Consider the following 249318-nt stretch of genomic DNA (forward strand, 5'->3'; position numbering starts at 1 on the left):
GGGGAGTAAGTGCTCTGTTCCGTCCCCTCTTCTTTTCCTTGGTGTTTGCGCTTTTGAGTTTTTATACAATGTGTAGCCAACTAGCCCAACAGTTAATTTTGATCCAACGCCTTCTTTGTCCCAGTGAACGATTTTTCCTGTTCTTTTTCCCACTGCCACTTTGCACCCTTCACTAGCAGCTGGTACAGAGGCGCCAACTTTGTGGACAGGTTAGGCAGAAATTTGCTGTAATAATTTATCAGGCCAAGGAAAGATCTTAGCTCGGTCACAGAAGTTGGCCTTGGCGCCTGGGACACTGCTGACAAGTTGTCTCCTGTGGGGTGCAGACCCGTGGCGTCAATGCGATGGCCCATGGGCGTACCAACCGGGTGGGCAGAGGGGGCGCTTGCCCCCCCCAGCTCTCAGTGGGGGGGCAAGGCATGTGTTTTGCCCCCCCCCCCCCCTGAAACAGCCGCCACTGAGAAGGGCAAACACTGGCTGGCGGCAGGGATACCAAGGGCACCGCCCCCGGCCTTGGGGGGGATCTGGTTTGCCCCTCCACTCATGAACAAGTTGGTATGCCACTGCGATGGCCTGAAAATGTCGCCTCCTCTTGTCGAAACTTGCACTTTTCTCAGTTGACTTTCAGTCCACTGTCTCGCAATCGCTGAAGCACTCGGCGGAGGGTAGTGTTATAATTTTTCTTTTCTGCGACAATGATATTGTCTAGGTACACTATAGATTCGTTAGTCCATAAAGAGAAACTGCAGTGACGGAGCAAGGGAGAAAATGGTAGGAAATGCAAGCGCTTGTGGTTCGACTCCTAGCTCTATTCGGGGGCGGATTTAGATGGTGGTCCGGATGTCCTGACCCCCCTCTTGATTTTTACATGTGTAAAATTTAGGGCATAAAACAAGGGATAGGGGGAGGGGGTTCCTAAACATATGGTACGCTGACCAACACCTGACCCCCCCCCTCAGGAAATTCCTGCATCTGCCCCTGGCTCTATTCATTTTTAAACTGTTTGCTTTGCCCTCAAAACATACACCAAATGGAGCGTTTTGTTCTGCTGTTCAATATGAATTGTGCAGCATTATAAATGCTTAAAATATATAAAAAATGAAGTTTTGAACTCCTTAAAACGAGTGATAACTTAGTGCTGCCCGAAATTTGTTCTGTAGAGTGTGCATGCGTGTGAAAATACCAATATTTTATGTCTCGCGGTGACTGCAAGTTATGCGTAGTCGGATATATGCTAAATTGCCAAAGTTCTTATATAAATAAAAAAAAATAAAAAATACTATTTCGAAAACTGATGAAAAACTATTGCCGTTGATCTATGTATCCTTCAAAAGATTGCTTGATTACTCTTGCTAAAGCAAATTTTCAAATGTTTCCGAAATTTCTGGCTTTGGGGAAGAGCTTGTCCTGCTTTTCTTAACCTACAACTATATAATAATTTAAATAAAATAAAATTCTAGGCATTGATTTTTTGGGACGATGCCTAGAGGATGACCTCAAGGACGCCGCCTAGAGAACGTCTAGGAGGGGCTCAAGGACGACTTCTAGGACGACCTCGAGGACGATGCCTCGAGACGATAACAAGGGATCAGGACTGACTCACGCTGGTTGCCCCATCCTTTTATGAATACTTGCCACGGAATGTCGAGTTTTCTGTTGACATGTGACTGCTTCGCTGTAAAAAAAACTTGGTATTTTTAACAAAGGCATGAACACATTTGTTGTCTTCATCGGTGGCCATCGTGACAAAACGTATGCACACAAACGTGCCGCCCGCCACAGCCGCTGACGTTCTCGTTGCCGTTCCCGCCTCTGGTTCCCGCCGTTGCTCCTCGTAGGCGCGTTGCTCTTCGGGAGACCTCCCATCCCCATTGCAACGAGAATTCAGGGATTAGTGTTCCACGTGCCGCGCGCCTTCCCGTATAAAAGAATCGAAGTAAATAACCAAAATAAAGTCATTTGTTTTTACGCTTTTGCTTCAGAACAGTTACTGCTGCAGACGCCGGCTCTAACGCCGGCACGTGCGGCGCGTGGATGTGATGCGAGCGTAGAAGTATTTGGTCACGCACAGGAAAAATCTACGAAACAATAGCCATTACCAGATCAACACCTACCAGATTCGCTGTAAAGAAAAAAAAAAAAAGAGAACGGTGCACAGCACATGGCACAGGGTTTAAGAACTCGGGAATGATGCATGATGCAGATGCAGGGTCTCCAGCAGGTTTCTATCGCGCAGCGCAGCGCGCAGCTTTCCAACGTTGCAAAAAAATGGTTCGACTCTTAGTGGAAAGAGCCACTGACGGGAGAAGGGAAAGGGATTCGCTCATAAATTACCTGTGATTGTCGTCCAGTGGTGCGCACGTCACAATAAAGCGAAAGCGCAACGCAAGCGGACGCGAGAACCGGGTACACAAAATGCCATGGGGGCCGCCATCTTGAAAAGCAAAACAATAAAAACGAAGCATAAAATGTGGTTAGTTACCCCATCCGTGGTGAGAGGGCGCTTTTATGAGTTTGAATAATTGTTTAAAGAACTTTCGCTCTTTTTGAATTATTGGGTTATCAATATAATTTATATTGTGTGAGTAATATGTAATGAGTTTAGTTCTGCAATGTACTTTTATTCACACAAGGCCCTGGATCACGTGGTTTGCGATTACCACAGTGGATTCGCTTTCTCTCTCCTTCCTTGAGGTCTTCGTTGGCCGTCTTCTGTTGCGGCTGTTGTCATCTTGCTCGCTGTGTATCTGCAGCTACTGCAGCCGTGCAGCCAGTGCAGCTGCGAAGGTTAGCACACCACCAACTGGTCACATGAAATGTAACCTTCAACACTGTTTGCCAGTCGTCGTGTGAAGCAAAAGATAACTCGATCAACTTCGACCGTGACGGTCTAGTTTCTACCTTTCACAACGTCTTAGCTTGCCGCAGGCAAAGAACCATTCGAATGTTTTCTAACTGTTTTGAAGTCTGAACCTTGCTTTGATGCAACCTTTAGCACACTCTTTTACCTTCGCGGTATGCGCACGCGGTAGACTCGGCAACCGTCGTTTCGGAAGCGGGCACTACTCATAAAATGTCGGTGTTCTGGGCCTCTTCTGAGTTCAGGGTTCATACCCCCTTCCCGTGCGCTCGCTTCAGGTTCTCGTCTCTTTTTCTTCTCAACAGGCCGCCGATGGAAGACCATGGAGTGGAGGTGAGTGTTTTGATTCTGTCAGATCCGAGGCATTGCCCGCGGATAACCGCAGCTGCCGTGACCAGGAAAGAGATGTCTGTGATAAGAAAGCATGATATTGAATTTCGACGTGTTTTGTATTGCTCATTTCGCGGACTCGTTGGAATCATTCGCTCGCACATTTATTGGAAAGGTTGCGCCGACGTTCCGTGCCCGCACTTTCGACTCGGCCGGCCAAGAGAACTAAATTTGAGCCATTCGAGTGAGGCATGCCCACTCACCGTGTTCCTTTGCGTACTACTTTCTCTTAATTTGTCGGGCGAGATGGGTTCGTTTATGGCAACATAATTTGTCGCTATAACAGACTCTGCAGCCAACTTAAACCCCGGGATAATTCCTTTAAATTCCCGTTCACACACTTGCGACTTTTTAGGACAGTGAACCTTGAAACCTCATAAAATCTCTTACGACGAAACACGTGGTGGTCCCGTATATTCCCTCCTTTTTTTCGCGCCATTCATTTTTGGCTTGGAAAGCTTTTGTCAATGTTATAAACGACCATTGCTCATGTTCACATTGACCTCGCACATACTGCCAAACCTTTGCTCTAGTGAAATGCAGTTCCAGGGTCACCTCATAGATGGTGCCAGTGGGCGCGTTCAGTAGCGGCTCCCTCAGCTTTGAACGGAGTCGCTAGAGTCGGAGTCATCGGAGCGCCTACTGAACGGCAAGGAAACCCGCGGCTCCAAACCTTCTTCTACGCAATTTCCGCTTCCTCCCCTGTCCCAGATGGCCTCCGAATAAACTGGAAGCAGACGATGGCGAGCACGATCGCTTTTATTTGATGCCGGTATTGAAGAAGTCTTGACAAGTTCGTTGAAGAAAAAGTGGGTGACTGTACACGTCAGCGCTACTGTTCGAAGCGATGCAACGCAATCGAGCCCTTCGCTTGGCGGTGCAAAGGCAGCTACTGTTATAAAAACCGACAAAAACGTTGTCAGCACACGCAAAATATAGAGCTCGGCGAGTCCACGCTCGGCGAGTCCACGCCGCTGGTTGCAACACTTTTATACGGCCATACGTTTGTTCTGCCCTTCATAACGAACTTCCTATAAAATGTATTCGTATACACACGGGAAGTTCGACCGCGCTCGGCAATCAAGGTTTTCTCGGCCGAAGCGAGCCTCAGCCAACGTGCACCCCGGTTTAGCTACGCAAACAAAACATTAATCGGGATCGTGCTCTGCATGAGTGTCCAACCGGCTTCCAAAGTCGCATTCATACCCTGCCTTGCTCTGTTGAGCGCGGACAGGACTATCGTCGACAGAGTTTCCGTGCAACGGCGACCAAGACACGACGTCAAGTGAACGTTTACGTTTATTACCATATTCTAATCAAACAAAATACAGTCCAATGCATTTTCCGAAAAGAGCCTTACCTGGAAAAGAAATTTGAACGCATTATTCGTCTTACCTTGAGCACTTTTCATTAACAAAAGCGAGCAAACTGCACACCCGCGACTGACCCAACGCAACTTATCCCGCCTTTTATTTATTTTTTTTTTTTTTCTCTTTTAGCGTTGGAAATTGTCACCAGTCAGGAAATGACGTCATCTTTAGCTCCTTTGACTCTACGTGCACCGTCTCCAGACTCGGTGCTTCGGAGCTTGGCTCCGAAAGCCCCGGAGTTACAGGCACCGGAAGTGACCTTTGTCCATCCAGTGGAAGGAGTCAGTGACTAATTGACTCCGGGGCCGCTACTGAACGCGCCCAGTGTGTCTCATGTCGTAACAGATTTTGAGAAGTTATAAGGCACACGGTCCTAAGCTTAGGACCGAGTGCCTTACAGCTCTCACACACACATCTGCCGAGTCAAGATAAACATTGTCATTATTGTAATCCACCAGCACATATGGTGCTGTGTATTGAAGCCACGAGCTTCTTGCCTTCAATAACGCTTCGGCACGGTGTCGAAATGGGGGGTAGGGGCAATCACCTTCTGGATATTTGAAAAATTTATGTAAGCAATACTGGAAAGGAAGTGAAAAATATACCCCCCCCCCCCCACTGTACCACCACCCACCGTTGCCCTCCCCCCCCATCTCCTGAACAGTTCTGATGCCTCTGCTTTGAGTGTGCATGCTCAGAAAAAGCACAATGACAGGCGACAAGTGCATGCTGGAGGCCCTGCCTTTCTCCCCCTGTCGGCGACCATGGCGGCTTTTGTTCTGCTCAAACCAAGCCGTGCTTTGGAGCAGAGTGAGAGTGACTGGGGGGTTTTTCTTGACGTCCAGAGTCTGGCGGAGGTGTTCCGCTGCTTCATCTGCATGGAGCGTCTTCGGGACGCCCACCTCTGTCCTCACTGCTCCAAGCTCTGCTGCTACGCCTGCATACGGGTGAGGACATGCCCCTCTTGCTCTAAATGAAATGCCGTCTGCTACTCAAATGCAGACCACAGAGGTTGTGCAGGCCTGTTGAAACAGCTCAAAAAGGGGCCTTCGGAAAGCCTTGAAATGGCAGCTGACGTTTTGCTAGTGGCTTCTTCAGGCCCTGAAGTTGCCAAGTCTCACGGCAAAATGTCAGCTCCTTTGTTTGAAGAGGTTCCTGTTCAACTACTGCCGACATAGATTTATGGTGTCTCATGGGGCTATGTGCCAATGCATAGGAGGCAGTGAAATGTTTTATTGGGCTTTTTGCACTTTCATACCTGCCAAATTTGGTGAAGCCAAATCTTGAAGGTTTTCTAAGGCGTGCAAGAAAAAGGGGGAGGCGGGAAATTTTTTTTTAAAAATAAATATTGACAATAGTTTTACATGAAGACCGCTTCATTGCATTTATATTGTACTTCTTGTGCTAGCGAGGTGCAGCTGGGCCTTGCTATCATTGCAGTCGTCTGTTGCGAAAGCAAAAGCTAGTGCGGGGAGTGGGAGAGTAATTTGCATTTTCCGGGAGATTTCCCTGTCAATCGTACAACCATACGAAATGGTTGGAATTCGGTAATCTCCTGGGTGATACGGGACACTTGGCAGGTATGCACCGCTAGTGGCAGCTGGAGCAAGGTGCAGTGACATGGCCGAAACATGGAGGCTGTCTTTCGCATGTGGAAGTGTCTTGCAGCCACCCTACTTGTTGGGAACTCGTGTGGAATTTGAAGGGCCCTGATATACCACGTTTCAGTGATATTCTCAGAAGGCATAAAGGGCTCGTCGATGTCCCTTTAACAGTGATCCATTTGTAAAAATACATATATGCTGCTTACACAAACATACATGTACTGGATTAAGCTCAGATGCATGGCTGTAAAGACATAGGGGTTGCCAGCGATGCCAAAGAAAGGGGGACGAGAAGTCTGGGCAATCTGTGCTGCGTGAAACACACAAACAAGATTCCATCCATGGACCCTGTTGCGAGTGACTCCATTTTAATCTGTAAATATATAAATAAATAAGTCGAAGGCAGATACCCCTCAAAATTATTTTTGTTTTATTCGTTGGATGGATGATGGAGATAAACCCTTTTATTCAGGTGGTGGCTTACATCACTTAGTCAAGGCTTGGATAAAGTAGGGTTAAGTCTTTAAACAGTATACTTCTAAATTTGGAATTGGGAGAGCACGGTAAAGAATCCCCTGTCGCTACTGTTGTTGAGATTTACCAATCTCAACAACCAAAGGTTACACTTAGTGTGACGGTGGTGCTTTTTCTGTGTGCACTTTCCGCTCTACAGATTGAAAGGGATAACAAAATCTTTTCCTTCCAGAGAGGCGCTCGGTCTATCGTTGATGTAGACCAAGCGCCGTTTCCTGGTGGATGCCTAAGACTAGTCCGTTGCAACCTAAGAACGAAGGGCGAGGGTAAGACGGGCCGGGGAGGAGGAAGAAGCAGACGGGACGCTGGAGAAGAGAGAGGGGAACCTCCTTCTCTCTTTAGCGTTCCGTCTGCTTCCTCCTCCCCGGCCTGTCTTACCCTCGCCCTTCGTTCTTAGGTTGCAACGGACTGTAGTCATGGACCGAATCTGCCGAAACTACGATTCAGCAAAGTTCGGCAAATGCCAAACTTTTGAAGGAAAGTTTGCCAAAGATTCGGCAAAAATTCGACAAATGCCTGCGCACGGGCAAGAATGCAACGGGGTCATGTATTGCAAATGGACGCCGTGCAGTCGTGCGGTTACTATCGTGCAGTGTAGTACAACCGGCAGTTACGGCGATGTGTGGAGTAGGCAACACGGTAACTGTGCGTTTGTGAGCGAGTGTGGTTGTCTTCAATATTTTTTTGCCTCAAGAATACAAGATCGACCAGTAATTCACGCAGTCCACTACGCAAGTGACAAATGATGCTTTACATTCTGGATAACGTGATTTTCATGTGGCCTTTCCATTGATGAAACAAGGTAGTTGAAACATTGGCCGACAATTACATTAAAGCACTCCTCGCAATTATAGCAATTCTGTTTTCGGCTTGGAAGCTGTGTGTACCAAAACAAAATAATATTGCTTTTTCAAAATTTCGCGATTTTCATGTATGTGCGTAAAACTAGACGGAACTGAAATGCTCGACGTTTCTCATCCGACATTCCTAACTCTCCCCATCTTTTAAACGTCCGTGTATGTTCTAACACCAGAAACCCGCATTTTAAAGGTAAAAAAACGGGACGTTGCAAGCATGGGCTGCAGATTTTCATGCAAAGCTGACGCCAAGTAACTCAAGCAGAAAAACATGCATATTTGCAATAATATCAAATACGATAATATTGTTATCTCTTCTGGTGAAAGCTTAGCAATCGTTGCATCGTTTTCGCACACGAAACTGTGACTCCCAGAGAAAGCAAGGACGTAGTGTTATTGCCTTCATTTTAACAATGTACACACACACATGCAGGCTTGCGCTGATGATGCCTCAAAACTGAAATTCTCGCTTCTACCCAACTTCATTGTCAAGCCACCTCTGCAAGCAGTCACTAAAACTGCCTGTAAACACACAAAAACGACACCGATACACTTACCTTGTAGAATATCACCTTATTTAGTAATAACTTTGTCAATATGCGTTACATGTTGCATTTAAGTTAAGAAAAAAAAGACATAAAACCTTTTTTCGCCAGAAAAATCTCAATATCAACGTTAAGTTTGGTAGCAATGTATTTTTGCGGAATCTTTCTTTAGAAAGGTTCGGCAGAAGTTCGGCTATGCCGAATCTGGAGATTCGGCGCCAAACTTTTGATTCGGCACAAGTTCGGCCCATCACTACTGAAGACTAGTAGACGGTCGCCGCATCTCAACGCCGGAGGCCATTCCGCTTTACCCGCCCGTCACCAATGCACATATTTCAGTTTTTTGGCAACAGCCTCGTTAGGCACGATTTCTTTCCCACGCCTTATTTTCCCTTTAAATATCGGAGATGTGTGTAATATGATTCGTTATGACATAGGCTCTATGACACGCTATACTTATGTGTTTCATGTCTTTGCATGTAGGATTTATTTTTATTTTTTGGAAGCAACTTCCGCGTTGCACCATTGTTAAGACCTTTATGGTGTTTTTGGGCATGCAATAAACGTCAGTGTCTTCGGTTTCAGCGCTGGCTCACGGAGCAGCGGTCTCAGTGCCCGCACTGCCGGGCCTCGTTGCACCTGCACGAGCTGGTCAACTGCCGCTGGGTGGAGGAGGTCACCCAGCAGCTGGACACCCTGCAGCTGTCCTCGGCCGCCTCCACTTCGACCGCGGGCAGCCCCTCCTCCGCTGCAGAGGCCTCCGTGGGGGGCGGCGGCCCCGGCAGCAAGCCGTCCTCCCCCGACCACGACCAGGAGCGCTGTCCGCACCACAAGGCGGAGAAGCTGAGCGTCTTCTGCTGGAACTGCCGCCTTTGCATCTGCCATCAATGCGCCCTTTGGGGAGGAACGGTGAGTGGCCACGTCTTGCGCAGTGAGCGTCGTCTCTGTTGCGAGCCAGGTGCACCTACGGTTCGATGGCTTTCGTGGTGACGTCGAGGTCGTTGAACAAAATACAGGACGATCGGCTTCAATGAAAATTGTTTCCTCAGACTGAAGTTTGCTGTAGCTCGCGCTCGCCCCAGCTGACCTCCTCTTCTTCTAGAGCCTGAACTGCTTGGCTTTAAATATTGAACAGTATCTCCCTAGAAGCAAACATGGTTCGATGGACGTCCTTTAAATGTTGTAGCGTCCCATAAATGCACTAGGAACGACTGTATGCGTCGTCTTGGTCGATACTGTCTGCTGCCATAAGAAAAAGAAGTAGCCATGTGCGAAGAGTGGTTTGAATTGAATGGTGCCTCGTCGTTTGTAGCCTCCACGGTGCAAGGTGCAGAGTGTCGCCTCCCTTTACAGTCTTGAATCTTGTAACAACACTGTGCTATTTGATTCAAATCAATATTTGCACGTCCCCCACAAAAGAAAAGTTGAAGCGGCATGAAGTGTAAGCAGCTTCGAGAATTGGTTTGATTTTGCTCCTCAGCTTTATCTGCCTGTATTCCGTTGATGTCCCGATGCCTTTGTTTCAAAAAGAAATGTTTAGCTGAAGCCCGTGCTTTACTATCATTGTATCTTACATTTGTTTTCAGGGAGGAGTCCTGGATGCCGTTACGAAGCATTTCCTCTGTCTTTTCATTTGCTGGGCTCCCCTTGTAAAGCACTTTGACTGAACGGACTGAGCTTCTCCAGTTGACATTTTCTGACGCCCACTCTTCTTGAACGCCTCACTTTCTTCGGATGTTTCCTGTTCTGTATTGAGCCAACTACTCCGAGATAACAAGGCCAGAGTGCCTGCCAGAGTGCGTCTGCATGGAACAGAGCATATACAGTAAACCTCCATTAATTCGACCTCGGCAGGACCTTGAAATATGGTTGAATTATCCGAATGATTGAATTAAAAAAAGAACAGAAAGACGGTTAAAATTAAACTTCCTCTTATTGTCCAAAGTGTTCACGGATGGTTTGCTGCCGTCTGCGCTTAAAGGAGCGGTGCAACGATATTCAATTGGAATGTTTTTCACTTGACACGAGCTTACTGGCACACCTGGGACTCAAGGATACTCACACGCAACGGCACTGGCCAAAAACTCCTTTGTTGTAGTGTAATTTCAAGGACAAAAGCGATCATTTTCATTCAACCTCTCCTTTGCAAAATTGGATGACGTAACTCGGGGATCGCAGTACACCCAAGTGACGATATTTGAATGCGGTTCATAGATTGGACCCGAGCATTGCCTGGGCACTCGACTTGGGCTCGTGATAATTGCTAGCTCGAGAAGCATTCGGGTAGTGACCCGTGTCCAATCGCTGCAACGACGACAACAGCCGAGCCATAACAATGTCTGGAACTCAGCGCGTGTCCTGCGCTTTGGCAACCCCAGCGCATGGCTATGATCAACACTGGCGGCATATAATCGGCTCCAGATCACGTGGCCGCTTGTTCTGGCTGCGAGTTGAGGGGGTGAACGCTGCTCGTTTTTCTTTGATTTTTTTCTGGGACTTCTGTTGCATGGGGTGAAAAACGAGCGCATGTTTCATATGTCATTAACGTTAGGGATCCGTTTTAAGCGGTATTTGCGCAAAGTACAAAAATTGTTGCATCGCTCCTTTAAAACGCGTGTCCAAAAGACGTTAGTCCCCAAAAAATAGCGCACAACGAAAAAAGCAAGTTTTATGAGCCGACTTTGGCGCCGTGCCAAAGTCGGCTTGGCGACAAAAAAAAAAAGTAAAAGAGGATTTGCGTTTTTTCGACGCGCAGATGGACCGCACACGATGCTGCAGAAGGCGCTTTGAGAGCGCTCGCTGAGAAATTTGAACCAACTTTGGCGCCAAACAACCAAACCATCGACAAAAAAAAAAAAAAAATAAATAAATAAATATATATATGTATATATATATATAACACCAAAAAAAAAAAAAAGGGAAAAGAGAACTTATGCTTCCCGGTGCGTGCGCAAGGAGCGCACACGATGCTACAGAAAAAACGCTTCAAGAGTGCGTGTCGGCTCGTGCGCGCCCTCCACGTGTTATGTTCTTCGCGCTATTCCACGCCAGATTGGTTGCACTGGCTCGTACCATTCGCTGCGGTCCATCTCAATGGCGTAGAGGAGTAGGCACATACTTGCGCACGTTCGGCTTGGCTTTGCAGCAAAGGGCCCGTGTTACGCCATATGTTGGTGGTTTTTCTGCCGTGGTGCCGTGCAATGAGAGCCCGCGCGCATTCGCTCTGGACGAATTATCTGATGCGGAGTCTTCCCGAGTTCAAACTATTAAACTTTTCCTCCCATAGAAATGTATGGGCGCTCGCCGGGACTTTTGAACACGATCGAATTAAACGAAACGTCAAATTAACCGAGGTCGAACTAACGAAAGTTGACTGTACAAAGTTTGCCACCCCCCTCCCCCTCCCCTTCCCCGAAACGAAAGATAAAAAAAATGTTAAACTTTCTTTTTTTTCCACCACATAAATAAACTATGCATTGCCGAACGTCCATTCTCCGCCCAAATGTGGTGCTAGTGGACCGAGCCTGGTGCCAAAGTTTCGGAAGTAATTGTTTTCTCATTGAAAAGTTAGAAATGATTTTCAGATATTTTCAACGGGAAAATGGCGGCCGCAGAGCTCTTGAATTCATTACGTGGAGCCGAATTTCATTTTATTTCGTAGATTTTACTCCACATGGTGCCAGTCACCGAATACGGGCAAAACGGGCTCCATTTTCCCATTAAAAATTTCAGAAAATTACTTATAACTATTGAACGAGATAACGGTTAGTTCCGAAACAGCTGGTGCAACATTTGGGCGAAAAATAGGCATTCAACAATGCACTTTTTTTTGGGGGGGGGGACACCTTGTGGATAAGTCTGGTGCTGGATTTCTCCCATCACCTCCCGGTGCCCAGCATGCACCATGAATTAGACACGAGTCATCCGTTGGCACTTGGCTGGGTCTCGCGTGGAATAGGCGCTTCACCGACCAAATGGGAGTTCCAGTCGAACGCCGGTGCAGCACTCGCTTTCGATCCGTGCCGCGCACCAAACTCCAGTAGGTAACATAAATAATTGATTATCGAGTCCTCGTTATCTATACTCCGTCGTTCTGCCTCACAATGAACTGTGGCGGTTGCTACGAGCCATCCCTGCCAATCCAACGCCATGATCGTATCACGTGACTACGCATCGTAAGACTCTCACGGCATTGGATTAGCTCGGGCGGCTTTTGTACGACGTTTTCATGCGGCGGTTGCCTCGCTAATATATGATGTAGTTGGTTTGGGCGACAAAAACTAAAGTCAATAATTCGAGTGTTAGTTGGCAAATACAGTTGTTCATTATTTTTCCCCAACTCGGCTACGTCAAAATCGAAAGTGGCGGCCGCCACGAAAAAAACGGTCTATAGTCCGTTGCGGGTTAAGAATAGCGGGACAAGTTTACGAATCTCTCCACCCTTTCCACTTTAGTAGAGCAAGAGCTGAAGAGGAAGAAAATGCCAATCGTGGCAAGCTTCTTGGGAGGGGCTCCTCCCGCCATCCTAAACCTGCAACAGACTGTAGCTTTCTCCATGGCTCACCATGAGGTGAAACGCAGTACGGGGTAGGTGTCGGTTGGCCCTACTTTTCCGGTGTGTAGCGACCTGGAAAGCAGAGAATTGTCGGGGACTTCGGTGAATCCGGAAAAGTTGGGGAAATTCCACCCAAGTCAGTCGGTCAGGGAAATCGAGCTTTCCTTCCTCCGAGCAACTACAAATGACACGTGTGTGGCATGACGCACATTGCACGTGGCTCGGCTGGCGTGTCGACGCAAATTTCTGCTCGAAAACTGGAGTCTCGGTGGAACCTGAATCCCACCCTCTCGAAACGTGTGCACCGAGACAAGCTTCTCTCATTGCGCTAGCCCTAATACGTTTGCCGGGCGGTTTATTTAAAAAGGGTAATTTATTTGCCAAGATATATAGAAGAATACTCCTAGAAGGCAATAGGATTCAGCGCTTAGCCAGTGCCCCATTGGCCATCAGATATACCCGTGCTTTCCACATAAAAAGTGAGCTTCCGACGCGTCATGTCCCCTTAGGGGTCGGTCAAAAAATTCTCGTAAAACGGTCGGGGAAGACCTGGAAGAGTGGAAATTTTAAAATGTAATTTTGATTGGTAAGTGCCCTTTGTTGAAACCTCCCGCTTGGCTCTGGCCTGCAGCACTGCGGGCACGTGTTCAAGCCCCTGGAGGAGGTGCACACGCAGCAGGTGGCCCAGGTGCGGGAGCAGGTGGGGGCCATGCGCCGCCGCCTGCACCACCTGCTCGGCCTGGTGGCCCAGGTGGAGCGCAGCGTGGAGGCCGTGCGCCAGGCCAAGGACCTCCGGGTGCACGAAATTCGCAACGCCGTGGAGCACATGATCGCCCGGCTGGATGCCCAGCTCAAGGGGCGCCTTCTCTCCCTTGTCGGTACGTGTGGCCTCTGCTGTCGACCGCTGGCAACGACCTCTTCCTTTCGGTTTGGGTATGGTGTCTGGACCGCGTCTCCAAATGGCGTTTAACGTCTACGAGAAAGAGGTACCTCGATTTAATGACGCCATACAAGTGTCATGCCGGCTGCGATCCTGGCAGCGGCTGCAGTGGACATGGCATACACCTGTTCTGCTGCGAATCTCTCTGCAGCTTGATGGTCTGTGGAAGCTTAAGCAGCAAGGACTTTGACAATGCACGCGTGCGCACATGCACCCACTTTGCGCAAGAGGCATCCGCACGTCCGCCATTAGCAAATTGCGAATGCACTCTATGGTTTGAGTTGCTCCTTCTTGGGAATCTAGGCCCTCTAGCACCGAGATGTTTCGATGCCGCCCTCTTATGGTTCCTCTCTGTGATGTCACGACTGGGATTGGATTTGCCGTAATGTCGCAAATTATGGTCCTCTAACTACTTGTCGCATGTTGCAAACAGAAATTCCAGTGGTACATGTAAAACCATCATAGAGGCTTGGACTCGTTGCAATCTTAACCTGACGACGCTGTCGGACTCAGTCGTCTGGCAGTACTTTTATTTCTGTTGATTAAAGCGGCATTGATTTGCCCAAAGACGCCATAGCGAGCATTTGGCCAGTGGCGGAAAGTCAATTGCAGTCCAAGGCGCTCTCCCTCCCCGCTTTGCAGCGCAGAAGAATGCGCTGACGCAGGAGACGGAGCAGCTGGAGCAGCTGCTGCAGGCGGCAGAGACGCAGCTGACGTCGTGCTCCCGCAGCGAGCTGATCGCCCGCTCTCCGGACATCGTGGGCCGGCTGGGGGAGCTGCTGCAGCGGCAGCCCCCCTGCTCGCCGCCCCTGCTGCTGCCAGGGGGCGCCCAGGAGTTCCCCTCGGAGATGGTGCCCCCCTACGAGGCCTCGGTCTTCCTGCTGCGGGGGTTTTCGCTGCTGCAGCAACGTGCGGACCCCGTCTACAGCCGCCCCCTCGTCGTGTCGGGGCTCACCTGGCGCCTCAAGGTCTACCCCGTGAGTGGCGGGCCACTTTTTTCCCACCTCGCCTTCTCTGGCGGTGCAGAGCCGGAGGAGAGTTGAGAAGCGGTTGAACCGTCTACCCTAGCGTTTGCTTTGTTTTTCTGCTTTGACGTTGCTCTCGTCTGCATTCCTTCTCTCGGAACCACCGGTCTTGGCGCTTACGATTTGTTGTGCTTTCGTATTTTTCTCCTTGGAATAGACCCCTTTCAGAACCTCGTCAAGGAACATTGGTGACTGCCATTTCTTGGGAACGAAATGTGCAGTGGCGTTCGAGTCCTCGCAAAAGGTTGACAAACTACTCCTTTTGGATACGAGCCGAGTCGGTTCACGCCAAACGCTCGCGCAGCTCTCGTGTCCAATGCATACTTGGAGTGCATGTGCCGAAACGGTGGTGGGCTCTGTTGATTTGCGCCGCAGTTACTAGATGGAGGGCCACTTTTGAAAAGGGTCTATTAATGGCTAAGCAGGTTAGCATTGTGCAGCTTCAAGCGTGCGGAGCAAAGGCTCGCATTCCACAGCCTAGTGATTCTGGGCTCCTGTGGGATGCAAAAGTATGCAGGTTCTTTCTCATCGTGTCTGTTATTTTGTTTGTCTGTATTATGGGGTTTACATTACGATTAATCCCTGTCCCTGTCGGTACGAATGAGCATCGTACCTGCGTCACTCCTGCGGAATGCTCGTTAAAGACCCCGGGTTAGCGTCCATCCTGCATCAGCTTAAATTGCTCCTTCTAGCATCGAGCTTGTGCAAAATGATCCGAACGGCAGACTAACCTATCGCCGAAATACCTTTCTTCGTTGTGAGCTAATCTGTCTCTTATGGTGCATCTCTTTTCGCGTTGAGGATTTCAGACTGCATAAGTCATTTCATTATTTCTTTTGTGTTTCAAACTTTGGCTGACTAGGCGAAATGGCTCGATTTGACTTCCTCCTTCCCATTGGTTGACAGGACGGTAATGGCGTGGTGAGGGGAAACTACCTCTCGGTATTTTTGGAGCTGTCGGCCGGGCTTCCTGAGACGTCCAAGTGAGTGTGTTTTCTTTGGCCTTCCCGTGAAATTCATTGGTCCTTTTTGTTTTTGGAATTTGGGGCTCACATTACCAATGCCACCTGACACGCTGTTGCGGTATTAGGGACGATGCGGCGTAAGTGATGTCCCGTGATCGTCGGGAAGACATGTGGTCACGTGACCTCACGTTGCACAATGTCTAAATGTCTCCGGATACCGCAGTGTTGCGTAAGACGCAATAACCCGAGAGTTTACTTTCCGAGGATTCGTCGCTGTTCCAGTAACATGCGGTCAGACGTAGACCGTTGCGAACGCCGTCAACGGGGCACAAACCAGCGAGGCTACATGGACACGAAAACCCGGAAAGCCGGCCCCATTAATGCTTTGAACTTAGGAAGGGTGGTCGTTGCACCTTGTGCCTCAGCTGACTTCTCTTGTGCGTGCAGGTATGAGTATCGCGTGGAGATGAGCCACCAGGGCGGGGACCCGAGCAAGAACATTGTGCGGGAGTTTGCCTCGGACTTCGAGGTGGGCGAGTGCTGGGGCTACAACCGCTTCTTCCGCCTCGACCTCCTCGCCTCGGAGGGATACCTCAGCGGAGACACCCTGCTGCTGCGCTTCGAGGTGAGTCGGCCGCCCGCTTCGAGTCGCCCTAATATTCTCGGAAATCTGCCGTTTTATGCCCAATTTTTTCTTCTCGAAGAAACGCTCAAGGATATAGCTCACCCCCCAGAGTAGTCATACCTGTTTTCAGGGGATTCAAGCGATGGGTTAGGCCGATGGTTCTCTACCATAGATGTTTCGGGGATCCTTTCTAGGTTGGCAGAAGTGAGGGGGACCCTGTCCATCGGGGGGGGGGGGGGGGGGGGTGCAATGACGAAGAAATAAGTGAAGAAAACTAAATGCCTGGAAACCAACTTTGACGCTCTGAAACTGGTAATAATGAACCCTACTCACTAGGAACACATTGCTTGATCTATTTAGCCTTGTGAGGCGGGCAGCATTGATAAAGGTTTTATTGCTCGGTTTCATCCCAAGAAAACCTTTGTGGACTCCAAAGGGTCTGCGGACCCCCATTTGATAGCCACTGGGTTAGGCAATCGAAGCTTTGACAACTTAGATTAAATTGAGTCGTACTTCTGTCTTTGAAATATATGGTACTCGTGGCTTAATCTAGGCCAGGGGGTCTCAGACATGCGGCCCGCAACTCTTTGGGATGTGGCCCGCACGCATCCCGTGGGTGCGAGCTCCCGTTCCCATGCTTCGAGCGCTACATCCGCCATAAATAAGTTTCATGCATATCGTCGATTAATTTCTGTTCGAAAAGAAGCTCTGCTGATATTACATGTTAACAGATTTTGCACTATTCTATTTGATTTTGGACGGAGTATTTCTTCGTCTAAATAAGTTAATCTCGACTCTTAGCAGAGCGCTTTGCTCTGCTAAGGTGGAAAGGGGTGGGAGAAGCTTTCACTTCACTCTTAGCCTCTCACCGACTATAGGCTGCCATGGTGATCTTTCTGGTGAAGGACACACCTGGGCTGCACAAACTCTCGCTTAGAAGGAGCAACTGCCAAAGATAAAGCTATTAGGGCGTCTTCTAGCCGTCAGAAAATACCTTTAAAATATAAGTAGTATTTTCTTACGATGCTGCTATAAAAATCATCAGGAAGGCAAAAACTGTCGTATGAAGAAATATTGTTTTGCCATGCCTGTTAAGGCGATTGAATTGTGCAACAGGGGAACAACGGTTTGCTTGTTCTTGCTCTATTAAAAAATGGCAGAACGTTGGCGTTTTAAATTTTACCACATCTTGTGTTAGACCAAAGTAGATGTAGAAAGAAATCAAAGCTAAATATGTCGCTGGCAAAACACAGAGTTTACAAAGAGCCGAGAGCATGAGGTCCCTTTTCAAGAAAGTCTCCGGCTGTCACTGAGAGGGTCGGTTGTTTTGTGATGTGAAACACCTCTGCTTATGTTTTTTTTTTACTCAAAATTAAAAATTGTAATTACCCCCCCCCCCCCCCCCCCCCCCCTTCGCTGCCCGCCCTCCCCTGCATTGGCCCTCAACCTTTTGGGAGTAGGCTATTTGATTCCTGCACTTTAATGAGTTTGAGTACTTTTTAGCTTACTCCCCATTTTTTAACCCGTTTGGCCTCCATGAGGGTCGGGCCTGCTTCGATATATGTTACGTTAGTGAATGGTCAAGGGTAGTAGATTGTTATATGGCGGCGATTTTGTGCTGCAACATAGCGTTGGGATGGAGTAGTGCCTATGTTGCTGCAACAGTAGAAACATGGCTCCTTTCATATGCCACGTTTCCACATTCCAGTGGTTTCTACTCCCCTCCGTCTTTCAAATGTACGCACCGGCCGTGCCTGGTTGCAGGTGCGCCCCCCGACATTCTTTCACAAGTGCCGCGACCAGCAGTGGTACCTGGCCCAGCTGCAGGCGCAGCAGGTGCAGCTACAGCAGCAGGTGCAGCAGCTCAAAGAGGTGACGGCCGTTTGTATGCCCATCCGTCAGGCTTAGTTAGGTACATATAGGATTCATCGGGTAGCCTATTTTAAACTATTGGTGTTTCTGTCAAGGAGTCATGTTTTAGGTAAAGGATCATCTTATGTCTGTGTCAGAATGACCGTGTGATGACAGTTGTGCATCTGAGTTTTCAAGGTGCTAAGCAGTAAAGCAAAGCCAGCAGAGGAGAGCATTTCTCTATTTCTTCCACTGATACATTGAGTTTTTTCAGTTTGTCATGGCATTTACAACAGCTGCTGTACTTTGCAGCACTGTGGATCAGATAAATGGGTTGCTCTGCTGTTTTAGCAGTGGCACTACCATAAAATACCGCGAAAGGGTTCGCTCAAGCGCCCACTATTAGCCTCTCCCAAACTTGGGAAGTCCGCAAATTATACTCTAAGTGCCCAATTTACCGGTCAAGCGCCCGTGTCTAGATTAACCCAGTTTTCAGTGAAAAGGGTGGGCTCCAGTATTTTACCCTATATATTGCTTTGGGACTGTTGCAGAGGCTTGCTGCTGAGATGGCCAAAAATGAAGCAGGTGCCTACAGCCCTGAGAATACCGCAGGTGGGTATTTGCAAACCAGCACTCTTAGTTCAACTGCATTATCTATGCCAAAGTCTAGGGGCAAAGCTTAATTTGCACAAGCACCACTATCTATGCTTTACAAATATGCAGATGTAAGGCATTGCAGTGTAAGTATGTTTTGGGTGCTCATTGGGTTTAGCTCAGCAAGGTGCATAGAGCTTGATACATGGCGGGCACACACGCCATTCCTTATTCTTCCAATTGTTCTTTACGACTAAAAGGCTGTGATTAAAGTTGCTAGTCCAATTTTTATTACAACCGGGATAATATGATTTGGCATTTGGCACCATTAATCTATACAAGTAATAAGAGCAGAAGTATCAGTGTCGGGTTCGCGCTGTGTTTTTCGAGATTTGGTAAAGGCATTTGAACTTGACGTTTCACGCAACTTTGGAGCTTGCTAGAAATAGGTGCTGTAGCTGTGGAATTTGCAGAATTTTGCAGTGTATCATATTTTATAATTGCCTCACAATATGTAAATATCGGTTCGCTCACAACAAACTACCGGCAGAATTAAATTTTGTGAAGCGGGGGTATTTGTTGCCACCTTGGCTTGACGGGTCAACCACCAGAAGACAAGGTCTGCACACAGACATGTCTTGTTAATATTGGCCTCGCTACTATGAATACCCCTCTGCATAGACAAAACTTTTTGGGGCTAACTGTGTAAATATGTGAATTTTTGTTTCGTTATTATGGACGACTCTAAGCATGTGTGAATAGTGGATTTTGAGTTTGAAGCGAATTCAAAGCAAGCAGTGGTTTTGTCCGAATATTTTCGAATAGAGTATCGAATAGTTTTTCCATTTCTTTCACTACCGAGCACCACGCTTAAACGGAAATTTAACTGAACTCGGGGAGGTTGTTTTTGACCTTCCCCTTGTCCATTTCTATGCTCAGTTAGTTTTAATATAACCATATGTGTGAACTGTGGCATGTAAATGATTTAGTTGTCACAGCTATCCTAATCGAGGGGATTTGTAAATCAGCTTGCTATATGCAAATATCCTTTTTTCTATTTTAGCTATGACAAGAAAAAACAAAACTAAAAAACAAGCATGTATGATGAATGCAAGTTATCAACACACACTGCCTAACATACCATATTTTCCGGGCTATAGTCCGCAAAGACAAATTTGGGGTCAAAAATGAGAGTTTTTACTTAGATATTCTGCACTTAGTGCCTAGTCCGAATGTAAAAATTATTATAAATAGCACGGCCTGCTGTATTAGCTCACAAAGAAGCTCGTATCATACATAAATCAACATTAATATACTTCGTTATTCATGAAATACTTCATGTCTCGTCACAATGAATGACCTAGAAAAAGAACAAATCCTTGTATAGTCCGCTTGTGTAAATAGTCCGTATCGGGTAAAATTTAGACTTTCAAACATGTAAACGTGTAAGTGGTGCCTTGCAGCCGGACTATACACGTTTGCAAGTCCGGCTGCAGGGCGCCGCCACTTTGCTCGGTTGGGGTGCACTTTGACGTATCATTATCCGATTACAAAGCCTTGCTAAGGTGTCGCAATTGGGATTGTGACCGCGCCCAAGCGCACCCCAGTGAGCAAGATGGCGGCGCCCTGAGACCGGACTTGCCAATGTGTGCAGCTCGGAAAGTATGGTACTTCTGCGTAATCACTGCGGATTAGCCCAGTTGAGTGTGCTTCTCCCTGAGCTCCTGTGCACTGCAGGGAAGCAATTCCCGCGGAGCCCGAGGGCTCCGCGGGAATGGCTTTGAAGGTACTTTGAAAAGTATGAATATCGCAATTCACCTTAAAGCGAATATTGAATAGCATAATATTCGAAACTACTATTCGAATATTCGCGCAAAGTCACTCACCTATTGGACTACTTTTGGAGGGGAAAAGAGGCATCCATATTAACCGTTTTCGACGAGTCTAGCTCGTCAACATGGAGCTGTCCCCAAACCGTTCGGGATGAGCATTGCTTGTCCAGTTGCCTGGTTCACACACTTGACTGTTTTGAACGACCCAAGCTCGCTGATTGCTTAGTTTGCAGCTGCACCAACAGATGGCAGCACCAACTTTTTTTCCCCAATTCTGCTCCCATTTTGTTTGTGGCTATAAATTTGATTTTGAAAGCAACAAATTTTATTTTCGAGCAGCTGAGGGTCAGAAATTTTTAAAAAAACTAAAAACTGTTAAGGAGACGCGATTGTATTGTCATTATCCGTGCCTGCCCCAAGTTACCTGTTATCATTACCTGCCCCAAGTTACCAAGTTATCATTACCTGCCCCAAGTGGCAAACACGCCGGAGCTCGACGACAGTGTGCTGCAAAGCGGTAGACGCCTGTGCCCTGGTGTCACCGCCTGTTCCACTTCGCTTCAGCGTAGCTCGGCAAAGCGCGAACGCTACGGCCCCTTGGAGCCCGTCAGAGTGACGTAGGTGAAGAACGTGGCAGCCCTTACCGAAGGTACAGAGGCGAGAGCATAACCCAAGCAGATGGAGAAGAGGAGAAGGAGGGACTCCCCTCTTATCCGGACCCTCTTTCGTGTGCCTCTCGCCGAAAATTTGTACGAATGCGCCTTTCCTCTCCCTTGCGATGCGTGCAACTAGTGAGATAAAGTCTAGTCGAGAGTCTCCCTCCAACATGCCGACTAGCTCACCAGGACCGTAGCCTTCGCCGTTTGCCAAGTTGTGGTGAGACGGAGTACAGCGTCGTGCTTGCTGTCGGCTGCTGCGGAACTCACTCGCGGTGACGTAGACTCGCAGTACGTGGTGCTGTGCGGGTCCACTAGTGACGATGTGTCTCGGCAGCATGGGGCAGACGGTGGCTTTGTCGCGTCTCGAGCAGAACAGCCCGGCATCGTGGGCGACGGTGGTGGCCCGAGCCGCGCGGTGGAGCCTGAGTCCCCGCAGTCGGACCTTCTGCCGGCGAGTCCGCAGCACCGGGGCCTGCTCCACGAAGTGCCGTGCGAGCGAGGCACTGCGTCGTCCACCCTGGCTGCCTCCGTGGACAGCCTGGCTGCAGAACTGCTCCGCTCTGGGCCCCAGAAAGGTCTGTTCTGGCCACATTCTCGACGCAGAATGCATTTTGATGAAAGCAAAGTGGAAATTCGTGTCATTTTTGCCATACTGCATTGTCATCGGCTAAATTTAGCGGTCTAACATTCCGCTATGTTTGGGTGTGTAACATTCGGCTAAATTTAGTGGGCTAACAGTCAACTAAGTTTGGTGCTCTAACATTCCAATAAATTTAGAGGGATGCTATTATGGGTCAATACTACTTGTGTGTTTGCATTGTGGCCTGTTTTGCCTATATATCGCTAGTGCATTCTGTGTGCGGGACGTTTTGGCAGTAGGTGAAAGGCGTGGACTACCTCGAGGTCAAGGTCGTAGTAACTAGGGCCGATGTCCTAAGCGTTGCCCTCACAAACACCAATGCGCTTTACGACGTGCCATCTCACAGATGCGGCGCGCCGTCCCAAATCGTCCGCTAGTCACCGGTGGCCCTCTCGAGCCCTGGGGGACTCGTGCGATGCCGACTCCTCTGGCACGGACAGCGAGGTGAGGATGAGTTCGCCATTCGATGCGAGCGTGACAAGATGTACTCGTGAGTGGGGAATGCCTTCAAATGTTGCGATTTCATTTGTTCGGTACGAGACGTCTTCTATATAAATTTCTATCTGGCGTGACCCCTTCCCGTGACGACGACGGCAAAGCGCCGGCTTAAGGATCCCCAGGTGGCAGGTTCGAATCCCGGCCGAGGCACCCGCAATCTGACAGAGGCTTATCGCAGAAAAAGCGCCGCGTAATCGAGTTTTTCGTTGTGTGTCAAAACAAACTCCGGGTGGTCGAAATGAACCCTCAGTCCTCTGCTGAGGTACGCCAGATGCCCTTCGTTGGTTTGGCACTTAAAACATTGAAATTTCACTTGACTTTGCCTTTGATAACATGCTCCTTATCTCGCATATATGAGTCTCATCTTACAGAATTAAGGGGGGACGCGGGCTTTGAAAACCGAAAAATCGCGAACAAGTAGATTTTTAGAAAACTTTATTTTTCGGTTGTATATCTCATAAACTACCTTCTCTGTAATTATCAGCACCAAATACAACGGGGAAATATTTAAAAACAAATATTTACGAGGCCTGGGTAGCATCCAAGTGCCGGTCAAACGTCAAAATGGACCCCAACTTCGCGTGCTCGCCATTCTCGACGCGTTTGGCCGCCGGCTGCCATTTTAGTCTTGTTTTGAACGTGAATTCTTTCTCTTTTTTTTGCCTGCTCCCGAAATGGCGTCGGCCGCGTGGTTACGGCGTGGTCCACGTGGTCGCCGTTCTTCCATGTCGCAATCGCAAGAACGTGATTGGACAGAGCGTGTGCTCGAGGAGAGTGCAGAGGGAGCGCGCGATTGCTATTGGCTGGGACACGATTTCTCCGCGCGCGGAGCGCCTCCTCCTCCGTTTCTCCTGATGTTGCCGCTCGCGTCGTCTGTTCTCGGTAGTGGTCTGCTTGCGCGCGCTCTTCCTTTGTCAGCTCCGCTTCGTTTTTCGCCATCTTTACGATCGTTTTCCGAACTTTCTTTGAGTAGTTTCGTGTAGCTTGCCCGTCTGTTTCATGGTCGCACATGATGCAGGGTTTGAAGTACTAGACGGTGCGCGCGTTTCGCGCGCGGAAGTGGTCCATGAAGTTACTGCGGATGGCGAAGTTGGAAGTTTCTGCGTGGCATGCCGTCAATGATGATTGCGTCAACACTTCTAGTGATGGATTTTCTGTGCCATCAGCTGTCGTCGAGGAAGAACGCATCGCCCCACTCACGCCTGGAGTACCGAGCATGCCGACCGCTGTGGTTCCTCCCGAGATCGAGGGTCCCAGCGCCCGTCTTCCAGCGCCCATTTGCGAACGCATTTCCTGACACGTGAGGAGATCGAAGCAGAAGCTAGACATTGTGATACCGTTCAAGCCGAACTTGGAGCTATGCCAGCAACCCGGAGGAAGTTTGAAGCCATGCTCCCACGCCTGCCTCTGCTACAAGCCAAGGTGAGAAGTTCTGCCTTGTTCAGATCGGTGTTTTGAGCAACCTGCTCAGCTGCACAGTGTGCAAGCATTGCCCGGGGACTGGACTGACTGTCCAAGAAGGCACCAAACTCGGACTGGCAGCAAAACTCGAGGTCGTATGCCCCCATTGCGGCATTATTGCAAGTTCCTGGACTTCGCCACGCCAACAAGACTCGAGGGCCTTCGAAGTCAACGTCCGCTCCGTCATGGCGATCAAGCAGATAGGAAAGGGGCAGACAGCTCTCAATGACTTTTGGGTAGCTATGAACGTCTCCCACAGAGGTCTCCACCACAAAACGTTCCAGGAGCACCTGAAGGAGACCTTCAGAAGGCCAGAGGCCGTGTGCATGGAAAAGTTTTATGCCGAGTCAGCTGTCGCGGTGAAGACAGCCTGTAAGAAAATGGACCCGGGGTTCTGCAAGGATATCACCGTGGTGTATGACGGCACATGGCACAAGAGAGGGCACACATCTCACATCGGAGTCGGGTCAGTCATAGAATACCACTCAGGCCTCATCTTGAACACCGTGGTTTCATCCAACCTGTGCCTTGGGTGCCAAACAGGACCCAAGCCTGGAGACCAAGGGTATGACAGCTGGCACATGCATCATGTCTGCCAGAAAAACACGGACGCCAAATCTGGCAGGATGGAGGTCGAGGCGGCCCTCTTCAAGCGCTCTATCTCTAAGCACGACCTGCGGTATACAGCACTTGTCTCCGACGGGGACAGCAGGACCTTCTCTGCCCTTACAGAAGAGAACGTCTACGGGCTAGTCCCCATCGTGAAGGAAGAGTGTTTGAACCACGTTCAGAAGAGGACGGGAACGGCACTGCGCAACCTCGTCCACAAGAGCGACAAGCCGTTGAGTGGTAAGGGCAGGTTCACGAAGGCCCTCATCGACAAGCTTACCGACTTCTATGGCTGGGCCCTCCGAAACAACTCCAAGGACGTGGCAGCGATGCAGCGTGCTGTTATGGCCACCTACCATCATGTCACGTCGACTGACCAGGAGCCTCACCATGAACTCTGCCCGGAGGGAGCTCAATCATGGTGCCGTCATAGAGTTGCCGAGGCAAAAGGTGAGCCAGAGCCTCAGCACAAGCACTAACTCCCAGCCTACGTCGCTGCAGCTATGCTGCCCGTCTACCAACGCCTGTCGCAGGTTTCTCTGCTTCAACGCTGCTTGGGAGCAAAGACTCGGAATGCATCTGAGTCTCTCCACTTTGTCCTGTGGTCTTTGATGCCTAAGGAACAGCATGCATCGCTGATCGCTGTCAAAACTGCACTGCATGAAGCGGTGTTGAGGTTCAACGCCGGCTGCTACAAGGCAACTGCAGAAATATTGGTTGCAGTGGGACTCCAACCGGCCCATCTAGCCCTCCAACGAGCTGCCGAGAAAGATGCCCTACGTCTGCACAAAGCCAGCAAACGACATCAAGAGAAGTTGGAAAGGCGGAACAAGAAGAAAGTGCGCCAGAACACTTCTGACTATTCTGCAGGGTCATTCTAAAGCTGAAAATCTGTGTGCAACTTTCAAGTGCTGTTTTCTCAGAATGGAGGGGGATCGGTGGCCGAGTGGGCTAGCGCACACCAGCTCGGAGCACGTGGAGCGAAAGCTCGCGCTGCAGAACCCAGGGATCCTGAGTTCAATCCCCACCCCTGCCCGTTTCGATCTGGATGAGCATCGTACCGGCGTGCGGTCGTGTATCACTACTGCGTGGTGCACGTTAAAGACCCCAGGCTAGCGGTTGTACTGCACTGGCTAAATTTCTCATCTACAGCTGAGAGACTCGTCGCCCCTGTGAGGCAGACCAAGTTCTAGGCTGTATAAACATACACACAACCCAATTTTTTTTTTCTTCTCAGAATGAATTTTTTTACGCTCGTCCCAGCGATATTTCAGGAACTGATGAATGGATCTTTGTGCTGTCTTTTTTATTCTGTTCCTAAATAACTTTGTGAGGGCATAACAGAGCCCTTTTTTTTAGAAAACTGCTAAAAATTTATAATAAAAAAATTAAATTTGATGAATGTGGGTTTCATTGACTACATAAAATTCAAAGTTGCGTTAAAATTTTTCAACAAAGAAGTCTAAAAAAAGGGCTCCGTTATGCCCTGGGGAACCTATCCAGGGGTCATCATAACAGATTTTACGCCGCTACTACCTTTTTCAAATTCTCCAGGCCTGGGGATGAGGAATACATTTGGACGATTTTGATAAATATTTGTAACTTGGGAAATAATATGCTCAGCTCCATGAACCTTTGCAGTTACTCTTATGTCTGTGCTATAAACACACCCTGTAAATTTTGTTCAGATATTTCTAGAAATAAGAAAGTTCATATTCATTTCCCACTTCCTCCCTTAAGTTACCATAAACTAAAGGCCTGTTCAAACAGGACACTTCAGATGGCATGAAGCGACACAACTCCGCCATTTGGCATACACCGGTCTGCTTTCATCTGTCTTTTTTTGCCGGGGGAAAAGCTTCCCAACGCTTCTGTCCTTGAGAAGAAAGGGCTGGAGCATGCTCATCACGTGGGTTTGTACAGCCACTCGCACACCCTGTTGGTTATCATCAAGGCCCCCGCTGCTTTTCAAGTCTGAGCCTCCTGAAATGGGAACATACGAGGGCAAGGGGGCGAAGCCTCTTCGCGCGAGTCGAACCCAAAGTGCAGGACCTCTTCGTCCTTTCTCCTGTGGCGACACCGGCCGCATGCCGCAACAGAGGAGGTGGATAGGCACACCATTGGCAGGTAACGTGTGATGTCAAGTCTGACAAGCACCGACGTCGCAGAAAAGCAGAGGAGGCGGCAAAGAGGAAATCCGTGATGTTCGCATGGTTCATGTCCAAACAGAAGACGGATGGGCGGACACCAACTTTCACTTTATATGCCGGAGTTGTGTCGCTTCACAGGTTTTAAAGTGTCCTGTTTGGACAGGCCTTTAGGGACACTGCATGAGCTAGAGCAGCGATCCTCAACCACAGATGCTTCAAGGACCCCTTCTGGATCGGCAAAAGTGACAATGGACCCGATTCACCGGAGGGAGGAGGTATTGAATGCTCACTAGGACAAAAGGTTAAGTGAACAGAACTATGTGCATGCAAACCAACTTTGAAGCTCTGAAATGGAGAATAGTCAACCCCACTGACTCGGCACGTATGGTTTGGGCCATTTAGCTTCGTGGGACAGCCAGCGTTAGTAGAAGGAAAAGCTTTATTGCTCGGCTTGACCGATGGTCGAAACCTTGGGGCCAACGCTACAAAAGCCTTTTTGACATCCGAGGCAGATGGCAGCTTTGCTGCGAGTGAGGGACGTCTGCGATTAGGCACACCCTATTAAATATCGTCATTCTATCGTTAGTGAACGTTTCTCTCTTTAGACTGTGTTCCTCCAGGGGAGCTTTCGGGGTTTGGAGTCTAAGGCGAGATAATGGAGGCTTCCGGGAGGAAGGAGGATTCAGCTGCAATGCGGTGTCTGTTGCAGGGTGCCAGTGAGGGAGAACTGGACGACCGTGTCACCAGGTTGCAGGGGACGTCTGCCTCCGGCTCGACGCTGGACGAGAACGACATCGATGAGGAAACCATGTGCGTTGCTCTGGTTGTGTTTGACGAAAGAAGTAGAAAAACTCTAAGCTACCCTGTTTGTAATGCCTCATTTACATGAATGTAAATTTATCATAAACGACTGGGATTCTCGAGCCTGTCGAGGAAAACCCCTTCCCCTTTCGACAGTCTTGCAGTGAAGCAGTTCAGGAGTTTAAAAACTTTGTAGATACTATTACACGTTCTGTAACACAATTCATAGTCACGTACCAGTGCATGGCTTTAGCTAACCGAGTCCTCTAGCTTCTGATGCAGTCACTTTATCAAAAGTCATTTGAGGATAATTGGAGGGTCCAGCTGAACCTGGGGCTAGCACTGGGAACCCAGTTTGCGAACCACATTGTTACGACATTTCCACATTAAATTGCATTATGTTACATTGCATTGTATCAAATGTAGCACCACATCAAACATTGCATTGTGGCAAGCATTGTATTGCATGAAAGATTGTATTACATCAAATATTGCATCGCATCAAATATTGTGTCACTCAAATATTCGGGTGTATCAAACCAAGCATTGTATCGCATCAAACGCGGCGCCATTGTTTGTTTCCCAATGCACATTGTTCCGTGCCACCCTCCCAGGTCGGGCGACCGGGACGTGGAGCGCCAGCCTGGCCACGGCGGCACCGGCTGCTGTCACTGGTGGGGCCTGGGGGCCGGCGGAGCCACCGCCGCCTCTCCCGTGGCCGGGCCCTCGCGGGAAGCGACCGGGTCTTCGACCCCGGCGTGCCGCGAGGAGGACGACGAGTCCGTCCTGCTGCGCCTGCTCGAGCTGCAGGACCGCAGGGGCGCCGTGGCCGCCGCGGCTGCTGCCGCCAATGCGCCTCACCAGTGCAGGGGCTCCTGGGGTCGCAAAGGTGGCGGGAAAGGTGAGCTGTCGACTCGCCTCTGCATTTGCGCAACCACGGTAACACTGGGGCTTTCGTGAGATAGAGGAAGCTTCCTCATGACCGTGAAAGCTTCCTCAGAAAGCTTTCACAGTCATGACTTTAATACAATGCAAAGTGTCTGCAAAAAGAAATTTATTTTTTTTTACAGTGAAGTTTTTATGTGTAAGGGTCTGGGAAATAATGCATCCTCACATGTCGACAGAAAATTCCCTATTGGTCGTGGCAATTATGAATAAATAAAAACAATAAGAGGGGGCAACCAGCATGAGTCAGCCTTCCTTGGCATTATTAGATAGTGAGGTCCTGATCCCTTGTCATCATCTCTAGGCATCAACCTCGAGATCGTCTTAAAAGTGAGATTTTTCCTCGACATCGTCCTAGAAGTCGTCCTCGAGGTCGTCCTAGAGGTTGCTCTCGAAGTCATCCTAGGTGTTGTTCTTGAGGTCGTCCTCTAGGCGTCATCCTCGAGGTTGTCCTAGAAGTCGTCGTCGAGGTCGTCCTAAAAGTCTTCCGAGAGATCGTCCTAGGCGTCGTCCTCTAGGCATCGTCCTAGATGTTGTAAAGATAACAGCTTTACTGGTCCTCCATCTTCACATGAAGTGGAAGGGCTCTACAATTTATTTACCGTAATATCCCGAGTCATAGCCCATCCCCGAGCCATCGCCCACCCCATTTTTTGGGCCAATATCGATTTCCGAAAAAACACCGAGTCATCGCCCACCCCTTCAAATACCCCAGCGCGGACTCTGCGATCTGTGGACACTCATCCTACCCGAATGACGCGGCCGCGGACCTTACAGTTCGAGGACGTCCATGACAAAGTAAAACAAAGGAGGGAAAGAAACTTTTTTTTGTTTACCTCCCTGAGCGACCCCAAAGTGGTCGTGTATCCGTGCGAAAAGAAAACGATGGAGATAACAAAATAAGAGTTTGTTAATGTAGCCGCGGAGTGTTAGGTTAAAGTCTGTCTCCGCGGAAGTAAGGTCACCGCGAACCCACTCCTTCTTCCCGCTCGTCGCGACCGCGGTTGTGCAATATTTTAGGCAAAGCCAACGCGTAAATAAAGCTTTGCTGGAACGCCCTACACAGATGTTTGCAGAGCGTGCCAACCGTGCATTGATAGCCCGCCGTGCACGGACGCACGTATGTACGCACCAAACGAGAAAGTTGCGCAAGAGCTTGCAATTGACAAGGCGCCCGACTTGGCCCGACGCCAAAGTATTTGCCAACGCGACCGCCGGCTTTCCCGCTTTCCCAGCATTGCTCTTGGTCGCTTCTTTGGTCCGCTCGCTCGCTCGTTGCGCCTAGTCGGTTTTTCCATTTTCTTGTAGAATTTTCTTTCTTTTTTTTTTTTGTACTAACTAGGAGAACATAGTGGTGACATTCTTTCACAGAACAAACGTTCGCGCTATATGCAGATCGGCGATGTTTCTAGCGCGTATGCAATCAACGGACTTCGCTATAGTAAAATATTCTTTTGTGAGCATTTTTTTCTATAAAACAATGAAACTAAATCGAGTTTTGAGTTTGATGTATCTCTTGTGCATCAGCGCTAGATACGCAGAGAAAAATAGGCGGTTTTTTCCACTTTTTTTTCAAGTGTTTGTGCTCACCCACCGAGACATGGCCCACCCCACTTTTTTAATGAATTTCAGGTGGTAGGGGGGTGGGCGATGACTCGGGATATTACGGTACTACAAAAATAAACTTTGCATTACTAAGTGCTCAGTCTTCACCCAAATGTAATGCCAGTGGGGCAGATCAGATGCCAGTGTTTCAAAACTTAAGTTATCCAATCCAAAAGTAGTTGTCGGTTTTCTGAAATTTTCAAAGAAGTCCATGAATGTGAGGAGATAAAGGCGTTGACTACCGGAAATGGGCCTCATTTTCTCATTAAAATTTTCCAAATTTCGCTTATAACCTTTTAATCAGATTTTGACAAGTGCAGAAAGTTAAAGAAAAATTAAACAATTGCAGCTATTTTTAATCTGTCAGTTATAGCATCAAGTGCCGACTGGCATTTCATTAGAAAGTGCAGCCAACATTCCCATTCGATCTCGGTCTTCCCAGCCCGAACGCCGCGTATTTCGACGTTGCTCTTTCCCTTTCTTCCTCGCGACGACGCCGAGAATGTGCAGACCGAGGAGATGAGCGTGCATCATGTGGGGCGACTCGTGAAACGACGGTCAATGTGCGGCACGCGAGACGTCCACGGTTGGTTCGCGGCGCACAAGTTTGTCGGCTGGCCAACTCTCGCTTTCCCGTTGTGCTCTACTCCCTTTTCCGTTAGGTCCGCCCGCAGCCAGTGCTGCGATCCCACGGAGAGCCAATCGAGAGGCGCCAAAATCGCATCGTCACGATGCTCAATCGTCGTCTTTGTGTGTTTTCTGTCACTGGTTAAACTAATTGCACGCATAGAAATGGCGCAGGATTGCGCCACATCCACTGCCTGTGATTGGTTTTGCCCACAATGGCAAACGCACAAATGGCACTGGACAAAAAAGGCGAAACCGAGAAAGTTGCTCTAAAAGTTTCTCCTATGCCATAAATTGTGCTTCTTGAGACTCGCAATCTGGTGTTTTTAGTATAGCTAGAGATTGAACCGAGAGATTGTATTTTGCGCGGAGATACTCGGGGTCGTACAAACGACACAATTGCGAGTTTCGAAAAATGAATGATTTTGCGATTGTTTGATATTTTAAACACCCTCAGGCCCCCCGCTTTCTGTGAAACAGAGTATGGGCCATGGCGCACGACGGATGCTCGCGCAATTCGAGTTAGCTCCGGTAAGAATGCGATCGTGAGTTAACGAGTGCGCCGATCTCGTAGAAGCCAGCCATCGAGGAAGGCTACCGAGTTGAGCAGTCGTGGCGCATCCGTGACCAGCGATTCCGGCGTTGCAGGCAAGCGCAGGTCTCGGGACGGCTGCCGCCACCTGCTGCTGCTCTCCTTGCTGGCCAAGAGCAGGTCGGAGCCCGGACCCTCCACCTGCCGGGCGGCCCAGGCGGCCGCCTCTCTCGACGGCTGCTCGCCGGACAAGTCTGGTATGGGATGCGACCCTGACCGGTGCATATTTACCGCGTCCCATGAAGTGGTCCCTCGATTTCTGCAAGACGATGTTGTAGAGGTGTCGGACTGTCTCCGGCCACGATTTTGGCAGTATTGCAGTAGCGGTGGTGATCGTGGCGGACGTTTGTTCCGCTGTGGGTCGCCCCCTGGCTGGACAGTCCTTGGAAGCTTCGGAAGTTGGGGCGCCCTAACGACGGCGACATGTATTGCATGTTGAGTCAACCCGAGACTGGGGTAGAGAAGTAGCATCAAAACATAGAATCTATCTATGTTTTTATGTTTCTTCTCTACCCCGGTCTCAGGTTAATTCAACAGGGTTAACATTCACCAGCTCGTGCTGGTGAATATAAGTAAAATGCTTGCGCCATCATTTTTCACTGGCTCATATATTATGCATGATGTCAGGTAGAATCTCTAGAGAGAGAGAGAGAAGAGAGAAAATTTTCTTTATTTATATGTAGGGTGTGTACTTTCCGGTGTTTATTTGTGAGAAAAATCGGCAAATTTTTTTCGGTGTTAATTTATTTTCGAAACACCGGTGTATTTCGGTGGAACAACTCATGACGAGGCTAAAATCGGTGATTATCGGTGGAAAAAAAAAATGTGGTTGATCACAGAGAGTTTCAATTTTCTTCACATATTTCATATACTTCTCCAGGAAGCACTTATTTCTCACATTTGGTTATTATAGTAGATGCAAGCATACTTCAAGAGGCTTGCATCCGTCATGGCAGCACGTTCCTTGCGGTTCACAACCGGCAATTTAGAAAACGCGCGCTCCACATTTGTGCTGGACACAGGAAATCCCACAATGTCCAGCGAGGCTTGGGACAGTAGTGGCCAGTCAGGTAAATGAAGTTTCCAAAATGACACTGGATCAACGGTGCTAGTCACAGCATACTGGCGGTAACAAAAAAAAACTCTGATTCTAGGTCACTCAGCTTGTGCTCGTCTCGGAGGACCGGCCGATAGATACTTTCATAAGGCACAAATCCCTCTAGCAGCTCCACTTTTATGCACGGATTAACAATTTGCACGCGGAACCAGAACAACGATTCATCCATGAAATCTAAGTCATCTGAGATGTTTTGGGAAACAGTCCTAAACCACTTGCTTTGAATCATCTGATAGTAGGCAGAGAAGGAATCAACAAGCTTTAACCTTAGGGCCTCTTCAGTCATGTTCATAAGTAGGTCAACACTGCCATAGCTTTCTGTTGGCATTCCATCTTTTCAACAAAGCTGCAAGTTCTACGCCGAGAAGAGAATACACCTCGTGCACCAGAGTTTTCTCGGACCTGAGAACCTTCATGATAGCGAGTAGCGAACTCAATGTCTCGTGGATGAAAGTCATCTTGATGAGAAGTTCCTGTGAGGACTCGGGATCTGAGACAAGCACTCTTAGTTTCCCGCACTTCTCGCCAACTGCACCACTACTTTCCAGAAAGGACAAAATTGGGCGCCAGTAATGCAACACCATCAGCGAGTGCCTCATAAAAAGAAAACCACCGTGAGGGGCTCACATTGGAGAGGCACTCCGGTTCAAGATTTATAGACTGACAAAGCACGTTGAACTTACGCCGTATCTCTCACAAACTTTTCAGGAAGGCAGGGAAGTGGATGACAAAGTCCTGAACAGCCCCGAACTCAACCAGTTTCATGCCTTCGTTGAGAGTGACGTTGAGAAGATGACAAGGGTCCTTAAAGTGCAGTGCTATAAAGTCAGGTTGAGAGAGCTGAAGGTCTCTGTGCAGCTTATGCATGTACGACGCACACATCGCGAAAACTCTTCCCAAGCTTCCCCAGAACTTCTTGAACAAGCACCCCAACGGCAACGGCGTTGCACTGCTGAAGCACTTGGAGATCTGCCATAAAAGTCTTTCGTTGGAGAAGCTCAAAATCAAAGAATGCTACGAGCACGACAACCGCTGGCCGGCCACGGAGTTCTGGTGTCTCATCGACTGTGAGAGAAATCGGACGATTTTTGCACCGTTCCTGAACCTCAGACAAATCCCTTGCGAATACGTCGGGTAAGTACTTGCGGTACATCATGGCAGCAGACGGCATTATACGGGCTGCGGGGCACATATCTCGGAAGAGTTCTCCAAGCACTCCATCAATCTTCTTGAGAGAGGTGCCAGCCTTGCAGAGAGCTCTGCAGAATTTGTGCGCCACGTCGTCGACATCAACTTTCTTCCAGGAGACATGTGTGATGCATTCCTCCAAAGAGCTTTGGTGGGGTACTCCCGGCTGAAACGAGTAAAAATTACAAATTATAGAAAAGTTTCAAGACACGACATTCTCTCGTAGAAGTGAGACATTGCGCTAGTTTTTCTCACAGTAAACGAAATGATGACACGGAAAAAATTACTTGCATGGATCAAGACATGGTTTCTTGAGCTGGACGTGACGCTTGGATGTTATGTGCTCGGTAATTCTTGTAGCCCCTTTTCCATCTTGGAGGCTTACCGTGATTCTGCAGTACTTGCAGACCATGGGCAAAAGGTCTGTACACGCGTCGAAGTCTGGATACTCCTTAGCAGAGTCATCCGGAGCTTTCCGCTTGCGTCCCATCCTGGTGGTCTTCTACCCCGCGTGACGACGATACTTGAAGTGTTCGACGAAAAGAAGCGAGTCTCACATTGAGAAAACCCGCAGACGCGGGACAGACGCGCCTTCTCAAACACGTCTGCAAATTTCTTTACAGAACGGTCTTTATATACAGCGAAACCCTCACGCCAACAAAACCCTTTTTTCATTTCCCCAAAAGCCCATGGAAACTAAACGGATAACAATGAACGCATCTCACTTCTCAAGGGTCAGTAGCCTTGTACGACACGGATGTTGGCAGTGTCTTCCAGGAACCACAGCAACCTCTAAATACATGGCTTGCACCGACATCACTTGGCCAGACACTATGGGGAAAGGGCACGTGAGAGTGTACCCTCCACTGCGTTAATTTTTCCACAAAAGGGGGCCACGGGAGACACAATGGGGGTAAGGCGTGCGTGAGCTTAGCTTCCACTGCGTTAACTGGACGCTTTTGACCCCCCAGAAAGGAGGGCGGACCAATGCCACGTGCAAGCCATGTATATAGACACTGGAAGAATGCAGCATCCACGAGATAACACATTTGACGAACCTCTATGGGGAAAGGGTTTGGCTAGGTCGGAAACATGCAACAACCGGTGTTTTTCGGTTTTAACCAGGGCGAAAATATCCAACCTCCGGTGTTTTTCGGTTTTAACCGATTTTGTATTTTCGTCACCGACAAATGTTTATCGGTGTTTTTCGGTTAAAACCGGAAAATACACACCCTATTTATACGCCAAGGTTTGGCCAGTGAATACCCCCTATAGAGGGTATTTACTGGACGCCATATTTCAGGGCGATGTTTAGAGCGCATGCTCAGAACGAGCTCACATTGGTAGGCTGCCAAGACCAGCAATCTCAGTGGTGCAGAATGCACATGGCGAAAGACCTGTGGAAGCTTGCCGTCAGCATGCGCTCAACAGTCGCGGACACAGCTATGGCCGCCAGTGAATACTCCCTACAGGAAGTGTCAGCTTTTTTACGAATAATACCCAAAAAGGTCTATCCTAGTACTAAAAGCATAGTTGAATCTTGCCTCACTGTATAATATTCCCATCTTTGCTGCATTAGTCTTTCCTTCTATAAAAAGGTTCTATTATTGTTTTCATCCTTATTGTATCGAATAGCTCCTTAATTGGAGCCTTGAGGGAATACTAAAATTGTCTCAATTACACAAGGTTCGAACAAACGCGAGTGATGGAACAAATGGCCGCATTAAATGCTCAGAACGTCCAAAGCGCCTACGAGTGCCGTCCTTCGGAGGCAGAGAATTCCACAATGTGTTACAGTTTCTTTGTGAGTCTCTTTGGGGGCAGCAAGGCGTTGCTTGCTCCCTCGAAGAGGTGGGATGCCCGGAGCTTTCAGAACCCGCTCCTAGGCACATGGTAGTGCTTCCGATCCCTTTGGCGGCCGCTTTGTGCTGGTTCGGATTGTGCGTGAGAGGGTTGGTAGCGAGCGCTGTGGTTCTGTCCGATCCCAGTGGTGCCGGACTACTCCCTGGAGCTGGAGTCGATCCCCGAGCTGCTTAGCAACCAGGAGCTGTTTGCGGTGGCGGACGAGTCCTTTGCCCAGCTGCCCCGCATGAGCTCCCCTCAGCTTCTGGCTTGTGCCGGGTAAGAAGGGACGGACTGGTTGTAGTGGCAGGTGGCAAATTCCTAGAACATCATCTAATTGGAACCACGCATGGAGTTATTATAATGTACACTAGAGGTTCAACTGGAGCTAGTGTCTATGCGACTTCTGGGATGCAAATTGAAGCAGACGGCACCCAGTCTACTTTTGCAGTGCTCCTGTGCATTCCTATGAAGATACGCGCTTGTGCTTTATTTTGTCTCTTCGCCGGAAAATAACCTGGAACATTTTTGTTATTTAGGTCGTACCGAATACCTAATATGTACATTTATTATCGTCATAAAAGTGTAACTGCTTTAGTGACAGTATTTTTCTTATATTTAAGGCCCAAACCTCTCTTCCATAGCACGTGTGTAAATATGAGCGACAATTCTAAGCAAAATAATAGACGAAAGGAGTGTAAAGCGTGCTCAAAGTTTGCCAGCATTCCAGTGGCACTTGTATATTGCTAATAAGCCAGTCCTGCCACTATACAAAAAATGACCCCGTCGTGCATGTTTACGGGCGGTTAAAAAACATTCAAAACGTAAAGCATAAAGCGCGAAAGCCTCTCCTTCTCGTCGCATTCGGCACGAGGGGGAAATCATGACGTATTATACAGAGAGCGTAACATTGTCGCGTTTTTTGCAAGCCTTACCTGACAAGCCTTACCTCACAAGCGGCACGAGCAAGGCCGCTGAAACATCTGGGTATAACGTCAAACCCAGCAATTTTTTTTTTTTTTTGCGTTTTTTGATACATTTGGGTTAAATGCCTGTAATATTCAAATTCACAAAACAAAAATATGCAAAAAATCACTTTTTTTTTTCAACAACCTCTTCAGTTTTTTTTCTTAAAGGTTTCCAAGATTTCCTATATATGGCGGTAACTCACTCTGCAGGCTCTGAGCATCTTAGAAATTCCTAAATCACAATCGTGCGCGGCCGATTTCCCTTTTAAAAAAGAATAAAAAATTGCGACACACCGAGGTCATCTCAGGCGATGGTAGGAGCATGTTCCGGCAGCCAAAACGACTTGTGACCAATGAAAACGCGACATTTCGTGGCAATATCAAACGCTGTTATTACAAAATGTGTATGCTTTTGTAGATGATAAGATCAAATAACAGTATGAGACAAATGTTAATTTTTTGCGAAGAGGGAACATAATTCTGCAATAATAGTCTCAAAACGGCGCGCTATGCCTTTTTCTTTTTCGTCTTCTGCGGGAGGGATGTGTCCGGCCGTCTGCTGGTCTGCTCTCGAGCATGCGCTTACTGTCCTGAATCATTGATTTTCTTTGCGCAGATTTCGTCTGTGACGCAGGTGACTTCGAAGCATGCTTTCCGATTTGTCATCATTCGCGAGTTCGACTGACTAAAGAAACTCATCGAAGTGCAAACGTCCGGACTGTCCGGGCGACGAGCCGCGCGCATTCAGGATGTCACTTCGTGGTGGACCCGCAGAGTGATATTGCCGCCAGCGAAGCTGGCCAAGAGGGCAGCGTGCTCGTGGTCTAACGGCTATCGTGCGTGCTTTCCACGCTGAAAGCCAGGGTTCGATTCCTGGCTGCGGCTACACATTTTTGTTGACACTGTAATGTGATGTTCTGGTGAATTCGAGAACCGTCTTGCTTATTCGAGGTTAGAATGTTCTACGCGCCGAACCTTCTACGCCGAACGATCCAGAAACCCACGAGGGTACATAAGGGATTCCGCAAGGCGAGCGGAGTCAGTTTTCGCCCCAGCGTTCGACTCTGCTGCTACGCAGACTTCGATGCCCGCGACGCTCTATTATTATCTTTTGTACTCTTATTTTTGGCACAAGTTCGCCACATTAAACATTTATTTCTTCCTGTTTATTTCTTGTTTATTGGTCACCAACCGTGACAATATGTTGATACCTTGCTTGTTTTGGCTGACAGTGGTCCTGGTTTTGGAACATGCTCCTCCCATCTCCGTTGAAAATTGGCCGAGTTGGTTATGCTTAGTTAAGAAGAGGGAAACAGCGCCAAAAGTATGGAGGACAAAGAACAAGGAACACACAGACCGAGCGCTGTACATGATTTCACAGAAGGAAATCACGTTCTTGGAGAGCTGTGACATGGCGACGGTACGATGTATGTTTGTCTGTGTTTTTATGCCGGTAGGTGGTTTCCAGTAACAAACCAGTTGTCACTGCGTTCGGTCTGTGTGTTCCTCGTTCTTTGTCCCCCATACTTTTGGCGCTGTTTCCCTCTTCGTAACTATCCTCCCATCTCCTGAGATGACCTGTGTGTTGCAATCTTTGATTGCTTTTTTTAATAGGGAAATCGGCCGCACATCGTCATGTTTTAGAGGTTTCTCAGATGCTTAGAGTCAGCAGAGTGAGTTATCGCCATATTTAGGCGATCTCAGAATCCTCCTCGGAGCCCCTTTAAGTTTTGCTCCAACATCCGCCGGATTTATTTAACCCCAAACTCGAGTGGATTTGGCCAATCATTGCCCAAGTGCTTTTCAGTATTAAACATTAAATGCCAAGATAGAAACAAATATATAACATTCCCTTACTGCAGAGGCACTGAAATGTTTTTAAAGGTGAAAATTCAAGACACCGCTCAATCTTGCTATACTTTGTTTCATACTTTGTGTGCAACGCTGTCAAAGCTTTTGGCGCAAGCATGGGGCTTGATCTCGTTGATCATTTGCACGCGTTCTCGCGCAAACAAAACCATAGATGAAGCCACGCGCTCGTGCCAGTAGCTTTGACAGTGTTGCACGCTAAGTGTGAAACGGAGTATAGAGTATCCTTGCAAGGCTTTTTCAATAAAACTAGGCCTAAAGAAAGGACGAAATCGAGGTCAACTGTCTCAAGCCCGTAATTGCCGACAGCAGGTGGAAGTGATATTGTAGACTGCTGTGCATGCTGTATTTATCTGATTACTCATACTTTTGGGGGGCAGCACAACCATTGCAACCATTACGGCGACTTTTTATTCAATTTGTCAACAGTCAGTTACCTATGATGTGCCGCCATAGATCACACAAAAGGTACCGATTCAAAATTGGGCATAAATTTGGGTCAACTTGGGTGCATACCCGATTGTTAAAATATACTAGCGTAATGGAGCCTCGAAATCTACTACATTGTTGTGGCCACATTCTTCAGTTCAGTGCGATACATGCATACTTACGTAGCTGCCGTTTCCGGTTTGCAACTGCAGTGACATGCTAGGCCGACCATCACAGCCCAGCTCGGACAGCAAGCCTCCCAAGGAGAGGAAAGGGTCGCAGGGGGACGTGGCCCCATCTAGACCCTCCTGTCATTCCGCCGGTGAGTTGGGCTTTTTTTCGTGGTCCTATTTTCGAGTTTTGCTTTAAGTAATGCATCGGACTGTACTGTTGTTTCTTCAGACAAACTAATTGGTCAGTTGAGCTGGTAAAGGAGCACTGGGTATGTTCACTCCCGACCAAAACTGTTAGATTAATCATGCAGTAGACATAAGTGGGACATGAATACATATTACATTGATTTTGTTCCTCCGAGACGCACTCTAACCTTCAAAAGAAGCGAAGGACCACTGGTTCCCGTCTGTTGTTCCTTTTTCTCCGAGTTAATTTTGCTACGAGCCAATTTGCTTCAGTACTATGGTTTCGGTATCGTCTGCCCCTACGTGTTTATCGAATGAAATGACGGGGTAAGACCTGCACCCCGTGACAGTGTTCTTCCCACTGCGTTGACAGGTTGGCTGGCATCGCACGACGGCCGCCTGTCGCCTTCCGGGTCGGCGCCGTTATCTGCCAGCCTGCCGCCGACTTCGGCTCGATCTTTGCCGGCGTCGCCGTCACTGCATGGAGCCGCAAACGCCAAGAGCCGTTCCGACAGCGGTACCCGTTCTCCGACATCGAAGGCACACGGAGACAATGGGACATCCCAGTAAAGAAGAGACAGAGTCGTCGCATTTCTCCTCAGTTTTCTCGTTGCCTTCTTTCTCAAAATTACCATTTTTGTTTCGTTGTGCAGCTCCACCTTATGGAAAGATTTTGTAATTTTTTTTGTATAACTGGAATGGATTTAATTTCTTTTGTTATGCTAGCATCCAGTAACAGTGAAAGTCCATATTACAGATGTCATTCCAGTTGCCAGTACTTGAGTTTACATGCACAATTTGGCCACCACAATACCTGGAAAGCAAGAAATTGATACGAGAAAAGTGGACTATTTTGTAGAAGCAGGCCGGGCAGCTCTCGGGATATAATGTACAGTTCTGTCACCCTGTGAACTTTTTCGTTTCTTCCCAAAATCTTGTTCTACTAGGCCGCACATCTTTTTTCCCCGTCTCTTGCAAAGTATGATGTATAGAAGCAACTGTTACTGAATGAATGATGTCCTGCTCTGTTTTTTCCTTTTTTGTGTACATATGTGTTCCTGAGAGCACAAGCTTCCTTTGCGTCATTGTGCATACACCTGTAGACAAGAGGGTCCGGTGGTGCAGTCTCCTTTCCAAATTTCAGTTGTGCACAGCTTCAGTTACCCTTACAGTCTGGAGTTCAAACCCTCGGAAAGCGCGATCTACATGTGTGGCTGCACTCTGTCTCGCATGCGCGAACTACTTTGGACGTGGCAGCATGTTCGGACGTCAGCAGCATTCAAAACATTTCTTGCGCAGCAAGATGAGCCCGAAAAAAGCGATGGTTAGATATAGCAAGCTGAAGTTTTCCTCGAAAGGCTATTTTAGTGGTGATATTTTTCTGCTATAACATCAAAGCACTATCCCCCTTACTAACAAATTCAGATCAACACTATCTTGTCGAGTGGCAGGTTGCCATTTTAAAAGCAGAGTCCGTTCATTTCTATGAAAATTGTACTTGGAAACTTTTGGTAGGCAGATGCAGGGAATTGTTTGATGTCGTACGGCAAAGGAATGTTTAGGACAGCCTCCTATTTTGTTGGATTTCTAGGTCTAAATGCCAATGGACAAAACAGTGTTGACACAAGGGGACATGCACACTAGTGCTTGGAAACACTAGCTGCCTCATGTAAAGGTATAAGCTACAGTTGCACTTGTTTGAAACTTCATTGGTGGCAGATTGACATCCAAAATCCAAATGTTCATTGTGTGTTTGGATGTGGTGCTCAAAAGGCCCCTATGATGCAAGGCCCAATTGTATGATACATTGAGACCAAATGATGCAATTCTTTTTTTTTTTGAGTCCCCGAAGAATGGCAGCATTTTTCTTTTTATCCAGTGCCATTAATTCCTATAGCGGAAAAGATGCGCTCGATGTCCTTGTGTCTTCTCTGGAACACCTTTCCCTAGAAGCACACAGGTGTATTGCGTTGCATTTTGTTCACAAGTACCTGTCCTACATTCCATATTATGCGTTCGAAGGAATAGCAAACATTATGTAGTCTCTTTTTGTTTGTTTAGTCACGAGGTTGGGCCACAAATGCTATTTATTTTGTGTTTGTTTTAGTCACATGCAAATAAACTGTATTAGATGACTGAACATTGCAGATCTTTCTTTCGGTTGCTTCTATCGTGGCTATTTCGTGACACTCGTGCCTGACAACGGTTGCAAACAAGATTTGTTGACGTTGCCCGAAGCAGTATTTGTCATTCCTGTGGGACGAGACCGCAGTATCTGTCTGTCGTAAGAATTGGGTAAATACAATTACGGCGACATTTTCTAAATTTACAATTTCAGTGCTTGGCTCTCGGGGAATCGGAGGCCACAAAAAAGAAGGTTTCTGTATTTTCACAATTGGTCAGCAGAGAGCAAAACATATATCTTATAACCTTTTGGCATCGTTGGATGTACGTTTTTATTCCGAAGCAAGTTGTACTATCAAATCTGAAACGGCAATCTGTGAAGCCCCACTGGGAAAAGCTTGACACCTTTGTCTTCCAGCCGATAGTGCATCCGCTTGGTGGTGGGCCTCTGACCATCCGCCTTCCTTGTCACAGAGATCTGCAATTCATACATTGTTCTGAATGGAACAAGTTCAGTTGTCGAACCATGTTCCTGGCATGCCACCTCTCGCTCGATCTGTAGAAGTTGACATCCCTTGCTAACGATTTCTCCGAAGCACTTTTTATTCAGTTCGGGCATTTACACCTTTTGTGGTAGGAACTTCAGCAAGAACTGTGAGCCTGTTTGGCAAGATTACCACTCTAATAAACGCATAGCAGCTCTCGGTTACTAGTTTAAGTTATGGTAAAGTAATACCATAAACCCTTATCGGCAGGAAAGAGCACGATAATGCTATCCAGCGTGCTGAAGCCCAAATCTGGGAGTCGTCCCAGCTGAATACTTGAATCAATTGTTGGCAGACAAGGTATGTGCTACAAAAACATCTAACGGCATAGCTGCGCTGGAAAAAATGAAAGACTTACAATTCTCTGCAATACCGAATTAGAGTGCAGCTCTTGAGAAGGGGAGGGTCACGTGTGACGTCACGAGGGTAAAATTTTTCCGCACGTGGGCACATTTGGGGGTAAACAAACGCAAGAGGTTCGCAAGAAGCAGATGAACTTCACAATCCTGAAACCACATGTGAATTCGGGCATGGGAGGCACTCACTTGATCGAATGACATTTTAGCGAACGCCCATGTTTCATCGAACGACACTTTAGCGAATAGTCGGACGCCGCGAAGCGGCGTTTTCGGGTGGGCCAAATGAGTTCATATTTTTGTAATGAATTGCCGCAGACTGTCGCCGCGAAGCGGCGTAAAGCGCAGCGCGACGGATGGGTTAACGCGCGCCCCCGTTATTCGCTAAAACGACCATTCGCTCAAATGTCGCCGTTCGCTAAAATTTCATTCGCTCTTGTGATATGGACCCTTCGGGCATTACCTGTCCCGTGATATCCCTGCTGTGTCCCGTCGAGAGCCCACGAACGTCCACGGTAGCGTCGGCCAGGTGCGACAGGTAGGTGCAGAGCTGGTGGCACTCGGCGTCTTGCTCGGGCTCGTTGAACTTCGAGCCCATTACCAGCGAGCCGCAGTCTCTCAGCGGTTCGTGGGCCCTTAACGAGTGCACGAACTTCACGATCTCGCTGTTGGAAAGCCCCAGGTGCAGCAAACACGAGACGTCGTCGACCATCAAGAGGACTTCGCCGCTTGCTTCTGAGCTTCCGAGGAACCGATCGAGTTCTTCGATGATCCGCGATCGGAGAAGCGATAGGCGATCGCTCGGTCCGTCCGAGGTCAGGAAGCTGAAGGGATGCGACTCGCTGGACGACGGGGTTTTGACCAAGTCCTTCAGCAGGCTTGGACAGCTAAAGCTGTAGAATGAGTTCTTGGAGGCGTACGTCTTCAGGTTGATGCCGAGCTTCTGGCACACGCTCGCAAAAAAGGCGTCGTCGAGCGTCAAGTTGAGTTGAAAGACCCTGCGGCCCGTTTTGAGGTACAGCATGAGCAGGTGGTTAAGCACGAAGCTGTGGTCCACAATGTCATCGCTCGAGATGACAACAAACTGCTTTGAAAGCGCCTTGTTGTCGAAATCTAGGAAGGTGTTAAGCTCTAAGAACATTTTATTTGCGAATTCAGCAGTCAATCCATAAATCACAACTTCACTTCACCGCTGGCTCAGCTGGCTTGCCGCCAACTTGCCGCACCGCACCTGCTTATATCTCAACGTTGCTAACTGCTTATTCAAACACCGTTAAAACCCATAGTGATGTTTCGTCCAGTTTTGTAATCAAACAATAAGGTAAACTTAAAAAAATAAATTATAAATTACAAATAAAAAAACACGTATTTTTAGGATATTAGGTGACTAAATAAAATTATTTTAAGAACTCAAATCCAAGGCTTGTTTTGCATCCTTGCAACGACGGCAGTCACATTGCGGTCACCTGCATTCAATATGGCCGCTGTCTTTGCCAAAATTTCCTGCTCCTCTCGACAAATTTTAGTTCCTGTGTGCTCATGGAAACTTGCCACGCGTGCAACCTACACACGGTACGATTCATGAACTTTCCAACTTCCCTTTTCGATAGATTTTATGTCCAAGGATTGCTTCGCCGCTTCGCAAATTGGATGAATAGGCGAGCGAGTCGCAGCATGATCGTTCCCGGGTTGCGACCGTGGCTGACTTGTCACATTTCGAAAGCGCAGTGCTTGTTGGCAGGGTGACAGGCACCCGACAAGTGCGCCTCACTTTCGGACCGACGCGTTGTCTTCTGCTGACAACCGATTTTCCTTGTCCACAGGTTGGCGGAAGTGGGCCGTCTAGAGGCCCCGAAAATCGAAGGGAAGTATGACACCGGACAGGTAAGACCAACTCCGTTTGCGGATGTTAGTGCGGTGGCTTGGTTGAACTGCCCCGACTTTTGTCCGAAGACGTGAGGACGAAGCGTGGACTCTTCTTCTTCGCGAACAGAACGCACTCTGGGGTCCGTTTCGCTCGTGTTTTAGCTGCCGTGGCCTTGTCCTGGTTTTATTTTGAGCGAGGTTGGGACTATAAAAATAAAACCATTTGTCATTTTATACCTCTACCCTTGCATGTACCTTACCTGACTTCTTGCTTTTTTTGTGTGTGTCTAAAGTCGAGCAAAAAAAAAAAAAAATTAAGGTAGTTTGCAAAAAATGTCATGTGGCATAATTTTTGTTGAGCGCGTTGGTGATAAAGTTAGATATTAGAAAGAATAAATCATGAAGGACGGACACAACAAAACTTCTTTCGACTTACAACGAACAGGGTTTTAATGCCGACAAGCACATGCCACCGAGCTGTGGAATTCCCAGGGGTGAAGGGAAAAGGGGGAGCCGGGAAAGGAGAAGGGGAAGGGGTGGAAAATGTAAAGCCAATGCGTTTTCCAAAATGCCCCTAAAAAAAAAAAGAAGAGGAAGAACATTTTACATAATTCTTAAAGCTTTACTGATGTCATTGGATAGTCATAAAATACAAACTAGTAAACGTTTTAGCGGCAACAACATACACATTTTAGTCTGCTTCATATTCCTTCATATTAAACTGAAGGAAACACTTTTTTTGTGTGTCACAATTTGGAGGATCTGCAAGTTAATTTCAAGCAGTCTATCTATTTTCATCTGACAGTCCCGGGTCTTGTGTGCTTTTTCATTCGGCTTCAAAAATAGGTTGCACACGACCGTAGCAGATTCGGTGTGCCCGCTGCGTGCTAGGTTGTCTGTTGGTTGGATGGATGGATGGACGATAATGGCTGTACCTTTTGTAACAGGCAGTAGCTTGCACCACCTCGCCTAAAAGCAATAACAAAAGCCTGATTTTCCCCTTTTAAGCCAACGCATTTCTCTACACCAGGTTATGAAAATGATTGCCACATAGACCTTTAGGGATCGGGCAAAAAAAAAAAAAAAATGTTCAGCCTTTTTACTCTGTGAAGAAGGAAGACCAGCGGAGCTGTACTCGATACACTACCGCAATGTGCCCGTTTCCCGCTTCTCGTCCGACACGCCGCCGATCGTGGATACGTCTCCGGCATACCAGAGTCTGTCGCACACGGTGCACATGACGACAAACGGTTTCTTCACGAACTCCCTCCGGAACCTCGCCGTCACACCCAGGAACTGTTTAGCCGGCTTGGAGTGCTGTCGTAGCCGGGCATCGCACTTGCGCTTTGCTTCCGTGGCACGATACATCGCTGGTACTGTTCTTGGTGGTTGCTTTCCAGGCGAGCGATGTGCTTTTCTTTGGCAAGGGAATCTAAGCGCTCGATGCAGTGGAAGTCGAGGCGACAGCGGCTTTGCGGCGGTTACGGACCCATTCGCGCTGCTGCGTACGTCGCCGCTCCTTCCACAGCCAGTCTTCTTTCCCCAAGAGGGCACACGGCTGACCCATCCTGAGTCCAAACCGAAACTGATAAGAGCATAGGAAACAGCGCGCAAAACAGACGAGAATGAAGAACACATGTGACGAGCGCTGTGCTCGTTACATGTGCTTCTTCTTTGTCATCGTCTGTTTTTCGCGCTGTTTCCTACGATGAATTCCCACCAACGCGCCCAACTATCAATTCTTCTATGATAGCTGGAAAGGCTGGCGCCATCTACCAGCGACGGTGGCAATCATACTGGTTGTGTGCTTGCCGCCGTCACTTATAGATGGCGGTAGCTGTCCAGGTAGGTTTGTGTCGACATACCGGACACAATCCTGGGGAACCTAGCCCTTAACAGCTCCGCTGTAAATCTCCCCTGCCTCCTCCCCTCGGCAAGGGAGTCGCCGATTATCCTATGGTTGTACCTTGTCGGCGTCATTTAACACCCAACCCACTGGGTGGCAGGGTTGAGACGTTGGGCCGAAGCCACGCGGGAGGGAGTCCCACTTTTCCTCTGTCCCGCCTGTCCCCTAGCTGTGCTGGTTAGTTGTACTTAGTTCAGTTTTCCCTCGATAATTTCCACCAGCGCTCCAGTCTCCTTTTCGTTGCCACTACTCTTTTATAATCCACCCTTCCATCTTCTCCAGCTAAACCGAGGGCCACTGGTACGTTTGTTGCCCCTTTGGGAAGTACTAAAACCCACGCGTTGCTCTACAGCTGTTCCTGCACAGGATATTTGGCTACAGGGGGATCACCCTGTTCCCGTGGATGGCCCGCGTCTACGATCGCGACGTGACCGCCAAGAAAGGCCAGGAGTGAGTACAATGACCTTTGAACACACAAAACATTTGAAAGTTAAAACAATCAATATCACCCCACTTACCCCCCACTCCCTTCCAAAAAAAGAAAAGAAAAGCATGCCTGTTGCATGTGTTTGTACAGAGCCTGGCCATGTTGGGTCTTAACCGGTTAGCTAATAAGTCTTAACTTAAGCGATGCATTTACATTACCTGAACGGTGAACAGGTGCTAGTCTTCGGGCAACCAAGTAAATTCGCATGTAGTTCCTTGAAGAGCATTTGGCCGGAATGTCACATTCATGTGTCAAGTTCCCATTCTGTTCTGCCCCAATCATCTGTCTTCATTTGTTTAGTTATTTGTCTGCTGGGATAGTTTTAAAGCCACCTTGTATCTGGAAGACGGTACTAAAATGCAGTCGCTGGAATTCACCACCTTTCAAGGCCCTCTCGCAAAGCCTCTTGTTGTCCCCCGTCAGATATTTTTTGCCGGCTTTCTCGACGTTGCGCGATTTTCCCTCCGGGCCAAGAACTGTGCCCCTCCGTTTTTACTCGGAGTGGCCCTTTACAGTGTGGTGTTGCTCGCACAAACTCTGCTCCGTTTCCTGCAGGGGTGCGGAAGAGAGCAGCGACGGGTTCAACCACGTGGGTCGCGAGGTGAAGGGCAAAACGCACACCTACTACCAGGTCCTTATCGACTCCAGGGACTGCCCATACGTGGTGAGAATTTGTGTGCCTTCTGGCACGCTCGTACGCCGAGCTTTCGTTTCCTTTGGGTAGATCTGGCAACCTTTGAGCCAAATTTGAATCCCCAACAACATGGCTGCAATAAAAAGAATGTATGGATGCAAGAACAAATTGGTTTCTTTTAAACAGCGGGAGGTTAGTCTACCAGAAACGTGGCGACATTGTTGCCCACTGTGGATGAGAAATCTAGCCAGTGCAGTACGACCACTAGCCTGGGGTGTTTCATCGCACAGTAGTGATACACGACCGCACGCCGGTACGAGGCTCCCCCAGGTCGAAACGGGCAGGGGAAGGGATTGAACCTAGAATCTCTAGGTTCTGCAGCGTAAGCTTTTGCTCCATGTGATCCAAGCTGCGGTGCATCAACAGACTTGGCCATCGGTCCCCCACCGTAAGGACACGGTTTGGCTTGACATCTGAAAAAATTTACTCATTTATTAAAGTAGAGGAGGGGAAAGTTTGAATAGATGGATACAGCCAAACCTTTTTAATTGGGTGGTGGCTCATGCCACCTTCCCAGAGCTTGTGATTCCAACAATTAACTGATTTCCGATTAAATGATGATTTCACAGAGAAGGGCAAAGCATCTCGTCTAAGCACGAGCATTCGTCTACCATTCTCCACACCTGGAAGTTACAATTTGTGCAACGGTGCACACACTTTTTGCATTATCGGTTGAAAGGAAAAGAATAACTTTCATGTTGGCATTACCGCCTGGTAGTGCTTAATGGAATCCATCTGAACCACAAATGTACGTTACTTCTTGACAATAAGAGGTGTCAGCTAAAAGTTTGGTGGATATAAGTAGAAACATTGACTCCTATATATACACACTCGACTCTCTGGTGTCGCACTACTGCGGTGGCGCTGCTGTCGGCACTGTGCATGCACAGGCGCCTCATCTCGCGCGAATCCGGCTTCGGCGTGTGGGGAGGTGCAGATTTATTTGGAAACAGTGTGTTGGTGTGTAGGGGGAAAACCCACACCTCCGACGCTAAACCAGCTGCCAAGACTGGGAGAGATAGAATGATGGAACATTACAGAAAGAGCATGTAAGGGGTAATGGTGCCCCTCAATGATCTTGGGGATACTTTCAAAAAGCCTCCTCTATTTATTAATTTTTTTTCTTTATGCAATCCATCCTTGCTTACGACATATCTTCCTTCCCCAGTCCCTCGATGCAACCTCCTACTCCCACTAAAAAAAATAAGCAGTCAGTCATCTTTTTTTCCCCCCGTTTGTCTCGTAAAGTACTAATAGATAATAAAAGTGGTTTGCCTTACGGTGCCTGTTTGGCACCATCTTCAAGATGCTTCTTTCCTCTTTTGCCGCAACCTGGCTGTCTATTGTTCTCGTGCTGGAAGTGCAGGCTTTCCCTTTATATATGGTAAAAAGTACCACTGTTTGTTGTTGTGCAAATGCATGAGGCACATCAGTGACCACGGCGCCTTTATAGCTCTGTGGAGTGCTGCATTACCACAATGTTCTGAAGGGCGGCACAGGGCACGTGCTTAACACCCCGGCACTACCTTCAACTCTTCACGTTGTACAAATAATCACTCTACGTTCTAGTTTTTTTTAGTGCACAACTAGGTGTGCTGTTCGAGACTTGTAATGTGTTGAAACAAAATGCCTGTTTTACCTGTCCTTTCCAGTCCTCGGTGCTTTTGAAAATAAGTAGGCTTCCATCAATCTTGTTTGCTCTTGTGCCTGAAGTGTTACCACATGCCACCTTTTTTGTTCTAAATGTTTTTACCATCCCCTAAACTTTTCATTACTTACTTTCTTTTGATGACATCCATTTTCTTTTGACTGGTATCTTACGAGTTAGTTTAAATTTAGTTTATATTTTTCCAGCTTGAAATTTGATGAGCGAGCTAGCAAGAGTGAACTCGAGTGAGATAGAAGCTCGCTGCATTACCTTCCCATTCTTTCAGAGGTCACAAACGGAGGCAGTGACATTTCTCGGTAATCAAGACAACAGCCGTTCCCTCTATGCCATACCGGGTGAGTGACTTTCTGAAATAGGAACATACACTTGCATTTATATCGGATACTTTGATGCATCTCCTCCATGAACCAATTGTTTTTGCCACATTTGTCTTTCTGTACTTGGGGCTTTGTGAATCTTGCAGTTGCCTTAGCACTTCTAAATTCCTTTACGGATGTATAGCAATCATGTCACATCATGGAAACAAGAAACAACTGTTTAGCGGCACAGGCTCTACCACGGCCACTGACTGATAAATCAATGAAGCAGGTTACAAACTGTAATCCAGTTTGTCACCTGCTTAAGTAAGATTATTCTAATAACATTGTGGTTTTTTGGGGGTTCTAGGATTGTGCAACATTTGGAGTTGAGAATCCTTTTGGGTGCAATTAGAAGATATACTCTTTTAATGCAATAGCATTATTAAGCTACTACTCAAGATTTTCAGCAATGTATATTCTGGCCTCCTAATGTGCAGTAGACCATTTCAGCTCACTGTGCTTGCACCCCATTGCGCCGTGCGTATGCGGAGAGGCAGTACGCACTCCTTCACATTCACACCCTCTTTAAGGACTAGGGATGCCGCGAACCACCCTAAGTTTGATTTCGAAAGATTTCGATATTTTCGAACCGAACTGATGTTCAAATTCGAAAGGTTTTGACATTTTCGACCGTACGGAGATTCAAATTCGAAAAATTGGCAACTTTAAAAAATTGTGAAGTTTCGATTTCGAAAAGTTCGAAGCTTTCACGGTTTCTAAAAGTTTGGGTTCGATTATTTCGAATATTTTTTTATTTGAGGTTCGAGAAATTCGAAGATTTCAAACTTTCCTAACTTCAAAATTCGAAAAATTTGAATGTTTCGAATTTTTTTTTTTTTGAATCTGAAATTCGGAAAATTCGAACGTTTCGAATTCCTATTGACATGAAGTTCGATAAATTCGAATTTCTTTCCACATAAAGTTCGAAAAGTTCTAAGGTTTCTATTCTCTTTTAGCACTAAATTTGAAAAAGAAACTTGGGTTTCGAATTTCTTTAAAGTCCAAGTGCGCAAAGTTCGAAGTCCGGTTTTCATGTTCCGCGACAGTTTCAGTTTCAAATAACGTTTTCACGCCTCACGGGTTTTCACGAAATCAAGTTTAGAAATGTTCGGGTGTGATATTCAGATTGCGCGAAGTTGGTCAGGCAATTAAATGAGACGACGAGTGTCCCGGAAGTGCTGGAATATTTGCCAGTGCAGAGTGACGTGTGCAGATCAGTAATTGTGGCCGCCAGCCCGGGGGGGGGGGGGGGGGGGGGGACACTTTAACGTGCATCACGCAGTAGTGATCACACGAATGCACTGTTTAACGATACACATCCAGTTTGAAACGGCCAGGGGCAGGCAGGTGGTTGAGGGTCACTTGAGGCTCAGAAAAACCTTGCAGCGATCTGGCAAACTGCCTCCCCACCCCATTGCACGCTGGTAGTAATCCGCTCGAACGCCGCCTGAGTGACGCTGGCATATAGTAAGTTTAGTTTGTACATAATGCAAAATCCTAAGACTGCAAATGAAATTTGAAAAAAAAAAAAAAAGCGTAAGATAGAAAAAAGGGGACAGGACAACGTCTCAAACTCAACACAGCTGAGTTTGAGACTTTGTCCTGTCGCCTTTTTTCTTTCTTCTTACACTATTTCTTTCGAATTTCATTCCCAGTCTCGGGATTTCGCATCATGATCAACAGACACCAGCTCGCCTGCACCTTGACATTTTTTTTAGTTTGTAATTGCTTTGGAGGTTTATTTTCGGAGACGGAAGAAACGCCGAGCAAAAAGCACAGAAGCCGACACAGCTTGAGGTCGGGGAGCGTTCTACCATACCAGCAGCGTCCGAATAGGAAAAAAAAAAAAACAAAGGGGGGGGGGGCTCCGGTCTCTCTCTCTCCCCCCCCCCCCCCCCCCAACCCCAGATATTTTGCACTGTTAAAGAAAACAATACGGGGAAAGAGGCCATGGTCGAGCTTATTTTAATCTGAAATCATTTATGCGTATGTGTAGCTACTGTCGCTCTTCACTGCATAAAAGGTTGCGTAGATGGTCATTGTTAGAAAGAAACTCGTTGTCAGAAGGCACTACTCGTCACATGCTTAGTGGTTCGGAAGTTCAAAGCTATGTCTTTGCGACCTAAATAACTGTGTCATTGGTAAGAAATAATAAATAAATAAACATTACAATAAATGCAAACAATAAAAAGCTGAAAAGAAAAAACACTATCAAGAATCCGCCGGAAGTGTGGTATTCTTGCATATTCAGAGGCCCAGAACTACGAAACAAATTTCTTCTACCCTACCAAAATGTGTACAGGCTAAAAGAAACACGTCCCAAAAAAGTGAAATGAAAAAAAAAAAATGTTTTTTTTTTTATGACGTGACGAATTTAAACAATATTAGAAATCTTTCTCCCCGAGTTAATTTATTCCTCAACGTGAAAAGAAGAATATATACAATAATTCATATTCTGCAGATATTAATGATATGTACTGTCTCTGGTGTTAATTTAACTGCGATACCTCAAAGAATGTAGGCGAAAAAAATTACCAAGTTTAGGGCATAATTGCCCGTGGATACATATTTGGATATTACTTCGAAACTCGTCTTGAACAGCAATAATCATATCTTAAGACGACACTGACCTAGGTTATACATTTATCATTCTTAAAAAAGTTGAACATCTCTACCATAAATATCTTCGGCTATAGCGTGCTTCAAATATGGTACAAACGACAATTGTCAAAAACCCGTCGGGAATCCATTTTCTTAAAACCAAGCATGCCAGATGATTGAAATAAACGGCATTGTCTTTCGCAAAGAATGCAACACCACATGTAAAAATGCGAGAAAAAAAATTTTGAATGTACCTCACTGCTTAAATCCAAATGAAACTGCCCGCCCGTATTTCGAACTTCGACGAACTACGGCCTTTTACCGTAAAAATTCGAAGTTCGACGAACTTCGAACTTTTACCCTAAAAATTCGAAGTTCGTCGAACTTTTGACTTTTCAGGAATCGGAAGTTCGACAATTTTCTAATTATTTAGATCAGTAGGTTCGAAAGTTCGAAAATTAGCAAATTTCTTAGCGTAGAAAGTTCGAAAGTTCGAAAAGCTTAGAACTTTTTAGTGCAAGAAATTCGAAAGTTCGAAAATCATCAAAATTTTTTGTCTATCAAATTCGAAAGTTCGAAAAGCATCGAATTTTACAGCGTAATAAGTTCGAAATTTCGAAAAGCGTCAAACTTCTTAGTTTAACAAGTTCGAAAATTCGACTTCCGTCGAATTTCTCGATATGGAAAATTCGAAAATTCGAAATCTTTCGAACCTTTCGAAATGCTTGATTCGATCATCGAAACTTCGATTCGAAAAAAGTTTGCGGCATCCCTATTAAGGACCTAACGACCTTAAAGTCATCCTAGAGGTCATCCTTGAGATCACCCTAGAGCTTGTCCTAGACGTAGTCTTTGGCGTTGTCCTTGAGCTCGTCTTAAAGGTTGTTCTAGATGTCGTCTGTCGTCCTAGACGATTTCAAGGACGGCAACGAGGATGAGGTCCTAGAGGACGACATTAAGAACGACGTCTGGGATGACCTTTAAGGTAATCTCAAGGACGACAAAGATTTAGCGTCATCCTAGAGGACGACACTAAATTTAGCAAGAGTTTCCCTGGTGAATTTAATAGAAAAATTGACGTCGCAACCTATGCTCCAACACAGTTTCCCCGCTAAATTTGGCAATGTGCAACGATAAAAGCTATCACATTCATAAAAAATCATCCCTGTGGTTTCTACAAATTTTCCTCAACCATCAATTTGCTGCCGTGTAATTTTTGTTAGGAATGATAATTTTAATGTCCTCCTCTACTCGGCAATCTGCACCTCTTATGCAAGTTTTCTCTCCACAGCTGCTTCTAGGGCACCATTAAAGTTACTTAACTTAGAATGCCGTGCATCCACCCATTCCGCACTGAGTGCCCACCTCCAAAATTTGAAACATCTGAAAAAATATGCACAGTACATATATATGCAAAATTGATAACCTCGTATGCGCCCACCCCCTATTTTTCGCGATTATCTTCAAATTTTGAGTAGGCGCTTGCTCGGTATTTTACGGTACATATTTTATGTTTGTGCGCTACTTTTGTATTAAAATTGTTTCATAGTTTATTAGAGTGTTTTCAGGTCAAATATGTGAGCCATAAAATATAAGTTTTTAAATGAATATTTACATTGTTTTTATTGTGAACTTATGGCGATTCGAGGACAGCATTCTCCTAACTACAGCTTCAACTCTAGGGTTCCAGCAGAGAAGTTTGAAAAGTCCAGTATTTTCAAATGATCCTCACTAAAACCAATTTTTACTTCACTACTATTTTGTTTAGTATAGCATTATTTCATCTTTGCACAGCATGAAAGACTAAAAGAATATTTCTAGACACAGCTGAAATAGAGTGTTGCTACCTTACGATTAATGTTATTCGAATCCAGCGTTTCCTTAGGTATGTGCCCTAAGTGGAAGCGTTCACCCACACGCGTTCCCCCTGGTTTCCCCATCAGGGCTGGACTATGTGGGCCACGAAGACGTACTGCCCTACACGGCCACGGAGAAGCAGCCCCTCCACCACGAGCTGTTCGACAAGTTCCTCGTCTGCGAGCCGGACAAAGGTCAGGGGCCGGACGAGCGATCGGCTCTCGGACACTTCCGTGGTACCCTATGGGGGCATTTCTTAAGGGTTCATAGAGTGTACTGGCTGTACCAACACCCCTAATGACCTCTTAGCCGTGCGGTGAAACCGTGCGATTCCGACGACCGAGCATTTGTTACGGTGTTATTGCGTCTTTGTTTTGTACCTTCGAGTTTTGACTGGCGACATCGCAGCTGCGTAATAGCGCCGTTTGCCACGATCTCGGTAGCGGTGCAGGGGTAGACACGGCGGACGCCTGTTTCACCTTACCTCGCTCTGCGGTGGGTCGGTCGATGAAGATTCGAGTGCTCGCAGGTTGGGATGCTAATACGACGGCGATACTTGCTTGCACTCGTACCACGATGCAGCAGCTTGTGGGACCCTTCTTGTTGCCACTTCGGGGCTGCTTCTATGCGTGGAGTGCGTAGGGCGCCGAGCACTCCAGTTAGAGATGCGTCCCAGGCACCATAATTTGTCTGCAGCGAAGCGGTTGTTTTTGTGTCATGTCTGAACGAACCAGGGGGGAAAAAAACTGGAAAAGAATGGGGAAAATTGTAATGGCCGATATTGGTGGTCCTGAGAGAAAGAGAGCGACGGAAGAGCAGAGAAAGAAAGCAAACAATGGGTTAGGAGTGTCAGTTTCGCTGTGACGAGTTTAAGTTGCTCTAATTCTCGTCAGCATTATTACAGCGAAGCTATTATACACTAGGGTCTGTGAAAAAATTCGTCCTCGCATGTCGACAGAAAATTCCCCATTGGTCGTGGCAATTATGAATAAATAAAAACAATAAGAGGGGGCAACCAGCATGAGTCAGCCTTCCTTGGCATTATTAGATAGTGAGGTCCTGATCCCTTGTTATCATCTCTAGGCATCGACCTCGAGGTCTTTCTAGGCGTCGTCCTCGAGGTCGTCCTTGAGGTCGTCCTAGACATTGTCCTCGCGATCGTCCTGTAGGCGTCGTTCAAAAGGTCGTCCGAGAGGTCGTTCAAAAGGTCGTCCGAGAGGTCGTTCAAAAGGTCGTCCGAGAGGTCGTTGAAAAGGTCGTCTGAGAGGTTGTCCTAGAAGTTGTCCGGGAGGTCGTCCTCTAGGCATCGTTCTAGAAGTCGTCCTAGGCATCACCTTAGAAGTCATCCTTGAGCTCATCCTAGAAATCGTCCCAATTAGTCGTTCTCGAGGTCGTCTTAGACATCGTCCTAAACGTCGTAAAGATGGCAGCTTCGCTGGTCTCCAATCTTCACGTAAAGTGGAAGGGCTCTACAATTTCTTATTTTATACAACTTGCAACACCAGTATTTTTGTACAAATTAAAGCTAGATATAACTAGATAAGGCCTTGGAAGTGGTGATTTCCTGCTCCTTCCTTGCATATCAAAGCGTCGCCAGTGACTTTTCCTTCTAGATTATTATATTAACTCTACGGAACAAACAAAAGGAGCTCCATCTGCTTTATTCACGGAGGTGTCTGGCTCGGAATGTTTCGACGCAGACCCACCGTTCTCTGCCAAGGACACTCTGCGCGCATGGCAGGACAAGAACCACCCGTGGCTAGAGCTGTCGGACGTGCACCGGGAGACCACGGAGGGCGTTCGGGTGACCGTGATCCCCTTCTACATGGGCTGCCGGGTGGCACAGAGCAGCACCGTATACTGGGTGAGCCCGGCCGGAATCCCGGTGTTTTCGCAGACCGCCCAAAAAACTCGAAAGGTCTTCTTCGTCCAGCCGTAGTCTCCGTTGACGAAGGGAGCGTCAAACAGTCGCCTAATATTCGAATAATGAGCTTTCTTGTGTCTTCCTCTAGAAGCATCTTTTGTGTATCTTTTCTGTGAACTCGTAACAATCTGCCAAAGTGAGGAAAGCTGGCAGTGACTTCAGCATGTCACTGGCTGAAAAGTGATTGGGCCTCGAGGGAAAACATTGCAAATTAAAGTATGGTGTTCCCTCAGCATCACATAACCCGTCTTTTGCCACTTTTAGTGCCATTCTTGCAACTATGAGAAATAACTATCTTTTGACTCTCCAACCACCATCGCAGCTGGGCAAGATATCCTAGCTGGTCCCGCTATTGGTTACTTTTTGAGTGACTAGCAATAGGCAGGCAAATGTTAGGACAATTAAGTGGCAGTGTTAAGTTTAGGGAGCACTGTACCTGGTTTTTATGGAGAAGGCGATAGTACCACACGTCTTCAGTCGCTTCGGTTTAGCCGACTGTGTTGCGATAAGAGAGCAAACCGGCACGCTGGCACCATCCATGAGGTAACCCTGGAAACGCATTTTATGAGGGCAATGGTTTCGCGGTATTCACGAGATCACATGTACACACTACAGTGCAATCCACTTATAACAATACCATCATACCACATATAACAACGTACTAGTCTAGTTTCTAGTCTAGGTACAACGATGGTTGGTTATAATGATTGATTTTATTGGTTTTCTTATTATCGTTATTAGTGGATTGCACTGTATCTACCGGAATTGCTCATTTATGACGTCAAAAGCTTTTCGCGCCGAAAAAGAGTTATGCTAAAAGAAAAAGGAAATATACAAAAAGAGTGTGTTGCACGGCTGCTCGATAAACGGTGCCAGTGCGTTTACTCGTCGCAAGGGACCTTTAAGAGGTTTTAAGGCACACGGTCGTAAGCCGCCGCGAGTGTGTGAACCGGCCTGATGTCTCTGCGTCTGTCCCCAGCTGTGGCTGTTGGAAAGGATGCACAATGAGCTTTGAAACGGGCACTGGACAGTTGGGTGAATTAACGGGTGCACGATTCGGTTTCAGTGGCGCTACTGCATCCGGCTGGAGAACCTAGGCGAGCTGGCGGTGCAACTCCGCGAGCGTCACTGGCGCATTTTCAGCCTCTCGGGGACCCTGGAGACCGTCCGGGGACGTGGCGTCGTGGGACAGGTGACGGCGTCCCCCTAGCGCGTGATGGGAAAATGGTGCTAGAAGGCACGGGGCAATCATGGGCTGCATTCCTTACTTCCGTCCCATCCCTTAGAGGGCTGTCTTTCGTTGTATATTTAGCGATCGCACTGGCCCAACCGACTACCTAGTTCGCATTGTCCCCCGTTTTCCTACGCTTCCTACAGCCCACGCTAATTACTCTTTCTGAACGTCTTTAGAGCCTGACATGCCCGTGCCTTTGCGCTTGCAGCATTCGAATGTCCTCTTCGTTCCTGTGTTTAGTGCCGGTATGGGTAGTTCTTGTATCTCTGGGATTTGTGGCGTACTGGGGCCTCTTAAATGTCGAGTGTTTGTTTGAATATGTGCGTGTCATGGTACTCGCATTTAGCACTTGTAGTCCTCGAACATACTTAGTACCTCCGCTCAGTTAGCCGTAAAAACATTTGTACAAAAAGTTAAGGAATTCCGAGTGACAAAATATATTTTGCTGTTTCTACGAGCTTTACTAACGTGCAAGTTGCATTAATGCGGAGATTATGTCCCCACGCTCAATGCCTAAAGGCTATAAAAAATTATCCACTAAATTTAGCGGGAAAATTTTTCTGCTAAATTTGGCGGGGAAATTTTTCTGATAAATTTAGTAGGGGAAATAGAGATTTTGTTGACACACACGAAAAATCACTGGAGTTCTAGCCATAAACAGCTTCCATTCACATAGGGTAGAACATCCCTGATATTGGAGATATAGATATACTTACTGGTGAAGCAAAGTTAGATAGTACGCTTGCAGTATTGGCTCGGGCATTTAGGCTACTGTTGCGACATTACCTACAAGTTCTTTTCATAATTTTTTTTTTTAAAGTTAGTGTCTCTTTGAGTGTTTCATGCTCGGTAATACGTATAGGTACTGTAGTATCTTTTTAAAGATATTATTTTGCGGGAGTTGTTCACTGTGCCCCTTTGTCCGTGCAGGAGCCAATTCTTTCAAAATCCCAGCCGGCGTTTCAATACAGCAGTCACGTGAGCCTACAAGCACCCAGTGGCCATATGTGGTATGTTTGAATTGAAGTATTTCAAATAATTTAGTCAAATACAGTCAAATCTCGTTAATTCAAACTCAAAGAGGACCGAAAATTTGTTTGAATAAAGCAAGGTTTGAATTATCCGGAGTATCCTCCCATAGAGACACATGGGATGGGACCTGCATGTTAGTTTGAATTATCCGCAAGTTTGAATTAAGAGAGTTTGAATTAACGAGATTCGACTGTATTGTTTATGTAATTCAAGGTCCGTACGTAATACTAATCAAATATGGCTAGTTTTAATTAGGTTCAGAATCTAGTTTCCTTCCCCTTTGACGGTCGTTGCCATACATGTACAGCAATAATTACACATTTGAAAGTGCACTTCTCAGAATTGAATTCAAACAATGAGAACTCATTATACATTGAAGAAGCTCTGTAAAGTACTTCCAATCCAGAAGTTGAGGCCGCCGGAATTTTGTGTAAGCGAACTTGCCAGAATGGAACAAAATGGAAGAAAGGTGACAACCTCTTTTTTCTCCATATTTACATTACGTTTCTAAACCTGAACAGCTTGCAAGCACTGTATATGCTCCCATTGAAGGGATGGTGAACCGAAATTTGGATTTCAAAAAAACAATGCTGGAGATGTAGGTGGGACGCTACAATCTCTACAACACTACTCGCAAGGCGATATCTCAAATGGACGGCCGTATTTTTGGAAAAAGAAGTCGAGGTTGAACCAGGCCGACAAGGCGCGTGACCGTCAAGATACCTAGTTTCCTCCTCTCTTCGCTTTGCTCTCTCAAGGCTGCGAGGCAGAGAAGACGCGAGGCCGTTCCCTCTCCTTCTCGGAGAAACATGACGTCAACATTCCTGCCAAATGCGCCTCTTTTTTTGAAAAATACGGTCATCCGTTCGAGATATCGCTGTATGAGTGATGTTTTGGTGTTTGTAGCATCCCGTTGCACGCTTTTGCCGCGTGTTTTGGGGAATTCAGATTTCGGTTCAGCATCCCTTTAAATAAATAAGAAAAACCTGCGCCTCAATCTTTTCTTTCTACTATTCCTTTAGACACAAAACCCGACAACCGGGAAACATCCTGCTTAGACCACGTCTGGTCTGCAGTATTTAATAAATAAATAAACATCTTTTGGGGGAAAAAAAACTCGGCTGTCGAAGGGTTAATGATAATCTTAAATAGTATTTACTGTCGCAACATTGCTTCACTATGAAGTGAGCTAGTACTTGTTTTGATGGTTTTCCATAAGAAAGTATTTCGACGCAACCCAGGGAGAGGCTTTCAAAATACGGGGTTAGAAGAAAAAGGTGGGTTGCGCAAGCACTTAGCTAAGAGAAGTTTGTCTTTTTTGATGGCCTCCTTGTCCTTTCAAAAAATGACAGATCCATTCATGTTAAAAGAAGCCTTTGGAAAGATCCCTATGCTGCTTCTGGTTTTGCTTGTGGGCTTCACTTTGTATTTACAAAGTGCGAAGAAATAGCGAGGGGAACTTGAGGACGATTGCACTCCTAGATAGTAGGAACCATAGCGTGACAACTGTGAGTTAAGAAAATGTTGTTAATAATTTTTTGCTTTTTAACGCATTCGTTCAGGTATAACTGTGGCTATACCGACATACACATCTTATGGTTTAGCGTTTTCTCGTCGTGCGAATTACAGGCACGAGCTGGGGTGGGATCCAGGTAAGTTGTATACGTTCCCCTCCAGGAGTAAATGAATACCACTACTCGTTAGTGTATCAAGGAGCAATGAAAATACATTACTAGTTCCTTCTCTTAAAAAGTAATTGGGTCAATACTTTGTCATCAGAAAGTTGTAAAAGCTCGATTATGCTCACAAGGGTTAGGGGTAGAGCACTATATAGCTCCTTCGGAGCAGAGTAGCGCAATCTAGAACGCCGCCTCTCGGCGACTAGTGGCGAACACCCGGAGGTTCCAACTGCGGTCAGAAATGCATGGAGAACGTGAGAAAATCGTTGTTTCTTCAGTATTGTGGGGATGTACGGAATGGCAATCGTTTTTGACATAATAATGGAACATTTTAGAATAATTTTCGCTAAGTTTTGTGCCCCGCAAGGACGTGACTTTTTAAAAAAAATTGCCTGAGCGGCATCATGCAGCAGACGACACGGCGACGTCACACCATTCACGTGACCCGCTCCGGCCAACCCGAAAAGCCCATCTCCGCTGCGAGCAAAAATCGTCTGCTTCAAACGCCATTGACTTGGAAATAGCCTTCTCAAAATTTGCACACGCATCCGATATTATTAAAACTTTGGTAAAATGTTTAGTGATTTACTAAATTCACGACAGACTAGTTTTGAAAAGTGTGAACTCGGCGTTCATTTTTTAATCAGCCGTGTTGAGTCGATCTCCATGTATTCTCCCATAGGGCTGGCCACCTCCTGGAACCCTGAGTACCACGTGACTCGCGCCGATCCGCTCTGTCGGCCATGTTGTCGGCAAAACACGGAGTTCAAAGGATTGCGCTACTCTGCTCCGTAGGAGCTATATAGTGCTCTAGTTAGGGGCGCAGAATGTGTCCCGCACGAGCAACACTTCGTGTGTCCTTTTTGCTAGACTTCATTGCTTAATTTTTTTTCTTTTATTTTTATTATTTATGCATTTAATCATTTTATTATTTTATTTTATTAATTTCAACCAAAACCTGCCGCTCTCACGGGCGGGTTTGTATTAAAATAAAATCGCTTGCCCTTCCAGACCAGCTGTGCTATTAGCGCAGTGGCTCTAGTATCCGACTGCCACCGCACCGGCCCAGGTTCGAGCCCCGCCAGGGCTCCAACTTTATATATAACCTTAATGTCTGCAGCGCTACTCTTTCACGACACTCGTTACGACACTCGTTCATGGCGCTTTTTTCGTAGAAGACCACTCGTAAAACTCATTTCGCGTTGAATTCTCATTTGCTTTGATTCGAGGTCAGCTCAGATTCCGCTGAGAAGGATAATTAAGGTATAAATCGCACCCGACGCTCGACCGCAGGGGCACGTTCCGCATGGAGCGGGAAGACGGCTTCACCTTCGACTGCCGCATCCCGCCCTTCTCCCTGGAGAGCAAGCAAGAGCAGGGCCCACAGCCCTCCGTCTAGTCTCCGCCTAGGACGCACAGTGTTCTCCGACCGTGCAATGCACTCTGTACAGATGGACCTTTTTTCTCTCGCCCAACTTTTATAGAGAAAGGACAACACTGGTGTCTCTCCAGATTTAGACACCATGTACGCAAGACTTGCGCCCGGTTCGGTTCGGGATGGTAGAGTCGCTTCGGAATTCAATACTCTGAAAAGATGGCAGACCTCGAACCGGGGTCGCCCGCACAGGTCGTCGTTCGAAGCTGGTGTCCGAGGTTTTTGGCGAGTGTGCAGAGTGCTCAGTTTTATTAGCACCATTTGATGCGGTGTTTCAATTTGTTTAGAAGTTGGATCTTGAGTAGGAAGTGTTGGTTCTCTGTGCGAAAAGAAGGAAAGCGGTGGGTTTTGGTGAATGTTTGAAGGGAGCCTATGACAATACTAGAATGGAATGCAGAGTCAATCTCAGTGTGCCATAGGAGCCAGCGATAAAGTAAGGCTGCTGGTCCTCATCAGTCGGCCGCTACGCTTTGCATTTTAGAATATATCAATTTGGAATTAAGAGTTTATTTTTCTGCATGCACTTTCGTTGGTTGTTTTTAAAGGAGAATTTCTGGCACACATTCCCCATTTGACTGTCTTTTCCCAAAGGTGTGAAACTCGGAATTTGAACAATAAATTATATTTACCTGTATCACGTCTCTGACCCTATCTTAGTCATACCTTTTTGTAGCTCTAAGGAAATCCTTTGGTCACTAACACCTTGTTAACTTGGAGCACTTAATGGCAAATTTTCCCTCGAAAATGCGTTCATCAAAGTATGTCAACATCTTGAGACGGTTTGATCCCCAAAGTTGTAAAATACCAGCCATTTCCTTTCGAGTAATTTCAAACTGTAGACAGTATTTTTGAATACTGCGGAACATTTTCTGTAAAATGCAAGAGCTGCATTATAGAAAGGTATAATTCCAAATTGACCCGAAATTGAGTTCTAATGCAGTGGTTCTCACATGGGTGTCCGCAAAGGCATTCTAGGGGTCTGCAAAGCCCTGCCTCATCACTCAAGTCGGGCAATAAAAGTTGTCTTTTCTCAGAATGAGAAGAAACGTTCCAATTTTTGGGTGAGTTTTCTTGTGTGTACGTCAATGAGAGAAGTCTACTTCACACTAGCCCTTAGTTATATCAATTTATTAGATAATTATCGTAATTAACCTATACCTCCCTATTTTATGGCATTTTTTGAAATCAACTTTTTGCCATAATTTTTTTATAATTTTTTTTTTTTTTTAAGTTTTGTTATGACATGCATGGTGAAAATTATTTTATGCGAAAATTATTTTTTTAGAGATATTGACAGCGTAGGTGGATTGCCTTCGCCTTCACGACCGAGATGGTCATTCTAAGATGACCTGTGATGTTATGGACTTTGCGTGCAGAAATGAAACTCCTGCTGTCAATATTGCTCTAAAAAAAAAAATCTTTTCCTTTTTTTCTTTTCAGGGGCTTTTTAATAAGCTACATTTTAAATGTCTAATGCATGCGACTCGCAGAGTACCATAGCCTGCCCGATCCGTCTGCGTTTACAACTATGGATTTGTGCTATTTCCAAGAAACAATGGAACTGGTACCGTATTCACCGACAGCTGTAATTTCAAAATACCTTAAGTGTTTGTGCACTTTTGTACCTGGGATAGGCACACATCCCCAATGAAGTGCGGCCCCCCCCCCCAGCCGAAATCTTCTGTTTTGCTGGGGCCTCCTCTAAGTCCTCTTTCCCCTCCACCCTATGAAGCATTTTGTCATAGGCGGCCCCTCGCCCCCGAAACAAAATCGTGGCTACATGTCCGATCTGGGAAGAGTGCTTCCTAGTACGCTGCCGAGTTTCGAGAAAGTCATCTTCAACAGCAATCCTGTGAAAGTCACTTCGTCGAAAGTTGCTGCCGTCGGGCCAACCTCCAAATTAATCGCAATTTTTAAGTTTCGTCAATCTGCCTGGAGGCCAGATCGAATGCACCACTATTCGAATCGATGTTCCAGAACCCAGAGTTTGAAAAGGAAGTGTTTTCCTTTTTTGTCACGTCACATTTTTTGATCAATGAGAATATTACCAGATTGGTGAACATTCGCGGAGCGATTTCAACAGAATATTTGGTGTGCGAATATACTGCATCAAGCTTAACCCAAATTACACTCTTGCAACAAACCATCAAATTATTTTTCAACTTTTTTACAGTAGCGACTGCAATAAACCTTGGGATGTGCATAGAATCCAGGTCTGAAGTGTTCTTATTTCAGTGCATAAACTTTTACAGAAAAGAATAAAAACTTTAGTCCAGTGGAACAAATGGCGACGTCTGTTGCGACAGCGGTCCCAAAAGCGTTCTTCTCACTTGGTGCCAGATCAGGCTGTCACACGTTCTTTTGCCGGCACCTGCTGCCAATATTCACCACACCATAGTCCATGACTGTAGCAACTGCACTGCGATTTGGTCGGAGACAGAAATCATTCACAAGGAATGATGCAAAAAGATTAGTAAGGGAGACGGTGCGGATAAAATCTCTAGGTAATTGTATAAGTCAGGCTTCGTTACAGTTCAATAAAAATTCCAAAAGCTTTTTAAGAAATTTTTTAGTACGGGATGTGTATTGAACGGATTTGCCCCGTTTTCCAGGTTCAGTGTGTGTCGTCCCTTCATTGCTGGCTGCTGGCATGGAATTAGTGTTTTTTTGTGGAGAGGGAATTTTTTCTTTTTTGGAACCTTGGTTAGAATAGAATAGGTACTGATTCTTTTGTTAAATTTTGGAAGAGATTGTAGTCATCTTTGCAAGTCGGCCTGAAGGCTGTCCATAGTACTACTTTGTGTATTGGAGGGTTTGGCGTTTGGATTGTGTAGAGGTTGCCCCTTTGTGTTGGTGGTGGCTGATTGTGGGCTATATAAGGAGGCAGACTAAAAAAACCTGGCAGCCGAGCTTGAGACGTTGTCCTGTCCTTTTCTGTTCCTTCGACTTATATGTTCATTTCTGCCCCAGTCTCAGGCTTATTCAAAATGGTTAACAGTTGAACGCCTGGGCTGCCAATGCTTATAACACGTGCTGCACATGAACTGCTATAGTTCTGCAAACTTCATTGCAGCAATAATGGCCAACAAAAGCAAACCCAAATATTTGCAAATGGATTGACCAGGAGCAGTTCGAATGACCTGGTGCTTGCAACCAAATAGTAAGTTGCACTCGGTCGACATGCTTCGGTATAGAAGTTGCACTACAGCAAAAAGGCAGAAAGCTTCACAAAGGCGAGAAAAAAAGTATTTTGCTTTTATTTCCTGACTTTAACAGCGAAAATCATGTTTCCAGGTCCAACACTCATGAGTAAGGTTTATTTTGCCCCATTGAATTCATACCTAATATCACTTCATGGTCCATCTAAACCACCGAGGGGCAGATCGGCATTCGAGCATGGAACTGCCGTGGGTTTGAGTGCATTTGTTTGTAAAACTAAAGGCAGAAAGATAAAACAATTTATAATCTGTACAGACCATTTACACAGTTGCATAGCCATGGCAAATATGGCTTGGGCATGAGAAGACTCCATAAAAAGAAATATGTCGTCGACAATCCCGCACCATAAATTCCTGTAAACATGGCTTGGGCACTGCAAAGATATCTCACCTGCAGCCATAAAACGAAGTATGAAGTATTGCCATGATTGAATCTTCAAAATCCTAATCAAACTGAAATGAGGCAGGCAACAGAGGATGAAGTGTAGCACACAAGAATCCTAACTATAACTTGCGACAAAAATTCCTTAAACTTCTAATCAGGTCAGGAACCTCGATTAGTATGTCTTGTCCTCCACACCAGGCCTCGTCCCTATACTCAACTCATTCACTGCCATGGACAAGCTGGCCCCGCCAGCAGATTCATCTTTGTTCCCAACCCTCCCAAAGTTGCAACCACAATTGATTGGGGCACCTTCGCTGCACGAGCGACAATAATGCTTTGATCTCCTACCACACCACGCTGTCGCAGATCCCTGGGTTAAGAATCTGGTAAACACGGCTTCTTGCGCCATCATTAACAATCGTCTAGCTTCTACTCTCGTGATCTATCTATTTACTCTCATTCACCTCTCCTTTAGGAGGAGTTCGTAACATGAAGAACTAACAGGACTCAACACCATCAAAGCTTGTAGCACTTTCTGACATGCAAGGTTTTGTGGCGATTCGTGTGCGGCCTCGACATCGTGTCGGTGACACATGGGCATCACGTAGAGCAACATTGGCAGCACATCAGAACGACCTCGGCAACACGACCTCGATAATACGTCAATGCAACCCTGGCAACATGTTGGTGCAGCCTTGGCAATATGTCGGTGCAACCTTGGTAACACATTCGTGTGACCTTTTCCACATGTCGGTGCAACCTCGGCATCATGTTGGTGCGAAGTCTAACATGCTAATGAAACATGTCGTTGTGACATCAGCAACATGCCACCATGTCCTTGGTGGCACGGCAGTGTTTCCTTGGCGGCACACCGGCACTACCTCGGCAACATGTCAGTGCGACCTCATTAACACGTCGGTGCGACCTCGGCAACATGTCGATGCAGCCTCGGCATCATGGTGGTGTGGCGTCGGCATCACGTCGGCATTATGTCCAGACCCGCTGGCCCAAGCTTGCATCCGGCCTGGCCACCTGCCCCCTGCGCAGCACCTGCTGCAGTAACGCCTCGAGCCTGGCCACAGGCCCGCTTGTGCCCCCGGCCTCCTGCTTCAGCCTGGGGAAGTAGTCCTTGCAGAGCATGTGCAGGCCCTTGCGAAACTGCCGCCCGTATACCTGGCCCAGCAGCCAGCCAGCCACCTCCAGGAAGGTGCATAGCAGGGTGGCTGCCAGGTCCGGGCTGGGCGGAGTCGCATTGGTGGTCGCGGCGAGCCAGGCCCAGCCACGCTCCGGCCCCAGCGGGTGGGGCTTGCCCTTGTGCCACGGGGGCGCCGGCGTCTGAATCATGGCGGCGTACAGGCGCACCAGGCCCGTGATGCGGTGCAGGAACTGAGTCTCCGTCTCCAGGCAGCCGTCCTGGCCGCACTTGTAGCCGCATAGGCTGTGGAAGGATCCCAGATTTGACATCTTAACTACTTTCATGACAAACTTCCTAAATGGAAAAGCATGACAGAATACATACAAATGTAAAATAGTTGAGCCCACAACAACCCACTTAAAAACAACAGACGGCACAACCATTACAATAAGCATAAGGGCAATGATGTTTGGATGGAACAGCACGGATGAACAGTCACATTCACAGGCACACAAGAAGGAAACAGACTTGCAGCGCTGATTAACAACTCAGTCCTATATTTCTTCTTCCTCAAATCTTTCTCCTCCTTCGCCGTTACTGAAAACATTTAAAATTTTGACACACCAGAACTGTAGGTCCGCGCTTGACAGATTGATATGGCAATCAGAATGTCAAGGAAGAACTCGTAAATGGGCCCGATGTACTAGAAATGAAGCTTGATAATGTGGATGCTAGGGCCAGTGAGAAAAACAAAACAAATTAGTCGTTAGTTGTTTATACACCAGGAGTTTAGTCTACCAGAACATGGCGACATTGTTACCCACTGTAGATGAGCAATTTAGCCAGTGCGGTACAACCGCTAGCCTGGGGTCTTTAACGTGCACCACGCAGTAGTGATACACGACCGCACGCCGGTACCATGCTCATCCAGATCGAAACGGGCAGGGGTGGGGCTCGAACCCAGGATCCCTGGGTTCTGCAGCGCGAGCTTTCGCTCCACGCGCGTCGAGCTGGGTGTGCGCTTTAGCCCACTCGGCCACCGATCCCCCTCGGTCAGTGAGAATATGTTCTCAGTAACGGCGAAGGAGAAGAACTTGAAGATTTGAGGAAGAAGAAATATAGGACTGAGCTGTTAGTCAGTGCTGCGAGTCTGTTTCCTTCTTGTGTGCCTGTGAGTGTTACTGTTCATCCGCACTGTTCCATCCAAGAACGAATTGCTAACTAGCCCAAGCATCCACATTATCAAGCAATGATGCTGCGTCTTGGATAGAACGAATGTCTGTGGACACACCACTCGGTTACAACGAATACACCGGCACCATCAATTTTCCCGTGGAGCCACGCGCGCAATCTGTCGGATCATGAGAGCAGCTTCCCTTACACAGCCTCAGAGAGCGCAAGAGGAAAAACAAAAGCAGTCGAGTTAAACAAAAAAAACCTTCAGCCTTTCCACTCTAGTGAAGAAGGAAGACTAGCGAAGCTGTCCCATGGTGAGAATGAAGTAATGGCCGGCCGCAAGTCGGCAAGCCAGAGTGTAAAGGCTGGAAAGGTTGCCGCCATCTATAAGCGATGGCGGCAGCTGTTCGGAGCGTTGGGTTGACATTCATTTGCTGGCGGACACGATCCTGGGGAAACTGCCCTTAACAAATCCGCTGTAAAAAACAAAGCAACCACGTGTGCAACGTTGGTGCGTGCGTGATGGCTCCTGCTTTCCTTTCTCCGAGTTGCCAGAGAGACCATGATCAAGGCGTCGGGCGCCACGCCCAGAAGAGGACAGAGGACCGACGTGCTGCACGTCCTTCTCTCCTTCTCCAACGCATAATGCAAGCTATCTTAAGACAAGCCGGTAGGCCAAGTAGGAACCATGTCGGTCTTTTTGCTCAGCACAACAGTGCATCCAGCAGCAGCGTGCTGTCCCGTCCTCCCCTCGGCTCCTGGATGGACTTGACTAGTGACGTCACCAACAACGCTGCGACGCTTGCCACTTGCTATGCTTGTTGGGTTATTTTTTTGGCGGGGACGAAAGATCCATGTGCGATGTGCGACTGCCTCCTGGTGCTGGTGGTAAGAATAGCAAGCTGTGGGTGACTGCGCAGTACGCACCAATGTAGACAGAAGTGACCAGCAGCTGCCCTTTGTCATGGAATGACCCGTGACTTGTTCCTGAAATTGTTGCGGATGCTTTGCAAATTATGCGCCTGTGCGCTAAGGGCACAACACCAAAGCGTGGATGACCCGTGACCTGTATGCAGAGCGGCTCGTTGAGTATGACCACGACAAGGTGAGGAACGGCAGAAAGGTTCCGCTCGTGCTCGACAACTGCACGGCGCATCACGTGCAGCCTTCTGTCACTGCAGCGACCATGCTTTTCCCGACATTTAATGCCGTGTCTAGGATGCAACCACTTGACACGGGAATAATTCAAACATTCAAAGCGCGCTGTCGGCGACGTGTTCTCCGGTGCATGGTGACCGCCATCGACCGGTCAGCTTCGGGGCTCCTTGCTCACAACTGTGAAGATGCTGAAAGTCACGTGGATGGAACTCGCCGCATCGTGCATTAGAAACTGCTTTCGCAGAGCAAGATTCATGAACACAGTCGAGACCGATGGTGATGATGCCATCGAACTTTCGCACGAACATCAGCCTCACAACGATTTGTGGAAACGGGTCATTGACGCGGAGCTAGCTCACCCCGACGTTGCTTGGGATGACTTTGTTCGTGCAGACGACGACGTCGATATTGCAGTGCCTTGTGCGAATGAAGGCGTCGTTCGCGAAGTCCAAGCACTCTGCAACGCTCAAGACTCTGATGATTAAGCCGATGAGGATGCAGAACCTCCACCAGTAACCGTAAATGTGTCAACTGCCGTGAACTATATTGCATGTCCGAAGCAACTTGTATGGAGCAGAGTGCTCGGTGACAAGCACGTGTCTGCACTTAACCGACTAAAGAGCGCCGTCCCCTCTCCCGCTTTATGGAAGCAGGTCCGCATAACCGACTTGATTTCGGAATAAGCAACCTTTGTTTGATTCAATGCTATTTCTGGCTTTACCGTATTTACTCGCATTATGAACACACTTTTTTTTCTGAAGAATTGACACGTGGGGTAAAATTTTTGCATTTGCACACCTTGTGCAAATGTCATTTTAGGCGCCAATATGACATGGCATGGTACTTTGGCACGTCTCCACTGACGAAGGCTGGCCCATGACTGGTCGTGGGCGTGCCACAGTAACTATGCTCTATAAGTTGCAAACCTTTTGTCATAGAAAAAGCGCCTTTTCAAGGTCACTCAGCACAGAGAGCGATGCGACCGTTCTTAGGCCTAACCACTTTCACGATATCACAGTTCGAAAGCGGAGCACAGAAGAAGGCATGTTTTTTTACATCAATGCATCCCATGGATGAGGCACATCCGGGGCTGGCCAATTCCTCGACCCCAGCTTCGCTAGGCGTGCGCGCCGCTTGGTTTCATTGTTGATCACTTCTGCAACCACGCAATTTCAGCCATTACGAGAACAGCTTGGTTTGGCTTGACTTGGCCTGGCCGCTTGGCAGCAAAAGAAAATTCGTGGGCTTGGTGGCTAGCCAGCTAGCTAAGATGGACGCAGTTCAAGACTCGCCGAGCTGAAAATTAAAAATGCGTTCATTACGAGAGGAAAACCAAAAAAGCCCAAATATTGATGCTTGTTGTGGGGGGTGCATTCATTATGCGAGTAAATACGGTACTTATGAAAAGCCCACTTACTGCGAACTTCGGAATATAACGAACAAATGCCGTGCAACTATCGGGTTCACTATAAGTGGGCTCGACTGCAAGTCAATTAATTTTAATCCCAGCTAAAATGAAAAGGTATGTAGGTTCTTTGCTGGATCAAACAGAATGTGGCCCTCAACTCCATTCGGCTTTGGCAGTTGAAGATGAAGTCACTGTCGAGGCATTGTTAAAGACAAAGTCACTGACGTGCCTGCTTGTCGTTCTTGTTTATGGCAGGCTTCAATGTGCCCCAAAGTGCTCCGAGTTAGCCTTTTTGCTATATTCACTTTGGTTCTAGACTTCATAATGGACAAATGCCAATAATGCTAAGTGGTGCCGAGACAATGGACAGTAACAAAGTCCAGTCCCATCGGTGAATGCACCCTTAAAAGTTCTGGCACCTCGCCAGTATCCAACAACCGTGTTCTCCAAAGCGATGAAGAATGATTATTGCTGGCACACCTGAGGTACTCCGTCTCGGACTGGCTCGGGTCCCGGCGGAAAAAGACGGGCACCAGGAACGGGCAGCGTAGGTAGAAGTGGCCCAGTAGGAGGTCGCCGATCTCCGGGAACTTGCACCAGAGCCCCACCGCCAGGGCCGCCACGGGGAACGCAGAGTCCGCGTTGGAGTTGATCTGCTCCTCCCCTTGGAGCTGTGCAACGCGGAAGCGGAACTTCCACGTCCAGAGCAATTCATCCTCTCGCTTGAGAGAGGCAACAATGTCACTTGGACGGAACTCACCTTGCATTGGTTTCATTGTTACATGCCGTGGAAGCTCCCAGCAAAGATCAGGATGTAGTTCCGAAAATATTATAAAATATATTACGCCCCTTTTCTGAGATCTATCTCAGAAAAGGGGCGTGTTACAATGTTTGACCACGTCTCCGATACAGTCTCATTAATCCTAACTCCAGGAAGCCATAGACTTTAGTTTTAAATATCACAAGCCTGAATTATCATAAATTTATCTAAATATGGACGTGAGGAAAAGTAGTGATTTTCTACAGGAATAGATACACATACCATGCAGATTTTTTACACTTTTCCTCTACACTGGCCTATTCATAAGCAGGCACACACATAAAACATTGGTGAAGTTCGAAGCGAATAGTGGTTTTGACCAAACATTTTCTAATCGAACAGTTTCTCGAAGCCTTTTACTACTGTCATACCAAAGTTAAACGAAGATTCAGATGAACTGGTGAAGGTTCTTCTCAACCTTCCACTTGTCCACTTCTAAGCTTAGTTTGTTTTAATATAACTATATCTATGAACTGTGGCCTCAGAAAGTCCAATGCTTACATTGAGGTGGCATGTAAATGACAGATTTGACATAAAAGTAAACCTAAAGAGACGCCCAGCTATCCTAATCGAGGGAATTTATAAATCTGCTCGCTATATGCAACTATTCTTTTTTAATCTAAAATTTAACTCCCACAGAAAAAAACAAAAACAAAAAAACAAACAAGCACAGACAATGAAAGCAGATCGTCATGATAGATCGGCTTGCATAATTGCGGTGGGTTAGTCCCATCAAGTGCGCTTTTCACCGAGCACCCGTGTACTGAGGAAAAGCAATGACCGCGAGCTTCGTGGGTATTGCTTTTCCGCAGTACACAGGTGCTCGGGGAGAAGCGCACTCAACGGGGCTAACCCGCCGCGATAAACAAACAGAGTGAATTAACCGAAAACGCTGTTCGAATTAAGCAGCTTGCTTATAAATGCATAAAAAAACATAGTGGGACAACAAAATTTTTTAAATTCGTTTGAAGTAACTGGGAGTAGAAAATATCTGAGTGAATTATCGCGAGTTCACAGTAGAGAAAAAGGCCATGCCTGATTGTAATTTCTGCTTTTGTGGGATGCTTGAGGCACGTAGGCTGAGTTTGTATCATAAAAAAATTAACTTCAGGTTATCGTTAAGAGCTGCTTACTTGTCCTGGTCAACTCTGCTATTCTAAAAAGAAACAGGAAAGCAAGTCCACAAGCCCCCAAGTCTAACACGGGCTCGTAACCTCAAAAAAGCTGCGCGTCTTCTCGTGAAATGGGATACGGAGGTGCACATAAACACAACCGGCCATGGCTCAGTGACCTGTCCATGTTCCGATCAGTATTGACACTCACCACAATCTTCTCGGCAACTTTGTCGAGGCAGAAGCGTTGCGCCAGCGGATGTGCGGAGGTCGAGATGGTCCGCGATCCGGATTGGAACGGCTTCCCGGACAGGATGGAAGTCAGCTGGTCCAGCTTGTCCCGCACCGACAGGGAGTTGGCCAGTGCATTCACTGGGATGGTAACCGCCTTGAGCAGGTCAAAGCAGTACTTCTTGCGCTAGTTGGGGGAAGGACACGGTCCATGAAGGGCCAAATTTCTTACTGCAAAACATTCGGCACCTAAGGGCTACGACCCTGCGGCGACAATACTGAATTTCGTTCTTGCTTCTAAACCGAGGACGCTCGGCCAATACTGCCGCGTGTGTGGTCGAGTTGGCAGTACATGTGCTGCTAGTCTAGTTTTCGTCTCCAGTTGCTTAGCTGAAAAGTTCTGTGGCATTCTTGTCAGCTGTCTAGTGTTCTAGTGTAGAACCTTCGTGAAAAGCGGGGCCTGTATAAAAGCGGTCATACTGCGCTGCATCAAGATGGTTTTTTACAAGCGCAATCCTGCTGTCCCGCCGACACCGATGCCCACAACGCTCATTATTGTACCGTTGTTTTGGCATAAGTTTGCCACATTAAACCAGTAGTTTTTCCAGTTACTCGAGACTTGTCAACTATAATTCGTGACAATATCATAATTATGCTCGAGGATGCAAAGGAACAAACTCTCCTTCTGTATTTACTAAGCAAGTTTTGTAATTGCTAATGAACAAAGCCCATCCATCTACTTCTTCAGAGGCCGCACATACGCTGCAGGAGACTGTGAGCACAATCATGATATTGGCACATCTCTGGATTTTACGTGAAAAGTACCGGCGGGCACCAAATTTCACCACTTAGCTTAGTGCCCCAAATACGCTGAGAACTGAGAACTCTGTCATCTCGTGACGAGGATAAGTTGAAGGTGCTAAGTCAGCTGAGCGCACGAGACAGCCACTGAGAACAAAACGAAGCAGGACACTGCCCGACAACCCAAGTCGTACCGTCTTGTCCTGAGACAGCTCCTTGTAGGAAGCCTGCCACTTGTCCAGGTTGTCCAAGATGTCCGAGTGCCTCTGTAGGAGGCTCGTCGCACTCCTCCCCGCGACGTGGGTGCTGGGAGCTGCCATCGTCACGACCAAAACGTAATCGTTTGATGGATAACAGCGCCACAGACGATGACATTAGCCACATTCAAAACAATCAATGCCCCATTATAATATAAATTTCGATACATACATTTTATTTTTATTATTTTGAAAGATTTTGTCTATAGGGTAATTTCACATGACATACTTCCAGTTTAAAATTTCGCCGGATGGCACGTTGATAAACTCTCACCCTGCCTTCCTACACATGAAGGCAGTGTTTTCCAGATTGCTTGAGTTCTTTTGTGTCCCGATTGGCTGCGCCAGCCAGAGGAGTGGGGGATATAAAAAGGCGTCGGCTGGTACTCTAATTTCATACGAGCCGGTTTTTCGTCCGGACTTATAACAGTCAGGTGATTGAGAGGTTGACCCATTGGCAGCCAAAATGGCCCCCAAAGAATACCCTCAAGACAATCCCCCCCCCCCCCAAAAAAAAAAAAAAAAAAGCAGAGCAATATTAAGTTTATGCAACCCCAACTATGTTACCGGTCATATTTACCGAGTTCTGCCATCAATAGAGCCACTCACCACCATGCATGTGTGTTTCACAAGATAATGTCAATACCTAATCCTCTGCATGCAAACTAATGCCGAAAGTGGCGGACACTTTTCATCAACATGGCGGAACGCGGCTTATCGGAGGGGAAAAGGTGTTTTGTGAAACCACCCTATAGAATTTATGACACAAAGGCATTTTTCTGTTGACCTATAATTTACTCAATCTAACTGCTCTGTATGTACAATTTATTTCACAAAGAAATTTCAACCCCGTTCTTCAAACAATGCGAGGATATGTCTTAGGAAGAACTACTACGGACCTCGGCAGTGAACTCGTTCGCTGAACCGCTGAAACGCGAGATCCTTCAGCTTAGATGCAATGCCAGCACTCACCCGGGGCAGGTAGTGAAGACGTGTCAGATGCAACCGTCGACTGCCTTCGGGAAGGATTGTGCTCCTCTGACTTCTGCCTCTGCAGCTGCTGGGTCTCCAAGCCTTTGGCAGTGGCTTGTTCTGTTCCAGGACGGGGCAAATATTCGAGTCACTATACTTCGACAGAAATAATAGAGTTAAGTTTATAGTGAGATCGCCCAAGTGATTCGCTGCGATTCCCTAAATGAACTGACAAATTTGTTGGCCGTGACTCCCTCTCGTTTGTTTATTCTTCCTAGATAGTCTGATTTACCATCTGTGTGGCTGCACAGAAAAGTAGACGCACATGGACCTTGTTTGAAAGCATCGTAGCTAGTATTCGACTACACTAGTCATCCGAACGACTGCACTGAAATACTAGAGTCACCCCTCCATCATAGGTAGGCATTTGGGAACTCACTCGCTCCCCATCACAACGCCAGACATAAGCTCACCCACCAAAATAATTCGCATCACACCAACTCCCAAAGTCAAGCAACCAGATAGTTTAACTGTACCAAAACTTCAACGCCCATCTCATCACGCAGTTCAGCCGAGTAAAAAACTTGCCCCGACAACATTACCATCGACTCCGAATTCATAAAGTAACTAACTGCCACATCACGAGCTCTTCAGAGTTCACAAAGTCACTCACCGTCACATTATGAACTACTCTAAGTTCACGACATCATTCAGAGTCATTCACAATCATGCAGAGGGAGCTACTGAGTAGGTTCACGAGTGAGTTCTAGGCACATGCAAATAGTGGATTTTGAGGTTGAAGCATTAAAATTAAAAGTAAATAGTGGTTTTGGCCGAATATTTCCGAATTGAATATAGAATAGATTCTCTAAGCCTGTCACTGTTGCACAATGCTTAGACAAAAACCTGGCTGAACTCGTGAAGGTTGTTCCCAAGCTTCCACTTGTCCATTTCTAAATCTATCATTATTTATCGACTGTAGTCTCAGAAAGACCAATGCCTACGTTGGGATGGCAAGTAAATGATGCATTTGACATAAAATTAAATGTAGAGAGATGCCCAGCGGTACTTAATCGAGGGGATTTATGAATATTCTTTCTATATGCAAATATATTTTCTTCAGCCAGAAATTATTAACACAGGTTGTCAGAAGTTCTGTGTCTAACATATACTCATGCGTTATAGCCAGTTTATTTTGGAAGTTTTACTGCAACATACATATCAACATTCACAAAGTCTCCGTTTCCTTTAAATACACCAGGTGCGTGTGTGTAACATCCTGTTTTGACAGTGTACTTTCCTCCTAAGCATGCAGGTGCAATATTTGTATTTTTCAAGGTGTTGATTGCAGTGGCTTAGCCCCCTTGAGTGCACATCATGCCGAGCACCGGTGCACCGCGGAGAAGCAACACCCGCAGAAGAGAGCTCCGCGGGTGTTGCTTTTCTGCGGTGCACCGGTGCTCGGTAAGAAGCGCGCAACGACGCTAACCTGCCACGATCAACACTTAAAAAATATGAATATTGCAATTCACCTCGAAGCGAATATTGAATATTTGTACAACCTTAGCTGAGTTTACAAAGTCATTCAGTCATTTACAATCGCACAGTCGGAGTGAATGAGCGAGTTTGTTAGAGAGTTTACTCGGTCATTCACAACCATGTGGTGAGTGCTACTGAGTGAGTTTGTGAGTTTACGAAGTCACACACAGCTATTCACATTCAGCCAGTGAGAGTGACCGTGCAAGTTTGAGAAAAAGTTCATGAACCAAGTAAACGTCACACAATGAGAGTGACTAAGTGAGTTCACGAAGTCATTTGGTCATTCACAATCATGAAACGAATGAGTGAGAACGTCGGCGACTTTGCAAAGTAATCCAAAGTCAATCCCAATCATGCGGTGAGAGGGACTGAGCAAGTTCATCAGTGAGTTCACGAAGTCATTCCGTCATTCAAAACAATGCAGGTGGGTGACTGAGTGAGGTCACAGGCGAGTTCATAAAGTTGTTTCTAATAATGCCCAATCGTGTGGAAAGAGTGACTGAGCAATTTCACGGGGGAGGAACACTCCAGAGAGTGAAGCGGGCGGCTCACCGATGTCGGCAATGACGGCGTGTACGAGGCCCTTCACCTCGGTGGCAAGGTCAAGCGCCTGGGTGAGCTCCTCGCGTGACACCGTGCGCAGTGCCCCGAAAGTGGCCACCTGGCGTGCCACCCGGTCCAGCAGGCCCAGGTGGTCCTCCCTGGCGGTGCTCAGGTGGCGCGCGTGGCTGCAGTTCTCCAGGGCGCCCCTCACCGACGCCAACGTCGCCTCCATGTCCCGGCAGTGGGCGCTCAGGGACTCTGCCCGCTGCTCCGACTCCGCCTGCCTGCAGGGGCGCGTATGCCGTCATCACTAGGGCCACCGTATGTAGTGGCTTTAGCTCCCAGAGTAGTGACGTGATGCAAAAAGACCTAAATGCACATCAGAAGTGCCATAGCCATCTTTATTTCGGGCCTGGAGGTTACAATGGTGGACATAAAACAGTGCTAAGGACGAGGACTAGTAGAATCGAACAGGACGGACGCTGACTAGCAACCGGCATTTTAATATGCAAGAATAAGAAAGACGGAAAAGAAAATTGTAAGTGGGAGATCTATAAAGAAGCAAACGAGGCAGATGACTAAGGAGCTGCAAATCTGGAATAAAAAATTACTATTAACAAACACAGTGCTGCTTTGTGTCCATAATGTTTAATCAACTAGCACAACAGCTCTTTTTGTTACCATGATAACTGAGCTGCTAGCACCAATAATGGTTTCCAAGAGCGTGAGCATAAACAAACAGAGATAGAAGAGTGGCATACCTCTTTCGCTCCTCTTCCTCGAGCTCCTTCTGCTTCAGCTCAGCCTCCTTGATCTTGTTCCTCAAGTGCTGAAACGAAAAAGGCAACGGAAACCAAGATCAGCCTACAAAGCTTCAGCGAGAACCTGGGATCATCCAAGTCAAAGACTGAGCACGAGCGTGGCAAGGTTGCGGAACGCCAGTGAACGACAATCGGATGGAAAGCTATGGTCAATGTACTGTGTCGTGGCTGCCTCCGAGATATCCCACAGAAAGTGCATTTGGTGGCGCACTGGTGGGGTAAACTCGCAGCTTCCTTTAGGCTGCTGCAAACCATCGCTGGGCCATTCACGAGTGCCAATTTTGGAGATTGTTCTGGGTTGGTAATAGCTCCAGAAAGATCCCTGCAGCCATAAGAAAACAGCAACAGATGCTAAATTATGTTTTGTACTCAAATTAGAACCTCACACCCACTTTCGTCAGGCATTGTTCCCTGACCAGAAAATGAGTTTGTCTATCTAAGGCAGTGGTTCTCAACCGCTGATGTTTCGGGGTCCCATCTGAATGGACAGATGTGATGGGGGACCCCATTCACCAGGAGGGAGTGGGTGCACTAGACGATTATGACAACAAAAGGGTAAGAAAACTAAATGCGTGCAAACTAACTTTGAGGCTCTCAGACAGAGAATTATCAATCCTACTTGGCACACATTATTTTAACTATTTAGTTTTGTGGGATAGCCAGCAACAAAAAAAAAAGTTTGTTGCTCGGCTTGATTGGCGGTAGACGGCTTTGGGGACCCTAAGAGGGCCTTCAAGGACTCTAAAGGGTTTGCAGACCTTCATTTGCGAACCACTGATCTAAGGAGTCAAAGGTCGCACCGACGCAACTTAATTACTGAGCCTCAACACAGTGAAGAGCACGCTGTAGAACCGAAACAGAGCAATGTGACGTCTCGGTGGTGCCAGCAATAGGTTCTCCTTTCCGTGCTACCCCTCGTACGACCACTCTGATCGACTGGTTTTTGGTTAGAATCAGTGACCCAAGGATCCTCCAAACACATCTGACGCAGCAGCAGACGAATGACAGGAATGTCATGCGAGCAAAAAACATGGGCTCACCCTCGCGTGGTTCTTGTGGTGCTCTTGAACCTTCTCTTTCTTCTCTGCGAGGTCCTGCAGCCTGAGGAAGAGATCTCACTTAGTCGCACAATGACTTGTATGGCGAAGGCAGTGGAAGACTGCAGACGACGCGCCATACCCCAGACGGCACAGCTAGGCAACGGCACTGAGAAAGGGCACAGTGAAGAAAGGAACATCCCCAATCAAGGAAGAGAAAGAGTGACGTCTCATTAAGTAAGGGCGTAGGGATGGCACAACAGAGTCCCATAAAGTGAAGAAGCAACAAATTGTATAACGAAATTGCTAAGTGTAACAGTCTCAAGTGCTACGCAATAATCATGTCCCAAGCACCTCAATAGAGGAGCCGTTCCATTTTCCCTGTCAGAAGAATCAAGAGAAAGCACAGAGCTTCTTTGTGCTTTTGGGCATTACTACTACACAGTTTTCTCCCACTCTTTTTATTTTCAATTAGTGCAGGAATAAAAATGAAAGCAGAGAAGAAGTCTTTTTGGGGAAGCATAACTCCCTTCGAGGTTTACATGCAAACAACAAACTTCGAGCTCCTGCAGAAGGGAATGGGGCATATGTCTGCCCCATTCCCTTTTCCCTGCAGTCGGCAAGGACAGCGAGAGGCGCGGAGAGAGAGTGCCCACCCCTGGGCGTAGTCCCTGTTGAGGCGGTCCAACTGCCGCTGGTACTCGAGCAGCTGGTCACGCTCCATGAGCAGCACATGCTTCTGCGCCTGCTGCTGCCACTTGAGCAGCTGCTGCTCGTGCTGAGCCCAGCGCTTACGCAGAGCCTCCTGCGCAAAGAAATCAAGTTGTTTTTTTCCGGACAAGCAATTTACTGACAGTGTCGAGAACTTTACAGCAAAGCCGTAGAATAGCAATGGGTAAACCACTGGCTCCGGGCTATATAGCTCGACTTCTGTCGTGTCATATAAAATGCATGGATGTCGGTCTGTAATCGTCGGCAATGTAGAAATTTTGGCTTGCGAGCTCATCTAGGCCAATCCACTAGTGCTGGTCTATTACGGTCACGCTTCTTACTTAGTGATTTGTTTTCAGCGTTCTTATCGTCTAATGCTGCTTTCCGATCGGCCACAGAGCAATAACGCAGGACATGGCACTCACCATGTCCTGCCTTTAAGCTGTCAGTGCCAGTACAAGGTACACAGGCACTGCTCACCCTCTTGTAAAGTTCTCCACTTCCTAATTCCACGCAGGCAAGAATAGGGGGCCTGACGAACTCCGCAGGTTTCCCCAGCCCATTTTGAGAAGACATGCTTTAAAATTTGGAACTTGGAGACCTCCGAAAGTAACCACGTTGGCCCGCAGACTCTCGGCAAGCGGGCTCCACACTGACAATGGTGGCTGCAATGTCACGCAGGCCAGTTCCGACTGCAACCACTTTAAGGCACTTCGAGGAGCGCACGAGCTTGCAAAACCTAACCCTCACTCCCCTACCGGGGTCGTCTCTGAACATCGCTCGCCACAAGCCATACGACCTCGTAACCTAAATGCCGGCAAGCCTCGTTTGTTGTTGAGGAAGCGTCCAGTGCAGTGCATAGGCACTCCCAGCAGCCATCAAAGAGTTCCCCTCTGTTTTGCCGAAGGAGCATACGCCTCTTCTGCAGGACGGGGAGGAATTCCAAGAGGTGTGCAGGAAGTATGGCCACCCGTTCTCCTCGAGGAAATGCTCATACATTTGTAGGTTCACCTGCCTCCGTGACGGTCTGGCGTGGGCCGCAATGGTGTCGTGGCTATGGATTGCTCACGGCTGCGCGAACCCTCGTACAGGCAGGGCACCTGCTGCCGTGTCCTTCGCTATGGTTCATGTCAAGGGGGAAGGGGGGCAGATGGGCATGCGCTTCAGTTGCCTGCCTCACAGCCTGTTTTGTTTGTTTGTTTTCCTTATAGGTGCATTTATGTATGTACGTGTCTACACCCACTCAGTAGCGCCCTAGCAAAAACATCTGCGTAAGGGTCCTCACATTTTTGTCTGGCCTAGCCCGCTGAGTGGGCAGATTAAACTGTGCAAATGAATTATTATTATTAAACGTGATAGGACTTGTTTGGTTTACGGTCAACTGTTCAATCACAGCTGACTCACTCTGACGCTGTTGAGGCGCTCCTCTTCGTACTCCAGTATCGAAAGGTCTGTGCCAGACGTGTCGACGAATTGCTTTAGGTCCTCAGTGTCGTCGGTCGCGGGCTTGACGTCACGTTCGGACGGCTCGTCGACGCTCGCCGGCGTCGGCTCGGGCTCTTCCAGGTCAGGCACAGAATCGTCCTCAGAGAAACTATGCGGCAGCAGCCTGCTGTCCAACTCGAAGGTCTCGGCAGCTCCCAGGATCTCCTAGTTTAACGAAAGGAGGAATCAGGTACATGCAATCTAGTCAGAACCGCGCCCTGCTACTGCTTCAGACGGCAGAGGTATACGTACCGGCCATCGCCCGTCTTGTAGCCAGTACGGATCGTAGTGTAGCTTCCCCTTGCTGCTCTCCCGCAGAGCTTTTAAAACGGCCTCAGTCATAGTTGCTCTTTCCGCCGTTTCTTTATTTTTCTTCAGGCTTGGGAAGACGAGCCAGCGACGTCAACAAACATGTCGAAGGTGAGATTCTGGATCGAAGCCGGGAACTTAAGATTGCGGTGCGGCAATGGCGACGGCGGACCGAGAAAAGATTAAGGAGGGACGCCGGGAGCCTGGTCGCTTCGTTCGGGCTAAGTTTATCCAAAATACCTGCAATCGAAGAACTTAGCTCAAACGAAAAGAACAGTCACTGTCCCAAACTCTGAACGCCGTGAATATTTGGAACTGGATTGGATTGGATATCGGCCTATTAACTAGGTGAAAAAAGTGCTCATTTACAGTGTGGTCAGACTGCATCACATTATTATACAAATTTGGCATTCGAGTGTTTACACCGGAGAACCTGACCATCCGATGGCACGCAAAGCTGTATGCGCAACATACACACACGCAAAAAAAAAAAAAGAAAAGAAAAAAAAATGTAAATAAAATAAAAAATAGGACACAAGGAAGCAGCTGAGGATAAACATTACATTAAAGGCCCGACGTGCACTTCCAAACTTTCCAGTTTTGCCCACCTCCTTTCCTATATCCTCTCCACTTTTTACCTTGCTCCAACTGCTGCCCCCCCCCTCCCCCCCCCCCCCCCTCTCAGCTTAGGAGAAGGGAATGCTAAGAGGATCATATTCCCTGCAGAGCCGAGGTTGTACCTTCTGTCTACATCTTCAACCAGCTTCTTCTTTCTACATCTCGAGGCTAGTCACCATTACTTGCCATTCTCACTTCTTTCCTCCCCTGCGTTCCATTTCTCAACATAATGAAAGCGTGCTGGTAAAGAATTGCCCAGGAAGCCCCCAACAGCACTGTTCCCTCTCAAGTCGAATTTCCAACAGTAAGGCTCCATTCCAATATTACTCACACTGAGCAAAATCAAACTTACACGCACGTTGCAGCCCCAACTTTATACTGCCATTCTAGTAGCATCCTCAATCATCCGCTCCGGTGCGCACTGAACGTCCTCTATCAACGAAGCGCACCCTCCCGGTGCGGCTTTTCGTTGCCCCAATGCGCACCAAGGAAATCGACGGTGCATTGGGGTGCAGTCCCATCAGGCATTGAGGCCAGGAGTGGGAATCGAGAAGATGGCGGGAATAGCAGGTGTGCAACCTATCGAAACGGTGACCTTGCGAAAACGAACTCGCCTCGCAGCGGCACTTTATGAATTCCTCAGCTCTTCTGACAGCGAGGAAGACGAGCTTCTTACCATTGCCGCGATTACCGGTGATTGTTGCAGTGGCAAGGAGTGCCCGGAAGTTACGAGCTTTGTGGAAAGCATTGCGAGGCGTTTCGATGACACCAAGGTACGACTATTATCTGGTGGTACTCTACCTTGAACCAACAATGATGGGCAAAATATACCTGTGGAATTGTCAACCGCTTCCCGACCCCATCAACAATCACGTCCACAATGTTAATTTGCGTGGCACCACTAAATCTGCGAGTAAAAAAACAAGGAAAAATGAAAACGCACGGCAACATCTGGTGGCGCTTGCTGCGATGCATTGGCGCGGTGCAGTTGGTCCTCGACGTTGCACTGACTTTGTGCTGCTCAACCGGGGAGCGCTGTGCACTGTCCCGGTTTCAGGGCAATTCCGGAGCGTGTTGATTGAAGATGCTATAAGGCAATCATCCATACGAGAGCCATTTTGATAGGCATCAGAGCATTCCCTGTTGGCGACGTGCACGACCAAAAGCGGCAATGCGGTCGGCCTTCCAGGATTGGCTGAATGCTCCCTACAGTGTCTTAGGCATGATGAATTATCCTTTCACTAATGAAAATAAGAAGTAAGAGAGACTCAATTTCGACGATGTTGGTTCAGGGATGCGATTACTTCAAGCTTTCACCACGCTTTTTACACACATTATCAAAATTGTCGCCAGCCATTAATAATCAAGGTCGTGACCGACGTCGCAGATAGGAACCAAAGGAGGGGCCACCGAAACATCTCGTCGCCAATATGTCGTGAAAGTTGTGACTATTCCCTGCACCGCCATTGAGCGAACAGACCGGCGTTCCAAGGAAGACGAAACCGAGCTGGAGGCAAGTGGAAAAACTTTACAACTTTATTCTGCAAGGTACCAGAAGAGCGATTTGGCTGGACTGTGGGGGGCCATCAGGACAGGATGCCGTCGTCCAGGTCCTCCTCCCTGGGCTCTGGCTGGGAGACCACTTTGCGCAGCACCTTGGTGTACACGTCCTGCAGCGACTCTCTCGCCCCCGGGTCCAGCACCTCCAGGCACTCCTGCACGTCACACAAAGAGCACTGTTCTCCGCCTGCCCACATCGACTTCCATCTACGGTTTTCTACGGTCTCCGCCTGCACAAACTACGGTCCGCGTAATTTGTGTTCGAATTTGAATTTTTTTTTTCATCTAGTTTTTTTTTTTTTTTTTCGTTTTTGTTTACGACTTAATTTTATTATTTTCATCCAACACCTGCCGTTCCCTCCGTCACATTAGAATTTAAATATCATTTACCCTACCAGACCATCTGTGCTCGTACTTGGTAGCTATAGCATCCGACTGCCACCGAGCTGATCAAGGTTTGAAGCCCGCCGGGGATCAAACATTATAAGCCTCATAAATAATCTCAAGTTCTCAACGTCCGTAACGATCCCAGCGTGTCACTCATTCGTGACGCTCGTTATAAGACGCTCAATCCTGATGATTTTCTCAAAGCAAACAACTAATAAAACATCTTTTGTGTTAAAAAGAGAGGGTGCTGCGGCACTCACGTCCAGTCCCTGGGTGGAGGTGCGCAGCCGGAGCAGGGACACGAGGGCGTACTCGCTGTTGGCCCGCACCATCGAGTTCTTTTCTTTGGTGCCATTGACCAGCTGCGGCACGAGGCTGCGCAGCAGCTGGGACGACGCCAGGCCCCGGCCAGGTTCCTGGGTGCCCCGGGAGAGCCACTGGACCGACTGGGCCACCAGCTGCTTCACCTCGTTGTTGGCGTGGTTCAGGCACTGCAATGCCATTGCCACCACGGGTGGGAGTCAACCGACACTCTTTAGCTCCCAAAGGAATGCCGTTATCGGAGGGGAGTCAACCGATACTCTTCTAGCTCCCAAAGGAATGCCGTTCTCGGAGGGGAGTCAACCGACACTCTTCTAGCTCCCAAAAGAATGCCGTTATTGGGGGGAGTCAACCAACACTTTTCCAGCTCCCAAAGGAATGCCGTTATTGGAGGGGAGTCAACCGATACTCTTCTAGCTCCCAAAGGAACGCCGTTATCGGGGGGCAGTCAACCGATACTCTTCTAGCTCCCAAAGGAATGCCGTTATCGGAGGGGAGTCAACCGATACTCTTCTAGCTCCCAAAGGAATGCCGTTATCGGGGGGAGTCAACCGACACTCTTCTAGCTCCCAAAGGAATGCCGTTATCGGGGGGAGTCAACCGACACTTTTCTAGCTCCCAAAGGAATGCCGTTATTGGAGGGGAGTCAACCGATACTCTTCTAGCTCCCAAAGGAATGCCGTTCTCGGGAAGGGGGGGGGGGAGTCAACCGACACTCTTCTAGCTACCAAAAGAATGCCGTTATCGGGGGGAGTCAATCGACACTCTTCTAGCTACCAAAGGAATGCCGTTATCGGGGGTGGAGTCAACCGATACTCTTTTAGCTCCCAAAGGAATGCCGTTATCGGGGGGGGAGTCAACCGACACTCTTCTAGCTACTAAAGGAATGCCGTTATCGGGGGGGGGGGGGGGGGGGAGGGGGAGTCAACCGACACTCTTCTAGCTACCAAAGGAATGCCGTTATCGGTGGGGAGGCAACCGATACTCTTCTAGCTCCCAAAGGAATGCCATTATCGGGGGGGGGGGGGAGTCCACCGACACTCTTCTATCTACCAAAGGAATGCCGTTATCGGGGGGAGTCAATGGACACTCTTCAGCTCTCATAGGAATGCCTTTATGAGGGGGGGGGAGTCAACCGACACTCTTCTAGCTACCAAAGGAATGCCGTTATCGGGGTGGGGGAGTCAACCGATACTCTTCTAGCTCCCAAAGAATTGCCGTTATCGGGGGGGGGGGGAGTCAACCGACACTCTTCTAGCTACCAAAGGAATGCAGTTATCGGAGGGAAGTCAACCGATACTCCTTTAGCTCCCAAAGGAATGCCGTTATCGGGGGGGGGGGGGGAATCAATTGACACATTTCTAGCTACCAAAGGAATGCCGTTATCGGGGGGGAGTCAACCGACACTCTTCTAGCTCCCAAAGGAATGCCGTTATCGGAGGGGAGTCAACCAACACTCTTCTAGTTCCCAAAGGAATGCCGTTATCGGGGGGGGGGGGGGGGGTCACCCCGACACTCTTCTAGCTCCCAAAGGAATGCTGTTATCGGGGGGGGGGGGGGGGGGGAGTCAATGGACACTCTTTAGCTCTCATAGGAATGTCATTACTATGGGAGGTCTCAACTCACACTCTTCTAGCTCTCAAAGGAATGACAGTGACACAATGAGAGTCAACTGACCCTCTTCTAACTCCAAAAGAATGCCATGACCACTAGGAAAGCCAATGACTTTTCTGGCTCCCCAAAGAATGCAATTACTACAGCAGGGAGTCAACTGGCACCCTTTTAGCTCCAATCAAGAGTCTGGTGCGAATAGCAAAGAATGGGATCCAGGGGTAGGCCACACTGCAGGTGGGGTGCATTGCACGTTCCGTGTTGCATCTTCAGTCGAAACACCCAAGTTCTCGCATGGACCTAGCAAGATTTTTGTGATACAAAGGACTGCAGAAATCTTGCGGTGTGATGCTGTATTACAACTGTTTCAACATTTCTTAGGCAGTACTCTGCTAACAGGAAACTGAGTTTTCTGCCCTCTCTCGCAGACATGTCGCATCACAGTGCACGAAAATGGAGCAGTTACCTTGGCAAAAGTGGTGAGCAGGAGCTGCGGCACCTCTTCATTGTTGGCGAGCGCATGGTGCAGGAAATAACTGGTGCCACGCACTCCCCCAATCACAATTGGCACCTGTGAAGACAAGGACAAGAATAGTCTACTTCACACATGTCATTCAATCATTTAGGTGACTCAGGTAGTCACTAATGCACTGTAACAGTCAAGAATTAGACCAGCTTGTATACATTGTACATGAGAGAAATTAGAAAGCGCCAGTCTCGTTGCTTCTGATGAAGTGCTGTTTTTAGGAGGCTTGGCCTGTCTCGACAGAAATTAATTCTCCGTTTAAGTAAAATACAGAGGACCCAACAAAACAGCTTTTTCGAACAAAGCAACGCAACAGTAGTGGGCAGCGATGCAAGAAATCAAATAGGAATGCAACTTTCGAGGTCCACGACTCAAGCCGAAGAGGGGTGCCCCACTGGAGAACTAAAGAACTAAAGATGAACCGAGACCAGCAGGAGGACTTTAATATGCAACTGGAATTGGAGCTATATGGCACCTGTAATTGAAATTGCACATTCGAAATGGGCTATGCTTTAAAATTGGAATTTCATTATTTTACTTGTATGTATGCGGCACACCAGGTGAATGGAACCCCTACCATTTCTGCATATTAAATGAGTCTCGCAATGACCACCAAACAAAATGGGTGTCTCTCACTTTCCTGGTTATTTCGCCCCACTGCAGCACCAACTTCACTTAGACGGCTAAGCGTGCAGGAAATGACCCCAAGAAGCTGTCTTCTGAGATTGCCCTCCCTTTACTTTCCCAATGCCATCTCTGCAGGCCACTTGCCCTTAAACTTTTTGCCATTGATATGCCCACACAAAGTAAGCACTTAACCATTCAGGTGGTGCTAAGAAGTGTAAGGGAAAGATGTAGGAAGGACAAGACGTATGCACATGGTATCCGTCCTCTCCCTAGGTTATGCTTCCTTCCCCTTGTCTGTTAAAGCTCAGTAAAGGGACCAGGGAGCTGGTGACCAGGGTCAAATGATCCTTCTTTCCTACATGCTAATATCTCGTCGAAAAAACAATTGGTTCCCCGCGTCACTTCCTTTCATTGGTTGCCGCATTTTTGTTCATTTCCCCTCCACTACTTCCGAGGCCAACGATCCTTTTGAGTTCAAGCTCCAGCAACATCTAATAAGCAAATCATGCATTGCAGAAATATATTTCTTTTCTCAGTTTACTTCGTTAACGGATGGGAAAGCCCGGTCGGGGAAGAATGGGTAATTAAAGAAGAAACTAACGCAAGCCCCGTAAACACACTTTTCACGAAAGCGCCAACCATGGCAAACAAAAGCCGATGCCTGCTCCATGCCTTACGAGTGCCAAGCGTCTGTTCCGCACACCAGTTGGCCAAATGACAAACGTTGTTTCGGGGTCCGAGACTAGGCGCGGACCGTGTGCGCAGCGAGACGTGAGGCTGGCCACCCACCCTGTCTGCAGTCATGTACTTGACAAGGGTCTTGACGACACGCTCCCTCCACTCCTCGGTGAGGATCCGCTCGGGGGCCTGCTTGAGGGCCACCGAGAGCGTCACGCTGCAGCCGTGCCGCAGCGTCCAGTCCTCGCTCGGGTCGTCGTCTGTCCGGAAACGCAGCATCGTTGCAGACGGTGAGCGACGGAGCGGGGGAACACCGACAGAACCAAAGGCAAACTTGCGCCAAAGCAAAACAAGGGATGGTGTGTCCCCGCAAGAAATAATAATAAAGTTGCTAAAAAAATACAACAACAAACAAACAAACACGGCGCATAGCCAAGCGCTCCTTTTTTGCCCAAAATGTAGTGCTAGCGGTTCAAACCAGATGCTAAAACTTTGGGACTAACCATTATCTCATTCAAAAGTTACGATTTTCTGAAAGCTTCGATGGGAAAATGGGGCACATTCTCAGCAGCTGGCGCTATTCGGCTCCACGCATTCAAAGGCTCTGTCGGCCGCCAGATTTCCACCGAAAATTTCAGAAGATGTCGTAACTTCTGAATGAGACGACGGTTAGTTCCGAAACTTTGGCATCTGGGTCCGACCGCTAGCGCTACATTTGGATGGAGAGTAAGCGTTCGGCAATGTGTAGTTTACTTTGTGCAATGAGAAAACACCGTAAATATTTTTTGGGGGAGGGACATCCCATACAGTCGGCTCGTTCGATTTATACCTGCCTCTCCTGCATCAGCTGCACTCCGTGCAGATTGCCATATTCGATTTACGAGCGTAGCCTATCTGAAAACACAACCGAAAGCACTACATTGCCCCACACTTTTCTGGTGCAGGTAAATCTAAGAGACCCAATAACTGGCGTCACAGGTGTCAATCTTGGCACGATGACAGGATCTAATGCCGGTGGAAGGTTGACCCAATGCACCGCGCTATACCCAGCATGAACTATTGTATGCTACGTTGGGAAGGCTAGCGTGGCTTCCGCAGCACTCCGAATTCGTCAAAGCTAGTTGAGAGAGCACACGCGAATGAGACGCAAGACGAAGCCACCTGCTCACGCAGCAGTGCGGAGCTACAGCGCTGTAAAAACTGCGCTAGCCTCGACAACGTACACAACAGGGAATAGTCAATGCCACATACTTTTACATACTTCTATGTTCTGAAAAGGTTTAAAGCAGAACACGCAATAAGTGCCGAGAATGAACTGCAACTTTCCGAAAGAGCAACGAGCGCCAAGGTAAAAAAAAAAAAAAACTAAGTCGTTTGGGTTGGAAATTCAATCTCCCCTGTGGAAGTCAAATGCACTTCGGTTCGAGTTTATTTTTCCCAAGGTTGTTTGCCCGTGTTACCGTGTTCTTGTTGCTACGCCATTTGGAAAGCGTCTCCAGCTGGTGTGTTTAGCGTCCTATCCACCCATGCATCCAAAGCCGTCCCCAAGTGGCAACGGCAGGAGCGTCACGCCGTCAAATGTTGTGATACAAACAATTAACCGTAAAAATTCCGTAAAAAAAAAGAGAGAGATACATAATGCGAGTGTTGTTGTCGTTGCAGCATCCCAATTCCTGGCTGGCAAAGGTTCTGTGGACTGTCAAGCAGGGGCAGATTCATGGATCAAGCCGGTGAAGCGACAAGGGGGAGGGGGGGTCCGCGGAGAGATGACGCCACTGCCGATACGTTGCCCAGATCTATTTTGTTGACCTAATATTTGCTATGTCACCAGAAACTAAACCTTTCTTCTTAAAAAAAAAAAAGCTGGCCTGCATTGATTTTTTAATTTAAAAAACTTGACCTTGGAAGGGGGGGGGGGGGGGGCTTGGGGGAGGGGGGTGGTTGTCAATCCACTCATGCTATCAAACTGGGGTGCAACCTGCAGCAGAAGGGGTGTCCACCACGTCCACCACCGCTGCTGCGACACCGCGGGGATCACGGCCAATGACATGACATATCTACGACACCGCTGGGTGGAACCACTTTATGGGACGCGGTAAATGCGCCCGTCGGAGACGTTTCCCAGGCACCGTAGGTTCAACTAGAGAAACTAAATAAGCTACGCTTCAGAGTAACGACACATACCCATCTTGGGGCTTAAAATCATTATTGCCAGTTGTCTGAAGCTTTACCTGAAATCATCGAAAACGCTTTTTCGTCCCCCACTTAGACAGTTCGCGACAGGACAAAGCAATATTACCCAAACTTCCTAACACCAAAACTAGCGCCGAGGAAGTCGCACCTTTGAATCGTGACGATCGGCAGTTGCGTCTGCTCTGCGCAAGCACCGAGATGGTGGCGTTTGCAACGATATCGGGGAACGGAGTGCCGATACTCTAAGCGTAGCTAATTTCGTCGCTCTAAATTCAAGCTCCCGTGGCGCCCTGGGCATAAAAACTGGTCCATAAAGACGTTCCGCTTTTAAGCGTTGCCAAGTTTCGAGGGGGCGGGGTCGACCCACTGAGGAGGTAGTCCCTGGCGAAGGCGGCCAGCTCGTCTGGGGGCAGCCAGCGGCAGAGCGAGCCCAGGCAGCCCGCAGCGGCCGTGCGGCAGCCGTCCTCCGAGCTGCTCAGGTACGAGGACACCGTGATGGTCACGCTGCGCCGCATCAGGTCCGACATCTTGTTGCCCGCTGCCGCCACCACTCGGTGCAGTGCATACAGCATCGTCTCTCTGGAAGGGGTGGAAGAAGGTCGCTCGTTACGGTATAAACTCCTTACAGCAGACCTTAACGGTGATGGAGATTTTGGTCCGTCGTAAGAGGAAATGCAGATTACAGACTTTGAGATGGATTATGACTTGAGTCTACTCTAAGCAGTGAGACTGACAAAATGTGGATGGATATTAGAAAACAGCCGGCTTACTGAAACTTACAAATTTCGAAAAGGTGTTGAATTTTATCGAGCTGTACCGACGATCGTCGTCACTGAGCGCTTTGGGCCGTATGAGGCTCGCCAGGCGTCAAGCACGACGACAGTACTAGTTTGCAATATGCATGCCATTGCTAGCAAATCAAAGCCACGCAATGTCCGAAATAAAGACTGCCGTCGAAGAGCATAATGGAATGGTGAACTATTTACAAACTGATATAGTCAATTACATCCAAATGTATATTATAACAAAATCTGTAATAAGCGAAGTTGGCTTTAAAAAGCAGTAGCGTCGCTGGGGAGCGGAGGGAGGGGGGGAGGTGTTGCGATGGGCCACGGTGGAGATGGGTGTCGCGGCAGGCCATTGGACCGGGTGCCGCTGGCCCTAGTGACACCACTGCTAGGAAGGCCAACTAAACTTCACAAATCAGTATGTTGTAACCGAATGTCTGCTGCAGCCAGATCTGTTTTAATGAGGTTACACGGTAGCGACACGGGTTGGGTTCAGACACCCCACTTCGGACAAGCTGTGAAGGATAATCTCGCTCTTCATTCTCTCAACTCCTTCACATGCTCACACACTGCACTCTTTTCCTGGTATACTTTCTTCTCCCCTATTCCCCATTTCCCTACAAATCTCCCCACAATTTCCCTACAACTAGGGAAGCTACAAACTTCCCTAGTGCCATGATCCTTAGAGTCCCCCCTAATGCATCCTGTCAAGGCCTCATGCTGCCTGGACCCTCACACACCCATATATTCCCAGGTACAGGCTTTCCTATTAACGCTGTCACATGTTCAATATGTTTCTGAAGCTACCGTACACGGCGTCTTCATTCGAGGATTGCTATGTCTTCCGAATTTTCACAACCTGAAAGGGTGCTGCGCTGCTACATTCAAAGCAGCTACGGTTGAATGGAACAGTCCTAACTTGTGGCACAGTGCTCTTTCTGTGCTTAATAAAACAAACTCATACTAAAAAACAAAAAAAACATTGCATTAATTTTTTTTGCATTGATACCTTTTCAAGGACAACTTTACTACGCTCAAAGAGGAAATTTATTATCTGCAACGTCAACCGATCGGCAGAGTTCCAGTTGTCGCTGGTTCACCTCCTGGATCTATATACCGTAATATCCCGAGTCATCGCCCACCCCCCTACCGCCTGAAATTCATTAAAAAAGTGGGGTGGGCCATGTCTTGGTGGGTGAGCACAAACACTTGAAAAAAAGCGGAAAAAACCGCCTATTCTTCTCTGCGTATCTAGCGCTGATGCACAAGAGATACATCAAACTCAAAACTCGATTTAGTTTCCTTGTTTTATAGAAAAAAATGCTCACGAAAGAATATTTTACTATAGCGAAGACTGTTGCCTGCATACGCGCTAGAAACACCGCCGATCTGCATATAGCGCGAACGTTTGTTCCGTGAAAGAATGTCACCACTACGTTCTCCTAGTTAGTAAAAAAAAAGAAAGAAAAGTCTACAAGAAAATAGAAAAAACCGACCAGGCGCAACGAGCGAGCGGACCAAAGAAGCGACCAAGAGCAATGCTGGGAAAGCGGGAAAGCCGGCGGTCGCCTTGGCAAATACTTTGGCGTCGGGCCAAGTCGGGCGCCTTGTCAATCGCAAGCTCTTGCGCAACTTTCTTGTTTGGTGCGTACATACGTGGGTCCGTGCACGGCGGGCTATCAATGCACCGTTGGGACGCTCTGCAAACGTCTGTGTAGGGCGCTCCAGCAAAGCTTTATTTACGCGTTGGCTTTGCCTAAAATATTGCACAACCGCGGTCGCGACGGGCGGGAAGAAGGAGCGGGTTTGCGGTGACCTTACTTCGGGGGAGACAGACTTTAACCTAACACTCCGCGGTTACATTAACAAACTCTTATTTTGTTATCTCTATCGTTTTCTTTTCGCACGGATACACGACCACTTTGGGGTCGCTCACGGAGGAAATGCGTAAACAAAAAGAAGTGTCTTTCCCTCCTTCGTTTTACTTTGTCACGGACGTCCTCCAACTGTAAGGTCCGCGGCCGCGTCATTCGGGTAGGATGAGTGTTTGCGGATCGCGGAGTCCGCGCTGGGGTATTTGAAGAGGTGGGCGATGACTCGGTGTTTTTTCGGAAATCGATATTGGCCCAAAAAATAGGGTGGGCGATGGCTCGGGGATGGGCGATGACTCGGGATATTACGGTAGTTCAATTCCAGTGTGCTACAACCTAAGCTTTCGTCTGTCGAGTGGCATTTTGCATAATTAATGGATAAACCAATTGGGTTAAAATAATTACTGCGGCACCCCAAAGCAACTGTCTGCTGTCCTGGTCACAGATCTACGCAAGTTTGGGTCTAGGACAACACGAAACCGCGGCCCCCGATGGATCCACCACTCCCTTAGAAAGGGGAAAACAAAACAAAAACCATCTGGTCCTGAAGGGTAACAAGCAACGGGAAGGTGCCAGAGACGGCAGAGGATGGGGGATGTGAACGTGCGTTCACCTGACGGCCACGTCGTCCTGGCTCTTGACAGAGTTGTGCAGCTCCTGGAACACCGGGTCGCACCGGGTGTGGATGACGATCAGGTGGCTCAGGGCTACCGAGGCCTTGAGCCGCACCTGCCGGTTGCCGTCGTTCAGGGCTTTCAGGAACGTCGTCTGCAGCTGGGGCAGGAAGGGCTTCAGCTGCACCCCGACCTGTGAGCAGAGGAGGGAGGGGCCCGTCGCAGAGGGGAGTTCTTGGAGCAAAAAACTTCCTCAGAGGAAGTATAGTCCAAGAACCAGCAACAATACTCCCTTTGAGGGAGTATCGTCGAGGGCCCAGCATGCAATGCTCACTCAGAGGTAATATTGTCCAGGGTGCAAAATACTCCCTAAGAGGGAGTAAATCCAAAATCCGAAGCACAATATTCCCTTGGAGGAAGTACAATCAAGGACCCCGGGACAATACTCCCTTAGAGGAGGTATTGTCCAGGACTTGGACTTAGCACACAGCATTTTCTAAAGGGAAGTATCATCCAAGTACTTGTGCACAATGCTCCCTTAGATTGTTGCAGGAATGACAGTCCACCAATGCACTGGAAATCAAGCTGTTTAATCATGTGCTCGCCAAAGCATCAGCACTTTGCGTGGTGCTTGCGCTCCAAGCTAAAAAAGAAAGGTAAATAAAAAAATCTTTCAGCCTTTCCACTCTGGTGAAGAAGGAAAACCAGCGAAGTTGTACTATGGTGGGACGACCTCAAAGACAACGCCTAGAGGACAATGTCTAGGACAACCTCAAGGACGACGTCTAGGATGACCTCAAGGACGTCTTATAGGACGACGCCTAGAGAAATTCAGCCTTTCCATTCTGGTGAAAACCAAAGTGGAAAGGCTGGAAAGGTAGCCACCATCTATGAGCAACGGTGGCAATCAGACAATTGGCAGCCGGTTGTCTAGTTGCCGCCGTCGCTCATAGATGGTGGTAGCTGTCCAGAGTTTTGTGTCGACCCTTATCTGGTGACGGACAGGAAACTGGGGAAACTAGCCCTTAACAGCTCCTCTGTAAAAAAAGAAGGCTCGAGGTACACCTAAGCACTTATTATGAGTTGTGAATGCAAAAGCATGCATGTCATTCTTTCGTTCTCTTATTTCGTCTGCAGTGTATTCGCGCCGACGGCAGAGCGCGCCCTCTTCTCGCCGCTCTGACCTTGGACGTTTCGTGTTACCGGCGCGCTGATAGGGTGGCGGTCGTTGAAACTGACGCGCAGCAGACAATGGGACTAAAGTCGAAGTCCATCAGCTTCACTCCGCTCCTTTGGGATCACGGAAGCTAAATGCCGTTTGGCTATGCTTTTCGTGTGGTTTCATAGCTGGCAGCTGGCTTCACTTGGACAAAGGATTTCAGGTGCCGTTTGGCGCAGCTTTGAAGCTGATGACGTCTACTCGCTCCACAGGACAGTTAATGCCTTCGCATTAATAACGACGTTCATAGGCTAGCACGGGCCACTACAAGTATCATCCAGGACCCAGCGTGCAATATTTCCCAATAGGGAGTGACATTACTCCCCCCAGGGAGCGTCATCGTCCCCGGAGCATCTCCGTTGAAAAACACCCCATCACCTTGGCCAGGAGGAGTGCCAGCGTCTCGAGGACGGCCACCTTGACCCCGAAGCTGAAGCGGTCGCCCAGGATGCGGATCAGCGGGCCTGTGATGCTGATCACAGACTGCTTTAGGGAGGCGGGGTCCGTCAGCCGGATCACCTCCCCGAGGCCCTGGGCTGCCTGCTCCTTCAGCTCAGGCACACCAATCAGGATTGCCTCGCGGAAGATCGGCAGGATCGGCGAGATGCCCTGGATGCGCCGTCGTCGATCACGTTGGTGGTTAGTTTGAAGGCAGAACGGGAAACACAACTCAAAGTCTGACCCACGGCCATTTTCCTCAGTTTCTAACTTAGAGGGAGTCTCTCGTTGTCCGAGACTTCACACGTGCAAACACGGCAGAGCTTCTGTCGTATATTAAAATCCCTTTTCCCCTGGTCTGGTAAAAACAAAAATTGGCATTTTACAGAAGTCAGGTCACCCTGACAGTTATAAAAACTAGGGATGTCGCGAACCACCCTAGGTTCGATTTCGAAAGGTTTCGATATTTGCGAAGCGAACTGAGGTTCGATTTCGAAAAATTTCGATATTTTCGTACCGACCGAGGTTCGATTTCGAAAAATTCGCAACTTTTGACCACAGCGGAGTTTCGAATTCGAAAATTTCGAAGCTTTCACGGTTTCTAAAACTTCGAATTCGAATATTTCGAATATTTTTTTACTTCAGGTTCGATAAATTCGAAGATTTCGAAATTCTTTGTAAAAAAAATTCGAAAACTTCAAAAGCTTCGAATTTTTATAGACATGAAGTTCGAACAATTCGAAGATTTCGAATTTCTTTCTGCATAAAGTTCGAAAAGTTCGAAGATTTCGATTCAATTTTAACGCTAAATTAAAAAAAAAAAAAAAAAAAAAAAACTTTGAGGATTTTCAATTTCTTTCTAATCCAAGTTTTCAACGTTCGAAGTCCGATTTTCAAGTTTTTCCACAGTTTCAGTTTCAAATAACTTTTTCACGACTCACTTGTTTTCACAAAATCAAGTTTAGAAAAGTGAGGGTGTGATATCTAGATTCTGCGAAGTTGGTCAGGCAATCAAATGAGACGACGAGTGTCCCGGATGTGCTAGAATATTTGCCAGTGCAGAATTGTGACCGCCAGCCCCGGGGGGGGGGGGGGGGGGGTCTTTAACCTGCATCACGCACTAGTGATTGCACGAACACTCTGTTTTACGAGACTCATCCAGTTCGAAACGGCCAGGGGCGAGCAGGAGGTTGAGGCTCAGAAAAACCTTGAAGCGACCTGGCAAACTAGCTCGCCACTCCTTGCACGCTGGTAGTAATCCGATCCCGTGAAGTTTGTAATTGTCCTGGAGGTTTATTTTCTGGGACGGAGGAATCGCCTCGCAAAAAGCACAAAAGCCGACACAACTCGAGGTCGAGGAGCGTTCTACCATACAAGTGGCGTCGGAAGAGGAAGAACGGGGGGAAAGAGGGTAGCGGGGGGGGGGGGGGGGGGGGGGGGGAGGGAGGGGGGGAGGCTTCAGCCTCCTTCTCCCCCTTGCAGGTATTTCGGACTGTTAAAGAAAACAATACGGGGAAAGAGGGCGTGGTCGAGCTTATTTTAATCTGAAATTATTTATGCATATGTATAGCTACTGTCGCTCTTCACTGCATAAAGGGTTGCGTAGATGGTCATTGTTAGAAACTCGTTGTCAGAAGGCACTGCTCGTCACATGCTTAGTGGTTCGGAAGTTCAAAGCTGTCTTTTCGACATAAACACCTGTGCCAATAGCAAAAAAAAAAAAAAAAAAAAAAAAATTAAATGCGGGAATAAAAAGCAGGAGAAAAAAAAAACTATCAAGAATTCGTCGGAAGTGTTCTATTCTTGCATTTGCATATTCAGAGGTTCAGAACTTCGAAACAAGTTTCTTTTACCAAAATGTGTACAGGCTAAAAGAAACACGTCCCAGAAATGTGAAGCGAAAAAAAAAAAAAAAGTTTTCTTTTAATGACGTGCTGAACTTGAACACTATTAGAAATCTTCTCCCATGAGTTAATTTATTCCTTAACATGAAAAAACAAAAAAATATATTATTTTGTATTCTGCAGATGGCAACGATATGTACTGTCTGTGGTGTTAATTTAAATGCGATACCTCAAACAACTTAGACGAAAATAAATATCAAGTTTAGGTCATAATTGCATGCAGATACATGTTTGGACATTTCTTCGAAACTCACGTTGAATAACAATAATCACATCTTAAGACGGCACTTACCTAGGCTATACATAGAACATTCTTAAAAAAAGTATAACATATCTACCATAAATAGCTCCGGCTGCAGCGTGCTTCAAATCTGGCACAAACGATAATCGTCAAAAACCCGTCGTCCTTCCTCGCCCCTTCGGGGATTTATTTCTTTAAACCTAAGCATGCCAGAACATTGAAATAAACGACATTGTCTTTCGTAAGGAACGCAGCACCGCCTGTAAAAGTTCGAGAAAAAAAAAATTACGAATGTACCCCACTACTTGAAATCAAATGAAACCGTCCGCCGGTCTTTCGAAGTTCGACGAACGTCGAACTTTTACCCTAAAAGGTCGAAGTTCGTCGAACTTCTGACTTTTCAGAATTCGAAAGTTCGAAACTTTTCGAATTCTCTTGATAAATAAGTTCGAAAGTTCGAAATTCATCGAATTTTTTGGTCAGTCAAGTTCGAAAGTTCGACAAGCATCGAACCTTGCAGCGCAATAAATTCGAAAGTTCGAAAAAGATCGAATTTTTTAGCGTAATAAGTTCGACGGTTCGAAAAGCGTCGAACTTCTTAGCTTAACAAGTTCGAAAATTCGACCTCCGTCGAATTTTACGATATAGACAATTCGAAAAATCGAAATCTTTCGAATCTTTCGAACCGCTTGATTCGATCATCGAAACTTCGATTCGAAAAAAGTTCGCGGCATCCCTGATAAAAACTATGCACCATAAAATACCGCGGAAGCGTCCACTATTAACATTTCCCAAACTTGGGAATCCTGCCAATTATATATTAAGCGCCCGATTTGACGGACAAGCGCCCATGTCTAGATTAACCCAGTTTTCAGTAAAAGTGGGTTGGGCGCTCCCCCGGTATTTTACGGTAATTGGTAACGATCGGCTATCAGACAGAAACAGGTGACGAGACTATGTGATGCAGCCCGTTATGCAGAAAAGGTGGGAAACAGAAAATGCCGCCCTTTGGATTCCTCCAAAAGTTAAAAAATCCCGATCGATTCTCACTCCAGACAAGGCATGTGCAAAAAGTTTATTTTGCGTTCGAAGCGAACGGAGGTTTCAGCCTAATATTTTAGAATAAAATATAAAATAGCTTCTCCAAGCCTTTCACTACCGTGCAAGGTTGTTCCAAACCTTCACCTTGTCTGCTTCTAAGCTCAGCTGATTTTCTAAGCTCAGCTGTGGCACGTAAACGACAGATCTGTCCCAGCTATCCTAATCAAGGGGTTTATAAACCTGCTTGCTATACGCAAAAATTTTCTTCAATTTTAAATTTGACAAAAGAGAAAGCAAGCACAAACATACTAACATACTACTGCATAATCACGTCGGTTAGCCCAAATAAGTGTGCGTCTCACCGAGCAAATGTGCAATGTGGGAAAGCAATAAAGCAAAGTCTGCGAGCTCCGCGGGGTATTGCCTCCCCGCAGTGAACAGGTGCTCGGTGAGAAACTCACTCAATGGTGCTAATCCGCCACAATCAACACATAGAAAAGTATGAATACTGCAGTTCATCTCGAAGCGAATATTGAATAGCGTGAATATTGAATAGCGTATTATTCGAAACTACTACAGTGGAACCTTGATTATGCATCTCCGGTTTATGCGACATCCCACATTTCACGACGAATTTGCCCAGTACCGATGGACTCCTCATAGAAATAATGTATTAAAAATTTGGTTTACATGACGCACGATTCCTCGCGTCATACAATGTTCTGGTGGTAGGGCTGGCGGCGGCGCAACAACAGGAAAGAGTTCTGCGCGCCGTTTCAGAGGGTCCAAAAACACGCCGCTGGCAACCCAAGACAGCCGCAGTGCCAGGAGGGAGCAGAAGACAGCGCTTTCCCTTCTCCTCCCCGGGTTGTGAAATGCCTCGGCGTTTTCGCTTTGCGTCCTTGCTCCGCTCATCCCATCGTTCTCTTGTCTCTCATTTACCTTTGCTCTCCTCTGCGCGCCACTTTCTCCAACTCATTGCTTCTCCCCAGATCGAGCACGCTTCCGCTGGTTCCTGCTTTCAAAAAGCGTGAAAAGCGACAAGGATCCCATCGTCGCGATTGTGCATGCAGGCAAAGAATGTCTCGCAAACGGACATCTGCTTCCAGAGCTTGCCGCCTTCAAAAGGAGGCTGATGTTGCACGACCGAAAGAAAGTCCAGCAGGCAATTACTGATTTCTTTTGGGGTGAGAACAAAGTTACTCGCGCCTTTACCGCCACAATTCTACGGTTTCGCTTCAATTTGTTTTGACGGTTTTTGCTTCGTCAAAGTAGAGCAGATTATTAGCTTAGACACAATTTAAAACCTCCGCTTGTCTTTTTCGTGCGAGGCTGATCACTGTATCTGTAATTATCGTTTTTTCAAATGATACAACTCACGGACTATACAACAATTTTGCGCGGTTCCGCAAAAGTTGTATAATCGGGGTTCCACTGTATTCGAAAATTAGAATATTCGCACAACCCTATTCCGGACTAATTACCTCCTCATTTGTATGAGAGCTAGTAGGCATGCCAAAAATGAATAAAATGTAGCTCAAAGGGCTAGAGTTACGAATGTAACGGAAGGTAAGGTGCCAAAAATAACAGTCCTTTAGAAAGGTTAATGTTTGTTTCGAATGTATGTCCTGCCAACTGGTGAGCATGACTTAGAAAAATCATGCAACTGTGATGCCCCTCGTATGAAAACGTACCAAGACGAAGCAAGAAGGCAAATTAATAGGGCATTTCGTAGTAATCCATTCAAAACGCAGTCGAGGAAGCCCATCCCACCTTTTCCTGGCAGAAGCCCGGCAAGTGTTCCTGTCCCTTGAGATCGCTGACTGCAAAACGGATGGCTTGCCTCACGTCCGCAACATACTCTATCTGCTGGTTCGTGTCCAGGGTCTGCACAGATGGGAAAAAGTAAGGTCACTTGAAAAGCAATCCAAAAACAAGACTCTAGTCATCTAGTTATAGCAGCCATGTAGAATCATCGGAAACATGAGGCCATCCGACCTGTCTACGAACAGTTTGCACGACAACCAGAGCACCTGGTTGGCGGCAGGGGCATGGCTGCAACCGATGGGCTTACTGCGTCCTCAAAAGTGGTCTCTCGATTTCTGCCCGACAGCGTTGCAGGCGTCGAGAGACCATTTCTTAGGACGCGGTAAATGCACCGGTCGGAGGAGCCGTTCTGAGCACCGAACTACAGGCGCCTCACCTTTGTGACGGCGGCCAGGGCCTCCCCGGCCAGCTGGAGCACGTGCCGGTCCGTGTCCGTGAAGAGGCGGAGCAGCTCCCTCAGCAGCTGGGGCACGTGTGGCCCCAGGGGTGCCTTGGTGTGGGAGCAGAAGGCGCACAGCAGGGCCACCGCCCCCCGCCGCTGCGCCCGCTGACGGGCCCCCTCCAGCAGCTGCTCCACCACCGTGCGCACTCCGGCCTCGTCCCCCACCGACAGCACCACCGCCTGGCAGTACTCCAGCTCCTGTGCATTGACGGCGCAGATGATTGCAACGACCGTCTCAAGAGTTCTTTCGTCTCAAACCGAGGCGGTAAAGACAGGAGCGGGACATGGCAAATTGTAAGCGTCGACGTCGGTGGTCTTGAGAGAAAAAACTAGGAAGAGGGTAACAGAAAAGTGGGGAAAGAAAACAGACCATACGTTAGCTGCGTTCGTATCGCACCGACGAGTTGAAGTTGTTTGAATGCTCGTCAGCTTTATATTATTCTTATAAGACACGCGACACTGGTGTTTTCGTGCAAAATAAAGCTAGAAAAATACTAGGAACTGATCCTGCAAGTTATGTTTCCTCGCTTCTGTGCACATAGACGTGTCGCCGGCGATATGGTCTTGCCGGTACCGCCGATGTCCGCGTCTGTGCCCCGCCATTCCGAAGAGACCGAAATGCGTGGGAACTTTCCCTCCAGATTATTATGTTACCTCTAAGCTCAAAACATTGCAAATTGGAGTGATTAGAATGTTTATTAGTGCGATGACAAGTCAGTCTTATGGAAACACAGGCTCGAGGCTGTTAGAGGATAAACTAAGCTGTGCCAGTAGGACTGCTGACTTCAGTCTTTAGCACGCATCACACAGAAGGCTCGAAGTGTACCTTTACACGTTTTGGCGCTCGTGAAAGATGTGCCCAATTACATTCACTCTCCGGCCAGACAACTGCAACTCATTGCTTCACCGAACTGTCAATGTAAATGTCACTCATGAGCGTACTGAAGCTACTAGCTTCTTCTTTCATAAGCTATATAAATACAGCTTGAGAAGGAAGTCCATAGTTCAATCTGAATGATTCTGAACTTATGCATTTCCCGAATTTCTATACGGATACAAAAAAAAAAAATTAAGCGCCAACAATGACGTGACAAATCCTCACTGCCTCATCACCGGCTAGATTCCTTCGGAAGACAGGATGTGAATTTGTTCATAAACAAAGAGGTTGTGCAGAACTGAGTAAACAGTGTCAAAAAACCGGATTGTCGAAAAATGTGGCAAACCATAGCAAAATGTACCGTATTTCGGTGCAGCAATTGTGAACGAGTAGAGACCTTGGTATTGTACAAACCAAAAAGTCCGGCTACGCTTAAGATTTACAAAGCCGTAACGAGTAGCACGCAGTGACTGGCGTTGTAGCGCAGAAACTTCAGGGCAACGAAGGCAACGAGCCCAGAAGACTCTTAAAACCCCCGACCTCCTGTTGCTTGGGGGTGTCGATGGCTGCACTGAAGGAGGTCAGCAGTGCGGGCAGGATCTTGGGCAGGTGCCTCGACAGCGATTCGCCGGCCACCGCCGACAAGTGGGACAGGGCCTTGGTGTTCACCGGAGGCGTCGTCAGCTGCAGGGTTTGCAAAAGAGCCTTCGTTGAGTGGAGCGCCCTTTTTTAATAACTGCGTCGAAACAACGGCTACCGCTATTGCTGCCGCTACTTTCTGTGTCGAGGTAAGGCCAATTCTCCAGAAATTTAGAGCGCTACAAAATTAGGAATGATCCAAATCTAAAGGAGTGAGAGAGAGGTTTTTAAGCTGGAGTGCATGACACTCGAGTTTAAAGACGCTCCAGCCGAGCTCTATTTCTTCTTCCTGGTCTTAGTAGTGTTTGCATCGGTCATCCACACCTCCGACGCATTTGTCTTCCGTTAGTTCAAAATTGGAACGTCCGCATTTCAAAGCAACGAGCAGCAAGGACTCCAGGTAGGGGTACGATGCTTCGTCACTCTCGTCAATTGGCATCTAGACTACAAGGTCTATAGACCCTTCTGACACTTGTCACCCAGGCAAAAAATGCAGAGTCACTGGGCCGCGGACGCTGCAGAGGCAGAGATGGCACTGCGCAGAAGGCGATTATTGGAAAGGTTTATAACGAGCCACCGGAACACTACCGTTACACTCAAAATGGCAAATATCGTAATTAATTCCCACTCTAAACAGCTAGAATAAGATGTGCCGTGCAACTCCACACAGAAAAGCTTGAACCAAAACATGCTGCATGATTCACAGTACCTTAAATGAAAGAGGTAATGCGTCATTTGAATTTTCTTTGCCACGTAGAAGTTAGGATCCTGTTTGAATCGAGTTTGACGATAGTGCCGGTAAGTTTGTGAAAGTAGCACGACGGGATGTTCCGTATTTTTATTTAGAGGTCTCCCTGTTGCAGACTTGCAAGAATAACATCCATTCTTTTTTTTTTTTTTTTTTTTCACAGACATACATTAGGCTGAAGACATTCATGCAATTTTTGTTGCTGCCGGCCTGCAAAAGAGAGGAGAGTCACACTTGCCTGGGGAATCAGGTAAGGTAGGACCACCCTACTCTTGATGGCCATCACCTGGCGAAGTCCGTCCAACGTGTTCTCTGCTAGCTCAGAGTTACCCTGCAAACAATGCGCGAGACATTAGAAAACACACGTCGCATTAAACCAACCCCTGAAAATAGGGAGAAACGTTAAAAGCATCTCAGTGGGCAAGGTCACCCATTCAAAACGTAAAGTTAGTCTAAACTAATAGCAAGACTTTTCAGCCTTTCGACTCTGGTGAAGAAGGAAGAGCAGCAGAACTGTAGCTTCAGTTCTCGGCAATGGCTTTCCACGCGGGCGATCTGCTCTTCTTTCGCAAGGGAATCTGAAGCGCTCGATGCACGCGGCGGTTGCGGACCAATTCGCGCTGCTGCGTACGTCGCCACTCCTTTTGCGCCCGATCTTCCTTCCACGAAGAAAGGGCACGTGGCCGACCCATCGTGAGTCCAAACCAAAACTTACAAGAGCGCAGAAAACAGCACGCAAAACAGACGAGGCCGAAGAAAAACACACGTGAAGTGCGCTGCACTCGTCACGTGCATTTCTTCTTCATCCTCGTCCTTTTTTTCGCGCTTTTTCCTACGATGAATTTTCACCAACTCGCCCAACTCCATTCTTCTATGATAGCTGGAAAGGTTGCCGCCATCTATGAGCGACGGCAGCAACCAGACTGGTTGCCTGGTTGCCGCTGTCGCTTATAGATGGTGCGTAGGTTTGTGTCGACATTTGTTTGGTACCGGACACGACCCTGGGGAACCTCGCCCTCCACAGCTCTGCTGTAAAAAAAATTATACAAGCTAAAAGATATTGACAAAGACCAGGGACGTGTCCGACACAAACCATGCTCCGTGTGTGTTTTCTGCTAAATTATTATTTTTATATATTTTTTATTCACTGTTTTCTCTTTAAATAATAATTCTTATTTATTTTTTTTTTAGTTGATTTTCTTCATTGCTTTATTTGTATTTTTTTTTGTTACATATTTTTATTTTATTTATTTCTTTTTCATCAGAAACCTGCCGCTCCTGCTGGCACATTTGCATTAAAAAAAATCGTTCAGCCTTTCCACTCTCGTGAAGGAGGAAGACCAGCAGAGTTGTACTCGATACACTGTGTGCTTCTTCGTCGTCGTCCGTCTTTCGCGCCGTTTCTACGATGAATACCCACCAACGCGCCCGACTATCCATTCTTCTATTATAGCTGGAAAGGTGGCCGCCATCTACGAGGGACGGCGGAAACCATACTGGTTGTGTGCTTGCCGCCGTCGCTTATAAATGGCGGTAGCTGTCCAGGTAAGTTTGTGTTGACATACACGAACACAATCCTGGGGAACCTAGCCCTTAACAGCTCCACTGTAAAAAAAGCTATTTATCCCCCCAGATCAGCAGTGCTAATAGCTCAGTGGCTATGATATTCGACAACCATTGCATCGACCCTGCTGGGGCTTGAATTTGATATCCCTCATTATAACAGAATCGCTTTTATCGAAGTTCAACATGCCGACCGAAATGCGTGCATTTTGAACCGGATTATTCTGTGTATCGGCGGTCGACTATGCTTAATACGAAGGTCGCGGTGCTCTACCGCGCTTGCAGGTAGAGCTACCTCACTCTACCCACAAGCCTGCCTGCCAGTGACATCGCCACACTGGGAAGCGCAGGTATATGTCCGTTTCGGCGTGGCCTTCATCTGTCGATTGCACATCAGCTATCGCAAATTTCCCGAATAGCCTGCCGGCAAGGGAGAAGGCCGGGGATTAAGAAAATACTGTTCGTTGAGGTAGATAAAAAAAGAAAAATTAAGACCAGGGAGCATGGAATGAGTCCCACACAAACCACACTGTGTGTGATTTGTGCTAAATTTCTCAATCACTTTATTAATTTATTTTACTATTTATTTAACACTTCTTATTTATTTGATATCTTTATTATTTCCATTGGAAACGTGCCATTCTCACAAGCACGTCTCAATGCAAATAAAATAATTTACTTTTCCAGAGCAGACGTGCCAGGCAGCTCGGTGGCTATGGTATCCGACTTCCACTGCATAGACTTAGTTTCAAGCCCTGCCGGAGCATGTTACGCCCATTTTAAGTGTGCCATTTTAAGACTTACATATAGGAACCGTGCGCATCTAATTCAAGCCCCGACCAGGGCGCCCCTAGCGGCAAACGGGTCCATCGCATCGGGGAGCTTCTGCCAGTCGCTGCGTTGGTTGTGTGTTGTAGTGGGTTAGCCGGTTAGCGTTGTAATTTCTGAGATGGCTATTCCGCACCAAGAAAGCCGCAACAATTGCTGCGTGGTCGGCTGCAACAGTACGTCGAAGATCGCACACGGCAGGAAGTACTACATCGTCCCTTCGAAGCCGTACGGCCGTACGAGGCGGAGTACTGCGCGACCTGCAGGTGCGACTTGTGTGTCCATACAGGTTAGTGGCGTTTCTTACCTTTCTGTTCGCGCTTTGTTTAAGCTGCTGACGAATAATACAATTAACTTTTTTCTATTCTAGCGACGATGGAACCGCATCGACACCGACGGCAAACTCTAAAGTATGCGGCAAATACTTCACCGGAATCGAGAAGCGGAGTGCGGTCGCCCACCTAAGCCTACACTTGGATGTTTCCATCAGCCTACAGGAAGATAGTAGTGGGAATCGCGGAACGGCGCGAAAAAAATCGCCCAGTTATTGTCAAGCTGATTCAAAAATAAACGTACATAATTACCACGGTCCACTCAACGCCAACTACATTTTTTTGCGGGCACGCTTAATTTTGTTAGCAGAGTACGGCGCTCCGTGACATCCACTTGTCTGTCGAAACGGACCTCCTTCACGTCGTACACGCGGCCAGATTCACGAAGGAGTTTTCCCTTCTTCATACTGGTACCACGGAAGAAGCTTTCTAGATTCGTAACCGCCTTAAACCCCGTCGTAATCACCCCGGGAACACTGTCCACTGTGCTGCTCATCGCCATTGCTTCCCCCCGATGATTCTGCAGCGGCTACCGAAGAAGTTTTCCGGATTCGTAATCGCCCTCTGTCCTCTGTGGTGTTCGTTGCTATTACTTCCCGATGATTCTGCGCCGACGGCACCGGCTACCGAAGGAACTTTCCGAATTCGTAACTGCCTTAAATTCCTTCGTAATCACGACGGGGACACTGTCTGACGTGCTGTTCGTCGCCATTGCCCCCCGATGCTCCTGCGGCGGCTACCGCTAGGTCGCGGCGAACAATAGGCGACCGCCGCGACACGGCCGGCATGCTCGCTTCCTATAACCTTATTGGCGTGTAACACTCTCTCAGCAAGTCGTTCGTCCCCGACGCTAGTCCTTGATGCTCGTTCGTGACGATTTTCTTGTAGAAAGCGACCCATAAAACACAGTCTACGTTAGAAAACCACCGGAGTACCCTTGCCAAGATATTGTGGCTCACCAGCTGAAGGAGGAGCGGGGACAGGATGTCGTCCAGGGCCCGAGAGCCCACGGTGGAGTGCAGGTTGTCGAAGGTCCTCGCCGCAGCCACCCGCACCTCCCGCAGGGGGTCGCACAGGGCTCGCCTGGGGAACGTTCGGACACCTCGTTTGCTCGACTGCTACTACCGTCTGTTGCAGCATACCCAGATGTGCGGGAGACGCCCCTAGATTTCTGCTTGAAAAAATTACCGCTGCAGACACCAGCACGTACGTGTATCCACGCGTCCGGCATGCTCCTTGGGAATTTTGCGAAGGGTCCCACGTTAGTTGTTTCCACGGCACGTTTGGGGTGGCCTTGAGTTGCCGAGGGTGACCCGATAAAGGTAAAGTCTCTATGTGAGGAGGCTTTATGCGGGAATGAACTACCATTCGAGATGAAGCGAAACTTACACCCTCTGGGTGACTAATGGCCAGATCGGGCAGATGATGCTCTGTGGCTACCAGTCGCCTGATGGGTCCGAGTTGTACTTCATTTCAAGTGGAAGTAAATTGGTTCTTGCTCAAGTGTGATCTCCGATTTACCTAGATAAACTTGGGCTTACCAAAAGTGACCTGGGACTACCCAGACTGATTCGGGGTTACCTCGAGTTGAACCTCGAGGCAAACCTTAATCAGTCTGGAAAGAGTAATTCGAGTTAAATCCGGTTACCTCGAGTTACTTCGAGTTGACAACCAATTCACGCTTTCCACTTTGCCCTCACCTCCTTCTACCCTTTACAATGTTGCCTGTTTCCATCTTCCCCCTTCCCCCCTCATCCCCTACCCCAGAGCCCTACCCCTTGCTTTGCTAAGCTCACAGCAGCTATTCCATAAACTAACTACAAAAAAAGGGACCACGATACAAAAGAGCAACCCAAACATGATTGACAAGCGGCCTTGAGTCCGTGAGTTACAATGTCGTTGGAGTCAGTGCAAGTTTTTAGTCAGTGTGCCGTGCACACTTTGTTTACATGTTCCCCTTGAAGGATTTTTTTTTCTTTTTTTCGGGGGTGAGGGGGAACGACACTGCTAAATACCATTGGAAGCCGTTCTTTGTTTTTTAGTGCTTCATTTGGTTTTATCGAGGAGATATCCACAATTTTGAAAAACATATCGTCTGCACATGCGCAGCCCCACGCAGACGCTGGTTCGAAAGTTGTGAGTATGAAAACACGTGACTATGTGTTTGAGCGAAATAAGCCACGGCCTCCCAAGAAGGGGAGTTAGGTCCTGCTTTCTAGATGCAGTGGCCTATGAATGATTGCATTCCCCCACTATATCCTTCGTACATATTGCAACTTATCTGCAGCTTATCTTTCACCCGAATTTCGAACAAAGAAGCTCCTTCACTCTTCCTTCCTTTTGGCCCTCACATTTTCATATCAATGCATTATAATCCAGGCTTCCTACAAGAGGCAGCAGTTATTTCGGAAAAAAACATGTCAATTCACATTGAAAAAAAATTGCACTGATCAAAGAAGCATTAAAGCGAAGAAGTACCGTGCACCGCGAGAAACAAACTTGGTTTTCGTTTCCTGGTCCTGGAAGGCTCCTTCACTAATACTCGGGTATACAGATTGTGACATGTTCATAGGAAGGCACCCTTCTTGCTGGCTTACCTCCATTCATGTGCTTGCACAATGAACCACCCCACCAACCGAACGGATCGCGTGGATTCATGCCCGATTTTCTTAGACCCCTCTTTCCATCCTTCCCTTCCCATGCTCGAAGACGCGAGAGAGAGGAGAAAGCCTTGCAGAATATCAAGTTTGGTAGTCTGCCTTTCAGGGTGACCTTAGGTTACCAAGGTTGACCTGAGACCACCCCACTGATTTGGGGCTACTGTCGAGACCGGTTATAACGAAGTCGGTTAGAATGAAATAGCGGATATAGCGAAGTGATTTTTAATTCCCGTTGACTTCATTATATCCGGTCTCGACAGTACCTAGGTTCACCTGGGATAACCCAGGATGACCTAGGGAGGCCTGGTGTTACCTAGAGTGACCCGAGGTTACCTAGGGAGTTGTGGGGTTAACCGGGACAACTTCTCCTCAGCGATCTCACTCACCTCACTGTGGGCACGAGACTGTCGAGGAAGGTGAGTACCATGTCCCTTGAGGTGGAAGCCAGGATCTCGCTGAGCCCCACGCACACCCCCTGGCGCTGGTCCGGCAGGGGCGAGTCCAGCCCCTGCTCCAGGATGGGCACAATCTCTGGCAAGACCCGCTCGCCCAGCTTGCGCACCAGGTCCCCCAGGGTGCGGGCAGCCACCTGAAAAACAAAAAACTTGCTTTTTCAGCAAGAACAGCCTAGAACATGGGTCTTCGAAATTTTCCAATTCCAGGAACCCATACCTGCCTCCGACGACAGCCAGGGCACACCTCCCGATCTCGGCATTAATGCACCAAAATGACGCAGAAGCCTACAAACCTCTCGGACGACGACGCAAATACAGGGGGTGCTTGACTCATAGTTAAGTACCAGTGAGTAGCTCAATCTGCTCGAATAGCACTGAAACAATGCTCCACTTAGGGGCAGGAACGATTGTAGAAATTTGAAAGCTAGGAGAACCCCAATTCGGGGAACTCGGTTCCCACGGCCATGAACAACCGACGACATTGGCAGTTTTGAAGTTGCCACGCAAAACTATGTGCCGATCGAGGTACCCAAACTCTTCACTCAAAAACCAGCCGTGCGCCGTGAAAATGTCAACCGCCCTAGACATTCCCTACCGACCACAACCAACAGAAATAGTCTTGTCTTGCACCAAAAAGCTTCTTCTACATAAGGGAAAGCAAAACAAACTACATTGTCACAGAATTCAATAGCTACTTTTGCTTTTCAATGGTTATGTTGTTGTCCGTTGCCGTGTTTGTGAGTGGGGTGCGCGAGCGCCGAGGACAGGAGCACAAGCTTAGCCCGCGCGCGCGAGGTTTTGGGGAACACACCGCGGAGCAAGGTTGCGACGGTGTGGATGGTCGGCGCTGAGCAGATCCGCGTCGGTATGGTTGTTCGAACACCGAGAAGGTATTCGACGGAGAGGGGTGTGAGTGCTTGTGAGTGAGTGTTGTGCGTCACTACGACACCCAAGCCACCATGGCTTCTCGACCCCTACTGGCGGCGCAACGAACCGGACCTCCACCTGCACCTTGGAACGCTGACTCGGCTCTCACCCTCCAAAACTGTATGACAACCTCGATTGGACTTTTGACATTTTTTTTCTTTCATTCTTTCGAATGTGTGTACGTCCTGTGCGCCTTTCCCTTACTTTTGAATTATTTTATATAAAATACTGTTCGTAACGTCGGCATGCTTTGCTCTCACTTCCTCCCGCCTCTCAGGATGTCTATCGCCAAGGTGTGGTCCTAACACCTGGACAGCGGTCCAAGTCAAATTCCAAATTTGTTTGTTTAAACGGGATCTTTCACATCCGAACCTGTGACATACATGTTTACTGCATGGAGAAGGGCACAATGCAAGAAGCGGGAGCCTTCCTTTACTCTGGTGCTCTTGGTCAACTTTCCAGAGCCCTCATCATTTGAATCTCCCTTGTGCGCGAGTGCCAAATAAAATTTGGAAATCTAAAAGATTGTCCAGTCAGAGACGCCCCCCACGCGATTCGAAGGGGACATCATCTCCGTGCACTCCACCATCCTTCATCGCCAAAATTTAAGCGTGCCTCAACAACATCCGATAAACTTGGAGCTGCACAGAATGCGTCGCGAATGAACTGGACAAATGCCGTGCGTGTGATGTCACGAGGTCTCGCAACTCTGTGACATCACGAGATGTCCCAGCATCACATTACGTCAAGGTCTCACGTGATTTGCGTGTTGGTCAATTGGAATGAGTCGGTTTGCTCACAAAACCCAGCTTTGTAAGACAGTCTGGGCTCGTACAATTTACCTGAACCAGCTCAACTCGGCACACACCGCTGAGTTTGGATTATGAGTGTTATCTGAAAACACAACTGGATGTGCATTGCCCCCGCCCTTCTCTGCACCGCGCTACACTTTTCCGCACCGGTGCAGGTCAACCGAACGAGCCCTCCGTGTCCGAGGCGATCGAAGGTGCGGGGGGCCTCCTCACCTGCTGCTTGTCGTAGCTGCTGCTGGCCAGGAAGCCCAGGAGGAGGGAGAACAGGGTAGGTAGGATCTCCCGCAGGGTGCGAGGGGTGTTGGTCACCACCACCTTCCAGACGTGCAGCGATGCCTGGCGCACCATCAGCGACGTGTCCAGCCGCCCCATGTACAGGCCCGCCAGGACGCGGTTGCGGCGCTCCTCCCCCAAGGCAATCAGGATCGCCTGAAAGAGTAACCTTTTCAAATCGGAACGCCGTCGACGAGGTGGGGAGAGGGGGCACACTCTTCAATAACGTTGAGTGCATCTTCGCAACGGGGGCTCTCACTTTTAGACCAAACGCTCAAGACCCTGTTCACGCACTTGCGTTTGCTTAGGGCCGAGCTCTTGCGATCTCTCACGACGAAGCCCTGGAACTGCATTTTACTAGAGCGAAGGTTTTGCGGTATTTGCGGGATCAAACATACCTACAGTAAAACCTCGTTATAACAAAACGGGATATAACAAACTAATGGATATAACAAAGCAATCATAATTCCCCTTGCTTGCTAATAGTGGGAAGAAATGGACATTGGCTATAACAAACTAATGGTTATAACGAAATAATTACGACCGCTCCTTCAACTGTGTTATATGAGGTTTTACTGTATATGCCATCTACGAGAAACGGTCGTTTATAACATTATCAGAAGTTTTCCTAGCCAAAAAAAGAAAGAATGATGTGCAGAAAAAACTGGGGAGGGAAATGTGAAGGGTTGCATGGCTACCCAACAAAAGGTGCCAGTGTGTTCTCTCGTCATGAGAGATACCAAGAGGTCTCAAGGCACACGGTCGCAAGCAGTTACCAGTGTGCAAACCAGCCTTTACGTGCCTCGACTGATGGCCGAGGAACCCCTTGCAGTGTTGACATTGATGCTATAGGACGGTTCAGGAGCCTACAGAGCTTGCACACAATATTGAACATACTAGGGATAGAGAGCGTTTGACTCTAGGTTAAACAATCGATGGGTGGCTCAGATCTCCTAGAGTAGTGCTTAAACTGCGAAAACGCTTTATACACAAGGGTAGGGACGATCAAGAAAGTTTGGGAGCTCGGCGAACCACCGCGTTCCACTTGACAATGTTGTTCACTGGTGTTGCCAGCCCTTAAATCTAAAAGTCCGCGTTAGAGTGCGCCAAATAATGCTAAAATCCGTCGGACAGTTGACCGGTGAAGAAAGTTAACTCCTGGAGTGTGGCAAACTTGTTTCAATGGATGCGTTCTGAACTGCCCAAAAGACAGGGCCAGGGCATTCCAGCCCAGTGCCCTTACCTTGTGCGACTGCTCTGTGCCAAAGTTGTCGTCCTCGTCTGCTGTCTCAGTGGACATCTTTCCTGTCACTCCTACGGAGAGACAAACAAATTCCTAATTCACTTACGCATTCCCAACTTAGTCCTTTCCAGGGGACGGACACATTGGCGTACTAAAATGAACCAGTCGCTCGAAGAAATAGATCGGCCATCCTATCGTTACCCCATCAATTAGATCATTGCTTTCTTAGAAAAGGATTATCCATGTAATCCTTGCTCAGAAAAAGATTACAAATGCAAATTATTCATAGCGTTTTTTTGGCTATCTGGAAACTGTTTAAAACATTAGTGTATTTATACTGCAGGCAAAGCACATGCAAGGCATCGGGACTGGTGTGCCAAGCGGCCATGAGAGGTGGTACAAGACGTCCGGGAGCAAAGATAAATAAATGAGGCCTATGGTTGTGTCGGATCGTGTGTGGGAAATAAAAGACCATGGATGAACGATTGGACTCTGACAATTTCTCATTCCTATTCAAACCCTCACACACGAAAAAAGTATGTAGCATCTGCACAATCGAAACTTCGAGTAGCTACGCATATTTGCACTTTTCAAAAGTTTGAAAGCCGTACCTGCATGAACTTTCGAAAGTTTGACTAGCCGTATGTGTTCAAACTTTGGAAAGTTTGAACTGAATGGCTGTGCATCTGAACTTTCGGACGCCCGAATGACCGTGAGTGTTCGAACGCTCGAGCATGCACCGTGCATCGTGTGCAATGGCACACTGGCCTGAGATCTTGTACAGCAGGTCTCCCAGCAGCTGCACGGAGCTGTAGCGGATCCGCCAGTTGTCGTCGAACAGGCCCTTCTCCAGCTGGGGCAGCAGTAGGGTCATGGCTGTCTCCGCATACATGCTCACCATGCGCTGGCCCGCCCTCAACGCCGTCTCGCGCACAAACTCATTCTCATCCGCCAGCGCCTGCGTCGGAAACACAAATGTTCTTCCGTGAGCGTTATATTCGGTCTGTGAACTTTGTACGATGGCATCCACTACTACCCACCACGAAAGACCCAAATTTTCCAAAGTCGAACGAGAAGCATGAAAAATACAGCAAATTACAATGATTAAATTAAAAAGCTCAGGAAATGTTACAAAGACGCCTGAACTGATAGAAGTTCCCAACATTAAAAAGAGTAAACATTTTTGATGAGAAAATTAAAATGTGGTTAGTCCCTTACTTTGATCACCCTAGGAAGTAAACGCGGAAGTTGTATCCAACATACTACTAAGATAAAATATATTACAGCGAAGCTGTTGATCAATACGGCTCCTTGGATTTTTCGTGTGCGCAACCAAACATTACATTTGCACTGCCGCACGCACACACCTTCCCCGTATAAAAGATTCAAGTGAAGCACCAAAATAAAGCGTTGACGAATGTGCGTGCAAGATGCCATTTGTTTTAGGCTTTTGCTTTAGAAGAGTTAGTGCCGCAGATGCTGGCAAGTGCGGCGCGTGGAACACCATTCCCTGCACTCTCCTTGATGCTTGGGTAATTTAGCGTGTGCATATCCTTTCGCCACTGTGACCATCAATCAAGACAATAGATGTGTTTGTGCCTTTGTTCAAAATTCTGTGCCACATCTGTGTCGTGTGCTAAACACCTTCACAGAGTGGAATGGCTCGCAAATGTTTTTTTTACACATGCTTCTTTGTCACTATTACCAGATTAATCTTCACATTTTGCCACACATTCTAAGTAGGGCAGTGAACTGCACAAGACTGCTCCATCTGCCTTTCTGAGCTATATATAGGGTTCTGTGTTTTCGGTAATTGCCGATAAACTTTTTCGTCTTTCAATTACTTTAGCAATTGGAAAGCATTTGGTGCCGACCCTATAGTCCAAACCCAAAGATCAGCTGCCGTAAGACAAGAAGCGCCTTCGCCACCTTGAGGATGGGGTTGATGATCTGCGAGATGTAGGGGGTGAACTCTTTCTGGAACACGCTGGGCAGGTAGATGAACATCATGACGTAGCCGTCCTTGACGTGCGGCGCAATGTCCGTCCGCTCCGCCGTCGAGATGATCTCCGGCATCAGCGTCTGGAGCTTCTCCACCCCCAGGCCTCCCAGGACCTCGCTCAGACCTGGTGACGGAGGAACTCATTCAGAATCTGCTTCTCAGTGATGTGATTGGCCTAAGCCGTTTTGGAGCACCTTTTGGAGCAGCCAAAACAGTGTTTTGGAGCAGCATAAGTGGTATTTGGAGCAACCAAAAGAGTGTTTTGGAGCAGCATAAGTGGCTTTTGGAGCAGCCAAAACATTGTTTTAGAGCAGCAAAAGCGTTTTTTGGAGCAGATATTCTTCGAGAAAAAAAATCGTTTTAAGTACTGGACAAAGGAAGGGCACTTTGCTCGCCTCAATAAACAAATTATGGTCGAGTTAGACCACCTGGGAGTCTTTCCACGTGTAACAGAAATGCCAATGACATGACACATTTTGCAATGCTTCAGTTAAATGATACATACCCGCTATAGATAAATAAAAACCAAACTGCACATATAAAGTTTATTTGAAAATGACCAGCTCAGTAGAAAATATTGCACCATTACGTTTACTAGGTATATGATATAATAAATGGAAGCAGCCTTCAAATCATTGAACACGTAACTACTGCAGCGCATTGCGAAATCGTATGGACGAGACAAAGGTGCATTACGACTAGCGGGTACTCTTCATTTTGCTTTTCTAAAATTTCTGCAAGGCTGCTGCAAGCCTCGCTTTGCCTTCGGCTAGTAATAAATGTCCACTTTCAATGCCTCCAATGAGAAATTGAGACGTCCCACAAGTGTACAGTAATGTAGGCGGTGCAGAGCAATTCCGAAAAATTGCTTGCCACCGTTGTACTGGTTCCCGACGCGCCAGATTTTCGTCAAAAGTAAGCAAATGGGAACGTAAAAAAATGGATTGCCAGCGATCGGCTGGTGCCCCTGTTGTGCAATCGGTAACCGGATAAAAGCTCACCGGACAAAAGCTCACCGGACAAAAACTCACCCGTTTTTGCACAGACCCGGACAAAAGCTCACCCAATTATTATTTTTTTGGCTACCAGGGTGAATCACGGGCTGAGATAAAGTGCGGACGCGATGAACATTGCACCATTTTCAGGAAAACTGCTACCCCCCCATCCCATGAAAAGGTGTCCACAGATAGGCCATAACAGGCGGAGAAGCAACGATTTTAGAAAGAAATAGGTCACCAAAACTGAGTGGAGCTGATAAGTCTATTCATAACTAATGAATGGGTTTGTTGGGGTTTCAGGTTAATAATTGAAGTGGGTGAATGGCTAAGAAAATTATATTGTTTCCTTCATTCTGCGTCGTAAATGTATTTGAAATTAAAGATTATCTCAGGGTGACGTGGAAGGGAAACTGAAGCAAAACTGTATTATACAAATCATTGAGTTGCCAATTTTTTAAAAAATATTTTGAAGAAACGGGAGTTGGGTCTTTAGGACAAATACAAGACAATTGACCAGTTTGGAAAGCTGTGCGGAATTTTTGGATAGGATGGGATTTTCTCCTGGTGAGCTTTTGTCCGGGTCTGTGAAAAAATGGGTGAGCTTTTGTCCGGTGAGCTTCTGTCCGGTGAGCTTTTGTCCGGTGAGCTTTTGTCCGGGATTCTGTGCAATCATGTTCACATGCTCGTGAGGGAAACTTAGGCAGGCTTGCAGTTGCACGTGCTTCGTCGCGCGAGCGGAGACAACGGCTGTTCCATCGGAACCGAAACCACACCACTCCGCTCCGTTGCCAACTGGTTCCCAAAAGTGTATGCAAAATGTAACTGTCCAGCATACGACAAAAACAGTCCAGCGGCACGTGCTTGCCAGGCCGGCAGGAGAGGTACAAGCCAAACACACAGAAAAAAGAACCTGAGCACAACGATGCGAGGCATCGCGAGCCAGGTTCGAAACGTTCTTGGAGCGCTTTGTGCAACGACTGAACGCGACACAAACAAGCGCGCTGTGCGGGTTCAGCATGCAGGCATTGCCTTCTTTGCTTTAGCTCACTTCTCTTCAACGTTCTTTCGCGGCAGATTTTTCACGTACCGGGGTCCCTTTTGAAAGAAAGCGCATCGAGAGAAACCTAGTGAGTACTTCGACACAGAAGTCTTTGAGTTAAAGAGGGATTTTTGTAGTAGCGTATGATTTAAATAAGAACAAGAATGTTGATGAACATGCGGCGGTCCTTACGTTTCATTTTAGAAAACGCTATATTGGCAGCGACGTGGGGACGGCAACACCCGACGTCGCGCGACCACGGTGACTGGTAGGCGGGGACCAAATCTGGTTTTCCCACGGCCGTTGCTTTTAGGAGCGAGTGCTTCAGCTCACAAAGTAACTCCTACCGCGCAAAAACGTGGCTTCGTTTCACAGCATAACGGCATGGCTGGCACCCGGCACGCTAGCGCCGGAGCGTCCGCACACACCCGCGTCTATCGTTGAAACATTTTTTTTTTAAAAGACGCGAGACGAGACCTTTGAGACGACGAGAGTGTGAAACGCAAGACGGCGGGAATACTATGCAAGACCGGATAAACCATTGATGCAGGCTACTTTGTGTAGGGCGGCCGCTTGCACCCCACAACACTCGCATGCTCAATTACGGTACTCAGTTTAGTTTCGGTTTTGAAAGACGACTGAAATTGGTCCTTTGGCGCAGGCTTGGCGCGGATTACCCATATTTTGGCAAAATGTAGCAGGATGTAGCAAGGCTAGCCCCTTGGCGCAGTTTGGCGCAATGGGCGCAGCAATCACATCACTGGCTTCTACCCATTCGTCGAGAACGGCCACTTTAGGAAGAATAAACTGTGCAAAGTTGAACCAGAAAGGCAATCCACTGTGAGCAGTTAAGGGAGAGTAGTGGGATCACTGCAAATAGGCTGCACCACAGAAGCCATCAGAAAGAAAGTCCAAGTCACAAGTTAAATTATACAGGCTCGATGATGCTGACAAAGACCAGGGAGTACAATCTGTCCCGTTCTGGGTGTGGTTTTGTGCTAAATTTTTTATTATTTTTTAAGGATGGGCGAATATTCGGTTACTGTAAAACCCTTAATGTTCGCGAGCCCTCAATTTTCGCGAATTTCACGAATTGAAGAATTTGCAAAAATTAAGGGCGCGCGAAAATTTCGGTCCTTAAGATTTTCAATGCAGGCGTCTGGAATTCGCGAAATTTAGTGGTCGCGATTATGTCATCTGTGACCGATTCGCGAAAAATAGGGGCCGCGAAAATAAAGGGTTTTACAGTATTACGAATAGCCAATCGAATTCTGTTCTATTCGGCATTCGCTTCGAATCGAATTTAAGTATTCAACAATATCGAATTATTCGCCAATATAAAATTATTCGACAATACAGAATTATTCAACCTTTCTAAATACATTCAAACCCGACTATATCGAACCCGTTCACATCGAATTATTCCTTATATCGAACAATTTTTCTGTACAGTAATGTTACAGTGATAATATATAGCAAAAACTATGGTTGCATAGAACAAAAATAGCAGCCGCTACCAATATATCGAACTGCCAAGAGCGCCGTTTTGCTCTGCAAGCTGGCTTTCCCCCAACGCGAGCGGCCGCATTGGGGGAAAGCCAGCTTGCAGAGCTCGCAGGCTTTTTTTTTCCAGGCGATTGCATTGATTGTTTGGATGAAAAGAGAAAAAAAAACAGCTTTTGCGGAGGGGGCGGAGAGAGGGTACTCCGTGCTCCCTCTCCTTGCTCCGTCCGCAAAAGAGAATATTAGAGCGCAGCTCTTAGGGGCCCGTTCCCGGCTTGAGTGGCGTCGGCGTCGGCGTAACCGCAACTCTCGTAACCCTCGCGAGGGTTACGAGGGTTAATCTCATGAGGGTTACCCTCACGAGGATCACGAGGGCCACGAGGGTTACGAGGGTTAGTTACCCTCAAAAGGGTTACCTTCACGAGGGTTACTTACCATCGTAACCCTCACGAGGGTTACGAGGGTTAGTTACCCTCAAAAGGGTTACCTTCACGAGGGTTACCCTCCACGAGGGTTACTTACCCTCAAAAGGGTTACCTTCACGAGGGTTACCCTCACGAGGGTCACGAGGGTTATGAGAGTTACCCTCACGAGGGTCACGAGAGTTACCCTCACGAGGGTCACGAGAGTTAGCCTCACGAGGGTCACGAGAGTTACCCTCACGAGGGTCACAAGAGTTGCCCTCACAAGGGTTACTAGGGTTACCCTCACGAGGGTCACGATGGTTACCCAGGTCACGTGACCCCGGGGGGGGGGGGAGTCACGTGACCTGGGGATACCCCCCGAGGTCACGTGACCCCCCGTTGACGTCATAGCCACTGATGACGTCATCAGTGACGTCACTGATGACGTCACCGGCATCCGCATCGTCATCGTCATCATCACTGATGACGTCATCAGTGACGTCACCGGCATCCGCATCGTCATCATCATTGATGGCGTCATCAGTGACGTGACTGATGACGTCATCGGCATCGTCACGTGGCCCCAGGTCACGTGACCCCCCCCGACGTCACGCGACGCCCCAAGGTCACGTGACTCCCACAAGGTCACGTGACTCCCACAAGGTCACGTGACCCAAGGTCACGTGACTTCCCGCCCCCCGAGGTCACTTGACCCCCCCCCCCCCCCCCCCCCCCCCAGTACCCTTGCCTCCTCCTCAGGAGCTGCGCTCTAATTCGGTGTTACAGGGAGTTGTAAACGGCTTTCATTTTTTTTTCTTCCCAACGGTTGACGCAACAGCTAAAAAAAAAAAAAAAAAAAGTTAGCTTGTTTTGTTAGTTGGTTTCCCCCAACGCACCACCCGTCTTAGGGGAAAGCCAACTTGCAGAGCAAAACGGCGCTCTGCAGGAGAAGATGCTCCTGCTCGGATGTACTCCGTGCCCTCGGCATAGTTCGGCGCTGATGCGCGAATATGGAAGGCTGCGGCCTCAGCATTTTGGAGTCCGTCGATAGCGTAGAAAAATATTGTTATCGCGGATGCAATGAAAAAAAAAGCAGCAGAAGATGCAAGACTACTTCATTGTGTAATATTTCAGCAGAAAGTGGATTTTTGAGAGTCAAATTCATTAAAACTTTTATATCGAATTACCCGCTATATCGAACTAAGAGACCTTTTTTTCCGAGTTCGAAATAAATGGGTTTGACTTACTCTGGCTTGGATTTACGGCCAGGTGGCGCAAGCTTCCGACCATTTCGTGCTCCCGAACTCAATACACTTGAAATTAACAATTATAGTACAGTTAGACCTCGATGTAACGAAGTCGGTAAAATTCGCAATTTACTTCGTTACATTAAAATTTCGCTAAATCGAAATTTGGCTTTAGCATGCAAAAAAAAACAAATTCCGAAACATTTTACGGGTATGAAAACTCACCGAAAATGACATTCATATAAGGGGCAAAGTAGTCCGCGAGTTTTGCTTGCGCCTTTACAACAGTAGCAGCGGCGTCATACGGCGTTCGAGCGCCCAAAGCGCTTGCACGGCATCTTGCTGCCTATGCGACGCCGTGTACCCCCTCAGTACGTCCATTGCGTCGAGCACTTCCCGAGTGCTCGTGATCACGGTACTTTCTTCAGGATGGCGTCCAAAACGTTTGCTTTCTCATCCAAAGAAAAGAACTTTACGTTTCCTTATGCCAGCAAGCACGTGAGTGCACCGCCCGGTTGAAAAATAAAGCTGTTTAGTTTAGGCGGTGCCAATGTTTCCAACCTACACAGCTCTTGCCCGCACAGTTTACTTGCCCCCTTGCGCCCACAGTGTGCTTGCGCCTTTGCTTTACATCACGGTCACGGTCGCAAGACGATAATCGGTCTTCTCGGTCTTCTCCTAGATGGCACTGCCCGTGCGGTCGCGCCATCACGTCGCTCCCCCGCTGAAGTTGGCTCCCGTGCTACCCGCGGTACAGTGGACTATGATGATCAGTGAATGTCAGTGGTGATGCTGTTATGCCGTGTAAACTTTTTGCTCGGCATTTTCTGGCCAGCCCCGCGGAATCCGCTTTGCCGCATGCCTCGCCGGCGCTACCGGCGCCGCATCCTCGGGCAGCCTAGGAACGTTGGAAGGCCTGTCCCCGTGAAGTAACCTTTCAAAGCGCTCGCGTTTGCGCATAATTTTTTTTTTAACCACAATTTTTTTTGCGAAGTTGTTTTGTTTTTTAGTCTATTTAGTTATTGCCTTCTATGGCAATGGCGCTTCGTTATATTGAAATAGCAGCAAAATGGACTTCGTTATATAGAGACTAAAAACACATGGGGTCTATGGGCAAAAAATTAGGAAAAATAAAATACTTCGTTAAATCGAGGATTTCGTTACATTGAAGTTCGTTATATCGAGGTTCGACTGTACTTCTAATACCGAATAAGGGCAAATATAAAACTACATTTTAGGCATATCTTGTGGTATTTGTTGCTTATACTATTCGAAGTATTCAATTCCAAATTATTCAGCCAAAATCACTATTCACTTCGAATTCGATTCGGACCCAAAATCCCCTATTCGCCCATGCCTATTCTTTTTATTATCTTTTGTTTCCATTTATTTTTATTAGGCATATCTTGTGGTATTTGTTGCTTATACTATTCGAAGTATTCAATTCCAAATTATTCAGCCAAAATCACTATTCGCTTCGAATTCGATTCGGACCTAAAATCCTCTATTCGCCCATGCCTATTCTTTTTATTATCTTTTGTTTCCATTTATTTTTATATCTTTAAAATTTTATTTATATAAGTCACCTCTATTTATGTTACTGGTTCTTTTATTTTATTATCTTCATTCGAACCGTGTTCCTCTCTCTCACGTGCATGTTTTCATTCAAATTCACTTTTCCAGAGCAGCTGTGCTCGCAGCTCTGTGGCTAAAGTATCTGACTGCCACTGCACCGTCCTAGGTTTGAGTCCCGCTGGGGCGTCTTTCTTAATATTGATTTTATATGGGCCTTTGTAAGCTTTATATATAGCTTCGACTTCGCGTAATACTCCCAGCGTGTCAGTTAACTGTTCATGATGCTCGTTTGTGAAAATTTTTTCATAGTTAACAACTCAAGGAACAGATTGCGCTATAATATTTTTGACTAATGGTTGACAAACGAGAAGTCCTCTTTTTATCCAAACACACTGCACACAGCCTTGTGATCACTGATGTACGTAGGAAAGGGGGCACGGCGCATACACGAGTCACTGTCCCCATCCGCGATTCAATTGAGAAAGCTGTTGCTCGACTGTTGCCGTAACTATTGCCACAATAGCGGGATGTTTTGTTCCAGCACGAGGCAGGTGCCGGCCCCGCGGGCGCACCGCCATCTTCACTGTTGAGGGGTGAACTAACCCGGTTGCATGCAGACCCAATGTGACGAAGCTGCGGAGAAGGACAAGGTCCAGCCCCAACTAAACTGATAGAAGAAAACCAAAAATGAAGGTCCAGTTGTTGTTATGACCTCCGAGTGTTCTTCTCCCGTGCTCTGTGAGGCTCGTATCTCGTGTCGTAGACTTTTTTTTTCTTCTTTCTTTATGATTGTTAGAACACCAAACTTTTCTGCCTAGCACAAGGTCGCCGTGAATGCAGCTGGAAAGTCCCTATAACAGCTATCGCCGTAAAAGGAAATCTCATCTGCCTATAGACACCACGCCTGCAAACGCCCCGAAGGAAGAAAGCCCCGCCGGCAGATGCCCCAATTAGAGACGACCGGGGTTGCTCGACTCACCCTGGGCGGCGCCCGAGCGGTCGACGGGGCTGGCCTCGGAGGTGAGGGTCTGCATGAGCCAGGGAATGAGGTCCTCGAAGCAGGTCTCCCCCATGCCCTTGATCATAGCCCCCAGGGCACGCGACGACACGCTCCGCACCTGCGAGCCAGGGCCAGAATCACTCAAGGCACCTGCACCGAACCCTTCTTTCATCCTTCTCCCGTTTGACGACCGTCTAGGAGACAAGGTCCGCGCACGACGTCGTCATCGGTAGATTTCCCCCGTCCGCCCTGAACGGCAACCACGCCTGAGCTCGACGAGAGTTTCCGCCTGCTAGCGTCGCGCTTATTGCGAGACACTGTGAGTTGCGCTGGTGGCGATGTTGACGCAAACTAGGCTGTGCTGCGTGGACCTGCTGGCGACAACGTTTGGGAGGAAAAGGTGCAGTCCTCGTCTTCTAGGCGGCACTGACTCGGGTCACGTGCCACCAACTCGGTGGGCGGAGGCCGAACCCCTCCGAGAAAGTGAAGGGATGAGACTGCCTCGTTGGAAGCCGGCCCACGAGCCTCTATGACGGAGGGGCTTTGAAACCAATTTCTCCTACGCAACGATTTTGTATTTCACTTGCCTCCGGTACGGGGTCGAGAAGTGACTGTTTCAGGCCTGGAATGATGGCCGGCAGGTAAGGTGCCAGGTCCTGAGGTGGAAAGTATGAAAAGAGTATGTGTGAGCATTGTGCAACTAATGGAAGCCACGGCCAGCCGAGTCACTTCAAGGTTGGTATTTTTAGGAACAACAGTAGAACGTCAAAAGTTCATCCGACGAAGCCCGGTGCATCAAACGTGTGGGGATACTGAGAAGGAAGGCTCTGACATGTCATCAAGCGGTAGTAAAACGAAAACATGTTGATAGAGTAAAGATGCAGTAAAAAACATATTTGCTTATTAAGGAAAGACCTGCTTTTGAAAATTTCTGAGTAATTTTTTATCCAATTTATATTAAATTCTTACATCTACCATAATCTTCTATGCTAAGCACAAGCATAAATGCATTGCTTTCCTATCTATTATGGTTAAAAATAAATATCCTAGGTTGGAGGCTGGCAGACATCAATAAACGTTGAGTCCTTTGATCGAAGTGTCTTCGATAAATATACTCGATAAAGCACGCTAGAGTTTTTCTGTACAACACCAAAATTTGTGTTCGACATGCAGGAAACAAACTTGGCACTCCAAGGAAACTAGATATACTTACTACGAAACAAAAATATACATGAGACAACTCGTATGACCGTTACATTCATCGTAGCCCCCAAATACGAGAAAGTGACGAAGCCGTGAGCGTGCGTCGTGGCACCTTGTGGTCGGTGAGGGAGTACATGTTGCCGATGATCTGGGCGGCCATCTTGCGAGTCTCGGTGGACCGGTCCTGGAAGGCGCGCTGCACCACGGGCATGATGAGGGCCAGGGATGGGGCGTCAATGAAGTGCACAAACTTGGTGTGCAGCAGGGTGGCCAGGCAGCCCGAGGTCTTTCCTGCGGGGTCCTGCAGGGCCTCGAGGAGCACTGGCACGATGGCCTGGATCTCCGGGTTCTTGATAACCGAGCCAATGTTCTGCAGGGCCTGGGCCCCCGCCCGCTGCACCTTGACGTGCGAGTCCGACAGCACCTCCATCAGCTTGGGCACGATCGAGGGCAGGCAGGAAGACAGCTGCTTCGGTGCGCAGAACGCCATGGCCCCCAGCAGCTCCACCGAACCTGCACCCGAACACCGGATCAGGACTTGCACGGTCAGCAAGGTCCGATTCTGTGGTACACTTGTCAAATTGATGGACAGCATCTGGCACGCCCCGGTGAAAGATTAGACCGAGGCTGGGCAGTATCGCGATACAAATGTATCACAAGAGTATCTTAGAGATACTTTTGGGTGTCTGTATTACAGCGGAGCTGTTAAGGGCTAGTTTCCCCAGTATCGTGTCCGTGGTCAAACAAGTCTTGACACAAAACTCAAGACAGCTACTGCCATCTATTAGCGACGGCAGCAACCAGACAACCGGTGGTAGCTGTCCAGAGTTGCCGGTTGTCTGGTTGCCGCTGTTGCTCATAGATGGCGGCAACCTTTCCAAGCCTTTCCCCTCTGGCTTGCCAACTTGTGCCCGGCCATTACTTCATTCCTACCATAGTACAGCTTCGCTGGTCTTCCTTCTTCACCAGAGTGGAAAGGCTGAAAGTTTTTTTTTGTATATATACACTTTAAAAGTGCATTTCTATCTCAGTAGTGAAATACACTTACGATGTACTGATTGTAGCACAATACTCTTCTGGTTACGTTTGTTTTTGACAATTATACCTGTCGGGATTTTATGCTAAACTCAAAACCATGTCATTGGCACGAGGGGTCCCTAACTTCATAATATGAACTCGATACTTACCCCCTCTTACGAGGGGAAAACCTCGAACAAATGCTCAATACATCCCAAGCTTCACCAAAAAAGAAGCACTACCATCTGCTTTCGCCACGGACTGCCTCCTTCACACCTACCGCAGTTCGGGACAAAATATATGTTTGCATGTATCTGCGTCTGTATTCCAAGGTGCTTTTTCGCCATTTTTACGGAAGTATCACAGGGATATCCCGTTACGTCAAGGACAAATGTATCTCAGTACCTGTTTTATGGCCTTAAAATACGTGTTTGTGTCCCGGAAAATACTTTCTTTAGTATCCCTGCCCAGCCCCCATTTCCCCACGTGAAACCGAAATCTCGGTTGCTTTCTCCGCAGTAAGCCTCAGCCAGTTTGCAGGCACCTCCGCCGTGATTCAAACTTGCTAGCTAGGGATCCGTCGGCCAACGTTTTGCCTCTGAGCTACCGAGATACCACGGATGTTCCGCAAGGAAGGACGACATTGCGAGAGCTCTTGCACGCAAGACTGTGTCCCCTGACTTTGTTACATCTTTGCAGCCCCGATTTCTCATTCACTGGGCTCGTGGTCCCCAGGTTCATGGACCCTACGGTTTGCACATGTTGGCAGCAGCAGAAAATTTACGGGAAATCGAGAATCCGTGAGCTTTGTGAAAACTGGGAGCTCACGAATATCAGGATTGTGTAAAACCTTGGGAGATTCTTTCAGTGTTCATAAAAGGGCTTTGCAACCGTAGGACGCTGCTAATGCACAATCAAATATTTCACTAGCTAAACCGAAATTTGTGAGATTGCACATAACTAGTTCAAATTCAGGACAGCCCAGCCAAATGGCAGCTCTTAAAAAAATGGAAATAGAAAGAACATCTCTCTGTTCCTTCTCTGAACAGTCAGTATGCAACCTGTCTCACATCACAGATGACAGCAGTGATCTGTTATTATCCTGGGTAATAAGGATCGACAGCACTCGGGAATTTCCTTCCACGCACAATCACTTGTACCTCCCGTGACCTTCCTCTAAAAAAACATGAAATCAATACAACTCTGCATTCTCCCTTCCCACGCAGTCACAACGAGATTTTGGGTAAGGAAAGGCGCCGGGTGCCTGGCGAAAACAAAACTCGGAGTCCCCAGCTTACCCGATTTTGTGCGCCACTGGTCGTTCTCCAGGCCTGCCAGCAGAGAGGGCAGAGTCAGCTTGACGCCGTGTGCTGTCAGCTTGCTCATCACCGCTTTGGCAGTGTTGTCCGTGGCCTGACCAGACAGCGGGAGATCAGCAGAGGTCACAGAGTATGCACCACTCTCTTTGACAACACTGTTCAGTAGATGGGGCCCCTAACGTGTCCACACCCTGTTGCGCTTTTCTAGGATTGTGCGAATATTCTAATTTTTAAATAGTAGTTTCGAATAATATGATATTCATCACTCACTTTGAAATAAACTGCAATACTCATTATTTTCAAAGTGTTAATCGTACCGGGTTATCCCCGTTGAGCACGCTTCTTACCAACACATCGGTGTTCTGCCGAAAAGCAACACCCGTGGAACACGCTTTCGCGGGTGTGGCTTCTCAGCAGTGCACCAGTGCTCGGTAGGAGGCAAGTTTACAGCAAGTTTTCCAAATTAAACTTGCCGTAACTTTGTAAATGTTGACAACTTTTGGTGGCAAGTTTTGAAGAATAAACAGGCTACTATGCCAGAGGCAGAGATGTCCTCACAACCTATTTTTATCGTTTGTGATGCAATATTCGGTTAGAAGATATTCGGCCCAAACCACTATTCGCTACAAACTCCAAATCCCCAGTTTGCACGTCCCTACTATTTTCTCGCATGGATTAATGACCAACATTAAACTTTGCTCCCTTTGTCGGTGCCCCATGAAAGCCACCTAAAAGTGTACTAACAATGTTTATTATTTCATTTTATTATTTTTATTTTTTTTTGTTTTGCTATTTCTTATTTTTATTTCTTTTGTTTATCTATTTTATTTATTATTTAAATCTGCTGCTCTCGCCGGCCCGTTTGCATTCAAATAAAAGTTTTTACCTTTCCAGATGAACTGTGCTAGTAGCTCAGTGACGGTGGTGTCCAACTGCCACCTCACTGACCCAGGTTCGATCCCCTGTGGAGTTCGAATCTGGGTCGGTGAGGTGGCAGTAGTATATGTAACTTTAAACCCTGTAGTTCTGCCACTAGTTTGTGACGCTCGCTATGATGCTCATTATGAGGCTCGTTCATGACAATTTTCTCATAAGAAAACGACTCATAAAATAGATTGTGTGTTAAAACTGGCCATGCCCTGTTTGCCTCAAGTGTGTCACCCTCTAATATAAAGTAAACAAATCATCTTTGAGGATGGTTTAACTGGACCGAGAAGCCTTCCTGCAAATCAGATACTCTCATTTTTTTTTTTGGTCAATTGCAACGCTTTTAATTACTTATTTTCGCTCCACCTTCCCGATAGCAAAAGAACTTGCCCCATCGCCAAGGTGATCTCGGAGGTCTCCATGTCACCGGTACCCGAGTACGTCACGTTGCAAGCATCGCCAAAGGTGCAGCCTAGCACCGTCAGCGACTCTTATAAAAAACAGCCTCTAGATTTATCCGCGTGAAACGCGTTTCGTCTCGTCAGGAGGGGTCTAGAAATTTGCGAAGCCGAAAAGTGAAGCTGCCGATTAACTCGATGCTGATCGGCCGAGTCAGGTGATGACGTCACTCCCCCTAGCTCGACACTGACTGGCCGATTCAGGCGCGAGATCACGCACGAAGCCACGCTTGATGCTGATTGGCTAGTGATTGCGAAATAAATCATGTGCCACCACTCGCCCGCCAGACGGTGGCTGGATGTTGTCGGAGAAACATCTGCGGCTGTGGAGGGTTCTGGAAGTGTGCCAGGGGTTTAAAACCCGGGTTAGTGCTGGTATCTCCATTCCAGGAATTGCTATGGAGTGTACCTGCCGCACGTTAAGCCAGTCGCTAAACTAGCCAATGAAGAGCGCCGAGAGCGTAGACATCAATCCCAGAGAGATCAGAGTGAAACCACACAATTCACGTGCAACACAATTGCCCAGCAATGTGCTACGCATTTTTTTTCTAGGCTCTCGCGAAGTCTCTGCCCGACAGTCGAAAGGGGGGAAGGGGCCGGCCTTACCTCTCGGACGTACTGGTTGCTGTCACCGAAGCAGAGCAGCAGGTGTGGGAGCACGTGCACTACATAAGGCTCGAACAGGCGCCCCAGCACGCTGCACAGCATCTCGAAGGCCAGCAGGGCACCCTCCTTGCGACGGGCATTCTTCTTGTCCTGGGAACGGAGGGCCACGCAAACTCATCACGAGTGGTCTGCACTGCAGGATGCCCACGCCCCCACACTTGGTCTGAACTAACTTGAAATGGCACCGTTTTGAAGCCTCAATGTGGTGGTCAACGTTTTACCGAGCTTCTTCGGGGTTCTTAGAGACCCCAAAGAAGCCAGAAATAGTATAATAATCTAGAGAAGAAGGCTCCATGCATTTCGGCTGCTTCGGACAACAGGGCATGGACGTGGGTGACCCCAATGGAACCACACTACTGGAGGCACTTTGATATGCACAAAAGACAAAAAAAAAAAGATCCCTCCCGAGGTTCGTATCTATACTGCCAAGGCCGGTTATAACGAAATGGCAGCTACAGCGAAGCAATCACGATTTTCCATTTCCTTTTGCACTTCGTTAATTGAAGTCGGTTATAACGAAATAGCGAAGTGATTTCCGATTCCTGTTGACTTCATTATAACCAGTCTCGATAGTAGTCGCCGACTGACTTGTTGGACACCGATAATTCAAACTGTTGGATATGTCAGAACTAAAAGGGCAAACCGTGAACTACCCCATAGAAATAGTGCATATCCACGACCGGTGTTTCAAACAGCTTGACATCCGAAAGTTAAATTTTTCGGAAAATATTGTCGCGAGCAATCAGAGGGAAACATCACCAAGAAGCCGCCATTTCAGATTCTATGTTGGCTGCACATGGATTGACTTGGTAGTGCTACTTGAGTAGTGCTAGGTCTTACCGCTAGGCGACGCCATGCTATGGCTTTCTTTTCTCTAGTTTTGTGTCATTATCATCATCATTGTTACCATTTTGTTTTGCTCATTCGCCATTCTGCAGTCGCGGACTTGCACCTTTTATCTCGTCTCGGAGAATCATGTTTTTGGTCTACGCTGGCTTGGACGTCATGGCCCCATCTGTTCTCACACCCCCGCAAGTGTTGCTAAGAAGCGCAGAAAGTACTCGATTATAACACTAGAAAAGAAGGCAGCGATTTTCAAGCTCATAGAAAGTGGCCGAACGCAAGCGAAGGCGTAACCTGAAGCAAGGCACTATTGTTGGCTTAGACGTAATAAAGGCGAGTTTTTTAATCTGCTAATTTTAGGGACTGCTCTATTATCAGACTTTTTTCAGTTGCTGCAAAGCCCGAAAAGTCGGTTGGCGACTGTAGTTCTTTCTAGCTTCAATTCGCACGCAACACTGACAGTGCACATTTTATAAAATAAAGTTGGCGAGCACTCGAGCAACTTCAACTCGTCCTGGCAAAACAAACACGGCTAGCCTATGTTCCACTTTCTTTCTCCGCTCTCTTTCCTGAGGGACCACTGATATCAGCACTTACGATTTGTCACATTGTACTTTTCTCTTTACACCCTCGAAAGAGGTGGAGTCTCTTAGCCACATATCAACCACTGCATCGATGGCTTCCAGGGAGTTTCTTTTTCACGTTTTTCCAGCTTTGATTATCCTTGCGATTTGTTTGGCCCCGACTCAGTGGGACGCTTGTGCACAAAGGGACTACAGGATGTTAAGCTTTATTTTGCATAAAAAAAAAAGAGCAGAAAAAATAATTTTTTTATTGCGAGCCTAAGTTTATTTTCTTTTTTTGTCTGACAGATGGCAATGGCATTTATTGCAGATGCGTGTTTCAGCTATCATTGACTGCTTAAAAATTGCATCGATAATGTGGTTAGGACCAGGCCACTGACCAGTCTCAAAGAACGTTTGTGAACCTGGCAAGTAAACTGATATACCCATTTCCACCTGGACCGCAGGGACAAGGAAAAGACGTCACGAAAAAGGTTTACTCCCTCTAAACGCAACGGGGATAATTCCAACAAACTTTCATAATTGCTCTACAACTGAGAGCGACGAGGAGTGCTTTTGGTCCCAGTTGCACAAAAAGGGCTAGGCGGGTCCAAAGCAGGCGTTCCGAAGTTCTCCTACCTGTACGGCCTCGGTAAGGGTGTTCATGATGTCCAGCTGCTTGAGGGAGAGGATGCCCAGGCCCCTGACCAGCCCCGCCAGGCCGTAGGCGGCGCCCCGCCGCTCCCCGTACTGGTCCGAGTTGAGCAGCTGGGTGAGCAGCTTCTGGACCAGCGCTGGTGCTTCCTCCTTGATGGCCGGGATCAGGGGCGGCAGGCAGGAGGCCACGGCCTCTTGCACCTGTGCAAGGGAACGGACCGTAAGCTTCTGCCCGTTCCACCATAAGCGCTCATTTTGTAACATTTGGAAAAGTGCACAATGGAAAAGTACACCTTTGCATACTGTTGACCTAAGGTGTTTGCTCAGGATTTTATGGTACATTGCTTTTTAATCGGTCGGTCGATCAATCAATAAATCAATCAATTAATTACGAAGGGATTCCTGGCTCTTGTATGCACACTGCATGTTAAGGGGCAGTTATCACTGGTTCAAAATGATACAATATATCAATCAACCACTGGGCGCTGATTGATTGATTTAGAGTGGTCACCTATAATTGGTTCCAAATCAGTCAATCAAACAATTATCAGTGTTTGCTGGTTCTCAGATGTGCACTTCATGATAGACACCTAAACTATCATTATTAAAAAAAAATAGAAATCACTATATTAATCAATTAAAAAATCACTGGGGGAGTTCCTGGCTCTCGCATGTGCTTTACATACTAGAGTGACCAGCTATAACTGGCTTGAAATTAATGAATCAGATATTTCCTCAATTAACCAATCAATAAACCAAAGTGGATAAGACAGCCCCAAGAGCTGTAACCAACTTCTGCAACCAGGGAAGAAGCTGGCTGAATAGGGACAACTGCCAAGGACTGCCAGAAGGCAAAAGAGACATTCATGGAACCGTTTTTCCTGTACATACCAAACTTGTCAAAAAGGGTAAGAAATGACTGTGCGGTTCTGGGTTATTCAAGACCTTCGATAAAATCGTAGATGAAAAAACACTGACAAGAGACAAGCAGATGCTTGAAATTGCTCGATACAGTTCTCAGAACAAAGTGGCTTTACTACTGTTACTGGCCCACCAACCAGCTAATTGCATTGCGTGTTTGTTTAGATGGCAGGAGCTCACTTAGCCCCAGTGGGCGTCCAGTGCCTCCGCTACAAATGTGAAATTTAGCCATGGCAGTAACTCTACTAGCCCGGGGTCTTTAACGTGTACCATGCAGTAACGACGATTCACAACCGCACACCGATACGACGCTCGTCCAGATTGGAACGGGAAGGGGCGGGGACTGAACCCAGGATCCCCGGGTTCTGCAGCAAAGCGAGCTTTCACTCCACGTGCTCCGAGCTGGTGTGCGCCAGCCCACTCGGCCACCGATCCCCCCTTTCCAACAAGCTTGGGGCCCCCAACCACCGAGACAGAAAGGTGCCCCAGCCACCCCCCCGCCGTGCCCCGTCTGCCCACCTGCTGCGAGGGTGTGGCCAGGGTGTCGATCAGCTTCTTGACGATGGGCTTGACCCGGTGGTCTTCCTTGTCCAGGTGGCGGGCCAAGGTGCCCATGAGGATGACCACGCTCTGCCGCACCTGGTCGTAGCTCACGTCGTCCGGGGCCTCGTCCAGGAACTTCTCAAACAGCGGCAGCAGCAGGTGCACTGCGCCCTGAGGGGAACAAGGTAGGTCAAGAAGGTGCGTTTACAAAATTTTCAGCTGCACGTTCCGAGAGAAAAGGTGGTGGGCAGTCTCAAACTGTGCACTGGGGACGGTGCTTGGAACGCGTCTCCCACTGGTGCGTTTACCGCATCCTAAAATGTGGTCCCTCAATTTACACCCGATGACATCGTAAATGCCGTCTGCAATCCTGGCGGTGTCACAGCGGCAGTGGTGGACGTGGCAGACACCTCATCTTGCTGCGGGTCGCTTTCCAGCCTGACGGCCCGCGGAAGATTCGGCAACCAGGAGTCGGTACGCCGCAAAGACGGCCTCCCCCCGACGCTTGCATTCTCTACTTCTTTGTTCCGGAACTTGTACGCCCAGCTGCTAGGATCGTGACATCCAACAGCACAACACCCGCCGTTGGTGGCTTCACCCGTTGCCACTTTGGAACCACTTTCGATGTGTGGGCAGAATGCGGAGAGTATGTTGTCTGCTTCTTTCGCAGGGGTTGCAGTGATGTCAGCATGATGCCGAGTTCTCATTGGCTTTGATTGAAAGGATAGTGGGTAAACCTCAATGCTAGAAGCTTTTGGAGCCTACCCACTATTTTTTTTAAATCAGCCAATAAGAGTGCGGTGTTCTTACATCATCGCAACCCATCTGCAAAAAGCAGACAAAATTGCGCTCCGCACTAAACGCTGAACATACAAGCTGGAAAAACGTTCCAGGAACCGAAGTACTGGGGGATGGCAAAATACCCTTTCCATTAGCTCGGTGGTTCTCAAACTTTTCAATCTCGAACCCCTACTTGCCAAGAGTGATGGCCGAGAAACTGTCGCTCTCCTTGGCATTGATGCAATAAAGCAGATGCTCAGAGTTATGCATCAACGAATGGCTTACTGCTTTGTGCTTAAACTGGGAAAACACATTACTAGGGGTAGGGACGGTCAAGGAAATTTGAGAGCTCGGGGAAACCATGAGGACGCAAGGGGGTCCCCAGTGTTCCAACCCAGCTTGAGAACCTATGCATTAGCTTATTCATGACACGTGGTGCGTGCAATTTCTTTGTTGATTTTACCAAACACTTTTAACATTAAGCAAGGTACTAGATTAATAGGAAGTAGAGGTGGTAACGTTTCATTAATCTACAACAAAGGCCTTTACCAACAAGCATACATCATAGCTGCAGCTTGGTCTGGGGCACCTTTGGCAGGATTCGACGAAGGGAGTTCATCCTTAACAGACGGCAGTAACACGACTCAGAGAAAACCGCCCCATTAAAAGGATGGGCAGATTTTGACGAGAGATGGAAACCGAGCCGCAGTAACGAATTGACTCGTTTGTTCTGAGCGTTAAGAGCCGGAAACAAACTCGAGGAAAGAATCCAAGATGCTTTAGCATTCATTATCCACATACAGTACGCTCGTGATAATTCAAACCCTGCTATTTCATACTTCTAATTAATTCAAACAAATTTTTAAATTTTGGTTGTTCCGCTTCCGCGATGTTTTTATTGTATTTATAAGCCACTCAATTCGAACATTGTTTTCATGTAATTCATATTTTTTGTTCTCATGGCCTCGTTGAGCGCGCTTCTTACCGAGCACCCGTGCACTGCAGAGAAGCAACACCAGCAGAGCTAACTTCTGTGCGTGTTGCTTCTCTGCAGTGCACCGGTGCTCGATAAGAAGCACGTTCAACGAGACTAACAGTCTACAATAGACAACTTTTTTGCTGGATGAACAAACCACCCTGGATTTGAACAATATGCTTTGCACACCGAGGAAGAAAACCTCAAAGTCACGGAGGCAGTCCTCTCCATACAGATGCATGCACGTCGGCATTGTCCCTGCAAGCTTCGACAACCCCAGAAACCACAGACACTTTACGGCTCCATAAAGACCTGTTCACGCGCTTGCGGTTGCTTTAGAACAGAGCTGTTGCAATCTCTTACGACGAGAGCACACACTAGCATGCTTCCGCCACCTACGAAGTGACCCGGGAACTGCATTTCACTAGAGCGAAGGTTTGGCGGTATTTGCGAAATCAAATAACGAGTTTTTTTTTCGAAGTGAGCCAAATTCAGAAACTGAAACTAAGCCAATTTTGGCTGAAATTCAGAGTATATCCGGGGGTCCATTGTTTCCAAAAGATATTAATTTGAAATTGGTCATATCACGCGAAAGAAAACAAAAAAACAATGTAAAGGTGGCCACAGTACAGGGTGCAAAACTAGTCCAATAAGCACACATTCCTGTTTATCTCAGTGACAGGCTTAAGCTGAGCTAGTTGGTTCATACTTCAGGTAATTCTAGTTCACCTGGCCTTACCTGATGAGATGCTGTTCATCTCAGTTTCACCTCACATATATTTGGCTCATTTAAGAAAAAAATAAAATCTCCTTTAATGTACATACTATCTACAAGAAACGGTCCTATTTAACAATGTCAAAAATTTGTCAGAGAAAAGAACAGAGAAAAAAAAATGGTGGGTGCACAGGTGTACTATGTTGCATAAATTTCCATAGAACTAAGTGTGGGTGGCATAAGAAATGTGGGGGGGAGGGGTTAACGCTTCGCCAAGTTTTGCATGAGAGTTGCGTGAACTGCCCGTGCCGCAGAGGACCCACTCGGCCGCCGTCCAGAGAAGTGAGCAAAGGTTGCAGAATCACGGCTGCCGGAGCGATGATTATCGCCGTTTCAAGCAGACAGGAATGCGTCGTGTTAAAGCGAGCAAACAAGCAAGCCAGAAGATAAGAAATTTCTGCAGAAACCACTACAGTTGGCTGTCTATCCAGGACAACCTCAAGGACTACGTCTAAGACAACGTTGAGGATGGCGTCCTAGAGGACGACATCAAAGATGACGTCTAGGACGACCTCTAGGGCGATCTCAAGGACGACGCCCAGAACGACCTCTAGGGCGATATTAAGGACGACCTTAAGGATGACATCCAAGAGGGTGACATCAAAGACCATCTCAAGAACAATGTTAAGGACGACCTTTAGGAAGACGTCAAGGTCGTCAGGTGAGAATCTCAGCTCAAACGGTCTACAGCGCATTAGAAGGCCAGAAAGTCCAAGAAATCCAGGGGAGGTAGCTGAAAAATGCTATTGCAAAGGATACGCGTGCACACTGCACGGTTCTCGGCAGCAGGCATGGCACGCCGTCAGGAAGCATGGCAATGCAACCCGATCGGCGTTCCGGTATTATCTGTGTGACGTCACTTCCGTGACCAGGTTTTGAAGACGCTGATCCCCCAACTTTGCACCCCTTTCCAAGCAAAGAAAGACGTAGTTCTACGCAAACAAATGAGCAGTCCTGCGTCAAGCCTTTTCGTGGCGTGCCTGATCGGTGGTTTTTGCTACACCATCCCTTATGGGAAAATGTGGCGGAACCGGCAGAACATTGGAAGCAGATTACCTGCAGTGGCAAGGAAATTTGATTAGGGTCTTTATGGTAAACATAAAGTTTGTGCAAAAGTCGGCGCAAAACACCGTCAATCAAAAATCGTCTTTCTTGGTTGCCCACAGAGGTGCTGACACCTGTGACGCTGGGAGCAGTATCCAACTGCACCCGCTCACACGCAGGCAACAGAGAAGAACCGATTTCAAACGCCGCTCTTTCGTGGAGCTTGTCAACTGATAAATCTAAGAACGTTGCCATGGGGTGCACAGACAAAAGTGTTCGGAACAAAATGGACATCTGACCATTTTGTTCCAACGCTTTTTTTTTACAGCAAAGCTGTTAAGGGCTAGTTTCCCGAGGATCGTGTCCCCGCACAAGAATTGTCAACACAAAACTCTGGACAGCTACCGCCATCTATGAGCGACGGCGGTAACCAGACAACCGGCTTGCCGGCCTCACTCATAGATGGCGGCAACTTTCCAGCCTTTCCACTCTGGTTTGCACCAGAGTGGAAAGGCTGAATTTCTCTAGGCATCGTCCCAGATGTCGTCCTCGAAATCATCCTAGAAGTCGTCCTTGAGGTTGTCCTTGAGATTGTCCTAGAAGTCATCCTTGAGGTCGTCGCAGACGTCCTCAAGGTCATTCTAGAAGTCATCCTTGAGGTCGTCCTAGAAGTCGTCCTTGAGGTCGTCGACCTCTGGGCATCGTCCTTGAGATTGTCTAAGTCGTGCTTGAGGTCGTCCCATCATAGTACAGCTTCTCTGGTCTTCCTCCTTCACCAGAGTGGAAAGGCTGCAAGCTTTTTTTGTTTCGGGGCGTGGAAAGTGCGTCTTTCGGCACAAGCTTTTGGCATCTACGGTGCCACGACAGCATTTTGTTATCGGCTATTTCTTTGAATTTTCCGGAGCGTGTGCAGAGGGAATCGCATATCACGAAAACCCTATCGTATATAAGACGGGTTGTTAACGTTGCGGCGTAGCTCACTGGCAACGCCTCCACTTCGCAAGCAGCAGACCCAAATTCGATTTTCGCGGGCGGCGGGCAATCTTTTCTTGAGGATTTAACAACATGGACAACGGACACCCAACGGCCTACTACGCCAACTACAACATCAACAGGTTCCATAACAGCTATCTGCGTCACATACACGCAAGTGCTCCACAGCTACCCGATGGAAGGCAAGAGAGTGTCCTCTCGTCACAAGAGATTCTAAGGGGTTTTAAGGCACATGGTTGTAAGCAGTCGTGAACCAGCTGAGAGAGAGAGAGAGAGAGGAGATGCGAGGGAACGCACGTTTCCATGGAAGTCGATGAGGGCGACTGCGGCATCCAGCATGGCCTTGTGGACCTGTGGCCGGGGATCGCTCAGGGCCAGTGGTACGAAGAACTGCATGACCTGGGCCACGCAGGCGGTGGGCACCAGGGAGGCCAGCTGTCCCAGTGCTACACCCACCCCACTGCGGGGCTCCCACACGTCGGGAGGGCTCTCCACCAGCACCCGGCCGAAGCTGTCGCGAATCGGCTCTGGACGCTGAAACGGTACATCCGTTCCAAGCCCGTCAAATATTAGGCTTCAGCCATTAGTTCCAAAGCTAGAAGGTCATTTGGGAACTACTGGGCTATTCCCAGTATCCACAAAAAGAGTTTCTTTTTTTTTATTTTCTGGACTGCCCTAGTTGTAAAAATTTTTGAGTCTTCGTAGAAACACCTGGCATAAACTGTTAGTTCCTACATGGTGCACAACATGCAGTTAGATTTCTGTTCATTAAATGAGAACAACATATTGTCTTTCTGCTCGTTCAAAAAGAGTTCTACTAAAAAAATTAAGACAAACAAACATGCTTCCATCCTAAGGTAGCTAAGGCAATTAGATGTGTGCCAGAGAAGAACAGAGGAGCAATTCAGATTGCCCGAAAAGCTTCCAGAATTTTGTGCTTCGGTCTATACTCCTTGCCACTAGTTTCGTGCAGTACAGGTGAAGGCAACGCCAGGCGAGGGAAGAAAGGGCAAGCACTAGGAAGGCTGGGGAGGAGGAGAGAAACCTCCACTCTTCTCAAACGTTCCTAGTGCTCTCCCTTTCTCCCCTCGCCCTTCACTGCCCTCCTCCTTCGTCCCGCCTTCCTAGAGCTCGCCCTTTCTCTCTTTGCATGGCGTTACCTTCGCCTGCACTGCACACAACTAGTGACACGGAGTATAGACATCTGTTACGAAAGCACCAGTCTTGCCCACAAAAAATCGAACTGGTGGAAGCCAGCGCACCATAAATATGGCAGTAGTACCTCTTTATAGTAAAGGCTAATACGATCAAGATAAGGACGTGATAAAGCGAAGTTAAAGTATGCTGCAATACCCCTACAGGGCTGCGAGGTACACATATTGAAATGACATGATCATAGGGAGATCCTACCGTACCAAGCGTGTGACCACAATCTCACTCTCCTTTAATCTGATAGTGTCTCCCTAACAGTTGTGAACTCACTTTCCTCACCCTGACCCTTTAAGAAAGAAAAGAGAGTGTGCACCTGCAAGTACTTCTCGTAGGTCTCCATGAGGCGCAGCAGCACCTCCTGGAAGCAGTCCGGGAAGGCGGCAACCAGGGCCCGGAGCGCCCCTGCAGCGGCCACCCTAACCTCCGCATGCGGGTGGCCCACGTCCCCCAGCAGGCGGCTTGCCATGGCCGGCTCGGGCTCCAGCAGCAGCTCACGCCACAGCCTGGGCACACGCACGTCCCTTGTCACTTACCCCCCTTAGCACACACACAGTTCGAGGAAAGACCCATATTCAAAGAGGGTGGCCCAAACAAAACTATCGAGGAAAAATGCAGAGCCCTTTCACTCCACGTGAAGATAGAGGACCAGTGAAGCTGCTATCTTTACACCGTCTAGGACGATGCCTAGAAGACGACATCTAGGACGACCTCAAGGACGACTTCTAGGACGACGCCTAGGACGACCTCAGAGAAGACATCTAGAACGACCTCGAGGACGCCTAGGACGACCTCGAGGATGTCTGGGACGACCTCAAAGATGACTTCTAAGACGACCTCGAGGATGATGTCTAGGACCACCTCAGGGATGACTTCTAAGACTACCTCGTGGACAACCCCTCGGACGACCTCAAAAACAACTTCTAGGACAACACATAAAAAAATTCAGCCTTTCAACTCTGGTGAGAGCCAGAGTGGAAAGGCAGGAAAGGTTGTTGCCCTCTATGAGCGGCGGCGGCAACCAGAGAATCGGCAAGCCGGTTGTCTGGTTGCCGCCGTCGCTCATAGATGGCGGTAGCTGTCCAGAGTTTTGTGTCGACATTTGTTTGCCCGCGGACACGATACTGGGGAAACTAGCCCTTAACAGGTCTTGTGGCCCCATGATCCTCAGACCCATAGTGACACCGGCTATGAACCACTGTACATCATATGATGATGGTTCCACTATGTCACTGGTGTGATCTGCAGTCGCATGACATCATCGGCGTGATGCGGTAACGTGAAATAAATCGCGTGACTACAGCACGCGACTGGATGTAACGTTACGGGGTGCGATGACCCCGTGGGACCCCGTGACTACAGCACGCGACTGGATGTAACGTTACGGGGTGCGATGACCCCGTGGGAGCCAGGGGATACCACGTTTTCGTGAAGCTCTAGACTTAGCAACTTGCTCATAAAGGCATTTTGCTTTAAGGGTAACTGCAAAGAAAAAAAAGATTTTTTTTAAACAGCCGAATTTGGACAACATGTCAAAAAACATTTTTTCCGCGAGAAAAAAAAAAGTTTTTCCAGCAATATTTATTGCGCAAGACTGATTTTAGTTTGCGGCTATTTCGTCCGTTTCAAATCGCGCGCCACAAAGTTGGTGCTCCGTGACCTTTAGCACCGATTGGCTGCTATACTTCTCATTGGTTAAGAGTTTGATTGACTGCTTGACTGCTTCGAGATTCGCACCGGGTGCACCGAACGTCCGTGACTAGACACAGCTGTTACGTACAAAACCTGGCACAGCCAGGTTATTACGTAATAGCTGTCCGTAGAAGGCTTCGGACGTCCGAATACTGCGTTAGCTGACAGATTATTTTTCTCGGCTTCCGAACCATCTTACGTAAAATTGTTTGAATGAATGTGTACTGTTATCGTGAATCTTGGCTTGTGATTGCGGCTTTGTAGATTATCTTTTTCGTTTTGCTGGAGACACAAACAACGGGCCTAACAAAATCGGTTGCATATTCCGCGTACCTAGCAAAAGCACTTCCCCAGTCACCTACGAAAAGCGGGAAACACGGAGTTCGCACCGTACCGACTTCCCAGTTTTTTACCTGCTTTAGAGCAGTTTTTACCAGCTGGCTGCTAGTAGGTATGTCTACTGAAACTGCAACTCGAAACTAGGGGCAGTGTCAGAGAGCAAAGAGACAAAGTTCCGAAAGCTTGCTCGCCCTCTTCAATTTCTAAACTCTCAAGTGATTGTACCGTAATAAATGCACAACGCCTCTTCCCCCCTCCCCCCCTTTCAGAAAAAAAGCACTATGTTCACTACGTACAAAATGGTCTCAGTTCATGCACCTGTGGGCAGGTAGCAAATCTTGCCCAAATTTATTCACACCGCGATGAGCGCAACACGTCGCTGTGCATGAAGCATAAAAACGGCAGATTTAGGAAAACAATTCGGAGTCCATTGTTTAATTAAAACAATGTAATTTTGTTGAAACCGCCCGCAACTTTTTACTCGCAGTATGCGTCGGGAATCTTCCACATTTTGAAACGGAACGAAGGAAGATTTACTTTTAAGGGGACACACTTCCTAGGGGGGTCAACTTTTGAACCCTTGTCTTAAAATTAATGAAATTTAAAGGGTAGGCTGGTGGTCATGCTAGAGGGTGTATAACAAAATTTCAGGTCTGTCGGTTATATGAGAAGGAAATTAGAGTAGCTTTTATCAGCAACACGCCTACATTGTTTAGTTAATCTATCGTCAAAAAACTATCACGATATTCAAGATTTTTATTTGTTAGATATGTATTAGAATGCCTAGAGGGTGCGGCTATGGAACGTTTTTTCTAAAAAGTCATTTATTTCTACAAATTTTCTCTTCTGCAAAATTGGTCAACTTTTTGGTCTTCTGTGTCTTCGACAAAATGTTCATATTTTTTATATAACAAATCCGTAAAGTGACAAAAAAGTTCCATAGCCGCATTCCTTATTAAATTTCAGTCAGGAAAAGGGAAGAATGAGCCTCCCCTGTTTTGCCATTATCAAACGATAGATTGACTAAAATGGAATTTATACCAAAAAGTCGAACGGCGGAAAATGCGTTCAAAGTACTCCAAACCCTACCCTTTCTTTAGCTTTGGTGGACAGAAAATAATTTATAAAAAATTAACTATGCAGTGTAAATTAATTAAACTTTTTTTTGGGATACTCTCTAGATGTTGGTGGATGTAAATATGTAATTTTTCAAAATCAACTTTTTTTCCCGAAATTTTTTTTTTCTGGGCAGTGTCTCCCCTTAAAAACGCTCGCTGCGCCCTCCCGGACCAGTTTGACTGGATCAGCTGACGACGATGGGACTGAACCCGTTGAACCTTAACCCCACAACAATTAATTTGCGCTCCGTGTTAGTGTGGGTGTCAACTTCCAAGCACTGCACCACACACACCACGAACGTTTCAGTTCTTTGTCGCATCGCCGTGTTGCCCCAAACAGAACGAGATCGCCGAAGTCAACGCAGCGCTGTCGTGAACGTTGGCTTGTGGTAGTGCACTCGCGAACCCTGTGATTCCCTTCGCTTTCAAAGCATACACAACGATTACGAATGATCCTTTCCGTCTTCCGGGAACATCACAGGGGCACTTCTCCGGTCACGTCTTCGCTATGTGCTCGCAACCGCGCAGCTTCTCGTGTCCCGTCAAACCAAAACAATACCGGCGCCATGTTTAACGTGCGTTGTTGCCAGATCTTACCGGAAGTCGAGATGCTGCGTCGTTTAACTCTGCAGCCCAAGAGCAAATCCAAGAGTGAGGGGCGGGGCGTACTTCTCCTCCGCGGGAGTCGAAAGAGCGGGAGTTTCAAATATGGAGAGGTTCTGACTCCGACTAAATTACGTCTTGAGGCGTAAATATTGGTAAAAAAGATTATTTCTTTCGCGGAACATTTGCTTTGCGACATGCTTGTTCCAATTAGGTTGTTTAAAAAAGCAGTTTTTTTCTTTGCCGTTACCCTTTAAAAGCCAGCTGCCACGAACGAAGCTTTGTACAAACCGAGGTAAAACCCCGCCGCTCACTTTTCGGCAAGTGCTTGTATCTCTTCCTTGGAGTCGAACTTTGCCACCCAAACTCGGGATGCCAGTTCCAGGGCGTTGGACGGATCCTTCTCTTTGGTAGGCAGTACCAGCTGCAGCATCAGCAGGCACTGCGAGAAACCGACAGTTGACACGTAAGACGGACGTCCATCAAAAGGTTGCTCGCTTACGATCATTGTGTTTGCAGGGCAGAGCTGCGTTCAAGTTTCAAAGGGCAAAATAGTGAAGGCGAGTTGGTTCATTACGCACTAAAAGCGCCAAAAGATAGGGACAGAGTAAAGGCGACGGCAACACAAGGCGCTTCACCTTGTTGTCGTCTTAACTCTGTCCCTGCCCTTTGAAGCTTTTAGCGCGTAACGAACCAACTACGGTTGGCTCGCGGTAACTCAAACTCAAATATTTCATGCCTCTGGTTGATTACAACAAATTTCAAAATTTGGGTAGTCCCGTTAGGTTTTCAGTGTATTTATAAGCCGCTTAATTCCAACGGTGTTTTCTTTTTTGTTCTCGCGGCCCCATTGAGCGTGCTTCTTTCCGAGCACCGGTGCACTGCGGAGGAGCAACATGCAAGGAGCTCGCTTCCAAGCATCAATGCACAGGCAGAAAGATAAACCTTGACATACTTTGTTTTGGTCCCCCTAAAAGATTGGCTAGCCACAATCCTTCCTTTTACATGTAGCAACACGGCTGGAGCGTGGCACAAAAGACCTCTCACCAAACGGAAACTAAAAAGACACGAGAAAATATTCTGCAATGCGTGTATACCAGCCCACTGACTTTTCAGTGTTACTGGACGGAAGCAAAAGAATAGGGAACCATGGCTGAACTAGGCAACATCAATAACATGCTGTAAAAGCTTTAGTATTCTCACTGTCTTGCCTATCCACATTGAGCCACTACGGGGAAACCATAAAAATGAAAATATCTCGCATTCCAAGTCAAAATTGTGCGGCGACAGCAGTGCCTCCTGGAGGGGGAAACACCACCTATGGCTACGTAGTTATGGTGCTCTACAACAAATGGCACGCAGCATATAAAAAAATGTCACACCTTGAAAAAAAAAAAGTTCTTTTATAAGTCGCATTGTTGTATAAACGCACAAAGAAAAATGTTAAAAAAAAACCGCAACTTATACACCAAAAAATACAGTATCTCTTTTTTTTTTTTTTTTCATTTTGAGAAACAGCGCGAATACCACACGAACAATAAGAAGGAACACACAGGACGAGGCGCTGGCTATCAACTTTCGATTCAGAACCCATACATAGACATTCACACGAGGACGGCTTCTTCTCGCGTGAATGTCTATGTATGTGTTCTGAATCGACAGTTGATAGCCAGCGCCTCGTCCTGTGTGTTCCTTCTTCTTGTCTGTGTGGTATTCGCGCTGTTTTTCAAAATGAATTCATACCAACTCGCCCAACTTTCCATTACAGTATCTCTATTGCTGCGAGTTTGCTAGAACGTCTTGCCATTTATAACTGGTCATTTTTATTGACTCATGCCCAACAAACAATATGCCATCAAAAACAAGCTTCCACAAAGAGCACTTGAGTGCCCCTCTAATTTTGTTTTGAGGTGTCATGCGCTTCTAAACAGTCCACAATAAACATTTTTACGGGCCGAATAAACTTGTGCCATGCATTTCACTAATGTTTCAAGTGTGGTATATACCTGCTTATGATTATTAAGCCTGTGTAGAGGAAATCATCAAATATCTGCTTTGTATCTGTAGTCATCCATACAGCAAATGATGCTTTTCTCTCGCTTCGTATTTAAATAAATTTCTGATAATCTAAAACGAGATTCATGGCTTCCTGGAAGTTGAATTAATGCGTCTACTGTAGTCAAACTCGCCGATTTGAGTTGGTTTATGGTTAAGAAAGAAAAACTAAATCCCGACCCGTTCAAAACATGCCAAAAAAACATCAATATGTCCCTCGGCGTTTTACCAAATGTCTACGTCAAAGTGGCTTCGCCCTTCACCAATACAAAGCAAAAGAAACCAGTGTAGAAAACCAAAAAAACCAGGAGTACCGTTCCTCAACTGACATAGCCATAGTCAGCCCTGAAGATGTCACAAAACCCGAGTTAGCTTCATACGGACGCGAAACCTTAGTTAGCTTCACATGGTCGCAAAACCCAAGTTAGCTTCACATGGTCGTGAAATCTGAATCAGCTTTCGTTAGAGTGCAATTCTGCATAAAGAAAAGAGGGGAGGGGCGAGAGGGCGTCCCACCTGCAGGGCGGTCTCCCGCACAACCAGCTCGGGGCAGTAAAGGGCCGACAGGAGCACCTTGATCTCGGCCACCTCGGCTCGACTGCAGCCTTCCAGGCCGCTGATCGAAAAGCACACGTCCACCGCCACCTTCTGGGCCAGCCGCTGCAACAGTCCAGGTGCCTCGTTTTTCATCAACTTATTCCCTCGCAAAGAGAGTACAGAGTCGACGCTTTGATCACCATCACAATGAAAGCAAACTGAGGCATCGATCTACATAAGGATACAATTAGTAAAAGCTACAAAAACTAGCAAAGGGCACATACCTAGAAATCCCCAATGAAAGCGCACCAACGGTTAAGAAATAGAGAATAGCGAAACCTTTCAGGATGAAGCAGTAAAATACAGGAGAGGAGGGGCCCCACACAGTGTTCTTTAACCAACTCCAACACTATTTTCTATGTTTCACTATTCCCCACTATAGACTGACATAAAAAAATGTTAAATAAAAAATCTTGGGAACTCTATTGTAGCAGCTTTCTGTTTCGCGTAAGTTCATAGCGTTTTCTGCATGCTGCAATCGTGATAAAATAAACTTCACTTAACTCTGTTGGAGGTGTGGCCAACATTTCCATCACATCTACTCAATTCAGAACAACAGGTGCATCCTCTTTTAAGTGGTAGCATGATGGCTGAGGAGAGTCCTGTACGACACTGCTTGAATTTGATCGGGTGGGCGATGCTTCGGTAGTGTTTATTCTACGAATTTTTAAAGGAACACTCTGGCGATTTTTCATGGTCGTTGATTTGCCTCAAAAGTGGCTCAAAGCACCGATAGACACGGCTGTACCAGTTCCCAAAATACTGTGTGAAAAGAAAAACGATTCCCGAAGTTACTGAATTTTCTAATTTTGTTTTCATCATGATTCTTAGACCGAAAGACCCTGCTGGCAACATTGAAGTGCAGCAACAGAAATGGTACAAAGTGGGCAGTAAGCCATGTTCCCAATTGATTACAAGATGTTTGATGGTGGAAAAAGAATGCTTGGTAGCCGATTCACTGAGAAGCACGCAAAAAACACTCGACATACTCTGTTTAAGACTACCTGCACGACCTGAAAGTCTGTACCATTTCTGACGACACACCCCTGGAGAGCACGTGGAAATTTAAATGCTGGTTTCGGCATCGTCTTCATTTACGGTTTTCTCAATAGCCATTTTGTATTTCAAGAAAATAAATAGCATACAGTGAAGAGTGAAGTCCGGGTACTCAGAAAATGCAATTTGTTTGGATAGCTCAGAAAACGGCTGGTGTACAGAAGAATGGGATGCAGAATCATTCAGGATTATACAGTAAGCATACTTTATAAATTACAGCACATTTAACGGCACAAGTGCCACAGCATGTCGTAAACTTGCTGGCAACGGTCCAGTAAAACTTGTTTCCTTTCATTCATCTCATCAAGTTAGCAGACAAACGTGAATCAAAGGGTCTTGCCTGAATGCGGCCTGTTGTTCGGCCGAGGAGGCTGACAATGGCCTCCAGCATTTTCTCGACGGGAAGGTTCTTGGGATTATCCTGTAAAACAAGAATAAAACAAGAATAAAGCAAGCACTTTGCTCCATTTGCTGCTAGTCAAGGCAGTTATTTTAGACATCATGGTCTGTTTAGAAGGGCCGAGGCAATAACTGGTCACAGAAAATGCGTTTCAGTCTCGTTTCAGTGCATGGGAGCTGTAGAGAGTGCCTGTTGCAGGCACACAGCACAATATGCCTGTTTCATTTAATTGCACCAGTCAACACCGGTGCAGAAAAGCGTAGCGCGGTGCACAAAATGCAGGATAGTGTATAGTTCCGGTACGTTTTAAAGGGGCGGTGCAACGATATTCAATTGGAATATTTTTCCCTTTACACGAGCTCACTGGCACTAGTGGGACTCGAGGATACTCGCACGCAACGCCACTGACCAAGAAACTCCTTTGTTGCGCTGTAATTTCAAGGACAAAACCGAGATTTTTCATTCAATCTCTCCTTCGCAAAACCTGATGACGTAGCTGGGCGGTAGCAGTACCGCCCAGTGACGATATTTGAATGAGGCTCATAGATTGGACCCGAGCGTGGCGTGGACACTCGATTTGGGCTCGTGATAATCGATAGCTCTAGAAGCATTTGGGTAGTGTCTTTTGTCCAATCGCTGCAATGACGGCAACAGCTGAACCCATGACAATGTCCGGAACTCAGCGCGTGTCCTGTGCTTTGCCAACCCCAGCGCATGGCAATGATCAACATTGGCGGCATATAATCGGCTCCAGATCACGTGGCTACTTGTTCTGGCTGCGAGTTGAGGGGGTGAACTTTGCTCGTTTTTCTTTATTTTTTTTTCTGCGACTTCGATTGCGTGTGGTGAAAAGCGAACGGGTATTTCACAGGTCAATAATGTCAGGGATCCGTTCTAAGCGGTATTTGCGCAAAATACAAAAATCGTTGCATCGCCCCTTTAAGATATGCTGCATTCAAAAACCTAATACAACAGTGTGCACCGAGTGTAGCTGGTGCAGGAGGTGTAGGCCAATCGAATGAGCCTTTCCAAAGTTCTCAAGATTTAGGGGATTATTTCATTCCAAAACCGCTCGCCTCCACAGGGCTCGGTTCCTTGTCCATCTATCAAAGTGGCAAGGGCCCCCACTCTCGAGAATTCTCACTACAGCCCGAGGGCAGCGAATGAGTGGTTGCCTTGGTCAGCTGCTAGTTGGCGTGGCTGGTGGCCAGAAAGGGTAACTTTGGGCGGCATATACCACCAAACGACTGGACACAAACTCCGCATAACGGTTGGGAAGGACACTCGTGTTCAAGCTTGAGATTGTGTCCAATGATTGTGGCAGTGGGTCGACTCAGATTTGCGAGGATTCCGTATGAGACGGCGCTACCTGCTGTGCCAGACAGAAATTAGAGTAAAGACGCAGGCGAGCTGGTGACGAATCATAGTAGAAAAACTCTGAGACACTTGTCTCTGGGTTTTTCTATTATGATTGTCTGTCCAATCGGCACAGGGGCGCGAGAGCGAGCTGAGCAAAAGGGTGAAACGGCGTGCACTCACCAGGCTGAGGGGCTCCCTGGCGCGCATAAAGGAGTGAGCGCTGAGCACCTGCAGGCACTGGGTGACCAGCTGGTCCCCCGAGTCCGGGCTGGCCAGCACCAGGCGCAGCAGGGGGAAGGCGAAGCAGAAGGCGGGGGAGGCCAGGCGACGGCTGCCCCCACAGGTCAGGTCGTGGAGGCGACCCACCACCCGCTGGGTGCACTCCTCCAGGTCCTCCTGGGTCCAGCGGGGGTCCAAGGGGCAGCAGGGCCCCGCCAGCCGTAGGGTCAGGAACCCCACCCACTGACCTGGGCACGGGCGGGACGCAAATCGGCGACTTTCGGTAACTGCCCTTTAAAGCATGGTAGGTTCTCCAGCTGCATTCCTACATTCGGTGCCAAAGTTTTCTGCGCGACTGGTAAAGTTGGAACGCCTGCAAAATATGACGCTCGAGGCTGATTTCACCCAAACAAAGTCGCGACCCTTTCTCAGGCACCCAGCTAGGCTGAAAGTGTAAGCTGCCATGGGACGTTGCAGCTATGCCGAGCTGGAACAGTGAGGGGACAAGACGAAATGAGGGTGAGGGGACGAGAGGAGATAAAGTGTTTTGGGGCTTGTAGCGTGAGTTTAGGATGCAACAATTTTGTGTCAAACGAAGATTGATGCAAACTATGCACGTAACCGGACACAAGTATTCCCAGTGCTGCTGACAACAAACCTTGAGCAAGAGGCAAAATCAACTTGGCACCCAGCTAAGTTATGGCAGCTTCCGTTTTCGAAATGCTTAGCGAGATTTAGATTTTCTAATGCTTCTTTGTGAGAGCATTCCTGCATTAGAATGTGAACTCGTTTCTGTGTGCATCGAAAGTGGACCATTTAGCGAGTGAAAGGAAGAATGCCCAGATTGGAAAGCTTTTAATTGACAGGGGTTGATTGATGCGTTCGGACAAAACTTCCCCCCGTTTTTAAGCTTCAATTGAATGGCCACATGCTAAATTGTATGCGGAGTGCAAGTTTGTCTGCTTCGTGCACAGGGGTTGCGATAACATCAGAACACCAAATTCTTATTAGCTGATTGAAAAAATAAAAATATATAGTGGCTAGACCTCAAGCAGGCACATAGCCAGGATTTTTCTGCCAAATTTAGTGGGAAAAGTCTTCTGCCAAATTTAGCGGGCAATTTAGCGGCAAAATTAGCGGCCTTATGCTTGCACGAGGCTGAGAAGCAACAGCAGGCAAAGATTAAGAAGCCAAACTGAAAGAAAGTGTGCAAGGACACTTCCAGCTACTTTGCAGGATCATTCTAACCTCAAAAATGTTTGTGCAACTTTCAAGTGCCGTTTTCTCAGAATTTATTTTGTTTCTTTCAGTGGTCTTAAGAGCGCTATATCTTAGAAACTGCTGAATGGATTTGAGCGCTGTTTCCTGTTCCTAAATAACATTGTGAGGGCATGACAATTTTCTTTTTTTGATAAATTGAGTCTGGAGTTCATAAATAAACAAACTAAATTTGATGGATGTGGTTATAACCAAAAATATAAAATTCAGTATTGCAAAAAATGTTTTTTGTAAAGATAATATTGAAAACGGCCTTGCCTACCCCTAGTGTGAATTTATCCAGGAATCATTTTAACAAATTTCGCACCACCCCTACCTCTGCAAATTCTCGAGGCCCGGAATACCGTATTTGCTCGATTCTAGGCCGACCCCCCAAAACAGCAAGGCCAAAAAAAAAAAAAAATCCTCGATTCTAGGTTAGTCAGAAACGAACGGTAAAACACCATAAATTATAAACAGAACGGCAGTTATTTCCGATATGCAATACTAGATCAGCTACGAAGCCGACGGGGCTGTTAGCGGTCTATGTCCGCGTTTTCAAATAAAGATGTGAGCAACGCCATGAGTCGCCGTGAGCAACAAACAAAAGTAAAAATTTTTTTGTGTGCGTTTGCGAAGGAGAGAAGGGAGGGGGCAAGGAGCAAGGTGCATGGCTGGCATGGCGCCATCGCGTCCTTCTCCCTCCCTTTCCCCCCCTTGCGTAGCGAGGGTCATGCAGGAGTTGCACGGCAGCGGAGGCGAGAAACCCGACGCCCGAGGTATGCTCGCGATCGGCGGCCACCGTGGGGCGGCCTGCTGCTGTTTTGGTTGTTTTCGTGCACCAGAAGCTTTCTGAAACATGAAGCGGCACGACTCTACGGCGACGAATAAATACGACAGTTTCGGTTTCGGTAGCTGGCGTTGCCGCGAAGTGGTGTAGGCGGGAACCGCATCCTCGTTTCTAGGCCGACCCCCGAGTTCGGATTTTAATTTTTTTATAAAAACCGTCGGCCTAGATTCGTGTAAATACGGTAATAGAAGCACATGAACTATTATGACGAACCCCCGTCACTTGACACCTAGCAAGTACAGGACCATAAAACTTTGCAGTTACCCTTGTGTTGGTGTTATGAGCATGCCCTGACAATTTCATCGTGATATCCCTAAAAATAAAAAAGTTTGTTTTTGGGGTCAACGTCCTATCAGAACTGGGCACATTTGATGAGTCAGCAGGACTAGATAATCGGAGGAAGGCTCACCAAAGTGTCTGAGGTCCGGGGGGAAGAGGACGTCCTTGAGCCCGAGGAAGGCCTGCACCACGTAGGGGGCTGCCAGACGACTGCTGAAGAGCGACGTCAGTGCCTGCACCACCTCGGGGAACAGCGGAGCCCCGTGAAGGCACACCGTGGGCGCCGGTGCAGACAGCGCCGCCCCCAGCAACTGCAGCGCCCTCTCCACCGACTCAGCCAGCTGAAGCAAAACGTGGTATCCGGCTGTCACAGTGGGTTGCCAGAAAGTTGCAGCGCCAGAAAAGCACCACCTTCCCGTTAACCCAGGGGTCCATTCCAGTTTTGGTCAATGCGAGATCTAATTAGCCTCTTGTGGAGCGAGCGAAGATAGCGTTCGTCGACAGTTTGTCTGCTAACTTAAGCCAAGAAAGTGGTTTCTCTGTTACGAAGCATCATTAGAGGCAGAAATGAAACGAGAAAACACCGTACGTCGTTTGCTAGCAGATAAAAAAAAGTTCATCGTCTGCTACGAACAGAGTGCCGTGGCAAAGTGAAATCGGGTGCAGGCTAAAATTGGGACCTTCTGCCATCTCCCATTGGAAGCCATTGAAAACTTGCTCTTCATTTGGCAATCTCAAGTTGTCCCACTGCCATGCGCAAGCAACATCGACCGGTGGTCGAAGTACTACTAAGGACAAGCACATCAGAGGCCGCGAGACCTTTCTCGTTATTTGTATATTGGAAAGAAATTTTCACCAAAATGTCGCCCAACTGTAAAGTCGCGAAGGAAGTAACTCGGGAACGGGTCAAGCATGTCTCGGTCAATTACGAGGAAGCTGCGGTGCCCCGTCCAATCGGTAGCCGAGAACGCTCTCGCCTCGAGCAAATTCGGACACCAGGGCAGTGGATGGACAAACGTGTCTTTCGAATGTCCGGCTCCATGCCTTCCGCCGTGCTTTGGCTGCTTGCGCATTAAACGTCCAAGCTTCGTCGAAGGTAGAAAGCTTGTGCTGGAGGCGGGACAACTGAAGCACCTCCCTGCCGTTCTCGTCTTGACAGCGACTATAGTTGGTGCTGCTGGTGTGGCCACAAGCGGCACTTTGGGCAGCATGTTTCGTAGAAAGGAAGAACACAAGCACCGCATGACTGAGCGGACGAACACATGGACATTCGAGCGCGAGTTCAGGTCCGACAATCCCAGCCATGTGACGTCTCGAAGTTGCGAGAGTACCGCGCAGATGGCGCTACCCGTCAAACCAAACTTCGTTGCCCGGCCGGTCCAGTCAAATCGAAACGGAGGATGATGCGAGAGAGAAACGGGAGGTGGGCAATGGCTCTTGCAAACTGCGTGCGAGTTTGGCCGAAAGGGTGGCCGAAAGGATGGCATGGCCCCGACGGGCATCAAATCTGCCTTTAGCCGTGCCGCCCCAGATGATGCTTGTAAACGTAATGGTCTTAAATAAATCACAACAAACATAGGCTGTGTTCCAAAATTTACTCGATCCGACTCCGGAGTAAAGGTTTCGTACCTTGGCGTTTCAAAACTTACTCGCACTTACTCGATGACGTCAGAACTCGCGTTCCAGAAGCGGGTTGTTTACTCCGGAGTAATTACCCACGTTACCCTCCTCGATTGGGGGGTAACGCCGGATCAAATCGAGTAAATACGTCACGTGATCTGTTCGTCGTCTGCTTCCTGCGCCGACAGCCGTCAAAGCTCGATTGCTCCGTTGGCTTTTGCGGCAGACGTTCGAAATAACAAAGGAGGTGCGGCCATTTATATGTGGTTATTGCAATTTGCTGTTTTCAACGCAGGAATTTATTGCACCAGATCCAGACCGTGTACCTTCCCTCAGGAAGGTATACTTGTTGTCGTCAGAGTGCGAGCATAAACAGGAGCTTCTCCGCATCCTCGTCCTCAGCGTTGGAGGGAACTCCGTATTATTACGTTAAAGGATGAAAATGTTCGAACGCAGTAGATAATGTTGAAATTTCGGGGGGGGGGGGGGGGGGGGGGTTGTTTGTCCCCAGAGTGTGTGTAATGAGAAGATTACGCTAAAGCAGAGAAGGCATCGACGCTTTTATGTATACGTTCAGTCAACAACCCCACCACATTTCCCTCCCTAAAGAATTGTCTATGCGGTTTCGAAGTGCTCTCTGTGATTTTATAATCATATTCGCGTCAAAGCGAACGTAAGTTACATATCACTGTTGAGAAAGCCCCATGCGCTCTACCGCTACACCGTGTGGGAGCATTATCCGCAAAACGTAATCGGTGCTAACTACGATGAGTTGATGCTGTTTATGGCGCCTGGACAAGACTTACAGCGATCGCGCAAATTAATCAAAACAAAAATGTTGATGTCTAACTGAAATGAAAGAGTATTTTTTATCTAAATATACGGCCTAAAAGGAAGGTGAGCAAAAGGAGCTGGTGGAGCCATTATCGTCTCTATCAGAGCGGTTAACATGATCGTCTCTATCTGGTTTCTCCGTGATCAAAAGATATCGTCTGCTATTTTCCGCCATCGCCACTATGTTTTCTTTTTGCCGTAGCCCAAGACGAAGCCAATCCGCGTAGTATCCAGGTGATTATTCCGGCCGTTCCAAAATCGAGTCGCGGATCGTTTACTCGCGATGTCACGTGGTATTACCCGCTGACGTAGGAAGCAGGTTACTCGGGTAAGATTTGGAACATAGCCATAATCTGCTTCGTGCCATCAAACAAACACCATTTCTTGTGAGGCCCATCATTCAATGTTTTGTGCACTTACACTTTGGCCCCTAGAGACGGGCACCCTGGTTTTAACGAAAGACCGCCCAGATAAATATCAAATGATAACGACCTAACAAGAAAAAACAATATAATGAGACCTCTCCTTACAGTTTAACCGAAGCACAGACACATACTTAAGTTGGGACGTCGAAAATTTCGACGACAAACCAGCACAGAAAAGACAAGGCAAAAAAAAGCACAAACTCCCGCGAAATTTTTTTTTTTTTTTTTTAGAGTACGGTTAGGCATTTGTTTTAGTGTTTTGCGGCGTCAGCATCAGCGTAACTGCGCAAAATTTAGCAGGAAAAATTGATGTTACGTGACCTCAACACGAATTCAATTCTCCGCTAAATTTAGCGGGACCTCAACGCCAATTTAATTTCCTGCTCAATTTAGAGGGGAATCAAATTGGTGTTGAGGTCATGTGATCCCAATTTTAACCGCTAAATCTAGCGGAGAAACTGAACTTGTTCATAGGTGACGTGATACCAAGTCATGTGACGTCATTTTCTCCGCTAAGTCACTAAATTGGTGTTGAGATCATGTGCCGTCAATTTTTCAGCTAAACTTAACGGGGAAACTGTCGGAGGAGGGGAGGGTACGGAGGAGGACAATGAGAGAGTATGCAGGAGGAAAGGAGGAGGAGAGGAATACCCTCCCCTCTGTACCCACCTCCTAAAAAGCTGCGCTCTAATTTCGCGTTACAGAGCTTTGTATACGTCTCATTTTTTCCTCAGCTAACAGTCGGCACGTCTTATTCTTTGCTTCCTTTTTCTAATTTTTCTCGCGGCACTTGTTGTCATCATTTGATTTCTTTTGTACGGAGTGTTCTCAAGCACTGTTCAGGCACAAACAGAAACTCTTATCTTATAAATAAACCAATAAGCTGAGTAAAATTAAATTTTTCACAAAGCTGTCTTTAAGTGGTGCATTTATCGTACTCAAATTTTATTAGTGTAGGGTTCAAGAAAGAAAAAGTAAAGAAAAAAAAATCAGTTTTCTTTCCCTATGCACAAAGAATAAGACGGCAAAAACCGTCTGGTTGATGCTGATGCTCACAGACGGCAAAACAGAAAGAAAAAACATGAAATCTTTTGAGATGGATACCCGAAAGCAGATCCAGCAGATTTGAGCATGTGTGTGGTATACAATCTGAGCACCAGCATCAACCAGACGGTTTTCTCCAATTTCTTCCCTGTGCATAGGGAAAAACAGGTTTTTTCGGGGCTTAAATATTTTTCCCGAACCCTACACTCGTAAAAAAAATTTATGGCAAATTGCTAGGCAATTGGATTGCCTAGGAAAAACGTTCTAGCATAACAAATGTTTAATGATGCTCCGAGTTTCCAGATGCCAGACACCTACGTTCACGGCGCTCTTCATCACATAGTTTAACGCATACCATGTGTACACTTGATAGATGTTCCAAGAATGAAGCGATACTACTGCCAATTGGGCTGATAAACTTGGCAATCTACAGGAGCCTTCCCTACTCTCGAGCTCCTCTCCCACTGTGTGCACAGGTGGTCGAGTTCCTCCTCGCCTACCCTTCTTGTCACATGACCTCCCTGTTAACCAATCAGCGTCGAACACCTCGCTCCTCCTCTCCCACTAGTCAACCAACCAGTGTCGAGCCCACGGCCGCGCTTTCATCCAGGCTTCACGAAATGCCAAACACCTAGCCAAAGAATGTTTCCATGTTTCGCGTTAAAAATACGACTATGATAAATGGACCACCTAAAGACACCTCTGTGAGAAGTTTCAATGCACTTTGTTCCTTAGTTTATCTATGAAATGTTTTTTTACGCAAATAGTGCTTGAAAACACCCAGTGCGTTTGGTTGGCATTTGGCATTGATACACTGTCCCCCCCCCCCCCTCGACGGTTGTCTCAGAAAGGTGCCGACCTTCCGGATGCGCAGGCGCACGGCGTGCTCCTTCTGGAGCTGCGCTTCCATGGCTTCCTTCTGCTTCTTGCTCAGTTCGGGCTCTTGCACCTTGCTCTTCTTCTTGGCCTCCAGCTCCTGCATAGACGATGACATGTCGAAAACAAGCGTTTGAACAGAACAGCCCCCCCACACACACACACACAAGCCACAAGGAACACATGCACTTGTGCCTTCGAGAACTTACATCCACCCGGCTTCATTAAACCAGTTGCCCAACAAGTTTGTTTGTTTTCTTTTCGTTGTATGCTAAATTTATTAACGGGATGAAAAACCTTCATTTATATTTTCTCCAGCGGAGTAGGTGGCAAAGAAAAATGTTGCTGTAGCGACTTGACAATGTCTCTGCCCCCGTACAGCTGGCTGGATGGGGCAAAGCGAGCATATAACAGAGAAGCACTTAATTACAATACCGTAAAATACCGCGGAGGTGACCACTACAGTGGAACCTCATTGATATGTTTCTCAGGGGACCACAAGAAAGAAAACATATAATCCGGGAAGACGTAAAAAACGAGAAGGCCCCCCAAGGGCTGGGAGCTCGGCGGGACCGGCGGTTTTGAACGTAAAAGACGGGAAAACGTAAAAACCGGGAAAACGTAAAAACCGGGAAAACGTAAAAACCGGGAATGTATCAATGAAGTTCTAGCGTATTAACATTTCCCAAACTTGGGAAGTTGCAAACCATACGTTAAGTGCCCGATTTGACTGGACAAGCGCCCATGTCTAGACTAACCCACAATCATACACTACAGTAATTACAATATGCACTAATATTGCAAGTTTGGAAAGCACAATGAAAACACTAGAACGCAAAAATAGAATACACCAATCTAAAAGTGAAAGCACACAAGACCCAAACGTACCTCAAGAAGCCTAAAAAAAGAAAGAAAGAAACATAAAAGAGTCAACATGATGCATAAATGATGATCACACTCGATAAAGAAAATATTACAATTTAGTTTGCAATAAAAAAAAAAGAAGTGATTTAGGTAGCGATAAAAAAAAGATTTAAGCAGGGAGGTCTTCCAGTTGTCCCTCCTCCAGTTACAGCTTCCTACCTTTGACAATGCTTGGGTGTCTCGCGAATTTTGAGTGTGCACGTGCGTGCAAACCACAGTGGAAGGCAACGAGCATGTGCTAGAGACCGAGCGTCGGAACGAAACGCCCAGCCCTTCTTTACCTGTCCGCAGTTTTAGTTTCTAACAGTTGCCGCAGTTGCGTAAAAAAGTGGAGGCCGGTTTTCATACTTTCCAGTGCCGCAGCAGCAGCAACCAACCGCACCGACATTGTTACACCAATTATCCATTTGTGTGCATTCCACAAGTTAATCCGGGTTTGCAGCCATCCTAAGCAACTATGACACACTCCTAAGGCTCGCTTCAGAAGGGGCAATTTTCCCAGAAATATCGGCGTTGCTGGCGAGTTGTTCCCTAGCTTGCCCTACAATGATCCTGGTGCGCTGCAACACGAATTGCTGGGATCAAGATCGGCTCGAAACGGGTGAGCGACTTGGACAACTCGGAGACGTTTGAAGCGACAGCAGCCAATCGTTGACGCTAAATTTTCGCGGGACACCCCCGTGGTGGCGATGAAATCGGGGGTTTACTTGGTTCCGATACGAAATGGATCATTTTTTGGGAATAAATCGCTTTTGAAATTTGAGTTAGTGTTCTCAACGCCATTTTAAGATAAAAGGAGAAACGCTTATAGCGCGTAACCATGCGTCTAAATAGTGCGACAAAATGAAAGTTTAATGACGATGATAGCAAACCGTAGCAATTGGGTTGTTGGGAGAAATTGCTTCCTCCGAAGCGGGCCTAAAGCTAGCTTGGTTCCCCACCGCAGTGACGACCGAGTGTCTTTCGCGAGTCGCATCTACCGTGACAATGCAACGGCCTGCGACGTTCCCCGCTCCCGCCTTCAAAAGGAAGGAAGCCCCGCTCACCTTTTTGAGTTCAATCTCTTCCATCTGCTCCTTGTACGAGTAGACCTTGCTCTCGCGCTTGATGTTCTTCGACTCTGTCGTGGCTTCTACCACGCTGCAGGGAAGAGAGAGTGACACGCCGCTCTAGTCTCCACTTCCAGTTCTGGCTTACCAAGATCTCTCTTTTCTCACCGGGATTCGGCAAAGAAACTTATCCAAGCCCTGCGCCTTTGCGCGCGAGCACCGGCCTACACATCCCCACGTGGCAGGTTCGAATCCCGGCCGAGGTGCCCGCAATCTGACAGAGGCTTATTGCAGAGAAGGCGCCATGTAATCGAGCTTTCGGTTGCACGTCAAAAGATCCCCAGGTGGTCAAAATTAATCCTCAGTCCACTGCTGGGGCGTGCCAGATGACCATTGTTGGTTTGGCACGTAAAACCCCCAAATTTGACTTTGCGACTTTGCGCGAGGGGCAGCAACGAGTGCAGAGCCGTTTTAAATGTAAATACATTATCTTTTAGAGCGCAGCTCTTAGGCGCCCGTTTCCGGCTTGAGCGGCGTCGCCGTCGGCGTAACCAAGGTCACTCCAAGGTCATGTGACCCCTCCCAAGGTCATGTGACCCCCCCCCCCCCCCCCCCCCCCAGGTCACGCGACCCCCCGAGGTCACATGGCCCCCTCCCCGAGGTCACGTGGCCCCCCCTCCCCTCCGAAGTCATGCGACACCCCCCCCCCCCCCCCTCTGAGGTCACGTGACACCCTCCCCCCGGGATCAGGTGACCCCCCGGAGCAAATTAAAGAATGAGGGGAGGAGGAAGAGAAGGAGGAGGGGTCTACCCTCCCCTCAGTCCCCTTCCCTCCTCCTCCTCAAGAGCTGCGCTCCAACTCGGCGTTACAGGGAGTTGTAAACGGCTTTCACTTTTTTTTTTTTTTAATTTCAACCTTTGCAAAAGATGATGTTCGACTTCTTTCCCCCCTAATGTACCACACCGCTAAGGCCGCAGTACCGAATAAATAAGAACAGCTTTATTTGGTAGCAACGTTTGTGCACAAAGTGCAGTGGACTCCCATTAAACGAAACTCGCTTAAACGGAAAATTCGGATAAACGGAACTCTAAAGGTTGTTTCGGTTGGTTTCCTATGTATTTAATGATAAATTCTTCGGGTAATCGGAACCCCCCTTTCTGCTTACTTCGGTTAAACGGGACCGAAACCGAAACTACCCATGGCGACCGCGGACATCGGAAATAGCTACAGCAGTCTCACAACCATGGAGTACGCAATAGCCAAGACTGAGGACACTTTAAAGGAAAAGGGGTTGTGTTAGAACAAAATTTATACAAATATTATTATAAAAAAAAAAAAGTTGTTAGGCTAGGTGACGCGAGGTGCCGCTCGTTACAAAGGGTACGGGGGGTACAGTACAGCCATTCATCCATCCATCCAAGCCATTATATTAAGGCAATCCAATCCAGTCTTTCTACCGCCATTAGGGTTAGCGCCTCGTCTGTTGCGCGTCACGTTTACCATCGAGTACACAAACCAGCGTCCGCTTGCCGTGTTGTGATGGAAGCGGTAAAAAAGCGGCCGCACCAAGCGATCTCGCTTGCTACGAAAATGAAGATCCTTCAAGAGCTGGATCGTGGTGACCTCTCGAAGACGGAGATCGCAAGGAAGTTCGATATCCCGAAGTCTACACTCTCAAGGATATCAAAGGACAAAGAAAAGATTCAAGACGCTGTAAAGCGCGGAAGCTTTGCCACCGACCGAAGGAGGATGCGAAAGACGCCTTTTGAGGAAATAGAGAACGTCCTTTTTCTCTGGTTTAAGCGCGCGCGAAGTGCTAATTTCCCGATCAGCGGCCCCATCCTCGAAGAAAAGGCTGGAGAGATTGCGTCTCAGTTGGGAATAGATAACTTCAAAATGAGCGACGGTTGGCTCAGCCGTTTTAAAAAGCGCAACGGCCTAGTCTTTAAGACTATTTCTGGGGAAGGTGCAGCAGTCAACAGAAACCTTTGTACCTCCAAGGCATGCACACCTACTTCGTCAAAAAGCGATTACAAAATGCAAAACAAACTACCATTACCTCTTTTTTCTAGTCAGCTACATTAGCTGGACATCATGCTTGTGAAATAAAGTCATATTTCACTCATTTTATGTGCTTTGCTTTAATGAAACTTCTGATAAACGGAACAAATTTTTCTGTCCCTTCGAGTTCCGTTTAAGAGGAGTCCACTGTGTTCAGAATTTTAGGGTTTGCTTGCTCCTCAATACCTAATGCTCGCTAATTTGCTAGGAAAAGTAGTTATGTTTGTATTTGAGCAAATGAGTACAAACTTTACAAAATAAAAAAAGAATAGTGCACAAAGACAGCAATAAGTTGAAGACGGACACAGACACAGCACTGACTCTTGCCTGTTGTTTCTTTATACTTTAAAGTGCGTGGAAATAAAAGAGGAAGGAGAACAAAGAAAGATTACGGCAGAAGTCATTGACCCAGCCAGCCCACGACATAAAGGAAATAAATTTAGCAGTCCTGTGTTAATCCACAGTACAGTCACAGCGATACAGTGCAATCCACTTATAACGTAAAAAATTCTGTCTCATGGAGCGAGCCGACATCAGTTTGAAGCGCAAAAACGGCACCTTAAATCATGTACAACCATGAAACATGCGAAAAAACAATGCAAAACTGCCAAGAAAAAAGCATCAGAAATGAACTAAGAAATGGCAAAAAGTGAAGCAGAGCTGACGAAAAGAAAGCAAGCTGACAACTGCTGAAGCAGCGGTAACAGACGATGCGAGCGGCAGACAGGAGGAATGAAGAGGAGGGGGGACCACTGTGGGGGGGGTGAGGGAGGGGCATGCATTGTGACTAATGGCAGTCGCGGATTTCAAGGAATGCGCGCTTGGCCAATTGCGGTTTCAGAATCGCGAGAGTGGAAACCGCCGACCACGCTGTAACCATGCGGACGACCGGATTTTGAAGGCCGGCAAAAGGAAGAGAAAGAATCCAGCTCCAAAACAAGACCAAGATGTTGGTCTTGTTTTGGATGAAAGGGGGTCCCAACCTGGAGAGGACGGCCTTGTTAAAAAGGGTGCCCTCAGGGGTGGTGTAGATGGCGTGCTCCTCGGCCGTCACCGTGCGCAGCTCGGACTGGCCCAGCACCCCCAGAACCTCGGACACCACGGCGGGGAGGGTGTCGGCCGGAAGGAGGGCCACCAGGGTCCGCACCGCTCCCTTCAGCTCCTGGGCATACGCGAAGACACCGAGGCTCGAGTGGTGAGAAAGGGCTGCCTCTCTGGCATTTCTCAAAGGTGTTCTACATGCACTAAAACATTAAGGTCGGCTAGTTGGCAAAGCACGACGGACGCCAATAATGCAAATGACAGACGAGCACGTGGACACGAAGACGGGACTAGCGTTCCAGGTGCGTAGCGTTTAAAGCGCCTCTGGGACATCGCAGTCAAGTGACCGCCTGAAGTGATGTCGGGTTGCAACGCGTACGGCATCATGACATCGCGAAGACAAAGACGAGGGAGCGCAGATTGTGTCCCGCAGGCCGCACGGGTGTGCGGGAAACATTTCAGCACAGGTGCGCGGAACTACACTCCGTGCGTGGTTTGTGCTAGTTCTTTCATTGTGCACCGCAGACGTTAGCCAGGGCGAGGCCAAGCGATTGAGTGCGCGGCACGGGCACTACCTTATATGGCTCTTGTGCGATGCCTGACATCCAAGAGGCAAGCAATCCCACGGTACGACGTCACGCCGCTCTCGTTAGCACGTTTTGTCAGGAGCCCAACCTCTAGGAACAGTTGTGCTACGCTGCTCAGTGGCCGTAGTATCCGACTGCCACCGCAGTAACCCAGGTTCGAGCCCCCTGGGGCTCGAACCTGGGTGTTCCACTGGTAGCAGTGGAACACGGGACCGCCAAGTGTTCTGCCTCTACCCGACAGGCGGTGCCAGTGTGTCCTCTCGTCGTAAGATTTTAAGAGGTTTCAGAGCACTCGGTTCTAAGAAGTCGCAAGTGCGTGAACGGGCCTTTACAGAATCCTGTTGGAAGGATCTATGGATAATACTATAGCAAGTACTGCCAATAGGGATTCAGCCTAATCGAGCATGCATCAGCGGCTGCCTCCTCCCATAGTACCCTCCAAGGGAATGATTTTCATATAATTGATTTTAAATTGAAACAAGATAGGAAGGAACCAGCCACCTCCTTCAAAAGCGACGTAATTGGCAACTAGTCCAAGCAAAATGCTTAGCAGGCGTATGCGGAGTCGAAGCATTTACTGTCTGGAGTCCAAATTTCCCCACAAAAAGACAGGAAAAGTGAGGCCTACCGGTGTCAGCACTTTCTTGCCCAAGACGAGGGGCAGAGCTCGACTAGGGTCCACCGGTGCCTTCAGATCCAGTTTGAGGAGCTCTAAGATCCGTCGCCATAGCTTTGGATATCTCGACGCTGCAAAGGAAACAAAAGAATTCTCGTTCATTTCATTGTGCTGGCTACGACCAGAAAATCGACGCTGCACGCGTCAGTTTAAAAAATTGCCGCCAGATGGCGCTGCGTGTCCGTGCCGCCAGCACGCCGATAAAGCTAACCGCCGCAACCCCATGCCACTACGGGCCCCGTGCTAGTTAAAACGGACACGTTGGCGCACGCTCAGAGGCTTCTGCTCGTCTTGCCGCCGACCAACATGCCGTCGCCTCCATCATCCACATTGTCGGCAGTGTTCGACGCCGACGAACATGGTACCAACTCTAGTATCCACATCGTCGGACATTCACGCTCTCGCATTCACAACTCATAAGAAGTGCTTAGGCGTCTTTCGACCTTTTTCGCTACACCCCGGGCTCGTTAAAAGTAGGGTTCTGCGTTTTGTAAGTTTATTTTTTTAAGTGAGATCGGAGGGCGTTTTTCGGAGTTTATTCTTTACAGAGAATTCGGCACTTTTTGGAGCTTTCGTTTCATGGCACTCTCAATTCAGAGTTTTCTGGTGTTTATCATCATTGGTAGGTATAGGTACAGAAAAGCAATTTGCAAGTTTAATAATGCCCCATTTTTGTAGACAATGACTAGAAATATATACAGTCAACTCTTATTAATTCAAACTCTTTTAATTCAAGCTTGCGGATAATTCAAACTAAAATGCAGGTCCCAACCTGTGCGTCTTTATAGGAGAAAACTCCCGATAATTCAAACAAATTTTCGGCCCCCCTCGAGTTTGAATTAACGAGATTCGACTGTGAATCAATTAATCAAAAATAAGCATACAATTAGTTAAATTCACAGATCTCTCTCAAGACGAGCCCTCTTGAGATGGATGTGCCAATTGAAATTCCAGTTTGAAGCGATCAGGATCGCCCTTCCCATCAACCGTGGTAACTTGTTTTAGATAAAACTTGCGAGCAATAATATTTTTGCTGCCAACTACTTCAAAATTGGGGCATTCTTTGGCTCGCATACATGCAAATGACGAATTGAGTTCTTAACAAAGGGAAGCCAAAGAAAAGCAAATGAATGTTTGGGAAAGACACATGTCCAGGATAAAGGCTTCAAGTGGAGAGGAAGGTTAGGTCAAACGTATTCGACTGCAGCACGAGGAAGGTTATTGCTTGTTTTTCTGATAGGGGGTCAAAATACATTTTTTTGTGACAACAAATGCGTAACAAAAAACACTCAAAAGTTGGCCCACAATGTCAGAAAAAGGTAGAAACCAGTCGAATTTCTACAAATTCAGAGTTTTCCGGACATATCCGAATTGGCAATATTTTTACCGGCGAGTGCTTTCCGCATTTTAAGGAATTTTTCCGAAAATGCAGAACCCTAGTTATAAGTGGGATCAACCATATTGATGACCGTTGTGGCGGGTGCGTTCATTATGCGAGTGTGTTCATTATGGGAGTAAATACAGTAGCAGGCGATCATGATTTCAGCATTCGTCCGATCTCACTTTGCCATGGCGCTCATTTCGTAGCAGATGGTGAACATTTTTTTCCCGATTTGTTAGCAGACAACATACAGTGCTGTCTCATTTTACTTCCACCTGCAAATCATGGTTTGTAGCAGACAAACCACATTTTTCAATCCCTTCGGCAGACAAACTGCCTATGAACATTATCTTCACTCGCTCAACAAGAAGCAAATTACATCTCGCTCTATCGGTGACCGAAATCGAACCCTTGGCGCCACTGACCAAAGACGGGGAGGTGGGCGGGCAGGAGGGACTCCAGGGCCAGGTCCTCGACGTCCTTGGCGTCCAGGTTGGACCCAGAGCAGATTGTCACCAGGGCCTCCGACAGGACCTTGGCCTCCGTGGCCTCTGCATCCTCCACCTGACACGACCACGTGCAACACGGTCACGCGAGACACGAGCCAGAGTTTGCTTACGAGAGAAATGCTCGACACACATAGAGGGAGACCTGGGACAAAGAAGCAGACGGAACAGCGCTCGTCCCGTCTGCTTCCTTTTCGCTCGTTCGAAGCCTTCCTTTGCGCGCTGTGCTTTTCGCTCGCAAGCATGAATCAACTGTGTCGAAGCTGGCAGCTCACATTTAGAGGGTAATCCTTCGGGCTCAAAGCAGTTTTGCGAAACGTCAGACGAGTAAAACGTTCATTTGACGAGTTGGCTTCTGTGAACTCGGTGCTTCTAGTTATTCCTCGTCTCAAAATGCTTTCATGACCGGTATGCAAAAGTTTGACGAAAGGATCGCTGTACTGCAGAAGTCGAGTGGTGTGGTAGGTAGCTACAACCTTCGGCAAAAAGCAATATTCAAACAAAAGTGCAAAAGCTATCTAGCAAGGACAGGTTAGGACAGCTTCTGTTTCCCCAACTTCTCGAGCCCCCTTATTTAGACCACGTATTAATTTTTTTTGTGGACGACCAGTCTTGAAACTTTCACGTGACAGAAACGGATAGAAAAAGTTTCAGCCTGAGCAGAAATCTCTATGACGTAAAAAAAAACAGAGTGAAAACAACGAGGCATTTTTCCCGAAAAGCTTGCTTTCAAAAAGAGCATTCTGCCCCGTAGAAAGTGACCGTAAAAAGTGTATATGCCTTTTCCTATTGTAGACCCTTTCGGGTCCCCGAAGGCCTTCTTAAAATCTGCAAAGCCCTCGACCGTCTTTCGAGCTGAGCACTAACGCTTCTTTTTACTAATATGGGCCATCCCAGAAAGCTAAGGAGACCAAACCAAGTGTGCCAAGTGAGTAGTACTGATTATTTTCATTAATTTGAGCTTCACAGTCAGTTTGGAACCACTTGATTTCTTTCATTTAACCTTTTTTCATAGTAACTGTTCAATACCCACTGCCCTCACCCCCTTCCTCCACGGTGGATGGGGTCCCCCTTAACTTCCGCTGATCCAGGAGGGATTCCCGAAACGTCGGTGGTTGAGAGCCACTGCCCACGAGAGACTGATAGTATAATTTAAATAAATAAACGACGCGCAAGCTCCGACCGCACAGCCCGGATCTCGAGTGCGGCCGTTGCCACGGGCGGCCAAGCTCGCTCTTGCCTCACCTTTTCCTTGAGGTGGGTCTCCACGAACTCCGGGAACTCCCTGAGCAGGAAGCAGGCCAGGGAGGTGCCGCCCAGTACCGACACCAGCTTCTTGACGGTGCTCTGGGCCGACTGGCGCACAGGGTGGGCGCTGTGGCTCAGTGCCCTGAGCAGGGGCAGGGCAAAGGGCCTGCACAAGACAGCGTGCGTCCATGTGCTACTGGGTACACTACAGGGAGCGACAAATGTGTCTGTACTTCACTTCATTTTAAAGGGCCCATGAAACAAATTTTGGGCTGGGATAAATGCACTTAGGTTGGGATTTTACTAATAGCATATTCTTGAGTGGGCTAAACGGAAGAAGGTAGAAAGTCAAAAGCCTGATTTTCGGTACGAAAATCTGAAAACACAGAGGACTATTTCGTACCTCCTTCCCTTCCAAAGCTCTCTGCCCTTTCACTGTAATACATCCGCAACACCTGAGGCACGTCACTTGGCCCAAACGCACGTCGCACCACACCGGACCTCACTTATTCCCTTCACCCCTAAGCTGACAGTGCGGTGGAAGCTATGCACTTGTCGGACAAATCAGCCGCCTCCCTTTCATCACCTGACCTCATTCTCTGCGCATGCGTATGAGCGAGGGAGCGTAATCATGTGGCAAAAGAGTGGCGGGGTGCCCAAGGAGCATGTAGCTTCCACAGCACTGTCAGCTTCAGGGTGAACGGAGTGCTGAAAGCAACTTTTGTTCGAGTTTTGAGCAAGGGGCTAATCTTCTACGGGGACGATGGCATGTCCGGGTACACAAACGAGGGTTCAAGAAAGAGGAGAGTCCCTCCTTTTTCTCTTTTTGAACTGTTTGGTACAATGCACGATTTGTGAGTTGAGGAGGAAAGCTAAGAAGGAAAAAGTTGAAAAATCGTTTCATGGCCTCTTAAAGGGGAGATGCAAACCTTAAAAAACGAAAAATAGCGAAACTGTTTTTTTTTAGAAGATTACATATTTGAGTTTTTTATTCCATAAACTATCTCTCTTTTAATCGTCAGCCCCTAATTCATTAAGGGGGGACATGGGCCTAAATTTTTAATTTTTTTGAAAAAATTCATTTTTTAATTTTGAGGTTTTCAGTTTTAGAAACTAATTATACACCCTTACACCAAATTCGATAACCATACGCCAAATAGTTACGTTGATATAAAATATTTTCAACACATTGGGAGGCAGCAACAAAGTAAAGGAGTTCAATGTTTGAATGCATTTTTCTCAGTTCCACTTTTTGCTGCAAATTTCATACGAAGGAATCTTTTGTTCGATGGTGAAAGTATTCTGATACCACAATCAACATGTTTCTGAATTGAAATTTACTGAGGAAACGGGCTATCTACTTTATTTTGTTTTAAGTTGAAGTCCTCAGTGATAAAAAACTAAGTTTTCAAAAATTGACATAGGACAGATATGAATCTCATAGTTTGAGGTAATAACTGTTGCTGAAATACTTACAATTAAGTTATTAAAACTAGATAGCCCGAGGTCCCATATCCCCCACTTTATATTCAAGCAGCCAAAATGATGCTTAATAGCTTCATTTGCATATCATAGATTTCTTAATGAAAAGTGACACATCATCTTATGCAGGTATGTAAATTTGTCCTAGAGAGCTGAAATTTTGCACAGTACACCTACATCTGAAGCTAAATCTTCCCTGCAAATTTCACTCCGATCACTTGAGTAGTTCAAAAGTTTGACCTCTAGCCAGTGTCCCCCCTTAAGGAAATATGATTAAAAATTAATTACGAGGCCAGGATAGCTTCCAAATGGTGGTCAAAGCGCACAATCAACCCCACCTTCACGCGATACGTGCTCCTGTTTCTTTTGTCCGACGGCCACTATCTTGGTCTTGTTTTGGAGCTGAATTCTTTCTCTTCCTTTTGCCGCCTTTCAAAATGGCGTCGTCCGCGAGGTTGCGGTGTGGTTGGTGGTTTCCCATCTCGCGATTGCGAAACTGTGATTAGCCAAGCGCGCATTCCTCGAAATCCCCGACTGCCATCGGTCCCTCCTTCTCTCCATTTCTCCCGTCTGCCGCTCCTGTTGTCAAGTGCTGTTAACTTAGCGAAAAAGTCTCTAAATTTAACGTGTCCCTAGGCACCACCCGAACTAAGAGCACCACCCACCCTACAAAGGTACCACATTTAAATGCATTTGACACAATAACTAAACATGCAGCCAATGTTTTTACCACGCTTCTCGAGGCAAATACGTGTACTGTTTGTACCTGACCAATTCCGCTCACATGTGAGGCAATAGCAAAAGTCATGTCCTCTAAGTAAAATAACACAACAGCCCCTATATATAAAGAAGCAATTTTTTTCATTTTTCAGTTTGTAGTTGTACAATCACCCAGAAGGTTGTCTCATCTGCCAGAGTGTTCATGAGAGGGACTCACTTGAGGTTGGCCAATGAGGAGTCAGGGTGATCCAGGATCATGCGTGTGATCAGCTGAAGCACCAGGAGGTAGGCTGCAAACAGGGGAACACTCTGAACACATGCAGGGGCGGCGCTTGAGCTTGCAAAAACCTCTTGATGCGGTTCGTCCAAATGAAGCAGGCGTGTTAAATGGCGAACGAGACGAATGCTAAATGGGACTCCTGGTATTGTGTTTTGTCTCGCTCGCCTCGTTCGTCTATCGGCTGGAGTCTCAGTTCTTAGGCTCAAGGAGTTAATTACTGCATGGATTGGCGGCAACAACGGGATCTAGCATGGACGAAGAAAAATGTCCCATCTCTTTCCATTGTTGCAAGGACGATGAAAATAGGAGGAAACAAATATGTGCTGTCCCTCATACACTCTTGTACTTTCCCTATAATTCGGGGCCATTAGCATATATTCTGTTTGGTGTTCGGTGTTCGTTCAAAGTCCACACAAGCAAAAAAAAAAAAAAAAAAAAAAAAAAGAAGCAAAAAAAAGAGCAGTCCCGTGTTAATTTACAGCGCAGTCACAGCGATAGCTGCAACACTGCTGGGCACCAATGTCGCTTTCACGCACCGTGGGGTGTGTAAACAAAAGCGTTCGCAACAAAACAAACACCCGACCATTTTGTTCGGACCCCTTTTGTTTGTTTTTTTTGTAACGGAGCACGTGAAAGCAAGACTCCTGGCACGAGCTCTTGGCACCGACAGTGCTATGGTGGCATTTTGTTATCGGCTATTAATTTGTATTTTTTCAGAGAGCGTGTGTAGTCGGCACCGGGTACTACAAAGAATGGCATCACCTTAAACAGAAGGACATTGAGGCAACCTAGTCAAAGCTGTGGGATAGCTCGGTGGTAACGCGTCTGCTTCATAGGCAGCAGACCCAAGATCGAATCCCGCGGGCAACGGGCGACCTTTTTCGACGGTTTGGCAACATCGACGACGAACACCACACCCCCTACTATGACAACTACAACGTCAACAAGTACAACAAACATCATTTCCAGTGGTGGGAAAAGCCCACAAGAGCTATTGCTGTAAAACAAGCCGTGATGTGAGAAAACAAGAAGAGAAAATTTTGAGCAAAGCAGGTGCGCTCACTGTCTTCTGAGGCGGTCTGCAGGAACTTGTCGGCAAAGAAGGGCTGCTTCTGCGGATCCAAGAGCTGGCTTACGGTCGCCTTCACCTTGTTCTCTGCAAGGACCGAGCCAGAGTAAGATGCCTTTGTGCTTTCACTCATCTTTCGTTCCTAATAGTCATCAAAAATTCCCTCAATTTTGTGTCACATACGTCACTGGAAGAAAGTCGGGCTCAGAAAAAATTGCGTGTCTAAAGATTTACTCTTGGGGACAATATGTACGACCTTTCTCTGCGTCTGCAATCTTCTCAGCATGCTCTTTCGTCTTTCAATTTGCCAAAAAGTCAGAAGTATAGGACCTCAACTTTGCATTCCGTTCCTAGATTAGAAAACTGCTCTCTCAAAACTGACAGTCACACCAAAGAAGCGTGAAGGACTGTTTCAGCTCGTATTGTCCGTGACAGTGTCTGCGACGTGGTCGTCTCAAAAAATTTTACAATTTGCGTATTCACGTTGGGGAAAAACAAAAGTTGACGTTGAGCGTGAACACATAAAAAGGGAAGCTGAAACGTCTCGGTCGAACTCCTCATACTGGCAAAAGACCACAGAAATTAGAGGGCGAGACAACCATACATACAAGGAGTCGTCGGTGGTGTTCCATTGAGCTTTTTGCGAGATTGTTTTATCTTCCACACAAGAGCAAAATAAAAAAATAAAAAAGTGTACTACAAAAAAAAAAGAATTGTAGACCCCTTCCATTTCACTTGAAGATGTTTTCAGGACCTCAGTATCTAATAATGCCGAGGAAGGCTGACTCACACTGTTTGTCCCTCTTATTGTTTTTATTTATTCATACTTGCCACAACCAATGGGGAGTTTTCTGTCGACATGTGAGGACACATTTTTTTTTCCAGACTAGCGTATAACAGCTTCGCTGTAAAAAAAAAGCAGTGTGCACCGACTTTTGCTTTCCTGCCCGGGCCTTTCCGAGTGCATGTACTTGATAAGCTCAAGCTTCACCGTGAAAAAATGTCAGTGCTAACACGAATCCTGCGGCACAAGTTGCCTTCAATGCACCAAGAATACTACTAGAACGAAACATTGAGCAGTCCTGCGTTAGTCCACTGTACAGTCAGAGCAAATGCTGAGACACGTCACGGCAAAGTTGGGCATCGGCGTCACGTTCACGCACAGTGTGGCAGCAGAGTGTGCAAACAGAAGCATTTAGAACAAGATAGACATTTGTTTTGTTCCAAACGCTTTTGTTTTGTTCCATTTTATTCAGAATGCTTTCGTTCTTGTTTTTTTTGTTTTTGTTTCGGACTGTATGAAAGAGCATCTCCTGGCACGAGCTCTTGGCAGTGACGGTGCTACGACGGCATTTCGTTATAGGCTGTTCTTTTTTTCCAGAAAGCCCGTGCAGTGGGCACTGAATACTACAAAAACCATAAGTTTAGAGCTGGTTATTAAAGCTGCGGTGTAGCTCGGTGTTAACACCTCCGCTTCGCACACGGCAGACCCGGGTTCAATTCCTGCGGGCGGCGGGCAATGTTTTTCGAGGATTTGGCAACGTCAACGACGGATGACATAACCCTGCCAACTACCACAACAACTACTGCAACGTCAACAACGAACGTCATTTCCAGTGGCGGCAAAAACCCATAAAAGCTATCGCTGTAAAAAAAAAAAAAAAACGAGCCTCCATCGTGTATTTGGCAATATTTCATGGTTCTTTTCCAGCAGATGCCGAGAAGCACAAACACCGAACATGGTGGTTGTTCTAGATGGGGGGAATCAGTGGACACCCGCATGCAACACGAGGTGGCCCCGCAGCTCGCTCACCCAGGGCGGGGGAGCTGGCCTGCAGGCGCAGGAGCAGGCATGCGGCGGCCAGGCCCTCGCACACGGGGCTGGGCTGGCTGGGCTGGGACAGGGCTCGCTCCACTGCCTTGAGCAGGAGGCCCACCAGGGGCTCCACGCCCGGCCCCGGCACCCCTGGTGTGTGGGACGAAGCGGAGCACGAGTTGAGCCGTGCAACCGACCGACTCATCTGTGGTAGCACGACTGCAAAGCTGGAGTGACACGAGTTCCAGCTTGATGCCGACGGAGCACTCGTGTCCGAGTTGTGCTCTGTGCTTCCCTCCGGTAGGCGACGGAGGAAATTCAGCACTATGGCCTTCTTATCTATGAGATACGAGGAGTTGAACCAATTCTGCCACTTGTCCACTGCCCTCCATTTTCCCCTACCTCAAAAGCAATGTGGTTTTGTTGTGCACTCCATACGCAAATGAGTAGCAAAATCGTAGCACCATTACGGCTATTTGATGAACATCGCCAAATTGGCTCGACTATTTTGACGATTCTGGACAGTCAACAGTATTGTTCCGAGTACGTCTAGCTATTTCGGTGACGCTTCCTGTGTCAAAGGTTTGCTTTTGTAATGTATTACAAGACTTCAGAGTTGACTAGTGTGTGCTAGTCTTATCTAGTATGTGGTGATCACACAGAGGAGTAACAATTCCTCCCCACCCTTAGCACTCATTAAATAAATTATGCCTGACCTCCAGATGACCTACACACTATTGTGAGCTCCATATGTATGTCGTCCACCTGCCTGTACCTTTAGCCCCCCCCAACCACATTGTCACAAATAACCATTCCAAAACAACTGCTCTCATGTTGCACTTAAACCTAACACCAAACTGTTTTGAGACTTTTACGACATAATCGAGCTTTGCTTTAGAATGGGTAAAGTAAGCAGCCAAGTGGCGCGACTCACCGTGGAAAGCAGACAACATGCACTGTAGGTATCCGTACCGAACCGCAGAGGTCGATGACTTGAGCCCCATGCCGGTCTGCAAGCCAACAACAGAGCAACGGGTCAAATGGCCACCCAATGAATGCATGACAGACAGTATCAGAAGTGAGGGCCATCTGGAGAGATTTCCTCAAGCCCAAGTAATCTTGCACTAAGGAGTGCAATGACAACATCAATTTGCCAGCACTAGATGTCCTCCGATACTGCAGTTAGGGGGAAGCATCATGTGCTTTGTTATCAAAGTAAATTAGTCGGTGCACCTTGTTTGCATTCTTACAGGTTCGAATTTGTGCCAGTACAGAAGGGGAAATCGATTCTGCAATCAGAAATATCAGGCAAACTCAAAATGTTTTCTGCACTACTACAATAAACCTCAAAGAAATTTTTTTTTATATACTGTATTGCAAAGAAACCATTTTTGAGGTTCAAATGACCAGACTAATAGAATTTGCAGGCTTCATTTACTCAAAAAAAAGGAGAAACAACTTTCCACATTGGTTAGAAATTATAATTTTTCTGCGCCTCAACAGCAAAAGCTGGCTTTCTCACGTTAGAATTTCTTCAACATCTTCGAAGAAACTGGAGAAAACAAAGAAGAAAATATGGACTTCTCTCCCCTCAAAGCTTTCTTTTAAAGTCAGGAAGAAAGCTAGTTCGCTCAACTCCCCATACGCTTGCTATTAGGCAAAGCGGAGTGCCCAAAATCGCCTTTACAAAGGACCTATAGCACAAACTGGTAGCTTTTGTTCCAAACGCGAGTTACTTCGACAGCCGTTGCTTTTGCACCTTTTTCGGCAAACAAACCCACCTGAAATCCTTCGACGAGGAACGCCGGCACGTCCTCCGTGAAGCGGGAGCACCACTTGGACATCACCTTCAGGGTGAGCAGGAGGGTGCCCTCGTGCACTGCACACGGACGAGCCAATCAATTGAAACGCAAACGAATTGACTCACCGGTTCATCACAACACCAAAGCAGGACGGCACGATGAGGAGCATGATTGGTTGCCCAATCAATTAATTAAAATGCTAAACTGTCACATAGAAAATGGCAGTGACTTCTAGCACCACAGTCCTATAATAAATAAAATGCAGTATATGTGAGGTGCAATTGTTTAAAATTATTTAGGAGACATTAAACCGTCGTTTTGGGAGTGAAGAAGGACCTTCGTCTTTATCAATTTCCCCGGTACATTGAGTAAGGAAACTGGATGCATAGGTCACGTGGCGTCAATTTCCTTGACAAGTTTAACGGGGACATGCATGGATGGACAAAACTTTGGGATTTGGGGGTGGGGGGGGGGGGGGAGGTCCATTAAAAAGCATTTCGTGCCTTAACAAACAGCTCAATCAATTGTCCAGTCAAAAGATTAGAGCACAAAAGCAGAACTATGCAATTGAGAATAAAACAAATTTACTTATCGCTCAATCACGACAAAGAGGGCAGGGCAGTGCTGGGAACACCCCAATTAATTCAACAAGCAACGATTCACAACCAAAAAAGGCTCGTTCAATAAGGCACAATTAATTGACCAACCATCAAAATGCAGCAGAAAAACAGAATAATGCAGCAAAAAATATAGAACAGATGTACTTATCAACCAACTGCAACAAAAAAGCAAAGTAGCGCAGGAACACCCCAATTAATTGATAATTGGCCAATCAATCGCAAACAAGAACCAGGACTGCGCACGAGCGACGCAATAATCAAACAAATAGTGATTTGCAACCAAGAAAGCAATGTGCAACGAACAACGCTATCAGTGGGCCCTTTTCAAAACCCCATCGAGCAACATTGGTGGTCGCCGTTTCTTGGGCACGAAGCAATTGCAGACTCGAATAATTGGTGCTGCAACTACAAGATGGCGTGCGCTTTTGAAAACGGTCTATTGACCAGCTAATACAGGACGTCACGGAACGTCAGGACGTCACGGTGGCCTGTGTAAGCGCTGGGCAACTCCGGCAGCACTATGAAGTGCGAGAGCACCCTCACCTTCCGACTTGAGCACCTGAAGCAGGTGCTTGAGGGCAGCTTCGCTGAGCTTCTGCACGTGGGAGGCCCCCGTCACCACGTGGCAGCTCACCTCTCCAAACCCCATCAGAACGCCCAGCCGCTGCTCCGTTGTGCTCAGCTTGCCCTCGGACCCTGCAACGTCAGAGGGCCCAAATTGCATGAAAGAAACATTTGCAAAAAGTTAAAGAACAAAGAAGGAAAACAAGGAACCTCATTCCGTCTTTGTTCTTTGCTCGCTGTTTTGCCTTTTCGCGACGACCTTCAGACAGGGTGTCTCCCTCTCTCTCAAATTCCCCAACAAGGATGGAAATCTAAATAACTGTATTTGTGTTTATGTGGCTTTTTTGTCATGAAAGATGGTATAACACAGAAATATAGCTCCATAGTTATCTGCTCTGAACTGTCCTAAAGCAATATAACACATGAAAATCACAAATTTATAAGTAATTTCAAAACGATAGTTCTTCTACGCAGACACGCCCACTTTCGTCTTTGAACGTTCGCAATTTTTTTTTGTACTTCACCCAGGTTAACAAAAATTGGCAGAAATGTTCTCAACATCAACAGAAACAAGCCCTGTAAATATAATTTAAATCGGACAAGTGTTTCAAAACTTTACTTTTTTGGGTAGTGTCCCCCCTTAATACTACAGCGGAGCTGTTAAGGGCTAGTTTCCCCACCAGGATCGTGTCTGCCAGCAAACAAATGTCAACACAACACTCTGGACAGCTACCGCCATCTATGAGCGACGGCGACAACCAGACATGGTTGCCACCGTCACTCATAGATGGCGACATCCTTTCCAAACCTTTCCACTCTGGCTTGCCAACTTGCGGCCGGCCATTACTTCATACCTACCATAGCACAGCTTTGCTGGTGTTCCTTCTTCACCAAAATGAAAAGGCTGAAAGTTTTTTTGTTTTGTTTTTTAACCCGACATGTCAGTTAATAACCAAATGGCGGCACGGCTGCCAGATGCACACTTTCAGATACTTTTGGCTTGAGGCTTGGATTGGATTGGGGTCTGCGGCTTTCCCATTTGTAACTAAATCTAGTAGCTCTAACTGGATCTAGCCTAGTATCACGCCCTCAATCCAATCCAACCCAAGGCTGGGACTGGATCCAACGCTTGCGCTCCGCAGACGTGGCCGCACGTGGCTCATACTCTCGTCATGCTTCAGCCTGTTTGCCAATTGGGGCGGGTCGGGGATCTACTAATGAAACGTTGAGCGCAGGCCTTGTCTTCTAGATGGTATTGGCAGAGCTTGTGCATTGATCTAAGCAGAATTTATTGCCTATTTTTCTGCCTCCAAGGCCTCATGTCTTTGTTCAGGGCACTCAATGGTATTTCCGGCTCACTTTTTGACCATATCCCTGACAATTCGGCGATTTTTCCCAGTAAATAAAATTTCCCTGACGATTCTCGGTTTTCCCAGTCGCTAGACACCCTATACAGTTTATGGACACAACCCACTGCCGCCGGAGGTTTTGGTCATTTGGAAAGCGACGGAGTTTGAAGGCATTGCAGTCGCAGTTGCCTTTGTCGGATCCCGTGAGCGATACAGATGTCCTTCGACAATATCCTGCGCTTTCGGTTGTTATTCGTGCAGCCTATTAACCGAACAATGATGTCCCAACGACCAGGGGATTGTCGCCATTGATTCCACTAGCTCTAATTACATCTGGAAGTAAAATAAATGAGAGGAAACCGCGAAGAAAACAGCTGAACTTGGAGAAACACATGCGTCCAAGGCGTAAAAACGAAAGTGCCGGCAGTCCTTTCCCCTCTTCTCTCTTGCCCTCTCTGAGTAAAACGACTACCGACATTAAGCTTCTCTAATTTCGGGCTCAGATTTCTGCTAGGTTTCTAAGCGGTACTGAGAAACTGCCACAGCCCATGCCCTTCTCAAACTAGGTGGGCATTTGGCAGACTTGTAGAGCGTACTAAAAGAACAAGATCTAAGGTAAACACAGAATAGTTTACGTTGCAGCCTACCGTTGAGCACCTCCACGAGGTGCGAGAGGAGCACCTCTAGGGCCTCCTGGGAGCCGCACTGCTTGGCCAGGTGGCGGAGGGCCAGCACCGCCCCCTGGCGGCATGCCTCGTCCTTGGCAATCAGGTGTTCTGCACGTAGGAACCGCGACCATCAATGAGGGAGGACACTACTCAGGAAGGTGAACTTTTCAACTGTTATTCTTATTTATATAAAATTTGCAGGAAATAATCATAGCTGGGAAAGAGGATGACACGCAAAGTTTTAAGCTTACAAGTTAATCCTTGAAAGAGTTGTGTAAAAGTACATAAAATAATCACTGCACTCCCCGAGAAAAACTATTGTTTAGAAAAGGTTAAGATGATGGCCAGTTCTTTTGGTGAAACATACAGTATGACACCCATGACATGTGACTATGGAAAGAAATTGCATAAACCATACCATTTTGAATCAAAAATAAAAATGTGAAAAAAGTTAATTTTTTTTGGGTGCATCAGGTTGAAGATGTTGCAACTTTACATAACTAAAAGCCATGAAAACGCAGAAAGTAAGCTCACAGCTGCATTTCTTACTAAATTTCAGTACAGAAACTTCAAAAACCAGCTCCATGTATCAATTTATTATCAAGTGGCTGTTTTCCCGAACCAAGATTTGATGCCAAAAAATGAAAGTGAGATAAACGCGCTCGAAAGTTCAGAAAGCTGCACTTTAGATGGTGCCGGCACACCTGCAAATGATTACTCCAGAAAAAATTCTTTAGTTACAGGAGTGAAACTTCTTGACGCCATTCGCCGGAGTATTTAAAAGTTATTAAAACTACTTAATGGCATTAAAAAAAAATATTGCAATTTTCAAGTAGTGTTTTCTTAACCACGCAGTGTGCCCTTACCGAGCCCCAGAGTGGATAGAAACGCTAGTGACACCGCATCACTGCAAACGCCACTCGACAACAAATTGCGAATCCATGCAGTGTTAAGAGGCCCATTAATCTGATGCACATTCAGTAACGGAAAAAACATGACACTCCGGCTTTTGTGACACCATTTGCTGCCACTTTGGGACCCCTTTGGACGCACGGGAGGAATGGGAGGCTAAGTGCACCAGTCGGAGTCGTGCTCCAGGCATCAGGCGTTTTCGCATCTGCATAGGTCGTGGTAACAACACTTTTTAGAGGGGAGGCGATCTCGCCCGTAATTTTCCCGGAAAACAAATTTTCGCACAAATGTGAGGGGGCTTATAGCAGCGACCATGGAAGCAAAATAGGAAGTAAGGCAAAATGCTGCAATCACTTCTTCACGGAAACGGAAACTGCGTACTAAGAATGTCGTGTTCCTTCCGGAGCATGTTGAAGTTCCGTGAAGCAAGAACGAACGGCCGTTTCGGTGCCACTCACGTGCAATGCTCTTGCCCAGGTCGCCCAGGTAGGGACTCAGCTCCAGAGAGACTCCCTGCATCACGTGCGCCACGCCTGCAAAGAGGTCGCACGCGCACCCCTTTTGAACGAACCTCGGGGTCCCAGCCTCGCAAGTTTAGAGGCAACATTCGTGGCTCTCGGTAGAACCACACGATTACTGGCGTTAGAATTCTTAGACGTCCAAACTCAAAGTGAGCTCGAACTCCACAGTTCCAAAACTCCACTGCGAAGGGTAGTCCCTTCGCACGTGCATGTTGCATGCTCATACTCAGCAGGAAGAAAGATCATCATCATCAACAAACACATTCCGTGCCACTTCAGTTAGAGGAAAGTAACTTTAAAAATGTTTTTGGCTGTTCATGATAATACGAATAAAGCACACGACTTGATTTTCACGAGGACCCATGTTTTATGAATCCCAGGAATATACCGGCCCGTGGTAACAGATATATAGCATACCACTCCAAATAGTGAAATTTTTGGTCACGAAATATTCCCCGAACATACACTTCGCAAAATACAGTCAGCAAGAATAGTCATTTACGATACATATCCTCCAGCATACCTTTTTGTGAATAAAGAATGTCTGCTCTGTTCCCATAAATACAAGTACAGCAACCTTCAAAGCTGGTAAAATCAGCTTTGAAAGTCAAGACAGCTTTTTTCTTCGTCCATCGACTTGACGTTGATGATAATAAAACATATTATTATTAAAACAAAACAATGATATATTCTTGCATATGAGAGATATCTTGTAGCAATTCCCTGGCTGCTGCTACCTGTCTTGGAGAATGACACAACGCACTGGTTCAACAACATGCAGTCATTTATTGGCCGTTGTTGCCCAAACCGCGATCCCAAACGCCCTCGTGCATGCACAGCGACGGCCTTTTATCGGCGGCAGAGTGCCGCTCCGGTGGCCAATTGCAGAGCCGTATATTGGGAGAGTTTGGCCAGTGGGTGTGGCAACGAAGGCGCCGGAGAGGAGAGAAGGAAAGAGAGGAGACCGCCGAAGGAGCGAGAGAGGAAGAAGGGAGCAAAAAGGAGATGAGCATTGCTGCAACGGTGTCGGCGCGGAGCACTGTTGAGGCTACGCGTCGTCTGCTACGGGCTTATTTCTTTTTTGCCTCAATCAAAATATGCGTTCAAACGTGGAGAAGCTTGATTTGTAAGCTTTTTAAGCCACCGAGGAATAACGCTATATCATTTTCTTGCCAGGGCCTGCCAAATAAAAGTAAAGAACCGAAATTTGGATGTTGATCCCCCGCATTCTGCTGGGAGAATGAATGAAGATGACGGCCCTCTCCGCTCAGCTGGGAGCAGCCGAGAGTTCACGCGCATGCGCTCACGCCTCTTGCTCTGCACCGCGGGCCAATTGGCTCGCCGGCGAGGGGGCATTACAGCGGTGAGATCACAGACTGGCCAAACTCTCCCCAAATACGGCTCTGACCAATTGCACTTGGCCCCACCGCGGTGGACATGAATATGGACGACTCGGCATACCTGCCCCTACTCTCTCCAGGTTGCCTACAATCTGTGTTAGTCATTGTGTTGTCTGCAGTCACAGCGAAGAACGTCTCTCTGCGTTTTGCTCGTCATGCTCGGCGCAACGATCGGTGCTATCTGCTGCCAACAATGGTTTCCAAGTGTACAACGAGTGGGAAGGGGAAGTGTGCTTACTTTCCATGATGATCTCAGGGTTCCTGAGCATGGCCTTCTGCAGGGCCGGCAGCAGCTGCCCCTTGAAGTCGTCGTGGGTCACGTGCCTCAGCAGGGACCTCGATTGCTCCTGCGGCAGGCACGGGAGATGGCCGACTCGGCAAAAAGGGACAGAGGCCGGCAAAAAGCGGCCGAACAGGCTTTTCCCCAACGGTATAGGAGTGGGGGGTACAGTCCAGAAAATTAAACCTTTTCTTTGGCTGCTGCCAAGAGAAATGCAATGCAATAGCATTTGGCATCCTTTGCATCCCTTCAAGCGTTTGTCGTGCTCAGTGCTCTCGGTACGCCTCAGCACGGTGCCATTTTTGTGCAAATTCTTTCATACTGAAATGCCGTACAACTACACATCAATTCGGGTTTTCCGAGCTAAATTAAATGATTGAGCCACTACGGATGGATGCACTCGATCTCGCGCCTTGGTGGCCCTAGAAACACCATCGCATTTAAAAAACTCCAGATAAACGATGCCCAAACTCCAGCTCAGCTCACCAGGACATGAGTGGGGGCTGGAGTCTTGCTGCCAAGGACCGCAGTGCGGAACACCTCCAGGAACTTGGCCTACCGAGGAGCGAGAAGAACCGTTAGCGAGGGCTTCGGGCGACGGGCAAAGACGTTCCCCAACCCGATTGCCTCTCGGTACCTTGTGGCTGTGGATAAGCTCCCTGAGCTTCTGCGTGTCCAGGTAGCCAATCAGGAAGCACCAGGAGAGCAGCACGGGACAAGACGACTCCAGGGTTGCCAGCACCTCCAGGTAGGCTTCGGGAGTCACCTGCCGGAAGAAAAGGCGAAAACTCGGTACCGGATTGCAGTCTGCTCCAGTCGTGCTTCGAAACATCCTTGCACGTAAAACGTGCGCAAACATTTTGTGCGCGGCCGACAAAACCCTAGTTTAATTTGGTGAGCGACATCGCCCCCCAAATATGGCCGATTTCGTCCGACTGGTGAAAGGTAGACATGCCATATTTATTTGAAACTAGGCCGATTGTATTTTTTTTAAAAAAGGTGGAAATTGAAAATTGGGGGTTGGCTTGGAAACAACAATGTGACTCCGGTTCCGCGGAACTCTCTACGCCATCTTGCGGCCGCACCCCTGAGCTACCCAAAACCGACGCACCGTTGACGCCACCTCGACTATTCATCGGAACTCAAAGAGCAGCATCACTTCCTGTGACTATGGAAATCATCCAAGCAAAAGCGGGTGAAGTTGCGAAAGCCCGAGATGTGCCTCGAACAGAGTTCGAAGCAAGCAAGGGCTGGGTACAATGGTTCACGAAGCAATTTGGGTTTAGCCTATGGCGACAAACGTGAGTTTGTTAAAAACTCCACTGAGACAAAAGGTCGAGGGACAACGACGGCCTGGACGTTTTCGTGAGTTTTCTGGATCAGAATAAATATTATGCCAATTTTAGTTGGTGATTTTGTTTGTTTTTTACTTTGTTTTTATCAACTTACAATTGAAGTTTTTTTGCTTTTTTTCACTTTTTGATTTTTTGGTGTTGACCTAGAATTGATGATGGCCTAGATTCAATCAAAAATGGTATGTTTTATCATGAGACTTTTGGGGGGTGAGGAGTGAGCCCAAGAATGTATCCTATGTTAGCAAAGAATTCAGTTTCAAAAATCTATGATTGCAGATGAAGATAGACAGTGGTGAAATAGCAGAAAATGCCGGCGGCTGCCACGCGTCTGTTCGCACGATTAGCAGGTGGTGTGCGACACCAGACTACCACAAAACCCCATAAGAACACCCACCCAAAATGAAGAGATAAAAGGTTAAAAACATGGGGTGGGCTATCTTTGGGGATGCCACAACAAAACTTTATAAAAAATTAATGATAAGCACCGGGGCACCCGCTACAAAACACGTGACGCGGGAACTGATATCGCAGATCGTTGAAACAGCAAATTCATGTTTAACGATGTGATAAACACGCGGAAATTCGCTACAAACTCCTGCGTCAAGGGAAAGGATACCGCAAGTGGCCGACGCAGCAGGTTTGTGTTGCACTGCGCAAAGGACCTGCAAACACCTGCCGAGAATTCGCATTTCACGGGAACATATACTGCAGATCACGGACGCAGCAGATTCAAGTTTCACGGTGCAATCAACATGTAGGAACCTGCTACAATCTTGCATATCGCGGAAACCGAAATCGCGTGTGCAGATCGCAGACAAAAACGCGGGAATACGCTACAAACTCGCGTGTTACGGAAACAAGTACCGCAGATCGAAGACGCAGCAGAATCACATTTCACGTTGCAATATACACGCGGGAAGAACTCGTGCATGTTACAGCTAAAAATCGATATCGCGCACGCAGATCGTGGACAGAAACGCGGGAATCCGCCACAAACTCGGGAACGGATAGCGCAAACCACGAACGCAGCAGATTCGCGTTTTATGATGCAATATACATGCAGGAACAACTTGCCTGTTACGGGAGCTGATATCACGCTCGCAGAATGAAGACAAAAACGCGGAAACCCGCTTCTCGGATGTACTGGTACTGCAGATCGTTTCGTTGATGTGCAAGTCCCGTCGGACATCACTTGACATCCAACGGGAATCGGGGGGTGGGCGACTTTTTGGAATTTTTATGATACAGATATTTAGCTCCCCAAAAAAAACAGGATGGGCAATCTCTCGGGAGGGGGCGTCCTTACGGGATTTTGTGGTAGACATACAGGATGTCATGAAAGGAAGACACTAGGCTTGTTGGCGTGTTCGGTCGAGCAGCCACGTCATTTTGGTAATGGGTGGGGCCACTGATCTGTGGGCGGGGCTTAGAGCAGGCCATGACCTCCACCTAAATTGTGTCCAACAACGTAAATACTGCACAAATATATTTTTTTTTTTTTGGACCAAAATTATTTGAAAACTTTGCAACCCAAATAAGCTTTTTAAAAAAAAAATCTCTTTTCATTGTACAGTATAGACCACTTACAACGTAACCGCTTATAGTGCAGGACCGGGTATAATGCGGCTTTTTTAAACCACCGGTTCGGCTCCCATAGAAATCCATGTAATTACATACCGCTTAAAATGCAGGCGCGCAAAGGGAAATACCGGTTATAGTGCGGTTTCTGTAACAGCCCGCCGACCGCAGCGACCAACCGAAGCAGCGAGCACGCTTCCCTGTGCGACACTAGATGACGGTGCTAGCCGCAAGCGGCACTCGCGGGGCAAGGAGGTTGCTCGAAGAAGCGGGGAGAAGCGAAGAGAGAGGCTTCAGTTGCCATAGCGACGGAGGGACGCACGCATGTGTCGCTCACATGCGTGTTGTGCGTCCCTCCGCTCTGTGCGTTAGAAACAACCGCAACGACAGACCAATCGCACGTCGAGGAGAAGTGTTCGCACGCGTTGCATGCCGGTCGCGGGTCGGCTGCTTCTATCCGCAAACGTGGCGTCGGTTGTGATCGTCGACGTAGATGGTGTGGTGGACGCTCATTGTTCCCCGTAAAAGCGCTATCCTTGACTGTGAATTTTCGTTGTGTGTCGCTATGATAACCCAGCACGTACTAGGAGGAAAGATCCACCTATTCGTGCGGCGATGTCGGCGGCACTCTCAAGATGGCAGAAACGCCCGTGTCGTCGTGTTTGTTTACTTCAACTACAGTGGTGCTTTCTAAGCATTTGTGTTTTCGAACATCGCTCGGATTTCTTATTTGGAGCACTTCATGCCTGTGCTCAAGTTGAAGGTATTACTGGCGCGTACTGTATAAAGGATGCGAATTTTCACACGTTTTTATCACCGGAGAAAAGTGATTAGGGTTAGCAATCCTGAACGCTCGCAACGTCCGTCCACAACCCGCGACGCCGTTAAAAGGCTGCGCCAGACAAAAGTCGCTCATTTCTTTCAAAATGTGTGAAACACTTGAGAGAGAAGTGTCCTAGTCTGATGAAATAGACTTCCCTCAAACTAAGCTTTATTTAACATAAAATAAATTGTTTTACAAAGGTAAGTTGTCTCATGGCATGTATTTTGGCCTGAAAAATTAATGTTTTGGTTATAGCGCGGTACCGCTTATAGTGCGGATTTTCGCGACTCCTGCGACATATGGTATATGCGGTCTACACTGTATTGTTTCTTTAAAGGGGAGCTCCAGCGTTTCTTTTAGCTGCCGAAACTGAATGCATTCTCACAATACCCAGGCTTTGCTTTTTTCTGGTTTGCGATTTATTATCTTTGAATTCAAAATAGTTACCTAGAAAACAACAAATGAAGGCAATGGCAAAACCAACATTCAAATTTTCCTGCTCTCTCCAGTGATCCAATGTTGCACGTCGAATTACATTCCAGTTGAGCAAGCAGTCTAAAAAACACAGTATTTTGCGTTTTTTTTTTTTTCCATAAACGTTTTGTAATTTGTTGGGAAGAAGTTGCAACATTTGACGTCCTGTTCTCAGTGCTGCCAACAGAGCCTCTCTGCCTCCCAGAACAAATTCGAAACTTAAGGAACTTTGCTAAAAAAGACTACTGCGACTTGTAATTGGAATTACTTCTTCAGATCTGCCTATTAATGTGTGGAACCAATTTTGAAGCAAATCAGTGAAAATCAAATCTTCACCAGCTCGTACGCACCTCTATTTTTCAATTTTTTGTTTGTTTATTTATTCCTGTTACCCCACAGTGCCGCAGAGCCAGACGCATTACTGCAGGGGGAAAGGGTGGGTAGAGCGGCGCAAAATATAACCACGAAACGTTGACACGCGTAAAATAAACCAACAAACAACAACAAACGCCATGCAAGCTGCATCAAATCATTGCGTCATAGAACAAAACAAGACACAAGTTATCTGCTGGGTGAAGCAACTGCGCAAGGAAAAAGTTATACAGTGGGTAATGGACAGAACAATGACAGTTCAATATGAAATGATTTGAAAAGGGGCACTAAATTACTTTCTGTGATAGTCTGTCTTTGGTCATAACTCTATCTATGGGCACTAAGCATCCTAGAAAATCAAACACAATACATTCATGCGTGACCGATTTCTCTATTAAAATCAGTATCAAAGATAATTACACTGTAACTATTGCAAGCACCAGAGGACACCGTTGGACGAGAAGAAGGGCTTCTCCTCCTTTGACGATGCCCTCTGGCGTCTGCAATATTTCCGAGGTAATCAATCTTTGATACCAATTTTAATAGAGAAATTAGCCACGCATGAATTTAATGTTTGGATATTTAGGATGCCGAGAGCACATAAAATGAGTTATGGCCATAAATAGACGATCGCAAAAAAATGTTCTAGTGGCTTTTTTAAAAAAAAAAAAGTTAGGCAGTTACCTGTTTCCACAGGTAGTTCATCTTGCGCCTGGCCTTCTTGTTGAGCGTGGCGTCGCAGGCGGACACCACAGACAGCAGCAGGTTGGCCTGGGCCTCCACCTGGCGAGAAGAAAGGAAGGCGCCCGCTTCATGCCTAGATGACGACAACGTTCTCCGCCACCCCGCATAACGGCATTTTTGACTTCCCGGTCAAGCTGAACGTCCAATGAGTCTATTTGAGACTATGCACAAGGCACAGCAAAGTGGTGGATATGATGGTAACGGCTAGCGTGAGGCACGGTGGCAACGGCGATACCTCGACATAGGGATTTCCACAAAAAGTTGAGAATGTGGGGCAAGCTTCGTTGCTGAAGCAACTGCACAAGCTCCACCGTAAGTGCCTTTGCCCGGTACGGCACTTGCACACACAATATTATGTGCTACTAAGCAGCCTCCTCAAAGTTAAAGAAACAAAGGAATACGTAACAGAAGCAAACGTCCAGCTGATGAACAGAAAGGAAGCAACCAGACTGTCGAATCGTTGAACCACAGTGAAAACGGCGATTGTTACATGCTGGCTTTACAATTAAACTGCTAGTATTGTGATGCTAATTCTTCTGCACCACGCTTAACATTTGGGACAATTCGACATTGTTTGGCAGTTAGTACAAAGAAAGCTCGACACATTTTGGTGCGCCACGGCCACATTGAAGCATTCATAATGCATCAGTCAACAATTCTGGCCTTCGGAAAAGTCAACAAGCATGAACGGAGTGAAACATATTGGTAGAAGGAAAACAAGTTTTTTGCCAGTGTGTTTCTGTTTATAAGTAGAGTTCTGTGCTTTTTGGTATATATCGATAAACGCAGAAAATTAAACCTGAAACAAGTTCCTTTGAATCAATAAAAAAAAAAAAAAAACTCAAACAATTCTTAAAGGGGGAAAAAAAAACGCCAGCTTTACAAGAAATTATCTATGCTACCTTTTTTTTTTTTTTTTTTTGCCTCCTTAATTTGGAAAACAGCTGCACTAAATTGTTCTTGGGTTCTTCCTTTCTATTAAAACAACATTCCTTGCCTCATTCCCTTCTCTTATCTTTACCAGCATTATTGGAGAAAATATTAAAATGTATAACTTATAAATAGGGTGTGTATTTTCCGGTTTTAACCGAAAAACACCGATAAACATCCGTCGGTAACGAAAATACAAAATCTGTTAAAACCGAAAAACACCGGTGGTTGGATATTTTCGCCCTGGTTAAAACCGAAAAACACCGGTCGTTGCACTTTTCCGACCCAGCGAAATCCTTTCCCCGTAGAGATTCGTCAAACGTGTTATCTCGTGGATCCTGCATTCTTCCAGTGTCCATACATGGCTTGCACGTGGCGTCAGTCCGTTCTCCTTTCTGGCAGTCAAAAGCGTCTAGTTAACGCAGTGGAAGCTAAGCTCTCGCACGCCTTTCCCCCATTGTGTCATCCATGGCCCCCTTTTGTGGAAAAATTAGCGCAGTGGAGGGTACGCTCTCACGTGCCCTTTCCCCATTGTGTCTGGCCAAGTAATGTTGGTGCAAGTCAGGTATTCAGAGGTTGCTGTGGTTCCTGCAAGACACTGCCAACATCCGTGTCGTACGGGGCTACTGACCTTTCAGAACTGAGGTGCGTTCCTTGTTATCTGTTTGGTTTTCATGGGCTTTTGGGGAAACGGAAAAGGGATTTTGTTGGCGGGGGAGTTTTTCGGCTGTATATAAAAGGACCGTTCTGTAAAAAAATTTGCAGTCGTGTTTGAGAAGGCGCGTCCGTCCCGCGTCTGCGGGTTTTCTCAGCGTGAGACTTGCTTCCCTTCGTCGTCACGCGGAGTAGAAGGCCACCAGGATGGGAAGTGAGCGGAAAGCTCAGGATGACTACGCTACAGATTTCATGGATGAGTCGTCGTTCTGGTTCCGCGTGCCAATTGTTAATCCGTGCATAAACGTGGAGCTGCCAGGGGGATTTGTGCCTTATGAAAGTATTTATCGGCTGGTCCTCCGAGACGAGAGCTAGCTGAGTGACCTAGAATCAGAGTTTCTTTCTTACCGCCAGTATGCTGTGACTAGCACCGTTGATCCAGTGTTATTTTGGAAACTTCATTTACCTGACTGGCCACAACTGTCCCAAGCCTCGCTGGACATTTTGGGATTTCTTCTGTCCAGCGCAAATGTGGAGCGTGCGTTTTCAAAATTGTGGGTTGTGAACCGCAAGGAACGTGCTGCCATGACGGATGCAAGCCTCTCGAAGTATGCTTGCATCTACTATAATAACGAAGTGTGAAAAATACATGCTTCCTCGAGAAGTGTATGAAATATATGAATAAAATTGGAACTCTCTGTCTGTGATCAATTGCATTTTTTCCACCGATAATCACCGATTTTAGCCTCGTCGTGAGACGTTCCACCGAAATACACCGGTGTTTCGAAAATAAATAAACACCGAAAAACATCCGCCGATTTTTCTCACAAATAAACACCGGAAAGTACACACCCTACTTATAAATTATAACATTTCTCCAGTAATTATACGGTCACTTTACAAAACAAGCACGACAAACAAATATTTCCCTCCGGCACTGAAATTAGACACAAAAAATCACAGATTCAAAGGGGAAATAATTAATAGTGACAAATAACACCCGAATTTGATGAAAAATAAATGCCGAATTCACGGAACCCTAGTGAAAAGTGGCGAGGACCGAAGACTTACGAGGTCCCTCATCTTGTCTGGCTTGAGGTCTCCCTTGTTGACGAAGACTTGGCTTGCGACCTTGCACGACCAGCTGAGGGCCGTGAGACACGTGCGAGCCAGGTTCTTCCTGTCAGGTACCATGAAAAAATTCCAGGTTTAGAACCCCAGAGAACACTGAAGTATTTGAGGCCTGTAGAAAACTAGGGAGACATTAAAGGTTGATATCAATAGGAAGAAAAGCATCCGGCTTCTTTTCAAATCGTAATCTGCATGTGTTGACACAACATCCCAATATGCATAGCAGTGCAAAGGAAAGGGGTTGGGGGACAAGCAAGCTATGCCACCCCCCTCCCCGCTGTGCACACCTATACCAATACGATTATCAGGTACACCAGGAAAATGGACGGAAGCCAGAAATCAGTCACTGCTTTTGGTTTTGAGCACCCAGCTAAATTGCCGCGATGTAACCAGAAGCCTTTCCAGATGTCACTGAACGTTACACGGTACTTTCAACAGACCTCTCAGAGATGCCTGTATGGCCACTTTTGCACGCGGCTCGCCGAGGACTCATCTAAAGATGCAAGATGGGAAACATAATTTTGCCTCGAAACACTGAACATGATGCCCGATGTGCCGGGCACGGGTAATGCTTTCCGATCGACATATTTTTCCAACACGGTCTTCAACTGTCGATCACCGTTATCGGCATTCTGCGTGCAGATAACTGGCATTTACTGAGGCACAGTTCAGCTTGGCTCGCATCGGCTAAAACCACTGAGCCACATTTTCCTTCGCCAGCACAATGCTAAAAGAGCGCTACGACCGAACTGAGTCAAGTAATGTAAACCTGCAAAATAATGCACAAAACAAAAAAAAAAAGAAAAAGAAGTCGCATTGATGTTGTTGCTTTGCACATGGGATCCGCTACGTTCGCACTGTGACAGCGCATTGTCAAGCATCAGGCTTCCCAATATGCAGATATAAAAACATCGCTATACACAACAATAATTGAGTGCACGCTCGTCCAGCTCGAAAAACGCTTGTCACGCATCGGTAAAAATCTTTTTGAGCAGCGACTTCCGAGACATCATAGGGCGAACACCTCTTTGAAGAAAGGTAGGAAAGGCAGTGCCACCGCTGCTTTTCCACGTAATGTGCTGAAGTGTCACAACTAGTCACACTTTGTGTCACTAGTTGCGTGCAGTACAAACGAAGGCAACGCCGGGCAAGGAAGAAAGGGCAAGCACTAGGAAGGCTGGAGAGGAGAAACCTCCTCCCCCGTTTCACCTTCCTAGTGCTCACTCTTTCTCTCTTCGCCACATTGCACACAACCAGTGGCATAGGGCCTCGGCAAACTGTCGATGTTTGTAAGCACTTTGTAACGTAGGACACTCGAACGATGACACCGGATGAGAATACCTTCGGTGCCCCCCCCCTTCACGTCCAGCCGCCAAGAGGTGCCCGGCCTAGCGAGAAGAGTAGCGCGTGAGGACACTCACGTAATGAAGAGGGGCCGGTGCTCGCGGGACACCTCGAGCACGGTGGCAATGAGCTGGCCGGCGCTCGACGGGTGGTTCTTGAGCAGGCACTCGAGGAACTGCTCCACCAGGTGGCGCGAGTTGCTGCCGTGGTAGCGCGGCAGCGTGAGCCGCAGCACGTGGCACAGGCCCCGCAGACGGGGTTCCGGCAGCAACACTGCGGAAAGGAGTTAAACGTTAAAGGGACAAAGAAACGAGAAAGCCTCCCCTCTTAATAAGATTATCTCATCAAACGCGGGCCTCGGAGAAAACTTACTCGCGAGTGTTCTCACTCATCCTCAGACATGAGGCAAGGGCGAGCGAGTTCGTAAGCCTCGAAACCTTGCGAGTTTGAAGCCGAGTGAGGGACGTAAAGATAGTAAGGGGCACGAACTTGGCAAGTTCAGGCATAATTCACTGCAACATTTCCTGTTTTGCCACTTCCGATTAAGCGGATCACCCATGGAGGAGAGGTAATCCCCTATCTGTTTGCTTTGTTAAGGCGGGACACTGCTCGAAAAAGCGAATGTTTGAACCACTTGTCTGATTTAAATGACATTTACAGGGCTGGTTTCTGTTGCCGTTGAGAACATTTCTGCCAAATTTTGTTAACCTGGATGAAATACAAAAAAACTGCAAATGTTCAAAGATGAAAGTGGGCGTGTCTCTGTAGGTAAACTATTGTTTTGAAATTACTTATAAATTTGTCATTTTCATGCGTTATATTGCTTCAAGAAAGTTCAGAGCAGACAGCTATAGAACTATATTTTTATATTATGCCATCTTTCATAACAAAAAAAGTCACATAAACACAAAAAGACAAAAATAAAAAATACAAGCTCCACAGCTAGTCTTCCCCTTAAAATTTCACCCCAGAAAAACTCATAAAGGTGAATACAAGTTACGTAATAACAAAAGAAAAGTTTTCCTAAAGTGAAATTCATGCCGAAAAGTGGAATGGAGAAAAATGTGTTCAAAGTGCTCCAACCTCTACCTTTTCTTTAGCATCAATAGACCAAAAATAATTTATCAAAAAATAACTATGCAGTGTAAACCAATGAAACTTTCTGGGAGTACTGTCTAGAGTCTAGACGTTGCTGCATGTAAATATGACATTTTTCAAAATCGACTGTTTTTGCAGAAATTGTTCTTTTTGAGTAGTGTTCCCCCTTCAAGGGACACCGACATATGACAGCTCAACTACCCAGAACACAATAGACCTATTGCTGTATTACCCAAGCATCAAGGAGAATGCAGGGATTGGTGTTCCACGCGTCACACGCGCACGCCTTCCCCGTATAAAAGATTCAAAGTAAATAACCAAAATAAAGCGTTGACGAACGCGCGTGCAAGATGCCATTTGTTTTAAGCTTTTGCTTTTGAAGAGTTAGTGCTGCAGATGCCGGCACGTGCGGCGCGTGAAACACCAGTCCCTGCATTTTTATGACGCTTGGGTAATGTAGCAATAGACCCATTAGTGGCTCGAAATTAGTTTTCTTTCCACCCGAAAACTGCCGATCGAGGACTGGCCGGTTTGAGTTGCGCTCACTCTCTTCTATGTGGTCACATGCCATTTTCTATGCTTTCGACACAACCACCAAAGATAATCGAAGTCATGAGTCATCGAAGGCACAGACTCAACACTAAAAATAAACAAATATGATACCCATTTTTCGTGTATACTAAAAAACTGCTAACACATTGATTGAAAAAAAAAAAAAAAAAGTTGCACAGTTATGTGGTTTTTGGTAACTTTCTCCTCCTCTATATTTCTTCTTCCCCCCCGTCAAATTTCGGTTTCGTTTTTGAGCAGTTGCATATTTTGTCTTTATTATAAATATATGTGACGCTGTAGTATAATTTTGATTGGACAGACAGTCTTCGGGCACCATAATAAATCGCCTAACAAAAAGTTTAAAAAAAGAAATTAGGGGAGCGTCACTGTTCTTTTAAAGGGCAACTCCGCTCAATTCCAAAACTTTTAGGCTTACATGTGACTTTATTTCCCAAAGCACTACTAAACTGCCCTTCTTCTTCAGGTTCACGAAATGTGGGATGTTAGTTCTCTAATCTCAGTTTAAAGAAACAATGAAGATGATTATAAGTGTTTTTCTAAATGGTGTTTTTAGGCTTCTTGGGAACCTAGCACACTGCCCAATTTTTTTTGCAGACATTTGTAACGTGTATTTCTGTGCCTACTAAAGAGCTTAAGAAACCGAAACTGAACTATCTCCATTCTCATTTCTGGGCCTCCGAAAACGGAGGTGACATAGGGAGTGACATAAAGTGTGAATAGTCAGTATCGGTAGCATTTAGGAGATCGAGACTCTGGTTACTGCGGTGGGTTATAGCACCGCAGTGGAACAATTGTTTCGTCAGGTCTGTCAACATGGCTGACAATGCCGCTCTCGCGAGCGAGTTTGGGCTTCCGTTCAGTGACCTAAAAGCAACGGAACGGAAGTATGTGTGCGGCGTCCTCCGCCATCACCCAACAGTGACCGTCCAGCCGGCAACGAGCGGCCAGCAGGCTCTGAGCAGCAAAGCAGCCAGCAACATTCGCTCGGGCGAGACGAGAACAGCGCGTTGCAGAAGGACAGGGACGTGGAAAAGATGCCAAGGGGAAAGCGGCAGCGACCCGTTCCGGGAACCGGTTCCTCCCAGGGGATGCTCCACAAGAAGGAGAAAATAAACAGCACAATTTCTGGTTTTCACCACAGTCAGACGTCCTCCTTTCGTCGTCAAAGAACACGAACAGCAGCTCACACGTGAAAACTAGCGCCGCCCGAACGATTACTGGTTTTCAGTCAACCGTTTGGACAGTCATCTACAGCGCACAAATTTGGCATGACTACCACTTCTCAGAATCCTTCTAGTAGCGTGTTCCCAAAGTAAACACGACATCGACATCTGAAACCAAAACCAGACGTCTCCCGCGTACTCCGCGCTGTGCTATTTTTTTATTAATTTTGTTCACCCTTTGTTGCTTGCCGCCCGTTTCGCGTCTAGTGTAGCACAGAGAAAAATAAGTATGCTGTTTTATTTACGGTTTGGTAATCACTTCCGGTCCGATGTATACTTTTCATGGTTATTCGAGTGGAAATTGGAACAGTGTTCATAAGAATCGCGAACCAAAACATGACCGAGGGCACATCTCTCGTTTTGACCAATCGCTGACGCGTCTCTTGTGACGTTGCGCTTCTAGGAACCGCAGCGCAGTGCGAAATCCGCTTCTCCTGGCTTTTCCTGCAACTCTCGGGGCGTCACCACAATTGAACCCAGTACAATTATTACCGCGACTGTTTAATTGATTTGCGCAGCACACAAGCGCCGGTTTCGGCTGAAATTTGGGCAACGTTGTCTGAGATGTGCCTGATACCCAGTTCAATCGCCAAAAAATACGTCCGAAATTGTCTTCATTGTCTCTTTAAACATCAGCAGATACCGAAACTGAAACTTTTGTTGCGACAGGCAACACTGATCTTGTGTCATCAGAGTCATGACCAAGACGGCCAGTTCCACTTTTTATAAGCGGAATTAGGGTTCTTTTTTCACTGAGCCGCTGGTAGATTTTTTTCAGTCGCTTATCGCGTTTTTCGGGCTTATTCGTGTTTGTCCTGCAAATATTGTTATTTTAGTGCTCGTGTTCACTGACAGTGCGTTTGTCGTCAAAAACGCAAAAAACAGCATGACCGTTTGGCGCAGCGGTTAGGTGGCGCAAGCTACGGTCCGTCACAAAGTACAAAACTATTACTATCCATTCACTAATGTTTTGGCACCTTTTCCATCTTGCCAGTCGGCAGTTGCGGTCGTTGTGTCTAGTTGCCATTGCACTTGGCGCAAAATGGCTTCGAAGTGGTCGAAGTACAGCAAAAACAATTGTAAAGAATGGGAAAAGGAAACAGAGCTTAAGGACTGGCTGCGACCAGTCACCGAAAACGATAAAAAAGCAGCGTGCGAGATCATCATGCCGACCTCGTTCAGTCCATGGCAACAAAAAAACACGTGAGGAACTCTCGGCCACTTTCCAGTGCACGTTTGACTACCATGGGCTTCACCAAGTTGTCGCCTCCAAGAACGATACCAGAACTGGAGCTCAAGCTGGCATGTTACTCAGCGTGCCATGCCACTATCCGCTCTACGGATAGTGGCTTGGCATGCTGAGTATTCGCCTTCGTATTTGAACGGGTTCTCTTTTTCATTTTATTATTAATAAACTATTATCAAGAATGTGTACATTTATTGAACTTCCGCTTGTTTTGGGCTTCTTCACAAAGGTCACGCCGCTTTTTTTGGGCTTGGTTGGGGACGACTATCTGCTGGTTCGCTCGGCCGTATCTGGCCACCCTGGTCATGACCATGTCACGCCGAACCACATGGTCCGAAAGGTAACGTGATCCTCTATGCGACGGCAGGTGAACTTGAGCACGGTGGAAGAAACATTTAGGTGATGACTCTATGTCCGACACGCGCCCACATTATGTTCGGCGCACCGAGCGCTTCACTTGCACGGGGATAGATGGCACCCAAGTATCGGGTCCCTCCCAAACCGACTGCTCTGGTCGTTTCTCCCAGCCGTGGTCCTGCCATTCCCTCGCTCACCGCCGCCACGACGCCACCAAGTCGCCAGAGTCCGTAAATCTGCGTTCCCTTCCTTCTGTTTCTTTGGGTTAAGGCTCACCTTTGTGCACGATGGTGGCACCTGTGATCGACACAGCACCAAAGCAAAACGCCCACTGGCCGCACACCAGCACCACACCACCACAACGCGAAAAGGCGAGCACGCTACGGTGTCGGCACTTTATAGCTCAGCGCCCTTCGCGGCGGCGCGGAACTAACAACTCCTGGTTCGAGGCTAGCTCTGAACACGATCTGGTTGCTCGCTCCCCGCGGAAAGAGCGGCTGAAGTCATCACCAAAATGTGTTTCTTCGACCGTGACGTAGAGCAAAGCGCAAGGGTCGTCTGCTCCACAATTTTCGTCAATGTAGTTTGCTAAAACATCCACCGACGTCTGCTTTGAGTTGGAATCTTGACGGAGGTGCAAGCAATTTGACGTGGGCTTATTGTCACAAGGTGCTGTGTAACATCGATCTCGATTACATGTCACAAGATCCCCAGGTGGTCTAAATTAATCATCAGTCCTCCGCTTGGGGGTGCCAGATGCCCTTCGTAGGTTTCTATTTTATTTATTTATTTTACTGAAAATAGCCGAGTCTTCGCGCTTGGTTTCTACAGGCGCAAGACGACCGCCGCGGTGGTCGTTTGACCGTGCATGTGTCTCCTGCTTTAGTAGCCTGAATTGTGTACTTGTATGAACCTGTACGGCAGACTACACATTCATTGTCAATAGCAAAATAGTCAGCAAAAATTATGAATGCCGTGATAAGCAAGCTCCAGTGCACATTCATTTGGTTTCACAGTGGAACTGATCTTTTCGCATGTTTCTTTATTCAGCTGGTAACAGCAAACTAGTTAGTGTCATGAGCACAAGCAATCAGAACAGATCATTGTTCTGTGATTTGGTGACAATGGCTTCCCGGATTTCCACCGGCACAGGATGTCAGTCAATACATTTAGATGCGCACTGTCTTGTGGAAACTTGGGAAAAACAACTCCCGGGCTAATGAACTGGTAGTTCGAGCAAGCAGCAACACAACATTGTGGGCCTATGGATCTTTCGCCAGGCATCGCAGCTAGTCGTCGGAGATTCGGCCCGCGCTTGTGTCGTAAACAAAACGTTCTCAAACTACAACAGCAGCAAGATGAAAGACTGCTCCCAGCTCTTGGCTGCCAAAAGGCGTGCAGAACAATGCAAACTAGCGCATCCGTGTTACGGTGATCACGTGGACACGACTGAGCCAACACCGGGAGGAGAAACTCATGACGTCATCGTTCAATTTCGCCCTGAGAAGTAAAAACAAACAAAACGTGAGAATGACATAGACACGACTCCGACATAGTGGCTCAATGTTGGCTACTCCAACTCCGTGGTATTGACTGCGCTGTCGATTGCGCCTCACGTAGCACGCTAGAGCTGGCAGATTTCGGCGACTTGGCTCATTTGAAAGTTTGCTGGCCAGTTTATTAAATATACAGACAAAATTAGAACTTCATGTTTGACATGTGGTCTTCCTAGATTATACTAAAGAGGGCTGCATAGTTTTCTCAATATCAAAATTGAAGCGGAGTTGCCCTTTAAGGGGTGGGGTTGTATGGTCGGAGGAAAGGCGGAGAGGAAAAGATATTTGTGCCTCATAAATAAACTCTTTGCAAAACCCAGCGTGTGTGAGCAAGAACTGCCTCCTGTTTCATGCTTGATGAAAGTACAGTGTTCCCTCTGAGTACTAGTACTACTGAGTCATGGCAGCGTAACCCATCGAGGGAACACCAATTTAACAAAGGGCAACTTATGACAGAATGCACGTTTCATAATCGGGGAGCACTGCAGTTAAGGCTATGCAGTCTCGGCACAGATTGTGCTGGACACTGATTGGCTGTGCCTTCCCCCTGCATCAACTAGTATAAGCATCTCGGCCTTATGGAGTTAGCAATATAATCATCTCTGATGAGAAAGCAAAGGCGCGAAACTATTGACATCTGAGATGGATGATCATACCCGTAAACTGAAGATTTAGCCTGGGGATCTGAACACCAGGCTTGCTATGGTAAGTAGCATCCTGCGGGGACTAGCACTTCACGCAAACGAAAACTTGGATCGCGAGTCACGCCGGTGTGATGTTGCTGACGCCAGCTTGGGGACGGAATTACACGGACCAAAAGCATACCGGTGAGATATTTAACGAATATCTGGCGTCAAAACGCATTTCTCGATGGCAGAAACCAGGTAGAACTTAATTTGACATGTGATCGAAGTGTCAGAATAAAAAAGAGAAAGAAAAAATAGTGCAAAGCATGGAACCGCCCGGTCAGCCAATATTACGCACCAGAACACGCCGCTTTTTGCACTTTCGAGGGGTTGGTGCTATTGCAGTTGGTGTAAAGCTCGCTGCGAGCAAATTTTTACCATTCTTTGTAGCTTCTTGAAGCTGAGAGAAAATGTCTTTTCTGATGACAAGCTTTGATGTCTGGACCTTGACCGGCAGGTCTTTGAAGACCGGAGGGACCTGAAACGTGAAAAAGCACGTGGTCTGAAGCTCGCCTTCCGACCTGACCGGCCGCAAACGAGCCGTGTGTACCCCAAATTTGGGAAAAATAACGGGTTTAGTTTAACATGCGAAGAACTTACATCCACGCCAGCCATAACTTTCTTCACGGCGTGTAAAACATGACGTCCGCGGATGATGATGATGATGGGACAAACGCGCCGAACTTAGGTCGCTTAGGTCGTTGCCGGCGGCGAGCGGTCGGGGCAGAAGGTTCGGCAGAAAAGAACAAAGTTTGTTCCCGATAATTAACAAAATTTTACAGGTAAACCTTCGTTTCGGTATGTCTAATCAACATATATGTCGGTAAGATTTGCTCTGGCCAGCTGTCACGAGCATAACGTGTGCATCTAGAATCCACCTGAATCCAGTTTGAATGGCGCGATGTTTGAATAGTTTGACGGTGCATTTTGCTCTAGGAAAGCGTCGTCGTCCAACTCAGAGGCGTGCGCACAGGGGGGACAGGGGGGGCGGCCGCCCCCTCTAATCATTTGGGGGGGCGCAAAGTTGGCCCGACTCGAGTCGCGACTGCGCCGGCGGTATGGTTTCTTTTTCGACGGCATAAAACACCGACGCCAAAGTTCCCTCCCTCTAGTGCGCGCAACGAAAAAAGCAACCACAAAAAGACGCCGCGACGCAGCGCCAGGCGCCAAGCCGTCTACGGCCAGCCGTTGGCGAAAAACCGGACAGCTTTGCAGTTGTCCCTGTCACTGGCTGCGCATGCGAGCGGACGTTTTCAAAGCTCGCCATTGTGAAAACAAAGCTGAAATCAACTCTGAGTCATGACCGGCTTCGGTGGCTGCTTTTACCGTTCGTTGAGCAACAGATTGTATTGTCAACAAGTTCTGAGTCAGTCATCGAACAGTTCGCGACAAAATCGCGTAGAATTTTGCTTTAAACTTTTCAAGATTGGTGAAAAGCACTATATCTCCCGCGTGCTACACATTTTTAGTAATCTAGTCATGACATATGTTTACCACCACATAACATATCCATTAGTTTGTATAACGTTTGTTGAGCATGACATAATGCGGGGTCCATATCACTTGAGCGAATGACATTTTAGCGAACAGCGACATTTGAGCGAATGGTCGTTTTAGCGAATAACTGGGGCGCGCGTTAACCCATCCGCCGCGCTGCGCTTTACACCGCTTCGCGGCGACCGCCTGCGGCGGCCCATTACAAAAATGTGAACCCATTTGGCCCACCCGAAAACGCCGCTTCGCGGCGTCCGACTATTCGCTAAAGTGTCATTCGGTGAAACGTGGGCGTTCGCTAAAACGTTATTCGATCAAGTGAGTGCCTCCCCCACAAAGTAAGATTATCAACTGTACATTTGGATGCTCAGAAGAAGAAAAATGGCATGTCATAGCGTTTATCTTCAATAATTACTAAATATTGTAACTTGCTGTTTCTCGCATTTTTAATCTGCGGTATATTCTCGTGCTTTTAAAGGGCAACTCCGCTTCATTTTTGATATTTAGAAAACTATGTAGCCCTCATCTGTATCATATAGGAAGACCCCATGTCAAATATTACGATCGAATTCCGTTTATATATTGAATAAACTGGCCAGCAAACCTTCAAGCGAGCCAAGTAGCCGAAATCTGCCAACTCTAGCGTGCGGCGCGAGGCGCAATCACCAGCGCAGTCAATGCCACGGAGATGGAGCGGCCAACGTTGAGCCACTTCGTCAGAGGCATGCATACGTCATTCTCACGTTTTGCTTGTTTTTACTTCTCAGAGCGAAATTGAACAATGACGTCATGTGTTTCTCCTCTCGGTGTTGGCTGACCGGGCGTTCACGTGATCACCGTAACACGGATGCGCCTGGGATGCGCTGCCCTGCGCGCTTATCGGTCTGTTTCTCCGCTCCTTTTCTCTTCTTTCGTCTTCTCCCACTTCCCCTCGCCCCCGGGCCATCACCGTCCACGCCATGCGGAGCGAACTGCCCGCGTCCAATAAAAAAAAAAAAAAAAAAGACTTTGCTTGGTTTTTTGCTCCCTCCCGAACGTCACAAGACCACCTGGTTCGACGTGACGTGCCATGACTCTGACGACCCGAGACCAATGTTGCCTGACGCAACCGAAGTTTCGGTTTCGGTATCTGCTGATGTTTAAATTAGGATTACAGAAATAATATTCCACATCTCGCGAATCCGAAGAGGTAGAGCTGTTTAGTAGTGCTTTGTGAATGTGAATCACATTGAAGCCTAAATTTTTCGGAATTGAGTGGAGTTGCCCTTTAAAGGGCTACTCCACCGATTTTTTCATTGTCTCCGATTTGCTTGAAATTTTGCTAAACTAACCAACAAACATCGCGAAAATAGTATCCCAAATATTAGGTCAAAATATTGTTTTTTCGCGAAGTTATTGAATTTACAGTTTTGGTCCTCACCGTGTTTTTCAAGCTCGAAGTCTCTACTGGCAACAATGAAAAAGTGACGTCAGTGGAAGGCAGGGGTTCACTCTTTGGGCTGTAGATTTCGTTTTAAACTGATTCGAAGCAGTTTCATGGTGTCAAATGAATGCTTGGGAAGCTCGCTGCAGTACCCGCGCTCCAGCACGGAACAAATGATTGGCATATTCTATTTTTTGGCTGCTTGCTCGACTGGCAAGCCTGCCTGCCACTGACGTCACGGCCCTGAAAAGCGCGCGTATATTTGAATGTTGGTTTTTGCATCATTTTCATTTGCCGATTTCGCAATAACTATTATGAATTTCGCGATTCTAAATAGCATACCGGAGAGAGTAAAGGCCAGGGAGTCAGAAAATATAGTTAGTTGAGGTAGCTCAAAAAATCGGCGGAGTACCCCTTTAAGCGTTGCCATTACGTTGTGTATTGGGTGGCGTTTTTCGTCCTCTGCATCAACGTTGCAGACGCCATATGACAGCTTTCGCCATGTGTAGGTGCACCCATGCGCTTGCCCTGTATGTATACTACAATTTCCATGGTAGCAGAGTCACGTTGAGGCAGTATTTTTAAATATTTTGTGCTGTTAAAGACGCCATATATGTCGTCTTTCTCTGCATGGTTTAGAAGCAATAAAAATTCTTTGTACGCGCGTTGTGTCCCTGACGCCTCAGCTGCGCAGGGACTGCCTTTCTTTGCGGACGTTTCACAAGAAAGTGAAACGAACTGCTTAATAATATTTTGTATATGTTAAAATTCAATATTGTTGAAATAAATGTTTCATAACCATATCTCGTCTCAGCACTACAATATGAGCGGAAGGACATCAGTGGGAGTGCGTTGATAGAAAGGGGGGGGGGGGGGGGGGCTCTATGGAAACCTCGCACCCCCCCCCCCCCCGCCAATGAAAAATCCTGCGCACGTCTATGGTCCAACCGACAGTATTTGCGAAACCAGACTCTTTTGGGAATTTTTGTTCGAACACCGGGAGCGAATGTTTCAAATTGACAAATTGTGTAATACCTCACGAGAACGAAATTCCCCTATCACACTAACAACTGCACGAAAAAACAAAATGATATGCATACACAATTTTTATGAAGTCAATTTATCAGCTCTGTGTACTATTTAAGTAATTTCGAAATCCTAGACAGTGATTTCCCTACATGCACAGTGCCATTAGCGCACACAGAATTTTTGTCTGGGTGGACCGTGGGGGGTTGTGAAATTTTGACAACCGGTCGGAGGAGAGAGGGCCGGGAAAGGGGGGGGGGGGGATATTTTTTTATATTTTTTTTGTACGCGTTATTGCGAGATTTTATTTCTACTGCGCGAATTCATTTCAATCCCATCGACACGATCCCATTCCTTGATATGTACATTTATTTATCAAAAACTCGTTTATATTCATAGATGCAGTAAAATTTGAATTTCTCCACCATCGCACCCGCGTATAATAAGGCGTGGCACTTAAAGGGTTAAGTGTTTTAAAGGTCGTTTTATGTGTTTAAACAATTTATTTTCATATATTCAAGAACCGCCGCGCTGAGAAGAACTCTGACATCCTGTCGTAGGCTTTCCTTGCAGCATGCGCCACCTGAATGCACTACAAAGTATCTGTTTCAATAAACGAATAACTGTATTTATTAAAACGTCGACGGACAGGTAGCCCAATGCTGGGCATAGCCGTAGCTAGCACTAGTGAGTCCAGAGCAGGGGTCGGCATTTTAGGTCGCCCTCACTCACCCTCACCCTCACAGCCACACTCACCTAAGCCCCTCACTCACCCTCACCCTCACAGCTACACTCACCTTCAGCCCCTCACTCACCCTCACCCTCACAGTCACACTCACCTTCAGCCCTTCACTCACCCTCACTGAACCTCACGGCCCTCACGCACTCACCGGCCTCACGGCCCTCACGCCCCTCACGGTCCTCGCGCCCCTCACTCACTCATGGCCCTCATGGCCCTCACGCCACTCACCGCCCTCACGCCACTCACCGCCCTCACGGTCCTCACCGCCCTCACGGTCCTCACCGCCCTCACGGCCCTCACCGCCCTCACGGCCCTCACCGCCCTCACCGCCCTCACCGCCCTCACCGCCCTCACGGCCCTCACCGCCCTCACGGCCCTCACACACTCATAGCCCTCACGCCACTCACCACCCTCACCGCACTCACGGCCCTCACGACCCTCACGACCCTCACCGCCCCCACGGCCCTCACGCCACTCACCGCCCTCACGCCACTCACCGCCCTCACGCCACTCACCGCCCTCACGCACCTCACCGCCCTTGCGGCCCTCACACCTCTCACGCCACTCACGCACTGATGGCCCTCGCGCCACTCAGGCCAGCTTCAGATGGGGCAAATTCGCCCAGAAACTTTACGTCACAACACCAGCAACACGGGCCGCCCGCGATCACACGCAGCAACCAATTGCTGCAATTTGCTATCGTCATCATAAAATTTTATTCTTCTTGCACTATTTAGACACAATTACGCGTTATAAACGTGTTTTTATGCATTTAAATCTCGTTAAGAATACTAATGCACCTTTCTGAAACAGTTTATTTCCAAAAAGAACGATCGATTTCAAACCAGAATCAAGTCTTTCGGTGTCATCATCACCGGCACGAGGTATCACGTGAAAATTTTGCGTCCCTGATTGGATGCAGCCGCTTCAAACGCATTCGAATTGCTCCGAGTTGCTTGCTTATTTCGAGCCGGACCCGATCTCAGCAATTCGTGCCGATCTAGGGAAAACTACAGAACAGCCCGCCATTAACACCAAAATTGATGAGAAAGATGCTCGATCTGAAGGGGCCTCACGCACTCACCGCACTCACGCACTTATGGCCTTCACACACCTCATGCGCTCACCACCCTCACGGCTCTCACGCCTCTCATGCCACTCACTGCCCTCACGCACTCATGGCCCTCACACCCCTCACGCACTCACCGCCCTCACAGCACTCACGCACTCACGGCCCTCACGGCCCTCACCGCCCTCACGGCCCTCACGGCCCTCACCGCCTTCACAGCCCTCACGGCCCTCACCGCCCTCACGGCTCCCACAGCCCTCACGGCCCTCACGGCCCTCACCGCCCTCACCGCCCTCACCGCCCTCACGGTCCTCACGGCCCTCACCGCCCTTACAGCCCTCACGGCCCTCACTGCCCCGCCCTTCATTATACCTCACTGTTCATTAATCACTAACATAATCACCCCCTCTAGACGGGCCTCACAGGCATTATTGTACGGGCTACACGCCTTTCTGTGACGCCTGCGTTCACGAGCGCAAATAAATACCAATACCAATACCAATACCGCCCTCACAGCCCTCACGGCTCTCACTCACCCTCACACTCATAAATTTTCCTGTTTCAGAAACTCACTCACCCTCACCTCACCTGTGAAGATGAGGGTGAGTGAGGGTGAGTGAGGGTGAGTGAGGGCCCTCATGAGTGAGGCTTGCCGAGGTATGGTCCAGAGACGGTCGTTGGTACAGGCCTCAAACGATCGCGCGTCTCGGGTGTGCACCTGGCGACTGGCACAGATGTGGTGCCGCCGGGCGCTCCACAGCTCAGTAGTGGATATGTGGATTGTTTCAAGATGCTGGTATAAGGTGACTTAACGTGACGAGAGGTCAGGGGAGTTCTTGCGGTATGAGGTTACTGGGTGCAATCGCCGTCCTTTTAGGGGCGAAGCTCCTTAGGGGCTAGCCATGTCCGTATGTCCGTCCGATGTCCGGCGTCGGGTGCTCGTGCTCACGAGCACGTGAGCACGTGCTCCCGTGCTCGTGTAGGGCAAAAAACAAAGAAAAAAAAACCGCATTTCCATTTGGTGAATGATGTTGATTGGGGCGAAGCTCTGGTGGTGCTTGTCTGCGTAGACGGTGAGCCGCAGCATGCCGAGCCTTTCGTTCGTTTTCATCCATGTCAGAAAGAGAATTTGTGGTATGGGCCTCCTGCGCTGCCCAGAGGGTGCTGCGAGTAAGGCTAGTACTTGTTTTGGGTAGTACAAATTTTAGCGTTTCAAACTGTCACGCATGCAGAAGCGTGCCTGCTCTGGTGCGGAGCGCGAGATCACGAGGACAATGCAAAGACAGAACAGAAATTCGAACGCCGTCAAAGCTAAGACGCTGAGAGCGTGAGCCAAGAGGTGCCGTTTCACGCGTTCCAAAATAGACATAAAAAAAAAAAAAAATTAAAGCGTCGCGACACAGGTGTGGTGATGTCACCACCCAGGGGTAAGAGACGCGTGCCCTAGCGGTGGTGTCATGAATTTGGCACTTTCGATTCTCTTGCAACGTTGAGTTTGGCCGATTTCTGGCGTCCAAAGTTGTTTTTTCGCTCTTTAGCACCACATAGAATTGAAAAAAGCTCGACCAACGTACCATAAGTAGGGCTATGCTCAATCAGGTGAGCTTGTACTACCCAAAATGAGGGCGCTATAGTTTGTTCAAAGCTTCAGCGCAGGAGGCCTATGGAACGTGGTTATATACGCATTTGAGCATTTGACCGAACGCGTGACATGGATGAAAACGAACGAAAGACTCGGCATGCTGCGGCTGAGCGTCTACGCAGACAAGCACCACGTCCACCAGAGTTTCGCCCCAATCAACATCATTCACCACGTGGAGATGCGATTTTTTTTTTTTTTCCCGTAGCTTGTCGTGGCAGACGTTTTACAGTTTTGCTCGGAAAACGCTGGCACCGTACGGGCTGGCTTTTCTGGAGTCTCATAGATGAGGTTGATACGCATATTATCTTGAATAGCGAATCTGCGTCCAGGAAGTCAGCCAGACGATTGACGTCAGCCGGTGGATGCTGGAACGGTCATGCGTGACAGAATATCAGAATATGAGAGTCTTGATGGCAGACTGCTGCCATCAAGACTCTGGCGATGACCATGCGCATCAGGTTCAGCAGCGTGGCTACGACGTCCTCATCAACCGTTGATGTTTGCGCTGCGGTTTCCAACCATGTCGTGGGCTCCATATCTGCAACCATAAAACACACACACACACACACACACACACACACACACACACACACACACACACACACACACACACACACACACACACACACACACACACACGCACACACACACACACACACACACGCGCGCGCGCGCGCACACACACACACACACACACACACGCAACGAAGTAACGAAAAACCAAGACCTCAAAAAACGATAACTCCTAGAAAGAACGTTGGGTGCAGCACAAAGTAAGCCGAAGCGAAGGGGAACAGTCATGATTTATCAGTCATGGAAGCCCATCAAGTGCCAAGGGAAGGGCGGAAAAACCATATTGGGTGCAATTGTGGTAGAATGGTCTTGAATATAAAGTCGTCGTCTTAACGAACGAGAAATGGCATTAAATATAACATTAACTGACAAATCGAGATAAAACTAGTAAAATCATACTAGGTATAACCGAAGCTATATCCCAGTAAGTCCAGGACCAGTTTGCTCAAAACCAAATCAGGAAGCTTTACGTAAAACGGTATTATTCGTATTATTTATTTTATTTTCAGTACCACCCGAATTCCTCTATGCTGTTTGTTCTAATATTGTATAAACCAATACTGATAGCTGTGGCGAGGAGCACCCCGGCCTATAGCCTCGTCATGCTTTTTTTTTTTTTTTTTTTTGCACTTGTTCTGCATACGACCGACTCCTTTTGTTTCGGGTAAAACCAGCCCAGAAAAGATTGCCCGAATTGCCGGTCGCGGTGTCCTTTGGGTGGATAGATGTGGGTTAGTATACACCTGAGCACTTTAAATCGAGCGACAACTCGGATATGTATCTTTCGTTCCCCCTTTTTTTCTTTCTCTCTCTCTTTCTCTCTGTCTCTGTCTTCATATCCGCCTCTCTCTTCATATAACGAATGAGCGTTAGACGTTTTGACATTACTTCTCCGGATTCTCCCTGACATTGAAATCCGTGTGGCGGAAGTAACTCCGCATACGCGAGTACGCGCATCCTCCTCTACGAATGGCCCCAGGGTGAAAAATAGAATAATGATCATAGTTTGAGTTATGTCTCCAGAAGCTAAACAACTTCGACATGGTTTTCGTTCGGGCTTATCAAAGCAAGTTTGCTCGAGCCTCGGGTTTTCCTTTCTCTTAGCTGTCTTTCCACCCCAGCGTGTTCGCTAAATCAGTCACGCCATTGAAAACAATGAAGTATCAAGGTGCTCGCTCAGCCGTCTACCCATCTCTGCATACCCTACGCACTTCACACATCTTCGTGAAAGAGTGGATTGCTGAGCTAGTTGGTTGTTGAACATGAGTAATGCGGATTCTTGGGTGAGTTGGTACTGAAACTTGGAGAACATAATAGCGCTTCACGACAGGGACGAAGAGTATGAACGAGACAACACAATGCGCTATGACAGGGACGAAGAGTAGGAACGAGACAACACAATGCTTTTATAATACCATGTTGAACATGGTATTATAAAAGTGCACAACGACGAGACACAAGACGAAGAAAGGCGCAGGACAGACGCCAACATGAATCTACATGTTTTTAGAAATTTGTAGAGATTACCGCTTCGGAAAATGTACGCAGTTTGATTTCTGCATGATACAGTTTTTATCTATGGAGACAACTTTCCTGCTGCTATGCCTTTGCGTTTTGGCGTTGTGACAGTTTTTATGATAAGATATGTGCTTGTGTCGTAGAGACTCGAGAGCGAGCTGCTGGACTTTAATTAGTTACAAGTTAGCGCTTGTTATGTGCTTTTCTTCGTCTTGTGTGCCTCTTTTCGAGCTATTTTAATAACATGTGCAAATTTCTGGTCTATATATTTTTGTCTTACACACTCATATTCTGGTCGTGTCGATGTACGAATACGTTGAACAATATCAATCGAGCGGATAACTTGGGCTAGCAGATGCTTTACATTCGAACAGCTAAAGTATTCTACCCTCACACGCTGGAGAATGACAAGGGAAGCCCTTCTTGCCTTTAGCACGGGCATTCCCTGCCATTCTAGAGATAAAGATAGTGTGTGTACCGTTTTTACGGGCATTAGCTTGCACCATTAATCCCTCAATTCCTTTTCCTCTAGAACCCGGAAACTATCACCGTGACTCCATAAAGTAATGAAAGACAGTTCATCGCTTGCGAAAAAAGAACAAAATTACGATTTCAGAAGAAGCCGTTGAAGTCCAACCGCCGTGGCTTTGTTACCAGTTCGTCTAGAATCTCATCCGCAGTAGATACGGAAACTTCGCGGTGAACATTTAGCAATGCTAGTCCGTTTAATCTTAGCGCCCCTGTCGTATCGCGGAGGTAGGTTTTCAAGCGCCTCGGGGTTGAAAAAGACCTCTCACTTGTCGATGTCGTTACTGGAAGAATAGCCATTATTTGAAGCAGCTTTTGGATTACGGGAAACATGAGAGACGGGCATGTTTCAAGTGGTGGACCCGTGGGATATTTGCCTAGCCTTTGGAGCCTTTTACACCAGAGGTGGAGCTCTCCGACAACCGAGAACATTCCATCCGCAACATGGGATATGGTAGCGCTCACACGAGAGGCGTACCGCTCTTTCGTCATTAGAATACGGTAGTGGGCTTGACGACGAAGGAAGAAGCACTGGAAATTGAGAAAGAATGCTCTTGTGCTTCACAAATCGTTCGTCCATTTGCTCTGCGAAAGCCTCCAGGAATGGAATAAATATTTGACGACGGAAGTACTCTTCTGGATTCGCAGACTCCACATTCGAGCGCGTCGTTCGTCGACCAACGACCCTCGGCACTTCTGTGCTTAAGCCAAGATTTGCACAGTTTCAAACAATGTGATCAAAGAGCTTTTGAAATTCTTCGTCAGCTCTGCACCGTATACTTCGCACCCCTTACATAACTTGAACAAGAAAGATAAACCAAGCAAGAAAAACGTCCAGAAAGCGAGGTCATTTCTAAAATTCGCTAAAAGTTAGAATAAATCCATCCCGAACTCAACATTGTTGATTGCAACTTTTAGGTCATTTTATTAGTTAAATGAAGCATACGTATGTGAAAAACAGAATGACAAAGATGTGCAGAGCTCTGCACCGCCCTACTATAAACGATGCCTGCAGTGCGCGCGTGCTTGGCAAGGAAATTGGAAGCAACTGTGCGTTAAGAAACGAGAATAGAAATTTTAGCAAAAACTGCTGGCAACGTCTCCATTATATTTGTTTGATTCTTCTAATTTCTTTAGCAATCTCTTTCTTTTTTGTGCATGCTCGTGCGAGTTTGTTTTCGAATTCAATGACACGCGAGCACGCGCATTTTTTCTTCGGTACCTTCGGAATCAACGAAAATATAGTCGCCATTTGCTTCGCTGTTGTTCTCGCGCCAAAGGCAAAGGCACCCAGAACAGAATGAGCGACTCCAAACGTACGTAAATGAATCACTTCAACTGTGTATTGTCGAAACTTCGGAGTGTTCTAGTGGCACAATTATTTGATCTTTAGCCTTCAGACAGCGGGACATCGCCGACTGCGAGCTTGCTCGTAGTCCCCCTTTCAAAGTTCTGGCTCTTTCTCGTCTGACAGGACCAAAATGCAACATACAGATGGCATTCACTGACTAAGATAGCTGAGTTTGTCGAACGCTGAACACATACGAACAGCGTGATTCCACAACGCTTTTGAAACGTGCATTTCACGCCCTTAAAGGCCCGTTCACACACTTGCGCAATGCCGATGTGCAACCTCGGTTTTCTGCAAGGAAGATAATCCTCTTCGCGCTCCCCTCTCCTAAACTGCGAGGGGAAGCCAGGTTGGGGCAAGGTAAAACGTGGAGAGGACGTCGGAAAGGAGGTGGCGGGCAAATGTGGAAAGCGCGAAGTGTACGTCGGCCTTTAACTACGAACGACTTGGACACGTCCGGTTTTTACGCCTCTTGTGACGGCTTTCGAGCTCTTCTTTCTTTGGTCCCTCAATCAAACTGACCGTGACCCATAGCCGGGAGGCGTATTCGGAAAAGCCATATGGAGTAAGTGAGCAGACCAATTTCGCCACTCGGATTGTCGCGTTTTTGTCAACGCCACATCGCCTGGCAGAGAGACGTCAAGGGGGTGGACGAAGTCCATGTAAACACGCTTCAGTGATTCAGGTGCTAACCTTCAGCCAGCTCCCAGAATTGCTCCCCCGATAAGCGTAAGCAAATCTGGGAGATCCGTGCTAAAGGCAAGCGCGTGAGCCACTGAGGGGTGTCCAGTGGCGTCACTAGGGTCAGCGGCACCAGGGGCGGTTACCCGCCGCGTCCCCCCCCCCCCCTCCCCTTCCTCCCCCCGCTCGTCGCCCGCCGCAGCACCCCCCCCCCCCCTCTCTTTTCGGCCCGCAGCGACACCCCCCTGAGCGCTGCACCCGGGGCGGTCGCCCCCCGGATGCAGCGTCACTAAGGGGGGGGGGGGCTAGTGACGCTACTGACTTAAAAGGACACTGACGGGGTATTTATTGTAATTATGCTCGCCAAGGTTTTTATTTCTACATGACATATGAGAGCCCAAATACCCAGAAAACAATTTTTTGCTCGGAATGCGTTTTCTTTCAGCCCGAAAACCACCGATCGAGAACTGGCCGGTTTGAGTTGCGCTCACTCTCTTCTCCGTGGTCACGTGTCGTTTTCTATGGTTCAAACACAACCACCAAATATAAACAAAGTCGTGGGTCATCAAAAGCACACGCTCAATATATATGTATATAAAAATATAATACCCATTTTTTGTGGGTTAAAAAAAATTGCAATAACGTTAACTGAGAAAAAAGAAAAAAATGTTGCACATTCAAGTGATTTTTGGTAACGCTGTCCAGTTTCGGTTTCGGTTCCGAGCAGTTGCGTTTTTTTTAACTTTATTAAAAAATATATGTGGCGCCGTAGAAAAATTTTCATTAAGTAGTCTTCTGGCACCATGTTACATCGCCTGGCAAAGCAAAATAAAAAAAATAAAAAATAAAAAATGGGGAGGTGTTGCCTTTTTCCGCTCTAACACCCCCCCCCCCCCTCTTAGGTGGTGTAACGTCCCCGAAAACGTGCCCATCTGAGGGTTGGCACCTTGACATATTCCAGAAGCTTCTCCGAATACGCAGCCAGCAGACGCAGAACAGAACTGCTGAATAGGCCCGAACGTACTTGATGATTCTCCTTTTTCAGAACCCGCGGGGACCTCGCAAAAGCCCCCTGTGGAGCCCCAGCGACAGACGGATAGTCCCCCAAAGCCGGAAAATGCTCCTGTTGCAGGTATGCGCTTCAGCCACTAAGGCCACCCGCGGAATAAAAGCGACTGGCTTTCAGTTGCCTCCAGAACCTTCGATAACGGCTCGATCGTGCAGCCAAAGCAAGACAGAAGGCAACTTGCACGTGCTGGAGGCCGGACGTCAGAAAGAGGCGCCGTGTCGGTTGGCACCCCGTTTTTGACGTTAGGAAAGCTCACGTCTGCTGACGCCCCGATCCCCGGGCCATGCGGGGCCCGAAACTTGTCCAACAGAAAGTTGGGGCCGAAGCTGTCGGAGCGCACCGATTGGACGATCACGACGATGACTTCGCGCTTTTGTCGCCGACGTCCAATCGACGCGCTCGGCGAACTTACAGCTCCAACTTTGTGTTTGTCGAGTTTAGGGCCCCTGTGCTTCATATAAAGCGTGGTTGCCAGTTCAAGGGGATAGCTTGGTAGGCGGCATTCGAGACATTGGGTTCCAGAGAGCGCCACCGTCGGTTGATCATTAGCGCCACCGTGGCCAGATGAGGCAGCACTGGGACGGCTAAAATTGGCGACTCCCTCGCCGGGGGGAAAAGGCGGGGGGGGGGGGGGGGGGATGTTTTTATTTTTTTTAGCCCGATCCCCCGAAGGTCATCCTGGTGATATCTCACATTGCCTGGTGATAGTTAGGGGGAGAAAATTGGTCTAAAAGAGGGCGGGAGGAATCACGTTTTTGACTTTTTAGACTTAGGTTAGGTGGCGCAAGCTACCATCCGTTACAAAGGGTACCATCCATCCGGCAGCACCGCCGGCCTACCCGCCTACCCTTGCGAGATTACGTTATTACTTATTACCAACTCCGAGCGCTGTGTTGTCGCGCGCTACACTACCGACTGTCTTAAGAATCTATCAAGCGTTAAATATATAAATGAGCATGCGTATGTGGTTGTGTCGTTCTATCATTAGGGAGTTGTAGTAGGTGCCTTCCTCGGTAGGTAGAAACGACCCAAAACGGGAGCTAGCAGAACAAAATTGAACGTCCTGGTATTACGGCCAAATATAATTGAAAGCAAGTAGACAGGGTAGTTTTCTTTTTTCTTTTTTACATTGTTTACCATTTTTTAGACCACCTGAGACTGGGAGGAAGAAACACGACGACGTCGTCGTGTTTCTTCCAACCAGTCTCAGGTGGTCTAAAAAATGGTAAACTTACACCAGCTCGCCTGCGCCCTGTTTTTTCATTACATTGTTTGCGCGCGCCTGAAGATAACACAAGCGAAGACTTCGTTGACTGCAAAAGTTGCACTAAAAGAAGAGCCCCCCCCCCCCCCCATTTCCCTCTTACCCTTACCCACCCTTTTTTTTCCAAGTGAACCCTTTCCGCATGAATACTGAGTTGCTGTCCTAATTTTGGTGATCAGTTTGTTTCCAGTGGTATCTGAGAAATGTATTTTTCATGCAAGCTGGCTGTAGTTTGGCCGGTGTCATACGCAGTTGCTCGTCGCAAGCCGATGATCGTTCTTGTCGATTTATTTATTTATTTATTTATTTCGGGTTACCCCGCAGCGCCCGAAGGCTTTATTGCAGGGGGGGGGGGGGGGGGGGGGTACACAGTTGTGAGGGCAGAAATACACACGTCCATATGTACCAAAAAAGACAAGAAAAAACGCAAGCCCACAGGAAAACACACCCAATCAAAAGCAAGCCCAGAATTTGATAAAAGAAACATCGGTTACTCGCATTCCAGGTACGTGCCAGATAAAAGCATCAGCAGAGGAAAATATGCGATAACAACAAAACTAAATAACTCTCACTTGCCGCATGACACAGCAATAAAAAAAAAAACACACACACAGACGTAGTTTTATCAACTTCGTTCAAAGAATAATAAAGTAATTGAAGTAGGAACAACTAAACATACAACAGTATCACGCCCAGTAATCACTCGAAATTCGCATCGCAAGGATCAAAACATTTTCCCAGTCATGTTAGGCTGGCCAGCTGTCACGTGACAGTCTATCAAAGAAAAGTGAGTTTGACAAGATAGAAACGGTGTCATTTGGGCAGGGCGTTCCACTCTTTAATAGTATTGGGAAAAAATGAATATTTCAGAACGTTGGTTCGGGCTGTCCATTCCCTCATTTTTTCCGAGTGATCTAATCTCCTAGATACGAAGTTGGGGGGTTGAATAAACTTAGCTTTATTAATCCCGGTTTGATCATGGTAAATTGCGTGAAGAAACTTCAAACGAAGACGTCGTCTTCTGGAGAAAAGCGGCTCCCGCTCTAATTGCCTTTTAAGAGCGGTAGCACTTTCTCTGTATTGTAGTTTCTTGTGACAAATCTCGCAGCCCTGCTCTGTACTTGCTCTATTTTTTCCCCCAAGTAACTCTCTTTTGGGTCCCACAGGACACTGGCGTACTCCAGTATCGGCCTAACGTTAGTCTCAAAAAGAGTTGCTTTCGCAGTTTGGCAACAGTCCCTGAAATTACGTTTCAAAAAGTTTAACATGCGGTTGGCTTTGGCCATGACGAAGTCGATGTGTGCGCTCCGTGATAAATTATGAGAAAATTTAACATTAAATAATTAAATTAAAATTTAATTTAATTTAATCCGAATATTCTGTTCACTTTTACGAAGAACAGAAATAAACGCCGCACAAATAACCTTTTCTCGTAGGGTAAGTTAATTTTTTTTAAATTATTATTTCTCGAGTCGACTGTTTTCTCGCAGCGGGGACGAAGTTAGAACCGCATAGACACGGGTCGAAAAAGAGCAACCATTTGGGAAGTTACGCGATCATGCTAAAGGCGTAAACGACACTCCGTTCAGCAATCGGCGAAGCGGAGAAGACGCTCACTTCGGTTTTCGGTAACTACGCTCAAACGTCCACAAAACATCGTTTGATCAAAATGTGTCCGCGGAGCAGAGAGCAGTGAAAGTGTCAAAGGACTGATCTGACTCTAATAGAGTCATCGCATCGAATTCAAAGACAACGCCGGGCTTCGAGCACGTTAATTCCAAATATCGAGTCAAATACCGCATTTAGAAATCCATCTCAAGTCAGGCAATGTGAACGGAATGCTTATTTTACACGTTTTACGGCATTTATTCACCTCCGACGGCGTTGAATTTTCCACGGCCTCGACGGGTACCTGTGGAGCTTCAGGCCTGCTAAGCTTCTGGGGTTGCGACAGTCCGGTACGCAACAGTGCCTACAGCTTCGGTGTTTGCTCTTCTGCGACATCCGATAGCAATCGGACGCTGCTCCACTAGTCTTCCAGTCGTCTTTTCGTGGCCACAACTGTAGGCTTGTGCGAGCCGCTGGAGGTCGTCTAAATTTTCGTGGCATGGTTGGTTATTTTTTGCACCCAAGCTTGGCTCATTAATGTGGGGTACTTCATTAAAGGGGCGGTGCAACGATATTCAATTGGAATGTTTTTCACTTTACACGAGCTTTCTGGCATTAGTGGAACTCAAGGATACTCGCACGCAACGCCACTGACCAAGAAACTCCTTTGTTGCATTGTAATTTCGAGGACAAAACCGAGCGTTTTAATTCTATCTCTCCTTCGCAAAACCTGATGACGTAGCTGGGCGGTAGCAGTACCGCCCAGTGACGATATTTGAATGCGACTCATAGATTGGACCCGAGAATTGCGTCGACACTCGATTTGGGCTCGTGATAATCTATAGTTCGAGAAGCATTCGGGTAGTGTCCTGTGTCCAATCGCTGCAATGACGACAACAGCCGAACCATAACAATGTCGGGAACGCAGCGCGTGTCCTGTGCCTTGCCAACCCCAGCGCATGGCTATGATCAACATTGGCGGCATATAATCGGCTCCAGATCACGTGGCCGCTTGTTCTGGCTGCGAGTTGAGGGGATCAACTCTGCTTGTTTTTCTTTATTTTTATCTGCGACTTCGATTGCGTGTGGTGAAAAACGAATGGGTATTTCACAGGTCATTAACGTCAGGGATCCGCTCTAAGCGGTATTTCCGCAAAATACAAAACTCGTTGCATCGCCCCTTTAAAACAGTCAAGCCCAAAACCTCGGCTTAGAGCCATTGTTTTGTTTCCGAGGTGATTGTACTCCTGCATATTTCAGTACGATGTGCCAGACCGTTTCGTCGTGGTCTCCACGCGAACCTTCGCCATCCGTGCGGTTTACACAATTTTACCTCCCCAAACGGCAAATCACATCTAATTGCATCTCGTGCAAACCACCCGAAGACATAGATCATATAATATGGGCATGCCCAACGTATGAGGATCAAAGAAAGGAGCTGCTCAAAACCTTCGGCAAGCTAGAGTTCAACGCCAGCACAATAGAGAATTTCCTATTCCCGAGAAGTACACGGGCAAAGAGGTCCGCTGCGCTTTAGGTGCTGCTGGAGTTTGTTGAGGAGGCGGGACTCTCTTCCCGACTCTGAAAAAGAAATGACAGCCTGACCAGTGCCAATAACCTGCTTTCTCGGACAGGGCAAAAAAAAAAAAAAAAAAAAAAAAAAAAAAAAAAAAAAAAAAAACGGAGTAATAAAAAATATTTATTGAAACAATACAATTTCAACTTAGGTGCGTCCTACGAGTCGTTCACAGTTATAATTCATAGGAACCGTGCGTTCCTTTATTATGGTGGGCAGAAATTCAAGATTTTCAAAAGTGGCCCATAAGACGTACCCAATGTAAAAAAAAAAAAAAAATTATGGCTGGCCTAGGAAGGAAAAATAAATAGTCCTAAGTTTCAAACTGATATTATTTAAAATTGTCTTAGTGCCATCTGTAACGACCCCGGGGAACTTAGGAATTTAAGCGGTAGATCGGTTGAAATAAACAGTTTTCTGCGTTTTGCTGAGTATCGCCAAGAGAGGGCGCAAGGCGAAAATGTCCCGGAATGCTGGGGATCTGACGCCAGCCGTGATTATTCTAAGCGCCCTACCTGCGCAGCAGTGTACATGTCTTCTCTCCCTTTTTAACGTTTCTAGAATATTTCTTCCCCCCCCCCCCCTTCCTCTCCCTGTTGTACGAGAAAGCTCCCCACTAACGGGAGACAAAAATTTCATCCTGCGCCTTCAATTTCCTTCCTTTTTATTATATTATTTTTTTTATTACAAAATAAACAACAACAACATTATGCTCGCCGGGAGATATAAAAACAATTGCAGCACTGGTAGTCGGCATTCCCGTCCAAGCCTGGTAGTGGAATTCGCCAACATTGTATACAATAACGTTGAGCGGAATCGTCATATTAGCAAAAGAGAAATGCAATATTTGGAGGGCTAATAACGCTGAGCACGAGCAGGCATCACAGAGCGTGCTTAGCTTGGGGAGGTCGACGGGGCGTGCCGCACAAACCCGCACATCGAGTGACATCCTAAGCTAAACACATTCTATTCTTCTAGGTTTTCGTCGCAAGTTTAAGCTTTCTCTAAATTGTGTTCCCTATTCCAGCGCTACCAAGCTCGAACATTAAAATGCATTCAACGTCCAACACGTCCTCCAAGACATCGTTGACATCGTTCACGTCGTTCACGCCCAAGATGTCTATGGCGTCCGAGACATCTGACGTCGTCCAGATCCAAGAGGCCATATTCTCGCCGACGTCCTAGACGCCTAAGACGTCTACATCCTCCAAGACGTCTAGAACATCGTCCATATCTAAGACACCATCAACGTCTATGACGTCGTCTTTAGCGTCCAGGACGTTTAAGACGTCGTCCACGCCCAAGACGTTGTTCACGTCGTCGCCAACATCGAGGACGTCTAGGGCGTCCTCGATGTTGGCGTCCTAGACGTCCTAGACGTCCATCGAGGACGTCTAGGACGTCCTCGATGTTGGGGATGTTTGTTTTACTACGTTGCCTGGGGTCTATATCAACCTAGTTTCCCACCAGTCAAAAAATCAATAAGGTTTTGTTTGCCGGGCTTGCGCGTCGATTTTGTTATGGAAGTCGGCGCATGAAACGCATTCTATAATAATAATTGCTCAGGAGGTCTCTATATGTTGCGCGGGGAGAGCACATTTCTGGAACGTTTCTGTTTTGCAATCACTGATTTAAATGAAAATGTCCATAGAAAACTGTGAACTGTATTACGATCCCAGAAATCAGTGGTTGGAACGACAGACCCCTTGTGAAAAATACACCGCCTGTCCACCAATTTCTAAAAGCGTTGCCAAAAACATGGTGTGCTTCTTGACACCGAAACTAAGCGACATCCGGATAAAAACGGGGTTAGTTCTGAAAGAGAACGTGTATTCGCGAGTAGCTATGATTTATATCACAGCACAACGTAAAAAAAACAAAAAAAAACGGGGTTTGTCTTGAAAAAAAGGAAAATGAACGTATTTTTGCAAGTAGTTAATTTGAAATCAAAGCCGTGCTCAGTACTTATCATTTGGTAACTGCCTATGTGCCCAATAGACGACATGCTAAACTGGTGCACCCTAGATAACACAGTTCCGTCAACGGAACGCTGTGGGTTTCCCAGCGGCGCCGGTAGATATGCCATCTGGTATCGTCTCCACCCCGCCATTGCCCTCGTCTTCGTGGATTGATACTCCGGTCCTTGATGCAGCAAGTAAACCTTGCTTTTCATTATGATATCACGCCGAAAATAACGAGACAATTAGGATATCGCTTTCATCGACAGTTATAACGATTCGATCGTATAGGTTGGAGAACGAAGATTGCGAAGACGCCGCTTTTTCTTGGCAGAGTCTATTCGCGACTCCAGCCACGATCGACGCCACGTAGCAGTGGCGCAGAGAAGCACCGCAACAAGGTAGTTTTCCTGTGGCAGTCTGCTTTCGATGCTTGGCTCTCTTCGATATAATTGCTCCGCGTGCATTTCTTCATGAAGATTAATAGAAGAATCACACCTTAACCATCGGAAGCAAATGTCGTAAAGCGAAATTATGGAACGTGGCAGTCCACCACAGCGTTCCCTTTTTACACCTAACGCTCCTGGTGCGTCTCACATTACATTTTCTGAAAAGCCACTGTCCCCGCTCATATCGCCGGCTACTGTACAACGTGCAGTGTAAGCGACACAATAAATCCACTACTTAATGGTTCATAGCCGATGTAAGGACTTATTTTAAAGGGGCATACCTGTCTCTACCTTATACGGACATGCCTAAACCACAACCAAAACCAGGCATGATGAATAAAACCCGAGACTGGGATGTGAATGAGAAGCACCAGAGGTCTAGAGAACAGAAATACAAAAAGGACAGTACGGCGTCTCAGAAAGCCTCGCCCAGTTTTTTTTTTATTTTTTATTTTTTCCCCCAATTTTTTATGCTTCTTCTTCATTTCCTGGCCTCAAGTTTATTTCATCATGATCCTGAGCCATATTCATAGCACCTTTATATCAAGCTACGATTAACTTAATCAGATAAACTAACTTGGACTTAGGTAATGCTATTTTAATTATCGTGGCCACTACGGTATGTTTTGACTAAGAGACTAAGAGCCTATTCACCGTTCCAACGCTTATCGCCCAGAAAAATAATGCCGAGTCATTGGGTTCTGGGCACAAGCGCAGCGCACGGTATTCTGTGCGCTGCGATTATGCGTTATGGCGGGGGTCCCACTTTCGCCATCTTTATTGCTGATGTTTAACGTTTTATTCTTTACAGCACTTAGAAAGCAGATACAGAGCTGGCCGTTTTGCACGCGTTCTTCTAATTAAGACTAAATTTGATTGAGATGGCTAATTTACATGATCAGGAAATTAGAAACTTAGAAATCGCACGCCGGATCGCAGATTTCTCGTTTACTAATAAAGTTAGGATTACGATTTTTTTTTGTCATTCATATTTTCACGGCTGCGGGCTTGTTTTGTATAGAGCCTTTGTTTTTTGCGGTTTCAATTTTAAAACAATATTTAAAAAAATTAAAATATTATTTTAACAAAGCAGTTTGATTACTTCAGCCTATCATAAAATATATATCGCAAAAAAGGCTTTATACAGAACAAGCCCACAGCCGTGACAATATAAAGGAAAAAATGGTAATCTTAACTTTATTAATGACCGAGAAATCTGCGAGTCGGTAAGCGATTTCTAAATTTCTAATTTTGTGATCACGTAAATTAAATATGTCAATAAAGTTTTGTTTTAATTTACCATATAAAATATGCGATCAAAACGACAGCTCTTTAGCTGCCTTGTAATTAACATCAGAAACTAAAACGCACCTACAATAAAGATGGCGGCCGTGGGATCGCCGCCTTATTGGTTTACGCCTACAGCGAATCTGCTACCACCAAAGCGGAATCGGTCGCGGCGATGTACAGATGGCCTAGGCCGTCTGTTCACCACCATGGCAGCTGCCTGTAGACATATAGATGAGATGGAATATGCGTCGTTGTAAATAAAATATCTCTCTCTCCTTTCTCTCGGTGAAGGCGATTGTTCGATAGTTCTATACTCTGCGTTAACTCTGCACACGTGTAGGTTCCTCGACTCTGCGGCCTCGCGCTGCTGATGGAATATCTATAGCATGCTTAGCGATGGTTGCCATGCCGGCATCTCGCAATGCATGATCCCATAAGTCCTTGCGTTTTGGCTTGTTAGCGTTCTGAAAGCTAGCCTAGCCTTGTCAGTGTAACGCAGAAAAGCTTCGGTCTTCCCGCTGAGTCCATCTATATTTATAAAGCCCTCGCAAAACGCACGAGGGATCAGACTACCCAGGGCCGTACCCAGAAACAAATTTCGGGGGGGGGGGGGGGGGGGGGGGTTCGGGCGGCGGAGAAAAGCTCACCGGAGATAAGCTCACCGCAAAACCGGCAGATGCGGAGAAAAGCTCACCAGCCTTTGAGCGGATGCGGAGAAAAGGTCACCGAAATTTTTTTTACTTAGCGGATTCTGCGTCAAACGTGGAAATTTAACACAATTCCCATTCGTCACTTCAATAAAAAAATGTCCTCTTTCTTTGCAATATTCTTAAAGTTCATTGGGCATATTTACTAATTCCTCAGAAATTAGTAAATACCCATTCTGTATATTAATTAAGCCGCAAGTATAAAATAAGGGCATCGTACACTGGTAAAAAAAAAGACAACAATTTATTGACAGCTGACAGTGCGCCTTCCGTAGCTGTCAGATAAATCAGATAAAGAGGTTTGTTCTTTGCGAGCTAATATGAATAGCGGTGTGTGAACCGTTTCAGCTCCAAATATTTTTAGATAAGTGGGTGTTTGTTGATGTAATCAGTGTCGGGTACGCTGCTTTCTTTCTCTTAATTTGAGTAACAAAACTTTAGTTGTGAGAACAGCCTCGTCCTGTCGTGTTTGTTCTGTTCACTCCGTCGTCGTCGTTTGAGCGGTTTTCATCATGTATAACGTTTACCAACACGCCCTATTACCTTACACAGGACTACTTATTATGTAGGTCACGTGTAACAACGCTGAGAGCATGCAGCTTTGAAGGTCATGGGTGGTTCGCAGTCGAAGGGCACTATCGCACAAAGGCAACGAGTGGAAACACCAGCACGAACGGCTAGAAAACGTGTATGTCCGTGGAAGAAAGAAGCCTCGATATCCTACTGACTGTTTTATCCTGTTTTCAAAGGTGAACAAAAGCTTCAAAGAGAACTTCAGGCACCGCGTTGTTGCGCATGCACTTTCGGATTTGCGGCATTTACAGTTTTGATTTTTCGGTTTTAGGCAGACATTATTACGTTTTCGAACTCTTTCCTGTTCTTCAAGTGCATAAAGTTTTCAGTTAGGCTTCATAGCGTAGAGGGTAAGCCATAGAAAACACTCGCCCGCAATAATTAATTTGGGAGCAATACACCAATAAGCTTAACAAACATTACAAAAAAGGATATTTTCTTTTTTACAAAGCTGACGAATTTTAATGTTAATAAATTGATATAGGTTACCCATGATCCAACTGCGTCCATATAAAAAGAAGGAAAAAAAAATTGGTGAGCTTTTCTCCGCATGCGCTCAATGGCAGGTGAGCTTTTCTCCTCATCCGCCGGTTTTGCGGTGAGCTTATCTCCGGTGAGCTTATCTCCGGTGAGCTTTTCTCCGGTGAGCTTTTCTCCGGTGAGCTTTTCTCCGGGATTCGGGGTTTTCGGGGACAACGGCGGCCATTTTGAAAGTGTCTATTGTCTTATTTTCGCCTATGAATCATGTGCATCGGTGGCATATAATGGAGAGTTGCAGCAAACCGGAGAACCGGTCCCGGTTTGGTACCCGGTAGCCGACCGGCGCCACTGCGCGTGCGCAGAGGTGGAGATTAAAATCGGCTGGCTGCAAGTGCACCGACCAGGGCCGTACCCAGAAAAAAATTTCGGGGGGGGGGGGGGGGGTCAGAACCCCGTATCCCCCCCCCCTGGTTACGGCCCTGAGACTACCGCATCGGATATGGTGCACGTAAAACAAACTTTTCTGAATGCAAGTTTAATTAGTGATAGGACGTAACGGAGCGGGATGTTATTCCCTTCAGGATCATCTACTGAGTCACTCACAGAACGCCGGCTAACGACGGCATTCCTCGCTGCGTACTTTAGCACCTCCTCACTATACTCAGCTTGGGACTCTAGTTTGGGTGCAGTCGAGAGATATATGAGTGCCACTAAATCCGATGTCTGCTTGTGGCTCCTACACTCTCAACCTTGCAAATAGCGCCTAGGTCGGGATAGGAGCGTTTAGTTCGAGCCCACGTCGGTCAACAAGAACGAGCAACGTTTATCAAAGCAACACTTGTTTGGAAATTTAGTCGTGGGACAGATTCGTATTGCCGATGGCAAGGGCACCAACGCCAAATCTAGCTGAAGGAATATGGTTTAACAAAGCCGCATTCTTTTGAACTTAGCCCAAGTTTACATTAATATATTATTATTTTTTTTTAAATATAAAACACTGCAAAATTATACAAAAATTTCAGAGAATTGGGAATTTAACAAAAATAAACTCAGAATTTTTGAAAAAAACAACAACTCCGAAAGTACCCTTTGAATTTGACGAACCCTACTTATACGTAATGTAAGAAAACTGTGCTGCGTGAACCAGCGCTTTTATTTTGTGCTGATGGCGACATGCGAACTTTTTCCAGTGACCCCAGAAACCTTTTCTTCTTGGGGGGTTATTCTATGAGCAGAGTGGTAGAGGGAGGTTGCCCATGAACCCCCCACCTACTCCACTATTTTGTGCTAGTTTAAGCTCCAACGCTATCAAAGCTATGCCTGCGCGGGCACGGGGCTTTGTTTGGCATGTCCTTTGCACGAGAGCGCGTGCGGATGAAGCACAAGAGGAAGTCGCGTGGTCTCGGAGCAATACGGAGCTGAACAGCGCTGTGAAAGCTACGATAGCCTTGACAACGTAGAGCAAAATAGCTGACGAAGGGTGCCTTCATGTGCGCTTTGCTTAGGTTGGAGACATCTGGCCATTTTGTTCCCACTTTTACATTTATTTTTTGTTCAGAAGCGCGTGAAAGAGCGTGTCCCTGCACGCGTCTGTGGCGCTGACTGTGCTATGGCGACATTTTGTTTTCGTCGATTTCTTTGTATTTTCCCTGGGAGCGCGTGCTGTCGGCATCGGGTACTACAAAGGGTGGCATCACCCTAAACAGAAGGTCATTGAGGCAGCCTAAGCTGACGCCGAGCATAGTAGCAAAACTGCTGGATCCAACGAGGTACAAAAAGACTTCATGGTTTCCTTTTCCCTGATTTCCACAGAGTCGTCCAAGTCCAAGACTGACCCTGGACAACAGCCGAAAGATATTCGAGGTAGGCATAACTGGCAATTGTGACGCCGTTCCACAGGGCTGGTGGCCAGGACCGGCCCTACATTGTCAAGAGCCCTGGGCCAACACCTCCTATACTCCGCGACAATTTTTCTTGGCAATGCAGTGGAAGGTACAGGCCCGCGTCCCCTCTCCCATTTTGAGTGTATGCAGGCTCTCCTCTTCCCCCATTTCCGGGGAGAGGAGGAGAGCCTGCGTACACTCAAAATGGGAGAGGGGACGCGGGCCTGTACCTTTGCCTGTACCTTCCACTGCATTGCCAAGAAAAGTTGTCGCGGAGTATAGAAGAGAAGGCCGTAGCGCTCTCCTCGTGACGTCGCAAAGGAAGGCCATCGGGGGCGCGCATCGAAGCGAAGGCAACGCGCGTGGATCGACCGTCGTAACGCGCTTTTAGTTGCATGCAAGTGTCTTATTAGCTAAAATGGAAGCTGCACATAGCAACTGGTCTAGAAAACATTTTATTACACGGGCAAAATATTACACCGCTAAATAATCGGTACGCATTGGCACGAGGTTTGCGTATAAGACGTCTATAGAAAAATGTGATTGTTTGAAGTCGAAAACATTGAGCCACGCAATTATTGTTGTAGGAATGCATATTTAATACAAAAATACTTCGACAAAATGGCGAGAAACGCAGTGATTGGACACAGCAAAACAGATCACTGTTAAGAATCAGGTAGACGTTGTCAACGCGGACACGGCTAAACAAGTGTCCCTTACGATCATGTAAACGGTGTTATCGCATGCATGCAGTCACGGAATTCTTGCATTACATGCCGGCCACATGGCAAAATTTATGTAATTTCGACCGAATGAATATATGGGGTTGGAAAATCAGCTTGCGACGCTCGTATATTCACTCAATACGGCGAGCTGATTAAATCCCGTATAATTTAAAAAATATATTAACTTTTCCGTGTGGCAGGGGTACTAAACTTGCTATGTACAGTCAACTAATTTACTTCTCCTTATGGGCTCGAACTGCCTTAGAACAAAATAAAACTAATTTTGTATACAATAATATTATTACCTTAATACAGTTAAAGTATAAACGCGGTAAAGGCAATAAAATAACATTAGTATAAACAAATAAGCACTGTAGTAAAATAGATAAATGGGCTAGTTGGTACATCATTGAATGGAAAGCGCCGTCTCTGTCCCCTTCTTGGTCCTTGTTTATTCGGCGCTTTCCATTCAAATAAGCACAAACAACGCACTTTCAATAATTACACAAACCTTTAGTACCACGCATATTTACCAATGTTGACGCAACTGCACACAGATAACGACGAAGAATGAGATTCCATTCTATCACGAGATTTAAAAAAAAAAAAAGAAAAGAAAAACGACTGCAGTACTCTACTCGCGTCCTACATGACCAAGGAAGCCCATAAATAAGTTGTTTCTCACCTTTCGATCATATCCATATGTCTCACAATACCCGTCACGAAAACATTTGAGCACGAGCTCCAAGAAGCCTCTCTCTGCCGAGAGAAAGGTCTATCGACAATCGCCCAGTCATCGCTGGCTAGTTGCCACACATGTCACTCAAACCGTAGCAGGACTTGTTTCGCGAATCCACGTAAATGCCGTAGTATCAAGCGAACACAAAAGAACTACCCGAGACTGCGGTGACGACACAAAAACGACCGGAAGAAAAGTATCAAAAGAACCACAAACGAGAGTAACGGCAGCAGTGTGGGACAAAAGGCCAAACGTTGTCGACCCTTCTCTTGCTCGTGTGCGCTCCTTGCGGCAATGACTGGATTTTGTTTTTCGGTTCCCTTCCCTTCTGAAATGTCTCAGCGTTCCTTTTCCGACAGTCAGCAGCTCACGCACAACGTAAATTTACCAGAACCGGAGCCCATATGAGGAAAGATGTCGCGTCGAAGCCGGTTCATTCGAAAAGTGTGGGGAGCTGTGGGACTGCACGCAGTCCCGCGGTTACGGGGATAATCATAAATATCAATTTGGTACTTTGAACCTTGGTAACGCATTGCACTTTACGATTATATTATATATATATATATATAATAATAACTTGTACAAGACTGCACTTTTAACACGTATATTAATGTCGGATAAACGCGCAGAAACACCACCGCGCCGCTCGACAAAAACATTTTTTTTTCACGTCGATACCATATATTTTCACGTAGTTGCACCATGGCCTTCCTTCTCCGACATTGTGTCGTAATCACTCGGAGCGCTACGGCCTTCTCTTCTAGGAGGTGGTGCATGAGCGGTCGGCGCACGCACCCCCCCCCCCCCCCCCCCCCCCCCCAATACCAGATTTAGGGCGTAAAATTATCAGGTTAAAAGGCACCACTCATTTCAGACAAACCGTTGTCGGTCCGGGTTCAAGGAACTTTGCACTTGTGCCAAACTTTCCTACGTACCGCTGCAGCAGCAGATGCTCAGCTCATGTGTTCGCGACTCGCCAGACAATCAAGCATGGTGTGTAGGCTTCCTATATATCTCTCCACAAGGGCGCCGCTATCTTTATTGTCGTCACTTTCATTACGGGCGAAAATATTGTTTTGCCGACGGTACGCCAATAGAAGACATTCAGAATATAAGCTTAAACATCACCCACTCTCGTTTTGCCTTACCTCTTTTGTTTTACTGTTTGCAGGTTTAAACCTTTTTTTTTTTCGTCGCCCATTTCAGATACGTTTACCAGGTGGCTGGGGACAAGAGTAAACAAAAGGGTATAGATTGACATGTTCCGAGATAAGGCCGGCATTAGAGAGTTTTAGCAGATCGTTCCGACCACCCCGATAACGACACCCGATACTCTGCCGCCGCCTTTGCGCATGCATCGTTATCGGATATCATCATGAAGGCACAAACCCTCGTTTATACCGCGTAATCCAGAATTTTTTTTTCACGAAGTGTAATGTGTTTTGTTTTGGATGTATTATATATACAACGTACACTCCCCTCCCCCCCCCCCCCCTCACCCACGCAAAAAAAAAAAAAAAAATGCCGAAATTGCTGTTTGCCGCTTTCAACGGCCATTGCTGCTGCGCGGCGTGGTCGTAAGAGGTTTAAAAGATCGAGGTACACTTAAGCATTCCTCATGATTTGTGAATGCGAAAGATTGCAAGTCGCTCGTACGTTACCTTTGTCGTCTGCTGCGTACTTCTCGTCGCCGGTCGGCGCGTGTGCTCCCCTGGTGACCTTGGATGCTCCGCGCTGATGGACACGCAGCGCCATGGGGTGAGTGGTCGTGGAAACTGACGAGCGCAGCGGCCAATGGGAGCCCCGTCAACGCGCGCCAGCCAATGGAACCGAAGGAAACTAGGTGCCGTTTTGCGCTTCAGACTGATGACGTCAGCTCGCGCCAAGAGACAGTTAATGCTTTCGCATTAAAACTGGTTGCAGTCGCATTCGGTTGGACTCAACACAAGAGTGCGAACCGCCCTTTAAGGCTGGTTCGCCCTTTAAGACTGCTTGCTTTAAGCTGCTGCTATGGCGACACTCACGACGAGCCAATGGAGAGGCGCTGTGCTGCGCGACGCGGTCGGCGCAACTTTGTGAACGAAACTTTTGGCTCTCTAAACATGGCGAGCGAAGATGAACTAAAAAGAAAAAAAAAGAAACATTTTATTCCTTCTTTTTATTTCAGGCTTATCGGTGGACCATCTTTTGGCAGCGCTCTCGAAAAGGGGTAAGAAGCCGCAATCGATCAACTGATCAACCAATCAACTAATCATCCGTCCTCGCTCGACGCATGATCCATTACAAACCGTTCCTCGTATTGCAGGAATCGACTGGAAGCTGATTGTCTCCGAAGAAGCGGGTAAGGGGTCGTAAGTCCGTTGAAAACGTAAACTCGATCGCGTCATTGGTCGCTCTTCTCGCTTTGTGACTGGTTGCTCGTCCTTTTTGCCGGCTAATGCCGCCATTCCATCGGTTGCAGAGCGATAATGGGGTGCTAGGAGAATGGTTCTTTAGCGCACTGAAACCCAACGAAAGGCAAGCCAATCAGAGGACAACATAGGAAACGCGTCGCCATGACGAAGCATGACGCCCTTATTGGTTCAGGTCGGGTGGAAACAGAAGCACGTGGGCTCATCTGGAGGGCAAACAAACGCACCAGGTGCGCAATGAACCGAAAAAAAACATGCACGACACACACTAAAAAAAAAAAAAGGAACATTCTGATGCCCTGTCAGGTAGAGGGCCTTGGAGCGATAAACTGGCAGCCGAAAGTGACCCCCAATTGGCCGCCGCCATGTTGCACATTTTTGACCACTAGACACGTGACCTTATAGTTTGACGTCTAGATTTTACCGAAGTACCGCGCGCAAATAATTGCTTCTTGATCTTTAATAACAGTACGGGCGGGAAAAGTTATGTTTCGTTTGATTTAAGTACAAAATGTGCTTTTTCGACAAAAACTGGGTTTTTATCGGAGCTATACACTGATCTCTGGGGATAGCAGTATCGAAAAAATAGTTTATCATGCTTTTTTTTAGATGGATGGCGATACAAATCTTGGCTCAGGTTTGCGTAAAAGCCTCAGGATTTGGTATGGTCACGTGTCTAGTGGTCAAAATCGTATACAACATGGCGGCAGCGAAGTAAATATCACTTTTGCCTGGTGAACGGGATACCAGTTTATGGCTCTACGCTCCTCCACCTCGAATACACCCCAAAACTTAAGTTGAACTACGGTACCAACTTTCACGAACGGCTTGGTATAGCCGAGTTGTACAACTGATTAGAATAGCTAATGAACCTGACTGACTGCAAAAAAGGTAATCGAGGCTTTCTTGGCTATTGCACAACCTCGGTGGTTTTTTTTTTCCTTCTGTAGACTTTAAGGCGTACTTTAGTTGTTTAATATGTTATATCCCAGCGTTTTTAAGCCCCTCGTAAAACTTGGGGCCGTCATCTCGACGTCAGTGCGCTGTACGTCGAACTCAAGTCTTGGGGTGTATTTCTTGCGACAAAAGGTGTATTGGCTACACCTTTTTTTTTCTCTTTTTTAGCGTGCATAATCTGCCCGTTCGTATACCTAACCGAGCTTGGATTCGCGGGTACAAGGTTTAGCCACGAACCCTAACTACTTGAAATCACGGAAGCCAAAAAAGCTCTCGTCGCTCGGGCTTCACCAAGAGCGAGCGAACTACACGGCGGACACGCAGGCCCCGGGTGACGGCGTCGATGCATGACCGGTCTTGGGGCAATCCCGCTTGCTTTCCCGACCTCGGTTCAGCTCGAACCACGGTGCGAGATAAGCAAGGGGGGCGCTTCCCCCCCCCCCCCCCAGTTCTCAGGGTGGGGGGGCAAGGCATGTGTTTTGCCCCCCCCCCCCCCCCTTGAAACAGCAGGGCAAACACTGGCCTGGGGGGGGGGGGGGGGGTCTGGTTTACCCCTCCACTCAAAAACAAGTTGCTACTCCACTGATCCCGTTGTTAGCTAGTTCTCACCGCTCCCCAACAAGTAGAAGCAAGGTCTGTCTCCGATCGGGGAGCCGGATGCGTGTCTTCGAACGTGCACTGGTGTGCACGTGACCGTCCTTTGTTTTTTCGACTACTAATTTGTCTAGCGCAACACGCCGGGTTGGAAAGTTGAAGACGGTTCTACCGGCTGTCTCAAATAGCGGCCAGGCTCTTTAAATCGACCGCAAGAATCTGTTTCTTAACCTATCCTGCGGCGATTTTGTGCAGCGTTGCCCACAGGTGGTGCATTTTTTCTATAAAATTTGCAAAGAGCAAGCTTACCAAAGGAAAAAAGTAAACAAAAAAAGGCTTAACTCCTATGAAAACCCAGCGAAGCCACCGGTCTTGAAACAATACGGCGCCCTATTGTTTAAAGGGACCATGAAATGATTTTAAAATCGAATTTCATCCACCGCACGTCGTAAAAGGTGTGAAAAGAAACACAAAAATAGGGAGCCAAAAGAAATTATTTGCTATAGAACTTTTAAAAGAAAACTGGACTCTTTTGCGCCTTCTTTCCTTCGCCTTTTCACTACGATGCATCCGCGGAAACAGGGCACGTCAGCCGAATCCACTTCGCCTATTGGGTAAGAGCCTACCTCACCAGCACCGCGATCGTAAACAATAAATAGCCGGCGAATGTTTCCCAAAAGTTTTGTTAAATAATATTCAGATCCACATTTTGTAGCATAATTAGAGATGTGTGGCGAAAATTGCAAAATTTGATAATGCTGAGAGCCAAGCGCCATCTATCGTGTGGTAAACAAAGCAACTACTGCGCGTGCGCAGTAGGGCAGGGCCGAGTTCAGTTACTTGGGTCGCGACGGCCGACGAACGTTTACTTCCTTTGATTTCCTTCCTCTCAAAACTCTGACTGACTGAACGTTTAGTTTTCTACGTGTTCTTCTCGCGCGTGCCGACTTCAAGCAGCAAGAAAAAAAGTACTTAAAATAGACAACGACGAACAAGAACGCTGGCCACGAATCCACCGACTCCGACGAAGCGAGCTGCTCAAAATATAGGCCTAGCAGGCACTCCGACTCGGCGCAGCGTTGATTCGTCGCAAGACCGTCTGCCTACGACCGGCTGGCGCGCTGAATGGAATATGCCCGCGCTACCCTTGTGGACCCTTCCCGATATATAGTTTGATCGCTGACCTCAATTTTAGATTAAGAGGTGAGGTCAATCTCTTCCCCTTGTTTTCCGAGGCAGTGTTGACGAACACTCGTCGAAAAGGGACTCTCGTCGATTCTATCTTCTTGTTTTGTGTGATATAGAGCTGAAATAAACGCCGTATGGATTACCTTCGTAACACGGTATGTACACTTTGTTATTGGTATGCCATTTTTATTCTGACAGACTGCACGTCACTCTCGAGCTATAACACTTCGTGCGGGAGGTATACATGCAATGCCGGTCCAACCTTTCTTTGCCGAGCGTCGCGTCAGTATCGAGTTGCAATCGTAAAAGATCGGTCCCGAAGCGCTTACCAACAGCGCGAATACAGCACTTCCATCAAACGCGCGCGTCCGCTCCGAGTGTGAACAGGTATTTACGTGGCCCTTGCTGACAGTCGTAGTTCAAACGTATCTTTTTTAACGTCGGCTTGCTCCTGCATCTCCGAGGGCGCGAAAAACGACGCGGCAATTTGTTTCCATCTACGTCGCTTTGCAAACGACTGACACGGGCCGCCTTTTACCAACAATGACAGTTGGGTTGACTTCTGGAGTCTTCACCGGAAGACTCGCTGCACTTCCCGACAGGCATACCGGCGTATGGGACTAGTCCCATGCTGTCGCCGTAGCGCAACATATCTCATTGAATTTCGCTGAGCTGCGATGCGGCGATGAGAGGCGCCGATTCAGAAAATACGTCGGTGACATCAGCGCAGTAAAACCTACCTGCGCACCCCAACTCGTCTCCCATTCTCCTACTGCCGAGAGAACTTCCGGTTCCGGAAACGGCGTACGTCACGGCTTGTTTTGCGGTCAGTTGGAGAGAAAGAAAAAGTCGATATTTCAATAATTTTTTGTGTAGAAGTTAATAAACCGAGACGAAAACGGATGCCTGTTCGGCATTCAGTGAACATTGACGGTTTATTGTAAAAGTTATCTGTAAAAAGTAAAAGGTCATTTCATGGTCCCTTTAAAGACTGGTGGCTTCGGCCGACGTTTTGTTAGTCTCGAACCCAGTCGCGTGTCATGGGTGGCAGCACATATCTTGCGAAAGGTGGATTTAGGAGACTTACACCCGTGACCCGGCTATTAACTTTAGAGGGAAATCGTTTCCCGCTAAATTAACCTGAAATGTTACGCTGAATAGATATCCCTTTCGTAAGCCCATGAAGCAAGAGTGGCTGCCGCCATTTCTCGGTCACGAAACTCGCGATCGGACCCGAGTCCTCGCCGAGCGCCGACGCAGTCTTCGTGTTTAATAGGCGCTCGGAGTGGGTGCCCACCCCAACAACGGTGAACTCTGATAACTGCCGCTGCAGCTACCAGATGGCGCGGATGTTTGCGAAAGCTCTATTGCGCGACATTTTGCAGAATTTAGCGCAAATTCCGAACTAAGAAACGCTGACATATAAACACCCGGGATCGTTCCAAACGCGTTGCACGTTTCGTGCTTCCCAATTTTATCCTGAGGATTGAGGTGCGCCATATACACGTATAACGGTATAACATATATATATATATATATATATATATATATATATATATATATATATATATATATATATATATATATATATATATATATAGGTGAGGCAGAGTATAGTTTGAGAACAATGGACCGGGAAAATGTGATAAGTCAGAGATCCGTACTTGCGGAGTTGCTATGCAGGAGTTTATTGTATGTATTACGACAGTTTCGCCGAGAGGCTCGGCTTCTTCAGGAGATGGCGTACCTATATATATATATATATATATATATATATATATATATATTTTACAGCGAAGCTGTTTATGGTCAAGGTTCCGTGGATTTGTCATGTGCGTCAACAAAAACGCGCACCGCCCTCTCTTTGTCGTCGTTTCAAGCGCCTGCATGCCTAGTTCTTCCGCTCTCCCGGGGTGGCGGTCCCGCCGCGCGTGTCTAGTTTCCTCCGCCTCCTCGGGGCGGGTCTGTGTCGTCTGCTAAACAGCTTCGCTGGTGATCCACCTTCACAAAGTGGAATGGCTCATGATTTTTTTTTTGCTATGCAGTTTATTTTAGTTTTTTCGATAGTATCACTTTGCATGGCAAAACGAAGGCAAGATGTTGATGAGGAAAGTGACCGGTGACCGTCTTACCAGGGTAGAACGCGAAGAAGACCTGGAACGGATACGATAAACAGAACTGCACCGAAGCTTTTTCTTTCTTTTTTCTCTTTCTTTTTAATGGAAAGTTCTACGGAGCACGGACATTATATACACGAACTTCATTCAAAAATCTTGATCAAGAAAACATTTCACGGAGGCACAGTACACTCTCAGAAAAAGGGTGTATTCTTACACCCTTTGACCCATATAATACACCCCGAAACTTCGATTCGACCGTACAGCGCCCTATATTCAAACAGACAACCCAAAAGTTTACGGGGGGCTTGATAGTCGTATGGTACAACTTAATAAAGTAACTAATGTACGTGTTACTGACTACAAAAAAAATAATCGGGGTTTTCTTGGCCCTACCGCAAAAACTCAGTGTTTTTTTTTGTGTGGACTTTGATACGTTGTTTAGCTATTTAAAAAGTTGCATCGCACTGTTATCAAGTCTGCCGTAAAATTTGGGGCCGTTTGTTCGACTATAGGGCGCTGTACGTCGGACTGAAGTTTTGGGGTGTATGTATTATGTGGGACAAAAGGATGTAAGGTGATACCCTTTTTTTTTAGAGTGTACGTTATCTTTATTTTGGTTAAATACAAAAAAAAAAAAATATTAGATACAAATCTGACGCCATTGAGGAATTTCTTGACTGCCTAGACCACCGCTTTGATATTTTAGCATCACTGACACGTGGCTTACTTCTGATTCTCATATTCCTGAAGTTAATGGTTACAACCATGTAGATATATTCCGTAGTGAAAAGAAAGGTGGGGGAGCATTCCTTTACTATAAAAGTAACCTGGAATACAGCGTTATTGGCAAATATACTCGTGTCTGTTCGAATGTTGACTGCCTTCTTGTGAAGTCTCGTAATTAGATTATTTTTATCGTATACCGACCGCCCTCTGGGTCCCCTAGCGTATTTCATGAGTTCCCGGAAGCGATTTTTCAGTATTCTTCTAATAGTAAATTGCCTATGATACTTGTTGGGGATTTTAATATCAATCTGATGTTATATCTGACATATGACAGTTGGAATTTCTAAATCTTGTGCAATCAAACGGTTTTGAAAATAGTATAGATCGGCCTACTCGCATTATGCCTGATACTGAGACTTTAATTGATTTGTGTATAACCAATGTAATGATTAACGACATAGTATCCGGTGTGAGGACAGTTGATTTAAGTGATCTCTTACCAATGTTTTGTTTTGTTCCATGTGAAAACATTAGCTGCAATGAAACGAATATCAGTAGCCCTTACTATCGAGATATAAACGACTATACTATCGAACGCTTTGTTGCGCTTGTATCGAACTTAAACTGGAGTGATATACACAATGAGCCAAGCTCCAGTAAATCCTGTGATAAGTTTTTGGAGAAAATAAAAGATGCCTATGAAGAAGCGTTTCCCTTTAGAAAAGCCAAAAGGCGTAAGAGGCCACGGGAACCCTGGATTTCGGAATCTCTTTTCAGAAAGATAAAGGATGTAAACAAGCTTTACGATACATTGATAAGAACTAAAGACATCAATAAATTGATTGAATACAAAAAGCTACAAAGCAAGTTAAGCTGCGACATAAAGAAGTCTGAAGCAATCTATCACAACAATATATGCATTGCAATTCAACATAATCCAATGAAAGTATGGAAGACAGCAAAAGAACTGATGTCCAAGTTGAGTAGAACTATCCCCAGTGTCTGTAGAATAATGGTGTTGGTTATTCAAATAGAACTCTTGTAAATTTGTTCAGTGCCCATTTTTTACTATCAGGCGCTCCAACGTCATCCTCGTTCCACAAAAAAAAAAAAAAAAAAAAAAAAAAACTTCGAATTTTGTATGTTGACGTGCCCACCAGGATATATATTTCTATCACTAACCACGAAAACCGAAGTTTTTAACGTCATTATTTCATTAAAATACAGCGGCGCATGTGGCGATGATGAATTAAAAGTTAAACCAATAAAAGACATTGCTAATATAATTAGTCTTCCGTTCTCTGCTGTCTATGATAAAAGGTTAGCCATAGGGGCATTTCCTCCGACACTAAAGATCGCCCGAGTATCAATGATACACGAAGGTAGAACACAATAATACTTAAAAAAACAAGCGAGCTGGTGATGATTCATGGTAATAAAACCCGAGACTCAGGAACACAGAAGCGGACGAACACAACACAACGTCTCAAAGACGTTGTGTTGTGTTCGTCCCCTTGTGTGTTCCTGAGTCTCGGGTTTTATTACCATGAAGGTAGACCAATTAATACTTTAAAATAACTACAGACCCATATCCGTATTACCAATATTCTTAGAAGTAATAGAGACGATAATAAATTCCAGATTGTCCGATCATTGCAGTAAACATAACCTCCTTGCAAAACAACAATATGGTTTTCAAAAAGGGGAATCTACTAAAGAGGCTTTACTGAATATTAAGAATAAAATTTTAACTAATTTTGAAACCAAGTTCTCTACATTAGGAATAGTTTTAAAATTCAAAAAAATCCTTTGATTCTATCAAGCATGAAATAATTCTTAAAAAAACTTTATAATTACGGTATAGAAGGTCTTGACCTACAACTCATTCAAATTTATTTTAGGAGAACGTGTCCAGTACACCATTCTTGGATGCGAAAAATCTGAAATTGGTAATATACATTATGGGGTTCCCCAGGGATCAATTCTCGGACCACTTCTATTTCTGATGTACGTTATTGATATTGTTAACATACCACATACACCTTATATTGTACTCTATGCAGACAACACACATGTATTTTTTGGGGGGGTACGAACATAGATCAGCTTGAAACGTTAGCGGACACCTGGATGATAGAGCTAAGTACGTGTTATGTTAACGTTAAGCATGTTAAATGATATGTTAACATTATTTAATATATTATTACATACAACATACTGAAATTGGTTACGTAAATATCCACAAGTTTCTAGGAGTATTCTTTCGAGAAAAATTAAATTGGTCTTACCATATTGATCGGGTTCGACCCGATATTCCACGGGCAATCGAAATTATAAGTAGTCTAAATATATTCTTCCGGTTTGTTACAAGCGCCACCTCTACAATACTCTTGTTTATTCTCGTTTAAGCTACTGTAGATTAGTGTGGGGTACATGCTCAAAGACCTGCTGATCTCAGTTACTTCTATTGCAAAAAAGAGCAGTGCCTTGTCAATTGCCAATGATCATATCGGTAACACTCCCGCCCATATTTCATCAAATACTCTTTTCTTACTGTAGAACACGTACTCACTCAGAAATTGGCAATTTATATGTTTCACAAAATTAAACTACACCCCGAGTTTGTGCAAGAAAATTACATCAACAGGGCATCAACATCCACCTTCGGCCATGCGGCACTACCAACAGTCGAGAATCTATGGTAGACAAAATATGCTTAATCATATCGCCACAATTATTAAATAACCATCCTGAAATACTGTCATTGAATAATAGCTCTGATGCAATACACACATTTAAAACCACCTTAAAACGTTTTCTTCTAGGTCTAACATAATCTATGCTGGTATTTTGATGCGTTTCTGTTTTATTAGATTACATTTTGTATACGTCACTGTGTCTTTGCATGATGGTGCATTTGGTTTTGATTCGTTTTTTTTAATGTACATTTTGCTGCTGAACTGTACAGTGGAACGGACCCTTGTCACGCGACTCTGCTCACCTTTTGCCCTATCCTTCCGAGACGTTTGTCTGAATAGATTGTATTCAATTCAATTCAATTAGGCCGCGGTTGGCCCGATGACCACATGGTGCCGCTATCAGTGACAGAGTTGTGTGGCCGATCCTTTCTTTTTCTCCTCCAACTTCGGAAGGTGCCTCCACTCAGCCGGATGCTGCCATTCCTCGGGAAATGCCTCGCCGAACGTTATTGGACTCCGAGTCAAGCTCGTCCGAGCCCAGCACAGAGGAAGGTAAAGTCGACGCACTGGGATCAGTACCTCCTAGATGACAAGGCCCGCGAATTACGTCAGCGTGAGTTCATCTATCCGGTACGCTATTTATTATTTCTAAATTCGAAATAGCTTTTGAGAAAAGGGAAAGCGAAGGTGATGACTAAACTAACGTTCACATTTTCCCGCGCTCTCCAGTTGTATGGCGCCACATGTTGTATTACTTGCGCACACGCATACGCAAGTCAATGCTACGCATTTTACGCGCGTACTTTACGCGTATAGTCAATGCTATGAACCCCACAGAGTGAATCAGCTTGACAAAACACCAAAAGGATGCTAATATATGCCAGAGGAAACAATCAAAACAAACGACAAGAACGAGGCATGGAGTTATGGAATGAAGAACGCGCACTGGATTAGTAACAAAATGTGCATGGATAATCAAAATAAAGTGCTAATCGAGCGCTGTTGCTTTGAAATAAATACGATTTTGCTTGAATTGATAGCTTGTATTGGAATCATGCTTTACACCCGTGAGCGATATGAAGGTGAACAGCCCTCTTCTTGTTTTTGACGCTCCTGCAAGTTTTGGAACAAGCTCTGTTCCAGAAGACGCCAAAACGCAAAGTTTCGACCCTCACGCCATGTACACTCTCCGGCAATATGAAAGACCCACTGGGAGCGCGTGGCCGAGGCGGTGGCTGGCGAAGGCGCTGCGAACGCTCCAGGCAATTCCATTCTGCTTCGAGGAAAGGACGCTCACTCGGGGTCAGCTAAAGCGAAACGCGCTTATCAGATTATGCTAAGCCCCGAGTGAGCGTCCTCCCCTCGAAGCAGAATGGAATCGCCCGGAGCGCTGGCAGCGCCCCCGCCAGCCACCGCCTCGGCCACGCGCTCCCAGTGGGTCTTTCATATTGCCGGAGACTGTACCATTTGAGACGTGGAGAGTCAATATAGCTTTAGGGAGCCGTAAAACAGGCAAGCAACCTGGTAAGGTGTTAACCTTCATATTGGCGGCGGGTGTACAACATAAACATGGGCCTACATTTTTTGCTAACTTAAACATCACTCAGTAATTTAAAAAAAAAAATTAAGTAAATGCGTTACAGTTTTATAACCTGAATAAGGCTATTGGTACCCGTTACGAATAAAGAAACTACGCTGATTTGTATTGTTCCCTGGCGAAGAGAAAAATATCCCGCACGTTGTCCCATAGGAATACACAGGACGACTGGAAAAATAGACTGGTTGCCGTCTGCTTCAATTTCCTACCGGAACTTCTCCTAGACACTAGCGCCAGCTGAGGCTTTAGCGTTTATTGCAATAGCTCTATGCTCCAAACAAACCGTTGCTAAGGGCGTTGTAATGGACGAATACATGGGACTGGATTCCGCTTCGAACGAACGATCGGTGAAAAATCGGACGTGGAATTTAAAGGTCTAAAGATAATAAATAAGGGCAGCCAAGATTTCACACTTAAAACGACAAAATTTTGCGGAGAATCGGCTGTTTCTGAGATATTTGCGACGTCAACTTCCGGTTATCGAGACGTCTCGAGATGCCTGTTGCAGACGACGAACGCATGACGAATGCACACGGAATGACTCAAGTATGCCGTCCGCAACAGTTAGAATCGTTTGCACAATAATGCGATTTTGATTTTGTATTTATATGGAACATGGCAGGCCTAAGAATACTAATCAGGTTTGCAAAAAGGAATTGGATTTGTGTGCGATACAGGATCACCACACGCATGGAAATCTGCTAAAATACAGCGACAAAAGCATCTGTTTATTAGAACATGATATCAAAAAAGCGTCGGGTCCTCATTCTGTTTTTGCAGTTAACGTACATTTTAATGAAAGAGCCATTATTTTGACTTTGTCAGGAGCGGTTCGAGACTTCAAACTTCGTTTTTCAGGCTCGTAATTTGGGTGTGTTTCGTCTCTGCCTTGTAATTATCAAACCGAAAAAAAATTCTACTGATTCTTCAATTTTAAGTAACTTCCCAAGCGTGCATGACTGAAAAAGAACGCTTCTCCGTGCCTCCAGACGATTCCAGTTTACTCTTACCCCGAATGTAAAAGGTGAGGAGCCAGAATGACCTTGCCTAGTCTGTCTCGCCCCATCTCACTAACAGACATTCTAGGTCGAATGATTGAGATGGAGCCCAGCGAGGCTCGACTCACACCAGCTGTCACGCCGACGCATCGTCGCTCGCTCCTGCCGCCGTCGACGCTACCTTTTTTTCTTTTTTTTTGTTTCTAGACACATGTTTGCCGATTAAATATTTATTTTCAGTTCTACGCTTGTCGATTCGTTTCCATCTGCGACAATACATATCTGTTACGGACAGTTCGTTAGATCGCACAAATGTGCACCGAAGCAATTGAAACCTGTGTTGGCCCGCACTTCAACCTTGATACATTTCACGTCGTCGTACGTTATTGGGCTTCACGGTGTTTTCACTTTCTCAAATATTGCGGAAGGGGGCTCTACGGGAAGGCCTTCGCGCGATCGCGCACCTTGAGCGTCGATCAAAGCTGTGCACGGGCACTTTTCGCTTCTGAAATCACACAAAAAGTTGACCTTGTAAATAGAAGTTTCGTTGATCGTTACCAAACTCATTCCACGCAACGGTGTACTCTTTCAGCAAGAACCCTTGAACCCGTGAAGCCATTGTGTCGTCTGCTCTCAAGGCAAAACCGGTTGTGAGACTTTATTACGGGCTTTTGTTATCGGTTTACGGTAGTGAGACGATAGAAAAAGACCTCATCATTAAATATTGATAAGTCACAATGCTTACGAACAATTATTGACTTTTTTATCAGACAATTTCTAACCTCACGTCGGTCCCCTATGCATTTGTCCGAAACAACCAGACATGTACAAATTACTCAAAAAAGGTAGTTAAGTTAAGTTACTGAGTATCGACGCCAAAAGTAATTGGAGTAGAGTAGAAATTACGCATTCGTAATAGTAATTGAGTAAACTACTAACTACTGTAAAAAGTAGCGAGTTACTTTGAAGTTACTTTCGAAGTTACGTATTTATATTTTTGTGGTAGCAAAATGAACAGCAGTTTTGATCATTGAAAAACCCTGCGAGCCTAAAATAAATGCTGTCTATTTATGGCTTGCGTTTTCGCCAAAATAGTTTACGCGCTCGCAGAAGCAATTGACTTTCAAAGTTCTTGATAGGAGAGTTTTCCTCTTTTCCCTCTAAAGACGTCCCCAGCCAAGCTAAATAGACGTTCCGCCGACGCGTTGGATGGAACGGCAGCGTTGAATTTGAGAAACAGGCTGTGCAGGGTCGGGTAAATAAGTGTCGGCATCTTAGCTATCCATGACGAAACATGGGAGGTTTGCCTCGGGTAGAGGGTCTTTAATAACAAACTTTCCTCCTTTTTTTTTTCTTCGTCAAGTTGAGATTGTTATGACTGGCCCCTCTTTATTCCGACGTCGTTCTGAGAGTAAGCTGAGCGAGTGCACCAGACCGTCAAGGGTTCAAGTCTCGCGCCACGACGATGAGATCATCCGGACGACTGCCCGTCCCGTTGTAGTGCTAGTGCTACGCGACTGAAAAAAAAAAAAATTGTTTTGGTTTAACAGAAGATGAACCGAAGTATACTTCGCCGCTGAAGCCGGGTCCAACAAAAGGATCTCCCATGAGTAACTCGCAATCCTCGCCGGCGACTACAATATTCTGACGCGCCTGAATCGTTTTTAACAAAGAGGAGGTCTCCCAGGCATGGATGGTCGGAAGGACGCGAAGGATTCCGTGAACAAGCATCGTCGCTCGCCTACAGTTGCAGCTGGAAGCGGGAACGTGCTCCCATGAACGGATTATCCGTACCAGGGTTTGTGCGCGGGGGAGTCCGGCTTTGCAAAGGCGTATGCGCTGACGACAAGGCGCCCAGCTGCGAGGTCATTCCAGTGGCGCCTCCCGTGGAACCTACCGCTTGAGTCAGAACTCACTAAAGACAGACAGCACGAAAACAACAACTCTCAGAGTGCCCCCGTCTTTCACGATTGCAGCTGGAAACGCGCGCCTGCGTGCATTACCGGATTAGGTCCATACCCGACCAAGGCTTGTTCAGCATCTCTTCCTGCGTTCGTGCGTGCCGGTGTTATGTTTTGGCTGCTCGCAGTCACCTTGGCCCAAGGACGCCTTCCCGAACAAGGGGGCACGTTGTTCGGAAATGCCATTTCATCTGCCGGCATCTTATTCATTTCTGTGCTCAAACTTTCGTGATGGGCAAATTTAGCACTATATAATTTCGAAAGTAGTTAGTAATTCGAATAGAAGTTACCTGAAAAAAGTAGTTAAATTAAACTACCAATTACCCAAATCAAGTTGTAATTGAAAGTTACCAGGTTACTCGAAAAAGTAGTTAAACTACAGTAGTTTGAGTAGAGTAGTTGAACTACGTCCAAGTCTGTAAACAACCACCCTAAAGCAACGGTTTGTTTGGAGCTGAGCGCTATGTTTTGACGTCATCACTTACGTGGTCAACTAGCACATCGAACGTCACGTTTACAGTGTTGTCAGCAAAGCATCTAAACTTCTCAGAACAAAATTAAAACTTTAATAATTTTTCAAAAAAGAAAAATTTCACCTGGAATTTGAGTCACTATTTTAGAGGAATCTACTAAACTATTCAACCAGTTTTTGGGCTAGTCAGTGAATTTCAAATTTTCGCCGGAGGTTTCGCGCGCTTATATCGGCCGCTTGGGTTATTAGAAGGTACCGTAATCGGAGCATTAAACACGCACGGCGTATCATGTCTCTATTGCTTTTTTTTTTTGTCTTTGCAGGTGCTTCAGCAGCACTCAAATTGCCGAGTAAGGCCTGAGCCATCCATCGCGCTAATGGACAATTTTGTGTAGCACTTTTAGAAAAAGCCGGATTAAAAAAAAAAAGTGGTTTTGTGGCAAGATCATTGAGTATTTTGATACCTATTTGTGTTTCCATTTTAAATTAGCACCGCTCTTAATTCGGCCACCAGAGTTCCTCTTGACGCAAAACCTTCTCAAAATTAATCACTGCACGGACAATTCTTCGATTTTACAAGTACAAGATAATAAACCCTTTCCCAAATTCAGTCTAGTAACGTTGATTGCTATCATCATCTGAAGAATTTCAAATGTGTCGTACTAATGGCGGCCTTGTAGTCACTGATTCTGGAAGACGTTAAAGATGCTCCGAAGCGGATGATGCGGGGCCTATACGTGCGGTTCTAACTCGGGTCCAGTCAGTCTGTTGGCGGCACATCATCGGCTCTAAGGCCCCTTGATGCACAAGATTTTATCACGGCGTCAATGTGGGTTTTTTGCTTCGTTCTTACCCCTTGTTTATATGTCACCATCGAGACTGAGAGATCTGGTAACAATTGCATGGTAAAGAGCACATTGTCGTGTGCTGTTGAATAGCGAAAGTGGTGGTGCCCGGCAGAATACTACAGATTGCTATTCGATTACGACCACTAGTACAGCAAAAAAAAAAAAAAAAAGGTTAGCTTTTATTTGAGCTGTTAGACGTCACTGAATTTTGAAAGGGGTTTATTGCGCCTCGGTACGCTGAGTGCGAGAGTGTACAGAAACAATGCTTGAGGCAGTGCGAGCGCTAGCTTGACTGAATTCGCCACCTGTTTTAAGCCGTATAATCGAAGATCGATTACCCTGATGTAACCCTCTAGTGTATGCATGTGATACTTCCGACGTAATCTGTCTTTAATACCGAGTTTAATAAAAATTAAAAAAAAAAAAAAATCGGCCAAGCATGAATGTAGTGTTTGGTTTCTTAGGATGCTTAGAGCAGTATAGATTCTGACCATAAATAAACTATCGTCGCAGACAGTGGTTTAGTGCTCCTTTAAAATCTGGAACAGCCGAGACTGGGAACAACAAAAGTGGAGTCCAGATGTTGGAAGTTCACTATCTTGCCTCACTGCTACTTGTCTGCTGTTTCTTTTTTGTTTCTCTTCTACAGGGAGCGGCCGTAGTGGCCAGCACATTTGGGACGCCTTGCAAAATTTGAATTGAAAACGCACATACCGAAAATTTGGCACGCGAACATCGTTTCGCACCAAGTTTTACTGTCTATTTTTTTTAGACTCGGGTGGTAAAATAGTAAAAATAAAGAAAAAGGCAGCGGCCGTGCCTTTTCTATATCTACTCACTGGTTAGCGAGCTTGCTCAGGTGGTCGTCGTTCTTATAGTTTGTTAAAATCATTACTTATCGTGATTATCCTGCTCTTCGCTTCTCTCAAGCCCGCCAAGGGAAACTTTTGTTTTTGCAAAAAAAGGTTATGCACCAGTTTTTTTTTCTTTTTTCGTAGGCGCGGGGATGCCTGCTTTTAGGTCAAATGAAAATTATTAGCTCAACGAAATAAGTCGTTGCCGCCGAAGTAAGATATTGATATTCGACCGTTCTTAATAAGGGGAAATATAGTTTAGACGTTGAGCGAATACGAAATGCATCGACGAAGAGTAGCAAACGATGGTGAAAAGTTCGCTGCATTCTCAAGAACTGTACGTTGTCCAGGTTACGTTAACAAGAAAAACAATGCAATCCTCAGAAAGTTTCGATTGGGTTAGAACGGCTGGAATCAGAAAAAATCCATATTGGCTAGCATTCGGCCTTTTTAGGCTTGTCTTGCAATCAACTTGGACTGTCCCACTGCACGCCTCAAGTGCCTGTGTTCCCTAATTATGGAAAGTAATTGTTTGGTTAGGAAACTACGCACCGGAAGATTGCCTCTAATATGGCGTTCTGAGCGTTTTTGGGTTCAGCAAGCTTTACGGAACCGAACCAGTGTGCAGACGATAAATAGGCTTGTATAGGCCCATGGTGCAAGACATATATATATTTATATATATATATATATATATATATATATATATATATGTGCGTGCGTGCGTGCGTGCGTGCGTGCGTGTGTGCGTGCGTGCGTGCGTGCGTGCGTGCGTGCGTGCGTGCGTGCGTGCGTGCCGCGCGCGTCGCAGCGGTGAGATAAAGCCCTCTTCACACATTGGTTGCAAGTGGCGCCTCCAGATGGCTCCTCGACTTACGGCTAATGGCAGCCTGTCGCGGGCCCAGTTTCCCATGCTTCTCTATGGGCGATATGGTTATTTTAGAGTCGTTTTATGGGTGCCCGTGTCTGAAGAACTTGGCACTTGCTAAGTTGTTGCTTAGGCACTGCTTCGTCATTAACTCTAGTTTTGTACCTCAAGGGTATCGATAACAGTTTTATGAGCGCGTTGAAGCGGAGGGATCTCTGGGGCGGTGGTTATGCCAGCGTCGATCAAGGTCAGCAGATAGCTCGGAGCGCAAATTTAAGCGCGGGCCCGGGGGCCATGGAAATTATGCACAATTGTTGGTTTTGTTTGTCTCCTTATTCATCAGTTCATCTGTCTGGACGGCGGAGGCGCTATCGGCTGAGGCTAGTCGGGCGCACGCCATGGGGGCTTTATCTGGTCGATCACGTCGCAGTGTTCGCCGTCTGTGTCCTCTCCTCATCTACACATATCATACACCATGCATAAGACGCGGGAGATGCACGGCCCTCTGTTTTCGTTTTAATTTTAATGTTTGACCACCTCTGAGTTGAGTTGTCAAAAATAGACATAAAACTTCTTGCGAAACGACGTTCGCGTGTACAGTATGCTGATCTCAGCAGCCAGTCTCGCTACGCCACCGTGATGCCCGTGTCCCACTAGAGCGACAGACAGAAACAAACGACAGCAACAAGCCTCAAACCAGAGTCTTTCGCGATTTGAGAGGCTTTGTAGAATAAAGGCGGCTATGTCCAAACACGAGCATCATGCGCGCGAGGGTATCTTTGGCAGGCAATCGCTCGTGCCAACGTTACTAGAACCACTTAGTTGGGGAACTGCCAGAGAGACTGCTCTGAGAATGTGTCCCCGATCAGTCCTCGAGCACCGAGCTAATGCGAACACAACGCCGCCATTTCTCCCGCAGCGGCCACTCGAGGAACTGCACGTGACGTCTATTCTGGCTTTAATCGGTCATTTTGGCGCCGAAACAGATACAGCGGAAGAGGTTACAGGGGTGCCACCCCCGTCTCCCCAGCGGACGCGCCGCGTCTTCCTGCCGAAGTTATAATGCACCTAGGTAGGGACGCGCTACCTGAAAGCATCGCTGAGGCATGGTTGTATAAAAACAATTTTAATTGTGCCGCAAAACCTTGCAAACTAAAGCTTTTAGAAAACATCACGCGCCCCTTATTTCGTACTAAACTCCAATAAATTTCATATAAAAAGAATGTTTTCCGTTTGCTTTTACGCAAAAACATACTTTCTAAAAGCTCAAGGTGACCACAGTATACAGACAAATGATAAAGAGTGGCGCTGTCGTCGTATTTAGCTCGGTCTCGGTGGACGCCAGCGGCCCAGGTTTCGACGGCGAGTTTCCCAACTGAGTGTTTTAGTAACGTTGGCTCGTGCTTACTTCACGATCACCGAACGACTAAACGCCTGCCAAAGGTACCATCGCGAGCATGCTGCATCGGTTTGAGGCTTGCCGCTGTCTCTTGTTTCTGTCTGTCCCTCTAGTGGGACACGGGCACGACAGGAATGCAGCGTGAGAATCGTAGTCTTTCTGCACGCGCGTCAACCTCGCTGCGGGTCTGCGGCAGCAGAGTACGACACAGCCAACGTTGGATTCAGCACGAGCTGCCTTCGTGCACTGACGCCTGCCTCCTGTGCACTACCGTTATGGTGGCGTCACGCATGCTCACAACGCTTAGTGAGATCGATATATTTCACGAATGTGAAATAGATAAATCTCAATCCAATATTTACGAGTCCTCAGCCCAGCGTGCGATTTCCCCAGCCCAGCACGCGGATGTTCGTCGCTTCGAAAATTAAGCAAATTACGCGCCATACGCACAAACACTGAAAATAAAACCGGCCAGGAGCACTTTTTTTTTTTTTTTTTGGAAAGATTTAGAATTCGAGTTTTGCGAGGCGTGCTAAGTCATGAGACGCGTGTCCCACACGTTTGCACGGAGATGTAGTGATCGGCATTCGATTGAAAACGCTTATTGCATATATCGATTTCTTGTACAAGTGGATTATAGACTACCCTCGATGCGCTTCATTCGACTCAACGAAAATGGGTTTGGCTTCCAGCTCGGCTGGGACCCGACTCCAAAGCAGCCAAGTCTCGCGCAGCCAAGTCTGGTGCAGGCAAGTCTGCGCCATGTCAGGCCGCAGGACACTCGATAACAATAGGAGCTGAAAGGATGAGAACGGCACGGCGTCTCCCTAGGATGCGCCGCCTGCGGCACCTCACGTCCATTCCCTTCCGCCGTGCCTGCGCGTGCACGCTCGAAGCTCACGAGACGCAGTGTCGAAAGTAGAAAGCTCGCGCTGGGAGCGGGACTACTGGAACGCGTCTCCGATTGGTGTGTTTACCTCGCCCAAGAAAGTGGTTCCTCGATTTCTGCCTGATGACGTCATATAAGTGTCATGCTGTCGCCGGTCGCGACCCTGGCGGCGTCCCAACCGTTGTGGTACATATGGCAGACGCCTGTTCTGCTGCAGTTCGCTCTCCACTGTGACAGTCCACGGAAGCTAGAGCAGCCGGAAGTTGGGACGCCTGGGATGCCGTGACGAGAGCGACACTCGCGTTCGCTCGTGCTTTTCGCCAGCATTTCTACGGCCAACCGCCAGGATCGTGACAGGCAACAGCATGACACTCCGGCTTCTGTGACGTCATTTGTTGCCACATTGGGACCACTTTTGATGTATGGGCGGGATAGGACGCTAAACACACCAGTCGAAGACGCGATTCAGGCACCACAGCGGGACAACCGAAGGGACTCCCCGCCGTTCTCATTCATCCCTTACGGTCTTACTTTAAATATATATAAATGACATTGCTCAAAGCATTGACGGTCCTATAGCAGTGCGGTTATTTGCGGACAATTGTCTTATTTAAGAAAACGTTAAAAAATTGCGCTACAAAAAAAAAAATATGAAAGCCGTTTACAACTCCCTGTAACGCCGAATTAGAGCGCAGCTCTCGAGGAGGAGGAGGGGAAGGTACGGCGAGGGGGCTACGCCCCTCCTCCTCTCCTGCTCGCCTACTATTTAGGGGAAAATTTTCCGCTAAATTTAGCGGGGAAACTTTCCGTTAAATTAAGCGGGGAAATTTTCCCGCTAAATTTAGGGGGGAAATATACCCATGATGCACCACGCGGTTACGCCGACGGCGACGGCGACGCCGCGTTAGCCGGAAACGGGCGCCTAAGAGTTGCGCTCTAAATATTGGGTCTTAATGCAGAGTATGGGGAATGCTGGTTAATACTGATAAGACCGTACTACTCCAACTTTCAAATAAGAAAAATAAGTTACCTTATATATACACAGTGAATGGATTTCCCTCGAAAGAAGTGACGTCATACAAATATCTAGGTGTAACGATTGAAAATAATCTAAAATCGACTAAGCATGTCAACAACATCTGCTGTTTTGTAAAACGTACGCTGGGATATTTAGAAAGAAATTTTAAACATGCATCTCCGAATGCTAAGCTCTTGCTATATGAAACCGTCAAACGACCGGCACAGAATGCTCAAATGTTAAATAAGACCCAAATAAAAAAAATAAAAAGCTTGAAAAGGTACAAAGATTTGCAGCTCGTCACATATTAGTAGAAAAGTGACAAAGTGTTTGTGGCGATCCAAAACAAGCCAAATTTCAAGGAGTGGCGATCGTGGGTCACAAATCACGATGGCATCAGCGGTTAATTCCATGGCCGTTGGCTGCTTGAGGTAGCAAAGTGTTTCTGCCGATCCAAGACAAGACAAGCCAAATTTCGAGCGCTGTCCACCATGTGGCCACCCGGCTTTCTTGAAGCCCCCATGGCCCCCCGTCACTCAGTCTATCCACTCATGCACTTCTCTTAGCGTCTGAGGAGCGTAACAAAGGCTCCGTGCCGAGCGTCCTATCAGAGCGCGACGACTGCCTCGAGCTTATGCAAGAAGGGGGTCCAGCATAATCCATGCTAATCCCTTTCATGTGGCGGGAGGCCAGGGAAATAGTCCCCTCTAATACCTTTTGAGGGGTGGGACCCCTTTTTTGGGGTTCCACCCAGGCCAAATACGCTACATTAACACCCCAGAAACACAGACACGCAAAGTTAATTTTCCTTGACGTACTTAAAAAAACAAAAACAAACGTGTGCCTTTTTTTTAACAGAGGAGGAGTCCACTGAAGATGAAAGCATGACACACTTTGGTAAACCTTCTTTCTTTCTATTACCACGGACGAGTTTGTAATGCGTAGCAGAGACATTAGGGAGTTTTCGTAGACCGCGTTGCCCCCTCCGCTAAGCGTTCCGCAACGAAGAAGTTGCTACTGCGCCTGCGCGCCAATAGCCTTGACTGTGGAGTTCCCGCTGTCCTAGCGGGTTGCGGAGGGCCTTGCGGGGCGGCGAAAACGATCTACGAAAATTCCCTATTGTTGCCAGCCCGAAAAGAAAAACGATTACGTTATGCTTGTATTCACCTCAAAAACTGTAGAAAATGTCCGGCTTTTCGTTGAACGTTACTAAATAATGTGCTGAATAAAGTGATACTGAAATGAAAATTTAAATATGCCTCTCTGGAATATGTCTCGCGTCTTGAATTAGCTTCATGTTATTTTATCGAGACGTACACGTTTCAAAAGCCAAAACCATCGCTTCTTTTCTTTGAGAGCCAAATCCTGTGAGAACTACTTCGCGCAGCGCAAGAATAATACGCAAAACGTCCTTTTTTTCTTTCTTTGATGTGACAGTGCTTGATCATGCAGACAAAGACCGCGGGGAGCAGAGAATGTGTGACGAATGAGCACATGCTGTGTGCGTGTGTGACGTCACGTAATGGGGTAATGTAACATGACTGTCACGTGGCGTGGTCACATGATATCGTGCCGTTAAGGTGACGTCACACTCTAAGCAATCCGGAGCGTCTGCTGTACCGCAAAGCGCTTGCATGGGAGAGTCCATCGCCTATACGGAGGGCTCTCGGCGACTGATAAAATGATCGGACCCTCAAAAATACGACAGTCTGCGCTGTGGCACTGAGCATGCTGTCACGTGAAATCAAGGCGTCACATGACGATTTGGTGTCACAGTCCTTCGTGACAGTTTTTCGCACAAAATTCGGCTGACAAAACACATTTTGCGTGTCTTTATACTGCAGATGCTCACCGTAAACAAGGCGTAGGAACGAATATGGCTTCGATTGTTTCCTTTCAAAGTTTTGTCTCGTCCTATCCAAATACCGGTGAATGTTCTGGCTTTGCGGTTCCTCACTGCAAAGGTAAAATGAAGCGAGTAGCCGCGCCATTGTTTAGTCGCATATTCTCAACCCGTGTTGGGCATGATCGAGCAGAGACTATACGACATGAGAACGGCTGTCGCTTGGTAGCTTTGTGAGTAGAATTTATTGAAAGCACATTGGCTTTTCTGGGTCATACAACAATAAAAGCAATGATGAATGCTTACTTTTTAAAATCACTTTCGACTCATCAAGGCGAAGCTAAGTGACCAGTGCCCATTTGGGGTCGCACATAAAATATCGTAAGCTTTAATTGAAGCTGGTAAGCCGAGCAACATGTAAATATTCGCCAGTCTTACGACACAATATTAATTATTCATCGCTTAATTGTTTCCACTCCTGTTAAGTTGACGATGGTATCGGTATAATGCTGCTTTGCATTATTTATTATTTTTTTTTGTATAAACCCAAACAGGCCCTGCAGGCAAGTACATGATTTTTACATATGCACAATTATTTTCAACGGCTGCAAAGCCTTAAGTATCAAAGCTTTGCGCCTGCGCTGCACTGTGGCTTTTTATTTCGATTAAACTTTGCTAACTCCAGTTGTTGCCTCACGCAGAATCCCCGTACGCACCTATCGGTAAGTCTAAAAAAGAAGAAGAAAAAACTTAATTTAATTGAAGCAACAGACCCTTCCCAAAAGTTGGCGCCACCTAGCAGCTGCTGCAAAAATGATCAGAGTCGGTCACAGTTTGATCAAGTACTCGGAGTATATGTCGTAGACACGAGAACTGCGTTCGGCCAATGTTGCTTGATGGGCTTTTGGAAAGGGTCTAGAGTTGGAACAATTTCTAAGTATGTCCGCCATGGACAGCTTTGCCTGTGTTTGATGCGCCTTATTGGCCTGTTTCGTCCGAAAGGCGAGGAAGAAACATCGGGTAAGAACTTGTATCTGTATCATTTGCTTTTTCAAAAGCTCTGTTGTTTACAACCTTTTATTTTCTCGACCATCTCTAGAACCCTGGTAAGTATATACTGAGTCACTTGTTGCGAAAAGACAGCGAACAAAATACAATTTCACTTAATTATATATATATATAAAAAAAAGAAACAGTATTCGGTCATCTTGACTTTCGACAGGCTTCGATATGCGCCATGACGATGGTGACCAGAGCTGATAGTGAACATTCGGCTACCAACGGCATAGCCAATTACTAAAACGTTTCGATGAAATGGCGTTCGGGGGAACATTTAAAACAGATCACTCGCGACCGTTTTTTCTTTCGGTTTTACGCCTTAAAAGAAAAAAAAAAATAGCGAATTTTTAATCTCTGTGTACGAACTAACTCTGCAGACTTCGCGAGAAATGTGTCGCGCTTGCGTTGGCCCCAAATGCAGTGTCGACTTGCGAAGTTTTCTCAATGAAGCCGAGTTGCGCCCAGGTAGAGGCGGTCGACGCTGAGCGGGAAGCGGTCGCTTCGGCCGCCGACATACTGTAGGCGCTTGGCGCTCCGACGAGGCTCGGTAAAAGCTCGCGAATGATATTATATTACAGTTTCCCCGAACAGAGGGAAGGGTGCCCAACGTTTTCTGTTTGAAAGCCCAGCTAACCAAAACGGTCGGCAAGCTATAGGTTGCCAAACAGATCGCGCTTCGTGGTATCACCTCTCGCGCCTCGGGAAAATGAAATATCGGGCGTCTGCGAGAAAACCGAACCCTGTTTCTCGGGGTGGTTCCCGTTTCGATCCATTCCCAAAACAACCTTCCCGTTTGTACCTTCCCGTTTCGACCCGTCTCAAAACGACCTTCCCGTTTCATCCTTTCCCGTTTCATCCCTTCCCGTTTCGACCCGTCTCAAAACTACCTTCCCGTTTCATCTTTTCCCATTTCGCGCTTTCCCGAAACAACCTTCCCGCTTCGGCCATCGTTCGATTAGTTTGTATTGTTCGTTAACAGTTGATTAGGTTCAAGTGTCCAGTGTCTGTTCTCCTTGCTCACATCACTTCTCCCTCTCCCGAAACAACCTCGGAGACATGGCACCGTAAGATAAACGCTGTGTCAGGGAGGGCTCACTCCAACATTTACAACTTCATCGACCTGCAAACGGGATGATCGTTGAGAAGGATATCGCTGCAGCAGCTTGCAAATGGTGGTGCCGTGCGGGCCAGGTGAACGCCGCGAACTATCACAATTGGAGTGCCGCCTTTCTGATGGCGCGATTTTCCTTCTCGACTTCCTCAACCAAGACGGCTGCATTTTGTTGTTTATGATTTTTGGCTGTGTACGCGACGGTTCTGTGTTTGAACTTGTAAAAAAATGAAGTCGCAATCATATGCCCGTCAGCCTGTCTGATTTATCACTTTTAAAAAGTATCCCGTTCACTATAAGGAAGTTTTAGAATAACGTACGTAAGCGCTTTGGGTAACCTAAAAGTATACGTCGCGATATAAAAACTTAGGCAACGCTAATTTTTGCTTACTCAAAGTGCTTGCCTGCGTTACTCTAATGGTGAATTCCACTCGTAGATCTGGAGCGCTTTCCAAAATGCGCGAGGGAGGCAAAATTCGCTCCGTGGGACCCGCTCCGAATCGACGAGGGGAAGATAAACTTGCATTTTTGGAGCGACCTCCCACACACCCCCCCTCCCCACCCCTTCTCCCTCCGCCGTACAAAATGGCCGCTGCTCGAACTTGACAAGCCCACCAACGCCTCAGCCGGCTCATCTTTCCGACGACCAGTGACGACTGTCACGTGACTGTCACTGCTTAGCTGCAGAAGTAACACGCGACACAGGCCGGGCGAAATTATACGTACCGCGGCGCCCATGTCACAAATAACGAAGACGTCCGCGTTCGGCACCGTCACATACCTTTCGGCCGCCTCGAAGCGGCGGGGCACGGACAGCGATTGCCAGCGTGGAGTTCAGATTTGTAGTACGACTTTAATAAACACAGAGGTAACAAACCATCACTTGCGCGGTCGTTGCCTAACCACTTCTTGCTTTATTTCACGGGAAAACGCAGACGGAATGCAGTGTAAAAAGGTAAACAATCACTGGCTGCAGAATGAATAGGCCTAACCTTGCGTCTTCCTCCGGCTTTTCTGTCGTTCTTTTTCTTGTTCTTCCTCTCACGATCACAGACGTATCCTCGATTGTTCCTTTTTCTCCTACCTTGAAACTATCTCTTTTCCTCCCTCAGTCTCAGGCTAACATCAGAATGGTAAAACATGTCTTGGCTACGGCGGGTTCAAATATGAAGGGCGTTTCGGGAACGGGTTGAAACGGGACAGGTAGAAACGGGAAGGTTGTTTCGGGAATGGGTCGAAACGGGACGGGTTCAAACGGGAAGGTCGTTTCGGGAATGGGTCAAAACGGGACGGGTTTAAACGGGAATGGGTTGTTTCGGGCTACACCCGTTTCTCGCACCGCAAAAAAATAAAGTAGAGACTATGGAGAGCTCTAACGCCGACAGAACGTAGCCCCAGCTTTTGGAGCCAGACGCCAAAGTTTCAGCGAAACTCGTTATCTTATTCAAAAGTTATAAGTGATTTTCTGAAAATTTCAATGGGAAAATGGGGTCCATTTCCGCCCGTTTTCGGTTTCTGGCGCCATAGAACGTCAAATATTCGAGAGAGCCGTTTTCTACGTCGTCCACGTGAAATGAATCGCCGCACGTCACATTATTCGCGTGAAGTTTTGCAGTGTATCGAGCCTCGTTAATTTTGCTGAAGCCACTCAAGTAGTCAGACATTGTTAGGAGGACGTAAAGTCAACAATTCCAACGCGAAAAAGAGCACGGGGATTCCCACCGACGCCGACAACATCGCATTCCAATGGTTTGTTTATGGGCGATGGCGAGCTTCTTGCCCACCCTCCATCGCGCATGCGCGGCGCCGGTGGCGTCCGCTGGGGGCGCTCCAGTTCGGATGCACCTAAAGTCCCTTAGATGCACCGCGCTCAAACGCAACTGTGCCCATACGCACATTCGCGTTTGAGCGCGGTGCGTTCCGTAGCGGCAAGCGTACGCGTTGCGTTGCGAAGACCGCTTGCGCCGAACTTGTACGCACAGTTGTGTTGACACGCGGTCAACCGCAGTCAAGGGCCAATAAGAACGCGCTATCGTCGCTAGCGGCTCACGACTAGTAAGCGAAATCCGCCGAAATCCAAGGCAACATGGCGGCGCATGGCGACAGCGTCGAAGTGTTCGATCTTGGGACAATCTCGCCGGCTTCCCCGACGTTTTGTCAAGCTTGAACCATCGCAGCCTTGGAAAATACAGTCCCCACCGCTCCCCAAAACGAAAAAGCAAGCACTGCGACCGGCGAACCGGATACGTCTCGCCGAGTCGGCCGGGTGGGGCGAGCGAACACGTCACACCCTCTTCTCTTTCAACTTCTGATTGGTCGAACGCACCCGAACGCACCGCAACGCTTCGGAAAGTTGAGCGAGTCTCTACTCGCTTGCGTCGCGCTACCGAGCGTTGCGGGAAGGCGCGCGTCGCTCCGCAACCGACCGCGCCTGGCCGCAAGGACTCCGCAACGCACTCAAACGCGCTGCCCCCTCCGCTAAGCGTTCCGCAACGAAGAAGTTGCTACTGCGCCTGCGCGCCGACAGCCTTGACTGTGGAGTTCCCGCTATCCTAGCGGGTTGCGGAGGGCCTTGCGGGACGGCGAAAACGATCTACGAAAATTCCCTATTGAGAAGGCGATGCGAACGGGGCCCGAAAACGCTCTTGCGTTCCACTCTTAAAGGCGAGGCTTCAGCGTCCTCCAAGCTTTTGTTTTGACATTTTCGTACGGGACATGAAAGACGGCCTCCTGGGGCCCACGCAGGCACCGCGGGGATGCTGTCCTGTCCCGCAGGTGCAACACGTGCGTGAACACGCTGTTCGGGATGTGCATCTTTCCCGCTGCCCTGGTGGCCTTCGTCTTCTTCCTCATCAACCTGACCGGTGGTACGCGACACGCCTATTCGCCTCTTAAAATAACCTAGTTACACGGGCAGACTTCAATGCAGGTACGCTCGCTTTCTTTGTGACTTTAAAGCTGTGGGCGCCCCTGCGCATCTTGAACGCCCATGTGCACGCGAGCTCTTCACGTCATCTGAAATAGATGTCCGAGATATAGTGGGGCAACTGTGGTGAAGCGAAACTGCAGCTAAGGTTGACTTAGTGACTGCGGTTGAAGGGGTGGGCGGCGGAGAAAATCTCGCCGGAGAAAAGCTCACCGCAAAACCGGGAGATACGGAGAAAAGCTCACCGGTCTTTGAGCAAATGCGGAAAAAATCTCACAGATTTTTTTTTTAAATTTTTTCTCAGCTTAGCGGATTGCGCGCCACACGTAGCAATTTAGCATAATTAGAATTCGTCACTTCATTAAAAATAATTATTTTTTTTTTGTAATATTTTTGAAGTTCATTGGGTAAATTGACTAATTTCTCACAAATTAGCAAAAACCCATTCTGTATATTATTGACGCCGCAAGGGTATAAAATCAGAACACCGTAGACCCGTAAAAAATACAACAATTTATTGACAGCTTGGTAGTGCGCCGTCAATAGCTCTGTATAAAATAAAGAGGTTTGCTTTTTGCGAGCTAATTATGAATAGCGGTGTGTGAACCGTTCCAGCTCCGAAGATTGTGTGGTGCCTGATAGATGAGTAGGTGTTGGTTGATATAATCAGCGCCGACTACGCTGTTCGTTTCGTTTCTTTTACTTAATAAAACTTTAGTTGCGAGAACAGCTTCGTCCTTTCGTGGTGGACCACCCTCCCCTGATTGGCTCCTGCGGAATCCGGGCGCGTCCGGGTCCCGGCAGGATGAACATTTGCAACTTTCGTTCCGTCTCCCGGAGCACGGAAAGTATATCCGTTGACGTCAACGGCGACGTCGCTTTCGGGTCCCGGACGTTCCCACACGACCGGATCCTGGTTTGGATTGGACCGCCCTTTGGTAGTCGAATTACACTGGGCAAATTTCGAGTCTATAGAGTGTCCACAATAGATTAGAGCGCTGTAAGAAGCGTCAGAAAAGAAAACGACGCCAGTATATATGAAACTCGAACTGGTCACCGATTGTGTTTTCAAGTAGGGGATTTTATCTGGTAAAACTTCAAGGCAGTAGCTCTATTTCGAAGAAAAAAGAAACCAACAATTAACTTGCCGGGGTGGACGCTGACTTGTTCGCCGACGACAGAGTTAAGGGTTATGGCAAACTGGCGCCGTTGCTGTGGCGAGCCGGAGAAAGTTCACGGCAAAGCCGGGGAGACTTCATCTCTTCGCCACGACATGTCCCGCGGCAAGCTACGACGTCCCGTTCCGTGACGAAACCACTGGATGTTGCCAATCACCACCACGAGCCTGGTCTACGACTCACCGCGGCTGGCAACGACAAGCTGTCGTGTTCAAACAGAAAAACGGAAAGGGAGTCCAGTTTTTTTTTTTGGCCGAGCGGTGAGCCGTTCACGGACCACGCAAAAGTTTGCTCACCCCTCGAGCAGTGCTTCTAACTTGTGGCCGTCACGAGCTGACTCAATATTGACCTCTCAATCTAGCTGTGATAACAGTGTAGTTAATTCCCGACTCTTGATTGGGCTAGTTGGTTCGAAATAAAAGCTAGTAAATATTTTATTAGCTTTTAGTTCAAGTGTATGTGTTATTGTTTCATAGTCAATTTTACGCTTCTTACTTTTTATTTTGTTTTTGCATTGCGCAGAAATGATATACCCTGCTGCGGAACCTCAGGGTAAGTATAATTGACATAATAGGTTAGTGTTAAATTTTTTCGAGCACTTCTGGTTTCTGTGCGCACTCGTACGAACGCTGCAATTGCTCTCTCCATTTGCAAACTGTCAGCGGACGAGGTTAATTTGCCGAATCGCTCGAGGACCGAGGTCACGTTTTGAGAATACTAACTTTTCGGCGTTCATTTATGCGACAAACGATACATTGGCTTTTTTGGTTCATCTCTTAAAAACGACCGGTGTTTTTTTTAACGTCCGAGTAGGTGCACTGGTGACTTTATAATAAAGGCACAACGTTTTTTTCTTCACAGTCTAAGGATTTGCCTGGTATACGCGTGTGAAATACTAGCTATACATCTAAGCACAAAGATTTTCACCGACCTGCCAAAGCAATATTCGGCGGATATTTTTTTATATGGTACTCCTAAACATGTGAACGAAACTTAATTAAAAATATTGGCAAAAAAGTCATGTTTGGTGACACCTACTACGCAAACTACAAATATAAAAGATCTCAAATAGTTCGCACTTATTATAGATCATAGGAACTGTCGATTAAAATATGTACAGCATTGTGGAGGTTACATATTTCGCGTCAAAAAAGCGTAAACATGGCTCCTTTGATGTTTTTTTCATAAATTTCTGACCCGTTATCTAAAAAAAAAAAGAAATAGAGGAACAAATTACAATTTGTCATGTATTCTTATTAAAACATTCTTTGGGTGATATATAAATCATTGGTTTATCTCAATGTTGTACATATTCAGAATTTCAGATCAATAGTTCCCATAATTTGTTATAAGTGCAAAAATATTTGAAATTTCTTATATTTGCAGTTTGCGTAATAGGCGCCACCAAACGTGACTCAAACGAAAACTTCAAAAATCGAGTATGGCGTTCTGGCGCACTCAACAATTTTTTCTGTTCAAATCTTATGTTTTTCTCCAATATTTTTATTACGTTTCCCACACATGTTGAGGAGTAACGTATAAAAAATGAAAGCCGATTACAACTCCCTGTAACGCCGAATTAGAGCGCAGCTCTTGAGGAGGAGGGAAGGGTGCTGAGGGTCACGTGTCCTCGGGGGGAGGGGTCACGTGACCTGGGGGAGGGGTTGACCCCCCAAGGTCACGTGACCTCGGTGGTGGGGGTCACGTGACCCTTCAGAAAAATTTTTCCACTAGATTTAGCGGGGAAATTTTTCCGCTAGATTTAGCGGGGAAACTTTTCCGATAATTTAGTAGGGAAATCTACCCATAATGCACAGCGCGGTTACGCCCACGGCGACGCCGACGCCGCTCAAGCCGGAAACGGGTGCCTAAGAGCTGCGCTCTAAAATTAACATTAACAAAAAATACGTTTGGACTCACGTGCATGATCTTATCTGAACAGAACGTTCTTTCTTTAGTTGCGTTAAAGGACGGGACCGTACGTTGTGGGGGTCGGGTTCGATGAAGAAGCAAAAATAAACAAAATAAACAAAACAAACAAATGTTAGTTTTATATAAAAAAAGTGTTTGGCGCCAAATTTGGTTAGCGTAAACAAAAACTGATACCTTTAAACCGTTTTCAACCCTTTTACGAAGGTAGGGTTTGCGTTCCATAGTCAACCTTATACACCATGCCATCGTTGCCTTCTGCGTGCTTTTGAATTTGTTCTACTTGTCGGTTAAAGTCGGCGAACTTCTTGTAGTTATGACGTCTATTGCACACTGGGCCCTGAATTACGTTATGAGCACGCGCTATAGCTCTCGTCTGCGGAACAACGTACGCCGCGCGCACGTGTCCACAGCCCATGCTAGGGCGCAGTCTAAGGCTATGGTCACCAAGAGCCTAAGAAACGCGGGCCTTGGCCGGGCATTTTATTATCTCTCCGCAGGCAATGAGGTTGCGGCGTTAGCCGATAAGAACGCCTAAGGACCAATCACGAAGCGGGAACATGATAAGCCACGCCCTCCGTTTGTTAAGCTAGTGGAAAAGCACGGCGCCTGGAACGCGTCTCAGACCGGTGCGTGTAGCGTCCCATCCAGCGCACGCGTCGAAAGTGGTCCCGGAGTAGCAACAAATGATGTCACAAAAGCCAGAGCGTCACGTATATTGACGTCGGATACGTCGCGATCCTGGCGGTTGGTCGTAGAGATGCTGGGGAAAAGCGCGAGCGAACACGAGTGTCGCTGTCGTCGCGTCGTCCCAACTCCTGTCTTCTGCACTGTCAAGCCGGAGAGCGACCTGCGGTGGAACAG

At 47.1% G+C, this 249318-nt stretch overlaps 5 protein-coding genes across 5 annotated transcripts; 2 read left to right on the forward strand and 3 right to left on the reverse strand.

The window, feature by feature from the left end:
* The first annotated feature begins 2699 nt into the window (after positions 1-2699).
* On the forward strand, positions 2700-41061 carry LOC8033786 (E3 ubiquitin-protein ligase TRIM37). The gene is made up of 18 exons (XM_029970353.4): positions 2700-2861; positions 3166-3193; positions 5466-5567; positions 8746-9069; positions 13347-13593; positions 14298-14632; positions 15587-15663; positions 16093-16270; positions 18035-18142; positions 18673-18733; positions 21578-21781; positions 22193-22290; positions 27274-27374; positions 27980-28266; positions 31191-31331; positions 35428-35560; positions 38760-38869; positions 39280-41061. Exons 2-18 carry the CDS (start codon positions 3173-3175, stop codon positions 39474-39476), a joined length of 2724 nt encoding a protein of 907 aa, XP_029826213.3. The 5' UTR covers positions 2700-2861; positions 3166-3172; the 3' UTR covers positions 39477-41061.
* Positions 41062-41344: 283 nt separating this feature from the next.
* On the reverse strand, positions 41345-43178 carry LOC121836031 (elongator complex protein 6-like). The gene is made up of 2 exons (XM_042290658.1): positions 42395-43178; positions 41345-41508 (listed from the first exon to the last, which is right to left on the reverse strand). The coding sequence occupies exons 1-2, from the start codon at positions 43070-43072 to the stop codon at positions 41386-41388; spliced, it is 801 nt and encodes a 266-aa protein (XP_042146592.1). The 5' UTR covers positions 43073-43178; the 3' UTR covers positions 41345-41385.
* Positions 43179-43386: 208 nt separating this feature from the next.
* LOC8033788 (polymerase delta-interacting protein 2) lies at positions 43387-61308 on the forward strand. Its single transcript, XM_029970355.4, has 10 exons — positions 43387-43503; positions 43755-43815; positions 46056-46153; positions 46746-46854; positions 48819-48888; positions 53457-53564; positions 55071-55234; positions 56361-56486; positions 57459-57538; positions 60533-61308. Exons 1-10 carry the CDS (start codon positions 43409-43411, stop codon positions 60636-60638), a joined length of 1017 nt encoding a protein of 338 aa, XP_029826215.3. The 5' UTR covers positions 43387-43408; the 3' UTR covers positions 60639-61308.
* Positions 61309-63915: 2607 nt separating this feature from the next.
* Positions 63916-80126, reverse strand: LOC8033789 (nucleoporin GLE1). Its single transcript, XM_042290659.1, has 11 exons — positions 79736-80126; positions 79403-79648; positions 77944-78092; positions 77291-77351; positions 76191-76258; positions 75439-75713; positions 73348-73467; positions 72313-72431; positions 71298-71504; positions 69635-69825; positions 63916-65715 (listed from the first exon to the last, which is right to left on the reverse strand). Exons 1-11 carry the CDS (start codon positions 79823-79825, stop codon positions 65265-65267), a joined length of 1977 nt encoding a protein of 658 aa, XP_042146593.1. The 5' UTR covers positions 79826-80126; the 3' UTR covers positions 63916-65264.
* A 1796-nt stretch (positions 80127-81922) lies between these two features.
* Positions 81923-191098, reverse strand: LOC8033790 (eIF-2-alpha kinase activator GCN1). The gene is made up of 53 exons (XM_042290660.1): positions 191042-191098; positions 190820-190919; positions 183780-183975; positions 182299-182407; positions 179584-179682; positions 174935-175063; positions 174784-174852; positions 174256-174364; positions 172555-172629; positions 171164-171292; positions 169147-169299; positions 167963-168060; positions 167116-167191; positions 166179-166331; positions 164360-164452; positions 163234-163306; positions 160812-160980; positions 159486-159624; positions 157632-157750; positions 156359-156537; positions 153311-153404; positions 151324-151440; positions 146672-146882; positions 144117-144403; positions 142518-142598; positions 141041-141184; positions 138784-138911; positions 135034-135223; positions 133806-134042; positions 128917-129111; positions 127459-127677; positions 125354-125503; positions 123342-123456; positions 121139-121539; positions 120411-120479; positions 119803-119941; positions 111985-112181; positions 110824-111013; positions 110056-110126; positions 108753-108968; positions 106732-106934; positions 104645-104768; positions 101201-101293; positions 100116-100259; positions 98633-98896; positions 98203-98316; positions 93184-93414; positions 91586-91779; positions 88681-88892; positions 86232-86380; positions 84756-84860; positions 82618-82848; positions 81923-82125 (listed from the first exon to the last, which is right to left on the reverse strand). Exons 1-53 carry the CDS (start codon positions 191054-191056, stop codon positions 81997-81999), a joined length of 7926 nt encoding a protein of 2641 aa, XP_042146594.1. The 5' UTR covers positions 191057-191098; the 3' UTR covers positions 81923-81996.
* Between the last annotated feature and the right edge of the window lie 58220 nt (positions 191099-249318).

Source organism: Ixodes scapularis, unplaced genomic scaffold (assembly GCF_016920785.2).
Source record: "Ixodes scapularis isolate PalLabHiFi unplaced genomic scaffold, ASM1692078v2 PGA_scaffold1__304_contigs__length_218370807, whole genome shotgun sequence".
In the NCBI taxonomy this organism is placed as follows: Eukaryota; Metazoa; Arthropoda; class Arachnida; order Ixodida; family Ixodidae; genus Ixodes; species Ixodes scapularis.

What these genes read in the sequence shown, in the direction of transcription:
- LOC8033786 (XM_029970353.4), top strand. Translation starts at nt 3,173, where the DNA reads ATGGAAGACCATGGAGTGGAG. An exon ending in TGGAAGACCATGGAGTGGAG is followed by an intron (nt 3,194 to 5,465) that starts GTGAGTGTTTTG and finishes CTTGACGTCCAG; the next exon opens with AGTCTGGCGGAGGTGTTCCG. An exon ending in AGGTGCAGCAGCTCAAAGAG is followed by an intron (nt 18,143 to 18,672) that starts GTGACGGCCGTT and finishes GGACTGTTGCAG; the next exon opens with AGGCTTGCTGCTGAGATGGC.
- LOC121836031 (XM_042290658.1), bottom strand. Translation starts at nt 43,072, where the DNA reads ATGTTCTTAGAGCTTAACACCTTCCTAGATTTCGACAACAAGGCGCTT. An exon ending in GCAGGGATATCACGGGACAG is followed by an intron (nt 41,509 to 42,394) that starts GTAATGCCCGAA and finishes TATGAATTGCAG; the next exon opens with ATCTCTGTGACAAGGAAGGC.
- LOC8033788 (XM_029970355.4), top strand. Translation starts at nt 43,409, where the DNA reads ATGGCCGCTGTCTTTGCCAAAATTTCCTGCTCCTCTCGACAAATTTTA. An exon ending in GGAAGTATGACACCGGACAG is followed by an intron (nt 43,816 to 46,055) that starts GTAAGACCAACT and finishes GTTGCTCTACAG; the next exon opens with CTGTTCCTGCACAGGATATT. An exon ending in CCAGGGACTGCCCATACGTG is followed by an intron (nt 46,855 to 48,818) that starts GTGAGAATTTGT and finishes CCATTCTTTCAG; the next exon opens with AGGTCACAAACGGAGGCAGT.
- LOC8033789 (XM_042290659.1), bottom strand. Translation starts at nt 79,825, where the DNA reads ATGACTGAGGCCGTTTTAAAAGCTCTGCGGGAGAGCAGCAAGGGGAAG. An exon ending in AGCGCCTCAACAGCGTCAGA is followed by an intron (nt 78,093 to 79,402) that starts GTGAGTCAGCTG and finishes TTCTTTGCGCAG; the next exon opens with GAGGCTCTGCGTAAGCGCTG. An exon ending in CGCCGTCATTGCCGACATCG is followed by an intron (nt 73,468 to 75,438) that starts GTGAGCCGCCCG and finishes GTCCTGGAACAG; the next exon opens with AACAAGCCACTGCCAAAGGC.
- LOC8033790 (XM_042290660.1), bottom strand. An exon ending in TGAACTACCTGTGGAAACAG is followed by an intron (nt 175,064 to 179,583) that starts GTAACTGCCTAA and finishes TTCTTCCGGCAG; the next exon opens with GTGACTCCCGAAGCCTACCT. An exon ending in AGTCTCGTGCCCACAGTGAG is followed by an intron (nt 104,769 to 106,731) that starts GTGAGTGAGATC and finishes AACGTTCCCCAG; the next exon opens with GCGAGCCCTGTGCGACCCCC.